Here is a 244548-nt window from a genome sequence, read left to right on the forward strand (position 1 = left end):
GTGAATTGCATTGGCTGCCGATAGAGGAGCGTGTAAAGTTTAATTTCGGCTGTGTATGCTACAAGGTATTGTCTGGTCTCACACCTAATTACATTGTGGACTTGTTCACATTTGCCAATATTAAATATTCTAGGCATTCACATATGTTATTCTCTCAAATTTCAAAGATATCAGCAACATCTCTTATCCTATCAAGCAGCAACCTGGGACAAGGACTTAAATCTTTTAATTGTGACTTCCAGTACCTATCAATTATTTAGGAGACACTTAAAAACATATCTGTTCACTAGAAACTTAGGCAACTAATATTTCATCTACCCGGTAATTGTAACTATTTTCTTTCGTAAACCGCATAGAACTTTACAGTATTGCAGTATAGAAGGAAGTTTTTATGTTATATTATGTTATGTTGTGGCCTGGATTGGCCAATAGGTATCCCTGAGATCAATCTTGTTACTCTTCAGGATTCTGTCAAGTACTTGTAGCCTGGAAAGTGCCGGGTTTTGAAAAGCCGTCTGGACACCCAGACATGTCCTCTAAAAAGAGGACATGTCCAGGTAACCCTATGCATGTGTGTTGTCAGTAATACCAAACCTACATCATTTTGCCTGTATGGCTGGCATGGTAGAGAGCTACAACCAGTGTTTAAGCATGGGTGACTATGGCCAGCACAGAGTGTAGGGTTTGGCTCTGGCTGCCTTGTTGGGCATACTGCACGGACCATACAGGTCTTTATCTGCCCCAAAACAAGAGGCAACAATCTGCAAAGAAGCGTAACACAAAGCAGACCAACCGGTGTGGAAGTACGCAGTTTATAAAATCAAACATCTGACATGCCCACGTTTCACCCTAAGGCTGCATCAGGGGTTAGAGCTAATAGGGCACTCAAGCACTCATTCCCCTGAACGCGGAATTGACTCCAAAGCAGCAAACAAGCAGCACTCTCTAAAGTTAAAAGGGGATCGATTCCGTACAAACATAAGGAAGTTCTTCTTCACCAAGTGAGTGGTAGAAAACCGGAACACTCTTCCGGAGTCTGTTAAGAGGAAAACACCCTCCAGGGTTTCAAGACAAAGTTGGACAAGTTCCTGCTGAACCAGAACGTACGCAGGTAAGGCTAGACTCAGTTAGGGCACTGGTCTTTGACCTAAGGGCTGCCGCGTGAGTGGACTGCTGGGCACGATGGACCACTGGTCTGACCCAGCGGCAAATCTTATGTTCTTATGTTCCTCTCCAAGGGCAGAAGCAGATGGTTTTCTGGTGAGATTTCCAGGGCTGTTAGAGTTTTCCCTTTCTGTTGATATTTATTTATTTTTTTTAATTTCTATAGTGTCTAAGTCCTAGGCAGTTTATAATATATCCATGTACATAATACTTGAAAGCAATACAAAAGAGAGACAAAACATCAGAATTTAAATTCACAGTTAATCTTCGATCAGGACAAGTCAGAACCTATAAAAAAAAGCATTGACGAACAATTGCGTTTTCAGGAGTTTTCTGAAAGTTCCTCTGTCAGTCCATTTCCTTAACTGCCCTACCAGCGAATTCCATAATTTCACCCCTGCACCAATTTCTACATATTTCAGATTAACATTGGCCTTTAGCAAAGCAGAATTTTCAGAGCGCAACGATCTTTTGGGCTAATAAATGGTCGCCTTACTCTTGAAAAACTCTGGAGTTGTACCATACCAAAATTGATGACAGATCGTCACCATCTTATTTTGGCAATCAGTGCAGTTGTTGAAGCCAAGGTGTAATATCGCTCCTGTAATCAATCTGGCTGCGGCATTTTGAACCACTTACAATGCCCTATACCTTGTCTTAATTGCTCCAAGATACAGGGCTTTGCAGTAGTCGAGCCTCGATAAGATCATTGCCTACTCTACAGTGCGAAAGTCAAAGGGTGCAAACATCGGCTTCACTCGATCCAATAAATGTATTTGTGCAAAACATATCTGTACAGTCTTTACCACTTGACAATTCATTGTAAGACCTTGAATCAAGTCTAACTCCTAAGATTGTTATTGATAGCTTTGTCTTGTCGCCTAATGCTCCACAGGTGATAGCCATTAATCTTTGCATGCTTTCCAAAAGAAACCTTTCCCCAAAACACCGTAAGTAAAAACTAAGAATTATTTGAAATTGTCTCTTTCTTATTTTTGTCCTCATTAACCCAATGAAAAATGTTGCACACTGAGGCAAAACCAGAGCTATGAGCTATAAAAAAATATAGCTGTTTACACGGTCGCCCTATCCCTCATACGTAAATTGCAACAAAACCATGAATGAACTTAGCTGAAGGGAGTTGCTGAAAATTCATATGCTGGCTGCCATTTTGGGGAGCCTCCATTCCTCATCATTGACACAGTTGATGCCGACATTGGGATTCTAACCTAGGAAAGCTACCGTAATTATGTCCATCTCAACAGTTCATGCTGACTAATTTTCATCACATTCCGCTTGTTTTTCCTTAAGCATTTAAATTACCAAGTAATGGAAACCCAAAATAAATAGAGTTCATGAGCGAAGTGACTGGACAGTTTGTGGTTGCTTCTTTGACGTCTTTTGTGCCACGAGATGAACTAAAGAACTATTTCCCTGTGAGGTTGTTTTCATTCTCTTTCATCCCACAAACACATTGTACAAAGAATGCAAACCGACAAGCAGAACAGTAGAAATGACTGAGGCTTCCCACATTTATTAATTTCCTAATAGACCTGGCCCCAAAAAATGTAAGAACCACACAAAGAAACTGGTCAGAGACCACCACAAAGGCAGCAACCAAAACTGGAAGGAGCGAGGTGCGTCAATGGGCCAGAAAGAAGTGAACGAAATTCAATTCAAATATTTTTCAGGTTACTTCACACACTCTTTTTAAATTTTCTCTTTGTTTCATATGTCTTTATTTTTCTTTTTAAATTTATTTATGCATTTCAAACCAAACATACAAGAATCCGCTTGTTACAGCAATACAGAATATCAGTATAAGCATTTCGAGGAAAAATCTGTTAGTTTAACAATAAGGATATAAAACAAACTGCAAGAAAAACAGAAAAGGGGGAAATCATTATTCTTTCTTACACATCTGTTTAAGCTCCTCCTTAGACTTCAATTAAAATCCTGAGAAACAAGAAAATTAATGAGACAAGGAGATCTCTTATTGATTTAACAAATCATTAAACAAATCTAAAGAAAAGGCTTAACATGCACACGGCCTATATTTTCTGCAGCACTTAGTTTATTTAGTTTTAAACTTTCTTTGTGTCCAAGATGTGTCGGAGCTGTTTTGGTGCAAAAAAGACATAAAAACTTTCTTTGTGTCAAAGAAGTGTCGGAGCCGTTCTGGTGCAAAAAAGACATAAAAACTTTCTTTGTGTCCAAGAAGTGTCAAAGCTGTTCTGGTGCAAAAAAGACATAAAAACTTTCTTTGTGTCTAAGAAGTGTCAGAGCTGTTCTGGTGCAAAAAAGACATAAAAACTTTCTTTGTGTCAAAGAAGTGTCGGAGCTGTTCTGGTGCAAAAAAGACATAAAAACTTTCTTTGTGTCTAAGAAGTGTCAGAGCTGTTCTGGTGCAAAAAAGACATAAAAACTTTCTTTGTGTCCAAGAAGTGTCGGAGATGTTCCGGTGCAAAAAGACATAAAAACTTTCTTTGTGTCCAAAAAGGGTCAGAGCTGTTCTGGTGCAAAAAAGACATAAAAACTTTCTTTGTGTCCAAGAAGTGTCGGAGATGTTCCGGTGCAAAAAAGACATAAAAACTTTCTTTGTGTCCAAGAAGGGTCAGAGCTGTTCTGGTGCAAAAAAGACATTAAAACTTTCTTTGTGTCCAAGAAGTGTCGGAGATGTTCCGGTGCAAAAAAGACATAAAAACTTTCTTTGTGTCCAAGAAGTGTCGGAGCTGTTCTGGTGCAAAAAAGACATAAAAACTTTCTTTGTGTCCAAGAAGTGTCGGAGCTGTTCTGGTGCAAAAAAGACATAAAAACTTTCTTTGTGTCCAAGAAGTGTCGGAGATGTTCTGGTGCAAAAAAGACATAAAAACTTTCTTTGTGTCCAAGAAGTGTCGGAGCTGTTCTGGTGCAAAAAAGACATAAAAACTTTCTTTGTGTCCAAGAAGTGTCGGAGCTGTTCCGGTGCAAAAAAGACATAAAAACTTTCTTTGTGTCTAAGAAGTGTCGGAGATGTTCTGGTGCAAAAAAGACATAAAAACTTTCTTTGTGTCCAAGAAGTGTCGGAGCTGTTCTGGTGCAAAAAAGACATAAAAACTTTCTTTGTGTCCAAGAAGTGTCGGAGCTGTTCCGGTGCAAAAAAGACATAAAAACTTTCTTTGTGTCCAAGAAGTGTCGGAGCTGTTCTGGTGCAAAAAAAGACATAAAAACTTTCTTTGTGTCCAAGAAGTGTCGGAGCTGTTCTGGTGCAAAAAAGACATAAAAACTTTCTTTGTGTCCAAGAAGTGTCGGAGATGTTCTGGTGCAAAAAAGACATAAAAACTTTCTTTGTGTCCAAGAAGTGTCGGAGCTGTTCTGGTGCAAAAAAGACATAAAAACTCTCTTTGTGTCCAAGAAGTGTCGGAGCTGTTCTGGTGCAAAAAAGACATAAAAGCTTTCTTTGTGTCCAAGAAGTGTCGGAGATGTTCCGGTGCAAAAAAGACATAAAAACTTTCTTTGTGTCCAAGAAGGGTCAGAGCTGTTCTGGTGCAAAAAAGACATTAAAACTTTCTTTGTGTCCAAGAAGTGTAGGAGATGTTCTGGTGCAAAAAAGACATAAAAACTTTCTTTGTGTCCAAGAAGTGTCGGAGCAGTTCCGGTGCAAAAAGACATAAAAACTTTCTTTGTGTCCAAGAAGTATCGGAGCTGTTTTGGGGCAAAAAAGACATAAAAACTTTCTTTGTGTCCAAGACGTGTCGGAGCAGTTCCGGTGCAAAAAGACATAAAAACTTTCTTTGTGTCCAAGAAGTATCGGAGCTGTTTTGGGGCAAAAAAGACATAAAAACTTTCTTTGTGTCCAAGAAGTGTCGGAGCTGTTCTGGTGCAAAAAAGACATAAAAACTTTCTTTGTGTCCAAGAAGTGTCGGAGCTGTTCTGGTGCAAAAAAGACATAAAAACTTTCTTTGTGTCCAAGAAGTGTCGGAGCTGTTCTGGTGCAAAAAAGACATAAAAACTTTCTTTGTGTCCAAGAAGTGTCGGAGCTGTTCCGGTGCAAAAAAGACATAAAAACTTTCTTTGTGTCTAAGAAGTGTCGGAGATGTTCCGGTGCAAAAAAGACATAAAAACTTTCTTTGTGTCCAAGAAGTGTCGGAGCTGTTCTGGTGCAAAAAAGACATAAAAACTTTCTTTGTGTCCAAGAAGTGTCGGAGCTGTTCCGGTGCAAAAAAGACATAAAAACTTTCTTTGTGTCCAAGAAGTGTCGGAGCTGTTCTGGTGCAAAAAAAGACATAAAAACTTTCTTTGTGTCCAAGAAGTGTCGGAGCTGTTCTGGTGCAAAAAAGACATAAAAACTTTCTTTGTGTCCAAGAAGTGTCGGAGATGTTCTGGTGCAAAAAAGACATAAAAACTTTCTTTGTGTCCAAGAAGTGTCGGAGCTGTTCTGGTGCAAAAAAGACATAAAAACTTTCTTTGTGTCCAAGAAGTGTCGGAGCTGTTCTGGTGCAAAAAAGACATAAAAGCTTTCTTTGTGTCCAAGAAGTGTCGGAGATGTTCCGGTGCAAAAAAGACATAAAAACTTTCTTTGTGTCCAAGAAGGGTCAGAGCTGTTCTGGTGCAAAAAAGACATTAAAACTTTCTTTGTGTCCAAGAAGTGTAGGAGATGTTCTGGTTCAAAAAAGACATAAAAACTTTCTTTGTGTCCAAGAAGGGTCAGAGCTGTTCTGGTGCAAAAAAGACATAAAAACTTTCTTTGTGTCCAAGAAGTGTAGGAGATGTTCTGGTGCAAAAAAGACATAAAAACTTTCTTTGTGTCCAAGAAGTGTCGGAGCAGTTCCGGTGCAAAAAGACATAAAAACTTTCTTTGTGTCCAAGAAGTATCGGAGCTGTTTTGGGGCAAAAAAGACATAAAAACTTTCTTTGTGTCCAAGACGTGTCGGAGCAGTTCCGGTGCAAAAAGACATAAAAACTTTCTTTGTGTCCAAGAAGTATCGGAGCTGTTTTGGGGCAAAAAAGACATAAAAACTTTCTTTGTGTCCAAGAAGTGTCGGAGCTGTTCTGGTGCAAAAAAGACATAAAAACTTTCTTTGTGTCCAAGAAGTGTCGGAGCTGTTCTGGTGCAAAAAAGACATAAAAACTTTCTTTGTGTCCAAGAAGTGTCGGAGCTGTTCTGGTGCAAAAAAGACATAAAAACTTTCTTTGTGTCCAAGAAGTGTCGGAGCTGTTCCGGTGCAAAAAAGACATAAAAACTTTCTTTGTGTCTAAGAAGTGTCGGAGATGTTCCGGTGCAAAAAAGACATAAAAACTTTCTTTGTGTCCAAGAAGTGTCGGAGCTGTTCTGGTGCAAAAAAGACATAAAAACTTTCTTTGTGTCCAAGAAGTGTCGGAGCTGTTCCGGTGCAAAAAAGACATAAAAACTTTCTTTGTGTCCAAGAAGTGTCGGAGCTGTTCTGGTGCAAAAAAAGACATAAAAACTTTCTTTGTGTCCAAGAAGTGTCGGAGCTGTTCTGGTGCAAAAAAGACATAAAAACTTTCTTTGTGTCCAAGAAGTGTCGGAGATGTTCTGGTGCAAAAAAGACATAAAAACTTTCTTTGTGTCCAAGAAGTGTCGGAGCTGTTCTGGTGCAAAAAAGACATAAAAACTTTCTTTGTGTCCAAGAAGTGTCGGAGCTGTTCTGGTGCAAAAAAGACATAAAAGCTTTCTTTGTGTCCAAGAAGTGTCGGAGATGTTCCGGTGCAAAAAAGACATAAAAACTTTCTTTGTGTCCAAGAAGGGTCAGAGCTGTTCTGGTGCAAAAAAGACATAAAAACTTTCTTTGTGTCCAAGAAGTGTAGGAGATGTTCTGGTTCAAAAAAGACATAAAAACTTTCTTTGTGTCCAAGAAGGGTCAGAGCTGTTCTGGTGCAAAAAAGACATAAAAACTTTCTTTGTGTCCAAGAAGTGTCGGAGCAGTTCCGGTGCAAAAAGACATAAAAACTTTCTTTGTGTCCAAGAAGTATCGGAGCTGTTTTGGGGCAAAAAAGACATAAAAACTTTCTTTGTGTCCAAGACGTGTCGGAGCAGTTCCGGTGCAAAAAGACATAAAAACTTTCTTTGTGTCCAAGAAGTATCGGAGCTGTTTTGGGGCAAAAAAGACATAAAAACTTTCTTTGTGTCCAAGAAGTATCGGAGCTATTTTGGTGCAAAAAAGACATACTTAGGGCTTCTTTTACTAAGCTGTGATAGTGTTTTTAGCGCAAGCAGTATTTTAGCACGCGCTAAACCCACACTACGTGGCTAGAACTAATGCCAGCTCAATGCTGGCGTTAGCGTCTAGCACGTGTGGCATTTTAGCGTGCGCTATTCTGCACGTTAATGCCCTAACGCAGCTTAGTAAAAGGAGCCCTTAGTCCCAGCATATCTGAGGAGACATTTACAAAGGTACCTGAGAAGAATTGTAGCTCCCATCCCGCATAGCTAGAAACATCTTTCTGCGGTCTTGAGTGACTTTGTCACATCAGGCTAGATCCAGATTTTTTGTCCCATAAATAAGACTTCAAGTTTCAAGTTTTATTAAAATTTTGATGTATCGCAATATCGTGAATTCAAAGCGATTTACAATTAAAAACAGGGTCTTAGTTATTAACTACAATAGACATACGAACATTGCAAACCGATACATAAGGGAAGTGGGGGGAACTACAATAGGCCTAGTAAAGAGAACATGAAAGGTATGTACAAAAGGAGGGTAAAAATTTTAAAAGTATAATCAAGATTAAAAAGGTAAAATAAAAGGTTTTTGGGGTTTTTTTTTCTAATTTCTCGGAACCTATGACAGAGGAAACATGAGTTTCTGCGGTGAACGGGGTCAAAAGAGAATCCGACGATTAGGTCTCAAAGGTGTCCTTGAACAACCAGCATTTTAACAATCCTTTAAATTTACTTAATGATTTTTCTTCCTTAATAAATGATAGTAAGGAGTTCCATATTTTAGGCGCAAAGATCGTATTTTGTCTTGTATTTATTGTGCTAAGTGATGGAATTATTAGAAGGTTGTTGTCTTCCGATCTCAAACTTCTAGTAGGAATATATGGAATAATATACCTTTCTAGGAATGATGGGGCTTTAGTTTTAATATTTTGAATGTTAAAAGTGCTATTTTATAAGAGATTCTGTGGACAATTGGAAGCCAATGAGCTTCCTGAGCAGAGGCGTCACGTGGTCAAATTTTTTTCTTATTTGTTATAATTTTAATTGCGGTGTTTTGGATTAGTTGTAGTCGACGGATTTCTTTAAGAGCGATTCCTTTGTAGAGCGAGTTGCAGTAATCTAGCTTTGAAATGATCAGTGAATGTACAAGGACATTCAGTGATGATGAGTCCAAGAATGGAGCAATTGATCTGATCATTCGTAACCTCTGAAAACACCTCTCACTACTGCACTATTCTTTGTGAAGATTGGAAGAAAGCCTTCATTATTGTGTTCAAGTCCTGCTCAAACACTAAGGAGATTATCAATGTTCTGTGGTATTCAATTTCTTCTTGGAGCTCTCTAATATACCTGTTATATCATTTAAATCAATTGATTGTGGATTATCTGGTTGATTACTAGGCAACTTTTCGAAATTCCTAGGTAAATAGTAAATTTTATTTACTGGTGGCAAAAGTTCAGAGGAGAATTTCAAATTCTCCCTCAGGTATTTTTTAAACATATCAATTGGTTGTTGAAAAAGCCACTTTAGGAAAATTCAATAGACATAAATTAAGATGCCTATTAAAATTCTCCAACTGTTCAATTTTCCTTTGAAGAAAAAGTCTGTCTTTTACCACATTAGAAGAAATATTTTGCAACGAGGAAATCTCTTTTTCAATTTTTTCAAATTTCAAGTTAGTGGCTACCTTAATATTTTGAACTGAAGTTGTCAAATCATCAAGTTTACTGCTGCGGTTTCAAGCTTCTGGAGCACTCTCCATATATTTTGAAGTGTCGTCGACGACGAGGAGTCGGTTTCATCTGCTCCTTGATAGGTAGTCAACTTGGCATCCTGGTTTGCCTGGTGCCCTCCTCCGTGTGATTGCGTCGAGCTCATCGGCTTTTCGGAACTTACACCACCCACATCTTCCATTTACCGGATTTGGCAGCAATCATGCTGCTGGGGGGGGGGGGGGCGGGGAAGCGATGCTTTGAACCCCATGGCTCCATCGTCTCCTACAGCAGGGATTCCCCCTCCGATTGCAGCCGGTGAGCTTGTCAGGAACCGGTCCATCTGCGTTTATCCGGCTGTGGAAGGGTCCAACCGGATAACACCCTTGCGTTTACTGTGAGGCATAGTTCCAGCACGCTTTCGCGGTCAGAACCCGAAGAAAATAGATGAATGAAAATACAAGGTAAGACAGAGCTCTAGCACTGACTGCTATCACGTCGCCATCTTATTTTTCTTACGGTTTATTTTATTCTGTTAAAGGACCCCAGAAGAAGGCAAAGTTCTGCCGAAACATGGCCCCTTGTAGGGTCCGGCTTCGATTGCCATCCTTGTGAGCAATTATTAGGGTATTGTGTGAACATTCTGGCATATGTTTTATCTGCATTTAAGGTTTCACAGTCTTGATGTTTTAATACGCTATTTTAATCATAATAAAGCTTTACTTCATAGGACTTCTGTTCCACCTTTGTTCCACCTTACTCCAGGGATTCATGTTCCACCTTTGTTGTTTTGGGATTCATCAGCGCCACTGTGGAACATGTCTCTTTCCCTTTTGGTTTGTCTAATAATGAACAACATGATGTAATGGTATGAATGGCTGGTTTCTTATTTGCTTGGGGGTTGCTGCTCGCACCAGGAACATTATAGAGGTACGGGGGAAGGGAAAAGGTGCGCGTGTGGTAGGAGGGGGCGGGGAATGAGCGTGTGGAGTGGGGGGGGGGCGGAGAATAGGGTGGGTAGGGGCATCACTGCCCCAGGTGCCTCTCACCCTCGCTACGCTACTGGGTGGGAGGGAATACTAAGACCTTCTAGATGCACCTCCACTGATCACAAAATGATGCCACTGTGCAATGCTTGTGTATCAGGTCACCATAAAGGAAGAAGGGACATATGAGTAGTTATTACTGTGCCATTCCATGATAAGGAAGATGAAGCATCGGGGCTGGAACTCCACTGTTCAGAAGCAGTGTTATCAGTTTGGTTAGTACTGTTTATAGTCCACCTTATCCAATGTGTGATAAGAGCGGATAGCGTAGCTGGTTTTAAGAAAGGTTTGGAAAATTTCCTGGAGGAAAAGTCCATAATCTGTTATTGAGAAAGCCACTGCTTGCCCTGGATCGGTAGCATGGAATGTTGCTAGTCTGGGATTTTGCCAGGTACTAGTGACCTGGATTGGCTACTGGGCTTGATGGACCATTGGTCTGACCCAGTATGGCTATTCTTATGCTCTTATGTGTGCCAAGTATAGGACAATCAAGCCATTGTAACATCACTGATGAGGTTGGCTCTGAGGCATTATGACATCACAATCTCAGCTCTGGAATGTTGCTTTCATTGGGGTTCCGGAATCTTGCTAGTCTTTGAGATGCTGGAATGTTGCTACTCATTGGGTTTTGACCAGGTACTAGGGACCTGGATTGGCCACCGTGAGAATGGGCTACTGGGCTAGATTGATTATTGGTCTGACCCAGTATGGCTGTTCTTATGCTCTTATGTTTGCCAAGTATAGGACAATCAAGCCATTGTAACATCACTGATGAGGTTGGCTCTGAGGCACTGTGGAATGAAGCATTATGACATCATAATCTCAGCTCTGGAATGTTGCTCTCATTGGGGTTCCGGAATCTTGCTAGTCTTTGAGATGCTGGAATGTTGCTACTCATTGGGTTTTGGCCAAGTACTAGTGACCTGGATTGGCCACCGAGTGGATGGGCAACTGGACTTGATGGACCATTGGTCTGACCCAGTAAGGCTATTCTTATGTTCTTACGGTGTACAATAGCATACACATTCATAAAATCATATATAAACAGTACCTTTAAACACTCAGTAATTAAAAAGAAATAACACAAAGTAAAACAAACTGATACAGCTGGAGAGATGAAGTGGATTAGGACCATAGCTTCCTTCCCATGGGTCTGGGGAGTCCTTTCTCTTTGGGCTAGAGGGCAATGCTAGGGGCATCCAACTGTTGACATCCTTGGATTATTTTCCAGGGTCAGGAGAATTTCTTCACTCTACCAGATGGGGATCTGAAACCTGGTGCTAAATGTTAGCTAACCTTCCCTGCTGACCCACGGTGGAAAATTGTCAGTGCTGGAAGGAAGTTGCACCTACAAGCTAAACGCCTCCCCCTCCCCCCTTTTACAAAACCGTGGCATGGTTTTTAGCGCAATGCTCATAGGAATTCTGGGATAACTGTTGCCTTTTGGGAAGATTTTTTTTGGGGTGGGGAAGTTTGGGAACATTGCAGTTATTGTCAAGAGTTTGGGAAGCATTTACAAAAACATTTTTTACTTTAGATTTGACCAATTTTCTTATTTGGGAAGGTGGGGTGGGCAGATGATTACAAACTGAATTATAGGATGGGGATCTGGAATAATTTTGCATTATAAAAGATCCTATGACCTGACATTTTTTAGGTCTTTATGATGTCCTTCCCCCTAATGCAGGGGCGGGCAATTCCAGTCCTCGGGAGCTGGAGCAAGGTCAGATTTTCAGGATATCCACAATGAATATGCATGAGATCTATTAGCATACAATGAAAGCAGTGCATGCAAATAGATCTCAGGCGTATTCATTGGGGAAATCCTGAAAACTCAACTGGATTGCGGCCCTTGAGGAGGAACTTTGACACCCCTGACATACAGCTACAAGAAAGCGTGAAAAGCAGGAGAGAATATTCTACAAGATCAATGATAGAAACATGATGGCAGATAAAGACCAAATGCCCCATCCAGTCTGCCCATCCGCAGTAACTGGGATTCAGATTCACAGGATCCACTGCATGCTGGGACTTGTGATCTTGCTTTTATTAGGGCAGGGGGAGGCAATTCCGGTCCTCGAGAGCCAGAGCCAGATCAGGTTTTCAGGATCTCCACCATGAATATGGATTTGCCTGCACTCCCTCCTTGAGATGCAAATCTGTCTCATGCATATTTATTGTGGATATCCTGAAAACCTGACCTGGCTCCGGCTCTCGAGGACCGGAATTGCCTACCCCTGCCCTAATGTATAGTTGCTGGGTTGGGCTTTTTTTTGTTTTGTTTTGTTAATTGAGTGGCAAAAGTTAATTGATTACTGATTTTTGACTCCACCCCCTTTTCTGTTTTCAGTGTTATGGCTTAGATGTGGGTGAGCAGCATTTCAGAACCGCCCTGTCTGGACCTGCTAACATCTAACATTACTTTTCAGCGGATGCTTAATTTCCCAGGGTCCTGACCGCCCGTAGTGCATTTAGCGATCATTAGTGAATAGGCTGAAAACTGCTCTTTTTCAGCATGAACAGACATGCCTGATTTAGTACGGGTTTCCCCCTGACCTTAAATCGTTATTAACTGCTTCACTATTTAGCATGCATGCTAAGCAAATAAGCCCTGAACGACTTTTCTTTTTTTTTTTTTGCAAACAGTGAACTCAGTGTTCAACTTCAGCTCCCAGTAATAAGCCAGCTTCAGTCAGAGGCATCTCCGGCTTCCCTTCTCCTGTGTCCTTCTCTTCCTTTTAACTCTGCCCTCCACCTCTTACTTTTTCCAGCTCAGAATTCTCACATCCCCCCCCCCCCTGTTTGATATCAAATGCAGCTTGAATTTATGGACTGAGACAGTTTTTTGTTTGCTTTGTTTTATGTATTTATAACCAGCCTTTCCCAAGGCGGCTCACAATATCAACATATGTAGTAAAAAACATACAAACCAGGCAGGCGACCAGCGCGTTCACAAATGCAGGTTTCTTGATGCCCATATTTCATCGCGCAAAATAAACGCCTCTTCGGTCATTTCTTAAACGCCTCGAGATTGCTTTGCTTTCTAATGTGCAAAGGTAGCCGGTTCCAATCCTGATGGTCCCTACAGGAAAACATAGGGGTCCTTTTACTAAAGCACGCTAATCAAATTAGTGTACGCTAAATGCTAAGACGCCCATAGAATATAATATTTATTTATTCGATTTTTAGCCCGTCCTCCCAAAAGAGCCCAGAACGGGTTGCAAAGTACATCCACAATAATCCAGACAGAGCAGAGATGACAGTTTACATAAATTACAATATAGACATGACAATAAAACATATGTACTAAGTAGCATCTGGTGAAATTAAGTGACATAGGTGCGTTGACTGGGTGGCATTTCAGGGTGAATGACTTTAAGGCGCTGAGTTAGTAAAGAGGAAGGTTCCTTCCTGAAGTTCCAGAGTCCATCTAGTGATCTGACAGATGGAGGGATTGTGTGCCAAAGTTTGAGGATGAAATGTCAGTAGGAGCGTTTGCAGGCGGTTTCAGTTTTGAGGGAGCGGCCAGAAGGTATGGTCAGTCGTTTTTCTCCTTGGGACCTCAGTGGTCATTTTGGGAAGTAGATTTGTAGTTTAGTTTTCATATAGTACGGAATCGTTTCATGGAAGGTTTTGAAAGCGAGGAGCAGGGCCTTGAAGGTGCAGCATTTTTGAATGGGCAGCCAGTGCATGGAAGCTAATGCAGGGGTAACATGGTCGCGGATGCCTAGAAGGCGGATTGCAGCGTTTTGCACCCTTTGGAGGCGGGAGAGAGTTTTGGTAGGCAGGCCCACTAGCAGAGCGTTACAATAGTCTACGCGGGATAGAACAAAAGCGTAGAGTAGTTGGGCAAATTCAGATTCTAAGAAGTAGGCACGTATGGTTTTTAGCTGGCGGAGGTAGTAGAAGGAGGATGATACTAGTTTGGATACATGATCTGTCATTGATAAATTAGAGTCAAGTGTTACTCCTAGGCTGCGGACGTTGTCTTTGGGTGTAAGGGTGTTTGTGGCCCAGGAAAAGGACGGACGGGGGTATACGCATAAATCTTTGTGGATCCAGAGAAGTTCTGTCTTGGATTCATTTAACTGTAATTTGTTTACGGTCATCCAAGACTTTATTTCAGTTAAGCAAGACTGGAGATATTTGATTTGTGTGTCTCGGTGACGGCCTAGGGGAAGATAGAGTTGTAGGTCGTCAGCGAAGGAGTGGATTCTGATGCGGTGTTTACCCGCTATGTCCAGTACTGGTTTGACATAGAGGTTGAAGAGGAGAGGTGAAAGTAAAGCTCCCTGAGGCACTCCATAGTGGAGTGGTTTGGGTTCAGATAAGGATTTTCCTAGTAGGACTCTCTGTGATCTGACGTTCAGGAATGAAGAGAACCATTGAAGTGCATTGTCACGGATTCCAATGGACTTTAGCCTGGCCAAGAGGAGAGAGTGGTCGATGGTGTCGAAGGTGGCACTGAGGTCTAATAGTACCAGCAGTGCATCATTTCCATCATCTAGGATTTTCCAGCAGTCATCTAGGATGTCCAAAAGCACAGTTTCTGTGCTGTGGTGTTTCCTGAAGCCCGATTGGAAGTTGGAGAGGGTGGCGTTTGTCTCCATGAAGTCTTGCAATTGCGTGAGTACAGTCTTTTCCAATATTTTTGAGATGAATGGGGGCTTTAACATTTAGCACATGCTAAATCGGTTAGCACGCCGTAGAAAAATGACCCCTTAGTTACACGTGAGGTATTCAATCTCAATTCCCTTGCCGATGGCACAAACAATTCGCCATGATGGACAGAGCGCAGCTTGGATAAAGGGACAGAAGCTCTTTTGTATACAGTAATACTGATTTGTGGGAATGTAAGGGCTGTTTTCACTGACTGCCTATACAGTACTCCCCCGAAATTCGCGGGGGGTTACGTTCCAGGAACCCCCGCAAATTTAGAAAAACCGCGAATATGGTTTTTAGGCAGGGGAGACAGGAGAGGGCAGCTGGAGAGGCAGGAGAGGGCAGCCGGAGTGCCGGCGAGTGAAGGAAATCACTCGCTGTATGCTCGGACCACCTCTTCCTGTACTAAATAAAGTCGGGCCTCCTGATTGGTGAAGCCCGGCTTTAGTACAGGAAGAGGCGGTCGGAGCATACAGCGAGTGATTTCCTTCACTCGCTGGTGCTCCGGCTGCCCTCTCCTGCCCGGTCATTCGCGGTCGGAAAATACTGCGAATGACCGGGACAGCGAACCGCCGACTGTGAATTTGCGGGGGAGCACTGTATTCTACTTTTTGGGGGGGGGTTTCAGTTCCAAAATTTTATATAGTAACATACTATAAGCAGGAGAAACACATTAAACAAATTGCTCATAACATAATATTAACACAAAGCTTAGGATATTAAAAGATGAAAACCTTGAAATGAAACTCCCTCCCCCCCATCCCATTTGCAGAGGGTGGAAAAACCAGCATCCATCCACATCTACGAGCAAACATCTCCGTTCTTTCACTATAATTCAATTGCTATCTGCGAACTCCTCCGTGGGCGCTCATAATGATCTAAATTTGTCCCCTTGACCTCTCTTCTCCATCATGACCGCCTCATATTTCCCAACTAAACACACTGAATTCCACCAAAATTGGAAAGGCAACAAGGATGCATTTTCCCAGGTTTTCAAAATGGTTTGCACTGCTGCAGCACGAAGGGTTCCTTTTATGAAGCTGCGTCAGGGCTTTAACACGCGGAATAGCACGCGCTACAATGCACGCTAGACGCTAACGCCAGCATTGAGCCGTAGTTCTAGCCGCGTAGCGTGGGGTTAGCGTGCGCTAATCTGCTGCGTGCCCTAAAAACGCGAGCGCACCTTAGAAAAAGGAGCCCTGAGTATAGCTACCAGTCTTTTATGAATATTCGTGATAGCAACATTTTTGCAGCAGACCGGTTTAGTGGCTGCCCCTGTTAACTCAATGCACTCTACATTTTCTGTTTTATTGATTTATTTTGGGGGCTCTGACTTCAGCTGACTCTTTCTTAATTGTGCATGCCTTCTGGGGGTTTGAACCGCAGATGCTGCTGGCGGGTCCCAGAATTAGAATTTGCCTTAACTCCTGGGAAACAGGAGTGCGTCACTGCAATCCCGCCCAGCACCATCCTTGCAACCCAGACCTCCTGGTCGTAAACAGCAGAGCTGTCACTCGTGCCCATTTAATTTACTGCTGTGCTTCCGGCAGGAGCAATCATTAGCAGCCCCCCACCCCCAGCTAAAGCACCATTCCCAGTACAGTATGTGGAACTGATCATTTTCTGACGGCCCATATCTGTCTGTGCTAGCCACAACTGATTTATATTGAATATTTCAAAAGGCGTGTGGTGCCAGTCCCATGTTGAGCTCTGGATTGTGGTGGTCCGTCTATGTTTGTTTGAAATTGGGCCCGGAGAAGCTGACTTGGTGCAAAGATTCCTTGGAATGTGAGCCAGGGGCTGTCCAGACAGCTCTGTCGGCAAGCTCAGGAAACTGGCTGAAAAGGGCTGGGAAGCGGCCCAGCTTTAAAACAACCTGTGGAGATCTCATGAGAATGCATGGTTTAAACAGAGAGAGAGAGAGAGAGAGAGAGAGAAATGAACTGTTCTGTCCAATTGCAGATGCAGAGAGAGAGAAAAAAATGATGTTAACGATGCAACTGGACTTTTGTGGTTGCAAGAGCAAACCCTCTTTATCTCTGGGATGGAGCAGACCTGGAACCACTGTCAGAAAAACCAAGAAAATAACTAATCGTCCTATAACAATCAACCTTGTTATGCTTTTTATAATAGTTAATAAAAATGCACAAAAATATGATTTTTGACATTTTTGTGGCATGCTCAGCGCTACATGGTAGGTGTCCCTTTAGAGCCAAAAAGTTTGGTTTTGTTTGGCTTTGCTTTTTTTTTTTTTTTTTTTTATTCATATAAATTTTTATTGAATTTTAAGCAAAAGTATAAACATGTGAAAAAAGCAACAAACGAAGGGGTCCTTTTACTAAGTTACAGAAAGCACTTACGTGTGTCTTACCGCGGGTTAGAAATCAAAACCGTGGCTGTGCGGTCAGGCAACCCACTGTAGTTTTGAGATATGGGCTTGCTACCCCACACTAAAAAACTGAGGCTTCCATTTACGAAGGTGCGTTGGGGCCTTAACGCGCAGAATAGTGCGCCCTAAAATGCCGCACGCGTTAGCCACTGCCGCCTCCTCTTGAGCAGGCGGTAGTTTTTCGGCTAGCGCGTACTAATCCGGTGTGTGCGCTAAAAACGCTAGCGCACCTTCATAAAAGGAGCCCTAGAATTTACTTTTTAGTGCTGGGGGCTGGGACTGGGGACAGAGAATATAACATAACATAGTAACATAGTAGATGACGGCAGTTAAAGGCCCAAATGGTCCATCCAGTCTGCCCAACTTGATTCAATTTAAAGTTTTTAAAATTTTTTCCTTCATAGCTATGTCTGGGCAAGAATCCAAAGCTCTACCCGATACTGTGCTTGGGTTATATTACTGTCTGCTAACCAAATAGCCCATGGTTAGCACATGAGCCCATAGGGCCCTATTCTAAATACAGCACCCTTCCACTGCCTATCCTAATTGGTTTTAATTAGTTTAATTGGTGTACTAATTGGCTGATTTAAAACCAATTGAAATATCATTAAACAATGGAGGCGCTATAAGGGGAGATTGTGGCGCACTGGTTAAAGCTACAGACTCAGCACCCTGAGGTTGTGGGTTCAAACCCATGCTGCTCCTTGTGACCCTGGGCAAGTCACTCAATCCCATTGCCCCAGGTACATTAGATAGATTGTGAGCCTACCAGGACAGACAGGGGAAAATGCTCAAGTATCTGAATAAATTCATGTAAATCATTCTGAGCTCCCTTGGGAGAACAGTAGAGAAATGGAAAGTTTCAGGCTCTGATCACCAGAGCTGGTATTGTGACATCATAACGCCTCATTCCACCAATAAGAGCCAACCTCATCAGTGATGTCACAATGGCTTGATTGGTCTATACATGGCTCACTTTTACTACACTTCGATTTCTAGAGTGTTGCAGTGGTTAAAGCTAAACCCTCAGCCCCCTGAGGTTGTGGGTTCAAACCCACGCTGCTCCTTGTGACCCTGGGCAAGTCACTTAATCCCCCCATTGCCCCAGGTACATTAGATAGATTGTGAGCCCTCTGGACAGACAGGGAAAATGCTTGAGTACCTGAATAACCTCATGTAAACCGTTCTGAACTCCCCTGGGAGAACAGTATAGAAAATTGAATAAATACGTAACGCCTACAGAGGCACCTTATAATGCCTAATGCCACTGTAGGTGCGGTGAACGCTGGAAGTGGCATTAGACATCATAAGACGCCTCCGTGGACGCGATTCTCATGAAAGGTAGGCGCTGGAAATGTAGGCCTTGAACACCCTGGCCTACTCTTCACATAGCTGTAAATGGCGTCATTGCATAACTGGCACACGATCGATGGCCGTTTTTAAGGCAGCCACTGGTATCGGCACTGTGTACAGAATCCGGGCCTCACTGCCTAGAAAGTAGGTGGTGGTAAGGTCTCATGTGCTAATGGGGAAATTAGTGTGTGGCCATTAATAGGGAAAATGGGGTCATTTTACCACCATGCTAAGAGTGATCTCAGGATGTAGAAAAGGTCTGCGCTGGGGATAGAGCAGGCCACTCTTTACTGTGACTTGGTAAAAGGGACACAAGGAATGAACCCAAAATATATACACTGATGTATCAGGATGCCATTGCAATCATAATCCGACCCTTCTTCTCTGGGCGCACTACCAAAACACTCATCCACGCCCTCATCACCTCATGCATAGACTACTGCAACTCGCTACTCTCAGGCCTTCCGCTTAGCTATCTCGCTCTGCTCAAATCAGTCCAGAATTTGGCAGCGTGACTCATATTCCGGGAGAGCCGCTATAGTCACGTTACCCCTCTCCTAAAGTCACCTCATTGGCTTCGCATCTATTTCCGAATACAATTCAAACTCTAAACTAAACTAAACTAAACCTTAGATTTGTATACCGCGCCATCTCCACAAGCGTAGAGCTCGGCACGGTTTACAGGGTTAGGCTGAAAAGGAGCTACAATGAAGGGTTATAGGAAAGGAGCTAGGAAGATAAAGAACCAAAGAGCGGGAGGTGTTAGATTTTTGAAAAGAGCCAAGTTTTCAGGTGTTTGCGGAAGGATTGGAGGGAGCTTGAAATTCTGAGCGGGGATGTGAGGTTGTTCCAGAGTTCTGTGGTTCTAAAGCGGAGGGATGTTCCTAGTTTTCCTACGTGGGATATACCTTTTGCAGAGGGGAATGATAGTTTCAGTTTTTGGGAGGATATAGTGGAATTAGGGTTAGAGAAGTTCCAGAAGAGTGGGATAACGGGAGGAAGGATGCCATGTAGGATCTTGAAAGCTAAACAGGCACATTTAAAGAGGATATCTCTTACCAACCTACAAAAGCACTCTCTCAGTTCCCCCTCCCCCCCCCCAATAAGCTCTGCTCAGCTGGTAAGTCCCTCCTTTGTGTGCCTTTCTCCCTCAGCTGCCAACTCCAGACTCCGTCCCTTCTGCCTTGCTGCATCATAAGTTTGGAACAAGCTGCCTGAATCCCTATGGTGGGCTCTGTCTCTAGCAGTGTTCAAGGCCCAATTAAAAGCCTACCTCTTTGAGAGTGCTTTCGACGCCTAACATAACATAACACAACTTTATTCTTCTATACCGCCATAACCAAGCGATTTCTAGGCAGTTTACACAGAAGAGGGCTGGACAATCAATGAAATACAAATGATTAAAAATACAAGAAGTTTCTAACATATACATAGTGTAATGTAAAATTTTGCTAACAATAGTACCCACAGTTAGGAAATAAATTTGTCAAACAACGCTGACTTAATTCCTTTTCGAAATGCACCATAAGGCATAACTCCACCAATGCATTTGCCCAGCCAGGACTGCTGCTTACCCACTTGAAATGCAAGAGTCTTATCCCAAAAAGTCTTGTATCTGCATCCAGTAATTTTTGGATATGCGAATAAATGAAAATATCTAGTTTTCCTCGTTGGACTTTACAACACAAAACTCCTCTCACCTTGGGTTCTACATCCCCAACCCTATATGTCATGTCTGCCTGTCCAAGTTAGATTGTAAGCTCTTCCGTCTATAAATGTCAAAATGTACAGTGCTGCATTCGCCTTTAAGCGCTATATAAGTGACTAGTCTTTAAGCCCGTTACATTAACGGGTGCTAGAATAGATGTGTGTGTCTGTCTTTCTTTCTTTCTTTCTTTCTCTCTCTCTCCTTGGCCACTGTCTGTCTTTCTTTCTGTCTCTCTCTCTTTCCTCGGTTGTCCACCACTACCTCTTCACTGCTCCCCCTGTCCAGCAGCAGCCCTTCTCCCTTCATTTTATCTCCCCCCTGTCCAGCAGCAAGCCTTCCCTGCTCCCCCTGTCCAGTAGTACCCCTTCTCCTTTCCCTGCTTCCCCTGTCCAGCATCTGCTAGCCCGGGCAGCCTCGGGGCTTTTGCTAGGCCGGCCCACCTCGCATTATCGAAGTGGGCCGGCCTAGCAATTGCCCCGTGGCTGCAAGATGAAACCGTGGCTGCTGCGTTTCCTGATCCGGGGTGAGAAGAGGCGTCCCGGCAGCGCAGGAAGTCAGCCGGCATTGGAGATCGTGGCAGAAGGCAGGCAGTGCACATGTGCGGCACGGAAGCATACATCAGGGCAGCAGAGATCATGGCATCGTAAGTGCGCATGCGCGCTTAGGGTTTTATTATAGAGGATAAGTAGCAATAGTAATAAGTGCTAGGTCTCACGGCGAAGAGCATACGACATCTCCAGTGTGGACAAAATGCAATGATCAGGCTTCTAAAAATCCTCCATACCCATGACCCTGTCTCTCAGGCTCTGGCGTCGGCTCACTGGCTGCTCATAGCCAAACGATGTGTCTTCAAGTACCTGATGCTAGCGTTCAAATCCTTGCACAACATGACACCGGGCTACGTGATGGCTAAGCTTCCTCCGTACGTGCCGAACAGGTCCCACCGCTCCCAGGATGAAATACGTCTCAAACCCCCCCCTGGCCGTGATCTTCAACTGCAAACCGCCAAACGACGTGACAAGGCAATGGCTGCTGCCAGAAGGATGCTGGGCTGTATAAAGAGAGGCGTAGTCAGTAGAAGGAAGAAGGTGTTGATGCCCCTGTACAGGTCATTGGTAAGGCCCCACTTGGAGTATTGTGTTCAATTTTGGAGCCCACATCTGGCGAAGGACGTAAGAAGACTTGAGGCGGTCCAGAGGAGGGCGACGAAAATGATAGGAGGCTTGCGCCAGAAGATGTATGAATATGTATACCCTAGAGGAAAGGAGAGACAGGGGAGATATGATTCAGACGTTCAAATACTTGAAGGGTATTAATGTAGAACAAAATCTTTTCCAGAGAAAGGAAAATGGTAAAACCAGAGGACATAATTTGAGGTTGAGGGGTAGTAGATTCAAGAGCAATGTTAGGAAATTCTACTTTACGGAGAGGGTGGTGGATGCCTGGAATGCGCTCCCAAGAGAGGTGGTGGAGAGGAAAACAGTGACTGAGTTCAAAGAAGCGTGGGATGAACACAGAGGATCTAGAATCAGAAAATAATAGTAAATATTGAAGAACTAAGGCCAGTACTGGGCAGACTTGCACGGTCTGTGTCTATGTATGGTCGTTTGGTGGGGGATGGGCTTGGGAGGGCTTCAGTGGCTGGGAGGGTGTAGATGGGCTGGAGTAGGTTTTAACGGAGATTTCGGCAGTTGGAACCCAAGCACAGTACCGGGTAAAGCTTTGGATTCTTGCCCAGAAATAGCTAAGAAGAAAAATTAAAAAAAATTTAAATTGAATCAGGTTGGACAGACTGGATGGACCATTCGGGTCTTTATCTGCCGTCATCTACTATGTTAATATGTTACTATGTTACTCCCGCTTCATACCGAGCCACTGGAATCGACTGCCCCCGCAGATCGGATCCCTCGAAAGACTCCTCAACTTTAGGAAAGCAATAAAAACAGGCCTCTTCACATTCAAACATCTCACGGGCCGCATCGAGATGGAAGAAGATATCTTCTGCTTCAAGGGTCCAGCGGCAACAAGGGGGCATCCGTGGAAAATTAGGGGCGGAAAACTGCATGGGGACACGAGGAAATTCTTTTTCACTGAAAGGGTGGTTGATCGCTGGAATAGTCTCCCACTTCAGGTTATTGAGGCCAGCAGCGTGCCTGATTTTAAGGCCAAATGGGACAGACACGTGGGATCTATTCACAAAGAAAGGTAGGGGAGGGTCTTTGAGGTGGGCAGACTGGATGGGCCATGGCCCCTATCTATTTCTATGTTTCTATGTTTCTAACTCCCTTGCCCATGACTGATGAATTACATAGAAATGTATATTGGTACCAGATCCCGGTATGTGTCACGTTAGGAAAACTTGTATTGAAAAATCTTGCATAATAACTGTGACAAATCTAACCTGTAAGTTAGGATAAAAACTTGTATTGTAAACTTGTGCTGAAATTATGGAAAATGCAGTGCAAATCGTAACTCCTTCTGAGCTCTTTGGGGAATAGAAAAAATATTAAATAAATAAATAAATATAATAAACAGGGAAGGCCATAATATGTGCTTGATATGAAGTTATGAAGAATCTGTATTATCAGAGTTTCCAAACTCTCATATGATAAGCATGCTTCTATTTCTCAGTAAGACGCAGGACGATTGCGAAGACCTGCAACGTGAAATAATCAAGCTCGAGAAATGGACATCGACTTGGCGAATGAGGTTCAACGTGGATAAGTGCAAAGTGATGCATGTCGGTAACAAAAATCTCATGCACGAATGCAGGATGTCCGGGGTGGTACTTGGAGAGACCTCCCAGGAAAGAGACTTGGGAGTTCTGATCGACAAGTCGATGAAACCGTCCGCGCAATGCGCGGCGGCGGCAAAAAGGGCGAACAGAATGCTAGGAATGATAAAGAAGGGGATCACGAACAGATCGGAGAAGGTTATCATGCCGCTGTACCGGGCCATGGTGCGCCCTCACCTGGAATACTGCGTCCAGCACTGGTAGCCATACATGAAGAAGGACACGGTACTACTCAAAAGGATCCCGAGAAGAGCGTCTAAAATGGTTAAGGGGCTGGAGGAGTTTCCATACAGTGAGAGACTGGAGAAACGGGGCCTCTTCTCCCTTGAAAACAAGAGACTGAGAGGGGACATGATCGAAACATTCAAGGTACTGAAGGGAATAGACTTAGTAGATAAAGACAGGTTCTTCACCCTCTCCTAGGTAAGGAGAACGAGAGGGCACTCTAAAGTTAAAAGGGGATAGATTCCATACAAACTTAAGGAAGTTCTTCTACACCCAGAGAGTGGTGGAAAACTGGAACGCTCTTCCGGAGGCTGTTATAGGGGAAAACACCCTCCAGGGACTCAAGACAAAGTTAGACAAAGTTGCTGCTGAACCAGAACGTACTCAGGTAGGGCTCTGGTAGGGCACTGGTCTTTGACCTGTTGGGCGGGATGGACCTCTGGTCTGACCCGGCAGAGGCACTGCTTATGTTCTTATGACTAAATTACACCAAAACCAAAAATTCACTTTGCTGTTTTCTTTACATTCATAGACAATTGTTTTTAAACCAATCACTATAAACCCCTCCCCCCCCCCATTACTAAGGTACGGTAGAGGTTTCTATCACGGCCCGGAATGCTAAATGTTCCGATGCTCAAAGAATTTCTATGAGCATCAGAGCAGTCTCTACCGTGGCTTAGTAAAACAGGGCCTATTAGAATCTCAAAAAATTTCTTATTGTCAATGGATAGATGAGCAGGAAACAGAACAAAATATAATAGCTTAATATGATAAATGTACATTATTTATTTTTACTTATATACCACTTATATTCTAAGTGGTTTTGGAGACCGTATCTGGCGAAGGACGTAAGAATAAGCGGTCCAGAGGAGGGCAATGAAAATAATAGGAGGCTTACGCCAGAAGACATATGAGGAGAGACTGGAAGCCCTGAATATGTATACTCTAGAGCAGGGGTGTCCAACTTTTTGGCTTCCCTGGGCCGCATTGGCCCAAAAAAATGTTTCTGGGGCTGCACAAATGCGCAAACGCTGCAGCAAGACAGAGGAGGGAGCCAGCAAGACGGTAAACGCCCAGGGGCAGCAGAGGAAAACACTGCATCGCCCTCGACCAGGGCCGCACAAAATACTTCATGGGGCCGCATGCAGCCCTCGGGCCGCAGGTTGGACACCCCTGCTCTAGAGGAAAGGAGGGACAGGGGAGATATGATTCAGACGTTCAAATACTTGAAGGGTATTAACGTAGAACAAAATCTTTTCCAGAGAAAGGAAAATGGTAAAACCAGAGGACATAATTTGAGGTTGAGGGGTGGTAGATTCAAAGGCAATGTTAGGAAATTCTACTTTACAGAGAGGGTGGTGGATGCCTGGAATGTGCTCCCGAGAGAGGTGGTGGAGAGTAAAACTGTGACTGAGTTCAAAGAAGCGTGGGATGAACACAAAGGATCTAGAATCAGAAAATAAGATTAAAAATTGAACAAGGCCAGCTCTGGGCAGACTTGCACGGTCTGTGTCTGTATATGGCTGTTTGGTGGAAGATGGGCTGGGGAGGGCTTCAATGGCTGGGAGGATTGTGGTTGCCATTGTTAAGATGCAGCCACCAGAGACAGGAACAAATGACCTTTGCTCTTGCCCCATTTACCCATTGGACCACTAAAGGCATTAAGGTAGGCCTGAGGAGGGGCCTACTGTGATGGTAGGTCTACTATTGCTCCACGAGGGGAGGGGAGGGGTCCAGGAAGTGGGACCAGGATCAGGACTTGTGGTGGCTTCTGTTGTTCTGGAGGGATCTGGGAATGGAGATCAGAACTGGGAGTGAGGGGACTTCCATTGTTTTAGTGGGTATATCCGGAATGGAGAATCAGTATTCGGCAGCAGAGGGGCTTCTATTATTCCACAGAGGGGGTGGATCTGACAGGAAGGATTTGGATCAGACAATGGGGAGAGGAGCTTCTATTGTAGAGCAGGGGGAAGTAGTAGGGTAATAGGTTCTGAGTTTCTAGAGCTAAAATCATGAAATATATCAATTCATTCTTTAATTATCGCTAAACTTGATTATTGTAATTCTTTATTAATAAATATTACACAAAAAGAAAAGAGGTGTTTTCAGATAATCCAAAATACTCCCGTTGAACTGATTCATAATGGCAAAAAATATGATCATGTCACTCCCTTTCTGATCAAATCCCACTGGCTCCCAGTTAATCACCGCATTACTTTTAAAATCTTACTTTTAGTATTTAAAACTTTGTCTACTAATGAACCTCAATTCATTAATAATTTACTTATCCCTCGCAATGCGTCGCGTTCCCTTCGGTCCACTAATCAAAAACTTATAGCAGTCCCCTCCTTGAAAATTATTGGAACCCGTCCAGATGATATGTTCTCAGTAATGGCTCCGCAACTATGGAATACCTTGCCTCAACATATAAAAGAGGAAAATGATTTGAGTCGTTTTAAAAGTAACTTAAAGAGTTTTCTTTTTCAAGATGCTTTTAATCTTTAATTATGTTCAAAGTTTATTTTAGCTTTTCCTCAGTTTTCACTCTCCCCTCCCTATGTTCTTTCCATTCATGTTCTCTTCTTTTTTCTAAAAGATTGAATTGTAGTTCTGCCCTTTCTTACCCTATGTATCTATTAGTCTGTAAGTCTGTCAGTCTGACCTATTATTTTAAAAATTAAATGGTATATTTATCGCATGCCTATACTTTTTATTAAAGTTGTATTTCGCTTAGTAAATTAAATAAGCGATTCATCAAACCAAAATAAAACTTGAAACTTTATCAGGACCAGGGGTGAGACTTTTATTGTTGTGGATCCAGGAGAAACGGGAGAACCTGAACTGCTACGGGCTAGTATCAGACACTTAGGGCTCCTTTTATCAAGGTGCGCTAGCGGGGTTAGCGCGTCGGACATTTCATCACGCGCTAACCCCCTGTGGCAAGCCCAAAAACTAACGCCTCATCAATGGAGGCGTTAGCGACTAGCGCGGCAGGCGGTTTAACTTGCGGTATTCCGGCGTTAAACCCCTACCGCAGCTTGATATAAAGAGCCCTTAGGCTGGAATCCGTTATTCAATGCGAGCACTCACAGAGCTAACCAGGCAAAGTGAGGGCTTCCATTTATGCAGTCCTACATTCCTGGTAAGCTATGTGGGCACCAGCCAGCACCCACACAGCTGCTGTCTCCTCCCTGACTCTATCTCCTTGCCTATTTTCAAAATGTCTGTATAGTGCTAATATTCAGCAGCACTGCCTGGTTAAGTGCCTTAGAATATCTATGGCCAGCCCAAGGAACATGATTTAAGCAGGCAAGAACTTCTCCTGCCTGCTTAAATCACTTGAACATTGGGGCCTAATTGTTAAAATGGGGTCATAATGGGTAAACGTTTGGGAAGAACTAGCCTAAGGGTTCTAATACCCTTGCACCGATGACGGGACTAAAGCACGCCAATCGTGCGCGGACAAAGGAGCTCATACAAATGCACGCAGGACGTCAGCGCTCCAGATTAAAAGTTAAATCTAAAGCGCTCTGAGAGGGGTGGGGGGAACCTCCTCAGTTTACTTAGAAGTGTTGGCACTGCCGTTGGAGGGGGTGGGATGGGAACCCTCCCCGCTTAAAGAGGAAACTGTAATTTTTCCCTAAAACAGGGAAAAATTACACTTTGCTTTGTAATGGGGGGTTCTCTCCCCGAACCCCCCAATGGCAGTGCCAACACTTCTAAGTAAACTGAGGAGGTTCTCCCCCCCATACCTCCTCAGAGTGCTTTAAGTTTAACTTTTAATGCTGACGTCCTGCGCGCATCTGTCTGAGCTCTTTTGTCCTGCGCGCTTTCATCTATTTACCACTTGCACCAACCCTGCTTCCATACCTTAATAATTATGCCCCCCCCCCTTTTTTACTAAGCTGCAATACAGGTTTCTACCACGATCCAAAGCGCTAAATGCTCCAACACTGCTCCAATGCTCATAGGAATTATATGAGTGTCGTAGCATTTAGTGCTCCAGGCCACGGTAGAAACCTCTACCGCAGCTTAGAAAAAGTGTGTGGGGGGGAGGGGGAGAATGAGGGGGGTTGCATACTATCTGTCTTCCCTAATACCCATCCTATGACAGAGCTTTAGTATAGAATAAATTCTGCAGGGAAGTTCTGCAGGATTCCAAGGAATCAGCCTGTCTTTAGCAATTGAAAACACAATATTGAAGCAGCGCCCCCTACTGGTAGCAGTGCAGATGGAGGACTCCCGCTCAGCTTAGAGGGAACAGTGGCGCCGGTCTTCAAGGTCACAAAGTGCTTGATGCAGATCGAAGGTGAACTTGGGTTTCCGAGTGCAAATAGTAAGCCAATACTACCGAGCAAGATGGCCATTCCACACAATCCTCAAAAGTTTGTTGGCGAACAAAGCCACAGACCAAGAGACAGAGAACTAGCAGTACAAATTTGCAAGCAGATGAACTATGTCCCAGCTGCTCTTTACACTGACTCCACCTAACACCTGGTGTGAAGACTTGACCTGTTCCTAGGGTTGGATTGACACTGGCTCTTCTACGCAGCACCCCATAAATGGGGCCAGTATCCCAAAGATGAAGGAATGTGGAGAAGTCCGAGATTTTGTTTCTTTTGAAACGAAGCTGAAACTGTGGAGTGAAAGATGTGTGCTTTGCTTATTTACTCTCCAGTAAGGGGAATCTTGCACGGCCTTAAGTAAGCAGTTCAAGTCCAGTGGCAATAGTGCTTTACAAGGTGAAAGAGTTGAGAGAAAGCCAGAGCCATTCTGTAGGAAGAAGTAAATGGAACAGTTGCTCTGGCCCTGTGGAAACAATGCAAAGAAACCCTCATCATATTTGGTATGGTTTCCAGGACCACCAAGATTTCTGATTAGGGGTTTGCACCAGTTCTGTAAAATCCATCGCAAGTGCTTGATTGAGGAAATGCTTAATGGTTTGCAAAGCTCAGTCTATGGCAAGTGCCCACACTTTCAGGAAACGCTAACTATATTAATTGAAGTTAAATGTGACTGCTCAGTTTTTGAAGAATAAAGTAAGAGTCACTTCACTTCTTTTTAACTCATTGCTATAACTGCAGTTGGTGACCCGTCAAATGCGTGCAGGACAATCGCCCGCCAACAATTGCGCGCTGACATTTCCGCGCAAGGCTAAGGCGCGCACTGAATGGGGGTGACCCCACCTGACAATTTTGTATTTTTGAGGGTTACAAAGTAACCCTGTTTGGGTGGGGGGGAGGACCCCCCCAACTACTTAAAACATTCACTTGCTATCTAGTGTTAGGTAAGGTTTGCATGATGATTATAGGAACCCGTAAAGGGTTCACACTAGGTTTCAGGTTTTTATTTATAACAGCGGAAGCTGGAGTGGCCCGCTTCCCCAATGCATACCTTTAACCTTAAATACCAATCCAAACCCTTTCACCAATAAAAACATAGACCTGAGTGGATAAACCTGGCCGCAGCACTGTTTATTGTAAAACATATTTAGATACAATTTACATATAGTAAACAACATAATAAACATCATTACATAACCTTTTGTCTAATTAAACCGCCACAATGGAACCCACCATTGTGACCCCTGATCCCGAGCTACCGGCATAGATGAAGATGGCCCCCGACCCTGCCGTCTAAGCAAGGGTCCGAGGGGTGGCATGTCCCCACATGCCCCATTGTCCAGGGTCATCCGACCCACCGACACGGCTCCCAGCCGGCCTACCACTCATCCCATGATGAGACCAGCCGCCAGTAGCTCGGGATACCGCCAACCAAAACAAAACTCACCACTCTACCTCGCACTGAACTAATGGGCGGGAGGGCGGGAAAGCTGCCTTGGAGGACCGGAAACCGTTACGGTCCTCCGAGCCTACAGCTTATATACCCCCCCCACCCTACCCCACCCTGCGGCCCCAATTTAACCTTATAGGAGGTCCTTCCCACAGTGTGAAAGACCTCCTTCCCTCTTTAAAATTTTTTACCTATCCCCCTCCTCCTATCCACCCCCCCCCGACGGACGGCAAACGCAGGCCACCCAGCTCCGCGTTAGAGCCGCCCGTCGAGACAGGCTCTCGGGCTTTTTATATTTGATGGATCGCTTATTCAAATTACTAAGTGATTTACAGCTTCATAAAACAGGTTACAATAAGTAAACAACAAACAAAAGTCTTAGAACTTAAGGTTTAGATTAGATTAGATTAGAACTAACAATTTTAAGACGTACACGAAACATAAGGATAAAGGGGTACAGTTACATTTTCATAGCTTAAGAGAAGAGAGAAAATAAGGGATGAAACAATGGGAAGGGGTAACAAATCTGAAGAAGGCTAAAGATTGAACGCGTCTTTAAAAAAGACAACTTTTTAGAAGTTTCTTAAATTGACTGAGGTCTTTTTCTTCTCTGATATAACGAGGAAGAGCATTCCACAGTTGGGGAGCCATTACTGAGCATATCGTGTCTTCTAGTGCCAATGATTTTTAGTGAAGGGACTGTAAGGAGCATTTGAGTCGTCGATCGAAGAGAGCGAAAAGGGTTTTGAGGAATAAGCAATCGGTTGATAAATTGTGGTTCTTTGAAAATTAAGATTTTGTAAGTTAAAAGTAATATTTTAAAAGTAATGCGGTGGCTAATTGGGAGCCAGTGGGATTTAATCAGTAGGGGGGTGACATGATCGTATTTTTTACCGCTGTGAATGAGTTTGACCGCTGAGTTTTGTGTGATTTGAAGGCGTCTTTTCTCTTTTTGTGTAGATAGCAAGTGAATGTTTTAACGTGCCACAATTGTCATGCGCACACTTAGTGCATGCATTTGACGGAGCGCGATTGTCCTGCACGCAATTGTTCAGACTGTGGTGAGGCGACATTCTTGGGGTAAATACCTCTTGTTTTTGCCTCTATGTCTCTGAACATATTCAACCTTTGAATTATATATATGAGAAGTCTAATGCTTATGTGCACAAGATTGTTAATCGTTTTAGAGGAGTGGCCTTTATTCTTGATATTCAACCAGTTTGGTACACCCTCAGTCACAAATAGTGATTAATTTTTTCCCCATTGATATTTTTATGCTTGTAGCAGACTTCTTTAGGTCTGAACCGACGCCCATATTTTGGAAATGCATTCCAAGATGGCCAAAGACCATGACTTGATGAAGCCATCAGCTAAACTGAGTCAGAGACTGTAATAATATGCCTGAATGGTATCTTTTATAAACCAATCATTTATCTAGGAAAGCATCTGAAGAACCATAAAACTCTTCCTTGAGGGTCCAGCAATGAATAAGCTGAGTGGGAGTCCTCCACCTACAGTCCTGCCGATGGAGGGAGGTACTGTTTCATTATCGCATTTTCAATCATGAGGAAAAGTCCATAAACTGTTGTTGAGATGGACATGGGAGAAAACACTGCTTGCTCTGGATTGGTGGCATGGAATGCTGCTACTGTTTGGGTTTCAGCCAGGTACTTGTGACTTGGATTGGCTTCCGTGAAGATGGGATACTGGGCTAGATGGACCATTGGTCTGACCTAGTAAGGCTATTCTTATGTGAGCCAAGTATAGGATAATCAAGCCATTTTGACATCACTGAGAAGGTTGGCTCTTAGGCATTGGTGGAATGAAGCATTATGACATCACAAGCTCAGCTCTGGAATGTTGCTACTCTTTGAGTTTCTTCCAGATACTTGTGACTTGGATTGTCGTCCGTGATGATGGATACTGGGCTAGATAGACCATTGGTCTGACCCAGTAAGGCTATTCTTATGTTCTTATGTGAACCAAGTATAGGGCAATCAAGCCATTGTGACATCACTGAGAAGGTTGGCTCTTAGGCATTGGTGGAATGAAGCATTATGACATCATAATCTCTGCTCTGGAATGCTGCTACTATTTGAGTTTCTACCAGGTACTTGTGACTTGGATTGGCCTCCGTGAAGACGGGATACTGGGCTGGATGGACCATTGGTCTGACCCAGTAAGGCTGTTCTTATGTTTTTCTGAGGAATAGAGAAGTTCTGCAGGATTCCAAGCAACCAGTCTGTCTTTAGCAATTGAAAACACAATATTGAAGCAGCGCCCCTACTGATAGCAGTGCAGATGGAGGACTCCCGCTCAGTGCCTTAGAGGGAACAGTGGAGGTCTTCAAGGTCACAAGCTGTATGATGCAGGTGGAAAGCGAACTTGAATTTCCGAGTTGTTGGCTCTTATCATCATTCCAGTCTGAGCATGGTGAGCTTCTGATCATGTGAAGTCACCTGAAAAATCAAAATCTGATAAGTCATAGAAGGAGGAACTTTCCAGTGACTACACACCGTGCATTTGAAATGATTTATTTACCTTGTATTGAACACCAACTGAAAATTCAGGTCAGTGCACATCTGAGTAGTTTCACCTGCTAGACTGCGTTTATTAACTAGATTGACAACCAAATGTTTTGAAGAATAACAAAGACAGTGAACTTTTTCTGAGAAGATAACATCTTTAATAATCCTTCCTGTACTTATAAGGTCCAGTACAGAAAAACAAAAATGAATCAAATTTTAATTTGTTTCAGGCGGTGCTGACGTTACAAAGCCAAATACTCTAAAAAAAAGAATAAATGGGTAATTAGGTAATAGAACATCCATGTGGCGTTCATCCTACCCGATGCAACATCAAGGGCACATCATGGAAGACGCAAGCTCAGACAAGCAGAAATGATCTCCTTTATTGTATTAGGACTCTACTGAGATTATTTGTGGTCTAGAAGTTTCCTCCTGCTGCTTTCCAGTTCAAATGGAATCGATCTTCGCAGGGGGCTATGAAGGAGCCTTGATTTACAAGTCCCCAGCAGATTTTTATGACTTATTTTTAGTTCCCTTGACTAGTCCAGCCGTCATACTGTGAAGCTTAGTCAGGGGCCAGAAACTACAGTTCCTTCAGTAAGAAGGTGTAAGTCAGGGATCTCAAAGTCCCTCCTTGAGGGCCGCAATCCAGTCGGGTTTTCAGGATTTCCCCAATGAATATGCATTGAAAGCAGTGCATGCACATAGATCTCATGCATATTCATTGGGGAAATCCTGAAAACCCGACTGGATTGCGGCCCTCAAGGAGGGACTTTGAGATCCCTGGTGTAAGTGAATCCTAGTTCTGGCCGCCATTAAGTAATAAGAGCATAAATGGTAACGTTTTGATTCCGTTGGCATTTAGCTCACTTCTTTTCACCAGTTACTCTAGCCACCCTATATTCAGCACTATATAACCAGCCAGGAACAGCCAAGGGGCCACTGAAAAGTTCTCCGCCCATTCAACAAAGTTGGGGCAGTCTCCATTGAGAGCTATAAACTTAGTCCAGTGATTTTCCACTTTTTTCATTCTGTATTTTTCCAATGAAACGAAAAAAGTGGAAAATCGCTGGACTGAGTATATAGCCCTCGATGGAGATCAGTGGCGTGGTAAGGGAGCTAGGGAGCGGACCACCCCAGGAACCCCCTTGGTGGTGGTGCTGGCACCTCTCTGCCCCCCCCTCACTGTACCTCTTTGAATCTTCAGCAGTACAAGCAACTATTCTGGCCTGCTGGTCATGCCGGCCTGGCTCCCTCTGAAATCACTTCCAGGTTGCGGGGCCAGGAAATGACATCAGAGGGAAAGCCGATATCGGTGCGAGCAGCAAGCTGGAGAAGCTGAGTGTGCTGGCAAAGATTTAAAGAGGTATGGGGGTGGGAAGGGAGGGCATGTGGTGTGGGAGCATGGAAGTAATGGGGGGGGGTGCGGAAGGAGCAGGGGGTGCACAGCAGTGGTCCCCAACCCTGTCCTGGAGGACCACCAGGCCAATCGGGTCTTCAGGCTAGCCCTAATGAATATGCATGAGAGAGATTTGCATATAATGGAAGTGACAGGCATGCAAATCTGCTCCATGCATATTCATTAGGGCTAGCCTGAAGACCCGATTGGCCTGGTGATCCTCCAGGACAGGGTTGGGGACCACTGGTGCAGAGGACATGGGGGCCTCCTACCCTTACTATGCCACTGATGGAGATTGCCCCAACTTTGTTGGTTGGACTGAGAACTTTTCAACGGCCCCTCATAAATCCTAGTATTCCGTGCGAGATGGTCACTGAATATTAGCACTTAGCAGTTAGCGGACAGATGGCTATATTGTGCAACTTAGCCAGCTCTCTGTGAAATTTAAAGTGCTGGCCAGCTAATTTTAACAGCCAAATCAGCCAAGAATTCCTATGAGCGTCAGAGCTGTTACCGCCGTGGCTGACACTACAAACCGTGCTACGGTTTTGTAAAGGGGGGGGGGATATTTAGATACTTTTTTGATGCTTCAGATACAAACTTAGGCAGGCTTGTAGAAAGCTGTGTTGCCAATCAGTGCTCATTAAATGCCGCGCCGCACATAAGCATAGAGCGGGCAGCTTGGCACGTAGCGTGCGCTGCTCAGCAGTGCAGCTTCATAAAAGGATCCATTAGATTTTGAGTCCTCTAAGGACAGGGAACTATCTAGTGCAGGGTCTCTCAAACTGGGTGCCACGGCACAGTGGTGTGCCCCGAAGACATTCCAGAATTTTGCTTTATTTTTTTTTTAATTCCCTTCTTAAGTATACACTAGAATAGATGGCATGTGCGTCACGTACGCAAAAGTCTGTCAATGTTATGAGCGTCTGGGCGCGTAAGGATACAACCGCCCAGGCAAACATCTTTCTTTGACGTGATTGGTCCTTGAAAACTAATGACAAGTCATTTTATTTTTATTTTATGTGCAGAAGTTATCCTAACTTGAGCAACAAAGCAATCGAGGCTTTGTTACCGTTTGGATCTTCTTATCTTTGCGAACTTGGATTTTCACCTCTGACAGAAATTAACCCCCTCTTTTACTAAGATGCGCTAATCAAATTAGTGCGTGCTAAAAGCTAACACGTCCATGCGTTAGCGTTTAGTGCGCACTACATCGATTAGCGTGCGCTAATCTGTTAGCGCACCTTAGTAAAAGAGGGCCTAAATCGACAAAAAGAGAACGTCTGCAGATGGTGGATGATGAAGTGTGTGTTTGCTTGTCGACTATCGAGCTGCATCGTGCACACAAAAACAAGCACATTCGTCGCATTGATTAACAATTCTAGCTACCGGTACTTTAGTTTCACCGTTGTTACAATTACCGATAAATAACTTAACCCCCCCCCCCTTTAACTAAACCGTGATAGCAATTATTAGAGCAGGGAGCCACGCCGAATGCTCCACGCTATTCCCGATGGTCATAGAGTTTTTATGAGCGTCAGGAGCAGCGCGAAACATTCAGCGTGGCTCCCCGCGCTAATAACCGCTATCGCGGTTTAGCAAAAGAACTTTAGTTAAAGAACTTTAAATAAATAACTCTCAAATTTAGGCCCTCTTTTACTAAGGTTCGCTAATCGATTTAGTGTGCACTAAACCCTAACACGCATGCTAATCTATGGATGCGTTAGCGTTTAGCGTGCGCTAATCGGTCAGTGCACCTTAGTAAAAGAGGGGGTTGATGTTTTGTTGGTTTTGCAATTTTATCATTTCAATTATAATGCGCCTTAAAACATATTTGCTGCGTTTAGTGCGCCGGAGCTAAAAAGGTTTGAGAGACAGTGATCTAGTGCATTTGAATAGGGCTCACGTAGGGCTCCTTTTACAAAGGCGCACTAGGAGGGTTAACGCGCGTAACTTTTCATCATGCGCTAACCCCCGCGCTGGCCTAAAACTACCGCCTGCTTAAAAGGAGGTGGTAGCGGCTGGTGCGTCCAGCAGTCTAGCGGCAGTATTACGTGTGTTAAACCGCTAGCGCGCCTGTGTAAAAGGAGCCCTTAAAGCTGCTACTGAAAAAGGCGTGAGCAAAAAACAAATACGTAAATAAAAGCACCCCATTTGCATCTGCTGTTGGCGTAGCCTAAGTGGGCGTAACTAGATATTGGTGTGTAGACGCCAACTTCTGTTAGTATTCTAGAACAGGATCTTGGCACCCAGATGCCGTCATAAAGGGGTCTTTTTACTAAGGCGCGCTAACCAATTTAGCGTGGTGAAAAATTAGCGTGCACTAAATGCTAAGGCATTCTATGGGCGCCTTAGCATTTAACACGTGCTAATCCTTAGCGTTGGCTAAATCAATTAGCACACGCTAAATCGGTGAACGCACCTTAGTACAAGGACCCCCAAATTAGCTCGTATGCGGCACCCAGTTATAGAATTTCCCCCCTAGAAACATAGAGTATGACGGCAGAAAAGGGCCGTCAGCCCAACAAGTCTGCCCACTCGAATAACCCACCCCCCTAAGCATTTCCTTGAAGTGAACCCACATGTTTATCCCATTTATTCTTAAAATTGAGCACATTGTTGGCCTCAACTACCTGTAGTGGAAGATCATTCCAACGATCAACCACCCTTTCGGTGAAGAAATACTTCCTAGTGTCACCATGAAATCTCCCACCCCTTATTTTTAGCGGATGCCCTCTTGTCGCCGTAGGTCCTGTAAGGAAAAAGATGTCTTCTTCCACCTCCATACGGCCAATAACATATTTGAACGTCTCTATCATGTCTCCCCTCTCTCTGCGTTCCTCGAGAAAGTATAGCTGCAACTTACCTAGACGTTCTTCATATGGGAGATCCTTGAATCCTGAGACCATCCTAGTGGCCAATCTCTGAACTGACTCTATTCTTAGCACATCCTTTTGATAATGTGGCCGACAAAATTGAACACAGTATTCCAGATGTGGTCTCATCAGGGACCTGTGACCAGCAGGAAAGGGCTCCAACTCGGTCCGAATGGGTAACAGAACTGCCAGGTCCTTTCAGGGAAAAAAAAAAGATCCTTTCCGTTGCATTCCCACTAGAGCTGCCTTTGCACCTTTTGCTTTTTCCACTTTTTTGTGGAGAGAGGAGTGCTACAAACTCCTGAATGTTTTGGGGGAGGCAGAGGTCAAAACCGAGAATGTTCAAAAATATCTCAGGACATAGGGTATTAATGTAGAACAAAATCTTTTCCAGAGAAAGGAAAATGGTAAAACCAGACGACATAATTTGAGGTTGAGAGGTGGTAGATTCAGAGGCAATGTTAGGAAATTCTACTTTACGGAGAGGGTGATGGATGCCTGGAATGCGCTCCCGAGAGAGAGGTGGTGGAGAGTAAAACTGTGACTGAGTTCAAAGAAGCGTGGGATGAACACAGAAGATTTAGAATCAGAAAATAATATTAAATATTGAACTAGGCCAGTTACTGGGCAGACTTGCACGGTCTGTGTCTGTGTATGGCCGTTTGGTGGAGGATGGGCAGGGGAGGGCTTCAATGGCTGGGAGGGTGTAGATGGGCTGGAGTAAGTCTTAACAGAGATTTCGGCAGTTAGAACCCAAGCACAGTACCGGGTAAAGCTTTGGATTCTTGCCCAGAAATAGCTAAGAAGAAAAAATTAAAAAAATTTAAATTGAATCACTATGGACCTCCCTTTGGTCAGATCACTATAAATACACCTTTGACATCAACTGGCCTCAAAGCATTAACAAACAACCTCCAATAAAAACCTCCTTCAAAACACACCAAAAAATCGAACCCTCCATATTCTGGGATAAAGCAGACCACGCCACCACCAACATAGCTCCCAACGAATTTATATCCCAATGGAGATCCATAAGCGAAACCATTCTAAATGAGCTAGCCCCAGAAAAACTAAAATTCAAAATATGCAGACCTTCTGATAAATGGTTCGACGCCGAACTTCTCCAATCTAAAAAGCTCTGCAGACAACTAGAAAGAGTCTGGAAAAAAAACAAGAGTTTAGAACACACTAAAACTGCATGGAGATACCAAATTAATCAATACAAAACCAAACTCAAGGAAAAACGAAAAGCCTACTACTCCAATATGATAGGCAAAAAAACCCCAGACACAAAAAAGCTATTTAATCTAGTAAAGAACCTCACAGATACCAAACCTTACCTCTCCACCCAAGGTATCCACCCACCAACAGCCATCCACCTAGCAGACCATTTCAAAAACAAGATCACCAATATCAGATCTACATTCATCAACACACACACCCATCTAGAAAAGATAACAACAAACCCATCAACTAGCGAAGCCATCGTAGCAGACAGAAGTTGGTCCGATTTCCCAATTCTAGTCTGGTCGGATATGAACCGACTCTACAATAAATACAGCCATGCTTTCAGTGACCTAAATAATTGCCCCACCTACATATTACCAAACGCCTCCACCACATTCAAAACCAACTTCATGCTATGGATTCAAACCACATTGACAGAAGGCCAATTCCCACAGGACCTAGGAGAGATCTTAATCACTCCAATCATATAGAATCACAAAGGCCCAATAGATAGCCCCTCCAACTACAGACCTATCGCTTCAATACCATTGTACGTTAAAATAATAGAAGGCCTAGTGGCACAATACCTCACCGAATATCTGGAAAAACATAACCTACTCCACCCCTCACAATCAGGATTCCGAACTAACCATAGTACAGAAACACTACTTATCACATTACTAGATACAGCCCGACAACACATCAGTAAAGGAAAAAAAATGATATTAATACAATTAGACCTCTCCGCAGCATTTGACCTAGTTGACCACACCTTATTACTACAAATTCTCGACGCCATAGGAATCTCAGGCAAGGTCTACAAATGGTTTCAGGGGTTCCTCAAATCTAGAACCTACAGGGTAAAATAGAATGATATCAAATCAGAACCATGGACAAATCCCTGCGGAGTTCCACAAGGATCACCTCTCTCACCTACGCTCTTCAACCTCTTTATCTCCTCCCTAGGAGCCACTTTAGATACCCTAGATGTCACATCTTTCAGCTATGCTGATGACATCACCATAATCCTCCCATTCGACCCATCAGAGACCACCACCACAACAAAGCTAGAAACAACCTTAGACACAGTAGAAAAATGGATGATGGATCACAAACTAAAACTAAATTCTGAAAAAACAAAATTCCTTTTACTCGAAAAAGCCCAAACTCCTACCATCACTGAACTGAAAATAAAAAATACCAAATACCCAATACAACCCAAACTAAAACTCCTAGGAGTTACGATAGACAGATGTTGCACAATGCAGCCCCAGATCAACAAAACAACCCAGAAAGCTTTTCTAACCATGAGAAATCTCCGTAAAATCAGAAAATTCTTTGACCAAGCACAATTTAGACTAATCGTCCAATCCCTAGTCTTAGGTCTGCTGGATTATTGCAACTCCCTATATCTTCCTTGTCCAGCCACTATGATAAAACAACTCCAGACCATACAAAACACCGCCCTCAGATTGATCTACTCACTCAAAAAATATGATCACATAACAACTGCCTTCTTAGACTCTCACTGGCTACCCATACAAGCACGAATCCAATTCAAATTCCACTGCCTGATATTCAAAGCATTACACGGCTCTTCCCCCTCCTATCTAAACAACCGCTTAAACCAAATCTCCACCTCAAGACACAGAAGAACCTCGAACCCTTTCGCCTTCCCCCCACTCAAAGGCACACAACGCAAGAAAATGTTTGACAACCTTCTGGCAACACAAGCAGCAAAAATCAACCATTCCATCTCCAATCTTATGACAATATCAGACAACCTCAAAACATTCAGAAAAGAAATCAAAACCCTGCTTTTCAAAAAATTCATCCAAATATCTTAACCCCTCCTCTTTTACCTCCAGAAGATTCACCTACCTTCAGATAACCTTCCCCCAAATTACCCACCTTAACACCTTCCAATTAAACAAATACCATAAATAGATTGTAACCTACCCTCTCTAACTGCATTCCATATGTATTTTTCATACAGTTCTTCACTGTCAGTTTAATTTCCATCCTATAAGTTCATATAGAATTTTTCTTTTTTCAACCATCTTTATTTTCTCTTCTTTATTAATTTCCAGGTACTTTAGTTAGATTGTGAGCCTTCGGGACAGTAAGGGAATTTTTTAAGTACCTTCTTACTTCTCATTTATAATCTTAATGTATATTTTCTTCAAACCGCTTAGAACCTAAAGGATATAGCGGTATATAAGAAATAAATTACATTACATTACATTTATCTGCCGTCATCTACTATGTTACTATATTACTATATAGGTACAATGAGCCTACCATACGATTTGTGCATTTCAGTAAAGGTGATGCAACGTATCGGTAGCCTGAGGTGTGTCAGAATGGCAGGAATGCATTGAAGACTTAGCCATCATACATTAAGTGCCACCAGATTTCCTGTGCACCTGACCAGAGGCAGCAAACATTTTAGAAAGAAAAATACATGAAGAGCTTAGTGCAAATATTGCATGAGTCTTATTCAGTTGGCCGTGAGTACTTTGTCATGTAAAGGAATGTTACGCACGCGTAATTCTACTTAGAAAAGGAAGACAAAAGAGCAGTTAGCTTGTCAGCCTACTGAACAAATGGATTTTGCCAATTGGGCTACTCGTGGCGTCCTTGCTTATTCAACAACACGGAAGGGAGAAGAGGCGCGGCGCTCTCGCTGGCATTTGACTTGCAACGGTGTGTGCGAAGGAAGAAAGCCGTGCCTGTCATTCTGAAGGAGACTCCCAACCCCGGCTGGAGGAATGTGCAGGAAATGCCAGGGACCACGAAGCCCAATTTGTCTAGCAAAAGAGACAGAAAGTACAATGGAAAAGGGGCCATCTGAAAGGAATCCCCCAGTTGGCCAAAGTATGTTTCTTCCTATCAAGTGTACAATCTAAATTGGATTGGACAAGCAACAATGCGGGGGGGAGGGGGGTAGCCACTGAATGGTTTATTTATTTATTTATTCAATTTTCTTTTTTTTTTTTATATGTTTATTGAATTTTCAAACTACAATTGTGCAACGAGTAATTCATATACATAAAATTTCAGGCATTAATGTACAATTATATTTCCCCCACCCTCCCACCTAATACTCAAATAAAATAAAACCTTCAAGGAACTATCCATAAATTCCCTGAATCAAATTCCAATGCAACTCCCCCCCTTCCCCCCCCCCCAACACACACACACTGGATGTATATGTTTACAGGTCCATGAAATAAAATCAGTTATCATTCCTTAGAAAATTTAGCCAATGGCTCCCAAAGATCCATAAAATTCCTGTAACGTCCCTGCTGTATAGCCATGAAACGTTCCATTTTAAAAATATAACAGAGGGATTCTCACCACAATGTGTAATTTGACCTATCCCAGTTCTTCCAATTTTTTTTAAATAAGCTGTATGGAAACCCCTGTCATTATAAGGAGAATTGATTCCATTTTCTATACCGTTCTCCCAGGGGAGTTCAGAGTGGTTTCCATTCCTTTATTCAGGTACTCAAGTATTTTTCCCTGTCGGTCTCGGTGGGTTCACAATCTGTCTAATCTACCTGGAGCAATGGGGGGGATTAAGTGACTTGTCCAGGGTCACAAGGAGCATCGTGGGTTTGAACCCTCAACCCCAGGGTGCTGAGGCTTTAGCTTACGCTACCATTACCATTTGGAATAATCCGTTTATATTAGGAATGATATCAATTACAGTAAAACCTTGGTTTGCGAGCATAATTCGTTCCGGAAGCATGCTTGTAATCCAAAGCACTCGTATATCAAAGCGAATTTCCCCATAAGAAATAATGGAAACTCAGACGATTCGTTCCACAACCCAAAAACTTGAATACAAAATACTATATGTACTTGTATTGCAAGACCTTGCTCATTTAGAACAGTCACTACACTCCCGCAGCGTCAGAGAGACAAGAACCATCGGCTCAGCTGTGATGATGTGACGTGTGTATACTGTATGTACTCGTATTGCAAGACGTTGCTCATTTGGAACAATCGCTACACTCTTGCAGCATCAGAGAGAGAAGAACCATCGACTTAGCTGTGATAATGTGACACGCGTGTATACTGTATGTACTCGTATTGCAAGACGTTGCTCGTTTAGAACAATCGCTACACTCTTGCAGCATCAGAGAGAGAAGAACCATCGACTTAGCTGTGATAATGTGACACGCGTGTATACTGTATGTACTCGTATTGCAAGACGTTGCTCGTTTAGAACAATCGCTACACTCTTGCAGCATCAGAGAGAGAAGAACCATCGACTTAGCTGTGATAATGTGACACGCGTGTATACTGTATGTACTCGTATTGCAAGACGTTGCTCGTTTAGAACAATCGCTACACTCTTGCAGCATCAGAGAGAGAAGAACCATCGACTTAGCTGTGATAATGTGACACGCGTGTATACTGTATGTACTCGTATTGCAAGACGTTGCTTCTATATCAAGTTAAAATTTAATCAAATGTTTTGTCTTGCAAAACACTTGCAAACCAAGTTACATGCAATCCAAGGATTTACTGTACTTAAAAGTTTTGTAAAAATTTGAAAAATTTTTTATATGCCTTGCTGTAATATTCATGTTATGATAATATTTTAATTGCCACTTGTTTTTGCATTTTCCTGTAGATTTTACGGCCTCTTTGAACGTAAATCGCCTTGAGCCTTTTTGGTATAGTTCAATTAATAAAGTTATGGATTATAATAGATCAGGGTGACGGGACAAAAGCACGCCGACAATCGAGCGCAGACAATTTGGCGCGCCACGGGAAAACTTACTTATAAAGAGCTCCGATGAGGGGGGGTGTGGGGGGGAACCCCCCACTTTACTTCATATGGTTCACGCTGCCATTGGGGGGGTTGTGGGGGGTGCAACCCCCCACATTATAGAGAAAACTGAACTTTTCCCGAAAAAATCAGAAAAAGTTCCGTTTTCTCTATAATAGAGGGTTCCAACTCCCCCTAACGGCAGCGCGAACTGTATGAAGTAAAGTGGGGGGGGGGTTCCCCCCACACCTCCTGTCGGAGCTCTTTAAAAGTAAGTTTTCCCGTGGTGCGCTGGTGTCTTGCGCCGAATTGTCTGCGCTCGATTGTCGGCACCCTGATGTCTCGCGCGCGAATGACTATGAACCTAGATCAGGGTTAGAATGAAAACACCAAATCATTGGGCTCTTCCCAGGTGCACAAATATACACAAGAGAAAAACTATGAAGTGCTTGTGGAGGCCGTGATGTAGTAAGGGTGCCCCTCCCCCGCCCCCTCTGCTGCACACATGCCCCATCCCTTTTTAACTTCTCCGGCGTGAGCAGTGCACCCGCGTCGGTGTCGGCTCGCTCTTTCATGTCACTTCCTAGGCGCGGGTCCCAGAAGTGACGTCAGAGACAGCGCTGATGCCGACGCGGGCAGCAACCTCGTGCCGGGAAATAAAAACGATACTGGGGAAGGCAAAGGGCATGTGCACGCGGCAAAAAAGGAGCGGGGGCGGAGAGGAACAAGGGTGCCGTGCCCTTAGGAAGACCGCGCCTGGGATGGACCGCATCCATGCACCTCCCTTACTATACCACTGTGTGGAGGGCAGTGGTTTAACCACAGAGGGGGCCTTGGGGGACTGGACCCCCTCTCATGGGGCTACAGGACCCTGCCAGCAAAAGTCATCCACTGCCCCAGCTGGCTTTCATATTGCCAGAGCAGCAAAGAGGTTGGTGGCATGCTTCAGCAGAGGCTGGTACTGCCGCGCTAAGAGGAGGAGCCCTGATGGTTAGTGCGGCAGCCTGTGAACCTGAGGAACCGAGTTTGACTCCCACTGCAGCTTCCTTGACTCCGGTCAAGTGCCTGTATTTAATATGTAAACTGTTTGGATTGTAACCACAGAAAGACAGTGCATCAACCCCAGTTCCTTTCATAAAAACACAAAAATCGCCTTGCTGGAACACTGCCCATACGCCGAGAGGTTGGATAGGCTGGGGCTCTTCTCTCTGGAAAAAAGGAGGCTCAGGGGAGATATGATAGAGACCTTCAAGATCATGAGGGGCATAGAGAGGGTGGATAGGGACAGATTCTTCAGACTGAAGGGGACAACAGGTACGAGGGGGCATTCTGAGAAACTGAAGGGAGATAGGTTCAAAACAAATGCAAGGAAGTTTTTTTTCACCCAAAGGGTCGTGGACACTTGGAATGCGCTACCGGAGGAAGTGATCAGGCAGAGTACGGTACAGGGATTCAAACAGGGATTGGACGGATTCCTGAGGGATAAAGGGATCGTGGGATACTGAGAGAGGTGCTGGGATGTAACACAGGTATAGAAAGCTAACCAGGTAATAAGTATAGAAACCCAACCAGGTCGTGCATGTGCAAGAGCGGAGGGTTAGGACTTCGATAGGAAGATAGGACTCAATGGGAAACCAAGGTGGCAAGGGGGCCCCTTCTGGGATTCAGACAGGTCGTGACCTGTTTGGGCCGCCGCAGGAGCGGACTGCCGGGCAGGATGGACCTATGGTCTGACCCGGCGGAGGCACTGCTTATGTTCTTATGTTCTTAGATCAATGTTCCATCCAACCCAGTATCCTGTCTTCACGGAGACCGAGCCAAGTCACAGCTACCTGACAAAATAGTACCAGCATCCCAAAGCTCATATTGTGATAAGAACATAAAAAATTGCCGCTGCTGAGTCAGTCCATCGTGCCCAGCAGTCCGCTCCTGCGGTGGCCCCCAGGTCAAAGACCAGAGCCCTAACTGAGACCAGCCCTACCAGCATATGTTCTGGTTCAGCAGGAACTTGTCTAACTTTGGCTTGAATCCCTGGAGGGTGTTTTCCCCTATAACAGCCTCCGGCATTGGCTTACAGTGGGAGAGGGTAAGCCATGGAGTAGTGAGATGCAAAGGGAGTAAGTGTGGTGGGGGGGAAGATAGGGTGTAATTAGTCTGGAAGGTGAGGTTGGAAGATCGGACAAACTTGTTGAATAAGTGGGTTTTCAGGGTTTTTCTGAAAGATTGGTATGATGGCGAATTCAGGAGGAGGTTGCTTAGGTTATTGTTCCAAATGCCTGCTTGAAAAGACAGTGTCCTGTCCAGGAATCTTTTGCAGTGGCATCCCTTGTGAGTTGGGAACAAAAATAGTAATGTTTTGTGGGAAAGGCGGGGGTTGTAGGATGAAGTGTTTCAGGAGGTAGGTAGGCGAGGTACCAAATAGTGTTTTGTAGCATAGGCAGCCGAATTTGAAGATGATTCTGGCCTCGATTGGTAGCCAGTGAAGTTTTCTGAAGTATGGGGTGTATTAGTGTTTGTCATATTACACATATGTATATGGTTACCAGATTTTACGCCTGTAAAATCTAGACCCATAGTCCCATCCCAGGCCTGTCCAGTTCCACCTAGCTCTGCCCCATTCCGCCCAGGTCCTGCCCCGTTCTGCCCAGTCCTGCACCCTCAACCTGTTCTCATGCTCAGAGCTGCGTCAGGAGGGCATTGGCACATGCGCAGGTGTGACGCGATGACACCACACACGTGCCTGCGTGTGACATCACCGCATTGCATCTGTGCATGCGCAGATGTTCTCTTGACGTGATACTTAGCTGGAAGCTTTTCAAAACCTAGACAAAGTGATGTACATCTGGTAACCTTACGTATGTACCTGTTTGTTAGGGTTACCATATGTCTCTAGAAACAGGAGGATGGATTGAGACATCTGGGTTTTATTTCCATTGAAAGCAATGGAAGTAAAATCTAGATGTCTCAATCTGTCCTCCTTACTTCCATTGCTTTCAATGGAAGTAAAACCCGGATGTCTCAATCCATCCTCCTGTTTCTAGAGCCATATGGTAACCCTACATTTTGTTTCTGATGACAAGTAAAAGTGTGTTTAGTTATTAAATTTGCAGACGATACGAAGTTATTCAGAGTAGTGAAGAAGCAGGGGGATTGCAAAGATCTGCAACGTGACATAATCAAGCTCGAGCAATGGGCATCGACATGGCAGATGAGGTTCAACGTGGATAAGTGTAAAGTGATGAATGTCGGTAAAAAAAATCTGATGCACGAATACGGGATGTCCAGGTCAGTACTTGGAGAGACCTCCTAGGAAAGGGTCTTGGGAGTTCTGATCGACAAGTCAATGAAGCCATCCATGCAATGTGCGGCGGCAGCAAAAAGGGCAAACAGAATGCTAAAGAAGGAGATCACGAACAGATCAGAGAAGGTTATCATGCCGCTGTACCGGGCCATGGTGCGCCCTCACCTGGAGTACTGCGTCCAACACTGGTCGCCATACATGAAGAAGGACATGGTACTACTCGAAAGGGTCCAGAGAAGAGCGACTAAGATGGTTAAGGGGTTGGAGGAGCTGCCGTACAGTGAAAGATTAGAGAAACTGGGCCTCTTCTCTCTCGAACAGAGGAGATTGAGAGGGGACATGATCGAAACGTTCAAGATACTGAAGGGGATAGACTTAGTAGATAAGGACAGGTTGTTCACCCTCTTCAAGGTAGGGAGAACGAGAGGGCACTCTCTAAAGCTAAAAGGGGACAGATTCTGTACAAACGTAAGAAAGTTCTTTTTCATCCAGAGAGTGGCAGAAAGCTGGAATGCTCTTCCGGAGGCTGTTATAGGGGAAAACACCCTCCAAGGATTCAAGACAAAGTTAGACAAGTTCCTGCTGAACAAGAACGTGTGCTGGTAGGGCTAGTCTCAGTTAGGGTGCTGGTCTTTGACCAGAGGGCCGCCACGTGAGCGGATTGCTGGACGTGATGGACCACTGGTCTGACCCAGCGGCGGCAATTCTTATATACTTATGTACAGTATTTTTCTGCTTTCATTTGTATTGGTTTCTAAACTCACTAGGTTACCTATGGATAGTGTTACCAGACGTCTGGGAAAACCCCCAACATGTCCTCTTTTTAGAGGACTGTCCAGGTTCCCAGATAGACTTTCCAAAACCAGGATGTTTGAGATATCACCCGCGCATGCTCAGAGGCCCTCTAGTTGTGGCTGGAACTGGGTTTTGGAAAGCCCCTACCAGTTCCAGCCGCATCTAGAAGGCCTCTGAGCATGCGTGGTTGACGTCACACACATCCGCACATGCTCCAGGCCCTCCAGGCACGGCCGGAGCTGGCTGTAGGAGGCTCGCTGGGGGCGGAACGGAGTGGGGCTGGAGGCAGAACGGGGTGGGGTTATGTGTCCAGGGGTTTGTTGTTTTGTTTTGTTTTTTTTCAAAATATGTTAACCCTACCCAGGGAGCATATATGAGGTTACCATTTTGTTTGATCATGTGATATTGTTTTGGGTTGATGACATCTTTTATCACATGTACGCTTATGACATTTCCAGTTACTTTATTTTTGATATACCATTGATCAAATAGGTATCTAAACGGTCTACAATAAAATAGAGATTAAAAAAAGAAATAAAATAAAAGATATAACTTATCTAGAGTTAAAAAAATAAATAAAAAGGGAGTTTGAACGGACCAGCACACATGAAACGAAAGGGGAAAGGTGAGGGTAAGGCAGTAAATACATCGAGACAGAAATAAAAATAAAAGGGAGCGAAAATACATTATGGTAGGGCTCACGTCAAAAGAAACATTTCTGATATTGCGAGATACTTCAAAAAGCTTCATGAGAATAATTGAAAGAGCTGAGGTTAGAGACGATAAGCATCTTTGAAAAGAAAAGTCTTGAGTTTAGGTCAGAATTTTTCTAGAGAGTTCCAATGGGAGGGCGTTCCACCAAGGAGGAGCTGTGATCGAGAGGACAGATTTGCGAGTGGTATCGTAAAATAGTTCACGTAATAATAATAATAACTTTATTCTTCTATACCGCCGCAATCTGACAACTTCTCAGCAGTTTATATCAAAGGGAGAATGGACAATCATTGAAGTACAAAATACAAATAATAACAGTACAGTATATTTCTAAAGGATATTCAGAATAGAATTATTGCAATTCTTAAAGAATTAGTACAATTAATGTAATTTCTATTTAGGAAGTGTATCTATCAAATAGTACAGTTTTAATTTCTTTCCGAAAAGCACCGTTGGGTCATAGAATAAGTGAGTCTTGAATATTGGATCAGAGTGTCCTGGAGAAAGTATAAGGGATCGGGAGTTTGTCATGAATGTTAATCTGCCCCCCGCAGATCAGATCCCTTGAAGGACTCCTCAACTTTAGGAAAGCAATCAAAACACACCTCTTCACCTACCCCTGCCCTTGATTGATGATCTGATGAACTACATTGGTACCAGAACCCATTATGTGTCACCTAAGGAAAGCAAAGCCAACCTGTAAACTGTCTGTTTGTCAATTAGGATAAAACTTGTACTGTAGAATAATCAGGGTAAATTATAACCAGTAAACTGTAAACAGTAAACTGTAAACAGTAAACTGTAAACAGTAAACAGTAAACTGTAAACCAGTAAACTGTATTCGACCCTAAATACGTGTCCAGCTAGAAAAAACTTGTATTGGAAATATGTACTGAAATTAGGGCTAATCTAGTGTAAATTGTAACCTGTTAACTATATACTATGTTCATTAAACCTGTACTCGGAGAGACCCCCCCCCCCAGGAAAGAGACTTGGGAGTACTGGTAGACAAGTCAATGAAGCCGTCCGCGCAAGGCGTGGCGGTGGTAAAAAGGGCAAATAGAATGCTAGGAATGATTAAGAAGGGGATCACAAACAGATCGGAGAAGGTTATCATGCCGCTGTACCGGGCCATGGTGCGCCCTCACCTGGAGTACTGTGTCCAGTACTGGTCACCGTACATGAAGAAGGACATGGTACTACTCGAAAGGGTCCAGAGAAGAGCGACTAAAATGGTTAAGGGGCTGGAGGAGTTGCCGTACAGTGAGAGATTAGAGAAACTGGGCCTCTTCTCCCTTGAAAAGAGGAGACTGAGAGGGGACATGATCGAAACATTCAAGATAATGAAGGGAATAGACTTAGTAGATAAGGACAGGTTGTTCACCCTCTCCAAGGTAGAGAGAATGAGAGGGCACTCTCTAAAGTTAAAAGGGGACAGATTCCGTACGAACATAAGGAAGTTCTTCTTCACCCAGAGAGTGGTGGAAAACTGGAAAACTTTTCAGGAAGCTGTTATAGGGGAAATCACCCTCCAGGGATTCAAGATAAAGTTAGACAAGTTCCTGTTGAACCAGAACGTACGCAGGTAAGGCTAGACTCAGGGCACTGGTCTTTGACCTAAGGGCCACCGTGGAAGCGGAGTGCTGGGCACAATGGACCAATGGTCTGACCTAGCAGCGGCAATTCTTATGAAAGACGATGAGTAATGAGTAACCAGTGTGCTTTACGAAGAAGAGGAGTGCATGATCATATTTTTTTGCATGGTAGATTAATTTAGCGGCTATTTCTAATTCTTGCCTCCTCTTCCCCTTCTCTCGGGCTGCTTCCGCTAAGAACAACTTTTCACATAATAGCAAGTACAGCACTGTAGGAAAGAAGTGACATAAGTGACAGCCCTCGCTGAAACAAAAGCTGGATGCACTGTGCAATCATTTGAGAGAAGCAAAACAAAGAGATTCATTGGGTAAGAGATGTTTATGAATTTACAAATCAGAATAACAATATTTATTTGGCCTCGAGGAAACCCAAAGGTGTCCCTGAAACAGCAGCTCCAGCCAGGCTGTGTTTCTTGGCTCTATGTCTCCCTCTGCTGGCTGTTTTACATTTTACTTTGTCTAGCACTTGGTCCAAGACAACCGGTTCCTTCCGCTTTAAGGATGGGTGTGCACTTGTAATGAGACAGGGAGAACGCCTATGATCTTCAACTTTGTGTTCTGAAAACAATGTGATATTATCAATGCTTTTGTGGAAAGATGTAAATGGAAGAAAAAAATAGTCAATAGGGTAAAACTGTCTCCCCTCTCTCTGCGTTCCTCGAGTGAGTATAGCCGTAATTTATCCAGCCGTTCCTCGTATGGGAGATCCTTGGTCTCGGGACTCAAGGATCTCCCATACGAGGAACGGCTAGATAAATTACGGCTATACTCACTCGAGGAACGCAGAGAGAGGGGAGACATGATCGAGACATTCAAATACCTCACGGGCCGTATCGAGGTAGAAGAAGATATCTTCTTTTTCAAAGGTCCGACGGCAACAAGAGGACATCCATGGAAAATCAGGGGCGGGAAATTGCACGGCGACACCAGGAAATACTTTTTCACCGAAAAAGTGGTTGATCACTGGAATAGACTTCCACTTCAGGTGATAGAGGCAAGCAGCGTGCCTGATTTTAAGAAGAAATGGGATCGTCACGTGGGATCTCTGCACAGAGATAAATAGGGGAGGGTCATTAGGGTGGGCAGACTAGATGGGCCGCGGCCCTTATCTGCCGTCTTTTTCTATGTTTCTATGTTTCTAACTGGGGGCCAAGACATTTTTTTAGTTATCTATGTGATAGGAAGAAGAGCAAAAGTGAGATTCGAAGATTTTAGGCTCTAAAGTTAGGTCCTTTTTAGACAGAAAGCTAGCATTTCAAGCAAGTAAACAGTCCTGGTTGGGTAACTGTATTAGCAGAGCCATGTTATCTTATGGCGCCTTCCGAAAAGAAATTAAGACAGTATTATTTGATAAATTTATCTCATAATTCGATGGTTTTATCCTTAACATAATAATTTTACTGCATTAATTTAAATTTTTATTTTCTTTTTAGTTAATATGCTGTATTCTCATTTTAATATTTTGTACTTCGCTGAGTTCCAGGTTTTCTGTCTTGTGCAAACCGCCTAGAATTCTTTTGATTGTGGCGGTATACAGAAATAAAGTTAAGTAAGTAAATAAGTTAAGTAAGGATATGTGGAGGCTTACAAGGATGAGGCGGAATTGCTTAACAAATATTTATGTTCTGGGAATAGGACTGCAGAAGACAAACACAAATAGGGATGGATGTGGGGTAGACCCTGAGCAATTATCATAGGAAGGAATGAGCTAAGCTAATGGTGGACAAAGTGATGGGGCAGGTTGGCATCTGTCCCCTTTTACTGAAGAAATTTACAGAAGCTCTGCAGCTCCACTGTCTGATCTCTTCATTGCTTCTCTAGCGTCCTGGAAAACTGGAGAATGGTGGATGTGATCCTTCTCCTTAAAAGCAGAAGTAAGGAGGAGGTTGGAAACTACAGGCTGGTTAGTCTGTGGAAACACTTCTAAGACAGAAAATAGTAAGGTTTCTGGAATCCATTGGCCTGCACGATCCAAGGCAGCATGGTTTAACTAGTTGTAGATTTTGTCAGACAAAACTGATGAATTTCTTTCAATGGGTAACCAGAGAGTTGGACTGAGGGAGAATGCTAGATATGGTATACTTAGATTTTAGCAAAACCTTTAACATAATCTTGCATAGAAGCCTTATAAATAAAAACTGAGGCCCAGATTCTCTATAGGGTGCCAATATTGGTGGCTGCCTAAATAGTGGCTGATGTATAATTAAACTCTGGAATTCACTACTGGAGAATATGGTGAAATCAGTTAGCTTAGCAGGGTTTAAAAAAGGCTTGGATAATTTCCTAAAAGAGAAGTCCATAAGCCATTATTGAGATGGCTTGGGGAAATCCACTGCTTATTCCTAGGATAAGCAACACAGAATCTGTTTTACTCCTTGGGATCTAGCTAGGTACTTGGGACCTGGGTTGGCCACTGTTGGAAACAGGATACTGGACTTGATGGACCTTCGGTCTGTTCCAGTATGGGAGCTCTTATGTTCTTATTTGAGCCAAATATAGGATAATCAAGCCATTGTGATATCACTGATGAGTTTGGCTCTTAGTCATTGGTGGAATGAGACATTATGACATCACAAGCTCAGCTCTGGAATGTTGCTACTATTTGGGTTTCTGCCAGGAGCTTGGGAGCCAGGTTGCCACTGTTGGAAACAGGATACTGGGCTTGATGGACCTTCGGTCTGTCCCAGTATGGCGATTCTTATGATTGCGTGTCAATCACACAACAGCACCATTTAGGGAATCATGCCTCCGCAAAAGGCATTGGAAATGTAGACCAGGGTTTTCTGGGCCTATGTTTACGGTGCCTATCTATGTTGTGAATCATGCCTATGTAGGCACTTAAGGCCACCTAATGCTAGTTCCGGTGTAACCACACCCATAATGGCTTTTGGCGGCCTAAAGCACCCATGCAGGTGTAATTCTGGTGCGTATCATTTAGGCGCTGGTAGGAGCTTTAACAGTGCTGTTTTTTGCCACTTTAAATGGTGTTTATTATTTAACTTAGGCGCCAATGGGGTGCCCACTGCCACTGTTTCCAGAATTTGCCCCCGAGTGCCTTTGGTATGGGCCCTAAAGTGACCGAATGGGCTAGGAACGAGTTGTGTGAAAGGCGACACAGGGGAGTGGTAAATGGGTCTCACTCTGAAGAAAGGCATCGGTTCCCAGCCAGTCCTCGGTGATATTTTTGTAAGCGATGCTATGGAAGGGCTGTCTGGCATCAGCCAACCCTAAAGCTGCAGCGTGTTGCCATTTGGCCAAAGATGGAAACAGCTTCACACCGGCTCCTTCTAAAATAAACGCTGCTTTGATTCTTTAGTATCATTTAGACATGTTCAGGGTTAACAGCTACGGTCTTGCTTCAGAGCCTCGTTGTCCAGCACTTTGCAGACACATATGATGGAGATCACTCCCCAAGTTTAAGTGGTTCTGAGTTTATTGACCTTGAAACGATGAAAGACTGGATGCTGGGATCTGTCCCTGAGAACCACAGGCTGACACCCATGTTGCCTTTGACGGTTCAGATCTTACATCTGAGAACCTAATTGCACTGCATTCTAGAGCGGCAGGGGGTGCTCGGTCAGTCCAAGAGCTGCACTGGCTGACACCCTCCCCCCCACCCCACCCTTCTTTTTCTTGGCAGAGCTGCTGAATGTAATGGAGGGGTAGCTAGGCCACTCTGCTGTAGCCTGGGAGGGAACAGCTCCCCGCAGGACATTTTTCAAGGAAAAACTTAACAGAAAAACAAGCGCGAAGTCCTCAAGAGCTTCGTCCCTTGGCAATCCTCTTATGGGATGAGTGTCAGAGCGACTGAAGAACTGACAGTCTTTCATCATTTTATTTTTGCTCTCTTGTAAATTTCACATGACAATTCTCACGCAGTAAGAGTTGCTAGTGGGACAAAATATAAACTTGCTCTATGGGACACCATCTCGGTAGGAGTGGTTAGAGTTACAACCTCAGCATCCTGAGGTTGTGGGTTCAAATCCTGTGTTGTTCCTTGTGACCCTGGGCAAGTCACTCAATCCTCCCCTGCCCCAGTTACATTAGATAGATTGTGAGCCCACTGGGACAGATAGGGAAAATGCTTGAAGGACATGTATGCGAACCAATCCCTTTCCCTGATGTCATAATGCCTCATTCCACCAATAAGAGCCAACCTCATCAGTGATGTCACAATGGCTTCATTCCTCTATACTTGGCTCACTTCTGATATTTGTTTTGGAGGAGAGTGTGGTGCAGTGGTTAGAGCTACAGTCTCAGCATCCTGAGGTTGTGGGTTCAAAACCCTGCTACTCCTTGTGATCCTGAGCAAGTCACTTAACCCCTCCATTGCCCCAGGTACATTAGATAGATTGTGAGCCCACCAGGACAGATAGGGAAAATGCTTGAAGTATCTGATTGTAAACCACTTAGATAACCTTGATAGGTGCGTAAATACCTAAAGTAAATAAAAATAAAGTTATTTTCTAAAAAAAAAAATGGATCATGCAAGAAACACTCATCTCCAATACGATACAACTGAAAGGCATAAGAGTGAGATCCAAAGCCTGTTCATGTTTATACTTTTCTAAACTACAAGGCTTTTTCTCATATATTTTTAAGTTAGTCCAATGCTATGAGAGCTCTGGCTCATAGTCCCAGCTGTGACATCAGTCAACTCAGACACATTATACAAAAGCAGCTTCTCTACATATTCACAAGCACCCCCAAAATGTGTGTGGGTGTGGGTTTTTTTTGCACAGCCTTTGGTTAAAGTCCTGTGGTTGCCATGTTAGAACACTAGAACTAATTACACCTGTAGTTAAGGCCTTGCATTGGGTTTCTGTGGAGAAACATTAGCGATAAATTAGATTAGATATACAGGCAGTCCCCGAGTTACAGCCACCCGACTTAAGTACGACTCGTACTTAAGAACGCAGCTGTGGCTCCATTTGATTTCACTGAGGAGTATTTCCAGTAACATAAACTCCTAGATTTCTAGAACACTGTGTAGTTGTGGATGCTGTACCTTAGAGGAAACACTGGTAGGGACAGTTGGCCCTTTTGTCGGGAAGAATCTTAAAATCTTCATGTTCTGAGTTGCATATAAATCCGACTTAACCCTTTCAGGACCATAAGGATCGTAGGCCAATTTTTGTGGTTTTGACGACATTTTTATGGTAAAAAGGGCTTGCAGATGCCAAAAAATTGATTTTTTTTTGTGAAATATCATTATTTTTTTTTTTTTTTTAAATCACACTTCTGGCTTATGGACAGTGTGGCAAGTGAATCTTCTCGTCAATCTGGCAACGACGCTAATGAATGAATGTCGGAACCAGTTTGTTTACATAAAGGCAGTATCCTATGGAATCCGTACATATCAAATTTAGAACTGTAGACTCTCCCAATCAAAATTGATAGGATTTTAAAGTTATGGGACAAATATGTCCCTTGGTCCTGAAAGGGTTAAGAACAGCTTTAAAAACGTAATTAGTTCTTAACCCGGGAACTGCCTATACTGTAAACTGAAAGTGATACCTTTCTATTTGGGTTGACTTAGTACATTTCTCAGGTCAGATATTAGCTCCTGCAAGCTAAGAAATGTACTACATTAGTCCACTGAAAAGGTATCAAGTTTTATTTGTATTAACTTTTATTTACTTGACAATCTTATATTCTGCCTTTTCCTATAGAACTACAAAGCCATTTGCAGCAAATCATCACATTAACTCAAAATATTACTTCTCATAATATTCTTCATAATACTGAAAATTATTTTCGTCCCTATATGATTTTAAATCCTACTAGTGGGGGGATGAAGTTTTGTGCACAAAAGAGGAGCGGGACTTGGGTGGGATTGTATGTGATGATCTTAAGGTGGCCAAACAGGTTAAAAAGGTGACGGCAAAAGCTAGAAGGATGCTAGGAAGAGGTATGGCCAGTAGGAAAAAGGAGGTATTGATGCCCCTGTATAAGACTTTGGTGAGACCTCATTTAGAATAGTGTGTACAATTCTGGAGGTCGCACCTTCAAAAAGATATAAGCAGGATGGAGTTGGCCAAGAGGAAGGATACTAAAATGATTGATAGTCGTCGACAAAAGGCGCAGCGAACAGACAAAGACCTCAATATGTATACTTTGGAGTAAAAATAGGAGTGGGGAGATATGATTGAGTCATGTAAATAAATGTGCATGAGGCAAATCTCTTTCAATTGAACGCAAATTCTGGAATCAGAGGGCATAGGATGAAGGTGAAAGGGTAACCTGAATTCAGAAGTAACCTGAGAAAATATTTTTTTCATGGAAAAGGTGGTGAATACTTAGAATGGCCTCCTAGCTGAGATGGTGGAGATGAAAAGTGTATCTGAGTTCAAGACGGCTTGGGAAAAGTATGTTGGATCTCTAAGGGCGAGAAGGGGATAGTGGATGGCATGGTTGGCAGAATCGATAGGCCATGTGGTCTTTATCTGCCTTCATTTTTCTATGATTCTATGGTGTAGAATTGGCAATGAGGGACCTTTGCAAGAACCTGTCCTCCCTTGCGTCAGCATCAGCTTAATAGACAAATACAATACAAATTAACCCTCCTTGGACACCGTGAAGGAGCTTGCTTGATATTGGGGGTGCAGTCACCTTTTCAACCTGTTAGGCCACCTTAAGATCATCACATACAATCCACAGAGCTGGTTCTTATTTTCATATCAAACAGATTGTCTAATATTACTGGTTTAACTTCACCTAGAAATAGAAATTAACAAACAGCTGGAGTCAAGGGCAGAAATTTGGGAGGGTAGTTCAAATCAAGACAACAGGCCTTCAGCTTCAGGCAAGTTTGGAGACCCCTAACACATAGAAGCCCCGAGCAATTGTCTTTTTGTCTGGGTTGAAATCCCCTCCCCCAACTCTGGTCCTGTTAGCATTATAACTGTTGATCTACCAGTATAATGAAACATATAAGTAATAGACTGTATAGCCTTTAATAATAATAACTTTATTTTTGTATACCGCAATACCACAAACAGTTCAGAACGGTTTACAATGAAAGAGAAACTGTACATACACAGCGAAGATACAATGCAAGGGAATGTACTTTAAAGACCATCTTGTATGTTATTACATATATAACAGTGCCATCTACTGTCATTTTATCAGTACAACAACCTTATGTGACCTAAAAATCAATTTCACTTTCAATTCCTAGAATTCTTTAAAAAGTTCTGCAGGTGGAAAGACCAAGATAGTGAAAAGATATGTTTTTAACTCTCCTATTTAATGCAGTACTTCTAAAGTAATTTGGTAGCTTTGTTAGTAAAACTGGCTTTGGGGACATACCCCCTCCCCTTTTTACATAACCGTTGCAGTTTTTAGAGCAGGCCACAGTGGTAACAGCTCTGATGCTCATAGGAATTCTATGAGTGCCGGAGCTGTTACTGCCACAACTGGCGCTAAAAAAAGCACCATAGTTTAGTAAAACGTGGGGGAGTGGGGGGGGGAGTTAAATAAGAATGTGAACTGTGCACATTTCCCAAAGCTGAAAAAAGATCATCAAAAACTCCCCAAGCCAATTCTTTCAACACACATGCCCGTTTGGAATAAAAAGACAGGTGTGAATTTGCCAAAAGTAAGTTAAGACCGTTGCAGAAGAAAGCAGAGCCCTGAAACAGCTCTTGGATGAAAGCTTTAGAGCAGAACAGCTTTTTAAAATCACTTAGGATGTGCTGTTTCTGCCACTTTGAAAACCGCATGGCTTTGTAGCTAAAGGCCCTTCTCACCCGCCCCACATCCTCAGAGACTAGGCATCTAGGATGCCTGAGCTCACACACCTTTTAACTTGGTTAAAAGGTGGCCTTTCTCCGCCGCCCTTCAAGCTCACCACTCTGGGCAGCTGTGAGTTGTGTTCCAGAGGAAAGTAATTAAAGTCCGTCCATGTTATTTAAACACAAGCATTCTTCCATCATTGGCAGGCTGATAATAAAGAAAATGTAACACTGATATTACAGCAGAGATCTAGTATTGATTAGCACTGCGGTGTGCAGCCATGATGCGCATGGACCACATATGGACGTGCAAAGACATCTCAATCATCATCAAACAAACACTGATCACTGCCGTTGTGTTCCCAGTTGCGACATATGGCTGCGAGACATGGACACTCATGAAAGCAGACAGAAGAAATTTGACACCTTCAAGCTGTAGTGGTGGAGAAGACTTCTACGAATCCCATGGACAGCTAGGATCACCAACAAACATGTTCTTGATCATATACCCAGAGTTGTCCCTGGAAGGCAAGATGACCAGACAGAAACCAACCTATTTTGGAGATGAGATGAGAGCGAATTCACTAGAAAAGGAGGTGCTACACAGAATGGTCAGTGGTAAAAGGAAGCAGGGATAGACCAAAGGCCTATTGGCTGGATACCATCAAGAATGACACAAGCAATTGAAAGAAACCGTGGAAAACAGGGAAGCATGGCGAGGGCTGGCCTACAGAGTAAGGTTCCAGGCTTCCGGATTTCCCCGGACATGTTCTCCTTTTGATGAGAGCAGGCAGCAGGGGTGGGGCTGAGGAGTGATTGGGGGCGGGGCTGGGGTGTAATGGGGCAGGGAATGGGAGGAACTGGGCGGGACTGGGTCTAGGGATCCAGATTTTCAGCTTGGAAAATCTGGTAACCCTATTACAGAGTATCCTAGGATCAGACACGAATGAATGGTTAGAAGTAGTAATATTGATATGGAATTAAAGAGGATGGGATTTGATTTTAGTTCAAAGAGAGTTACATCCAGGCATGGTAGATTTTTCCTGTCTCTGGACGCTTACAATCTAAGGACCCAGAAAACAAACTGGCAGGTGGTCCACTAGATCCAGTAAGAAAGAAACTGTGCCTTGACATGCTTTTCATTTCACCACTAATAAAGTGTTTCTTTTGTATTGACTGAGTACCGGATGCTCTAAAATCGCCATTAAAATCCTGTAGGTCACTGTGATGCCGGTAAATGGTCCGATTTGAAAACGGCGATCAATACTGAAACAATTTTGCATGCAAATGAGTTTTGTAGAGGTTCGCTTTAATCCCATCCGAGCAGTTGTTGGAGAAAGTGACTGACACAAGCGTAGAGCTGAACAACTGAGTGGCAGGGGAAGCCCTGAAGCAGCTTCCTGCCACTCAGCTATTCGGGACAGGAAGAGTAGTTTTGTTTTTGTTTTTTAATGGTCACACATAAATAATATCTGTGCCCTTTAAAAAAAATGTTGTGGCGGGATCCCATCCTGATGACCCCCTCCCCCACACCACCAAACTTAAAAAAATAAAATAAAATTGGCAGGAGGGAAGCCCACTCCCTCCTGCCTTGGCCACTCTCTCCTGCTAGAACTCAAGAAGCACCCCCCACCGCAATAGGCAGGAGGGATGCCCACTCCCTCCTACCTGCAGGCCCCCCTCAAACCCATTACCTGCCCCACCCTTTTGATATCCCCAAACACCCAAAAACTCCCTCTGAATCCATGACCCCCCAAACGCTGATGCTCCTGACACCCTCCACCCTACCTTTGGTTGTAAGGCCAGCTGGAGGGATGCTTACAAGCTCCAGCCAGTAGGCCTGCCTCTTCACAATGGCATGCCTTCCCCTTGGGATGCACTGGGTAGGGGCCTAAGGCCCTGATTGGCCCAGGCGCCTAAGGCCCCTTCCATAGGAAGGGTCTTAGTCACCTGGGCCAAGCAGAGCCTTACGCCTCCTTCCCAGTGCATTCTAGGATGCACTGAGAGTGGGTGGTTGGGGTGGGTCATGGGTTTGGAGGGTCCTGCAGGCAGGGGGGAATGGGCATCTCTCCTGCCTATCACGGTTGGGAGTGGTGCTTTGGGGGTTCCCTCTTGCTTAGGGAGTAGGCATCCCTCCTGCCATGGGACTTCAAAGGGGGGTTTGGGGTAGTGCTGCCCGATTCACGATTTGAATCGGTTCACCGATTCACTTTGGGTGAATCGATTCAAATCGATTTAAAATAACAAAAAATCAGCATCCTGATTCGGCTGACCCTCCCCCCCTCCCCCACTAAAGCAGGAGCGGCAGCGCTGCTCTTGTTGGCCGGCCACTGCCTTACCTGCTTTAGAGGGCGAGGGGGGAGGGTCAGTCGTGAAGTGATGCTGTCCAGTTCCCCCCTGGCGTCCGGTTCCCCCCCCCCCGGCATCCAGTTCCCCCCCTTGGCATCTGGCTTCCCCGCACCTGTTTACCTTTGAAGAGTAGCCTGCACAGAAGATCGCAGCGTTAGCGATGTCTGCAAACAGCTTCGGAGCTGTTTCCTCTGCCGCAGTCCCGCCCCTCCTCTGACATCAGAGGAGGGGCAGGACCATGACAGAGGAAACAGCTTCGAAGCTGTTTGCAGACATCGCTAATGCCGCAATTTTCTGTGCAGGCTTCTCTTCAAAGGTAAATGGGTGTGGGAAGGCCAGGGGGGAAGCTGGACACCAGTGGGAGGCCAGGGGGAACTCGCAGGCCTTCCGGGGGAGGGAGGTGTGAGCAGTCCTTTGGTGTGGGGAGTGAGACAGGCCTTTAGGAGGAACAGGCAGGCAGGCCTTCAAGGGGGGAGACAGGCCTTTAAGGGGGGGGGGGAGACAGGCCTTCAAGGGGGGAGACAGGCCTTTAAAGGGGGGAGACAGGCATTTAAGGGGGAGATAGGCCTTCAAGGGGGGAGACAGGCCTTCAAGGGGGGGAGACAGGCCTTCAAAGGGGGAAACAGACCTTCAGGGGGAACAGGCAGGCCTTCAGGGGTGGGGTGCAGACCTTCAAGGGGGGACAGACCTTCAAAGGAGGGGGCCCTGGTATAGAAGTATATGGAGGGAGGGAGGGAAGGAGGTTCAAAGAGACGTGCATATGCTGGACTTTGGGGGAAAGAAATAATGGGTCTAAAAATAGAGGAGAAGAAGAGAGATAATGGACAATGGGATTTAGGGAGAGAAGGAACAGAAAGGGAAAGAAGTTGGACACAAGGGATGGTGTGGAGGGGGGATAGAGATACTGAATAGGAGGGTAGTTGATAAAAGAAAGGGAGAGAAGGTGGACCCTGGGGTTGTGGGGAAGGAGGGAGATGCTGGATGAAAAGGTAGTTAAGAAAAGGTGGATCTGTGGAGGGAGACAAAAAAAAGGAAAGATGCCAGAGGACAGAGATGGCAGATGGATGTTAGCACGGAGAAAGAAGAAAGAAGGAGACCCTGGCAAGGAAATTATCAGAAGACAACCAGAGCCTGGGACCAACAAGATTTGAATAATGACCAGACAACAAAAGGTAGGAAAACTAATTTTATTTTCTGTTTTGTGATTACAATATGTCAGATTTGAAATGTGTATCATGCCAGAGCTGGTGTTAGACCGCAAACGTGAGCTAGGATTTAACAGAGACAGGAAAAGTCTTTTTTGTTTGTTTATTTTGTTTACACCACAGCGTCAGTGTGGTTAGGAAAAGGCAAAGGGGGTGAAGAGGCTTTAAAATAAACCCACCAGGATGTTTGAAAAAAAACACCCAATTGGGCAGGAAAATCGAATCGAAAAACCAATTCAATAGGCTGAATCGAATCGAATCGAATTTTTTTTTCCTGAATCGGGCAGCACTAGTTTGGGGGTACTGGCAGGAGGGAGTGGGCATCGTGTTAGGGGGTCTCCTGCGGCAGCCGCTAAGCTGATTGCGGCAGAGGTAATTCCCCCCCTCCTCCCTCCCGATAACTTCCCCTGCCATGGCTGCTTCAGCCTGACTTTAATATCCCGCAGCGGCATAGATAGGCAGCTGAAATGTAATCCAGGTTTTTCTGGGCCTACATTTCAGCCACCTATCTTGCCATGAATCGCAGCTAGGTAGCCGCTTTAGCCTGCCTAAGGACACTTCTGGTATGGGCCCTGCCTACTTTGGCATTCCGCGACCTAAAGTGGCCGGCTACCTCCTTTTACTTAGGCATCGGTAGGCGCTTCAACACTGCCGTTTTTTGCCGTTTCTATCGGCATTTTTCATTTAACTTAGGCATCGGCAGGGCGCCTACCAAAGCCTACGTTTAGATGCTGGTCATAGAATTTCCCGCTAAGTGCTCCCGTGTTAATATTTTTGCAGGTCTGGTACGCTGATGGGAAAAAAGTGCTGGACCTGCAAAAATAAAAAGGAAAGAAACCCTAGTTTAGGACTTAGCGCATGAAAAAGTCCCGCATTAAAATGCGCTAAGCCCATTTCTAAACATGTTCTACGGTAGTAAAATGGTCTCATAATGCTTTATTACAAGTCAAGTGTAACTATTTTTATCTCCGTGCGTAATTCTGACATATTGCGTGGTCCTTGGTGGGTCCAGTTTTCTTGAAAACACAGTAAATTTTTTTTTTTTAAGATCTCTCTTATGATTCTGAGATAAAACTCTCAAATAAATTCACAGCCTGGATGGCAGAAGCTGGGGAGAATACTGTTTGGCGTCTCTTGCTAGGCAGGAAATATAATTGGCAGGCTGCTGCGAAAGCCATTAACACCCAGTTTTGATTTTAATTATTCCCTCCTGTTCGCTGTCTCTGGGCTAACAGTTCAAAAGTGTTGGAATGGAAACCTGGGAGGCCCAAGCCAGTCCTCCTTCTGGGAGCTGTAAATTTGGTTTAGAAAAAAAAAAAAAAAAAGATTTTAATGGTGGAAAAAAGCACAAATCCAGACTACTGCTCTTTGCCCCCTCTCTGCACACCCTGCCCCCAATTCTAATCAAGCCATCTCTGAGACAGAAAGAACAGAAAGTGAAAGGATAATTTAAAATGAAACGAAGGAGCAGAGATCAGAGGCCAGATGGAAAAAACACACGCACATTTTTTTTTTTGGGGGGGGGAACAGAAAAACCCCATTTCAAGTCATGTTCTCTTACTCGCTAAATCAAAGATAATTTAATTAAATACACTGACACTTGTGCTTTGTCTCTTTCTTGTGGCTACCTTGCGTGCTTGTGGTGGTTTGTATTCCAAAAAAGGGGAAATGCTTTCTTCGGCTGCCCGGCCCTCAAATCAGCATCTTATTTCTCTGTGACTTTCAGAAATCAACAAAATTTACAAAATAAGAAGAAAGGAGCAGAGAAAAGGTTGTGAAAATAAGTTCTATAACTGGGTATGTGAAGCTATGTCAACCTTGAGTGCACACATGCGCAGAAAAGTGTTACTTAGTAGACGTCTGGATTTACCCGAACATGTCTTCTTTTTAGAGGTCATGTCCGGACAGCTTTTCAGAACCCAGCACTTTTTCTGGGTTTTGAAAAGCGGATTGCATCGGGAGGCTCAAATGCCCTCCCAACCAATGAGAGCAGGCTGAGGGGGGGAGGGGTTAGGGGCATGGCATGGGCGGTAACAGGGCGGGAATGGGTGTAACGGGGCAGACCTGGGGGGCGGGTCTATGTGTCCAGATTTTACATAAGTAAAATTTGGCAACCCTACGTACAAGTGTAAGTGCACGACACACTATTCTACAAGATAGCGTGTAAATGCCAGAATGCATAACAGCAAGGGGAAGTACACATGGGTGGGATATGGGCGTGTCTCTGACTTATAGAATGCTATGTTACATGCATTACATGCTACTACCACTTATCACTTATATAGTGCTGAAAGGTGTACATAATGACTGACGCTACTCACGGGACCTTAACCGCCGAACACCAATCATCTACTCGCTTACAACATTAGTACAATTATGTTCTGTTCTGTCCTAAATCTATACTATGCCATGTAATATCTTCTACGAATGCTGCAAATTCTTCTAACCTATGTCTGCCAAAAATGTCTTTCAATAATTTTGTCCTTCTATACCAGGGGTAGGGAACTCCGGTCCTCGAGAGCGGTATTTGAGTCGGGTTTTCAGGATTTCCCCAATGAAGTTGCATGAAAAGTAGTGCATGCAAATAGATCTGATGCATATTCATTGGGGAAATCCTGAAAACCCGACTGGAATACGGCTCTCGAGGACTGGAGTTCCCTACCCCTGTTCTATACTGTGAATGTATCTGTGCAACCCATTCTGGGCTCCTTTGGGAGGGCGGATTAAATAAATAAATGAATAAATAAATAAATACATTTTTATATTTATAGATGGTCCCTACTTGAAAGAGCTTACAGTTTTATTTGGGTATTTATATGCTGCCTATCAAGGTTATCTAAGTGGTTTAAAATCAGGTACGCACAATTTATCTAACGTACCTGGGGCAATGGAGGACTGGGTGACTTGACCAGGGTCACAAGGACAGACAGACATGACATATAGAGTTGGGGATGCAGAACCCAAGGTGAGTGGAGTTAGGAGTTGAAAGCACTCTCAATGCGGCGGGCTTTTAACTGGGCCTTGAACACTGCCAGAGACGGAGCCCACCTTAGGGATTAAGGCAACTCGTTCCAAGCACATGGCGCAGAAGAGACAGAGTCTGGAGTTGGCAGTTGAAGAGAAGGGCATAGATAGGAGGGAAATATCATCTAAGCGGAGCTCACTGGAGGTGGGGGGGGGGGGGAAGATAAGTGAAGAGAGATTGTGAGGGGCAACTGAGTGAGTGCTCTTAGAAAATTCCATTTACACTAGACATATAAGTAATAAAATGAAAAAGAGAGCTTCCATTTCACACCAAAAACATTCCCCATCACTATGTTCAGTCTGGAACCACTAGTGAATTTTGCATTCTTTCAACTTTCTGACCTTTTAATTTTTTTTGTTGACCCAATAGATTTATCTGTGTACCACATTATAAGGGATACATTTGGCTATTAGAATCAACTTTTTATTCCAGCTTCTCATCTATAGCCAACTCCAGACTCTGTTCCTCCTACCTTGCAGCACCATATGCCTGGATCAAACTGCCCGACTCAATACCTCAAGCTCCGTCTCTGGCAGTCTTCAAATCCAGACTCAAAGTCCACTTCTTTGAAGATGTTTTCAATTCCAAACCCCAGCCCACCTTCTAAGCACCAATATCTGTCTTATTCTGCCCTCTGTAACTCCCCCACCAGAGCACTGTGTATTGATGCACCTTCTTGTCCAGTTTATCTGTCTTGTAAGCTCTTTTGAGCAGGGACCGTCTCTTCTGTGTTTTGATGCATAGTGCTGCGTATGTCTAGTAGCGCTATAGAAATGATTAGTAGTAGAAGCTGTCTGAACGCTCAGTGACATCACAATGCATCTGGGTCATACCCAGAATTCTTGATGACATCATAATGCAACTGTATATGGTTCCCCCACCTGAGCACTGTGTATTGATGCACCTTCTTGTCCAGTTTATCTGTCTTGACCAGATTGTAAGCTCTTTTGAGCAGGGACTGTTCCTTCTATGTTTTGATGTAGGACTATAGAAATGTGGGCAATTTTTTTTTTTTGCAGAAAGCCTGCGGTAGAAGCCATGCAGTCAGTGGCATTACATGACTTTCTGCATCAATTCCAGTGCCAAGGAGTGTATAGGAAGCTGCTGTTCACCCTTTAGCACACTCCCTCACAGGGCTACTTAAGAAAGATGCTTAGCTGTACAGTTCTCAATGCAAAGAGTGTGATTCAGTCAAGGCAGAGACAAGCCAGAGAGGCCCAGGGAAGACAGGAACAACCCTCCAGCATATGCTTTCACAACCAGTAAGTAAAGTATCAGAAGACTGGCTAAGGTTGGAAAAAAATTTCCTTGGAACATGAGTCTGCTTTGTGTTTAGGCAGGTGGCAGTCTTTGTTTGTTTACCGTATATATTCAAATATAAATTGAGAGTTTTGGGCCCAAAAATGGGGGTCTCGGTCTATATTTGCATCTACTACCGTAGTTTTAAAAATATCCAAATTTAAGCCTACTGGGCTGTGGGGAAATAGAGTCGTGAGTCAAAAGCAGGCCCGACATGCGAGGCAGGTAGCTGATTCCTCCTGCCGGCGGCCACAGCAGTCCTCCATGCTGTTTGCCGGCTGCCGGGAAGAGGGGGAAGTGAGGGATTGTGAGCAGCCCTGCCTTCGGTCTTGTCCTGGTCCTGCTAAACCGGCTGGCAATAACAAAGCCAGATGCCGCAGGGGCCTTCCCTTTTACCAAATCTCTAAAGGCTCTGCCGGTCTCGATCCTGCCTTGATTTTGAGGTGGGGGGATCTTGATCGGCAGAGCATGTCAGGCCTGCCCCTGATTGTTGGAAGAAGCAAAGGATAAAAGGTGATGGGGAGAGATCTTGGATATAGGTGGAGGGAGAGGGGGGAGAAATGAGATGTTGGAGGAAAGAGGGGAGAGGATATGCTGGATGGAGGGGGCAAGACATTAGATTCTGATTAGAAAAGTGAGAATAAAGGGGGAAGAGAAGATGCTGGAAGGGGGGAGAGAGAGGGAAGAGTTAGCAAAAATAAAACCCAACAACCTGGAGAAATAGAAATAGATAGAGATGCAGACAAATAAATGGAGCAAAATTGAAAGGTAAAGGTTAGTCAGAGATGGATGTAGGAGAGGAAGTGAAGACAGGAAGGAGAGAAGAGGCAGATAGACTGCAGGCCCTGGAAAAGAAATTAAGAAAAGACAGAAGAAAGCAGAAACTGGGATAAACCTGAATAAAATGGCCAGACAATAAAGGTAGAAAAAAATAATTTTATTTTTAATTTCATGAACAGAAAATGCTGTTTTACTATAAATTTACAATGCCTTCTTTTTTATATTCCAAAGTGAAGAGCAGAATTTCTCAACTTCTTCAAGCCAACTTCCCCAGCACGAGCAGCATCACCAACTCGCTGCCTGTGGTGGCTTTTCCTCTGACATCACTTCCTGGGCACGATACTTGGACGTGACATCAGAGGGAAATCCAACGCTGGTGTGAGCAGCAGGATGGAGTTGCTGTTCGTGCCAGCAAAGAGATAGCGGTACGGGGGGCGGGGGGGGGGGGGGAGTGAAGGCACCCACTTGGCAGTGGGAGGAGTATGAAGGAGCAGGGGTGGGGGGTGGAGAGGAGTGGTACCAGCATCCTGACCAAGACAGCTCCTAGGGCAGACTGCCCCTCCTTAATATGCCACTGAAGCCAGGGTAGCCTTTAAGCTTCGACTGGAGCATCTAAAATGCTGATGTACACTCCCCCTTCCATATTCAGGGGGGTTAGCCGCAGAGCCGGCCCGCGAATAAGGAAAATTTGCAAATAACTTTTGGCCCAATTCTGACCCACTCCCGGACCTTACTTGGTGGTCTAGCAGTGATGTGGGGCAGGAGCAATCTTCCTACACTCCTGCCCTGTGCAGAGCTGTGCTGCTGAGTTCCTGTGGTCTCATGAGACTTCAACAGGAACTCCCTGTTGTAGTCTCATGAGACCACGGGAACTCACAGCATGGCTCTGCACGGGGCAGGAGTGTAGGAAGATCGCTCCTGCCCCGCGTCACTGCTAGACCACCAGGTAAGGTCCATGCATGAAGTTGCCACTGGAGCTGCGTCCATGGCTGAGGGTTGTGCTCCTGTTCTTGCCTCCTATCACCCCCCCTCCTCCTCACCGCGATCCAAGTCCCGGGGCCGGTTCTGGTCGATGCGTGCTGCCTCCGAGCGATTCTCTAGGGGGCTGGGGGAGGGCCAGGCAAAAAAATTGTGAATAGACAAAACCGCAATTGCCGAAACCGCGAATAGGGAGGGGGAAGTGTACACACCCAAATCATTTATAAAATGACATTCATAGTGATATCATAGTTATTTCTGTCATCAAACTGGTCAAGCACCAGATCAAGAGCAATTTCTGATTGAAGCTCAGTGCCGTAATGAATGTTGACAAGTTTTTGTAGTCTGAATAATCACTCCTAGCTCTCACTTGTCCCAGCAACCTGTGATTAATAATGCCAGAAGCCTTATCAGTTTTAAAAAGAAGAAAAGCTGAACTTGTTTCCTCCTGATTGCAAGTCTGGGCTCCATAACAGGAAAGTGGCCTGCTGAGTTCATTAGGATCTTAATGCGACATAAAAGCAGAAAAAAATACATATTTAAAATGTGTCAAACTGGTATCACAGTACAAATAAAGATATTTCACTGGCTGACAGCATTAGCTCATGGAGTGTGTCATAAAAGTATTGTTTTTTTAATCTTGCTCAGCAACTGTGAGGGCAAGAGATATTAATTAGTTGATAAGAGCTGGCATTAAAAACTGCTCCATATCAAATAATGGGGTGAGCTAAAGGACCGCAGCTCTTTGCTTTGCAGGAATCACTAGAAAACCCTCTCCAAATCAAATCTAAAAGTAAGAGAAACTCATTGTGCTAGTCAGAAATTCCTCTTGCAGCAAGTTCAAAAGTGGCACAATGACACGTTTTCCCATCCTCCATTATCAGACAGAGGCATCTCTACATGTGGGACATGGTAGGACGTGGCACAGGGCATTTTGAGGATTTGAAGGAGTTGAGGTGTGCCGGGGGGAGGGGGGGGTGTTGGAGGAGTTGTGTGCATGATAGTCCCCTCTCATTTTTCACCTTGAATTCCCCTTTCTTTCTTTCTTACCTTACCTCCCTATCTTGTAGAGGGACAGGGCACAGGCTCCTGGCACTGTACATGCTACCAGTCTCAGCCTGAGCTCCCAGTGGTGAGTCTCTCAGCCCTATCTCCCAATGGTGCGGTTTGGTCTCAGTGTCCCATATCCCAGCGATGAGACTTAGCCTCTATTTTTCCATCTTCCAGTGGTGAAGCTCAGGATCTTGGCTATTATGCTATTTTTATCGGCCTGGTCTGGCTCTGCTCATTCTTTTGGTCGTGGGCTCAAGCTGCCACCACTACTGCTTTTCTCTCGGCCCACATACTAACTGATTGTGTATATTTAGCCTACACTCTGCCCATGTGGATACCTACCTGCAAATTTTGCACTATCAAGAATATTTATGTAGTTACAGAATAGCATGTAGCCAAATTTCTGGCATTTAAGCGTAAATGTGCCCATGTAGCATGAAATGATTAATTTTGGCTGGATTTAACAATGATAAAATATAGCCTGAATCAAGATACGATTGATTTTTGCTGGATTTAGAAATATATTGTTTAAATAAAGCATGTTTCTGGTAGACTCTAGCTGGCAAGCTGCCCTCAAAAGGTGTTACGTACCCTCTTTTCAGTGAACACAAAGGGATGGCTAGGTGTAGCCCTGTATGTACTCACACTTTTTCTCTGAAAAATATGCATCATAAAGGTTCGGTATCAGTGTTAAACTGAATTCTATTCTCCAAGCCATGGACAGCACACAAAGGCTAGAATAGAACAAAAGACACAGAACGTAAGCCATTCAAACCTGAGATAAAATGAGACCTGAAACTCCCCAGACAAAGACATGATTAAAATTCAACCAGACCCTGCCCGGCCAAAAAGCAAACCAGAAGACCTCATGCATTTAGAAACAGGACGTTTGAATTGAAACTCCTAAGTTGTTTGGATACCATGCCAGACTCAGGGATTGGGCATTGCGCCTGGGTTCCTGCCTTGGTAACTGGACGGGTCTTCTATCCCCCAAAGTCCAGAAAAGAGGGAGAATAACCTATGCTCTCTCTTTGGATTGTCACTGGACATTCTGCACATCTTGCTTTAATTTCTCCTCTGCAATCAAGATGTCATGTGCTCACCCTGCCATGTACTCCTGAAGAACTGTTCTACCAGTAAGACCTGTGTCAGAGTGAGTTACTTTTAATCCAGTTTAAAATTAATCATTCTGCTTCTCTAGCAATATTTTATCTTGTGGCATATTTCCCTTGTGCGATGATCCCTAAATTGTAACTAAAATTTATTGCATTGCATGATTAATCTTATAAATTTTCTCTGTAAAAATAAAATTCTAGTTCCTCTCATTTAGAAACATAAAGGCAGATAAAGGCCAAATGGCCCATCTAGTCTGCCCATCCACAGTAACCATTATCTCTTTCTCACTCTGAGAGATCCCACGTGCCTATCCCAGGCCCTCTTGAATTCAGAGATAGTCTCCGGCCAATCAAAAAACTAGCAACTGGTGAGGACCAGTCGCTTGTGCTAAAACCCTGCTCTCTGCCCCGATTCTCCAGCTCTGGCCGCCCTGCAGTAACGTGCCAGAGTGAAATCCCCAACGGACAAGGCCAAGAAGCCTGTTTAGAGTGCTGCGGGCCCGACGCTGCTTCGGTTGAAGGTAGGGGTCGCTCACGGTCGGCAGGGAGGGAAGGATGGAGGGTCGACAGGGGTTCAGCTGCATGGATGGGGGGGCAGGTTGAAGTGTTGCAGGCGGATCCTGGGACTAGGGCTTATTTTTGGGGTAGGGCTTATTTTCGGGGAAACACGTTAATACCCTTTCCGTAAAAAAGTATTTCCTCAGATTACTCCAGAGCCTATCACCTCTTAACTTATTCCTATGCTCTAAGTTTCTGTTAATATCATACAGAGCTAAACTTTAAACAGGCAGTGCATTACCCAAATTAATATCTATTTAATATAAAATATATTCCTCTCTTTAAGGGTGATATATTTTATTGGTGGATAATTAATGTAACACACAGATACAAGCATATGTGCTAGTATTCTGGTAGTATATGCCATACAAAGCTTTTCTTTTCTAGTGATCACACAAAATATGGCCGTTTGGGGAAGGATGGGCTGGAGAGGGCTTCAATGGCTGGGAGGGTTTAGATGGGATGGAGTAGGTTTTAATGGAGATTTCAGCAGTTGGAACCCAAGTACAGTACTGGGTAGAGCTTTGGATTCTTGCCCAGAAATAGCTAAGAAGAAAAAATTTAAATTGAATCAGGTTGGGCAGACTGGACGGACCATTCGGGTCTTTAGCTGCCGTCATCTACTATGTTACTATGTTACATGGGGCTAATAATCTAATCTAATCTTCATTTTATATACCAAATTTACTCCCTAAGGAGTTCGACTCGGTTTACAGTTCGTTAAAAAATGAAACATAGCAAGTAAAAACTGTGGAATAAAAACAGAAATTGGTTAGATTAGATGGATGGAAAAAGTTAGAAAAAAGCATGTTGAATTGCTTAAAATTACTATATGACAGCTAAAATCAAATTAACTATTGTGAAAACAACCAGGTTTTTAAACTTTTTCGAAATTGAAATAATTGATCTACCAATCTTAGAGAATCTGGAAGTCCATTCCAAATTCTAACCAATTTAAAAGTAAAAGATTTGCTAAGCTTCCCAGTGCATTTACTACCTTTCTGAAGGCAGCGGTTCTCAATCTCCATTTGCTGCTAAGTGTGTAAACTGAAGTGTCTGGAGGGATGCTAAGGAAATTCACATCACCCTATTTATGATAAATACTGTTTTTCTAGGCTATATTATGCTGGAAGCCAGAAACTGAAGAGCTGGATTAATTTAGAAAATCAGCATTATTCCTTAGGTACCAGGTACTGTACTTACAGGACAGACATTTCTTTTGACAAAGAGGGAACAAGCTACCCTGTTCCTTTAACACCCTACAAATATAAGGCCAGCTTCTTAAAGTTCACAAGATTAATAAAATCAAATTCTTAGATACTCAGACTGCCATTCTATGAAAAAAGCAATGGAAGATCCATGGTGGAATATATTTATTAAAATAAGTTACAATATGAATTTTTAAGAAACTCAAGTGTCCTGTATTTCAGCCAAGTCAAAAGTTGGAAGGTTTTGTTTCTGGATATTTTCAACAGCTCCTCTGAATGCATCCGGTATCACCATCTCCTACAAAAGCATTATATAATCTACAGTAATTTATGCAGTGTGTAATTCCTGCAAAATTATACAGTGTTTTATTTTGTAATCTCTTTCTCATTCTGCATTCTATATACTTCGTGCCTTCCAAGATAAGTCACAGAGATACATCAATGCTTCTATGCCAAAAATCCAACAACAGTAAGTGTGTGTTCAGGGAGGTTAGATAACAGCTTGAAGATTGCAGAACATGTGGAACTGGGAGTCCTGGTTTTACATTCCTGCTTTTAATCCCACAGATATAATCAAGAAATCATCATTTTAGCTCCCAGCAAATTACATCACACACTTCAGCAGCTGACAATGTATAAAGCAAGTATAGCCTGTAACCCTGATGTGTATTCTAATGCCCATTATGATGTCATAAATAAACATATGCAGCCCTTAATCTCCAATTAGCAGAGAGGAAGTTACCAATAACAGTGTTGGGCAGACATACACTTCACAGATGTTTGATGATTAGTTTGGATTTAAATCCCATGATCAAATGATCTAACAGGCTGAAGGTTTCAAAGTATAAATATAAGGTCAAGTGAATAGTTGCAAGACCAAAGTGACCTACTTGACTAAGAAAACTGGTTGTCCCTTTGCAATTCACAGGGCAGGATAACCCATTCTATTTAAAACAGCAACACCTAGAATTATTTGGATATCAGTAAAGTACCCTGGTAATGGAAAGTATGTTAATACAATGGCAAAGCTGTATTATGCTGTTGTGTTTAGCAGAGCCTGGAGTATGACTGAAGTCTTTCTTCTCATCTTGAGAAACCTCTGGTTATTCATTACAGGTGCTTCAGTTCTTACTAGAGAATTTGTCCCCGTCCCCACAGGAAATCAATTTCCCCGTCCTGTCCCCGCGAGTCTTGTCGCTGTCCCTGCCCCATTCCTATAAGCTCTGCCTTAATAGCACAAGCCTTAAACACTTATGATTTTAAAGTGTTTGAGGCTTGTGCAGATGAAGACCAAGCTTGAAGGTATGGGGCTGGGACAGGAAAAGAACTTGCGGGGATGGGATGGAAAAATGAGTCCCCGTGGAGACGGGGAAAAATTTGTCCCAGAATCATTCTGTAGTTCTTACCCAAACACTACCATCTTACTAATGGTGCTGTAGCTGAAACAGACACTTTCAGTACGTGACTATAACTTGCTATTATGCATTAGGAGAATACATTCATATGGAATGACATGTTTATTTTTGTGTTGCTTTTAACCTGGAATGATAGGAAAGAACCTGAAAGTTCAGGGTTTGTTTTTTTTTCTATTGTCTGAACAAAAACAAAAAGTCCTGTAAACAGGGAAACTAAAGAAAATGAGAAATGTTTGGTCTGCACATCCCTATTATGCATATGCTCATGCATAAGGCTTTCGGGCCTCAGACACTGAAAAATAGACTCAACAAAAGAAGGGGGAACACTCACAATAAGTAATATACCTGTTTAAACTATCCAGCGGAGCTCAGAACCAAAGGTAGTATAGAAATCACAAACAGGGACAAGCCCTCAAATGTGTTTTCATCGTGTCTATCATTGCCCCATCTTAAGTTAATTAAAAGGTTTTTGCATGTAATTTCAAGATGAACTATATTGCTCAAAAGTCCATTTCAAATGTATGTGAAAAAGGAAAAACACATTTGTCCCCGTTTGTGATTTCTATACCACCTTTGGTTCTGAGCTCCGTTGGATAGTTTAAACAGGTATATTACTTATTGTGAGTGTTCCCCCTTTTTTTGTTGAGTTGATCATCCTTTCGGGACACTTTTAGATTGGATTTAGCATTACCCAGTAGTGTGTTTACTGAAAAATAGACACCAGGAAAAATTTGCTCTCCATTATTCCATAAAGGACACTCCAAGTTGAGTGCTATTTATAGAATAATGCCAACTGTGTACTCTGGTGTCCAACTTTGGGCATGAAGGCTTACACAAACTGAAATCTGATATAAACCCTGGTGTACAATGTAGGTGCATAGCTCCCAAATTCTAACAAACTGCGTAAGAAATGGCCTCCTTCGGCCAAATGTGTAATGGTTAACTTAGAGGTCAACACCCCTTGGCTCAGACCAGCATACAGCAAGAAAAGATGAGACTGATGAAACTCATTGGTGACCTCCAGACAGCAAAGGAGAAACTGCATACATCTTTAGCCAAGAGACAGAAGTCTATCGCAGTTCTCCCAACAAAAAGAAGTGACGAACAAGAGTTAGTTCAAATAAAAGGCAGACCACCACCTTCGGAAGGAATGTAAAGCAAGCAATGTTCTGATGGATACACCAGCTTCCATAAAACAGAGAAAGGGATCCTAGAAGAAAAGGGCTTGCAACTCACAAACTCCTTCTAGTAGAAATAGCGACCACAAAATAATTTTTTGAGCAAGATCTTTCTGAACAGGCTCAAAAAGGAGCCTTCTGCAGAGCACTCAAAACTAAGTTGAGATTCCAGTCTGAACAAGGAGCACGCAATGGGAGCATGAAGTGGACTACTCTTTATTCTCTATCTCCACCTGATGGTAGATGGACAAAACCCACATTTCATGGATTTATCTGATCCTAGATGTAAAGTTATATCATTTTATGATAGTATTCAAATCCAAGCTAAGGCCCACTTTTTTGATGCTACTTTCAACCCCTAACTCCTACTCACCATAAAATTACCCATCCTATCATTCTCTCTGCAAGAAACTTTCCAACCCTATGGGGCTCATAATCAAAACTTAAATATGTCTTAAAAAAACCACGCCCAAGTCGGCAATTGGACGATCTAAAAGACAGGTCATCCAAGTACTGATAATTGAAATGGCTTTTTGGACATATCCAGGGATATTTTAGGCCTCTGAATTCCGCTGTGCGCCCAGAGCTGAAAGAGGCATTCTTAGAGGAGTGGTTAGGGCAGGATGTGGGCCGAACTAGACTTAGTCATCCTACATGGATAATCGAAGGTTTGACGAGACTGCCTAGGCGAAAGTTATACATTGTGAGTTAGATGAAGTAAAGACTTGTATAAGTGCCCAAAAGGTATAAAAAAAAGTGACCAGATAACCACTGCAGAGACAAAGTAAAGACCCACACACACTCCCCCTGTGTTCACTGACCCCATTGCACCCCCACAAAGTTCAGAATAAAAACGTGCATAACTGCCTCCAGAACATCAGATCGGAAAGCTTAGTAGAGATGCACAGAGGTAGCCTAAGTAGTCTGGGGGGTGGTCTAGTGAACCATAAAGAGGAGGATCCAGGCCATGGAAGATGTGAGACCACCAAAACCCTACTCTACTGTCATATAGGTACCACATGCAGCCATAAGGGCTATTGGGGTTGTAGACAGGTGAGTATAGTGGCTTTTGTGGTTGTTGGGTTTTTTTTTTTTGGGGGGGGGGGCTCACCATAACCTATAAGGGAGTTCTGGTGAGATGTTTATATGGCACCCTTTTTGTGAAGTTCACAGCAGAGCTCTAATAAGGTGCCCCTCTGCTCTTGCTATGTCTGGGTGGCCAATCCATCACAATGCTGTCTCCTCCCACGTCCAAAAAGTCTGTTCTGGGCGTTTGGGACTTGGACTTGGTCGAGAATGTGGTATAAAGATAGACGTAGTGGCAGTCTGGATGATCAAACGCCCTGGACATATAGATAGATGATTTTTGAAAAATGGAATAGTTTAGACGTACTTTTCGAGAATGGACATTTTACTGGTGCCAACTTTGGGCGCCTAGCACCCTACGTCTAAATCGGACTTATTCTTTTGATTATGGCCCTCTATATATCCTGTCTGTCCAAATTAGATTGTAAGCTCTTCTTAGCAGGGACCTTCTACTGCATGTTAAATATACAGCGCTACGTACGCTTTTCAGCACTATAGAAATGATAAATAGTAGTAGTAGTGGTTTGTATTTTTAGTGTTCTCTGTACAGGTATATATTGCAATATATATGTATAAATAAAATACATTAAAAACTATTGCCCACCTGTGTCGGCATCTGTGTCGGGTATTCATGCCTATTTACCATGTCTACAATGTTGATCTTTTCCCCAAGTTTATCTCCTCATCTTTTCTCAGCATATTGGCTGCTCTTGCTCATCAGTCAAGTTCACATTGACATTGCGTGCATCCCTTGAGTGCATCATTTGAAAAAAGCCAACAATTTTGGGGGGGAAAACTCCAGGATATCTATCTTAGCCCATTATTTCTAGAATTCCAAAGGGTATTCTTGAAAAGAAGTGAAAATGAATATTAAAAATTCAGACAGCAAAAAATACAAGATGTCCTAACTAGAAATCCAGAAGTTTATATAAACTACACAAATGCATATTAAATACCCAAATCAGCTTCCTTCTAAAATTTCTGACTTATGAATTTAAGCTGGTTATTATAGCTTGTTTATATAAAGGCTGAAAAGCACTTCTGCTACATTTTTATATTTGAGGAGTCTTTTTCAAGCAACATTTTCATCAAAGTGAAGTACTTCCAAGGCTCTTTCCAATTTCTATTACCATATGTACTCAAATATAAGTCGAGACCCCCATTTCCCCCCAAAAAGGAAGAAAAATGGTTGACTCGAATATAAATCGGACAGCTTAATATTCAAGTGCCCTACCCTGCCAGGATCTGAATCTAGTGCCCCTTCCCTCCCTCCCAGGCTCTCCACCGTATCCCCCCTCCCCTGTCCATCGTACCACCTCTGCCACTGGAATCCCTGGTGGTCCAGAGGTGTAGCAGGCAGGAGCGCTGAAAGGGGGGGTAGGGTGCAAAGCCTGGTGGCCCAGCAGAGGCCTGCAATAAGTTGGAGAGGGGGGCACTGGCCTGAATATATACCAGGATCCCGGGCCCAAACATCCCAGTTTATATTTGAGTATATACGATAGTTCACATTCTATTTTGGGTTTACTTCATGAGCATATCTGCAGATCACATGTTAAGAGGAGTTCCATGACTTGCTTGCACAGGTGGGAAACCCTACTTTACCTTGGCAACACTTTGAGAAGCTATGGGAGATTTCAGTTAATTCGAAGTCACAATCCATGTCTTATGTTCCTTTCGTGTAGTGGAATTTCCCAGGTCTCCAGTGGAGGAGGTTGGGGATGAAGCAAAGTCAGCATTGTTTCCTCAATCTGGTGTCCTGTCACCGACACCTCCAGCGCTTCTGACTGACAGTTCATCTTGATATCTTGGTATTGTAGGAAACAATTTCCACTCAGTGTATGCTCCTTTTTGCCAAACCTGTTCTGAAATTAGATAGGGTTAAACTCAAAAAGGTATTGAAATAAAACCGAATTCAGCTGTTTTTGATGAGCAAAGATTAAAAACTGACACAATTACCATCATGACTAAAAAGCTTATGCAGTACATTCTTGGGAAATTCTTATGTTGGTCTGGTCCAACACTAATGTATTTCAAAGCTTGCAAAGAATTTAGCAGCAAGTTTAAGAACACAGGGCAAATCAGTTAAGAGAGCTTTAAGACTTGACCAGTTACAAAGCAAGAAAAAAACAAACAAAGCTTTAGTAAACTAAACCTACAGAACAAAGAATAAAATAAATCGTGTAATTTATTCATGCCTGCTAATTTCATTTCTTTTGAGTCCTACTAGACCAGTCTGTGCTAATTGGTTGTGTCCCTTTCTGACCAGCAGATGGAAGTAGAAAAATCTGAACTTTTCCAATGACACCACAAGTATAAAGGCTATTTGCTGGAATTAGGTATTCAACATACCCTCTAATGCAGTGGTTCCCAACCCTGTCCTGGGGGACCACCAGCCAGTTTGAGGATATCCCTAATGAATATGCATGAGAGAGATTTGCATATAATGGAAGTGACAGGTATGTAAATCTCTCTCATGCATATTCATTAGGGATATCCTCAAAGCCTGACTGACTGGTGGTCCCCCAGGACAGAGTTGGGAACTACTGCTCTAATGAATATGCATGAGGCAGATTTGCATATAATAGAGGTGACAGACATGCAAATCTGCTTCATGCATATTGTGACCAGTCAGGCTCCGTGCCTGCCTTGGTCCCTGTGGTTTACCTATTGTCCACCAGGGGAGCAAGAGAAGCAGGACCTGAAAGCAAGCCAAGGTCCTATAATCTAGGTCACCATCGGGGGAGCCCAAAGAGAGGAGCAGATCCCTGCTGACTCAGGTAGATCAGGGCGTGTCCCTCCCCTTGAAAGGCCAGCAGTCCTCAACAAACTGTTAGGCAGGATAGGGAGGAAGCTGAGGGCTCTCTCCCACGAGGCCCTGCCTGGCTCAAGCAGGGGTAATGGCTGTGTGCCCCTGGAGGTGGAGGAAGCTGGAACCCCTCAAGAATTACCAGGACCTGCTGAGGAAACTCCCATGGAATTAGAAGTGGAGCTGCCTGCTGAGGAGCTGTGTGTGATTCCAGAACCGATGGATGTGGAAGTAGCGATCAGCTCAGACTGAGCAAAGACTGTGAGTGTTTGTTCCTATTTTTGTGGCTGGGTTCTTTTCCTACTCCCACTCATTTTGTAAGGACTTTCTGAACTGTGCCATTGTGAGTAGAGCTAGGAGTGAGTGGGGGGAGAAGTTTGCTGATATCCGGGAGGGAATTTTTGAAAGCTGTTTTTGTGCTTTTGGAAGGGCAAACTTATGGCACTCCTCTTTGCCCAGCCCTGATATATTTTAGGCTGGAGGCTTTATGTTTTGGTATTTGCACTAAGGATATTGGAGTGAAAAAGCATATTCTACAGACACTATTTTGAATACTGTGGACTGCATTTACCTGAGCTCTGCTGTGGAGCAGACTTGGGGAAAAAAATTTGGGATATAAGCAACCTTGTGAAAGAATATATCACAGGCAGGACTGGTTCATTGAGAGAGAAAACCTGAATGCTGTCAGGGTTTTCCCTCTGCTTTCTTTTGGTTTTTTTTTTTTTCTTGTTTGAACATTTATTCGCTACATTGAACTCTGAGCCATTTTGATTGTTTATTACCATTCATTCTTTATTACCATTCATGTTGGTGTTTTGTTTGAGTTCCTTAAAAATCCTGCAGGGTGACTCCAGTCTGAGCCACACGCCGGTGCACTTTTTGTTGGTGGCCACTGGAGACACTGCTGAGTCCCAGCCTAGGGCTCCAGTGCTGGCTACAATATTCATTAGGGATATCTTAATTCCCCGTTTCAGACAAGAAAGGAATAGAATTAAAACCCTAAACAGTCCCTAATACAACCAGGGCTGTAGAGTTGGTAAATACATCCTTCAACTCAGACTCCTCAGTTTCTGGTACCCATGACTCTGACTCCATTCCCAAAACTGTCTCCGACTCCGACTCCACAGCCCTGACTACAACAGTCTTCCAGGGCAGATCCCAGACTAGTCCAGTAGGACTCAAGGAAAGAAAATTAACAGATATGAATAAAATTTAATCTTTCTTATTGTATAGTTAGACCAGTCTGCACAAAAGAAATGCACAGGAGTCCTTTAACAGCAGGGAAGATAAGGCTATATCCTGTTTGGCCAGGATGTCTGTCTTGTAATACTTTATAAATTGAACGCAGCAATGGCCAGATTGTCACTTGGCAAATATCTTCCAGTGGGATGGCCTAAGCATCCACCCTGGAAGCTGCCTGGACTTGGGTCAAGACAGCCTGCAGCCCCACCACAGTAACTTTGCGCCTCACTATGTAGGCTGATGCAATGACCAGTTTAATCCAGCAAGTTATAGAGGACTTGGATGCTGCCTCCCCTTATTCAGTCCCTGAAACAAGAGAGAGCTTGTTGGATTTTCTAAAGGGATTAGTCACCTTCAAATAACCTCCTACTTCCCCCAAATATCCATCTTATGGACCTTGTGAAAGGAATCAGAACTATTGTTCTTGAAGGCTGACAGAACCACCACCTGCTTGAAATGAAAACCATGGGTCAAAAAGGATGAAATAATCCTTATCAAAACAGAGAGATCCAAGAAAGACAGGTAGGGATCCCTACAGAATAATAACTTGCCTTCACAGTGCGCTCTCCAGCCCACCAGGCTGCAACAGTCCCATGTGCTTCCTGCTCAATATAGTCCCAAGTGAACTAATATAATAGCCTGGACCAATACGGAAAAATGATGCCGATGAGAAAAATGACGAACTCTCCTTAACATCTGTAAACTAAAGAAACATTTTTTCGATACATTGTTAATTTGATTAGTCGAAGAAAGAGCAGAATCCAAAACAAACCCAAGGATTCTGGATGAGAATTCAATCTTCAGGATATCGCCAGAATTTAATTGTACAGAAGGTAAATTCTGTGTAATAGGACCAAGCCATAGAAGTTTAGTTTTGGTAGTATTTAATTTCATATGTACAGAGGAGGCGCAGTCTTAAAATACAAAAATTGATATCTGCTGTTAAATTTGACAATGATGGATCAACATCAAGTAAGATGAAAATATCATCAGCATAAGAAAAAATTGATTCTGAGGTAGATAAGTTCAAATATTTTAGTGTGTGTATATATATATATATATATACATGTATATATATATATATATATAATAATATGGAAGACAATGGAGCACCCTGAAGTACTCCACAAACAGGAGGCCAAGATGGAGAAAATTTACCCTCAGCATGTACTTGATAAGATCGCAGTTTCAAGAAGCCGCTGAACCAATTCAGAACTCTCTGATCCAAGTCGATATTAATCAATAGTTGCATTAGGATATCGTGATCAGACATCAAAAGTTGCCAAAAGATCAAACTGTAACAAAATAGCACATCTGCCATGGACCAAAAAGTGAACTTTTGCCACCAATGAAACAAAGACCTCAGGAACACCTACAGGCAAACCTCTTAATAATAACTTTATTTTTATATACCGCCATACCACAAACGGTTCTAAGCGGTTTACAAGAGAAGAGACTGTATACAGACAACATTATGTGAGAACTTTCAAATTTACATTGTCTTGTTAAGTTTAGTCGGGTTTTATCTGGAAGTGTATTGGGAGTACATCAGGTTGAGGTGGGGTCAGAGAAATTTGTCAAAGAGATAGGTTTTTATTGACTTTCTAAACATTTGGTACAAAAGTGCATTTGAGATGAAGTTGGTTAACCATTTGGTCCATTTGCCTGTTTTGAATGATAAAGTTCTATCGAGGTATCTCTTGTAGGTGCAGCCCTTTAGGGATGGAAAAGCGAACAAGTAGGTACTAGTGTATTAGTTGTGCCTGGGAATTCGAATTGGTGAGACAGATAAGATGGGGATGAACCTGTCATGGTTTTAAAGCAAAGGCAAGCAAACTTAAAAAAGACCCTTGCTTCCACAGGCAGCCAGTGTAGTTTTCTGTAATATGGTTCTCAACCCTGTCCTGGAGGACCCCCCCCAGGCCAATTGGGTTTTCACGATAGCCCTAATGATTATGCATGGAGCAGATCTGCATGCCTGGCACTTCCATTAGATGCAGATCTCTCTCTCATGCATATTCATTAGGGCTATCCTGAAAACCCAACTGGCTTTGGGGGGGGGGGGGTTCTCCAGGACAGGGTTGGGAACCACTGGTCTAGACCAGGGGTAGGCAATTCCGGTCCTTGAGAGCCACAGGCAGGTCAAGTTTTCAGGATCTCCACAATGAATATGTATGAGATGGATTTGCATACGCTGCCTCCACTGTATGCAAACTTCTTTCATGTGCATCCATTGTGGAGAGCCTGAAAACGCGACCGGCCAGGGGGCACTTCAGGCCCGAACTGCGACGGACTCCGCAGGCTCCTGATGTCCAAAACCCACTCCAGGCTCACCTTCGACCCGCACCCTTTGTCCAAGCAGCGCCCGCACGGCCCAACACAGTGCCCTCAGTGCGGGGAAAAAGCAGTTAACAGCTCTTTGCGCGCGCGCCCCTCCTCCTCCTCCTCCTCCTCCCACCTCCCTCTGACGTAACTTCCTGCTTCCGGCAGGGCGGAACGGGGCAGAGGGTGAGAGAAGTTACGTCGAGGGAGGGGCGGGGCACCGGAGAAGCGAAAACGGCGGGGACGGGCGCCCTGAGGCATGAGTTTGAAGGTAGGACCGGGGAGGGGGGGTCGTTTGTAGATTAAGGTTCGTGGGAGGGGAGGCCGCGGGGGAGGGGAGGAGACCCCCCTCCCCCTGGTCCTCGAACGCGCGTGACTGGGTATCTCTCAGGTATGGGCGGGTCCGCGGGGAACGAATGCCACCGTCTCGAGCCGAACCCTGCGCGAGACAGCTGCCCGGGCTGTAGGTTAAACCAATGACATGGAGCCTCGGAGCGCAACCAGGGCTTCCAGGTGATACCCAGCGCGCGCGCGCAGCTTGTGTTGTCTGCAGGCTCGTTTTGCGCATATTTATTGGAGCTACAGTATTCTGAACACCCAACTGGCTGTGCGGTCCTTACTGTATAGCTTCGAAGAAACCCCAGAGCACGGATTTTCTGATCCTTCCCGAATTGTGGATCATTTGTAAAGCACTAGTCAGTGTGTTGGCACCGTGCAGATGCTCTTTTATGACACAATGAAGCTTGATTTCTTTTACACCGTTAAAAGTGTGCAATATGCCCTCTGAGTGGTATCTCGGGGGGGGGGGGGGATCTGAGAGAGAGCTTTTTATGTTAGGGTGTCGGGTTTATAGCTATGAAAGAAAGATGTTAAGCTCTCTTAACAGAGAAAAAAATATAAGAAATTAAGAAAACAAATAATAAGCCAGGCACTTGATGGCTGAGTGTGGAGCTTCTGTCATGAGATTAATGAGGACAATCTGCTGCAACACTATAAGCTAATGACACATTTTTTTGCATACACTCTGTGCTGTCTATTAAAATGTTTTATTATATTACATGTCAACACATTGTGCAAAATACTGTGCCATAATCTTCTACTGTTAACTTGAATATATTTTTTTTAACTGCTGTAATTGTCTGTTGCCTATGTTTGATTTATTCTTGCTGTATACCACATTGAGTAAATTTTTTCAAAAAGGTGGTAAATAAATCCTAATAAATAAATGCATAAGAACATAAGAAATGCCGCTGCTGGGTCAGACCAGTGGTCCATCATGCCCAGCAGTCCGCTCACAAAGCGGCCCTTTTAGTAAAAGACCAGCGCCCTAACTGAGACTAGCCCCACCAGCATTAATCATAGAAAGCCTGCCAGTGATGAGAGACATTGTTGTCCTTGTTATGTTTGGTTTCTGTTAATTTTTTTATTTCAAGGTTTATTCAAAAATTTATAAACCGCCCAATTGGCCTACTAGGCGGTGAACATTATATTATAAACATATATGGGGTAACTATAATCCTTGAAAACAATAGTCATAATTCAAAACATTTAAAAACAATACAAAAACAAACGGGAACAAAAATGGAAAAAGAATATAACTACAATTTATCAAGTAAGAAAAAGGACAAAAGGGAAGGTATCGTAAAGTAGATTAAAACTACATAGCCCTAAAAAGGGCATTTGTGAATGTTATATCCACTTTTACTAAGGTGCGCTAGCTGATTTAGCGCGTTGTAAATGCTAACACCTCCATAGAATATAATGGACGCGTTAGCATTTAGCGCACGCTAATATTTAGCGCGCACTAAATTGGCTAGCGTGCCTTACTAAAAGGACCCCTTAGTTAATAAGAGGGCTATAATTGGAAAAATAAATTGAATCAATAGTAAGGGCATCTTCATTGTGCACATGTCCACAGAAAATCATAGTGAAGGTACACATTTACCTATGAATTAGCAGTACAAAAATTTCTTGTAAATATTATTCATGCACAGAACATACTATTTTATGCATAGATGTGTGCTGGCACTTTTTACATGGACATGTGTACAAAGCTGCTACCTTCTTTTTTTATTTATTTATTATTTAAGCATTTATATACCACTTATAGCCTAAGTGGTTTACATTCAACAACTCAAGCATTTTTTCCCTGTCTGTCCTGGCGGGCTCACAATCTATCTAATGAACCTGGGGCAATGAGGGATTAAGTGACTTGCCCAGGGTCACAAGGAGCAGCATGGGATTTGAACCCACAACCACAGAATGCTGAGGCTATAGCTCTAACCACTGTGTCACACACTTTTAAAGTTGCAGGTACTTGATCAGATTGCAGAATAATGGAGGCAGAGATTTTATGATATGACTTTTTGTTTTGTATATTGTTTTATCAACTTTGTTATACATTAGATTGTATTGTACCGATTAATGTAAAACTGTAATTCACCTAGAAGCCTACCAATAGTGCAGAATATAAATAATAAATAAATAGAGGCATTCAAATCCCCAAAACTAACATTTCATCCTCTCGACCAACCCTTCTACACTGCCCCAGGCTTGGCAATAAAGTTTTCATGTTTTGCACATGTTAAAATCTTCTTTACCTCTGTGCATTTCAGAAGAGTATGTAAAGGCTTTATTACAATTCATTTTAATACACTGTGCACCAATGTCTACCATACAAATTAACTACTGTGCTGAGCCCTTTTCTGCATTGTGCAGCCAGTAATATGCACATAGAATGCTTGTTAACAGTTTGATTCTGACTGAGATAGCTTTCTTCATCAGAACATAAATATTTAATCCCTCTCTCCTCAGAGCATCAGAGGATTTACCTCGCCGGCCCGCAGTAAGAAGCTCTTCCATGGTTTAATAAAAACAACCCTAAGGGCTCCTTTTACAAAGGTGCACTAGCGTTTTCAGCACACTAGCCGAAAAATTACTGCCTGCTTAAAAGGAGGTGGTAGCGGCTAGCACACGCTAAAACCTCTAACACATCTTTGTAAAAGGAGCCCTAAATGTCTACAGAAAGAAAAAGTTAACTAACCCCTCCTTTTACAAAACCGCAAAAGCGTTTTTTAGCACAGGCTGGCGTGCTGAATGCTCTGTGCTACTCCTGACACTCACTCATAGGAACTCTGTGACTGTTGGGAGCATAACAGAACATTTAGCGTGCTGGCCTGCGCTAAAAAACGCGTGCTGGCTATTCTCAAACATCTGATTCTTTTTCCATCTATGACATCCTAAGCCCTCAAAAAATTCTTCATACTTGGTCCTCTAACCCGTCATTGTAGTTCCTTTCTATCCCATCTCCTGTAAACCGTGCCGAGCTCTACGAATGTGGAGATGATGCGGTATACAAACCTAAGGTTTAGTTTAGTTTAGTAAAAGGAGGGGTTAGTTAACTTTTTCTTTATGTAGACATTTAGGGTTGTTTTTATTAAAGCGTGGAAGAGCTTCTTACTGCAGGCTGGCGAGGCAAATGCTCTGATACTTCCTAGGAGCGTCGGGGGCATTTACCTCTCCGGCCCATGGTAAGAAGTTCTTCCGTAGTTTAGTAAAACCCAGCGTTAGAGGAAAAAGTTTATTTAATTAAGACTAAGGGTTCCTTTTTTAAAGGTGCATTAGGGGCTTAATGCGTTGAATAGCGCGCTAGCCGCTACCGCCTCCTCTTGAGCAGGCAGTAGTTTGTAGCGCACGCTAATCCGGTGTGTATGCTAAAAACGCTAGCGCACCTTTGTAAAAGTAGCCCAAAGACTATGAGGTTCTTTGCCTAAGCTGCAGTAAATGCTAGCACACCCTTACCATTGGACGTGCTGAAGCATCTTGTCATAAATTTGCATTGTGTACATCAATCGTGCACTAAAATGTATTTTAATTTTTTTTTTGTTTGCTTGTTTTGGTTGTGGAGAGTGGGTGTGTAAATGCAAATTAGTACAACTATATTGCTGTGTGCTGATTAGTGAATGAGACCTTACTGCCTAAAAATATTAGCATATCAGCACTTACTGGCTATGTGCTAATGGCTGATGGCTGTACTGAATTAGAGAAGGGATTTAAAAATAGAGGATTTCTCTACATGAGTGTTCATAGTGCTGTATCAAATGAACTTGGAGCCCAGTGGAACAAGAAACTGCTGGGTTAAAAAAAGTGTTGTTTTTATTTTTTTTAATATAGTATCCATTTTTAGATGCATGCAGAATCGATTCAGTGGAGAAACAATGTGTACCTCCTAAGGTAGCATGGAAAATTGAAACTAACCCAAGCTAATTTTAGATACATTTCTGAGACAGAAAAGATACACAGACTGAGCATTACAGTTGTTACTAATTGCTCACTTAGGCCCCCTTTTATTAAGGTGCACTATGCATTTTAGCATGCGCTAAATGCTAATGCGTCCATAGACTTATAATGGGCGCGTTAGCATTTAGCACGTGTGTATATTTAGCGCGCACAAAAACGCGTAGTGCACCTTAGTAAGAGGGAGTTAATCTTGAGTCCTGGTGAGGGTGTCTTCAGAATAATCTTCCTAATTGCCACCTCCTTTCATCTTCCAAATCTTTGTTCAACTCAGAGTAGCTGAGATATCCAGACTTAATAGTATGTGCACGGCAAAGCTAATACTGCTTTTTTTCTGTTGATCTCTGGTCAAGTGTTTCCTTTAGTATCTTTCAGGGTTGCTAAATTCACAAAAGATTTGATGCTGCTGGAGTTCAAGGGTGAAGATCTTTGCTTGTCTTGATTGGCTAGAGAGGGTAGCATGGTCAAAGTCTGTAGGGCTCAATTTTTGCAATTTCTTCAAGGCCTTATTGGCTGCCTGTACATCAGGGAGCAGTTCTATAACATTGGGGTTAATGTTTACTCACCCATTATGTGCTTAAAATGCTATTCTGTAAATATCTGCTTCACTTACATAGGGGATGTGTGCCTATTATTTATTGAATACTGAGTTGTGCATGTATCTGCAGCAGTTAGGTGCTTACGTTAACACCATGATTAATCTTACCAAGCTAATGTAATTGAAAGTTTTTTGTAATATCTCTTTCTCTGTAAACCGCTCTCAACTGTTTGTGGATTGCGGTATATAAAAATAAAGTTATTATTATTCTTTTTTATTATTATTATTCTATAGCTGGTGTAAGAATCCATGCCTAAATGTTCAGCACATATATGCCCAGTTGGGTTAGTATTCTGTAAAGCGGTGTTTCTCAACATGCGGTATGCGGCGCTGGTGCTGTATGTCTCCCAACTCCCTTCTGCCATCGCGTATATGCAGTGCCGTCGCTATGTGTCTCCCTTCCTCCTGCCGTCGCATATCTCCCGCCTTCCTCATTTTCTTTCCCCACCCAGAACAGCAGCAGCTCACTGTGTGACCTTTGCTAGGCCAGCCTGCCTCCGATGAAAGAGGAAGTTGCATCATTGGAGGCAAGCTGGACTAGCAAAGGCCCTGAGGCTGCCTGATGCAATTGCTGGCTCAGCAGTACCTCTCCTCTCCCTAGCGGCAGCTCACTGTGTGCTTTTAACTTCCTCATGCAGCTGCCGCTAGTGTTAGTTTAGCCGCGGTTCCATCGGGCAGCTTTGGGGGCCTTTGCTTGGCCAAACCACCTCCAACGTTAGAGGAAGTTGCATCATCAGAGGCGGGCCAGTCTAGCAAAGTCCCCATGGCTGCCTGATGAACCACGGCTAAACTAATGCTAGTGGCAGCTGCATGGGGAAGTTAAAAGCACATAGTGAGCTGCTGCTAAGAAGAGGAGAGGCACTGCTGGACAGGGAGAAATTTTGCTGGACATGGGTAAGGGAGAAGGGGTACTGCTGGATATGGGGAGAAGGAGAGGTGCTGATGGACAAGGGGGAGGGATAGGGAAGGGAGAAGAGGTGCTGCTGGACCTGGCAAAAAGCGAGGGGAAGGGAAAGGTGCTGCTGCTGGACTTGAAGGAGAAAGGAAAGGTGTTGCACGCTGGAGGGGAGGGTGAGAAGGTGCATGGGGAGAGAGCATATTGGTTGTGAGTGGGAATGGGGGGAGGGAAGGAAGGAAAATTGTTGCAGGATGAGTGAGAGTGATGAGACAGGGGAAAATGGACATGGTGTGGAGGAGAGGGAGAAATGGGGCATGGGAAGAGAACATGTTGTGAGTGGAGTTGGGGAGAGATGGACTGGGGAGTGGGAAGGAGGAATGTCACACTTGAGGGAAGGGGCGAGGAGAAAGAGTGCAAGAGGCAGGAAATGTTGGACTCATGGAGAAAAGGAGAGATGGATGGGTAGGGCAGAAAGAAAGGAAGGCGAAATGTCACACTCGGGGGAGAGGGCAGAGAGTAAAGTTTGACTCTAGAGCAGTCAAACCCTTTTAGGGTCACATTTTGGATTTGTAGGTACTTGGAGGGCCTCAGAAAACATTTAATATCTTATTAAAGAAATGACAATTTTGCATGAGGTAAAACTCTTTATAGTTTATAAATCTTTCCTTTTGGCTAAGTCTTAATAATAATATTGTATTTTATAGCTAAAGAGACATATAATCAAGAAACTTTTTATTTTACTTTTGTGATTATGATAACATACCGAGCGCCTCAAAATAATACCTGGTGGGCCGCATGTGGCCCCCGGACCATGAGTTTGAGACCACTGCACTAGAGGGAGTGGGAGAGATGCACCCTGGATCTTTCTCTCTTTCCCCACTCCCTTTGCAGCAGGGGAGGGAATGAGGGAAGGACAGCGAGAGAGAGAAGGAGATATGTTGCCTATAGAGGTGGAGGAGAGAGGAAGGAAGGAAAGTTGGACTCGTGGAGGGACAGAGAGAGATGTTGGTTGGGGAAAGGAATGAGGTGCGGAGGAGAGGAGGCGTGCAGGAGGCAGAAAGAAAGAAATATTGGATGCACAGTCAGAAGGAAGTGCAAACAGAGACCCATGAAATCGCTAGACAACAAAGGTAGGAAAAATGATTTTATTTTCAATTTAGTGATCAAAATGTGTCAGTTTTGAGAATTTATATCTGCTGTCTATATTTTGCACTATATTTGTCTATTTTTCTGTAGTTGTTACTGAGGTGACATTGCATATTTTAAAGTCATCTGCCTTGACCTCTGTGAAAACCCCCCAAATATAAATGATTACATTAGGGATTTCTATTCCGCCATTACCTTGCAGTTCAAGGCAGATTACAAAAGAATTATCCAAGATGTGTTACAACAAGAACTTACAAAAATAAAAAATAAAAATGGTCATTTTCAAAAAGAGTAAGAAATGGGTAAGGTTATTTGTTTGGGGTAGTTGGCTTTAGTGAGAGGTGGAGTTTGAGACTTGCGGTATTATTTCTTTTTTCAGAGTTTTCTTGAAGAGTATGGTTTTTATTTCTTTTCTAAAAGTCTTGTAGTCGAGGGATGCCGCCAGTAGATTGGCGATTTGGTTGTCTAGTTTGGCTGCTTGAGTGGCCAGGAAGCCATCATATAGTTTTTTCCGTTTGATGATTAAGATTTTCTCTGCGTACAGTGTGCTTTGTGGGTTTTTAAAAAAAAAATTTGTGGTTTACTTTATGTATTAATAAGATTATATTGTGTGTATATGAAAAAATGGATAGAAGAAATTACATTATAATTAGTACTATCATTATGAGGGTGTGGTCTGAGGGCGGAGCTTGGGTGGGGGTACTCTGTTGATATTTATTAGACTTAGGGGATACTTAGCTTGAAGAAGTTGAGGAAACACTGCTGTAAAGGAAAGTAAATGCCTATGTTTCTTTGTAGACTAAGCTCTTACCAAGTGCCTACTTACAATTGCCTACCAAGACCGTAGGCTTTTGGGGATAATCAATCAAACCTCTGTATTCTGAATTATCCTTAATTTCCTTAGAATGTTTTTGGGTGCTCCTAAATAGATGATGCTACTGAAATACCCACATGCAGAAAAAATTTAACATAAGCTTGAGAGTTTTATACAAAAATAAATTACCAAATATAGGTGTCCTTTCACTAAACTGCACTAAAAAGTGGCCTGCAGTATCGGTAGCACAGGGCTTTCCCACATGCTGAGCCTTCTTTGAGCATGTAAAATTGATGTATTTCTTATTTCCCCCAGTTAGTGCAAGGCCATTAGCACTGGAGCTCTTACTGATACCTATTTCTTAGGCTGTAAGGGTTCCAATGTTATTCATACGTTAAAATCGGTTATAGTGCAGCGATGCAGCTGCACTGACCAGTTGTAAGGCAATCCTTTCTACCTGAAACGCCCCCACCCCCTGCTAAATTTTTAAAATATTTTTTAGCACATGGGTAGCACTTGCCAACCACATGGGATCTAGCTAGGTACTTGAGACCTGTGTTGGCCACTGTTGGAAATAGGATACTGGGCTTGATGGACCTTTGATCTGTCAAAGTATGGCAATTCTAATGTTCTTATGTGAACCAAGTATAGAACAATCACATCATTGTGACATCACTGATGAGGTTGGCTCTTAGGCATTGCTGGAATGAGGCATTATGACATCACAGTCTCAGGTCTTGAATGTTGCTACTCTTTGGGTTTCTTCCAGGTACTTGGGACCTGGATTGGCCACTGTTGGAAACAGGATACTGGGTTTGATGGATCTTCAGTCTGTCCCAGTATGACAATTCTTATGTCCTTATGTCTGCTTTGCAGTAGTGGAATTTAACTTGTGGTAAACACGTGCTACAAACCATGGGGTCCTTTTAGTAAGCTGCAGTAAGCACTGTCTTTCTGATCCAACTATAAACATATAAAAGTGTCCGTTTATATAAACCAGTCATATTTCCAAAAATCAAAGAAAAAGAAATTAACATAGAGTATACATAACATAAGCATAAAAAATGGGAAGAAAGAGAAGGAAAATGAAAGAAAGCTTAAAGGGAGGGTAGAGAGTAATTTTTTATTTTTTTTTTAAACCCCAGACACTCATGGGGATTTGGGATCTTTTCTTTTTCAAAGTTTAATCCTAGTACAGGTAGTCGTCGACTTAAGACCGCAATTGGTTCCAACTGTTAGGTCATAAGTGGATCAGGCCTATGTTAAATTTAAGGCAAGAATATTAGACTGGGTAATGATATTTTAATCATCTTGAAGCAATCTGTTAACAACATTTTCTTTCTTTCTAAGTCAAACAACAATGCAATTGTGGAAAAAAAGACAAAAATAAGAAATACAATACAGTAAAATACATTTAAGTAATGGCACCACTGGTGCTTGGCTGTGGATTCTCTATCTCCTTCATCAGGCGAGGCTGCGGACCCGGTGATGGGTGGAGTTGCTCTTTTCATAAACATAGTTAGCTTCGTCTGATTTGTTTGCTTTTTTTTTCTCTTCCTAAATTTCGCAATAAGGACGAAATGTGTCGTGTGCCATCCGTTCAATCCTCGCAAATCGTTCAATGTTTGGGTCCATGTCTTCAAAATGGGCAAGAAGTTTATTCAGTAGAGATAAACCTGACAACAATCCCTTTGTGGTGAACATTCGTTGTGGTGCCTCATCCTCTTGGTCTTTCTCTAATTCTCTTATTTTTTCTTCTTCTGCCACTCTTTTTTTCTTCTAATTCTATCAGCTCTTCATTTTAAGTTCCCCTGATTCCCAGTCTAGCAACTCCTCACATCTTCCATGTCACATGCCAATGAAAGGTCTTTTGATAGTTTCACTATTTCTTCACGAATCTCATCAAGTTCTTGTTCACAGTTAAATCCAACGAAGGTCTTCATATAGTGCTTAACACACTTCTTCCACAGATGACACCAAACTATTTAGTGGAGTTGGGACTAAAGAGGACTGTGAAGATTTACAAAGGGACCTGAACAAACTAGAAGAGTGGGCGACAAGATGGCAGATGAAGTTTAATGTAGAGAAATGTAAAGTCTTGCATGTAGGAAACAGAAACCCGAAGTACAGCTATACGATGGGAGGGCTGGTAATGGGTGAAAGTACCCAAGAAAAGGACTTGGGGGTAATAGTGGACAACACAATGAAGCCATTGGCACAGTGCGCAGCGGCCTCTAAGAAGGCAAATAGAATACTGGGTACTATCAAGAAAGGTATTACAACCAGAATGAATGAAGTTATCCTGGCGTTGTATCAGGCGATGGTGCACACGCATCTGGAGTACTGCGTCCAATATTGGTCACTGTACCTTAAGAAGGATATGGCGATACTCGAGAGGGTTCAGAAAAGAGCGACATGATTGATAAAAGGTATGGAAAACCTTTCATATGCTGAAAGATTAGAGAAACTGGGGCTCTTTTCTCTGGAGAAGCGGAGACTTAGAAGGGACATGATAGAGACTTACAAGATCAAGAAGGGCATGGAGAAAGTGGGGAGGGACAGATTCTTTAAACATTCAAAAACTACAAGAACGAGAGGGCATTCAGAAAAATTAAGAGGGGACAGATTCAGAACCAATGCTAGGAAGTTCTTCTTCATCCAAAGGGTGGTGGACACCTGGAATGTGCTTCCTGAAGGTGTGATAGGACAGAGTACGGTTTTGGGGTTCAAGAAGGGATTAGATAATTTCATGAAGGAAAAGGGGATAGAAAGGGATAGACAGAGGATTACTATACAGGTCCTGGACCTGATGGGCCGCCGCATGAGCGGACTGCAGGGCATGATGGACCTCTGGTCTGACCCAGCAGAGGCATTTCTTATGTTCTTATTCATACACTTTTCCGTCACTGAGTCCCAAGCAGTAGCAAGATTTTTAATACACTTAAGAATGTTATACTGTTTCCAATAGTCACGTAGTGATAGCTCAGGGTCAGCATCTATAGCAGCTGTGGCTTGGGCAAAAGTGATTCTGAGATAGTTTGCCTTCAAAGTAGCAATCACTCCTTGGTCCATTGGTTGAATAAGTGGTGTAGTGTTTGGGGGCAAAAATAACACTTTCACATTGGGATAGAGATCAGCTAAGTGATGTGGATGTCCAGATGCATTATCAAGCAACAGTAAAATTTTGAAGGGGATTCCTTTCTCCAAACAGTACTCACGCACTTGAGGAATAAAACAATTACTGTAGCAATCCTCACATAAAGCCTGGTTCATCTAGGCATTACGGCTTGATCTATAATAAACTGGCAAAGTGTGCTTGTTCAAATTCTTAAATGCACGTGGATGTTCAGAATGGTAAATTAAGAAGGGCTTCAGCTTGAACCCATTGATATTCCCTCCAAACAGTAGAGTGAGTCTATCCTTGTGTGCTTTAAATCCTGGCATCCCCAGACTCTATAATGAGGTTGAACTATCATAAATATGCATAATTCTCAGTAAAGAGACCTCTTATAACCTAGATGTTATTTCAAGTCCTCATTCTGAATGCATGTGATGTAATCATTTACTTCAAAACCTCCTTCCTACCCACAAATTTAATTATTTCTTTATAAATTTATTGAGATAGGCAAGAAGGTCCACAAGTTTGGAAGGCAAGTGGCACAACAGCAACATTGTCCCCCGAAGAAGGCTTTTCATTTGCTGAAACGCTCTAAATTTAGTGAGAGCATCGGGCAGTTCATGGTCCCCTAACGTTGGCTCCGGCTGGACAGCCACTAAGATAAGAGTTTTGCTCCTGTATAAAGTATATATTTAGAATAATATACAAATTGATGAAGTTCAATAATTTAAAAATTGTACTCCCCAGTTAGTTAGTTGGATTTTTAATCATTTTGCCAATAAATATCTCAATACATTTATAAAGAAATAATTAAATTTGTGGGTAGGAAGGAGGTTTTGAAGTAAATGATTACATTACATGCATTCAGAATGAGGACTTGAAATAACATCTAGGTTATAAGAGGTCTCTTTACTGAGAATTATGCATATTTATGATACTTCAACCTCATTATAGATTCTGGGGATGAGTTCTATCTTTAAATTAGGTTACTGTTTATATGTTTAAAATAAGTGGGTTAATAAATTAAACCATTTATAATTTAAATCACTTTAGGTACAAAAGAAAAATTGTCATAAAGGTAGTATAAGTTATCCTAGACCCCCATTTGGCTAGTTTGTATCGCATTTAAGTGTGGATTGGATAATCTACAAATTGATCCGTGTATGTAGTTTGAACTCCTTGGGTTTTGGCCAGATACTAGTGACCTGGATGGGCTACTGGGCTTGATGGACCATTGGTCTGACCCAGTAAAGCTATTCTTATGTTCTTATGACGGTATGTTGATATAAACCAGAAGGTTTAGACTGACTAAAATGTCAGTCTAAAATGATTACCGGCTCATAAGACATTTCCCATATTATAAGCGTATTTTGAGGGGGGAAAAGTGCGTCCTACACGCCAGCATAGAGCGATCCAGAGAGGGATTCTTGATAAAAGGAGTCAAGTCCCTCAGTTGAGGTGTTTAATAAAATAGCCAAAATTGGGGCTATAAGGGCTCCTTTTACTAAGCTGTGGTAGCGGTTTTAGCGCATGCTTAGCGCACACTGAATTGTCTTGTGCACTAGACCTTAACGCCAGTTGTAGCCGTGTAGCGCGGGTTTAGGGTGTGCTAAAATTCTGCGTGTGCTAAAAACGCTATCGCAGCTTAATAAAAGGAGCCCTAAGTCTTACAGTTGTTTAAAAGGCCTATTGGAAGCTTTTCCAGTCTGGCAGCTTTATCATTTTCTGAATCAAAAGGGTGATCAATAAAACACTCTTGTTTCAGGATGTAATCTTGGAATCTTTTGCTTATTTAATCATTATCAGATTATCTTGGAAGTAACAATAATGTGCACTGTGTATAATTTAGAGTAGATGAGCAAATTGATTTGTGATATGTTTCAGGTTAATTAATTTTGCCAGTAGTACACACAGATTGCTTTCCTCTGCAGTGATTTTTTTTTTCTTTAATTGTAATGGTAATTCAGCTTATTCACACGTTCACAAAAGGATCTCCAGTAGCTTTCGTATAATAGGCTACTATTTCAACATTGTTAGTTTTCTTTAATTGAAGTTGTTCAGTAAAATTCTGAGACTCGCTCATTTTTTATGATGTTTCCAAATATGTTATCCAGTCTAGTAAGTGGCACTTTACTTTTGTTCCCCTCTCCTTCAACCTAGCAATAGTGTACACTATAATGTGACTTCTAACTACTGTTTTAGCAGCATCCCAAACCAAAAAAATATGAGATTCTCCAATATAGTTTTATGTAGTCTTCCAACATTTGTTTAAAAAGTCAGTAATTACCTTGTGAGCCTTTCTAAACCTACAGTAAACCTTCCATACTTAAATTATTTCTGACTATGCCTTGATATTTTTTCTGATTTGTATCTGAAAAATATTAGTAATTGCTGAGGCATAAACCAGAACTTGATTCTAGAATAAGAGCCATGAGCATTTGAGAAGGCGTAGCAGTCTGTGTACAGTATGAGATCCCTCCATAATCAATTAATTTATATTTATGTAAAAATTTGAAAAATGGATCTTGAAGTGGTTTTCTGCCCTAGATAAATTAGGTAACACAAAATCAGTATACAATTAAAATCTGTTCCTAAAAATAAATATCTTTGCATATTCAATTTGAAAGTCTCAACATCCTAAAAAAAGAAGCAAAGAGTCCTTTTACTAAGTTAAGGTAAAAAGTGGCCTTGGTGTACTCTTTAGAGAATGATACGGGGGGAAAAATGTATCCCTGCCCCCGTCTCCGCAAACTATCTGATCCCATCTGCACAAGCCTCAAATAGTTTTATACTGAACTTATTTTATTAAAGTATAAAAAGAAACAATATTCTGTACAATTGTCATTTTATAAATCAGAGTTCTGGCTTCTGAACTAGAAGAAGAGATCTTCAGCTGGCAGGGATTTGTTTATAAATGTTTATCAACACAGCTACAATGCTACTTTAACCTAAACCAAAAAAAGAAAAGAAATAGAATTTTTTTTTCTACCTTTGTTGTCTGTTTTCTGCTTTCCTCATCTTCTCGTCATTCTCTTCCTTCCATCCATTGTCTGCCTTTTCTCTGCCACTCCAATATGGCATCTGCTCTAGTTCTATGCCTCTACCCGAAACTGTCTGCCTCTCCCTTCCATCTTTTTCCTCTGCTCCCCCCATGGTCTGGCATCTCTGTCTTCTTCCCTTCCATCTCTCTCTCCCTCCCTCCCCCAGGTGGTTTTTAGCATCGCTCTCCTCCTTTCCTTCCTTCAGATCTGGAATCTGTTTCCTCCCCCTCCCCCAATGCTCTGGTATCTCTCTCTTCTCTCCCTTTCCCTTCCTTTTCTGCTCTTCCTTCTCAATTTGTTTTCTACCTCTTGTCTACTTTCTTACTTTCCAGTCCTCAATTTCCCTTTCATTGTGTCTACCTACAGCTTGCCACCTCTTAGCTATAATTAGTCTTTACTGGCACTAATTGGCACCAATTATCACTATCCTTAGTTGTAATTCTGTAAGTTGTGTGTTCAAATTCCAGAACTCCAACTGCAATAGGGCATGGACATGGGCAGGTCAGACAGGCACACAGGTTGCAGAATACTATCATTTACATGCCCAACTGCTCACAGTTAGAAAAGACCACTTGCTTAACTTCCTGTTGCGTCAGAACAGAAGATTCAAGCAGCTGCATGGAGCGAAGAAAAATGAATATCGCCACGACAGTGAGGGGAAGGGAGCGAGGGAGGGAGGGAGATGCCTGGACGGCGGCGATCGGGAGGAAGGAGGCTGCTGGACCGCATGCGTTCCTTTACTTCACTGTGGAGACAAGGCCATTCAACACTCCATGGGGCGGTGAATGGCCTTGTCCTCGTACCCGCAGCGACCGCTTTTTTTTTTCTACCCGTTTTGGCAGCTTACCCATGGCTAGCTGCGGGTAACAGCCACCGTGTCATTCTCTAGTGCTCACCTTTATAGAATTAGGGGAAATACCTTGTTAATCTTTGGATTGAAGTATAGCAGTAGCAGCAATTTTCTTGCCAATATTTATCTTGTTTTGAGATTTGTTCATCCATGATTTTTACAGATTTCAGTTCACTCATCACTTTTTATTACTATTGACTCAAATCAACTTTATCTGGTTTAACAATTTAATAATATCAGCTTTAGCTATAACAAAGTCTGATGCCAGTGTGTTAGGAGCAGTAGTTGCATATTTGTGTTAACATAAGCTCTGTTTACTATTAATTCATCAGATACTTGTGATATTTGTGAAGGTCTGCAAAATCTAGCAAGCACATCAGAATATTTATAGAGCTAATCCTCAGTTTAAAACAAATTTAACCACTATCTTATATCAAGCAAAAAAGATTTCAAGAAACATTTAAAATCCATGAAAAAAAAGAACACTTATGCCCAAATATTTTTGTGAACAAAGTTGACACATGTTTTCTAAGAGAGCTTGCAAGTCACCATCTCAATGTCAGGGCTAATATTCCATAATACAATGTGCTCATTAGTTTCCAATGACCTGATTTCCTCTGCCAAAATTGGATTTGAATAGCCAGGAATCAGTTTGTGGGGCCGCTGAGAAGTTCTCAGCCCAACCAACAAAGTTGGGGCAGCTTCCATTGCGGACCATACACTTAGTCCAGCGGTTTTCCACTTTTTTCATTCTGTATTTTTCTGACGAAACAAAAAAAGTGGAAAATCACTGGACTAAGTGTATGGTCCGCAATGGAAGCTGCCCCAACTTTGTTGGTTGGGCTGAGAACTTTTCAGCAGCCCCTCATAAACTGTATGGCTGAGAAGAAGGGATGAAAAGAGATTCTACTTGCAAATGAGTAAAATATCTTGACTATTTGAATTGTGTAGTAGCTTTCTTAGAATTTTACAAGTTAATTAAGGCCCCGTTTTATGAAGCCATGTTAGGCTTTTTTATTGCCAACCGTGGCAGTATTAGCTGCAACGCTCATAGGAATTCTACATAGTAACATAGTAGATGACGGCAGATAAAGATCCGAATGGTCCATCCAGTCTGCCCAACCTGATTCTCTGAGTGTCTTGAGCTTGTACAGCTGCAACCAGCGATAAAAAAGCCTAATGTCGCTTCATAAAAATTTGTGCTGTCAACTCTTTATATTGCTGTAGTGTATGCACCAGAGGTGACATGTGGCCTGCATGCAGATGTAATATATCTAAACTAGCACTCCAAATGTATTCTCTGGGATCCAGATCTCTCCAACTCGGTGTCAGGTCAAAAGCGTGCCGGGACAAAGGCGCGCGCAGACACTGAGCGCAACGCGGAAGTGCGCACCGAAGAAAATGACTTTTAAAGGGCTCCGACGGGGCGTGTGGGGGGAACCCCCCTCCCCCACTTTACTTTATACAGATCACACCGCGTTGGGGGGGGGTTTTGGGGGTTGTAAACCCCCCCCACACACATTTTACTGAAAATTTCACTTTTTCCCTAAAAAACAGGGAAACAGTTAAGTTAACAGTATAATGAGGGCGGTTACAACCCCCCCAAATCCCCCACAATGCCGCCGCGATCTGTATTAAGTAAAGTGGGGGGGTTCCCCAACAAAACCCCCCATCGGAGCCCCTAAAAACACTGTTTTTCTTCGGCGCGCGGTTCCGTCTTGCGCTCAGTTGTCAGCGTGCACCTTTGTCTTCGGCAGTTTTGTCTATGAACCCTCCAACTCATTCCAGGGGAGATGCTTCCTTTCTGCCATTCAAAGACCACTGTACATTGAGCCTGCAGATGAAGGAAAACCTTTTGTGTAACAGTATGCATGGAGTCTGCAATGATGCAGTGCTAATTTTTAACAATTGTAGGTTGTTTAATGCCTCTGTTATCCTTACTATCTTGATTAGCTCATTAGTGCCATTCCCCCCACACACATTATTTTAATTCAGTTTCCTCAATTGACATAATAGAACCTTTACAGAAAATAAGATTAGTTTTTGTAAACAAAGGCCTCTGGGTACGGTAGACTGCAATCTTGCAGAAACTCTTTGCTTTGAGAACCACAGTTTTAAATTGATAAATAGGTTGAGCTTGAAATACTGCTTTTAGAGTAATGGTTTACAAGCTGTGGCTCGTATTACCAGCAGATGAGGACACAAAAAATAGGGTAATGGTAGTCAACAAGAACCTGTGATTCTTTCTGAACTTTTACAGACGCTGCCCTTTCCTCCTTTGTGACTGGAAAGAGAATGTTACACAATGCACATCGTATTTGTATCTAAGATAGGATAACACTGCTAATAATTTCCAATTAATATGGAAAGAAATTTTAGAAAAGACAACCTCCAGTATTAGATTACAATTCTTGTTTGGAATCCAAGATACATTGCTATGCTATTTTTGTCTCATAATGTTGATAGAAAGCTCTCTTTGTATTTGAATTTCTTTCAGTGTGGCAACCGTTACCACTCCTGAGGCCCCCACTGACTCCCTGAGATCCAGGCACTTGGGACTCTGATGACAATACTTCTAAAATGATCTGTTACCATAATTGAGAACAATCAATCTTGATACTATGGCCTGTAATTCCTGTCATCATCAATGACTGTGCCAACTAATAAGTTATTTTATTCGAAAATCGGTGCCAGCTAAAGTTTCATCTACTGTCCATATACCCTCTCTGTCCTAACTGTAAACAGATAACTGTCTTCATAAAGTTATGGCCACCGTGAGAATTTGCGGGAGCCAGTCAGGAAGCCAAGCAGCAGCACCAAAGCGCGCTCCTGCTCGGTGCCGCTCAGAGGCTGAAGAAACCAGAACTTGTGGAAGTCACCAACCGATCGGGATAGCAATGGGGCAGGAGCACGGAAAGCTCGCTCCTGCCTGCTGCACCTCTGAACCATCAGTGATTGGCAGAGGAAGTACGACAGACAGGGCAGGGTGCAGAGCCTGGTGGCGGCCTGTAATAACTCTGGGAGGGGGAACCCCCAATTTTAGCCCCCAAATCCCAGTTTATATTCGAGTATATATGGCAAATTAAATAATGGTAAAGGTGCACAAATCATGCTACACCACTTTCACTTAAGAGATCTGTCAAGATTAAGAAAGCAATTTACCGTATTTTTCGCTCCATAAGATGCACCTGACTATAGGACGCACCCTAGATTTAGAGGAGGAAAACAAGAAAAAAAACCCCATTCTGAACCAAATTCTCCCTGCCAGGCTCTGTACCCTGACCTGTTCCCCTCCCCCCCTCTGGTGGTCTAGTGGTAGGCAGGGACAGAGCACAGTGTGTCAATCATGCTGTTTGTGAAGATCTGAAATTTCAAAAATATGCAGGAGAAAGAGATGTTTGGAGTTTTTAGCTAGCAGGGCCCGTCCAGCTAGATCAGAGATGGTCTGCTGCTGCTGGGTGGGCCTGGGCCAACCCATGGCAATGCCACTAGTTCTATATCTTTTCCTGCCCTGAGGGAACTGCTCCTGTTTCCCTGCCTTCCTTTTCTCCTGTTTCACCATCACATACCTACCTGCTCCAGGTCTCCGTGCTGGTGGCGACCTCTCCCCTAAAGCTTAATGTCGCCGAATACCCACCGTCTCCACCCCCACCCTCGCACAACACTGTCCCGAACAGCAGCAGTTATCCGCGATAACCCACCACAGCTTCCAGCACATGCGCCCATTGGCTTGCAGCTGTTTCGTCCCACCACAACCTTTACCACTATTGGCTGTGGAATTCTGACTGACAATTCCATTATAGGCCTGCCTTCTCCCTTCTTGTTCGTTCCGCTGCCCCATTGGTCCTCCTGTGACTTGATCCCACCCCTGAAGACGCAAATCTGTCCGGCGTGCTACCAGGCAACTTGTATGAGTTGCTGCTGTCTTTCCTCTGGGGGAGCGCCGATGCCAGGGGGGTGGGGAGCATTCACACACACCTGCCTTTTGCACCACTGTGACACTGCTGCAGCTTTGGGAGTGAGCCAAGGAAAGGGTTGGACTGCCGGAGGAGCTAAATAAGGTAACGGCGAGTTAATTATTCGCTCCATAAGACGCACCTTTATTTCCACCCCCTTTTTGGGGGTGGAAAAAGTGCATCTTATGGAGCAAAAAATACAGTAAGCAAATTAAATCCTAGTAATAGCAATGGCATAATACAGTATCAGAAATATACATTAAAAAAGCATAGTAGAAAATTGATGTAACGGAAATATGATAAATGTCAGCAGAATACAAATGATGCATCATAGTAGACAGCTTGGAAGAACATTCATACAGTGGAATATATGTTGCATAATCAGCACAATACGAATGAAGCATCTTAACAAGCACTTTAGAAACTTCAAGTAACATAGAAATAATGCTCACAATGTCAAAACATAACAATGAAATATCTTAATTGGCAGCTGAGGGGGCAAGTGCAAAGACAGACAAGATAGCTAACACAAAGGCATTGTGACAAATAAATAGGTTGCTAAATTGAAGACAAATTATATGTACAATTGAATAAGGCATGTGGAACTGGTCTTCCTTAAGAGGTGTACTGCATGCTAATCAGAGTGAGTACCGTACTTCCCCATGTATAGGCCACAGGAAACGCCTAGTCTCGTTTTAAAAATCCTAGATAAGCTGCCCCATTAGATAAGCCGCGGCGCTACTGGAGTCCCCCATACCTTTTAAAATAGCTCCCTCGCTTTATGGCTACCGGCTGCCTCCTCCAATGTTGCGGTGCAGGGCAGGAGTGATCTTTTCGGCATCCAGCTTGGCCCCGCGCTGCTTCCTCAATGCCTACCGTCAGTTCTCGCAGATTCGGGACTTGCTGGATGCCGAAAAGATCGCTCCTGCCCTGCACTGCTAGCTGCAACATTGGAGGAGTCCAGCGAAGGAGTATTTTAAAAGGTGCAGGGGGACTCCAGTAGCACTGCAGCTTATCTAATGGGGCGGCCCCATATAAGGAAGCTGCACCCACTGCGTAGATTTGTAAAACCCATATATAAGCCGTGGTCTAAACATGGGGAAAAACGGTAGATAGTGTTAAAGGCTTGGTGAAGAGCTAGACTTTAACCTGCTTCCTGAAGCAGAGGCAGTCTTGAATTAGATATAACCCCTCTGGGAGTGAGTTTGAGTACAGAGAGGCTACTTCTGAGAAAGCTCTCTGGTGGTATTGCATCCTGTGATTTCTTTTGACAAAAGTACAGATAATGATCTCACTGAGAGTACCACAAGAGGGTTAACCTTTTTATTCTAGTCTGTTTTGTCTAAGGATCTTGTAAATAAAAGAAAAAGCCTGTAGGCTATTGGTAGTTTTTAAAGGTTGTTTCATTTTGCAGGATCGAAGTATCTACTCCAGTGGTTCTCAAATTTTTTCGTTTCGAAGCACCCTTAGTGTTTCAGTAATTTTTTTCACGACACCCTCCCCTTCACCCATGACGTATCTCACTTCTCCCCCCAATCTGGTGTCTCTCTCTTCTCCTTCCTTTCCTTCTCTTTCCTCCTGGTCTGGCATATCTCTCCTCTCCTTTCATTCCCTTACTTCTCTCTCCTCCCCTTCCCTGCCCCCGTGATCTGTAATGTAATGTAATGTAATTTATTTCTTATATACCGCTACATCCGTTAGGTTCTAAGCGGTTTACAGAAAATATACATTAAGATTAGAAATAAGAAAGGTACTTGAAAAATTCCCTTACTGTCCCGAAGGCTCACAATCTAACTAAAGTACCTGGAGGGTAATAGAGAAGTGAAAAGTAGAGTTAGAGGAAAAATAAAAATAAAATAAACATTTTAACAAGACAGCATTGATCTAAATACTTTGGAAGGTAGAAGAGAGGAGAGAAAGGAATAGAAGCAGAAGGGGGAGCCGTCTCTCTCTCTCCTCTCTTCTCTTCTACTCAGTGCCTTGACATCCGAGATTAGAACACACACAAGCACTGGACAACAAGTCTTCATACTACAATTTGACTTAGATAGTGTATTTGATGTGGTACATAGACTCCTAATTGATCCTAAACTTTCTAGGGATAAATAAAAAATAATTGTAAAAATAATATTTTATCTTCTGAATGTCATCTTCTTTTGCAAGTTATCAGATGTGTGTTGCTTTATTATGAAGTAATGTAGTAGATGAACGGTTGAGATGTAATTTATAGGCTGAGTTGGTATAATCTTATGAATTTTGCTGATGTATGTGATCTTTAAGATGTTAAAATCTTAAAATGTGTATGCGATACTGTGAGCCGCCTTGGATAAAGGCAGATTAAAAATATCTTAAATAAATAAGAAAGAATCCCATTCCAAAACATTTTAAAAGTATATAAGAAAGATCGAGTAATATTACCAATAGATTTTATTCCTTTTAAAGATGGAAAGGACAGTTTAAATTTCTGAGTTTCTTGAATCAGAATATCTCTGGTTATTCAAAAATAGAGGAATCAAAGACATAAATAGCCCATATATGATTTTTAAAACCTTAGAAGCGCATTTAAACTATACTCTAAGATAGACAGGGAACCAGTGAAGATTTCTCAAAAGAGGAGACCAAGGTAACAAGATGTGCAGGGACAGACTAATATTAGTCAAAACTATACTATGGTGTAAAAAATGTAAGGAAAAGGACCTCAAACACCCATACTGCGGATCACACCGCGAGTCTTTCTAGGGTCATGAATATTATCCTTGGTCCCAAAAACCTTAAAAAATAATTTTATTTTATTTCAAATCAACAACTTATTTATTTGTATTTTCTATTTTTTTTTCTATATTCAAAATTTAGATGGTAAATGAAGCTTTATAAAGATGAAACACTTAGCTTCTAAATACCCAACTGAGAATCTGCTGTTTCACATAGGGCTTCTTCAGGGGTTAGTGTTTCATTTATTTCCTAATCCACCAAATCAACATTCAGACTAACATAGCTGCTGAGGTAACCTCTGTTGGGTATTTAAAAGCTAAGGGGCTCATAATCGAAAGAGAAAAACGTCCAAAAACCGGCCTAAGTCGGCACTTGGACGATCATAAACGAAAGACGTCCATGTGCCGATAATTGAAATATGTTTTGGACGTGTTTACAAACGACCTAGGCCTTCATAGTGCCGCTGAATGATCATAGCTAAACGGGGCATGTCAGGGGGAGTGTCGAGGGCAGGATGTGAGCAGGCTTAGACTTAGTTGTACTTATGTATAACCGAAAGTTATACAACACAGGATTGACGGAACTTGGACGTTGTGACTTAGATCATTTTAAAACATGGTCTAAGTCACAAAAATCCACCTAACGTCACCAGATAAGCACTACAAACACATAATACACTACTCCAGTGATCACCGACCCCCCCCCCCATAAAAATCATAATCACACCTTTAAAATTCAGCCTCCAGACCATCATCACCTGGCTGCCTGGCATAGGAAAGCCTAGCCATTCAGCACAGAGGCGGCTTAAGCCGTCTTGGGGGTAGGTTAGGGACCCATGGAGAGGAAGACCATAAACCCCTGTAATCCCTGCATTGATACTGAAACGTGCACTCCCCTATACACCCCCAAAACCCTTTTGTACTGGCATATGTGGCTCCTGCAACCATAAGGGCTATTAGGGTGGTAGGGGATTCTGGAAGTTGTTTGGAGGGCTCACCATGACCTATATGGGAGCTGTAGTGAGATGATGACAAAGCACCCTTTTTGTGAAGTTCAGAGCAGTGCCCTGTAAGGTACTCCACTATTTAGGTGCCATGTCTGGGTGTTCAGTCCATCACATTGCAGACTCCTCCCACGTCCAACAGGGCTTGTTCTAGGCGTTTTGGACTTGGACGGAAATGTGGAATAAATATGGATGATTTAGCGACTTGGACGATCAGATCTGCAGAATGTATAATTAGACGATTTTCGAAAGGGAAAAAAATCTGGACGTATTTATCGAAAATGTGTCCTAGGCTGTTTTTTACTTTGGACGACTTGCAACTTAGACGAAAATGGACTTAGAGGTTCCTTTCGATTGTGCCCCTTCACATGTTTTTCTTTGCAAAGCTTCATTTACCATCTAAATTTTGAATATAGAAAAAGATATAGAAAATACGAATAAATAAGTTGTTGATTTGAAATACAATGAAAACCAAGGCACTACCTCGACCTAGTTTGAATGAAGAATATTCTCATACACTAGTCAGTATCAGCAAGACGTTACCTCACTGTTTAGCCAAACTTCATTCAATGCAGTTTAACGTTATTTTCAGGTCCTCAGCGGGCCACCACGCACTCAAATCATTCCATTGTGCGGGGCTTTATGCACCCATTCGTCACTGGACCCATGGATTTTGTATGCATTTTTCATTAAATATTAATTTTAACTTCATAAATTTAAGTATATGCTAAAAGTACTTAGCTTGTAAATAAGACGCTAGTCGGGAGGGAGTACCCTCCCGACTAGCGTCTTATTTACAAGCTAAGTACTTTTAGCATATATTTATACTTAAATTTATGAAGTTAAAATTAATATTTAATGAAAAATGCATACAAAATCCATGGGTCCAGTGACGAATGGGTGCATAAAGCCCCGCACAATGGAATGATTTGAGTGCGTGGTGGCCCGCTGAGGACCTGAAAATAACGTTAAACTGCATTGAATGAAGTTTGGCTAAACAGTGAGGTAACGTCTTGCTGATACTGACTGTTGATTTGAAATAAACATAGTCTAGTTTTGACTAATATTAGTCTGTCCATGCATATCTTGTTACTTTGATTACCTGTTTGCAGACAGATTTCCTAGCTTCTGCTAGTTTATTTGGATTTTCAAAAGAGGAGACATGTGATCAAATTTTCTCTTACCAAATATTAACTTTGCTGCCGTATTTTAGATTACCGTATTTTCACGCAAATAACACGCACCCGTATAAAACGCGCACACGTGTATAGTGCGCAGAAATCACGATGATAAGCACAAAAACTTTGGTATAACGCGCTCACGATTATACCGCGCATGCTGCCCGACTCTCCGTTCACCCCCCCTGACTTCCGTGCACTGCCCCGCCTCTCCGTGCGCTGTCCCGACTCTCCATTCACCCCCCCCTGACTTCCGTGCACTGCCCTGACTTTCCGTGCGCTGTCCCGACTCTCCGTTCACCCCCCCCTGACTTCCGTGCACTGCCCTGACTTTCCGTGCGCTGTCCCGACTCTCCGTTCACCCCCCCTGACTTCCGTGCACTGTCCCCCCTTGAAGGTCTGTCCCCATCCTGAAAGCCTGATGCCCCCCCCGACGTCCAATACATCCCTCCCCCCGAAGGACCGCCGACTCCCCAACAATATCGGGCCAGGAGGGAGCCCAAATCCTCCTGGCCACGGCGACCCCCTAACCCCACCCCACACTACATTACGGGCAGGAGGGATCCCAGGCCCTCCTGCCCTCGACGCAAACCCCCCCCCCCCCCCCCCCCCCCCCCCAAGAACCTCCGACCGCCCCCCAGCCGACCCGCGATCCCCCTGACGACCCCCACGACCCCCCCACCCCCCTTCCCCGTACCTTTGGTAGTTGGGCCAGAAGGGAGCCCAAACCCTCCTGGCCACGGCGACCCCCTAACCCCACCCCGCACTACATTACGGGCAGGAGGGATCCCAGGCCCTCCTGCCCTCGACGCAAACCCCCCTCCCCCCCAACGACCGCCCCCCCCAAGAACCTCCGACCGCCCACCCAGCCGACCCGCGACCCCCCTGGCGACCCCCACGACCCCCCCACCCCCCTTCCCCGTACCTTTGGTAGTTGGCCGGACAGACGGGAGCCAAACCCGCCTGTCCGGCAGGCAGCCAACGAAGGAATGAGGCCGGATTGGCCCATCCATCCTAAAGCTCCGCCTACTGGTGGGGCCTAAGGCGCGTGGGCCAATCAGAATAGGCCCTGGAGCCTTAGGTCCCACCTGGGGGCGCGGCCTGAGGCACATGGTCGGGTTGGGCCCATGTGCCTCAGGTCGCGCCCCCAGGTGGGACCTAAGGCTCCAGGGCCTATTCTGATTGGCCCACGCGCCTTAGGTCCCACCAGTAGGCGGAGCTTTAGGATGGATGGGCCAATCCGGCCTCATTCCTTCGTTGGCTGCCTGCCGGACAGGCGGGTTTGGCTCCCGTCTGTCCGGCCAACTACCAAAGGTACGGGGAAGGGGGGTGGGGGGGTCGTGGGGGTCGCCAGGGGGATCGCGGGTCGGCTGGGGGGCGGTCGGAGGTTCTTGGGGGGGGGGCGGTAGTTGGGGGGGAGGGGGGTTTGCGTCGAGGGCAGGAGGGCCTGGGATCCCTCCTGCCCGTAATGTAGTGCGGGGTGGGGTTAGGGGGTCGCCGTGGCCAGGAGGGTTTGGGCTCCCTTCTGGCCCAACTACCAAAGGTACGGGGAGGGGGGGTGGGGGGTCGTGGGGGTCGCCAGGGGGGTCGCGGGTCGGCTGGGGGGGGCGGTCGGAGGTTTTTTGGGGGGGGCGATCGTTGGAGGGAGGGGGGTTTGCGTCGAGGGCAGGAGGGCCTGGGATCCCTCCTGCCCGTAATGTAGTGCGGGGTGGGGTTAGGGGGTCGCCGTGGCCAGGAGGGTTTGGGCTCCCTTCTGGCCCGATATTGTCGGGAAGTCGGCGGTCCTTCGGGGTGGGGGTGCGAGTGGTCCTGCCGGGGGGGGGGGATGTATCGGACGTCGGGGAGTCGGCCGGGCAAGAGGGCTTGGGCTCCCTCTTGCTCCGTTCGTGGATGCGGGTGCGGGTGGGAGCGCGTGCGAGCGGTCGTTCGGGATGGGGGTGCGAGCAGTCCTGCTGGGGGGGTGAATCGGGCGTCGGGCGGGGGGGTGGGAACTATGTTTTAAAACTTTTGTATACCGCGCTCACGCATATAACGCGCGAGGGGTATGCGCGGTAGGTAAAAACGCGTATAACGCGCGCGTTATATGCGTGAAAATACGGTAGTTGTAACCGTTTTTGATTACAGTAAATTACAGTAATCTAATTGTGCTATGATAATAGCTTGCACCAGTACCGCAAAATGTTGCTGGTGAAACAGATGTTTAACTTTCCTTAACATTATAAGCTGAAAAAGCATTTCTTTGAAATGTGATTGACCTGATATTGAAACGATAAAGAAGAGTTCAATATTATTCCCAGAACTCTACACGAAAATTCAATTTTCAAAGATTTTCCAGAATTCAAAGTTACAGAGAGAGGTAACTGTTCAATTTTTGGGCCAAACCATAATAGCTCTAGTCTAAATACCACTGTCTATGCAACAAGATCAATCATCACTGATGCTACTATTCCCTGCCACACATTCCAGAGCACATCATATCTAGCACAAATTATCATGCACCATTATATGCTATCTTGCCATGCCACATACTGCCATGCACTGTCATTACCGATACTTGCTAGTCATTCCATGCTATACCACACCTAATCTAATCTAATTTAATGCTTGGCTTTATATCCAAATCATCATTCTGAGAAAGCTCGACTCTGTTTACAATTGTTAACTTAACAGATAAAATCCAAGAAAATTAAGTGGTTTTAAAAAATTTACAAAAGCATTGGAGCGAACCAGAACTTCTTAAAAGAAACAGAAGATCATTCCAAAGTTGAGAAAACTTAAAAATCAAAGATTAACTAAAAATCTTAGCATATATTATCATTCACAGGTATGTATTGTACTGCCATTTGCTGTCATATTCCTGCCATGCTCCTCCTGTATGTATTGTCTTCCATACCATCTACTGTCACGCATCCTAATGTACCGTCATGCTTGGTTATGTACTGCCTTACCACGCTTCGTATTGTCAGGCACTATTAGTTACTGCAATGTCATACCAAACTCATAACATGACCACCCCATGCTTTACGAGGTCTTATCCTGTCATGTTTTATTAAGTATTTCCATGGTTTTTGACTGTTATCATGCTTCTCTATCTATTGTCCTATCATGTCATGACCTAAAATGTACTATCATGTTCTACATTATTATAACCTCTTCTACTTTATTATGAAACCCAATTATCCCTTATTATGTATTCTCTGTTATGCTTTAGTATGTTGACTCACCACATTTGGCTGCTAATGTTTGGCCACAGCCATGTTTGACCTCAATATATACTATACTGAATGCAGATATTATTCCCATGCAGCTCACTGGGATTCATTTTTTAAGCGTCTGGCTAATTTACTTTTTATTTATTTATTTTTTAAATTTATAACCCACACTCTGGGTGGGGCACAGTATAACAACCATAAATTACAACCCACAATAGCACTTACATACATTAAACAAGAATGAGCTGACTGTGCCTTCTGAGTAGTTTTGTAAATCCTTTCTTGTATGGAAATCTTATTATATATATATATATGTGTGTGTACAGAGGGCTTTAAAATAAAAATTGCTGAAGATATCTATTCATTTGTAATGATATGTATGGGAAATAGCAATAGAGACCTGTCCCACAATCAAGCTACTTATCCAAGTCTTCAATTGCATGACACCCCCTCCCCCCATTCTGCCATGGTCCAGCCCATGGCTGAGCCGAAAGCCTGCCCTCCAACGTTAGAGGGAAGGCTTCTGGCTCAGACACAAGTAGCATGTGGGTCCTCCCTACTGCACATGGCTAAGGCAGAAGCCTTTCCTCTGGTGTCAAAGGGACTTCCCCGATGTCAGAGGGAAAGCTTCCGGATTTACTGTGTGCAGCGTGTAGGACCAGCTAACCACTGCTTTGTTGAAGAGAAACAAGTGCAACTCCAAATAAGGAGAACTAGGGAGGTGACCAGAACCGAGGTACATCCATGGGAGGGGGGGCACAAACTAGGGTCACAGAATGGAGGGAGGGAGGAAGAGGGGCACATTGGGCCACGTGAAGGAGGAGGGGCACATAAAGAAGGGAGGGAGAGGGCATGAACTTGGGACATTTTTATTTATTTTTAATGTATTTTTTTACAAAGATGTGGCCGACCGTTATGAGGCCAAAAAATCCTGTGGTCAACCTTTACACAGCCAAACATTAGCAGCCAAATGTTCATGCTCAAACGTGGTGTCCTGTTATTATACATTTCCTGTTATGTCTTATTATGTATGTAATCTTGTAACCCATTCTGAGCTTTTCTGAGAGGACAGGATATAAATCCAAATCAATAAATGAATAAAATACATTTACTAAATAATTAGAGAGAAAAGGGTGCTTTCCAAGTTAGATAAATTTATTATAGGCTAATTTGGAAATTGGATAATGACTTCAAGAGGCTTAACTAGAGAACTTGGCAGGGAGTGATAATAAGGGAGGGCACACATAAGCTGCCTCGATAAATAAAATATATAATGCTTACCTGCCAAGTTTCAGTTCAGGAGAGGCTGTCTCGCCTCCTTGGCAGGATCCTCCTTTGGCACTGAAAAGTTAAGAGCCTTAGTTAGAAGAGGGAACATTTGTAGTACAGAGCAGCAGAGCTGAGCATCACCACTGCCTCTCTTTTCAATGTAAGCTTCATTGGTCATTTTCTATTGGCTGTTTTGTTTGTAAGGCATTGTTTATCATCTGGAAACAGAAGCTGATGTTTTGCTGGGCTTTTAGTAATCAAAAGTACTGCTTTTTTTTTTTTTTGCTTAATTGATCCTTGGGCCTTTGTGGTGGGTGACTGGGATTTGTTTTATGTGTTACATATTAAAAGCATCTCTTGAATTTGCCATGTTCATGTGTAAGTCAACCAGTGTTTTCCTGTGGATATTCAAGTAAAGAGATGCAGTGTTTTCCTCGGGACCTTTTGAAGGGCACGCCACCTTGCTAACAACAGAAGATGTTGCAATACTGTGTAATATTCCTTCACCCAGATAATCTTTCATGTCACCAGGGTGACAAAAGTTTCTGGGAAGATCACCAATTCTAATTTATAAGCCAAGCTGATGTTGATCATAAGTCCATTAGAACATAGTGCTTTTCTTCATGACCAACAATGAGTGGTCTGATTGTGGTTGATCCGATATTGCTAGAATCTATATTTCTGTTCAGAATTGTTAGTCTGTGTATGACTGTTTTGATTACAGTGGACAACAAATTTTTCCAAAAGTTTTGCTTCCTTAAAACAAACTGGTGATTATGAGAGACCCCTTCAAAATAAAAACATTATTTCCCACTGACTGTATCACGTAGGAGTTTTGAGATACATGATGGTATCTTTAATTGAAAATAACATGTTTTAATGCACAAAGTGTCTGATACACTGTGATAGTTCACCGTGGCTAAAAGTGTTTTCCTACTGATTTTCATTTGTACTCAGTGTCTAGTGCATCTCATTGCAGTGTCCAACAATAGTCAGCCAGCATTGATGGATTCCAGTTGCCCTGATATCTTTTTTCCATAGTGGCAGTGTCCTGGTGAAACCTTTCACCAGGTTCTTCGCTGACTGCATCAAGATGTGCGGGGAAGTAGTCCCAAATTGTGAATATAGAAAGTGCAATTCAAAGTTTTTCATGATCTAAGAAGTTTGTCAACCAGTTGAATATAGTTTGGTGCTCTCTAACTGCCAAGAAAATTCTCAACGACATCCTTGAATGTCCAGGCGATTTTCTCTGGCCCGACTAACAGATCTTCAAATCTCTCGTCATTAATGACGTTTCTGATCTGTGGACTGACAAAAATACCTTCCTTAATTTTGGCGTCAGCTATTCTTAGAAACATCTGTCTTGTATAAAGAAAACCTTTGCCTTCCTTGTTCATCGCGTTTACAAAATTTTTCATCAGTCCAAGTTTTATGTGAAGAGGAGGCAAAAATATCTTTGTCAGATAACAAGTGGTCCATGTAGCACATGTTTTTGTCCTGGAACCAAATTTTTACGGAGTGACCAGTTCTTTTGAATGTAATACAACTCCTTAGCACAGCTGTCCCATTCACAAATAAAAGAACAGTACAGTGGAACCTTGGTTTACGAGCATAATTCATTCCAGAAGTATGCTCGTAAACCAAATTGCTCGTATATCTGATAGGAAGTAAGGGAAAGTTGCTTGATTTGTTCCCTCTCCCCCTGAGGCCACCGGCGCTGCTCCACCCCCCCCCCCCCCCGAGAACTGGCATCACCCCCCTCCCCCCCCCCCACAATCCGGCATCCCCCATCCGCCCAAACACAATCCCTTATCCCGATCTGGCATCAGCACCAACGCACAGGACGTGCCGGTGCCTGAAGATCTTGCCTGGGCTGGGCCTTGAGTATCTGTTCATGTGCAGATGCTCAAGGCCCAGCCCAAGCAACAGGCAGGATCTTCAGGCAAAGGCACGTCCTGTGCGTTGGTGCTGGTGCCAGATTGGGCTAAGGGATTGTATTTGGGCGCGCGGGAAGGGGATGCCGGATCATGGGGTGGGAGGGGGCTCGCAAATCGAGTCAACACTTGGTTTGCGAGGCAAAATTTGCGAGAATGTTTTGCTCGTCTTGCAAAACATTCGCAAACCGAGATTTGACTGTACTTAGTATCCAAGCTGCATTCCAGAGCTACTACGTTAAGATCACCGTAGATGTTCCAGTTATACTTTGCGTACTTAATATGATTTAACAGCAGTTCCATGTTTTTATATGCTTCTTTCATGAAAGTAGAATAAGAAATTGTAAAAATGTTCTTTTTTGTTAGGTACATGATGCGTAATTTTAAATGTGATTTTCGTGATCAGCAGCCAAAAATCTGTAAGATACACCCGAAAGTGTTGAAGAAGCAAAAACTTTCTTGTCCAATGTTATCTGTTTGTACTATTTGTATATTTGTTGTTCTGTTCTCTGTTTTGGATAAAGGCGGAATACAAATAAATAAATAAATCTAAATGTGTCTGGTTTGGCTCTTTCATGTCTGCATGTCTTATGCAAATTCACTTTACAGATGGGAATGGGCAGTTCTAATAGGAGGATTAAGTGGAGTAAGTGTAATTATCATGCATGAATTCAGCATAATGGTTGGTTGGTTTTTGTGAATTGAAATAGAAACATAGAAATAGACGGCAGATAAGGGCCAAGGCCCATCTAGTCTGCCCACCTTAATGTCCCTCCCCTACCTTCACCCTGTGAATAGATCCCTCCCCTACCTTCGCCCTGTGAATAGATCCCATGTGACGATCCCATTTGGCCTTAAAATCAGGCACGCTGCTGGCCTCGATCACATGCAGTGGAAGACTATTCCAGCGATCAACCACCCTTTATGTGAAAAAGAATTTCCTGGTGTCAGCTCGTAGTTTCCCTCCCCTAATTTTCCACGGATGCCCTCTTGTTATCGTGGGACCCTTGAAAAGGAAGATATCTTCCTCCGTCTCTATGCGGCCCGAGAGATACTTTGAACGTCTTGATCATGTCCCCCCTCTCTCTGCGCTCCTCGAGTGAGTATAGCTGCAATTTGTTTAGCCGTTCCTCGTATGGGAGATCCTTGAGTCCTGAGACCATCCGGGTGGCCATTCTCTGAACCGACTCCAGTCTCAGCAAATCCTTGCGATAATGCAGCCTCCAGAATTGCACACAGTATTCCAGATGGGGCCTCAACATGGATCTATACAATGGCATAATGACTTCCAGCTTTCGGCTGATGAAACCCTGCATAAGCAACCTATGACTTGTCTTGCTTTGGATGAAGCTTGCTCCACTTGATTGGCAGCCTTCATGTCCTCACTGACGATCACCCCTAGGTCACGTTCTGCTTCAGTTCTTGTTAGGATCTCTCCATTTAGGGTGTAAGTCTTGCATGGATTTTGGTTGCCCAGGTGCATAACTTTGCATTTTTTTGGCATTGAAGCTGAGTTGCCAGGACCTAGACCAGTGCTCCAGTAGGAGTAGGTCGTGCATCATGTTGTCGGGCATTGAAACATCATCTATTGTGCATTTGCCCACTACATTACTTAGTTTGGCGTCATCGGCGAATAATGTTATTTTACCCCGAAGCCCTTCTGCCAAGTCCCTTATAAAGATGTTGAATAGGATTGGGCCCAAGACCGAGCCCTGTGGCACTCCACTGATCACCTCCGTCATTTCAGAGGGTGTGCCGTTCACCACCACCCTTTGAAGCCTACCTCCAAGCCAGTTCCCAACCCATTTCGTCAATGTGTCACCTAATCCTATAGAACTCATCTTGCTCAGCAACCTGCGGTGTGGTACGCTATCGAATGCTTTGCTAAAGTCCAGGTACACGATGAATGATGAATGAATGAATGAATATACTGTAAAGCTAAATTATTACGTGATCTGATAAGATCATCTTTTAGAGCTCCTTTTACTAGGGTGCGTTAGGGCCTTAACGCGCGCTAAATTTCCACACGCGCACTAGACCTTAACGCCAGCATTGAGCAGGCATTATTCTAGAAGCGTACCTTGCGGTGTAGCGTGTGGTAATTTCGTGCATGCGCTAAAAACGCTAGCGCACCTTAGTAAAAGGAGCCCTTAGATTTTGATTTTTAAAGGTTTTTATGAAACCCGATTTGTGGATTACTGTTTTCATGTAGTGAGGTTTACTTAGGGCTCCTTTTGCAAAGGTGCGCTAGTGGTTTTAGCGTGCGCTAAAATGCTGCTCACTCTAACCGCTACCGCCTCCTTTTAAGCAGGCGATAGTTTTTCAGCTAGTGTGCACTAATCTTGTGCGTGCGCTAAAATCGCTAGTAAAAGGAGTCCTTAATGTCGCTACAGAACGTATTGGTTTTCAAGTATTCTCACAGTGTATAGCCAGTTAATGTGTGTGACTGGGTCCTCCCCTCCCAACATCAGGCTTCTATTGGTAAATAATAATATAGCGAACTACCAAGAGTACAGGGTATGCTGTGAACAGTACCAGTGAAAATTCAAAGGAAAGGTAATAAATCCACCCAAATTAACTGTTCAAGAATCATTACTGCGTTTGCTCAGCTTAGTCATCAGTACGATCACTTTTACTGCCTATTTCTTTTGTTCTTTTTCATTGCAACTAAAAATCCAAGTTGCCATCAAACTTACTCAGCTGTGCAGGCAGCAAAAATACCACTTAACCTTAGTGAGCAGAATCATGAATCGTTTCTACACAAAAAGTGCTGGGCTAGTCATTTTCTGCCCTGCGTATTCTCTGACAGTCTATTTCAGTGGTCTCAAAGTCAAACCCTTTGCAGGGCCACATTTGGGATTTGTAGGTACTTGGAGGGCCTCAGAAAAAAATAGTTAATGTCTTATTAAAGAAATGACAATTTTGCATGAGGTCAAACTCTTTATAGTTTATAAATCTTTCCTTTTGGCTACGTCTTAATAATAATATTGTCATTTATAGCTAAAGAGACATATGATCAAGAAACTGTTTTATTTTACTTTTGTGATTATGATAAACATACCGAGGGCCTGAAAATAGTACCTGGTGGGCCGTGAGTTTGAGACCACTGGTCTATTTGAATGGCTTCAGATTCTGTAGCTTAGTGGGACACCACAAAAGCTCTGCTATGGGACTCATAATCAAAACTTTAAAACGTCTAAAAACACGCCTAAGTCAGCACTTTGACGTCCTAATACACAGGACGTCCAAGTGCCGATAATCAAACTGACTTTCTGGACATGTAGCGGGACTTCTTATGCCACTGTGCACCTAGAGCTGGAGGAGTGGTCAGGGCAGTATTTGGGCGGGATGTGGTCTGACCTAGACTTAGTCATCCTGCAGGGATAATCGAATATTTCATGAGACTTCCTGGACGAAACTTATACATTGTGAGTTAGATGATGTGAAAACAGGTATAATTGACAAAAAGGTATCCAAAGTGACCAAATAACCACTGCAGAGACAAAGACACCCACACATGCCCACAGTGTTCACTGACCCCCTCAAACCCCCGCAAAGATCGAAATAAAAACGTGTATATACCTGTCTCCAGAATATCAGCACCTAGTATAGGAAAGCCTAGTAGAGCTGCACACAAGTGTCTTAAGTAGGCTGATGGATGGGCTAGTGAACCATAGAGAGAAATAGCCACTCTTAACTACTACATTTATGGTGGAACATGTGAGGCAGCCAAAAAAAACCTCACCAAACCCTACTCTACTGCTATATAGGTGCCATCTGCAGTCATAAGGGCTATTGGGGTTATAGACAGGTAGGTTTTGTGGGGCTCACCATAACCTATAAGTTCTGGTGAGATTTTTATGTGAAGTTCTCAGCAGTGCCCTATAAGGTGCCCCACTGTTCCGTTGTCATGTCTGGGTGGCCAGTCCATTCCAAGATTGGCCCTTCCCATATCCAAATGGTCTTGTTCTGGATGTTTGTAACTTGATGAAATTTTGGTCAAAAAAGTGATATAAAAATAGCCATCCTAGTGGTCTGGGCCGACTCAGTGGCCTGGATGCCCAGATAGATGATTTTCAGGAAAAAAATATTCTAGACGTATAGTGAGTTGCCTTTCAAAAATGGGACATTTTACCACTGCCTACTTTGGACGTCTAGCGCCAAACGTCCAAATTGGATTTAGACGTATGTTTTGATTATGCCCCTCTATGTGTATTTGCACAGAGGCTGGTCTAACTTATATCACCAAAATTTAAATGAGAAAAGTATTACCCCTCTTGATTTGAAGGAAGATAGTTTCCCAGACTAGAAAGTGTCCCATGTTGTTCTCTAGATCAGTGTTTCTTAATGCAGAACCTATTCAGCCAGTCAGGTTTTCAAGATATCCATAATAAACATGCATGAGATAGATTTACATTCAATAGAGGCAGTGCTCACAAATTTTATCTCATGCATATCCATTGTCATGCACACTAGGAGTTCACTACAAAATCACTGCTTGTGTGTAGAAACTTTCTACCCAAAGAAACACAAGTCCAAAATATGATGTGCTCAGACCCATAACCAAAATGACACAGGGTAGGCAAGAGTTACCACAGGACCATCATTACCACATCAAAGTCCCAACTTGCCTAAACTTTTACAATCTTTTTATCATTATACATACATATATGTATGTGTGTGTGTATATCACTAATAATAAAACCCTAAGCGCACATGCGCACGCTTACCTACATGATCCATAGGTCCGTGGCTTCGAATGCGCAGTGAGGTCCGATGGTCTGCAGCCCTCCCCACCGCCCGCTCCTCCTGCACCGGGGACAGGATCCCTGTCAGCATCCTCCCCAGCACTGCTTTCAGCTCCTGCTGCATGGGGCCCACACTGTTCAATCTAGAGCAGGGGTGTCCAACCTGCGGCCCGAGGGCCGCATGTGGCCCAGTGAAGTATTTTGTGTGGCCCCGGTTGAGGGTGATGCAGTGTTTTCCTCTGCTGCCCCTAGGTGTTTACCTTCTTGCTGGATCCCTCCTCTGTCTTGCTGTGGCGTTTGCGCATTTGTGCAGCCCCAGAAACATTTTTTTCAGCCAATGCGGCCCAGGGAATTCAAAAGGTTGGACACCCCTGGTCTAGAGGAACCAGCTGGGCTGAGCCAGCCGACAGTACCGGCGGGAGATACAAACTGCAGAGAAAGGAGGCGGGACTGGCGGCCTCACACACGGCAAGCACAGACGGTGCGGGGACCCATCGAGAGGAGGCCAGCATCAGTGACCCAACTACCACCGGATCAGAGACCAGACTCTCCCCACCCGAAGCCCTATGCCTGCTGCTCACCCATGCCTCTAAACTCCCACACAGCCAATCTTGAGAATCGCGCACGGGAGCCCCACTCCAACCGGCTCCTCCAGGCCGACGACACGCACGGGGCTAAGACGGCCGGCCGAAGTACCGGATCCGACGCTACAAAAACGGGGGATCCCCTGCTGCGCCAGTAGCCCGGCATGCCACTCCATCTCCGATGCAAGGACCAGCAAGCCAACGAAGAGGAAAGCCCCGAGCACCGCCCATGGCACCCGACATACAGAACCAGCCCCGCGCACTGCACAGGGAAGTGGAGGGAATGCTGCTGCACAGGGTAGGGGGAGGGAATGCTGCTGCTGCACAGGGAAGTGGGGGGAGGAAAATGCTGCTGCTGCTGCTGCTGCACAGGGGAAGGGGGTGGGAAATGCTGCTGCTGCTGCACAGGAAAGGGGGGAAGAGGGAAAGGGTGCCAGGGAGCGAACTTGCTTTGGGGGGAGGGGTGTGCTGGGGGCAGGGAGCAATCTTGGTTTGCTTTGGGGGGATACAGAAGGGGGCCATAGAGAAAGACAAAGAAAGGCAGGGGGCCACGGAGAGAGACAGGCAGGCAGTGCATGTGAATGAAAGACAGCAGGCAGGGAGAGAGACAGAAAGAAAGAAAGACGAACAGACGGGGCCAGAGACAGAGAGAAAGACAGACAGCGGGAGGGAGAAAGATAGACAGACAGACATATATTCTAGCACCCGTTAATGTAATGGGCTTAAACACTAGTGTGCCCCAAGGACTGGGATGAGAAACACTGACCCAAGTAACCCAGCATTCTTGCTCTAGCTGCTTTCCCTGGAATAATGCGTTCAGTATTGGTCGCCGTACCTTAAGAAGGACATGGCGTTACTCGAGAGGGTTCAGAGGAGAGCGACACGTCTGCTAAAAGGGATGGAAAACCTTTCATACGCTGAGAGATTGGAGAAACTGGGTCTCTTTTCCCTGGAGAAGAGGAGACTTAGAGGGGATATGATAGAGACTTATAAGATCATGAGGGGCATAGAGAGAGTAGAGAGGGACAGATTCTTCAAACTTTCAAAAAAATAAAAACAAGAGGGCATTTGGAAAAGTTGAAAGGGGACAGGTTCAAAACAAAAGCTAGGAAGTTCTTCTTTACCCAACATGTGGTGGACATCTGGAATGCGCTTCCAGAGACCGTAATAGGGCAGAGTACGGTACTGGGGTTCAAGAAAGGATTGGATGATTTCCTACTGGAAAAGGGGATAGAAGGGTATAAATAGAGGATTACTGCACAGGTCCTGGACCTCTTGGGCTGCCGCGTGACCAGACTGCTGGACATGATGGACCTCAGGTCTGACTCAGCAGAGGCATTGCTTATGTTCTTATGTTCTCACTGCCAACTCTTAAAAGTAGATTGGTAAGTTATCCTAGCTTTTCTCCCAGTGGTTTACTCCTCCCCCTTTCTCTGGCAGTTTTTAGGTCATCTGGTGACATGCCTACTAAAACATACATTGTGGTTTCTACTAAATAATATGAGTCATTACAATGATATTCTACCTTCTGCTGGCTTTGTATCATGGCATTTTGTGGTATAGCTTTTCAACATCGTTCATGCTCTTCTCTCAGGACTCTTTCCTATAAAAGATCATTGTGGTTGATATTCAAAACAATTTAACTGGCCAGAAACAGCCCCTGAGCAGTTAAATCACTTGTTTGGGGATATCAGAGAAGTATAGTAAAACCTTGGATCGCGAGTAACTTGGTGTGTGAGTGTTTTGCAAGATGAGCAAAATGTTTTATTAAATTTTAACTTGATAAACGAGCGAGGTCTTGCAATACAAGTACATACAGTATACGTGCATGACAACTGAGCCCATGGTTCTTCTCTCTCTTGACGCTGCGGGAGTGTAGTGACTGTTCTAAACGAGCAAAGTCTTGCAATACGCGCGTCACATCATAGTGAAAGTCGTCCTACACAATAACCCTCATCCTCTCATCTCCCTCATACCAGCTATGATTCTTTTCAAAAGTAAAGTGCGGGTTAATACACTTCCCCCTCAATATTCGCAGGGTTTAGAGGCAGAGCCGGTCCGCAAATTTTAAAAACCGTGAATAACTTTTAGGGCCAACTCTGACCCACCCCTGCCTACCTCCTGCCTCCCGGACCTCTCCACACCTTACCTGCTGGTCTAGCAGGGCATCAGCGCTCTTCCTATGCTCCTGCCCCGTGCAGAGCCGTCCACTAAAATGGCTGCCATGCATTCCCGCTGTAGTCTCGTGAGACCACGGGAACTCACAGCAGTCATTTTTGTGGATGGTTCTGTATGGAGCAGGAGCATAGGAAGAGTTCTGCTGCCCCGCTTCACCACTAGACCACCAGGTAAGCTGTATAGAGGTTTGGGAGGCGGGGATGCTTCCGAGTTTTTAAAAACTCGCGAATAACCAAAGTCGCAAGTCTTAAATGTGCGAATCAGGAGGGCAAAGTGTATATTTTTATTATCCCAGGACAAGCAGGCAGGTATTCTCACTAGTGGGTGATGTCATCCGACAGAGCCCCGATACAGACGTCTCACAAGCATGTCTTGCTTGAAGAAACTCAGAAGTTTCGAGATGCCCGCACCGCGCATGCGCCAGTGCCTTCCCGCCCGATGGTCCGGGCGTGTCTCCTCAGTTCTTTTTCTTCCGCGGAGCTGAGAAGTCTATCTTCAATTTTGCGCCCATTGAATCTCTTTTTTGCCTTCTGTTTCGCCGCGGGTTGAGTTTTTTTGGCTCTCCTGTGCGTTTATTTCATTCTTTGATTTCTTTTTTTTTTTTTTTTTTTTTTTAATTTTTCTTCCGAATCCGGGTCGGCCACGTGGCTGAGGCCCCGCGCCTTCGACCTTGCGGCGGAGCTTTTCTGGCCTATGTCCCGGCCGATTACCGGTTTTAAAAAGTGTAGCAAGTGCCAGCGCGCGATTTCGCTCACGGACCCTCATCGACGCTGCTTACAGTGTCTGGGACCGGATCACTTCCCGAAATCGTGCCGGCCTTGCTCCACTTTGACGGCGAGAGCGTTTAAGCGCCGCTGTCTGCTGTGGGAGTCCATGTTCAAGATGGAAGCTTCGTTGAATCCTTCAGCTTTGACATCGACATCGACGGGTGCTTCGACTCCATCGGCGAAGCCCTCTGCCTCCCCGGCTGCTTCGGGCCTCCTGAAACCGGCATCGTTCACGCCGGTTTTGGCCTCGACTTCGGCGCCAGTGCCTTCCACCGTCTCCTCGGAGCAAGGTATCGACCCCTACAGTTCCACCGGTGGTGCTTAAAGTGCCGAAGGCTGGCAAGCAGAAGCACGCGACACCGAAAGAGCGCGGAGACCGTGCGGAAGGGCCCCCTTTTGGTGCGGATCCCTCCATATCGGCTTCGCTGAAGTCCCTTCTGGAGGCTCAGTTTCTGGAACTCATGAACACCATGGGACCCCGGCTGATTGTCTCGATCCAGGGTGACCTCCCGGTTCCAGTTCCGAGGGGCGGACCGCCCCCTCCTCCTCCGCCGCGCCGCACGACCTCATTGCTCGGCGAGGAGGAGCGGCGAGCGGTGTCCGGGTCCTCGAGGAGGTCCTCGGTTAGTGCTCTGCCTCCTTTGGAATCGATTCCCTCGAAGAAGGCCTCTCTTAGTGATATGCCCCCTTTGGAGCCTATCCCCTCGAGGAAAGCCTCGTTTAGCGATTTGCCTCCATTGGAGCCTGTTACTCCGCCCCATGACTCGGTGTGGCGTCCACCTTCGAGGCCTCCCAGTCCTGGGCATAGCAGGAAGCAGGACGAGTTCTTCCGAACCCCCTATCAAGCCTGGGCGTCGTCGGGGGACGCACTGACTCTTCCGCCTCTACGATCGACAGCCTCGAGTCCGATCTGCTCCTTGGAGGCGTCTGACCAGGTTTCTCACAGGAGGGCTCGATCCCCTTCCAGGCATCGGGAGGGGCATCGATCCAGACACTCTTCGAGGCATTCCTCTCGACACTCGACCGTCTCGCCTCAGAAGAAATTGCCTCGGATGGGGTATGCTGCTTCGGCTGGGTCTCCTCCTCCGGGACCGGAGTTCGAGGACCCCGAGGTTTTCTACTCGCCCTGTTGCTCACAGGCCTCTATGGAGCCCGAAGCCTCGTCTTCTTCTAGTCCTTCTCGTAAACCGGCAACGGCGGACCAACTGTCTTTTTCCTCATTTCTCAGGCAGATGGCGGATGACATGGACATTACCCTCGATGCTGGGTCTCGATACTCCAAGGAGTACCTCGATACCATGCACTTGCCTCGTCCTCCGGCTTCGTCCTTGCGCCTTCCTCTGCGCAAGCTCCTCGACCAGACCTTCATGAGGTGCTTCGAGTCTCTTTACTCTATCCCTGCGGTCCCTGGGAAATTGGATGCTCGGTACCGCACGGTGCATCATAAGGGCTTCGAGGTCCTCAGCTTTCTCACCAGTCCCTCCTGGTCGAATCCTCGCTCAAGCTGTCTCATCCTGGCCAGGTCTATGCTTCAGTGCCTCCGGGACGCGAGGGCAGAACCATGGATAAGTTTGGTCGACGCATCTATCAGAATTCGATGATGACGTCCCGAGTCCTGAATTACAATTTCCACTTTGCAGCCTACTTGGAATTTTTTCTGCCTGTGCTTCGGAAATTCACGCCATACATCGAGTCCCAGGCTCGGTTTGAGTTTGAGGAAGTGGTTGCTTCGCTGCCCCAACTTCGGCTTCAGTTGATGCAATCTGCCTATGATGCGTTCGAGCTCTCAGCCCGAGCGGCGGCCTGCTCGGTAGCGATGCGTCGTTTGGCCTGGTTGCGGACCATTGACATGGACCCCAATCTTCAGGACTGCCTGGCGAACGTCCCATGTGCTGGGGTGGATCTTTTTGACAAATCCATCGAGACTGTCACGAAGAAGTTGTCTGATCATGAAAAGTCCTTCCAATCCATTCTTAGGCCAAAGCCGAAGCCTCAGCAGTCTCGACCTTCTCGTCCGCAGTTGATCTATCAGCGGCGTTATCAGCCGAGGCAAGCTCCACCTGCGAGGCAACCGGCGAAGCGACAGCCTCCTCAGAAGGGTCAGCCTAAGTCTCAGTCGCCTGCTGTCCCTAAGGCCACTCAGCCTTTTTGACTGTCTTGTCGAGGGCATAACCAACCTCGTTCTGCCTCCCCCTGTTTTTCCCATCGGAGGGCGCCTCCATCATTTTTATCATCGCTGGGAGGCCATAACATCCGACCTCTGGGTCCTTACTATCATCAGGGAAGGATACTTTTTTCATTTCCATCGGGTCCCTCCGGACCACCCTCCAAGAGGGTATCCTTCCAATTTGACTCAGACCGCCCTTCTTCTTCAGGAAGCTCAGGCTTTGCTCCGGCTTCGTGCTGTAGAGCCGGTCCCAACGGACCAACTGAACCAGGGGTTTTACTCCCGGTACTTCCTTGTTCCAAAGAAGACGGGCGACCTGCGTCCCATTTTGGACCTCAGGGTCCTCAACAAATTCCTAGTCAAAGAGAGGTTTCGCATGTTGACACTCGCTTCTCTCTACCCCCTCCTCGAGCAGAACGACTGGTTATGCTCTCTGGATCTCAAGGAGGCATACACTCATATTCCCATTCATCCGGCCTCTCGCAAGATCCTCAGATTTCGGGTGGGACATCTCCATCTACAGTATCGAGTGCTTCCATTCGGCCTGTCTTCGTCCCCCAGAGTCTTCACGAAGTGTCTGGTGGTGGTGGCCGCTGCACTCCGGATCCAAGGTCTTCAGGTATTTCCCTACCTCGACGACTGGCTGATCAAGGCTCCCTCGGCCTCAGGGGTCAACTCGGCGACCCTGTCCACGATTCTGTTCCTGCAGAGTTTGAGATTTGAGATCAACTTTCCCAAATCTCATCTACAACCTACCCAGTCTCTCCCCTTCATCGGGGCGGTCCTGGATACTATTCGCTTCGGAGCGTTCCTTCCTCCTCAGCGCATGGATGCTCTTCTTTGTCTCTGCCAGTCTGTGTCTTCTCGCCAGTCCATCTCAGCAAGACACATGATGGTCCTCCTGCGCCACATGGCCTCTACAGTTCATGTGACGCCGTTTGCCAGGCTCAATCTCAGAATTCCTCAGTGGACCCTGGCATCTCAATGGACTCAGGTGTCAGATCCGTTGTCTCGACACATCATCGTCACTCCTGCTCTTCGGCAGTCTCTACTTTGGTGGATGACCTCTTCGAATCTATCCAGAGGTTTGCTGTTTCACACTCCTCCCCACCAGAAGGTTCTCACAACCGATTCCTCGACCTATGCCTGGGGAGCTCATCTGGATGGTCTTCGCACTCAGGGATTCTGGACTAGTGCGGACCGACTCCATCAAATCAATCTTCTGGAGCTCAGAGCCATCTTCAATGCTCTTCAAGCTTTTCAACATCTGCTTCACGACATGGTGGTCCTCATTCGCACCGACAATCAGGTCGCCATGTATTATGTCAACAAGCAAGGGGGCACGGGCTCGGCCTCCCTCTACCAGGAAGCTCTCAGAGTCTGGGATTGGGCAGTTCGCCACAACACCTTCCTCAAAGCTGTCTACATTCAGGGGAGGGACAATGTCTTGGCGGACAAACTGAGTTGTCTTCTCCAGCCTCACGAATGGACACTCCACTCCAAGCCCCTTCATCAGATCTTTGCTCAGTGGGGAAAGCCTCAGATAGACCTCTTTGCGGCTCCCCACAATTTCAAGCTGCCTCAGTTTTGCTCCAGGATCTACGCTCCTCATCGCCTCGAGGCAGATGCTTTTCTGCTGGATTGGGGGAATCGCTTTCTGTATGCGTTTCCGCCATTCCCTCTCATTCAAAAGACTCTAGTCAAACTGAAGTCCGAACATGCCACCATGATTCTGATAGCTCCTCGGTGGCCCAGGCAACCTTGGTTCTCCCTTCTACTTCAACTCAGCAGCAGGGAACCGTACCTACTTCCAGTGTTTCCTTCGTTGCTTACTCAGCATCAGGGGTCTCTGCTTCATCCCAACCTGCAGTCTCTCCACCTGACAGCTTGGTTACTCTCAACGTAACCCCGCACCAGTTTTCCCAGGCGGTGAGGGATGTCTTGGAGGCTTCCAGGAAGCCTGCTACTCGTCAATGCTACTCCCAAAAATGGACTAGATTTTCTTCATGGTGTATTTCCAATTCTAAGGAGCCTCAGCGAGCCTCCCTATCCTCTGTTTTGGACTATCTTTTACATCTGTCTCAGTCTAAATGTTTCCCTACTAATAACTAGATTTTACAAAACATATTTTTTCATATATTTTGTAATTTATAAGCCACATAGTCAATATGTGGTACTGTATTTTTCGCTCCATAAGACACACCCTAAATTTAGAGGAGGAAAACAAGGAAAAAAAACCATTCTGAATCAAATTCTCCCTGCCAGGCTCTGTACCCAACCCCACACTCCTTGCCAAGCTCTGAACCCTGTCCCCCCTCCCTGCCAGCCTCTTTACCCTGTCCCCCTTCTGGTGGTCTAGTGGTAGGCTGGGACAGGGCACAGGCAGGCCTAGTGGCTGGCAGGCAGGGACACAGAACAGGGCAGGGACACGGCACCTGGCAGGCAGGGCTAGTAGCTGGCAGGCAGGCAGGGACAGGGCACAGGGCGGGCAGGGAGGTCTAGCGGCTGGCAGGTAGGTGGGGACAAGTCACAGGGTAGGCCTCGTGGCTGGCAGGCAGGACTAGTGGCTGGCATGCAGGTAGGGACAGGGTAGGCAGGCCTAGTGGCAAGCAGGCAGGGGGGGCCACGCCCTTCCCCCCCCCCCGTATCTTTTTTTTACTTTTTTAAATTATGGCAGGGCCCTTCATACCTTTTTGTACTCCCCTCCATACTCCTCCCCGCTCCCCCCCCCCTCGTGTACTAGTTTTACTTTTTTTAAATCCCAGCAGGGGCCCAATGCCTTTTTGTTCCTTCCCCCGGTACCTTTTTGTATTCCCGATGCTTCCCTTGTTGGACAGCTGCGGCAGCGAGAGGCAGAGCAGCGAACTAGGCAGGCACAAGCTTTTTGCGTGCCTGCCTGGTCCCACACCACTGCGTGAATGGCTGCTATCAGTTCTCACGCCAGCTCGTGCCTGCCTTGTTCGCTGCTCTTCCTCTCGCTGCCACAGCCGGCCAGCGGGGAAAGCGCAGGGAATCCAAAAAGGTCGCAGCCACAGCTGTCCAACAAGGGAAGCACTGGGAATACAAAAAAGGTACCAGGGGAGGAGGGAACAAAAAGGTACGGGGGGCCCTGCTGGGATTTAAAAAACATAAAAATGGTAAATGAGTTGCTAAGGTACCGGGGGAGGGGGGGAGTTGTGGTATTCGCTCCATAAGACAAACCCTTATTTCCACCCACTTTTGGGGGGGGAAAAAGTGCACCTTATGGAGCAAAAAACATGGTATATAAATGTTTAAATAAATTATCCTCTATACTCAGAATTTATTGTCCTCATCAGCACCTCTTAAGATCTGGGGAACGGTTTTTGAAGGATGTTCCCTCTTTTAAGCATATTTGATTCTGTTGTAGGGACAGAGGAGTCCATACTTTAGCTATTGATTCCCATTTCCCATGAACTGCAGAAGGATATCACTTTAAGAACTTGAAATTTCTCCCCTTCTGCAGTGGAGCACAGCATCCTTCTCAGTTATTCCTTTTGCAAGTGAACTCGGGAGGTGTGTTTTGCTCTGCTCTGCTTTTCTTTATTATTTTTGGGTGTTTTTTTGTCTGATTTTGAAATTCTTTGTGGTTTCAGTGCTCAGAGGTCCCCTGCATGGGCATACTCGGCCTGGGTAAGGCACAGTCCCATGTGGGAGGACTGCTGCTCACAAGTCAATCTCTGTTTACCTGCAGATCCAGCCTGCTTTGGGTCCCTTCAGGAGCTCAGGGTCTATCCCCTCTGGGAGCAGCTTGCCTGCTAATTTTATCTGAGGCTTAAGCACAGGCTGTGTTGTAGCCAGGGCTGTGGAGTCGGTAGATAAATGTTCCGACTCCTCAGTTTTTTGTACTTCAACTCCGACTCCAGGTACCCGAAATTTCCTCTGACTCCGACTCCTCTGTATTAATATGCGAATGTATTTTATACATTCCTTGAAGGAAAGAAAGGCAACATACATGTCATTGCCCTCCAACCCAGCCAGCTGATTAATCCTTCCCCTTAACTGTATCCATGACATCCTGTTTGTCTGTCTTGGCAGTTTAGATTGTAAGCTCTTTTGAGCAGGGACTGTTTTCTTCTTCTTTGTGACTGTGCAGCACTGCGTATGTCTGGTAGCGCAATAGAAATAATTCATAGTAGTAGTAGAATATATCTATATTTCTATATATTTCCCTAAAGCTGCAATAACCAACATTTTAATGTCTTTCCAGACCAAGTCAGCTATGGCATTGCAGATTTTAGAAGCATAAAGGAAATCCACAATGTTGAAATATCATTTACAGCATTAGGGAGGTAGGTTTCCTTTTGGTGTATGTATGTAACTGAACTCTATGTAAATGTTTTTGAATTTACCTTAATAAGAGAAGGAATCCTTATTTTATTAAGATTCTAAAGAGTACCTTTTTATTTAGAAAAAAAAGCCATATATATATATATATATATATATATAGTAGAGTCTCAGTTAACCAGGATTCTCACACAACCTGCAAAAAATTGTCCCCATGAAGCGGCAGCGTCCTGAGCTGCAAATTCTCCCTCCCTCCCTTCAGCTCCCAAGCCCCAAAGCAGCTACAACTCCCCCATCCTTCCGACTAATAAGATTGCTACAGATCTTACCATCAGCCCATAATAAAGACCTCTTGACAGTGACAGTTACAATAAGATAGGTTTATTAGCAATAAGCAAAAGGCAACTCACATGAAATAGCAAAGTACAGCATATTGGCTATATGGATAACATACATACGAAATAGCAATCTGATGTTCTTTTGGGTCTGACTCCTCATTCTCTCTTTCCGTTATACCCGTCGGCATAATATTTATAGTAGCCTAGGGGAACCACCTAGTTACAGATTACCTCACATTTATCATTTTTATTGGCTATATGGTGTATACTCTTATCATGGAGCCTTCCTTAGCAACAGCAGCAGAGTAATACAGAGACCAATGGGAAAGCCCACATCTACCAGAAGGCAGAGATAGAGAAACTGATTAACAGGTGGTCCTATTGGCTGGCACTCCTCCTGTATCTCCACTATGCTCTATCTCCCAGCAGGTGATGGTCGCTATTCAACTAGCTCCTGGATTCTGGCTGTGACTGGAAACTTATTTCTCCTGTTGAGGTTTCTCTTCAGTGAGTTATCAGTGCTATTTCTCCTGTTGAGGTTTTCTCTTCAGTGAGACAGGGGTGTCCGGCTGAACGGTGCCAGCTTTAGGGGTTATACCTGGGCCCCCTCAGGTCCCTGCCTCACCCTCCCTCTGATGATAGAGGGTTTGACTGAGTCCCTGTTTTTCTTCTTTCCCTTAATTTAAAAAAAGGGACTTCACAGTTTCTAAATGGCATTTCTGTCCTCATAGTGCTGAGCAACTGGTTTTTGCCGGCATCTACCAGCACTTACAAGCCCTGACCACAGTTTGTGCATAGACCACAGCCCAGACCTGCATAGACATGACTTTAAACTGATAACAAGGGGAAAGCCGACAGTCGATCTGACCTCGACACATCGGACCACAGTATCGAACAAGGATACTGAAACAGGAAAGGGCGATAGTGAACTAGAAACAAAATGGACACTTTATGGACATAAACCCAAAGATGCAGTACAGGGACCCGAGAGGAAATCAGAGCAAAAGAGCAAGACAAGGAGGAAACAGCTGGAACCAGAGGGCTATCAAAGAACAAAGAAGCGGGCAGAGGACAGGATAGACACACCACAGGAGGCAGACCGTGAGGAGGCAGCCCGTGAGGAGACCAGCAAGGGCATCAAATCAAGAGTAGATCCAAAAGAAAAGGTAACAAACTGGGACTTAAATTGCCTATATACAAATGCTAGGAGCCTAAGGACTAAAATGGGGGAGCTAGAAGTTATAGCCAGAAATAAGGACCTAGACATAATAGGAATCACAGAGACATGGTGGTCAGAGGACAACAAATGGGATGTGGCCCTGCCAGGGTACAAACTCTACAGGAGGGACAGGGCACACAAGAAGGGGGGAGGAATAGCACTGTATATAAAGGACTCCATTCCTTCATCCAGAACAGAAACAACAATAAGGGCAGACAGTCTGGAGTCACTATGGGTTAAGCTCGCAGGAGGGGAAGGAGCTGACATCAAATTGGGACTGTACTATCGCCCACCAGGACAGCCAGAAGCAAACGACCTGGACCTGGAGGCCGAACTGAGGCAGGTGTGCAAAAGTGAAAGGGTGGTGGTTATGGGGGATTTCAACTATCCGGGAATAGACTGGGACATTGGGCTCTCAAATTGCACGAGAGAAACTAAATTCCTAGAGGCAATAAGGGACTGTTTCATGGAGCAGCTGGTCACGGAACCAACACGAGGGGATGCCACTCTAGACCTAATCCTCAACGGGCTAGAAGGACCCGCAAAGGAAGTGGTGGTAATAACACCATTAGGGAACAGCGATCACAACATGATCCAGTACAAATTAAACATGGGAACATCAAAGGTGAAAAGAACCACAACGACAGCACTCAACTTCAGAAAAGGAAACTACAAAGACATGAGGAAAATGGTAGGAAAAAAGCTCAGCAACAGCTCAGGGAAAATGAAGACCGTAAAGGAAGCCTGGACACTGCTTAAAGGCACAGTGCTCGAGGCGCAAGACCTGTACGTCCCAAGGTTTAGGAAAGGGTGCAAAAAAAATCGAACTAGAAACCCAGCATGGATAACTACTGCAGTTAAAAAGGCGATAAGCAACAAGAAATCATCCTTTAAGAAATGGAAAAAGGAACCAACAAAGGAAAACCAGGAAGAGCACAAAAGACACCAGAAAGAATGCCATCAAGAGGTCAAGAAAGCAAAGAGAGAATATGAGGAAAGACTGGCAGGAGAAGCAAGAAACTTCAAACCCTTCTTCAGGTATGTGAAAGGGAAAAAACCAGCCAGAGAGGAAGTGGGACCACTGGACGACAGAGACAGGAAAGGAGCGATAAAGGAGGAAAAAGAGATAGCTGACAGGTTAAACAAATTCATCTCGTCAGTCTTCACCAGAGAGGACACATCCAATATCCCAAAACCCGAGGTGATTATAAGCGGAGAACACGACGAAAGGCTGGTACAACTAGAGGTAAGCAAAGAGGATGTCCTCAGGCAGATAGACAGACTAAAGAGTGACAAATCACCGGGCCCGGACGCACTGTTCCCTCTAAGCTGAGCAGGAGTCCTCCACCCACAGTCTCACCAATAGAGGGTGCTGTTTTACTGTCACATTTTTCAATTGTGAGGGACAGGCAAGTTCTGCAGGACTCCAGGGAACATACCTGTCCTTAGCGACTGAAAATATTCCACCCCCTAGTGGTAGCAATGCAGCTGGAGGACACCTGCTCAGCTTAGAGGGAACACCGGCCGGGCCGGACGGCATCCACCCAAGGGTACTAAAAGAACTGAGAAACGAAATAGCAGAGACACTTCGCCAAATATGTAACCTCTCCCTAAAAACTGGGGAGATCCCAGAGGACTGGAAAATAGCAAATGTCACGCCCATCTTTAAAAAGGGATCAAGGGGTGACCCGGGAAACTACAGGCCTGTGAGCTTGACCTCGGTTCCGGGAAAGATGATGGAAGCAATGGTAAAGGACACAATCTGCGAACACATAGAAAACAATGGACAACTGAAGGTGAGCCAGCATGGCTTCTGCCAGGGAAGGTCATGCCTCACGAACTTGCTGTACTTCTTTGAGGGAATAAACAGCCAGATGGATAAGGGGGAATCCATAGACATCATTTACCTTGACTTCCAAAAAGCCTTCGACAAGGTACCTCATGAACGGCTACTTAAAAAGCTGTGGAACCAAGGGGTGCAAGGGGATATCCACCGATGGATCAAACACTGGTTGGCAGGCAGGAAACAGAGGGTTGGAGTAAAGGGCCAATACTCAGACTGGCAATGGGTCACGAGCGGAGTTCCACAGGGGTCGGTGCTGGGACCTCTACTGTTCAATATATTTATTAACGATCTGGAGACGGGGACAAAATGTGAGGTTATCAAATTTGCTGATGACACCAAACTCTGCAGCAGGGTTAGAAACACGGAAGACTGTGAAGACCTGCAAAGGGACCTAACGAGACTGGAAGACTGGGCAAAAAAGTGGCAAATGAGTTTTAACGTAGAGAAATGCAAGGTCATGCATGTAGGGAAAAAGAACCCGATGTTCAGCTACAAAATGGGGGGAACACTGCTAGGGGTGAGTAACCTTGAGAGGGACCTGGGGGTGATGGTCGACACATCACTGAAACCATCGGCGCAGTGTGCGACAGCCTCAAAGAAAGCAAACAGAATGCTGGGCATCATCAAAAAAGGTATCACAACCAGGACGAAAGAAGTCATCATGCCGCTGTATCGCGCAATGGTGCGCCCGCACCTGGAGTACTGTGTTCAATACTGGTCACCCTACCTCAAGAAGGACATGGCGGTACTAGAGGGAGTGCAGAGGAGGGCGACTAAACTGATAAAAGGTATGGAAAATTTTTCATACGCTGACAGGTTAAAAATGCTGGGGCTGTTCTCCCTGGAGAAAAGGAGACTTAGAGGGGACATGATAGAAACCTTCAAAATCCTAAAGGGCATAGAGAAAGTGAATAGGGACAGATTCTTCAAACTGAGGGGAGCCACAAACACTAGGGGTCACTCGGAGAAATTGACAGGTTTAGAACAAATGCTAGGAAGTTCTTTTTTACCCAGAGGGTGGTGGACACATGGAACGCACTTCCGGAGGATGTGATAGGCCAGAAATCTGTACAGAGGTTCAAGGAGGGTTTGGATAGGTTCCTGGAGGAAAAGGGGATAGAGGGGTACAGATAGAACTTGAGGTAGGTTATAGAAGTGGTCAGAAACCACTTCACAGGTCGCGGACCTGATGGGCCGCCGTGGGAGCGGACCGCTGGGCGGGATGGACCTCTGGTCTGACACAGTGGAGGCAACTTCTTATGTTCTTATGTATGCAGTTTTCTGAGTTGCAGGCCTTGGTTGGCGGGGCTTCCTAATTCTGATTTACAAAATCTGGGGGGGTCAGTTCGGACCGTACCTCAATTTCTTTCTAAAGAGGTGTCATCCTTTCTTTTATGCCACTCTCACTTTTCCTTCCTTCTTCCTGGGAGGAGAGATGGGGAGACGTGCTTTTATTCACTGCATTTTTTACAAGTGCGTAGCGTTCTCCGCGAGCTAGGTTTCTAATGACTTGTGGTTGTTTAGATCACCTTTTGGTATTCTTCAAGGGACGCCTCAAATATGTGGTGGTGTCCGAAGCTCGATGGGTCCAGGGGGACGTTATTTACACTTGCTTGATGCAGGGAAGCGGTTGGCGAAAGAACTTCATGACCTTTCCGCCAGAGCGATGGCTACTTCTTGGACTCAGTCCAGAGGTTTTTTTCCTTGAAGGCGTTTTGTCTCATGGCTACTTGGTCTTCCGAGACTGCTTTATCTTAGCATTACCGGTTGGATGTGGGGGCGCATGCGGTGGATGCGTTTAGTGCTTCAGTTGTTGCAGAGACGGCGTTTGCTTCCCAGCCAGATTAAGGATTGCTTTGCTACATCCCATTGGTCTCTGGATTCATCTACTACTGTTGCTAAGGAAAGAAAAATTATGTTCTTACCTGTTAATTTTCTTTCCTTTAGACGCAGCAGATTAATCCAGAGCCCCACCCTTTCTGGATATTGTCTGTCGGTTTTTTCATGTGCAACTTTTGAAGTTTGTTATTGTTTATGGTTGTATTCTGTATTATTGCCTTTTGAGATTTTTTATGGGAAGAAGTTTTTTACATGCTATGCCTATTGATGGTTACGGATGCTTGGGGAAGGAGCTATACTGGAAATACAGGAGGAGTGCCAACCAATAGGACCACCTGTTAATCAGTTTCTCTTTCTCCGCCTACTGATAGATGTGGGCTGTCCCATTGGTCTCTGGATTCATCTGCTGCGTCTAAAGGAAAGAAAATTAACAGGTAAGAACATAATTTTTCCATACTGAAGCATGATGTCACCTGGTGCCAAAACTGACCTTTTATAATTCTCTGACACTGCATTCCTAATACTAAGCAATAATTTCTGAGAGCAGAACACCCCTCCTTTCCTGAGCCAAATCGTAGTTCTCTTTGTTCTTTGTTAGTACATTCTATCATGTACTAGTGCTAATGTCCATCAGTGATGTTACAGTAAGCAGACCTCTCCAGTTACTGGGACTGTCTCTTGCTGACAAGCAGAAATATGAATGTCCAGAAGCATGAATTCATAAGTACAATGTCTCTCTTAGAAGTATAACTTTTTGAGGTTTCATGGGGGTGTCTTCTGCCTACAATATATGCAGGTCTTAGTCCGGATTCTCCCTCAGGTCTCAGGGATCTTTCTGCCTACATTTTCATGCAGGTCTTATCTGGATTCTCCTAATTCCCCTCTGAAATTCCCCTCTTTTTGGATTCCGCTTTCCATTGGCTGTAAGGAAAATTCCCCTCTTGAAGCCGAAGGAGGCTTCACCCCTCTAGATAAGGGTAAAGATGAGGTCCGTCACTGCATCCACAAATTCGTCTACATCCAGGAGGAGGAGGAAAGGAGGAAGGGTCATTACTCAGGAATCAAGCTTAATAAAATTAGGAAAACAACTGTCGCTAACACCCCTAATCTAATATGACACCAGCTTCAGTAGGACTCATGACATCAGGATAAACCATATAAAACAAAATGTGCATAACAATAATACATAAAAGCAAGAGAAAATAAACAAAAACATTAAGCATAGAAATATCTGAAAAATTATTACATTGGTTGTACATTTGGCAATTAATGGCTGTATCCAGTTAGGTAGCTACCCCTCTAGGGGAATAAATTAACAAAACTATTCAACTGCAAGCTAGAGTATTTCAGGCTCAGAACGGTGCAAATAGGATGAAAATGCATAACAAGTTTCTTTTTTTCCCCTGTGATAACTAAAAGATGCAATCAGGCAAAACATAAACTTACATTGCATAAGTCCATAAAGAGGCTAAAATGCAAATCAACAAGCCCACATTTGCAAAGGGAAAAAAACCCAAAAAACCAAATCAACCCAAAACTTGTAAAGTCCATTCTCTTGAATTTCATCGCAGGCCGACAATCACGGTGACAATAATAAATCAGGCAATCAGTCTTTTAGTGCTGGCAAACGAAGAAAAGCCAAGGTGCGTTGGGCCAATCCTGGATAGGCCACAGTACTCAGCCATGGACAGGCATTCCAGAAATCAGGCACTTGGTAAGTCTCTTTCTTTATAGCACACTTTTCTTTATGTGGAGGAACTCGTTCCCCCTCTGGATATTCTACAAATGAAAGTCCTCAACAAATGTTAAAAAGATGATTTATCAAAAAGCAAATGAGCAAATAGTAAAATTCAGTCACCATAACCATCTGCGGCATATTGGCATAGCAAATGCTCCAAAATGCAGCATCTTAAATTTTTTTTTTAATATATTTTTTTCATAATGCAATTTAATTCTTGACTTAAATACTATCATTGCGGTTGGTATGAATAATTGAACACATTTAGAAATTCAGATGGGGGCCTGATAGCAGTTCAAGAAATTTCACTGTATTAATTCGTATACACAAATTCTTATCTCCTTTTAAATCTTGCAATATAATAACAATCTCATCACCCTTTCTCACATACATGTACTTTCAGTCTGCCTTGCAACTTCCCTTCTATAAACCCATTCCATATTGGACTAGTGTCCAACCATAAATCTTGCAATTCCCACTAAAACATTTCTTTTCTCTATCCGGAACTTACACGTTTCAAGAAACACTCCCAGAATGTAATGCATTTAATTATGCAAAAAAAAAATAAAAAAAACCCATCCCTTCAATAATTCCTCACTCTTAAACTATCCTTAAGATGGGAAACAGTAAATAATCTCACATACATGTAATAAAAGAAAATATTACATAATCCAATTTATGTAGAAAAATCTGTTGGAATGCTTACATCTGACAAGCTGCAAACAGATAGGCAAGGCAGAACAAGTAGGAAAAGTTTCACATACACTTATTTACAAAAACGAATTTCAAAACATATGGGAGACCAAATCCTGCAAATGGCTTAGATTTTCTTTAGTCAGGTCTTGTACAAACTGGAATGCAGCCCAGAAGTTTGGATGCTAATGTGTGGCATGTGAGTGCGTAGATTCCATGATGTGAAGAGTGTATCAAGGACACTAACCAGTGAAGATATGGGGCAAACTTAGACATAGGAAAAGAAAAAATGAATCCAGTAAGAAGTCAAATATGTAAACATTGTCCTAATCTGTAGGAAGATGCAAAAAAAAAAAAAAAGTATAATAAAAGTCATAACAAAGGAATCGTAAATTTTTTTTTTTTTAAGGACTTTCAAGAAATAGCTTTAGTTCTTAATTAAACAGGGAATCATTTTCAAGCGCAATTATAACATAAATAAAAGACATGGTGAACAAAACATACTGAGGCAGTTATAAAATACAACTGGCATTCAAGTTGTCATACAGGAAAAGTTTCTAATCACAGGTCCTCCCCCTCCCACCGCTGCAGTCATTGGGAGAGAGAGAATGTGAGAGGGAAAAACAAATTAAATCACAACAATCACCCTAAAAATTGCTCTAAATAGCCTATATAGCATTTAAAACAAAGAAAAGAAATAAGCAAACCCTCATTCTCCCATATTCCAAATCTTAGCCTGGAACCAAAAATTACTCTAGCATACCATACCTAATATAGTACGTTAACTAAAAAGAATAGCAAGGCAAAAGAAAATAAGCTTAACACTGTTTCAATTGAGCAAAACAAGCAAAGCAAGAGCTTAACACACCCTGCATGTCAGCTTGATTAACACTGCTTGTATAAGCCACATAAAAAAATAACAATTCAACTGCAGTACTCAAAAAAAAAAATATTGTCATGATCATGAAAAATAAGCCTAGATGTCCAGTAACCACTGTTTTTATTTTCCCTTCAGCGCTGTTCAAAAAAAACCCCAACAAAACATCTCATGAGTAAAAAGCATACTATGTACTACACACATAGTTCCCCTCTTGTAAGAAGGAAAAAAAGAAATCCCGAAGCATCGTCCAGGGCACAAAAACAAGAATTAAAGAAGAAGAAAAAAAAACCCCAAAATGGCCAATGATCATTCTCTTATTCCCTGGGGTACCCACAAACAAACAAACCATAAAAGAGCCTTTAAACTTTCTGTTATCTGCAAATAAACACATAATTATATAGAAGAAAAAATATCACAGCATTGTACATATGCATGTGCACACATCTGCAAAGTAAATGTAAGACATTATACAACATCTGCTCGGACTTCAGTCCCGGGCTTTCACTGTCAGAAAAGAAAATGTATTCAAAGAAAAATGAAGCACAACTGTTTCTTCCGTCCTTTATCTGCTATGCGGGTGGAGGGAAAAACAGAAAATTAATGGGCAAATCACAGATAGAACATAACATAAGAACTGTCCTTTTCCGCTAAACACAACATATAAAGCAAAAAAACTGGAAATATCTGCTACTTGGAACGCTAGAACTATCCTGCATTAGGGTATGTATAGGGTTAAGTTTCACATTCCTATCTATCCAAATTCTTAAACAATTGAGACAGTGAAGTTTCCATGCCTTCAGCGCATGTGTGTCCTTGCCAACGGATGAACTAACAGGATTCTCAGCTAGTTTCAGGGTACTTTAAAATCAAATTGAACATGCCCAACAAGCTCTGTGTTTGCGGAGTCAGAGATAATCTGTCCACAATGGCCTAGTCGTCGCTCATTAGAAGGACTAGTTGGAGTGAATTCCCCTGTTGGGCCCTGCCAGTGCTGAAAATGGTCCGTCGAACAGGGTAAGTCTGGAGCATAATCTGTGCAGTAGTTATTCTGACCATTGTTAAAGAGGGGACATACCAGGGCCTGGTCTCCCTCTCTATCACTCCGATTAGTATCTGCAGCCCAGCATTCGGTTGCATAATGTCCATGTTTATTACAGGACCAACATTGTACTTGAGACTTGTCCTTAACATTCCCATAACCTCTACCTCTGGGAATTCCACATCCGCTACCTCTCATGCCTTGATAACTTGGTTCAGACCCTTGAGCACTGCTTGGTTTTGCATTTCTCAAAACTGTGAATTTATGTCTTCTTCACAGCAAAAATCTTTCTATAGAAAGCCATGATTTTAAATCAAGTTTTTCTGACTAGTGATTTAAATTGAATCTACCCTGTGCAGTTCTAATGAATTAATCATCGAAATTGAGTTTGGTATTTTAGGGGGTGGTTATGTTTAAGTTTAAAAAAAAATTCTTTAAAGGTTAAATAGATCCTGATTTGTTTTATTTTTATTTAAAAAAACAATAAAACCATAGCTAATTATAGATATTATTTCCTAAGGCACTTATTTTTTGTTGGCTTAAAATTTCTATAGAGGCCAATTTTGCAGAGCTTTTATGTCCTTTATTCTTTTACCCAAATTACAGATAAAATAACTTTTTACTATTGAAGAGCAAAAGCATTCAAACTACATCGTTTGATGTCTTTAGGAAGCATTTAACCTGATTTTACTGGAGTACTTAAATTCCCCAGGGTAGGGCTACCATATGTCCAGATTTACCTGGACATGTTCTCTTTTTAGAGTACTGTCTGGGTGTCTGGATGTTTTTCTAAAACCTGGAAGTTTGTCCGGGTTTTGGACTCTCTCTGAGTCCAGCCTAGATTTTTGTTTACATTTGGGTGGACAATGGGAGTCACCCATGGGTGGAAGCCATATCAATTGCCATCCTGCTGCAGGTACCAGTGATTTGAGGGCAAGAGCTTCTGTTTTGAGCCATTGAAGGCTCATTTGGCGCTGGAGGTGGCAGGAAAGGCACCGGCTCTGCCTGAGCTCGGGGTCGTGTCTGGAGGGTGTTTTGCATGTAACATAACAAGCCATTTATACACCACAAAACCTCTCAGTTCTATGTGGTTAACATATGCTAATACTGTACTTGCAGAGAGAATTACAAGCTTAATTTACAAAGTACTTATCTATGAAATTTAGCAAATAAGTGAGTTTTCAGCATCCTTCCAAAGATTAAGTACAAATAAAGCTTAGGCATCAAATTGCTAAAATTCTTGCCCCAGAGAGCGGCTTCATAGGCTAAAGTTCTGTTGCATCTGTGCATGCTCAGAGGCTCTTCAGATGCAGCCCCGAGCTCAAGCAGAACCAGGATCTTTCCTGCCACCTACAACCAGTGCCAAATTAGGCTCCAGCAGCTCGCAACAGGAGCTCATACTTCTGGACCACTGGTACCCGCTGCAGGACCACGATTGAAATGGCTCCCATCGGGGGGGGGGGGGGGGGGGGAGGGAAGGAGAGGAAAAGAAAAGAGGTTTGTGTGGGGACAGGGCCGGGCCAGAGGCTTGGCCATGTGTCCTCTTTTCAAATTAAAAAAATATGGTAAGCCTATTCCACTCTAAACTGATTTAGGGTGGAGACTCTGTACTCATGTGAATTATCTTAAATAGCCATATGTACACCGATAGCTGCAGTAAACAATTAATATTGCTGGAGGCTGTACTCTTGGGATTACCAGTATGTTTTCACATTGATGGAAACAGGGAGGACTATTTACACTTAAATTGATAATGTTTTACAGCAGTAACCCTAGCATAACAACTCATTTAAAAATCTCTGGTGTTTAATTTGCTATGTGTTTGGTTCATATGAATAGACTGATCTTTACTTTCTCTGATCTGTTTAGGGCACGTCCAGGAAACCATGCAGTCATTAGGACACCGGTTCCGTGACATCGAGCACCACCCCCTACTCTCTGAAAATGATAACTACGATTCCTCTCCAGTGGAGACAGACGTGGCGGACAGGGTTTGGTTCATCCGAGATGGCTGTGGCTTGGTCTGTGCAGTTATCACTTGGCTTCTGGTCCTCTATGCAGACTTTGTTGTGATTTTTGTCATGCTGCTGCCTTCCAGAGACTTTTGGTACTCGGCGATTAACGGAACTCTCTTTAATTGCTTCGCAGTGCTTGCTCTGACATCTCATCTGAGGACTATGCTCACTGATCCGGTAAGTTGATTGTTTGCCTGGTTGTTTCTCTCTGTTGAAAGAGGTCTAGAGTGAATTCAGGATTCACATTTTTCTCTGGGTGGCATCTGATGGAGCCCCGGCACAGTTACTGCTCAGCACTCTACATCATCTAGAAGCTTTTGGCAGTGCCTACTGTGTATGCGAACATGCCTTCCCGCTCACTTCGATTGCATAGGACCAAGCAGTTATTTTTTTTTTCCCATGGAACTGACAGGATATGTTTCTTAGTACTCTCTTCAGCACAGGAAGAGATAATAGTTACTTTGGATGGGCAGACTGGATGGGCCATTTAGCCTTTATCTGCCATCACTTTAACCGCTGACATCTGAATCCACTTTAACCGCTAACACCCTTGCAGACTTCTTTAACACTAAGATACAAAAATTAAGATCATCGATATCTGCCCCAGCCAACCCCCACGGGGACTTCCCAATCCTTCTCAACTCAGACAGGCCCAAACCAGACCCAGGATCCAGAACAGACCTAAGCTGGAATCAATTCACAACTATCGACTGGCCAACCTTCAACACATATTTTAACAAATATTCAAACTCCTTCTGCAGACTGGATACCTGCCGCCCCTACATTATGAAAACTGCTCCAATCCATTTTAAAGCCAATATGTTAGCATGGGTTAACCTATTACTAACCACTGGCAGTTTCCCAGCAGAACAAGGCCACATTTCAATAACCTCTATCATAAAAAACAAGAAAGAACCATCTAGCTCCCCATCCAACTACAGACCTATCGCTAGTATCCCGCTATTCACCAAAATAGCAGAAGGGATGGTAACGCCGAACTCACCACATACCTAGAAAAATTTGATATCCTAAATGACAACCAATCAGGCTTTCGCTCCAACCACAACATTGAAACCATCATAGCCTCCCTCCTAGACCACATACACACACTCTTCAGCCGGGGAACCAGTGCCCTGATTATACAACTGGACCTGAGCAGTGCATTCGATCTAGTCGACCACGACATTCTCCTAGACTGCCTTGCCTACATTGGCATCTCCAGCCAGGTCCTTAACTGGTTCAATGGGTTCCTACGGAACAGATCTTACAGGGTATTCAAAAACGACTCTCTCTCCTACCCATGGGAAAACTCCTGCGGTGTGCCACAGGGCTCCCCCCTGTCCCCCACCCTGTTCAACATCTACCTCACCTCCCTAGGAAACCTCCTGCAAAGCCTCAAGCTAAAATTCTTTATATACGCAGACGACATTACCATAGTCATCCCTCTAACCTGTTTCACTCAAGAACTCCTCAACTCCCTCACAAGCATAATTAGTCAGATAGAACTCTGGATGCTATCCTTTAGACTAAAACTAAACCCAGACAAAACAAAATTCTTCCTAGCAACCCCCAATGACAAAATCAAAGACACCACTATTCAAGTGAAAAGATCCACATTCCCCCTTGAACAAACCTTAAAAGTTCTGGGAGTAACACTGGACAAACATCTATCCCTCGAGAAACACACTGATATCACAGTCAGGAAAAGTATCTCGATACTATGGAAACTCCGCACCATAAAAAAATACTTCGACGACTCTTCATTCCGCCTCTTTGTACAATCCTCCATCCTCAGCATACTGGACTACTGCAACATCATCTACTTAGGCTCCACAAAGAAAACCATCAGGAGACTAAGGATGATCCAGAACACCGCTGTCCGCCTCATATTTGGCCTGAAAAAATGGGACCACATCACCCCTTTCTACCATAATCTCCACTGGCTCCCAGTAGAATCCAGAATCATATTCAAATTCGCCTGTTTTTGCTACAAAACTATATCTGGTTTATCCCCAAGCTACATCACCCCTCACTTCACCCTTAACCACAACTACAAGAACTCCCGCAAAATTCAACTCTTCGCCTTCCCCTCCCTAAAACTATGCCACTCAAAAAAATTCCTAGACAAAACCTATGCCTTCCAAGCCGCCAAACTAAACCCTTGGCTAGCCCAAATGGTCCTCAAGGCCCACAACTACCTCGACTTCAGAAAATTACTCAAAACTCACCTATTCCGAGACCAAGACCCTTAATGCCCCTTTCCAATCCTCTTCCCCCCTCCTTCTGACCCTCGCCCCTCCCCCGTTCTCCCTCCTCTTCCCATTACTTCTCTCCTTGCTGTTCGCAACTCTACGATCAATTTGATATGTAATCACTTGTAAATACTCTCTCCTTGCTGTCTGCTACTCTATGATCAATTTGATATGAAACCACTTGTAATCTCTGTTTAACTACTCTATGATCAATTTGATATGTAACCACTTGTAATCTCTGTTTAACTAATGTGAACCGCCTAGAACTCTTCGGGGTATGGCGGTATACAAAAATAAAGTTATTATTATTATTATTATTATCATGTTTCTGTGTTTCTATATTTGTACAGTTTTTGCTTGGCCTTCCCTGCCTTTTCACTGTTTGCCTCGGTAAATGGCATGGAACACCTTTTTTATTTTTACCCTTTTGTTTTCCCCTGCTAGTTTCTTAGTTTTATCGGCCTTTTCTGAGTCTCCTGTCTTGTTTCATGGCTCACTGATCTGCTTAGACCTGAATTCCCCAGCTGGGATTGTGTTAATTTTTTTTTTTTTCAAAAATTGAGTCATTTGATTTTGCTGCAGCTATTTTTCTCCAATGTCTCAGAAAACTCCAGTAGTTTTAAGAAGTGTTTGCAGTGCAGTTTGCAGTGCAGCAAGGTCATATCTGTAACTGACCTTCACAACTGGTGCTTGCCCTTGCCTAGGACTATAAAGCCTCTAATTGTAAATTCTGTCCTGAAATGCTAAAAAGAGCTCTAGTCAAGAAGTGCTGCACAAAAGACTTTTTGGTTCATTTCAAGTCCGGTCCATTGACATCGGAGGCTTTGGTTCCCATGGCTTCTGGAGCTACATCAGACATAGACCACATCAGCACCAAGGCAATCTCTGCCTGCATTGATATCTGGTGTCAATAATGCCCATTCAGGCCAACCATCCTTTGAACACGACAGAATTCAACAATGACCTAATCAACACTGAGAGATCCCGATATTGTGCATCAAGCAGAGAGGATGAAGCATTCATATTGGACCTTCTTGAAGCATGGTGCCAGGTGCTATGGCTCAAATGCACCAAACAGAGATCCAACAATTGCAAAGCAAAAACCAGCTAACTGATCTCAATCTACCCAAAACAGTGGAGGAAAAAAGTTTCAGAAGTTCAAAGGTGAAAATGCTGTCTAGCAAAATATATTAATACCTCATCTTAGGACTGAGGGCTAGAAGCACTAAAGTCAGTCGGTAATACCGACTGGATCGCTGCTAGCTGATTGTGGATCAGCGATCGATGTGCTACCAAGTTTGCACGCATTTGCATGCAAACCCAACAGATCAGTCGCTCAGTGAGTGATTGACACATGCACAGAGCAGCTTCCTGTCACTGCTGTTAGGGCTGCTTTTTTTTAATAGCACAGATGATATGCGTGTGTTACACATGCACAATCTACCTCATTAAAATAAAAAAGTCCCCCCCTGTGCTATGGCTCTCCCCAACGACCCCCACCATGAGCCAGCAACGCTCCCCCTCCCCCATGGCAGCGAAAATGGCCAAGCGATGTTAGTGCATCAATCACTTGGCTACTATTTAAACCCATGGGCTTCCGGGTGTTCAAAATATATATCCATTTTTGTTAACATTTCCACAAGAATCTATCGAGGTCACCACCTCATGGAGAAGGGCAGACTTTATCCAAAACAAAACACTTGTAATCATCAAACGAGTGTTCATTAATGCGCACATGTAGTGCATGTTGGGCATACAACTTGTTACATTTGCATTTTAAAATGTACACAACATCGGAAGATTTGCAGGTTGTTGCAAAGTGACAAAAATAGGCCTTACCATCAAAAGGATTCACAAAGTTTGAAATATCTGCCATGATGTTGCAAGATTTACAGTCATCACATTGTTTGAGCTGCACTCGCACCTTTTGCCTTAAGCGGCACTTGTTGCAGGCAGTGGTTCACACGCTACACGTGGCTGACCTACAAGCCTTCCCCTATCGTGTCAGAGAAGAAGGTTTCTGGATCAGCTACGTGCAGCATGTGAACTGATGCCTGCAATAAGTGCTGCTAAAGGCAGAAGGAGCGAGTGCGACTCGATCGAGGTAACTGGGATCTCTCCCCCCCCCCCCCCCGCTGACCCGGAAGGCTTTCCTCTGACGTCAGCTTTGACATTGGGGGAAACCCTCTGAGTAGGCTTCGTTGGAGGTGGATGGGCAGGAATGAGGAATCACTGGCGGCAGGTGGAGGGCAGGAAGGAGGAATCCCCGGCAGCAGCTTCGGCAGGTGGGTGGAGGGAAGGTGGGCAGGCAATATTCTCAGCGGCAGACACTGCCGCGTACCCCTTAGGGTACGCGTTCCACGTGTTGAGAAACACTGTCCTATGCTTTGTGCCCAGGCAAGGCTGACCTTGGAGGGTCATGTTACAGCTTGTAATTTAAGAGCCTCCACTGAAGCGATTTGCAAATGTGCAATGTGATCCTCAGGCCACACATTTCACTACGGCCTAAAGCAGGATTCCCAACACAACAGCCGGTTCAGTCAGACAGTTTGGTAGCATTTATTTGGTATCTAGAATCCAACTCCATCCTTCTAGGCCCATTTTTATTCTATTCCAAGCTGTAACTAAAAAAAATTTCCTTTCCTTAATTGTTTTCTTGTTGGCTTTGCCTGTTGTAAGTCCCTATTATCCTTTCTTTGTTTTCAGTGAGCCTGATAGCTAGGGTATGCTCCTACTTGTCTTCAGAGAAAGCAAAGTTACTCACCTGAAGCAGGTATTCACCAAGAACAAGAAGACACCTATTACCATCTCCCCTCCCACCTCCCCTAGGAGTTGTATTCTTCAGGGCTGTGGAGTTAGTAAAAATGTACCAACTCTGCTGCAGATATACTGTATATAGATATCTTTGTCCTGGATCTAAATTGTATTTACTAGATACAGAACAAATAATGTAAAGACTAGTATCAGTAGAAATCAGATTCTAAGGTTTGATGTACTAACTCCACAGCCCTGGTATTCTCTAAGCTTTTGTATTCGACTGCCTGGTCCCACATGACTGAGGTAGGCAGGAAGGCATTCACGGTTGGTGCTGCCAACGGCTTCTAGAAGATATAAAATGCTGCACAGCATCCATGCCGGAGCTTCACCTGTGCCAGGGCTCCCTTGGATGATGCCACCCAATCATGGTAATGTGTCCTGCTATCCCCGAAGACCACCTGCAACAGGTGAGCAACGTCACTTTCCCTGCTGATTTTGTGGGTTATTGCCTTCAGCTTCTGAGCTCATATCATCAGATTAATATTAGCACGAGCAGAAGCCTTCTTAGGCAGGGTATAGCTGAAATTTTGTTTTGCCTTTGACACCTCAGCTGCTATGTTTGACAGTACTAGGGCAGGCTCACAATTTATCTAATGTAGCTGGGGCAATAGAACTGTAAAAGACTGAGTGCAGCTGAATATATATTCAGCGCTGCATAACCTAACAGAGGGTGGTGTTGAAATATGTGACTTTTTAAATGCCACTTTTAACATTTTAAATGTATGCTAACTGCTGGGTTTAAATATTGACTTAGCACCAGCTGAATTTCTTGAGAACCAGAGAGCAACAAATTTACAGATTTTAATTGCTTTTTTTTTTTTTTTTTCTTCCTTTTATTGAACTTTGTTTCTTTCCTTTTCTTTTGCGCTTATACTGTATTTCCTCTCCAGCCTTTCTCCCTCGTCTCTGTAGCCTAGCAGCTGCTTGCACCTAACCACTGTTCTGGGCCATTCCTTCTGGCCTGGGCCTGCCACTGCTTCTTCCCACTTCTGGGAGCCTGGTGCTGTTTTTGTCCTAGGACCTACCGCCAAGACCCAAAGAAAGTGAGATTGGAGCATTTTTAGAACACCAGATGAAGTTAAATGATCAGAATCTTAATCAGTGTTGATATGAATTTCAGACTACTTTAAATGAGCTGTTCTTCATCAGCCCATCCATGAAACGGGTAATTAGACCCTGCTCAGTTGTAATTAACACCTTACAATGATGTGCAAACAGTTCAGCCTCATGGCATGATTGGATGCGTAGCTTGTATAAGTCAGAATGCAAATTTCTACATTAAATTCTGATTCGGTCTGTACATTAAAGTATAATTATATAAGAGAAAAAAAATAACCATAAGAACAAATTGTGTGTGAAACCTATAAAATAAAATGACCAGTGGGGGCCATACATATCTAGATTGTATAGACTGGTGTCACTTATAATCTCTTCTTGGAAATTAGCAAATGGAGTTTTTTTGTTTAGTTTTTTTATTAATCTGGAAGAGTAAATTTGACTTTCTTCTCGTTCTCCTCTGGATACATATACACATCTGCCTGAGGTATGAATATGTTTTTCTGGTAAATTAGTATATGAAAGTTTTCCAGATTTTAAAATAAAATGCTGGGAATATTATTGCATTTTTACTTATTGAAATAAATAAGAAAAACGATCTGCAATCCATTGCCAATTCAGTGAAGAATAACCCCCCACCCCCTAAAAAAAAATTCTTACCTCTGCAGCTGTGGCTGGCCTGCTCTTCCTCTCTTGCTGACTTCCATTAACCCCTTAACAGAAAGTGCGCTTTTTCACAGATCTTCCTTTACAGGCCCTGCTGATCAAAGTTTTGACACCACGGTAAAAAGTACCATGGTGGAGTGATTTTTTTTCCAGGTAATGCTTAGCACAAATAGCATGCAAATTATATGCATGCTATTCGTGTGAAGCAGCCTCGGTAAAAGGGGAAGGAACTGTGCCCGGTGCTTGCTCAGAAGAGTAATCGCTAGGCACAGCTTCTCCAAACCCCCCTTCCCACCTCTTCAATCCCTGTCAGCTCGGTTTTCTGCAGCTGAGCCGGCAGCCCCTGCTCTCCCTGCCAGTTTAGCTGATTGCGGCTCCAGAACTGGCAGAGAGAGCACAACAGCTGAGCAAATTAAAATAAAACCAAAAAAGTCATTTTCAGCTGAGCCGGCAGTCCTGCCACTGCAAAGGACTTTTTGGGTTATATTTTAATGGATTCAGCTGTTGTGCATGCATTGTGTACTCGTATAAGTCAGGCACCAGAAACCTTGCTGTCCTACATTTGCGGGTAAGCATTTCCAGGTGTGAGCTGTTGTAGCCTTACTTTCTGGACAGTGCCTGAGCACTGATTGGCTCAGGCATTGACAGGAAAGTAAGGTTTGACAGCTCAGATCTGCCAGAAAGTTTTTCTCCCTCCCCCTGACACCCCCGGCAGGAGGGATGCCTACTCCCTCCCGCCACCGCTGTTAAACAAACCCTTCCCCTGACACACACGCACAACCCCCTCCCTCCAGCAGCAGGAGTGATGCCTCTCTCCCCCCCCCTTACCTTGTTCATGAAGGCTGGCTGGAGAGATGCCTACTCCCTCCTGCAGCAGGCCTGCCTCTTCAAAAAGGCAGACCTTCCCCTCCCTGGTGTATCCCCAGATGTACAAAAACAGGCCAAATAATGTGTTGCAGATAATTCAATTTAAACCATAGAATTATGTTGAGTGAGGGAATGGCCTAAGGTCACAACTCGGGACTCAGTGTCCTCACAAACCTTCTATGTGCCTCCTCACCAACTTAAACCTCCCCCCCCCCCCGTGCTTTTGTTAGTTAATTACTTTCATTAAAGCAGTCTTAGGCCCAGATTTACTAAAGATAGCGATTCAATCGCTGTTGGCCAATTCTCTGGCCGATTTTGAAACAGCAATTGACTCGCTATCTTGTTTGCATGCAAATGATTTGCCCTCCGTTTCTGTACCTTTAAGATGGGAGCAGGAGGGGTGCCCTGTCAAACCCTTTTGCTCTTCCGGCCTGCTCCCACTGCAATGCAGGCCTTAGGCCCTGCCCCAGTACATCATGTGATGCACGGGGAGGGGCCTAAGGCCCTGATTGGCTCAGGCGCCTCAGACTCCTCCCTTGGGCAGGGCCTGAGGCGCCTGAGCCAATCAGGAACTTCCTTAGGGAGTAGCATGGGTTGGATCGGATCGGAAAATGGGGAAAAACACGTGGTGGGCCGTTTAGTGAATTGGGTGGGTAGCAGCAATAGTTGCTAAACCTGTGAAAACAGGTTTAGCAACGATCGCTGACTTTAGTGAATCAGGGCCTTAGTTTGAAGGCATATTTGCTTAGAGCAGGGGTGTCAAAGACCCTCCTGGAGGGCTGCTATCCAGTCGGGTTTTCAGGATTTCCCTAATGAATATGCATGAGATCTATTTGCATGCACTGCTTTCATTGTATGCTAATAGATCTCATGCATATTCATTGGGGAAATCCTGGAAACCCGACTAGATTGCGGCCCTTGAGGAGGAACTTTAACACCCCTGGCTTAGAGTGTGAGCATGAAGATGCCGAGATCCCGTTTATTCTTAAGCAGCCTGTCTAAGCAAAATGTTAGTTATGGTCAGCAGGGGGAAGTGAGCTTTATAAGCAACAGAGCTGCACACAGTCACAGAAAATTTGAAAAACAAATGAAGATGTAAGTTAAGACTTAAGATTTAAGTTAAGACTACAATAGAGTGATATACTTGAAGTGGAGTTTTTATAACAAGTGACTGGAGAAGCTCCTATAAAATACAGGTATATTCTATAAAATACAGGTATAAAATACAGGTATATTCAGTCTCATGAAGTTGGGACTTGTTGGAGCAAGATATCTGAGATCTTTTTCTCCACTCTTTGAAACTTGTGCAGTCTCTATTGATATAATTGCTAATGTGCTTAGCCTGTTTTCTGGTTATACTCTACATAATTTTTAGGCTTTGCTAGTAAGATTATATACTTTATTCCTCTTTATAACTTTAGTGCATTCATTTACACCAGCTTGGGAGTAAACATAGAAATAGATGGCAGATAAGGGCCACGGCCCATCCAGTCTGCCCACCCTAATGACCCTCCCCTACCTTTGCCTTGTGAATAGATCCCATGTGTCGATCCCATTTGGCCTTAAAATCAGGCACACTGCTGGCCTCAATCACCTCCAGTGGAAGACTATTCCAGCGATCAACCACCCTTTCAGTGAAAAAGAATTTCCTGGTGTCACCTCGTAGTTTCAGGCCTTGATTTTCCACGGATGCCCTCTTGTTGCCGCAGGTCCCTTGAAAAAGAAGATATCTTCCACCGCCTCGATGCGGCCCGTGAGATACTTGAATGTCTCGATCATGTCCCCCCCTCTCTCTGCGCTCCTCGAGTGAGTATAGCTGTAATTTGTCTAACCGTTCTTCGTACGGGAGATCCTTGAGTCCCAAGACCATCCGGGTGGCCATTCTCTGAACCGACTCCAGTCTCAGCACATCCTTGCGATAATGCGACCTCCAGAATTGCACACAGTATTCCAGATGGGGCCTCACCATGGATCTATACAATGGCATAATGACTTCTGGCTTACGGCTGACGAAGCCCCTGCATATGCAACCTATGATCTGTCTTGCCTTGGATGAAGCCTGCTCCACCTGACTGGCAGCCTTCATGTCTTCACTGACGATTACCCCCAAGTCTCGTTCTGCTACCGTTCTAATTAGGATCTCACCATTAAGGGTATAAGTCTTGCATGGATTTTGGCTGCCTAGATGCATAACTTTGCATTTTTTGGCATTGAAGCTGAGTTGCCAGGTCCTAGACCAGCGCTCTAGTAGGAGTAGGTCGTGCATCATGTTGTCGGGCATTGAATCTTCGTCCGTTGTGCATTTGCCCACTACATTACTTAGTTTGGCGTCATCGGTGAATAATGTTATTTTACCGCGAAGCCCTTCTGCCAAGTCTCTTATAAAGATGTTGAATAGGATCGGGCCCAAGACCGAGCCCTATGGCACTCCACTGATCACTTCCGTCATTTCGGAGGGGGTGCCCGTTTACCACTACCCTTTGAAGCCTACCTCCAAGCCAGTTCCCAACCCATTTCGTCAATGTGTCACCTAATCCTATAGAACTCATCTTGCCCAGCAACCTGCGGTGTGGTACGCTATCGAATGCTTTGCTAAAGTCCAGGTACACGATGTCCAGGGACTCCCCAACATCCAGCTTCCCCGTAACCCAGTCAAAGAAGCTGATCAGGTTGGATTGGCATGATCTCCCCTTAGTAAATCCATGTTGACGGGGATCCCGTAGATTCTCCTCATCCAGGATCTTATTTAATTGGTGTTTGATTAGAGTTTCCATTAGTTTGCTCACTATCGATGTTAGACTCACTGGTCTGTAGTTTGCTGTCTCCATCTTTGAGCCTTTTTTGTAGAGTGGAATGACGTTAGCCGTCCTCCAGTCCAACGGGACGCTGCCTGTACTAAGGGAGAGGTTGAAGAGCGCTGACAATGGCTCTGTCAAGACCTCACTCAACTCCCTAACACCCTGGGGTGTAGGTTGTCAGGCCCCATTGCCTTGTTAACCTTGAGCTTCGACAGCTCACCGTAGGCACTGCTGGGCGTAAACTCGAAGTTACTAAACGGGTCAACTGAGTCAGCCCTTGTCTGTAGCTGAGAGCCAAGCCCCGGCGCTTCTCGGGTGAAGACTGAACAGAAGTCTTCATTTAATAGTTGGGCTTTTTCGGAATCCTTTTCCACGTAGTCTCCGTCTGGTTTTCTAAGACGTACAATCTCGCCTGAGTTTTTACTTCTGTCACTGATATACCTGAAGAAGGATTTATCTCTCTTTTGGATGTTTTTTGCCAGAGACTCCTCCATGTGGAATTTAGCCTCCCTGACCGCTGTTTTGACGGCTCTTGACTTGGTCAGGTAGTCTGCTCTGGAGTCCTGTTTCCCTGATTTTTTGTAAGAAATGAATGCTTTTTTCTTCTCCTTGATGAGGTCTGAGATCTCTGCAGTGAACCACTGCGGCTTATTGTTCCTTCGCCGTTTACTTACTAATTTAACATAGCGGTTTGTCGCTTCCTGTATGATGGCTTTCAAAGTCAACCACATTTCTTCCACGCTATCGGTTTCTGCTTGGCTTTGTAGCGCCTGGTGAACAAAGGAACCCATGTCTTGGAAGTTTGTGTCCCTGAATTTGAGGACCTTGGTCAGCGTGGTAGATTTAGTGAAACCTTTCCTAAAATTAAACCATACCATGTTGTGGTCAATGGAGGCCAATGTGTCGCCCACCGAGACTTCTGTGACACTTTCTCCATTGGTAAGTAATAGGTCAAGTATTGCCTGATCCCTTGTTGGCTCCAACACCAGTTGCCTGAGACCAACTCCCTTCATAGAGTTTAATAGCCTCCTGCTGCTGCCGGAAGCAGAGGTAAGTGTAACCCAATCCACATCAGGCATGTTGAAGTCACCTAACAATACTGTGTTCCCACGCAAGGTGATATTTTCTATATCTCCGATTATTTCCATATCCAGGTCATCCTGTTGTCTTGGGGGTCTGTAAATTATGCCAAGATACAAGCATTTGTCCTTCCCTCTGGCTAAATTAACCCAAAGGGATTCCCCCAGTGTACCGGACATCTGCGATTCTTGTGACATCTTTAGTATATAATGCTACACCTCCTCCCATTCTGCCCTCCCTGTCCCGGCGAAGCAAGTTGTAACCCGGTATGACCATGTCCCACCCGTGGGAGTCTGTGAGCCAGGTCTCAGATATCACCACCACATCGGCATTCCTTATTTCTGTTTCCAAGTGTAAATGTATATGACTGAAATACACACTTAAATACGTGGAGAGTATAATCAAAAGATACGTCTAAGTTCATTTTGGGCCTAAGTCGCTAGTCGCCCAAAGTCGGACATGGAAAAAGTCTAAATGTACATCCAGCCATCAGATCGTCCAGACCGCTAAGTCATCTATCTTTATACCCCATTTTCATCCAAAAATTCATCCAAGTCAAAAACGCCTAGAAAAAGACCTTTTGGACATGGGGTTGGGTCAGCAAAGTGATGGACTGGACACCCAAACATTTCACCAGAGTAGTGGGGTACCTTACAGGGCACTGCTGTGAACTTCACATGCACATCTTACCATAACAACCTCATAACACCACCCAGTACCTACTAGACCAAGGATCTCAAAGTCCCTTCTTGAGGGCCGCAATCCAGTCGGGTTTTCAGGATTTCCCCAATGAATATGCATTGAAAGCAGTGCATGCACATAGATCTCATGCATATTCATTGGGGAAATCCTGAAAACCTGACTGGATTGCGGCCCTCAAGGAGGGACTTTGAGACTCCTGTACTAGACCCACCTGTCAACCACCCCAATAGCCCTTATGGCTGCAAGTGCCACTTACCGTATTTTTCGCTCCATAAGACGCACCTGACCATAAGACACACCCTAGATTTAAAGGAGGAAAACAAGAAAAAACCCATTCTGAACCAAATTCTCCCTGCCAGGCTCTGCACCCAACTCCACACTCTTTGCCAAGCTCTACACACTGTGTCCCCTCCCTGCCAGGCTCTGTACCCTGTCCCCCCTCTAGTGGTCTAGTGGTAGGCCGGAAAAGGGGACAAGGCAGGCAAGCCTAGTGGCTGGCAGGCAGGTAGAGATAGGGCACAGGGTGGACAGGGCACAGGGCAGGCAGGCAGGCAGGCCTCCCCCCTCCTAGGCAGCCCCCCAGTTAGGCAGGCAGGCCTACCCTCTTCCAGGTATCTCCCCCCCCCCCCCCCCGATCAGGCAGGCAGGCCTTCCCCTCCAGGCCTCCCCATAGGCAGGCAGGCCCGACCTCGCCTTCCTTATTTTTAATTGGGCAGGCAGACAGGCAGCCCCCCCCCCCCCCCCGTTACCTTTTTAAAATTCCGAGGCCCTCCCTCACTGGAAGCGGCTGCCTGGAGCACTGACAACTGACACAGCTTCCTTTGAGTATTCTTCCCTTGCGGCAGAGCGGTGCACAAGGCTGTTGGCTTGGTCCCGCGAGAACTCTCCTATTAAGAACTCTTGCTGGAAGTGGCACGGGACCAGACCGGCAGTCTTGTGCGCTTCTCTGCCGCAAGGGAAGAATACTCCGAGGAAGCCGCGTCAGCTGTCAGTGCTCCAGGCAGCCGTGTCCAGTGAGGGAGGGCCTCGGAATTTAAAAAAGGTAACGGTGGGGGAGAGGGAGGCCGGGAGCTGACCTGCCTAATTAAAAATAGGTATGGAGGGGGAGCAGGGGCCTGCCTCGTCCAGTGAGGGAGGGCCTCAGAATTTACAAAAAGGTAACGGGGGGGGGGGGGGTTTGGGGGTGGATAAAGTGCGTTTTATGGAGCGAAAAATACATTATATGGCAGTACATAAGGGTTTTGCGGGGTGCATATGTTTCACCATGCATGCAATGGTTAGAGTGGCTTAGGGGCCTGGGTCCTCCTCTCCATGGTTCACCAGCCCACCTTCCAGACCACATAAGTCACTTCTGTGCAGCTCTACTAGACTTTCCTATGCCAAGTGTTGATGTTCTGGAGGCAGATGTGACGTTTTTATTATGAATTTTATGGTGGGGGGGAGGGGGGGTCAGCGATCACTGAGGGAGTGTGTAGGGGTCTGTACTTTGTCCCTGCAGTGGTTATCTGGTCATTTTGGATACCTTCTTGTGACTTAGACCTGGTTTTAGATGGCCTAAGTCACAATGTCCAAGTTCTGTCTAGGGCCTAGGCAGTGTTGTTAAACTTTCGGTTATACATGCAGTACAACTAAGTCTAGGACGGCCCATGTCCTGCTCAAATCCTGCCTTCACCACTCCTAAAATGCCCCTTTTAGCTCTGGGCGTACTTCAGCACTGTGAAGGCCTATGTCGTTTTTAGATATGGCTAAAACCCGGTTCAATTATCGGCACTTGGACGATTTAGGCTGGTTTTTAGACGTACTGTATTTCCGTTTTGATTATGAGCCCCATACTTTATAAAATATGTGCATACTTTGACTGTACTCTCCACCTCGACTTCTCTCTGAACCTTTCAGTAACTAGGTTACATATAGATGTGCAAACACTTATAATTCATACTTTATTATTGAAGTTGCTTATGCTGCTTTTTGACAATATACACCAAAATGATTCATGATACAATACTGGACAGATAGAAAGAAGCAGGAACTCCAATACGCTACATAGGCAAGAAAGGCCAGAAGCCAAGGAATGTTGCAAACTACAAGTGACCAGTGACAGTAATTAGTATTGGTGGGGTAATCTTATAAGAGGCTTTTAAGGGCATAAAACAGCATTAATTTGTGAAAAGACCTTAATTTATTTTTCCTCTTGCCAAGGGTTTGTGCAAGATTTGCAACTCTTGTTTCGATATCATTGACTCTTAAAGTTATATGTCAAGATTTTCATTTACAACCTTAACCTGGATGTTATCTCAGGTTGGACCCCCGAAGAAAGCTTTCTAGCTGAAACACAGACCATGTTGGGTCTACACCTTACGTTGACTTTGGTTTTTGACTCTTAACCATATGCATTGCTTGCATTACAACTTATTGTTTTTGAGACCTTATTCTTAGAATGTGTTTTACTCCTTGGGATCTTGCTAGGTACTTGGGACCTGGGTCGGCCACTGTTGGAAACAGGATACTGGGCTTGATGGGCCTTCAGTCTGTCCCAGTATGGCAGTTCTTATGTTTGTTTTTGTTTTGGGCTTTTCTTATCTGTAAAAGTGTTGGGTGCTCCATCCTCATTCAGTGCACTGTGGGGGGTTTTACCCATTTTGTTATTTGGCCAAAAACTGATCTATTTGATAAATTTGTAAATTGATGTTCCAGAATATTGACAGGCAAATTGTATATTGATCTTATAGCAGAATGTTCTTGTGGATTTTTACTGTATTTTAGCAAATCGTATCTTATTCTTTTACTGTATAATTTTAGTACTATTTAGAGTTTTGTATTTTTATTTATTCATTGATTGTGTAATGTTAGTAATGTATGTGAACCGCCTAGAACTTTGCGGTAGGGCGTTATACAAAGAAATTATTATTACCGTATTTGCCGGCGTATAAGACGACTGGGCGTATAAGACGACCCCCCAACTTTTACAGTTAAAATATAGAGTTTGTTATATACTCGCCATATAAGACTACCCCTTCTTCCGCACACCTTCTGCACAACAAATAAAACTTAAAAGAACATCAGAATTTATTTCAACAATTTTAATTAATTCACTAAAGCTGAATAGAACAATAAACCCATGGGAGCTGCCATGCTATTTGTTTTCTAAACTGTTAACCAAACTGAAACTGTCAATGATAGAAGGAAGATAACACATAGAGGGAGAGAGCAAGTGCCGGGCAAGTCCCTAGCAAGTTTGCTGGCATGACAGTTTCCCTTTAAAAGCCTTCAAAAGCCTCCTGTTCGCCCCCGCAACTTCCTTAAGGGCTAGACTCCACACACGGCCGCATGTGCGAGAGACGTAGTAAAGAGAAAAGGGGTGGGGCCAGAGCGCCGCTGCTTCCCGCTGCGCAGGATGAAGGAGCTGGCACCCTTGTCACACTGATGTCCCGCCATGGCCCCGCTGATGTCCCGGCAGGTTTACTAGTACCGTAAGCACCGTAAGGAGGTAAGGAAGGAGATGTTAGGGCATGTAAAGTAAGGGCATGTAAACAGTACCCGGCGTATAAGACGACCCCCGACTTTGGGGAGGATTTTAAGGTACTGAAAAGTCGTCTTATACGCCGGCAAATACGGTATTTATGCAGCCTTCTGGTGATGCTGGTACCTTGTGCCTTGCTGTGTTAAAAATCCAAAGGACCATGAAAAGAGTTAGATTAAAAAAAGAAACATTTTTATCACAGACGCTCAAGTCATGAGTCTCTCTTGGCAGGAGGCAGTGGATGTATAAGCATTTTCTTTGCCAGATTAATTAAATTCAAGCGGTTTTCAGAAAACAGAATGAGACATAAGGGATTTCAACTAACCTCAGATCAGTTGAGTGATATCTAGAGTAGTGCAAAGTATTAAAGCAATGTTGTAAGGTAGGGGATGAATATGGTCTGTTTATGACTCTCCTTCAGTATGGTGATATCACCAGACCTGTGTACTTCGCATGGGTCTAGTAATTCAATCAGCATGTAGAAGCCTGCAATTCATAAGTAGCATTATGGATAAACCAAATCAGAAAAGCCAAGCACAATATTTGGCATTGGGTCCTTACATAGAGGGGAAGATGACATAGTTCCCTCTGAATGTTTTAAGTTTCTGCTATTAATATCGGTGCATTTTTTTTCTAGCCTGGAAAATCTGAATTTGGTTGCACTAGAGTTGAAGACTTCGAACAATAACGGAAAGCACATGCTACCAAATTAAGGGAACCTGTTACTAAATCTTAGAGCTTGCTAATTCTTAGAAGCCCATAGGGCCAATGTGGTGCAGTGGTTAAAGCTACAGCCTCAGCACCTTTTGCAAACCCCCCGCTGCTCCTTATGACCCTGGACAAGTTACTCAATCCCCCCATTGCCTCAGGTACATTAGATAGATTGTGAACCCACCAGGACAGACAGGGAAAAATGCTTGAGTACCTGAATAAATTCATATAAACTGTTCTGAGCTCCCCTGGGAGAATGGTATAGAAAATGGAATAAATAAATGCTTATGTCCGTCCTTAAGCACACGCTAAGATTTAGTAACAAGGACCTCAAAATCTTCCATGTAGTTTTAATAATATTTGCACACGGTCTAGCCATGCTAGCAATCTATTTCTGTTTGCATTGAACTTATGAGACTGGAGCAGTAGCCTAATGGTTAGAACAGTGGACTGAGAACCAGAAAAGCCAGGGTTCAAATCTGCTGCTGCCCCTTCTGATCTTGGACAAGTCATTGAACCCTCCTTTGCTTCAGGGGTAAACCCTCCGGGATCAAGAAAATACCTATTGCATCAGAATGTAACTCATACCTTTCTCGGTAGTTCTATATCCAAATCCCAAAATACCAGAGCAGGTTTCTAGATGCTGCCACTCATACCGTGTACTTCAGTGTTAAAGAATGAGGTGGAGAGATGCAGCAAAAGTTGTTTTTCATGGGGAGGTGGGAAGAGATATCGTGTGATTATCAGCTTTGGGATGTGACAGAGCTGGCTAACAGTGGAGGGGGAGCTAGTGGGTAGGAAGGGGAAGGGAGTTTGGATTTAGCTCCCTCCTTTTTCAGTTGGTACGGAATGATAGGAAGAAAACAAGTAATTATAGAGTGTATGTGTGTGTGTTTGGGGGGTGTTATTTTTAGAAAGATTTGGGAGCCATTTGCAAAATTTTGCAAAGAATGATTGTTGATTTTGCTCTTTGGTCATACACGTCCAGGGTGGGTTGGAACATATTTTTAATTTCTTAATTTGAGTGTACTTTTTGAATATAACTATGGGAGGTGATATATATATATTTGTCATAGATAATCTATAATCAGTCTTGCAGCCTGCTCAGATAACCCTTGATGTCCCCTGGACACTGAAACTTGAGCAGGAAGGGCTTGCATTTTGGTATTAGGAGTAGCTGCTCTTAGCTGTACCCTACTCTACTGCCAATTCCAGACTTCGTTCCTTTCATCTAGCTGTCCCCTATGCCTGGAATAAATTACCTGAGTTTGTCTGCCAAGCCCCTTCCCTTGTTTAAAAGAAGACTGAAAGCCTTCAATCCATAACCCTCCTCCCCACTGCCCACCAACTCAGCCAGCAGATTAACAGTTCCCCTTAACTGTATCCTTGGCATCCTGTTTGTCTGTCTTGTCTATTTAGATGGTAAGCTCTTTCGATCAGGGACTGTCATCTTCTTTGTGACTCTGTACAGCGCTGCATGCATCTGGTAGCGCTATAAAAAGACTGGGTTTCAAATACTAGATCTCAGAGTTTCTCTTGTTTGATATTTCTCTGTTATTGCATTTATTTGAATATAAAAGTGAGTTTGTAGGATATCTTCCATTTGGGAAATGGAGTTCTAGAGTCTCATAATTTGGATTATTTAATTTACATTTCTGTCTCTTACCCTTACATTTATAAAAGAGACAGTATATTCATCAATACTGTAACCTATCTACATGTTCCGGTTCTCGTATTCAGCTCTAAGTTTCCCTGTTGAGTGCATGTCCATCACAGGTTAGTTGACCGCTTTGTTTTTGAAATCGTTGACAAGTCACAACACAAAATTTAAATAGAACTGCATTTAAATTTGGCAAACTGTTTTCCTTCTAAATGTTCCTCGATCTATTATTGGTGAATTTCCATCTGGTTTTAAGGTCTTTTTAAGTGCTGAGACTGTGATAGATCAGTTTAATTGTAGAAATATAAATATTTTTACATCTATCGGAAAAATCAGCAGGAAAACAGTACAAAATTGACCTAAGATGCAGCTGGTTTTTACTAAATGGCGTTAGAGCATTTTACAGTTCTTTTTTTTAATATCTTTATTCATTTTGAAGTCATAAGTAAGTGCAACATATAATACAATCATATTACACTATAAAAGCACTTAAATACAATAAAAATTGCAATCTATGACAAATATATATATCACCCCCCATAATTACATTCAAAAAGTACACTCAGATTAAGAAATTAAAAATATGTTCCAACCCACCCTGGACGTGTATGACCAAAGAGCAAAATCAACAATCACTCTTTGCAAAATTTTGCAAATGGCTCCCAAATCTTCTATATATGCCAATAACTGGGGAGATAATTAATATTATTCTGTGATGATTATTTGATCACTAATCATACTAATCACAGCTATAGAATTCAATAAATATATTAAATATGAAGTGCTCAGACCATACCCTTTGATTCAGTGATCTCACCAAACTGGGGTATATTAGGGACCATCCTATCACTTCATTGTCCCTATGCCAACCTAAAACATTCTTTAAACACTTTAAACAGTGTAAACTGTAAGAAAAATTCACTTATCTTCAAGATGACTGAGCTGGATTAAGTGGCATGCTTGTAAACCTCCAGTACTGTTGAGAATAAAGTGCGTTGAAAAGTAAAGTGCTGTTAAACGAACGTGACTACTAAAATACTCAATTACTAAGCCTGGCCCCCCGACTCGAGTTTCGGGTCCTTTGTCAGGAGGGGTCCCTGTTAAAAACAAAATTTATTATTACAACCTAGCTAAAACAAAATGTATTCTAACCTGAATCAATACTATCAACTAAACCGAACATTACGGTTGTAACAATTCAATCAAAACTCATATACCTGTTAGGCTTTCTGCAACTGGGAAACCATCAAAAAGAGAGCACGCTGAGATTGTGTCCCGCTAGGTGCTCTATATATACCACTATACTTCTATATCGGCACCCCCTTCATTAATCCCCGATTACCCGGAAATGACGTAAGAAGACTACCGGTATCGTGGCTAATTATAAGTTTAGCCATTCTATTTCCGAATTTAAACCATATGGGTGTAAGGTATTCTTGTTAAAGATGAGTCGTTGTTCTTTTTGCAGCAGCCATTTCGTGATATCCCCCTCATATTGTCTTATATGTAATAAAACTGTGTATTTTAATTCCTCTAAAGTATGGGACTTCTGTACCCAATGGGCTACTAGGGGGCGGAGACTCTCCCCGTGCGAATATTACTGAGGTGTTCAGTTATTCTCACTTTAATCTTGTGACTGGTTTGTCCAATATATGGAAGACCACATGGGCAAACCACATAATAGACCACCCCTTGTGACTCATAATTAGTGCCCGTTGACAATACAAATCTCTTTTCCTTAGAGGCTGGGAATATTACTGATGATTGCTGCAAAACGTGACTACATAAACGACAATGTCCACAAGGTTTATGAGGAGAAAGTGAAAAATCTTTCACAAACCTATCAGTTTTTTTGTATTTCAACATTTCCCCCAAATTGCGGGCCCTTGAAAAAGCAAATTTTGGTTTCTCAGAAAGAGCTGGGTAATATTGGACAATTGGCCAATGTTTTAGGATAATATGTTTGATGGTATTACTCATATTAGTATATGGTAATACACATATAGTATGATCTTCTTTACTTTTAACCCTTGATTGCATCAGCCATGTACGATGGCAATATTTGGCCCGTTTCCATGCTCTTCTTATAATTTTGTTAGGATAACCACGTTCCAAAAATTTTTTATGCATTATATTGGCTTGTTCATTAAAGTCATCCTCGTCTGAGCAAATCCGTCTCAGGCGCAGGAACTGCCCTTTTGGAATGCTGTTCCGTAAGACACGCGGGTGGAAACTTTGATATTGAAGAAGGGTGTTACGATCCGACGGTTTTTTGTGTAGACTGGTGGAGATCATATTTTCTTGTATGTATATTTTGATGTCTAAAAATGACATCTGATGTTTATCTATTTTATAGGTGAATTTGATATTATGATCTTTATGGTTAATTTCTTCAAAAATTCATTTAATTCATCATAACCACCAGTCCACACAAAAAACACGTCGTCGATAAATCTCTTCCAACATTGAACATGGCGGAAGTGTTTGGACCTGTACACAAACGTCTCCTCAAAGACTGTCATATAAAGAATACCTTACACCCATATGGTTTAAATTCGGAAATAGAATGGCTAAACTTATAATTAGCCACGATACCGGTAGTCTTCTTACGTCATTTCCGGGTAATCGGGGATTAATGAAGGGGGTGCCGATATAGAAGTATAGTGGTATATATAGAGCACCTAGCGGGACACAATCTCAGCGTGCTCTCTTTTTGATGGTTTCCCAGTTGCAGAAAGCCTAACAGGTATATGAGTTTTGATTGAATTGTTACAACCGTAATGTTCGGTTTAGTTGATAGTATTGATTCAGGTTAGAATACATTTTGTTTTAGCTAGGTTTTAATAATAAATTTTGTTTTTAACAGGGACCCCTCCTGACAAAGGACCCGAAACTCGAGTCGGGGGGCCAGGCTTAGTAATTGAGTATTTTAGTAGTCACGTTCGTTTAACAACAGCACTTTACTTTTCAACGCACTTTATTCTCAACAGCACTGGAGGTTTACAAGCATGCCACCTAATCCAGCTCAGTCAATTTGAAGATAAGTGAATTTTTCTTACAGTTTACACTGTTTAAAGTGTTTAAAGAATGTTTTAGGTTGGCATAGGGACAATGAAGTGATATGATGGTCCCTAATATACCCCAGTTTGGTGAGATCACTGAATCAAAGGGTATGGTCTGAGCACTTCATATTTAATATATTTATTGAATTCTATAGCTGTGATTAGTATGATTAATGGTCCCAAATCTTCTAAAAATTCTGTCTTGTCACCACTATATCAGCAGACAAATCCAGCCCAAGTAGGTTATGACTATCTACCAGCAGGTGGAGATAGAGAACACTAAACTGCATACTGTGATAGCAGGATGGCATGTCTCCTGACTAGTCAATATTCTCTGTCTTCAGCAGATGGATATATGGTCTCTCTCCCGAGCTCCTGGCTTGGTCTGTTAATCAGCTCCTGTTTTAGGTGGCCTCATTCAGAAGAACCTAGGGGGTGTAGGCTTGCTGGGTGCCTACTCTGGGTTTAGGGTTGCTGGGTGACTACTTTGGCTAGTAGTGCCAGGTCCCTACTCGCCTCCCCCTTCTGCAATTTCTCTCTTTACTCCCTCCTCACTCCCCCCTTTTCCCCCCCCCAAAAAACAACACATTTCAGGAGTGCAGGAGAATTTTAAAAAGCATACACAGAGATATCCCACGAGGAGCAGTTTCAAGAACAAGGCAGTTCCTCTGTCGGAGCCTTGAGGGGGAAGGTTTCAGTGCTCCTGCTTCAGTCACAGCAATGGTGTCAGCTAAACACACCTCTACAGTGAGTACCGCTTTAAATTTGCCCATTTTCTGGGTCGACCTGCTACCACATGAAGCCTTCTCTATGGCAACTGATTTAGTCAAGCTGTTACTGCTGTGGGAAGAGTGAGCAGCATCATGGCCTTTTCTCTTTTTCTGTCTTGTTGAATTCCATTATTATAAAAACCAGCTTTGTCCATGATCCAGCCCTGGCACTCCCAGTTTTCTCTCTTTTCAAATGTAAACACCCCCTGCAGTTTTACTTCCCAGTAAGCTTCTTCCTAAGATGTCTCTCTCTGCCCCCCTGGCAGGTTTAGTTCCTAGTTTTCTCTACCTCTTCTTCAGGATAAAAACCATCTCTGAACCGCCCTCCACCCCAATACAGACACCCATAGCTCTTTTTGTCACACCCCTCCATAGCACAGATACTTCTTTAAAATACCCCTTCCCCACCCCAGCATACACATCTCTAAAGTTTGCTCACAAGCTCCCTCCTCCTATCTGGAAAGAGGAAATGGAATGTGTTTACCTCAGTTTCAAACTCAGCTTGTAAGCCCTCTAGGGACAAGAAAATAACTACTGTTTCCACATATAACGCACCTTGAACTACAACTGAAAAAGATGCAAGTTAAAACTAAAACAGATGTTGCTGAGAAGTGTGATTTTTGAAATGATCATGGAGCAGCTGAAAGGCTTTAAATGTGCTTAACACTTTGCAAGCAGGAACAAAACATAAGAACATAAAAAGTGCCTCTACTGGGTCAGACCAGAGGTCCATCATGCCCAGCAGTCCGCTCACGCGGGGGCCCACCAGGTCCAGAACCTGTATAGTAACCCTCTATCTATACCCTTCTATCCCCTTTTCCTTCAGAAAATTGTCCAAACCCTTCTTGAACTCCAATACCATACCTTGTCCTATCACGCCCTCTGGAAGCGCATTCCAGGTGTCCACCACCCGTTGGGTGAAGAAGAACTTCCTAGCATTGGTTCTGAATCTGTCCCCTCTTAATTTTTCCGCTAGTTTAGATATAAGGTTAAAAGCTGGAGGGTATAGAACAGTGACCTTTGCTAAGTTTTATGTTAAGGCCACTCTGGATCCAAATGAGATGAAGAGATTCTGCCAAATATCTTGTCATGTACTGCTGTGATACTGTTGACCAGTGTGTGTGTGAATGGCATCCATCCCCACCAGCCTGCCTTCAAACTGTGAGCGTTGACAAATTTTCTCTGTCTATTGAGAAATGCCTTGGCCTTCAAGCATTTGGCTTCTCATCCGCTTCCCCTTTTCTGTTGTTAGCTTGAGTAGAGAGGCAGAAGTTACAGTCTTGTGAAAAAATTATGACACCCCATGAAGTATTCAGTTCTTTCTTAAGAAATGTTCACATATCAAATCTTTTTTTTATTTATCTCTGGAAAATAAAGTGATGTAATTGCAAGTATGCAAAAAATGTTTTCCTTGATTTACTCATGCAACAAAAGATATCCATAAAAATGTGTATCCTAACTGATCAGTAAATTAGGACACCCTAATAACTAGTGTTACCCCCTTTCACTGAAATAACTGCAGTGAGATGCTTCTTGTAGCCATCTACCTGTCTGACATCAGTCTCAGGAAAGTTTGGCCTACTCCTTCAATGCATAATTCTTTTAGCTGTGAGATGTTTGAGGGGTTTCTTGCATGTAAAGCCCATTTCAAATCACTTCACAGCATCTCAATGGTATTATGATCAGGGCTTTGACTCAGCTACTAGGACTCTCCATTTCTTAGTGGTGAATTTACTGGCATGTTTTGGGTCGTTGTGTTGCAGGGTCCAGTTCCACTTCAGCTTTAATTTTCTTACAGATGGTCTCACATGTTCCTCAAACACCTTTTGACACATGGTAGAATTTATGGTGGATTCTATGATGGTGAGCTGGCCAAGTCCTGCTGCATCAAAGCATCCCCAAATCTTGACACTTCCACCTCCATGCTTCACAATTGGTATGAGATTATTTTCCTGAAATGCTGTATTCGGTGTTCGCATGTCCTCTTTTCTGGTGTCCACATAATTCAGTTTTAGCCTTATCTATCCATAGAACACTATTCCAGAAGTCCTGGTGTTTGTCTACGTTCTCTCTGGCAAACTTCAGTCTGGCCTTGATGTTTCTCTTAGAGAGCAAAGGTTTCCTCCTTGCACACTTCCCATGTTAAATTTGCGCAGTCACTTTCTGATTGTAGAGGCATTCACTTTCACATCAACAGTAGCAAGAGCCTGCTGTAGGTCCTGTGATGACATTTTAGGGTTTTTGGAGATTGATAAAAGGTATGGAAAACCTTTCATATGCTGAAAGATTAGAGAAACTGGGACTCTTTTTCCTAGAAAAGCGGAGACTTAGAGGGGACATGATAGAGACTTACAAGATCATTATATTACATTACATTAGTGATTTCTATTCCGTTTGTGCCTTGCGATTCTAAGCGGATTATAAATTAGTAGTCTGGACATTTCCAGGAGCGTTACAGTACAAAGAATCATGTATATAGCAAGTTACAATTGTTAGTCTGATCAATTCCAGGAGAATTACAAAGCAAAGAGTAAGTATATAATAGGTTACTGTGATGAATAATAATACAATCGGGATATAGTAGTGAGTTGTACAATGTTGAAGGTGTTGCTGTGGTGGTGGTGGTGGTGGTCATGAAGGGCATAGAGAAAGTGGAGAGGGACAGATTCTTCAAACTTTCGAAAACTACAAGAACGAGAGGGCATTCGGAAAAGTTAAGAGGAGACAGATTCAGAACCAATGCTAGGAAGTTCTTCTTTATCCAGAGGGTGGTGGACACCTGGGATGCGCTTCCAGAGGGTGTGATAGACAGAGTACGATATTGTGGTTCAAGAAGGGATTAGACAATTGCCTGAAGGAAAAGGGGATAGAAGGGTATAGATAGAGGATTACTATACAGGTCCTGGACCTGATGGGCCACCGCGTGAGTGGACTGCTGGGCATGATGAACCTCTGGTCTGCCCCAGCAGAGGCATTGCTTATGTTCTTTTAGCATTTTGCAGACTGCTCTGGGGGTCAACTTACTTGGATGGCCAGATCTGGGCATGTTGGCAGTTGTTTGGAAAATCCTCCATTGTACACTATTTTAAAGATTGTGGAATGGCTAATGTCAAATTCTTTCGAGATCTTTTTAAATCCCTTACCAGACTTATAAGCTACTACAATCTTGTTTCTGAAGGCCTCAGACAGCTCTTTTGATCTCACCATGGTGTTCACTCTCACCGCAGCAGTCATGAGCACACCAAACTAAATGTCTGAGGTTTAAGTAGGGCAAACCTTCTTCAAAATGCTAAGTAACGATGTTCTAATCATGTGCACCTGATGTGATACACCTGTGTGTAATTTGAGCCACTTTAAGTGGGAGGATATGTGGGTGGGGGTCCTAATTTATATCTTAAGTTAGAATTCAAATTTTTGTGGATATCTTTTGTTTCATGAGTAAATCAAGGAAAAACTTTGTTGTTTACCTGCAATTACATCACTTTCTTTTCCAAAGTTAAATTTAAAAAATAGATTTGACATTGATACGTGAACATTTCTCAAGAAAGAACTGAATATTTCATGGGGTGTCCTAATTTTTTCACATGACTGTAGCAGAATAAAATCAGAAAGATGGGAGCTACCCTGGAGTTCTTCAGGGGCTGCTTCAGGTCTTGCTTTGAAAACACTGGTATAGAAGGTATTGGAAGAGAAATAAAATACCGAGATTTCTGAAAGGATCTGATAAGAGTGTTGTGTAGAAAACTGGTTGAAAGTGGGATTCCTTTCATTTTGAAAGGTACACACTGTTCTCCTGCTCTACAGCTTCTCCCATAATCTGCATTCAGAAGTTGAGGTTGACATGGGGGGAGGGGAATTGGTGTCTGTCACAACCCCAGAATGGGTCATCGCCTGGGCTGAAGCTAAAATGGTTAGGAATAAGTCAGTGCTCGTGAATCTTAGAAAGCAGAGAATGTCCTGCATTACTGTGTGAAATGAAGTGTGAAACTGGGATACACTTTAGTTGATTTATGGGCATGTTCATAAAGATATATAGAGAGAGTGCAAATGGGGTGTGAATGTCAGATTCTAAACTGCTGGAGAGTTATTTGTAAGAGGATGAGAAGACAAAGAAGGGCCATTATGCAGCTTTTGATTTGAAACAGTTCTGTCTTGATTTTACTTCCAGAACAGCACTGCTTGCAGGTTCCTGGTTTCCATAGGGGTTAGTAGAACACGGACTTTCCTTTATTTATACAAATTTAGCAATTTTAATATCAAGTTTCAAGTTTATTGGCTTTTAATATACCGATCATCAACAAGTATCTGGCCGGTTTACAATAAAAATTTGAAAGGAAAAAATAAATAAATAAATATAAAATAATGAAAGTGCACACTGAGACATTAACTAGACAGACTTTGAAGGTGAGGGAGAATGGGAAGGATGGGGGGAAAGTTACATGTTAAAAGAAGAAAGGAGAGAGAGGGAAGAGGGTAAAACAAATAGGGTGGGATCGCTTTATAAAAGCGGTTGGTTGAATATAAAAAGAAGAAAAAGACGAAGAAAGGGGAGAAAAAAAATATATATATATATATATGTAAGGGAAAATCTAAATACAGGAAAAGGCATCGCTAAATAAGAAGGTCTTCAAGCTTATCTTAAATTTGTCAAGTTGATTTTCGGATCGGAGTAGCTGTGGCAGAGCATTCCACAAGGTTGGAGCTACTACTGCGAAGTTTATTTTCCTAGTGTACCAGATGATACCAAGAAAAAAAGGATTCTTACACAAAATTTTACAATGATTATACATATAAAATAAAATTCCTTTTCAAGTCCACAAATCTAGGGAGACATGCTACATATCAACTAACAAAAGTACAAAGAAAACTAAGAATTGGTTCTTGATTCAAAAGAATCTAGACCATTCACTATTATTGGAACTCATTCATCCTCCAACATTCTCAGTAGTGAAACTTTTAAACAACAAACCTCATTTCTGTTCTCGAGCTATTAAAAATTGTTGTAATTGAATAGGATCCCAAAATACATATTCAATGTCCTGTAATTTAACAATGTACTGGGTTGTTATGACAAACTAAAACAACAAGTTTGATCGAAATACCTCAGCCCCACCACTCCACCGCAATAATAATCTTTTCTAAAGCAAGAGATTTACGTGGTGCTTCATCATTGGTAAATCGTTTTTAGCGTTGTGGTTGTATTTAAATTAGTTTTTTATAAGTTTATCAATTCAATAAGTAGAAAGTTGTGAAGTGCATAAAATTGTATACTTAACGTCTATGCACAGCTAGACCTGGGAGTCCGACCCGACATGTTTCGCACTGGTTGTGCTGTCTCAAGGGTCTCCCGAGGAAGCCGCAGTCATCCGACTGACACTACACTTGTGAGTCGGATGACTGCGGCTTCCTCGGGAGACCCTTGAGACAGCACAACCAGTGCAAAACATGTCGGGTCGGACTCCCAGGTCTAGCTGTGCATAGACGTTAAGTATACAATTTTATGCACTTCACAACTTTCTACTTATTGAATTGATAAACTTATAAAAAACTAATTTAAATACAACCACAGCGCTAAAAACGATTTACCAATGATGAAGCACCACGTAAATCTCTCGCTTTAGAAAAGATTATTATTGCGGTGGAGTGGTGGGGCTGAGGTATTTCGATCAAACTTGTTGTTTTAGTTTGTCATAACAACCCAGTTACTGCATTTATATATGACTTATTAGAGTGGGTTGGATATAAATCTATATAAACTACTGGTTTCTAGTAAGGCCTGTAATTTAACAAGACATTTACATGGAAATTTTAGATAAAATGATGCCTCAAGAGCTAAAACTCTTGTTCTTAACTTCAAAAATTCTTTCCTTCTTAGTTGTGTAGCTCTTGAAACATCAGGAAAAATTCTAACTAAATCTCCACAGAATTTTGTCAACCTATTTTTAAAGTAAAGTTTCATTATAAGCATTTTATCTATCTCACTCATGCATGTTATTACCAGAGTGGACCTACTTTGGATCACATCCCGACTATCTTCCAAAAACTCTGTCAAATTTATTTCATTTGTGATGGTCCACCTCCTGGTCGGATTGTAATTTCTTTTGCGGAATGTAATAATAGTTATTAATTGGGAAATTTTCTGCATTGGGTAATCCCAGTATTTCTTTAAAAAAAATTCCTTAACAAAAAAATTTCAGGAGATAATAAGTGAGTCACTGGGAAATTAACCAAGCGGAGATTCCTCACTCTATTCATATTTTCCAACATTTCCATTTTAGAATGTAACACTGTAGAATCCTTAACAGCAGATACTGATTCGGCTTGCAATGTATTACTTTGAGTTTCTACCACAGTTAATCTTTTATCCAAACATCTTAAATTAGAATCCACATTCTCAAACTTTTGAGACACAGACTGTGAAAAATCCAATGTTTGTTTCATTGATTCTCTGAGAAACCCTTCAACTCTAGAAATACCTAACCACAAATCTTTAAGGGTAATATCTTGTTTTTCTACTGCTAGTGGTTGATCCTCTATTACACTTGAAAATTCAAGTGGTTTAGGTATATCAGTAAAAGATAATTTACTTATTTGCGTAGAGGGTACCACATATTCAGTAGAAATAGCGGGGGTAATCTTCCTGCTATCACTAGATACTGGGTGAAGGGGGGGGTCCTTTCGAGGGGACTCATTGATGCACCCGACATGGGAGAGTTCATATCAAGTAAAGATTGTGGTGGATTATCTGTAAAAAAAATCAAATGCCTCTCCATAGGCCCAGAAACAGCAGGTGTTGAACTCTTAGGCTTAATTTTCCTTTTTCCCATGATAGAACAAATTAAAGTTATACAACCTGACTTCCCGTTCCCCGGCTCCTTGTTGCTCCAAGGGGCAGGACCTGCCCCTTAGGGCACACCCCTTCGTCCACGCCCTGCGGCCGCAACCGCGGCAACGGTGTTGAACTTAAGGAAAATTAGATCAAGAGGGAGACGGACACAATGACGTCAGAGGTCCGTCTCCTGCAGTGCCTGCCCAGTTCAGCGCCGAGCCCTGCCGCTGCTGCGGGGGACACAGGACAGTGAGTGAAGATCACCTCCAACTTTCCAGGAAGGAAACAGGCAGCTCCCCACGGACTTTCCAAATGTCTGCTCGCATTGGATGAGAATTATTTCTAGTCACATTATATTATATGACCCAAGTGGTGAGAGGCCCCAATATTTTTTCTGTTTTCTAGATTTCTTGGGAAATATGTTCATCACATCTTTCATAAATAATAAGTCAAGCCCCCCCCCCCCTTTTTTTGTTATTAAGAGTATCACATTGCAGAACATGGCATGCTATGTCAGGGCTCTACACTACAATAATTTGGATTTATTTCTTTCAAAGTGCACCGCAAAATGTACCTTTTTAATTTAGACATATATTTGTGTATAGGTGTGTGACTATAAAACTTACACCTTGTACAGGTAATTTAATTTTATCCTGCTATTAAATTACTGTGATCTAGTATCAAACCAAATATAAAATGTCAGTCATAATAAGCTCAGTTCACCAACAGTGCAGTTGCGAAAGCGTACGACTAGCGTTTATGGAACCATCGTGTACAATATCTGTGTTTTTACACCATCAAAAGTTCTTCAGTCGGACACAAGTACCAGAATCTGAAGCTGGCAAAGATAAGTTTCTGAATAATCATAAAACTGAAGGGCATAAATTGAGGAAGACTTGGGATAATGTTAGGAAATTCTTTTTCACGGAGAGGGTGGTGGATGCCTAGAATGCCTTCCCAAGGGAAGTGGTAGAGGAAAAAATGGTGATGGAATTAAAAAAGGCGTGGGATAAACACAGAGGATCTCTAATTAGAAAATGAATGGTATAAATTTAAAGAACTAAGGTCGGTACTTGGCAGACTTGCACGGTAACATAGTAACATAGTAGATGACGGCAGATAAAGACCCGAATGGTCCATCCAGTCTGCCCAACCTGATTCAATTTAAATTTTTTTTTTATTTTTTTTTTTTTTCTTCTTAGCTATTTCTGGGCAAGAATCCAAAGCTCTACCCGGTACCGTGCTTGCGTTCCAACTGCCAAAATCTCGGTTAAGACTTACTCCAGCCCATCTACACCCTCCCAGCCATTGAAGCCCTCCCCTGCCCATCCTCCACCAAACGGCCATACACAGACACAGACCGTGCAAGTCTGCCCAGTAACTGACCTAGTTCAATATTTAATATTATTTTCTGATTCTAAATCTTATGTGTTCATCCCACGCTTCTTTGAACTCAGTCACCGTTTTCCTCTCCACCACCTCTCTTGGGAGCGCATTCCAGGCATCCACCACCCTCTCCATAAAGTAGAATTTCCTAACATTGCCCCTGAATCTACCACCCCTCAACCTCAAATTATGTCCTTTGGTTTTACCATTTTCCTTTCTCTGGAAAAGATTTTGTTCTACATTAATACCCTTCAAGTATTTGAACGTCTGAATCATATCTCCCCTGTCTCTCCTTTCCTCTAGGGTATACATATTCAGGGCTTCCAGTCTCTCCTCATACGTCTTCTGGCGCAAGCCTCCTATCATTTTCGTCGCCCTCTCTGGACCGCCTCAAGTCTTCTTACGTCTTTCGCCAGATACGGTCTCCAAAACTGAACACAATACTCCAAGTGGGGCCTCACCAATGACCTGTACAGGGGCATCAACACCTTCTTCCTTCTACTGACTACGCCTCTCTTTATACAGCCCAGAATCCTTCTGGCAGCAGCCACTGCCTTGTCACACTGTTTTTTCGCCTTTAGATCTTCGGACACTATCACCCCAATGTCTCTCTCCCCGTCCGTGCATATCAGCTTCTCTCCTCCCAGCATATACGGTTATTAATCCCCAAATGCATTACTCTGTCACATATGTGGTGATTCGGTATAAAATGGGGAGGGCATCATTGGGAACTCCAGCATGAGGGTGTTACTGGCCAGACATTACAATAGGTATCCTGCAAATAATGGGATATTGGATAGGCTGAAGTGAGCTTGGACGGCAACTCTAGCATTTGGAACCTAGGACAGTACCAGGTGGACTTTATGGTCTATTGCTTAGAAATATCAAAGAAAAAAGACAATTTAATCATGAATTTATAATGTTTATAACTAACGGGCAGACTGCATGGACTGTTCAGGTCTTTATCTACTGTCATTTACTAAGTTATTATGCAATTCTTATATTACTATGTATAAAATGGTATTTGTGCCCAATTGAAGGACTTTTGATGGTATTTGTATGAGTAAAAACATACACAGTGATTCATGTTGGGAGCAATTACGTTGGCCTTGCAGTTGTTGACTGCACTGTTGGTGAATTGAGCACATCGTCACTTTAACATTTTAAATTTGGTTTGATACAAGATCTGTTATTTAATATCATTATGAATTACCTGTACAGTTTTATACTATATAATAGGTATAGGATTATGCATGAAATTCTATCATTTGGAGATGTGTATATGACTATACATACACATGTACAATATGGGGCTTGTAAATGAAATGTAAACACGTCTAAAAACCCACCCAAGTCAGTACTTGGACGACCTAAAAGACAGGTCGTCCAAGTGCTGATAATCAAACCTATTTTTTTAGACATATCAAGGGAATTTTAGGCCTCTGAATGCCGCTGTGAGCCCAGAGCTAAAAGGGGCGTATCTGAAGGAGTGGTTAGGATGGGATGTAGGCTGACCTAGACTTAGTCGGCCTGCAGAGATAATTGAAGGTTTTACGAGACATCCTGGACGGAACTTATACATTCTGACTTAGATGATGTCCAAAAGGTATCCAAAGTGACCAGATAACCACTGCAGAGACAAAGTAAAGACCCACACACCCTCCCAGTGTTCACTGACCCCCTCACAGCCCCCGCAAAGATCGGAATAAAAATATACATACCTATCTCCAGAACATCAACACCTAGTATAGGAAAGCCTAGTAGAGCTACACTCAGGTCTCTTAAATAGCCTGGGGGGTGGGCTAGTGAACTATAGAAAGGAGGACCCAGGCCCATAATCCACTCTAACCACTACATTTATGGTAGAACATATGCGCCCACCAAAACCACCCACACCCTACTCTACTGCTAAATAGGTGCCACCTGCAGCTATAAGGGCTATTGGGGTTGTAGACAGGTGGGTATAGTGGGTTTTCTGGGTGTTCACCATAACCTATAAGGGAGTTCTGGTGAGATGTTTATGTAGCACCCTTTTTGTGATGTTCACAGCAGTGCCCTGTAAGGTGCCCCACTGCTCTGTTGCCATGTCTGGGTGGCCAGTCCATCACAATGCTGGCTCCTCCCATGTCCAAAAGGTCTTGTTCTGGACGTTTGGGACTTGGATGAATTTTTGGTCGAGAATCTGGTATAAAGATAGACGTAGTGGCGTTCTGGACGATCAAATGACTGGATGTCCAGATAGACAATTTTCTTTAAAAAAAATTTTTTTTAGAGGTACTTTTTGAGAATGGACATTTTCCCTCTGCCAACTTTGGGCGACTAGCACCCTACGTCCAAATTGGACTTAGACATATGTTTTGATTATGCGCCTCCACATGTATATATAGATACATATCGATATGAAGCCTTATTTTACACAAATTGTAGAGGTGGGAATCAAGTAGTCCAGGTGAGAATATACTCGATTCTGGTTTGTTTTGAAAGAATACATGCAGGAGTTGCACCTGTATTTGCTGGCCCATGCAGCAGGAATAGCCATTTTACAAAACTACGCACACACAAAAATAAATGCACCGTGTGGACTGCTGCCTTCCATGTGAAGCTGTGACTCTTATATGTGGAAGTGGGGATTTCACAGCTTCCATATCTAAATATTGTTGCCCCATTTTCAAACCTATATGGTACAGTAAGTGCTGCCAATTAAGTGGTTTCATTTTGGAGAAGGGCAAAAACTACATGAGATGAAGGAGAATGACCGATTCCCTTAATCCCTCATGTGAAGCCCTTACTGAAATCTGCACTTTGTAGAAAGCTGTTGAGTAAGTATAAAAGCTGATTTGAAACTTTATTCTCATATGCATGTGAATTGGGGGATACGTGTCAATTTTATTCCCTCTCAAGCTCTACTTAAAACATGGCTTATTGAAATTTCTAAATAGTGTAGATTTTCACATGTAAATAGTGGCTTTCTGTATGAATATGCAATATACTGTATACATGTACATCAGCTGCAGATGAATTCAGAGACAAGTGGGTTCTGTTCATCCACCAGCAGGTGGAGATAGAAAGCACCAAGTTGAATGCTGTCATATATATGATGTTATACTTACTGGTAAGCAAGTATTCTTTATCGCCAGAGGTGGATGGATGATCTCTCTCTCTGCTCCTGCTTTCATCTCTGCTCAGTGTGCCCACCAAAGCTTCTGTTTTAACTTGGCTATTTCAGTTTGATTGAGGGGATTAGACTTCCTGGATGCCTATCTTAAGGTATAACTGGTGGTGCCAGTTCACTACCAGTCTCTGGTGCCCCCTTTTGTATTTGCCCTGCATTCCTTCTCCCTTCTCATATTTAAAAAAAAAAAAAAAAAAAGGAGGGAGACGAGATCGCCTAAACCTAGAGGAAGTGATGGGGATGGGAGATATGGCACAGCAAAGAGAACTACTATTGCTATCTGCCAGCCAATTCTAACAAGGATGAGTGAGTACTGTATGTTTCTGTCCTCATGGCCTGTTGGTCCGTGTTATTTTCCCTGCATCCCTTAGATATAGAGTGCATTTTCTTTGAATGGTACAGTCAGATTCATTGCTGCATGAGTAAACAGGCAGATAGACAAGGGTGACCCGGTCGACATTCTATATCTGGATTTTCATAAGGCGTTCAACAAGGTTCCGTATGAACGACTACTTCGGAAAATTGCGAGCCATGGAATCGAGGGTGAAATAATCACGTGGATTAAAAACTGGCTGGAGGATAGGAAACAGAGAGTGGGGGTAAATGGACAATACTTGGACTAGAAGAGTGTCACTGGTGGGGTGCCGCAGAGCTCGGTGCTTGGATCCATGCTCTTCAACACCTTTATAAACGATCTGGACATTGGTACGACGAGTAAGGTGATTAAATTTGCGGACGATACAAAGTTATTCAGAGTAGTGAAGACACGGAGGGATTGCGAAGATCTGCTACGTGACATAATCAAGCTCGAGAAATGGGCATCGACACGGCAAATGAGGTTCAACGTGAATAAGTGTAAAGTGATGTATGTCGGTAACAAAAATCTCATGCATGATTACAGGATGTCCAGGGCGGTACTTGGAGAGACCTCCCAGGAAAGAGACTTGGGAGTTCTGATCGACAAGTTGATGAAGCTGCTGTGTAATGTGTGGCGGCAGCGAAAAGGCTGAACAGAATGCTAGGAATGATTAAGAAGGGGATTACGAACAGATCGGAGAAGGTTATCATGCTGCATGCTCCATGGTGCGCCCTCACCTGGAGTACTGCATCCAGCACTGGTCGCCGTACATGAAGAAGGACATGGTACTACTCGAAAAGGTCCAGAGAAGAGCGACTAAAATGGTTAAGGGGCTGGAAGAGTTGCCGTACAGTGAGAGATTGGAGAAACTGGGCCTCTTCTCCCTTGAAAAGAGGAGATTGAAAGGGGACATGATCAAAACATTCAAAATACTGAAGGGAATAGACTTAGTAGATAAAGACAGGTTGTTCACCCTCTCCAAGGTAGGGAGAACGAGAGGGCACTCTCTAAAGTTAAAAGGGGATAGATTCCGTACAAACTTAAGGAAGTTCTTCACCCAGAGAGTGGTAGAAAACTGGAACGCTCTTCCGGAGTCTGTTATAGGGGAAAAAACCCTTCAGGAATTCAAGACAAAGTTGGCCAAGTTCCTGCTAAACCGGAACGTACGCAGGTGAGGCTGGACTCATTTACAGTACTGGTCTTTGACCAAAGGGCCGCCATGTGAGTGGACTGCTGGGCACAATGGACCACTGGTCTGTCCCAGCAGCAGCAGTTCTTATGCTATGTACTTATGTGCAGTAGAACTCTGCTTAGCTGTATTGCATGCTTCCTTCTCTGTGCACTGAGGATGGCACTGCCTACTGGGGCTGCAGGTCTCTCTGCCTGGCCGTAGAACTCATTTGCTTCTGGATGTGTAGCACCTTCCCACATCTAGAGTGGGTGCAGGGCTCCTTTGAGCTTCTCTCCATTTCGGATGTAGAGAGTGGTGCCTCCTGTCTGTTCAACATGTACCTGTTTCTGAAGGTAAAGCTGGGTGTTCCTCACCAGTCACGTGTGGAATGGCCTGTAGCAGTAGAGTGAGGCTTCTCTTGATTTGTTATCCATTCTTCTGCCTCTAGATATTCAGCTTGAATCTGACTATGATACATGGGTTCTTCTCTGGTTATAGGGATTAGCTGTAAAGCATGATTCCCTCTCTGGATGCTAGGGTAATCTCCTCCTGCCTGGATGGCATATCCCATCTCTAGAGCCTCAGTGTGACCTCCACCAGCCTATGCAGAATGGTTCTATCTCTGGTTGCGAGGACAGCCCTGCTGCCTACTTGGCATGATGCCTGCGCTGGATTAGGAGCACAATTCCACCAACCTGTTTGGACTCAGCTTCAACTGTCTTCTTGTAAGGGGTCATCTGCAAAGGTAGAGTGCAGCTCCAAATGTCTGTTTGACACGGCTCCATCTCTGTATGTAGAACATGGCGGCTTCTGGCCATGACTCCATCACTGGATGTGGAGCATGGCACCTCTTGTCTCCTGGCTGTGGCTCCATCTCTGAATGTAGATTGTGACTCCACCTGTCTGCTTACCATGGCCCCTATCTGAATGTAGTTTGGGGCTCCTCATGCCTATTTGGAACTGCTCCATCTGTGGAGATAGAGTGCAGAGCATTCAGTATGTTTGCCATGGCTCCATCTCTGGATGTGGAGTGTGGCTCTGCCTGCCTCCTTGGCTCAGCTCCATCTCTGGAGGTAGAGTGTGGCGCCTCATGTTTACTGACTGCGACTCCATCTTTGCATGTAGGGTGTGGCTCCACCTGTCTGCTTGACATAGTTCCACGCATGGATATAGAGCCAGGCTCCTGTTAGGCATGGCTCCACCTCTGGAAGTTTCAGGCGACTGTACACAGCCCCATTTCTGGGGTCTAGTGTAACGTCTGGAGGTTAGGTACTGCCCTGCTCCCAGGCACATATTTTTTATTGGCTGCTACGCAAGAAACCACCTTGGCTGTTGAGTGCAAATATGTAGCACAGCTCCTTCCCTAGGGGGGCTTGTGTGCCCTCATGCCCGATGGCTCCCTCTGTTTTTGGCTCAGCTCACCATTAGCGTGTCAAAGGGCACTCTCTTCTCTCCTCGGAGTACTCTGGTTCAGTTTATTCAACTCCAATATGGGGTAGGCTTATCCTAACAGTCTAGTTTCTTTCCACTGAATAAAATGGATCTCAGTCTTTGGAGGCTTGGTGCACAACTTCTAGTCATTCCTTCGGTGGAACACCGGGTTCTGTTTCGGTCCTGCCCTACTGAAGACAGTTTTGTTACATTCCACTTGTCCCTGGATTCATCTGCTGCAGATGACAAGGAAGGAAAAATTATGCATCATACCTGATAATTTTCTTTTCTCTAGTCACAGCAGATGAATCCAGAGTCCTGCCCTTTTTTTGTTACTTGCTGTTCCTTTATGTCCCTGCTTTGCTTTGTACGATTCGTGGTCTGTGTGGTGTGGGCTTGATTTTGGGCTATGTAGTGTGAAAATGTGAGGAGAGAGTTCTTGATAGGTTGATAGGCCTCTTCAGCTGATCTTACTTTGTTGTACTGGCTTACCAGTGAGCATACCATCCTATATAAGATAGAGCTCAACTTGGTGGTCTCTATCTCCACCTGCTGGTGGATGGACACAATCCACTTGTCTCAGGATTCATCTGCTATGACTAAAGGAAGGAAAATGATCAGGTATGATAAACATAATTTTTGTGAATAGGGTATCTAATATATATTTCTGGTGCTCAGACATTCCAAGAAGTGGAAGGATGAGGAAAGAGTGAGGTTAAAATGGTGTTGGTATGAAGACAGACATTATGGTCTATGGTCTAATGCTTTCATACGTACTGCACACCAGCCACCTAAAGTGATATGGCCTCAGTGATTCAGCACATTCTGAGAGATTAGATGATGGATTGGAAATGTCTGGCTGCTGTTTTTCTGTATCTCTAGCTTAATTGTTTTGTTTATGATGTGAACTGTTTTAAATGGATTTATTCATAAACGAGTATAAAGTTTGATGAGGATCACGTTTAAGCACTCATCACCAATATAGAATTGCATGCATTAATCCATCGCAAAAGATTTTTCTTAAAGTGAAAAAAGTCATCTTCATTGTATTTTTTATTTGTTATTATAGGGGGCAGTACCAAAAGGAAATGCCACTAAGGAATACATGGAAAGTTTACAGTTAAAGCCAGGAGAAGTTATCTATAAATGTCCAAAGTGTTGCAGTATAAAACCAGAGCGTGCACACCATTGCAGGTAAGTACTGTCCATTTGTCAGTCGGCCCATGAGCAGGAAATGGCATGCCTTACTTTAATCATTCCATGTTGAAACTGCTCTTGTCTGAATGTTAGTGACATGTTTTTCCAGTGAAATATTTGAGTATCAGGACACTGTTTAAGCATATTTTTAAGCACTCTAAATGAAAGATGGAATTGCAGTAGAGTTTTGCTTGTTCCACTGACCTCTTCACTGGGACAAACTGAATGATGTTTCTATAACCAACACATTTTTGGCACCAGTCACTACTCACAAGTCATTTGAAATCCACACAATTCACTGCACGACTTATTGTATATTAATCATTTCATCACTCTAGCAGACATTCCATTTATTATATTATTGTTCATAGGACCCCTGAGGAAGACAGTTTTGACGAAACACGGACCGTGTTGGGTCCGTAGTTCCCAACGTTTTGAGTCCTAGATATTTCTTCATATGGATTATTGGATTGTATTTTTAATAAAGCCTGCATCTTGAACATCATCCTCTCCACAGCATTTTTTGTTCTTGTCGGACTTCTATTTCTGTGGAGCATCAAGGATCAACCTTTTCTTTGCGCTTCTGCAACCTGAAAGCAGAGTTTGTTGTACTTCCTTGTTTTGTTTGTAATGGTTTGAAATAGCCCTAGGGTCTTACCAGTAGTATAGTTATGTGCTAGAGCAAGCTTCCATTCTTAATCTAGGTCATTGGGAAAAATGTAAAATTCTGCCCACAATGTTTAAAAACTTCAGTCATAAAGATGCAGGAATTTGTTTTTTGGAATTAGGGTATAATTTCCCCAGAAGTACTGTAGTACACGTCATAGCTAGATATCTTTGATTTTTGTAATTTTACTTTATCAATCTGTGGATCCTGAGTAAAGCTTGAAGCTGCCATCAGTGCCAAATTCTTGCAGATACTAATACAGACAGTAAGGGAGGGTACGGCTGGGCAGATTGGATGGGCCATTCGGCTCTTTATCTGCCATCATTTACTATGTAGTAATGCAATGGTGTCTGTTGCTGCCAAAAGCAGCAGCAGTTAGAAGAAGTCCAAGCTGGTGGTAGCTCAATAAATGCCTCAATCTCCATGAATTGCTGAATAAAAATTCACAAAAGCTAGAAGTGACAGCCATATACTAACAGATTACTTAAGCCCAGATTCACTCAAGATAGTGATTCAATCGCTGTTGGCCGATTCCTGGCCAATTTTTAAAACAGTGATTGATTCACTATCTTTTTTGCATGCAAATAATTTGCACATGATGCATTAGGGCTGGGCCTAAGACCCTGATTGCAACGCTGGAGCCCGAGGAGCAGGAGGGACTGAGCACCCCTCTTGCTCCCAACTTTCAGGTACTGAGGGGGGGAGGTGTACCGGGCCGGTTCCGATGGCAGGAGGGAGTTGGCATCCCTCCTTCCATGTTCAGGGGGATTAGTTTTATGTAGTCATCGGGCGGGGAGCATCTGGTGGCAGGAGGGAGTTGGCATTCCTCCTGCCATATTTGCGTGGGCGGGGAGGGCAGCGTCAGGAGAAGCGTCTGGTGGTAGGAGGGAGTGGGCATCCCTGCTGCAATTTGTGGTTCGCGGGTGGGGGAGGCGGTGGTTTTTTGACAGGTCTGCCTGTTTTGTCTTTTTTTTTTTTTATGGGGCAGATATTTTGCGTGTATAACAAAAAATATCTGTGCCATGGAAAAAAAAAAAGACAGGCAGACCTGTCAAAAAACCAGCAGATCTGTCAGTAACAGTTACCAACAGGTCTGCAGCAGTCAGATTTTAGGATAGTAAAATCTCATGCAAAATAGCCAAGCAATTGTTAGTGAATCAATCTGGCTATTTTACATGGGATTTTACTAATTTGCATGGGTTGGATCAGATCAGATCGTTAAGTGGGCAGTGGGGCATTTAGTGAATCGGGTTGGGGAACGATCACAAAACCAGTAAAACTGGTTTTGTGATCGTTGGTATAGGATCAGAAGGTTTAGTGAATCTAGGCCTTAGTTTGTTAACTCTCTCTGGTTGGTTCCCCCCTCCCCCTCTCTTAAGAAATAAGCACACACAGAGACACTCGCACACTTTTCATGCTTAGCATGTCCATACCAGTCACCCCAACAAGCCAGCATATTTTCACCAGCCCCTTACCAGTCAGCCATCCATCCATCCAATCAGCTATTTCCTGACTATACAGGAATGTTCTAATGGAAAGAATTAGGATTAGGACTCCCACAAGGCTCAGCTCTTTCTCTGGTTCTATTTAACCTGTACATGACTTCCATTTGTCCTTTATTAGCAGGTTTAGGAATATATCATAGAATCTGTGTTGATGATCTCCAATTTTCCTTTCCTATAGAGGAATCATTTTTGGATGTAATTGAATTTTTGAGGTTATGTTTGCCTTCTAGGTTAACGGCCAAATTGAATATATGTCAAAAGCACAAATTTTTTTTTGTCCGGACAAATTGACACATCATGTCCATTGGAAGTTTTGTAGATTAAGGGCTTCTTTTACAAAAGTGCGTTAGGGCCTTATCGCGCGGAATAGCGAGTGCTAAAATGGCACGCGAGCTAGCCGCTACCGCCTCCTCTTGAGCAGGCGGTAGTTTTTCAGCTAGCGCGCGCTAATCCGGTGCGTGCGCTAAAAACTCTAGCGCACCTTTGTAAAAGGAACCCTAAGTTAAGATTCTTATTGTTATTTAGGGGTGATATTAGATTTTTCATTATGTTTTTGCCCACAATTACATACAGTTGTGAAAAAAAATCTTTCTCAGATTGAAAAAGCTGCGGAGACTGTGAAATCTGCTGTTGTGGAGAACTTTCAGACAGTGAATCCAGTCTTTGGTCACTCCATATTTTGATTATTACAATTCACTGTATTTAAGGCTCACAACAAGAAGAGGCTGGACAAACAGTGAATTACATTCATGAGCATCAAATGTTTCTCAGAAAATAAAAATTGCAATTAAGTCACATATTTATCAAACAGGTAAGTTTTAAGAATTTTTCAAAATAGATATTAAGACTGAGCTTGGGGGATAAGAGCATTCCAACATGAAATGCAAAAGTTTTTCCCAAGAATCTCTTGCTGTGACATGTTTTACTGATGGGAACATAAACCAGCAGGTTCTTCATGTATTCTTGTTTGAATTATAAAATTCAAAGTGGGAAGAGAGATAGATTGGAGTCAATCCAAATAAAACTTTAAAACAAATACAACCAAATTTAAACAAAACTCTAGCTTCGAATGGCAACCAGTGGAGTTTTAGATATGCTCACGTGATCATATTTTTTAAGGCCAAAAATCAGATGGACTGCTATATTCTGTACTATTCTGAGTTTATGTAGAGTTTTTTTATGAGATCCTAAATAAACAATATTACAGTAGTCCAGAGTAGACAAAATAGATGACTGAACCAGTAATCTGAAAGACGTTAAATCAAAATACAGTGGAACCTTGGTTTGCGAGCATAATTCGGTCCAGAAGCATGCTCGTAAACCAAATTACTCGTACATCAAAGCGAGTTTCCCCATAGGAAGTAAGTGAAACTCGCTTGATTGGTTGCACTTACCCCCCCCTCCCAGCCACCGGCGCTGCTCCACCCCACCCCACCACATCCCCAAAAGACCCCACTGGGGGGGCGTTCACGAGGGGGGGGCGATACCGCTTCATGGGGGGCAGCGTTTGCGGGTGGGGGGATTCGCAAATTGCTGTATTTTTTAATAGTGCGAAGCTTCCATAGTACTGAAAAGCACTTTTTAATCAGTAGATCAGTATGGTTGTTGAACGATAATGAGCGATCGAGCGTAACGCCTAATATTTTTATCGTAGTGGCTATTGAATAATTTTGACCATTCTCATTGATTTTATCATTAGGACTAGCGAGGAAAAACTTTGGTTTTTCTGGATTCAGACTGCATAAAATGGTGTGGCTCATATACTGTCTGGCTTCATCTGCTAGGACTCCTCAGCCTGGAGAAGAGACAGCTCAGGGGAGATATGATAGAGGTCTATAAAATACTAAGTGGAGTGGAATGGGTAGTCATGAATTCCGTGTTTTACTCTTTCTTAAAATACTAGGAGTAGGGGGCATGCAATGAAACTACTAAGTAATAGATCTAAAACAAATCAGAGAAAATATTCCTTCACTCAACATGTAATTAAGCTCTGGAATTCATTGACAGAATGTGGTGCGGGCAATTAGCAGGGTTTAAAAAAGGTCCTTCCCTAACTGTTCTTACCTTTCTGTTCATTGTAGTTCTATCCTTTTATCCCAGGACAAGCAGGCATGATATTCTCACATGTGGGTGACGTCATCTACGGAGCCCCGGCGCGGACAGCTTTTCAAGCAAACTTGATTAAAGTTTCAAGTTTGCACACTGCACCACGCATGTGCGTGCCTTCTCGCCCACTAGAGGGCGCATCCCACCTCGTGGTCCTCAGTTCAAATTTTTCCGCGGAGCAAGAAAGCCCTGTGGATCTGAGCTCCAGTGTTTTTGCCTTCTAGCTGCCGCGTTTAGTTTGTTTTTCCCTTCGAATTAGTTCGCGGTGCTCTTTTCCTTTCGTTTCTTTTAAAAAAAAAAAAAAAAAAAAAAGTCTTTCGTTTTTCGTCGGGTTCCGGGGGCTCCCGGAAGCCGTGGCCGCGGGACGTCGGTACGTTCCCGGCCTTCTTCTTTTTCTTCGTGGATGTCCCGTCCTGTTACGGGATTCAAAAAGTGCAGCCGGTGTGAGAGGTTGCTTTCCATCACTGACCCTCACCGGTGGTGCATTGTCTGTCTTGGGCCCGAACATCCGACAGACTCGTGTGATCGCTGTGCTACCTTCCAAAACAGGGCCCTCCGTCGCCGTAAGGCAAGAATGGCCGAATTGTTCGCCATCGACGCACCGCCTAAGGCCTCGACGTCGGCCTCGGCTTCGGCCCCGGCCTTGACCTCGGCCTCGGCGTCCTCGGGGGCCTCGGCCTCGCCTCGGCCCTCCTCCTCGAAGGCGTCGTCAGTGAAGCAAGCTTCGGGTAAGTCCTCTGTTCCATCCCCTTCAGCAAAGAAGCCATCCTCGAGTCAGGCCAAGGCGGGTGGGTCGACCCCGGCCCCGCATCGGACCTCGACTCCGCACACCCCGAGGGAATACTCGAGACCGAGGTCGCCCTCCAGGGAGTGTGCCCCGGACTCGGAACTCCCCACCTTCGTGGGGATTCCGGCCTTCCAGGATCTCCTCCGAGCTCTGATCTCATCGGAGCTGTCGGGAGCCCTGGAAGTGTTGCAGCGTGCTGCGGTTCCGGCGGCCTCGACCTCGGCCTGGACGCCTTCGGTCTCGGAGGCCCCGGCCTCGGCTCCCTCGGGAGCCCCGGCCTCGGCGACCTCGGTCTCGGGTACTGGGACCCCGTTCACCTCGGTCTCGGCCCCGCCCCGGACCTCGACCTCGGGGGAACCCCCTGAGCGGAGTGTAAGGCCCAAAGAAAAGTTGCGCAGAGTGCGCCGTCTTTCCTCCTCTTCCTCCGGGTCTTCCAGACACACCTCGCCCTCGACGCGACCTCGGACGGGGCGTCGATCGAGGAAGTCTAAGCGGCCCCGAGGCTCGCCTCGGCGCGACCGTTCCTTGTCGTTCGGGGGCGAGGCGTTGCAGGTGTCGGAGTTGCGCCTCGACAACCCGAGGCTCCTCCGCTCACCCCATGGGAAGTCTTCCCGGGCCGCCTCGCCGAGAAAACGGGAGAGTGTCCCACGAACCCCGGGGTCCTCACCCAAGGGTTCTGCGAGGAGGACAACTTCCCCTTCCCCCTCGAGGGCCCTCGAGAGGGGATCCTGGGATTCGGGATCGGTTAGGGATCCTCATTATTCCCATGAGGCCTCCCCCCTCTCCTCGGTGGGGCGGTCGAGAACCCCCTCTCCCCAGGCTAGGCCGTCCTCATTTTCATCCTTCGTCCAGGACATGGCCCAAGCCCTGGGGATTGACCTGATGGTAGGCTCTCGGTATTCCAAAGAGTTTTTGGAGGAACAGGACCTCCCCATTCTTCCGAGGGAGGTGCCTAGACTCCCTCTCAACAGTGTCCTTCTGCAAACCTGGCTGAAGAACTTGTCAAACCCTCTTACAGTCACGTCTGTGCCTTCAAAAATGGAATCAAAGTATAGGACGATTCCCCCTAAAGGGTTCGATAAGGCGCAGCTCTCACACCAGTCTCTTCTGGTGGAGTCTGCTCTTAAAAAATCACAGCCCTCACGGGTTTCTGCGGCGGTTCCACCAGGCAGGGAGGGGCGGACCCTGGACAAGTTTGGCCGCCGCCTCTATTCAAATTCCCTGATGGCCACCAGGGTTCTAAACTACGCCTTCACCTTTTCCTCCTTTTTGCGTGGTATGGTGAAGGACCTTCCTCAATATCGGAACTCGTTACCGGACTCCCAAAGAGCAGGATTCGACAAGTTTATGTCCAACCTGTCTCAATTGCGGTTGTACCTATTCCATGCAGTGTACGACGCCTTTGAGCTGGTTTCGAGGGTGTCGGCCCTCGCGGTGGCCATGCGCCGCTTGGCCTGGCTTCGCACCCTCGACATGGACCCAAACCTGCAGGAACGCCTGGCAGACTTGCCTTGTGTGGGGTCCGAGTTATTCGACGAGTCATTGGATGCGGCGACCAAGCGCTTGTCGGAACAGGAGCGCTCTCTAGCATCCCTGGTCCGCCCCAAACCTAGGCCCCCGCCGCAGAAACCCTTTCGGCCTCCGCCGCGCCGATACCCTCAGAAGTCGACCCCGGCTTTCTCGAGACCGCCTCCGAGACGTCCGTCTCAGCGAGGCAGAGGGGGACAACCCCAAGCCCCGGCGCAGGGCCCTTCTAAGCCAGCGCCTTCCTTTTGACGGGATGAGCGGACGGGGCGGGTTCCCCTCCGCACTTTCTCAAGAACCCCTTCCTATCGGGGGCCGTCTTCGGTTCTTCCGGGAGGCATGGACCGGGATCACCTCAGACGCTTGGGTGCTCCGGATCGTCTCCGAGGGCTACTCGCTCAACTTTGTGTCCTCGCCGCCGGACAGTCCCCCAAGTTTAGTCCCCTGCAACCGTTCGCAGCTACCGACCCTTATAACCGAAGCCAAAGCCCTCTTGAAGCTTCGGGCGGTCGAGCCGGTCCCCAAGGACCAGTGGGGTACGGGGTTTTACTCCCGCTACTTTTTGGTTCCAAAAAAGACCGGGGACCTGCGCCCCATACTGGACCTCAGGAAGCTCAACAAATTCCTGGCCCGGGAGAAGTTTCGAATGCTATCTCTCCCGGTTCTGTACCCCCTCTTGGGGGAAGGGGACTGGATGTGCTCCCTCGACCTGAAGGAAGCATACACCCATGTTCCGGTGCACCCCGCCTGTCGAAGATTCTTACGATTCCAGGTGGGGGACCTCCACCTCCAGTACAGGGTACTGCCCTTCGGCCTGGCCGCGTCCCCACGAGTATTCACGAAGTGCATGGTGGTGGTTGCAGCAGCCCTCAGGTCACGTGGACTCCATGTGTTCCCTTACCTGGACGATTGGCTCATCAAAGCCCCGACCAGGGAGGAGGTTATCTCAGCGACCCGACAGTCTATTGCCTTCCTGCAAACTCTCGGGTTCGAGATAAACTTTCCAAAGTCTCAGTTGAGACCGTCGCAGTCTCTTCAATTCATAGGTGCGGTGCTGGACACGGTGCGCCTCCGCTCCTACCTGCCGACCCAGCGGTTGGAAGCCTTGGTACGGATGAGCCGCCAGGTCTCCCAACTATCGAGGGTCTCGGCCAAGCGCATGATGATGCTGCTGGGCCATATGGCCTCGACGGTACATGTCACGCCGTTTGCGAGGCTACACCTGAGGATCCCTCAGTGGACCCTCGCGTCCCAGTGGCGCCAGGAGTGCGACCCGGCGTCTCGCCTCATTTCGGTAACTCCGCCCTTGCGGAAATCGCTGCGTTGGTGGACAGACTCTTCAAATCTGTCCATGGGACTATTGTTTCGCACTCCGCCTTTTCGCAAGGTCCTGACCACGGACTCCTCGGAGTACGCGTGGGGAGCCCATCTCGACGGTCTTCGCACGCAGGGCCTGTGGTCGTCAGAAGACCGCCAGTGTCATATCAACGTGCTAGAGCTGCGAGCCATCTTCCTAGCACTTCGAGCCTTCGTTCACATATTGCAGGACCAGGTGGTCCTCGTCCGCACGGACAATCAGGTGGCAATGTATTATGTGAACAAGCAGGGAGGAACGGGGTCAAGGCCCCTCTGCTCCGAAGCTCTTCGCCTCTGGGAGTGGGCGACCTCCCGGAACATCTTCCTCCGGGCGGTCTACATCCAAGGAGAACGGAATTGCCTGGCGGACAAACTGAGTCGACTTCTGCAACCGCACGAGTGGACTCTACACTCAGCAGTTCTACGCGAGGTCTTCGCTCGCTGGGGAACGCCACAGGTGGATCTGTTTGCCTCTCCGGAGACACACAAACTACCACTATATTGTTCTCGGATGTACTCGCAGGACCGTCTGGAAGCGGATGCCTTCCTACTCGACTGGGAAGGGAGGTTCCTGTATGCATTCCCTCCGTTCCCTCTGATCATGCGAACGTTGGTACACCTAAAATCGTCCACGGCCACGATGATTCTCATAGCACCTCGGTGGCCGCGTCAGCACTGGTTCTCCCTGCTGCTCCAGCTCAGTGCCAGAGAGCCTCTCCCCCTGCCTGTCTCTCCTTCTCTGCTGTCTCAGAGTCAAGGATCCATGTTACATCCCAATCTGCAGTCATTGCACCTGACAGCCTGGTTTCTTGTTCCCTGACTCCTCCGGACCCGTCTCAATCGGTGAAGGAGGTGTTGGAAGCCTCCCGCAAGATCTCGACGAGGCTTTGCTATGCGCAGAAATGGACCAGGTTTTCCACCTGGTGCTCGTCTTTTCACCTGGATCCGGTATCAGTTCCGGTATCCTCGGTTTTAGAATATTTGTTTCATTTGTCGCGCTCCGGCTTGAAAACCACTTCGGTGCGGGTTCATCTCAGTGCGATTTCTGCTTTCCACCAACCTCTGGAGGGACGCCCTCTGTCACTCCATCCCTTGGTGACACGCTTCATGAAAGGGTTACTCAGGGTTTGTCCCCCTCTTAAGCCTCCGTCAGTCGTGTGGAATTTGAATGTGGTTCTGGCTCAACTGATGAAACCCCCGTTTGAGCCACTCAACAAGTCCCTCTTAAAATTTCTGACTTGGAAGGCGGTGTTTCTAATTGCCCTCACCTCCGCCAGGCGGATCGGGGAGTTGCAAGCCTTGGTTGCGGACCCTCCTTTCACTGTCTTTCATCACGACAAGGTGGTTCTCCGCACCCATCCTAAGTTTTTACCTAAAGTTGTTTCTGACTTCCACCTCAATCAGTCCATTGTCCTTCCTGTGTTCTTCCCGAAGCCCCACTCCCATCCTGGCGAGACGGCGCTTCACACGCTTGACTGTAAGAGGGCGTTGGCATTTTATCTTCAACGCACCAGGCCTCATCGGAAGGTTCCTCAATTGTTTTTGTCCTTCGATCCCAATCGATTAGGGCATCCAGTTTCCAAGCGCACTCTGTCTAACTGGTTGGCCGCTTGCATTTCCTTTTGCTACGCTCAGGCTGGCCTTCCTCCCCCGGGTCGAGTCACGGGGCACAAGGTCCGAGCGATGGCAGCTTCGATAGCTTTCCTCCGATCCACTCCGATGGAGGACATATGTAAGGCTGCCACTTGGTCTTCGGTTCATACATTCACCTCTCATTACTGTCTGGACACTTTATCCAGGAGTGACGGCCGGTTTGGCCAGTCAGTTTTGCAAAATCTGTTTTCCTAAATTGCCATCCTCCCACCTGCCCTTTTTTGGTTAGCTTGGAGGTCACCCACATGTGAGAATATCATGCCTGCTTGTCCTGGGATAAAGCACAGTTACTTACCGTAACAGGTGTTATCCAGGGACAGCAGGCATATATTCTCACAACCCGCCCGCCTCCCCGGGGATGGCTTCCTTGCTAGTTATGGAACTGAGGACCACGAGGTGGGATGCGCCCTCTAGTGGGCGAGAAGGCACGCACATGCGTGGTGCAGTGTGCAAACTTGAAACTTTAATCAAGTTTGCTTGAAAAGCTGTCCGCGCCGGGGCTCCGTAGATGACGTCACCCACATGTGAGAATATATGCCTGCTGTCCCTGGATAACACCTGTTACGGTAAGTAACTGTGCTTTTCCTCTCGTGTGAGTTTGATTTGTGAGACTCTATAAAAGTCTTTATTGGCCAAAACATTTAGTTACTAATTTTTAATGTGTCTATACTACCCGCTTTCTGTTTTTTATTTATTGTAATTAAAAAAGGCAGGATAACAAATTTTTAATAAACTTGATGAAACTTTACATTCAGGTACTCTTTAAGTATTTTTCCCTGTCTGTCCCGACTGGCTCACAATCTACCTATTGTGCCTGGAGCAACAGAGAGTTATGTGACTTGCCCAGGGTCAGAAGGAGTAACACAGAGATCAAATCCACAACCTCAGGGTGCTGAGGCGGCCTTCCACTCCAGTAGCACATGGCTATTAGCAAAAGATAGCGCATGAGCCCTTACTGCCTCCTGTTTTATAGGTGGTAAGGACTCATGTGCAAATTCTGAGAAAAATTATTTAGCATATGGATTAAATGCACACATTTGGAACTTATCACAAGATGCTTCAGAGTAAGACCTTTTAAGCTGTGGTAAGCACACACTAGTTCTTTCCATAGCTTAGCAAAAGGAGCACTATGTAAGTTATGCACCTAGATTTAAAAAAAAAAAACACTTGGGCTGAATTTCATTTATTTACGAGCATATATTCCAATGTTGTAATCATTTATTCATTTTATACAGTAGAATTACCCATATATACTTAGTTCAAATTAACGTGCATTTAAACTAGATTAGTAAATAAAGGCCTCTCTGTTTTAGTGAATGGTTTCATTTTAGACTTGTAGTGACATCTGGTGGTTCTTTTGAGACATGTTCTTCCAAGAACGCTTTTCCTCCTTCCATTAATAGTCACATCTTAAAGTTCAAATTCTCCATTAAAGTCCAGAGTGTCACTTCCAACTCAGGCCTTACTTTCAAACTGCAAATTGACTCTTCACCATTCATTCACTTATCTCCTCTTTGATGCTTTTTGCTCCCTTATCCTCAACCTTGTCATATTCCACCTCGACTATTGTAATTCTCTTTACGCCAGCCTCCCATTATACTTACTTAAATGTCTTCAACCACTGCCAGCTGCAGTTGAATTTTGTGTTAAACTTGCCGTAATATTTTAAGAGTTTCATTACTTCTCTTTCCAAGTTTAACACAACATTCAATCGCACACCTCTGGCGTACTGTCACAGACACATATTCCTCGTTTGTCATGACCAAATGTACAAAGTTCTTCTCACTGTGACCCAACAATGAAAACTACGGCTGTTGAACTGCAGGTTCAGAAACCTCAGTGTATGAGCTTCACAGGAACCCGCACAGGGTTGCTAGGTCTACTTCGTGGAAAGAAAAGCAAAGGCAGTCTCATTACTTTTCAGTCAGCCCTCGTACAACTTATGTGTCAGAAAGTTGAAAAGTGAAACCGTTCTGAGGCCATTGTTTTTGATATGGTTGATTGTGTGTGTCTGTCAAAAATTACAAAGACTAGAGGACACTCAATGAAGTTACAGGGAAATACTTTTAAAACCAATAGGAGGAAATATTTTTTCATTCAGAGAATAGTTAGGCTCTGGAACAGTTCTTATTTATTGTAAACTGCTTAGAACCATTCTTTTAAATTGCATTTTTCTTTTAAATCATATTTTCCAATCTAGGACCAATTCTTGTTTATTGTATTTTGTTTTGAATTGTTTTTTCCTTTTAAAATTACTCTCCACTGTATGACTTGTGCTTATTTGTTGTAAACCGCCTAGAACCATTTTTGGTTAGGTGGTATATAAAAATAAAATAATAATTATTATTGCCAGAGGTTGTGGTTGTGTTTGGACAATTTCCTGGAGGAAAAGTCCACAGTCTGGTATTGAGAAAGACATGGGGGAAGCCACTGCTTGCCCTGGATCAGTAGCATGGAATATTGCTACTCCTTGGGTTTTGACCAGGTACAAAGGACCAGGATTGGCTACCATGAGAACAGGCTACTGGGCTTGATGGACAATTGTTCTGACCCAATAAGGCTATTCTTATGTTCTTATCTAGATTGGAGCACTTATAATTCAGATTGCAAAGTTAGTAGCATTGTATGTAGCTTGGTTTCCTGGTGCTGCGTACTCTCTTCATAGTAGCAGCTAAGGGGGATGCCTGCTCACCATAACTGTTGCAAAGAGATACAACATGATATCATGATTGTGAAGTCAATTTGCAGCTTTGGTACATGGAAGAATATGCTCTGGCCTCAGGATCTTGATCATCCACGCTCGCCCACTGCTGTGTCTTTTCTCTTAAAAATGTAAAAAAATTGTTTTGTGTTATGTAAAGGAAATATCCCATCGTAAAGTTTAGAGAAACAAACGGCATTCACGTGCTGTATAACTGTCTAATAGCAATCAGTTCCCATCTTAGACAAAATCCACTTTAAATATAAGCTTTATTAAAGCTCATTGACAACCAGAGCATCTAGAGACCTCACAAGCAGTTTTCAGATTATTCACAACCAGTATTGGAACGGATTGCAATAATAGAATAAATACATAAAACAATAGGTCCTAGTCATCTGCCCATATTCTGCACGAGTGGTTATCCCCTCGTACCAGCAGATGGAGCTAGAGATAAAGCTGATCCTTACCAGCGACCTCACTGGTATAACCTTCTGGAGCACAGTGGAAAGATCCAGTGTTTTCTTTACCTTTAGCAGATGCTAGGTTGTGCTGACTGGCCACTCTTAGTCCCTGGCCTAGCTCCCCATTCTGCTGTTGGAAACCACAGCATCATTGAGCCAAAGGACATTCCCAGGTTACTTAGTCCCTGAACCAGATGTGGTTGAGCAAGGAACTCGGTGTTGCTGCCCCCAGTTGCCACTGGATAAAGCATTAGTACAGCTTCCAGCTTTGTTTGTGCCTCTTCAATGGGTCATTTCTGACATCAGAAATGATCCCAGGGAAAGGTCGAGCACTGTCAGAACTGCTCCTTTTCCTTCCTGCGCTGAAACATCGAAACCTACTGTTCTGATTTCTTTGGTGGAAATGGTGGTCATCTCACTCACACTTGTTTTGTTTTTTTTTTTATCATGCTGCTGTTTCTGAGCAGTAAAAGCCTTCTCAGTCTTCATTAGGGCTTGGGGGAGGGGGGAGCAGCTTTCCTTTCTACCCACCCTAGATCTGCCTGCAGGTAGAGAGGTCCCAATGGCTCCTAGAGGCCCCTAGTGTGTTTTGACTTCAGAGAAAGCTCTACAGAGGCTAACTCCTTGGTTAGTGTTGAGACCCCTTGGGACCCCTAGGTGTCTCCGACCAGGGCCCATTCTATGGTCAAAGCGCTGCAGGGGGAATGAGGGAGGGTTATGGACAGACAGGGAAAAGTGCTTGAGTACCTGAATGTAAAACACTTAGACTATAAGTGGTATAGAAATACTTAAATAAATAAATGCCTCAATCAGCTCTGGAGGATCCGGATGTCCTCTCTGACCACCAGGTCCCCTTGGATTTAGAGGATTCTCCCCATCGGGAGGAGAAGAGGAGTGGTCCTATGTCATCTGGCTCTTCTTGTCTCATTGATGAGGTTATGGAGGCTGTTGGGATGCTCAAGGCTCCTGCTGCAGACCCCTCTGAAGGGCATCCTTTATTGGAGGGCCTCGTGTGGGGTCCTTGAAGCATTTCCCGCTTCATAAGGCACTCAAACCCTGCCTAGAACTCTTAGGAGGGCTAAGAACTTTGATTGTCTCTCTAACTTCTCACATGAAAAAGTGGAGAAGTATTGGTCGTAACCTAAGGTGGATGCCCTGGTCTCAGCAGTCGCCAAAGTGATCACATTTCCTGTATATGGCGGTTCGACCCTCCAAATATTTCCTTGGTGGTGACTCCTAATGTGGAGCCCTGCATCACGTAGTTTGGGTTCCTCTTTCCTACATGCATCACTTTGCACTTGCTCACATTAAATGTCATTTTGATGCCCAGTCTCCCAAGATCCGCTTGTAATTTTTCACAATCCTCTTAGTGCCAAGGCAGTCTGGAGACAGACCTGGCAGTTATCTAGGCCAGTGTTCTTCAACCTTTTTACACCTATGGACCGGTGGAAATAAAAGAATTATTTTGTAAGCCGGTCCACGGACCGGCGGTTGAAGAACACCGGGCCAAGTTGTGGGCTAGACTCCACCCATCTCCGCCCCAGACCCTGCCCACATAATAGTACTAATTATAACACAATTTTTTCCATTCATTTTTCATATATACACACACAATATAATCTTATTAACACATAATGGTTAACCACAAAATTAAACTACACAAAGCTATATTCCTAAATTTGCCATTTGTGATTATATTTTTTTCTTGCATCAATAAAAAAAACTGTTTGATCGTAAACCACACAAAGCACACTGTATGCTTCTTAATATTCATTCCTACCAGAAAACAGATAACCTCTTTGCAAATACGGGACCAAAAACTAAAAGTACTAATATATACAAAGAAACCTGAAGATGCAAGACTCTGCATGCAGTACAACCCCAGAGAAAAAGAAACAAATGCATTTCTTCCTGAACAGTGCAAAATGCAGGCAGGAGATGCATGTGCCAGCCATGTGGACCGGCAGCAAATTTCTGCGGACCAGCACCGGTCCACGGACCGGTGGTTGAAGAACACTGATCTAGGCAATGCCAGTATTTAGTGGCATTGCCCAGATAAGTATATGGGCAAGTGGGACCATATAATATGCAGTCATAATTATGCCCATTTAGTTTTATGTGGACATCGACTAGACCCAGATAACTTCCAGATATTTAGTTCTGGTAACATGATTGCTCGATTAGTTTCCCGTTGTTGTCAAGTGACCCATAGAAGAGAAGGTATCTGGAAGAGTGAAATTCTCAAACTGAGTCATAGCTCTTCAGTTAGTGGGCTAAAATCCTAGATAGTCCAAATATATACATGTGTAAACCAGACAGATATTTTTAAAACAAATCCTACTAGCAAAAGGGAGTCAGTCTCTAGACTACAAAAGACTACTGTAATTAGACCAAGTTGTTTTTCTGTGTTTCATATAAATTGCAAGTTTTTAAAAAATAATTGATCCCTGGAATTATAACATTATGAAGGTCCAGTGTATGCACATTCCTTGTGGCTATGGGGACAGCCATGAGAAATGGATCTTTTTCTAAAGCTCACAGTGAGGGAAATTTATAAACAAACAAGACCCAACCCAATGAAGAGGACTAGAACTCATAGTAACATAGTAGATGACGGCAGATAAAGACCCAAATGGTCCATCCAGTCTGCCCAACCCAATTCAATTTAAATTTTTTCTTCTTAGCTATTTCTGGGCAAGAATCCAAAGCTTTACCCGGTACTGTGCTTGGGTTCCAACTGCCGAAATCTCTGTTAAGACTTACTCCAGCCCATCTACTCCCTCCCAGCCATTGAAGCCCTCCCCAGCCCATCCTCCACCAAATGGCCATATACAGACACAGACTGTGCAAGTCTGCCCAGTACTGGCCTTAGTTCAATATTTAATATTATTTTCTGATTCTAAATCCTCTGTGTTCATCCCACACTTTTTTGAACTCAGTCACAGTTTTATTCTCCACCATCTCTCTCGGGAGCACATTCCAGGCATCCACTGTCACTGTCATGTCACTGTAACCACAGTGGCATATAGATGTGGTTTGCAAATCACAATAGAAAGAAGATCCATCATTACATTATTATCAAATGCAGATTTTGTCTGTTTAACAATGGAAGAATCACTGTTGTGTGTTTCTTTTTCTTTCATTTTCTTCTAGTATTTGCAAACGATGTATTCGGAAAATGGATCACCACTGTCCTTGGGTGAACAATTGTGTGGGAGAGAAGAATCAGAGGTTTTTTGTTCTATTTACTGTGAGTAAACGTCCATGTTTGAGTTCTGTATGCTGTGCTGACAGGCTGTCTACATTGCTGAAGGCAAAACGTCATTTCACAAAAGTGTAAAGTTGTGTATATCCTTGTTCCCGATAGCTAGCTGAAAATCTCCAGCCTCCTGAAACCTATGTTCTTTAGCACTCTCCAGACCAGTAGAGGTTAATCTTTACGAATGGGTATATATCCAATCATGACCAGCAGGTGGAGACTGAAAACAAAACTGTGGGACAGTATATAATATACTCCCTTCTCTATTTACATCAGTCTTCTTTCAGTCTCCAGCAGGTGTTGAGTGGTCTGTACCCATCTCCCTTGGTAGGGCTGTTGGAATTTGTTTAGGGGGTTTCTAGTCCCTGTTTTTGGCCGGACAGAGCTTGGGCGGGCCCTGTTTGGGGGTCCATCCGACCTCGGGGGTGTCAAACCCGGCGGGTCTCGAGCGGGGTCCCTCCCCCCACTTCCTCCACCTCCCCACATTTTTTTAGAGGAGCCTCAGCAGTAAGCCTTGCCCCCTAAATCAAGCAAGGCATATTGCTTCGAGAGCCTGTGGAGTCTGTTCTGTAAAAAAAAAAAAAATCCTCAGGTAGTGCCGGTCTGAAGGGATGCTTCCCTGTCAGTTTAATGTTTTTTACTGTATTTTTTCTTCTAACCGGCACTTTGTTTCTAGCTAGGTCGCGTATGGAGCAATTGTGCCCTTCTCCGGGGGAGTGGGACACAATTAGGTCCAGCCGCGAGGCACTCGCGGCCGGACTGAAATCGGTAGTTTGGCCCGGTGAGGTGGTGGAGCTCCGTCGGCAGCGGCTGCAGGCGCCCAGAGCTCCCCGCCGATGGTGCCTAGCGAGTCGGCTGGGAGCAGTGGGGAAGCCCGGTCTTCCCCAACCGCCCACGGAGGGATTCCTCGAAGGATTCCCTCTCAGCTGATTTTTTTTGACAGCTGATGCCGACTTGCCTGTTTTAGCGGCTGGGACTGTTCAGCCTTCTCAGCCGCTACAGGCCATGGAGGGAGCATTTTTGGCGGGAACTTCGCCATTTTCTCTGTCTGGCCCCTCCATTTTGTCTGCAACCTCAGGTGACCTTCCCCCTGTATTGCAAACACAGGGACAGGTTTCAGCAGGGACCCCTGCTGGGGCAGGGAGTCCCTGGGGACCCCCAGGGGTTTTTTGTCCCCAATTTAATTTCTTTCTTTGTGCAGACAATTGGGGGTCCCACGTGCACCTGGGGGGTTTCGGGGGTGGTTTCCCTCCGTGCCCCCTATGGCTTTGCCTCCCTCTTTTCGTTTGGCGTCCCCTCTTCCTCCTCCCTCATCCAAGCGCCCGCGGGGGGGCTTGGATTGCGAATTGGTGGTCGGAGGAGCGTGTTGGCATGGTTGAGGACCTGGCTGCTTTGGCGGGCTTCCAGGATCCTCTAGAGGGGACGCCCGCTGGCAGCGGGGCGGCGGGTTTCCCGTCTTCCAGAGCAGATGCGTCCGTGGTGCGCTTTTTATTCAGAGGGATGAGCTTTTAGACCTGATGTAGCAGGTCTCCTTGGTGCTGCATTTTTGAAGTTGCGCCACCGGAGGCCCCGCATATGGGGGCCCCTCTGCTTCAGAGGGTCTGTCCTGTTTCCCGCTCTTTTCCTGTGCGTCAGGATTTTCGGGATTTTGTGTTGGCGCAGTGGCCTACGGGCGCCGTTTCATTTGGTGTGCGCCTTGGCTCATGGGTATCCCATCCCGGAGGGGGATAGGGCTACCTTAATTTCGCCAATGGGGGACGCGGTGGTCTCGGCACTTACTAAGCGGCATACCGTGCCTGTTATGGACGGTTCTGCTCTTAGGGTCTCTGAGGAGCGTACGTTAGAGACACTTCTTAAGTATAATTTTGATGTCTCTGCCTTGGGGGTCCAGGCGGCTATTTGTGTGGGGCTGGTGGCTCGCACCGTGTTTCGGTGGTCTGAGCATGTCCTGGATCGTGAGTCTGATGACTTGTCCTTAGTGGATCAGGAGGTAGTGAAGTTTGAGATGACTGCCTCGTTCCTCTCGGTTGTTCTTTGTGACTTGGTGCTGCTAAGTCTGGGACTTTTGGTGGCCGCACGCTGTACCTTGTGGCTTCGCTCTTGGTCGGCAGTTGCCGCGTCCAAAACTGAACTTCCCAAAATTTCCCTTTCGGGGGTTGTTTTTTGTTTAGAGAGGACTTAGATCCGGTGGTTCAGACTCTGACGGACTCTGAGGTGCCCCATCTGCCTGAGGACCGTGCCCGCCCGGCATCTCGGGTTGCCATTGCCCGGGGGCGTCTGCGGGAATTTCACAAGTTTCGCCTGGGGCATGGGACTGCTTCTTTCCAGGCTTCCGGTTTTTCCCCGGGGTCGGTTGGCTTAGCGCCTGCAGTCTTTTCAGGGGGCCTGTCGGGGGGGCTGGGAGATCCCCCCCGGTTCCCCTGCTGTCCGTCCTGCACGATGTCTCTTTGCCGGCGCCCCCTTTGGTTCACGTGGGTGCCCGGCTTCGCAACTTGTTTCCCAAGTGGGCCAAGATCACGTCCGATCAGTGGGTCCTGGTGGTGGTGCGGGACGGTTATGTACTTGAATTTTGCCCGTTCTCTGCCGGATCATATCTAGCCTCTCCATGTCAGGAGGCATGGGAGATGCTAGCCTTTCGCCAGACCCTTCAGCGCTTGCTAGATCTCAAAGCAGTTGTCCAGTGTCCCCTCAGGAGTGCGGTATTGGCTGGTACGCCATTTCCTTTATGGGGCCCTAAAGGGAGGGGACCTTTCGGCCCATCCTTGGTTTAAACTGAGGTCAACAGGACTCTCAGAATTCCCTTTTATTCGCATGGACACACTGCAGTCTGTCCTTCTGGCTGTTCAGCCGGGGGAGTTCCTGACTTCTCTCGCTCTGGCAGAGGCCTACTTGCCTGTTTCCATTCGGGCCTCTCCTCAGCTCTTTCTTTGCTTTGCGATATTGGGTCTGCACTATCAGTTCTGTGTGCTTCCCTTGGGCCTGGCCACGACTCCCCGGACGTTCGCCAAGTTGATGGTGGTCGTCACGGCGGCATTGCAGTCAGAGGGCATTCTGGTGCACCCCTTCTGGGATGACTGGTTGTTTCGGGCGAAGTCGTTGCAGGAGAGCGCCCGAGTTACGGCTCGGGTGGTTGAGTTTCTCCGGTCACTGGGCTGGGTGGTCAACCTTTCCAAGAGTCAGTTGGTCCCCGCTCAGCATCTGGAGTACCTTGGGGTTCTGTTCGACACCTCCTTGGGGAAGGTCTTCCTTCCAGAGGCCCAGGTAAGCAAATTGCAATCTCAGATTCGCCTTCTTTTGGCGTCCCAGTGTCCTCGGGCGCAGGATTTCCTCCAAGTCTTGGGGTTGATGGCAGCGTTCCTGGATGTTGTGAGGTGGTCGCGGGCCCACATGTGTCTCTTCAGTATGCTCTGCTCCGTAGATGGTCACCCCAGAGGCTCAGTTTGGAGGTCCCTGTCCCTCTGCGAGGCTTGGCGCGCTGCAGTCTTCTTTGGTGGCTCCAGACCTCTCATCTGATCCAGAGGATGAGTCTGGATCTATCGCAGTGGACGGTGCTTCTCACGGATGCCAGTCTCCTCGGTTGGGGGGGCTCAGTGTCTAGGTCACTCAGCTCAGGGCACCTGGTCCATGGAGGAGGCGTCCTGGTCGATCAACATGTTGGAGACCAGAGCCGTCCCTCTGGCACTGTTAGCCTTCCGCTCCCTCTTGATGGGCAAGTCGGTCAGAGTCCGGTCTGACAATGCCACAGCTGTGGCTTATGTCAATCATTGAGGCACCAAGAGCGCTCAGGTGGCGGAGGAGGCGTTTGGGGCGGAGTCACGCCTTCTGGACCTCTCGGCCTCTCACATGGCCGGGTTGGAGAATGTTCAGGCGAACTTCCTCGGTCACATCTTAGATCACAGAGAATGGTGTCTCAGCCCGGTGGCTTTTCAGTTGATAATGCAGGCTTGGGGTCAGTCCCTGATGGACCTGACGGCCACGAGTGGCAATGCCGAGGTGTTCCGCTTCTTCAGTCGTCGCAGGGATGGACTGGCCGAGGGTCTGGATGCTCTGGTTCAACCATGGCCAACAGAGGGGCTGTTGTGCATGTTCCCTCCGTGGCCATTAGTGGACAGAGTTCTTCTCCGCATTGTTCGCCATCCGGGTCTGGTGGTTCTGGTGGCTCCAGATTGGCCTCGACATCCGTGATACGCAGATCTGGTGACGCTCTGGTGGCGGATCCTCTTCCTCTGCCTCCCTTGGACGACCTTCTGATGCAGGGTCCCATTCCCATGTTCGACCCGTCTCCCTTCTGTCTTACGGCTTGGCTTTTGAAAGGGGTCGCCTTGGTAAGAAGGGGTATTCAGATAGGGTGATTTCTACTCTCTTGGGGTCCTGGAGGCTTTCTACCTCTCAGGCTTCTGTGTGGATTTGGCACTTCTTTGAGGGGTGGTGCCAGATGCGGGAAGTAGTCTCTCTTCGCGTTTCTGTGCCTAACATCCTAGAGTTCTTGCAAGATGGCCTGGATAGAGGCCTGGCTTCGGCTTCTCTCCGGGTTCAGCTTGTGGCCTTGTCAGCCTTTTGGGGGTTTGTGACAGGTCAGCGTTTGACAGCCATTCCTGATGTGATTCGCTTTTTGCGGGCGACCAAGGTGCTCAGGCCTCCCGTGCGGTCCTCTATTCCCTCTTGGAATCTCAGTCTGGTTCTCTCTATTCTGATGCACCCACCCTTCGAACCGTTGGGCGGCTGCTCTTTGAAGGACCTTACTCTGAAGACGGTCTTTTTGGTGGGCATTTCTTCCGCTAGGCGTGTTTCTGAGCTACAGGTTTTCTCTTGTAGGGCTCCCTTCTTGGAGTTTTCTAGGGAGCAGGTTGTCTTGAGGCCTGTTCCTTCCTTTTCTGCCGAAAGTAGTTTTTCCTTTTCATGTCAATCAATCTGTGGTCCTCCCGGTCTTGGGTAGTTGGGAGGGCTCTTCTGAGCAAAGACAGCTGAGCAAGTTGGATGTTGGTCGGGTCCTTCGCTCTTATGTGCAACAGACCCAGGTGATCAGGAAATAAAATCATCTCTTTGTCCTTCTGACTGGTCCTCTTAGGGGGGCTGGCACTTCTAGGGCTACTATTGCATGCTAGATCAAGGAGACTATTGCTTCCGCTTCTCTTCTGGGGCAGCAGCCCGTTCCGGAGTTTCTCAAAGCTCATTCTACTCGGGGTCAGGCGGCTTCTTGGGCTGAGTCGTCGCTCGTGCCTCCAGTGGACATTTGTAAGGCTGCGGTTTGGTCTTCCTTGTATTCCTTTGTCAGACTCTTTCGGGTAGATGTTCTGACGCGTCAGAACGCGGTGTTCGGTGTGTGTGTTCTGGTGTCAGCCCTTCGGGGGTCCCGCCCGTGTGAGGGACTGCTTTGGTACGTCCCATTCGTAAAGATTAACCTCTACTGGTCTGGAGAGTGCTAAAGAAGGAGAAATTAGGTTCTTACCTGCTAATTTACTTTCTTTTAGCTTCTCCAGACCAGTAGAGGTCCCCACCCTGTCTGTTGTTGTTGGGGCTGTTTCGCGGGCAGTTTTTGTTTTTTGCTGCGGGTTCTAGTATTTTTCTAGGGCCGGGGAGAATTAAAGAACAGCGGCTGTGGCTCGGCTGGCTTAGCTGGCGAGCTGTGGGTACATTTTCCTTCTGGTATTTCTCCTCTGCATTTTCCAACAGCATTTGGGTATGTCCCACAGTTTTGTTTTCAGTCTCCACCTGCTGGTCATGATTGGATATATACCCATTCGTAAAGATTAACCTCTACTGGTCTGGAGAAGCTAAAAGAAAGTAAATTAGCAGGTAAGAACCTAATTTCTCCTTTGTGTGTGTATATAGATATAGATATACAGTCGAATGTTCACATATCGATGTCAAATCTTTTTTATTTATCTCTGGAAAAGAAAATGATGTAATTCCAGGTAAACAACAAAAATTTTCCTTGATTTACTTATGAAGCAAAAGATATCCACAAAAATGTTCTGAGTAGGTCCCATTGCAGTTTATCCAGGATCATAGCTGACTGCATTTCCCCCAAGACTCTGGTGGGGAGGACTGAGGGTCCAATTCCACTCAGGGATTGGACAGATCTAAAGAAATAAGCCATCTTTTGAACTCTAGGCTTGTCTGAGGCAGAAATCTCCTGATCTGGGGCTTTCCTAAGCAGCTATTACCGCACAGCTTCATAGTACAGTGAGTAAGGCTATTGCAGCCTATGGGAAAAATCAGGGTGGGGAGGTGTCCTTAAAACTCATTTTTGAAGGTTTCAGAAGCTAGGGCTCACGTTCCCCACCTCCCAAAACCTTCCCTATATTTTTTTGTTTGCATTTTCTCTCCATGGGCCATTTTAGGTGCCAGAATCACAATTGCAGCAGCCATCTTGGATTTCCTGATTTTTATTTTAAAAGCCTCCATCTGCCTCAATACCCCCTAATTTTGTCAGAAAACAGTATAGATGGATTCTTGAAGTAGAGATACTTCAGATTCATGTCAGATTTGCGGTGGATGCCTATTTGAAGGGAGTTATTGTTCACATTCTGTGGGGCGGGAACTTCGGGCTTCACCTCCTCTTCTGCTTCTGGTGGCTTAAGTGCTCAGTTAGAGCATTTTTGGGGCCAGAAATTCTGGCAGGAGAAGAAGAAAGTGGACTTAGTATCCACATTGAAGCTTAGCCTGTGGACAAACACCAGAAGCCACCATGAGAGACCCTGCCAAGTCCTTCTGGGCAACCTGGGCAGTGATTTGCTCCTGAATTCATACACATGATATATGAAGCCTTTATAGGATTTAAAAGTCAGGATTTTTAGCTAAAGGCACAGGGTCCTCCCCAAAGAGCCATGCTGATTTTTGAAGGACCCAAGCTCTGGTAGAGTCAGAGGATAAAGGTTCAGAGTCCATGTCTTTAATTTCTCATTCAGGGTCCTCAGTGCTGGGAGATTCAGCATCCCAGCTGGGAGGGGCTGTTCACGATAAGGTGGCGGCCCTGGATCTTGGAAAACATCCAAGGGTGTGAAGGTTTTTCAGACCATCTGAAGGTTTGGTTGCAGAGGTGCTTCTGGAACTAAAGTTGGAGCTGACTCAGTGCTCACTCATGAGCAGCACCAAAGAACAGATTACGAAAATGTTAATAGATTACTGGAGTGTTCCCGAGGGACCCTTAGGGGTAGCTAAGTCCATGGCTTAGCTTTACGCAATAGATGCTGTGTTTCAGCAGTGGTTTGCTATACCTAAATTGGATTTGCTGGTGGCGCACGTTATGAAGCAAACCTCACTCCCTAGTGAAAGGGTATAGTCCTCAAGGACGCACTAGACCACAGAGTAGATTTTGTCCATAAAAGACAATTTGAGGCTGCTTTGCTGGGTCTGAAGGTGGCAGCATCTTATATTGCATGCCACTCTTGTCTAAGCAGGGCTTCGGATTCAGACAGCAGCCCTAACCCCCAGTTCCTCTTGGAGGGGGTTGTCTTATGTTGCAAATGCTCTCTATGACCTTTTCAGGGTCTTGAGCTAGATCTCAGATTATGCCATTTCTACCCACAGAATACTCTAGATTAGGCCGGAGGCTCATCCTTCAAGGTAACCCTGAGCAAATTCCCCTTTCAGGGACAGTTGCTCTTTAGCAAGGGCCTGTACAATCTCAGGATTCGTGTGGTATATTATAAGCTGAAATCCCTACCACTTAGCAGACCCTGGAATGCCAGGGGGTCCAGCAGGAGAAATTTTCATGGTTCCCATCAGTTTTGCCAGTATTCGGGAGAGTCCTCCATTCAGAGCACATTTCAGGGCCAAAGACAAAGGTTCGGGAGCACCAAGCATCCCCAAGTATCCGAATCTTGTTCATCTGTGGCTTTGAAGAAACAGCAATAATACTAGGAGAGCAACCGCTCCCACGAATGTGTAGGGGGGGGGGCAGGCTGGCAGAGTACTGGCTGGCTTGGACATAGATCTCTTCAGATCAGTGAGTGCTGGAAGTCATTTAGTAGGGGTACAAGCTACAATTTTACTGGCTCCTCCCAGACCTCTTTCTCACTTCTCCAGCAGGGAAGCCAGGAAAGGTAGCCTGAGTGTGGGCAACGGTTCAGAGGCTCATTGCTCCAGGAGCCGTAGAGCCCCTACCGCAAGGAGAATGGGATCGGGCAGATACTCTATATACTTCATCGTACCCAAAAGAGACTCGGAAGACTGGAGACCAATTTTGGATCTAAAGTCAGTTAAAGTAGCCCTCAAGATTCCTTGTTTCTGCATGGAAATCGTGTAATTGGTCATTGCCTCAGTTGTGCCAGGGGAATGCCTTGCCTGTCTGGATCTCACAGAGGCATGCTTGCGTATTCCCATTCTTGAGGTTCCATATTCTGGACAAGCATTTCCAATTCTCTGCTCTTCCCTTTGGCCTAGCAACAGCTCCACGTACCTTTACCAAGGTGATAGTTGTTGTGGCAGCGCACCTCCACAAGGCAGAAATTCATACACATCCTTGAGGGACGAGGGAGTGACAGCAGTAGAATAAATGGTCTGACACTGGCCTGAATGCCCAAAAATTAGTCATTAAGATCATGTGGGTCACTGTGAGCCGATTAATTGCCCAATTTTAAAACGGCGATCAATGTTCAGCTGATGTTGCAAGCAAATTAGTTTTACAGAGGTCATCCTTAATCCCACCCCACCAGTCATTGGGAAAAGCAACTTTCAAACTTGCCCAGAGCTGACGGGGGGAAGCCCAAATTGCTAAGCAGCAGTGGAAACCCTGAAGCAACCTCCTGCCACTCAGCTGTTCAGGCAGGAAGACTATTTATTTCCTTTTTTTTTTTAAATGGCACAGATATGCGTGTGTTGAATACGCGCAATACCTGTCCCCATTTAAAAGAAAAAGTTGTCCTTCCCCCCCCCCCCCCCGGACAACAGCCCCTGAAAAAAAAGAGGGGCAGGAAGGATGTTCCCTCCCTCCTGCCTTAATCACCTAGACCCTGCCCACACACACCCTGACCCTTTTCCTCCCTGATGATGGCCACCTGGACCATCCCGCAACCCCTGACTGCCCAAAACCTAGAACCACACACACACACACACACACACACACACCCTGATACCAAGACACCCTCCTTCTTACTCCTCCCTCCACCCCACCAAAAAATCCCTAAGAGAAGGCCCTGGTGGGCTGGGGGGGAGTCAGGTCAGAACCCCCTCCCCTCAAATCTTCTTGTAGAAAACCGGCAAGAGGGATGCCCACTCCCTTTTGCCGGTAGGCCCGCCTCTTCAAATTGGCAGACCTTCCCCTTCCTGGTGCATCCTCGGATGTCCGGGGAGTGGCTTAAGACCTCCCATAGGTCAGATACATAGGGCCCCTCCAATAGACCCAGATACCTAAGATCCCTCCCAATCAGTCTTAGGCCCTTTCCCAGTGCATCCCAGGATGTACTAGGAAGGGGAAGGCCTGCCGTTTTGAAGAGGTAGGCTTGCCAGCCAGAGGGAGTGGGCATCTCTCTTGCTAGCTTTCTACAATAAGATACAAGGGGAGGTTGGGGGGTGGGAGTTCCTGACCTGAATACCCCCAGTTCACCAGACCACCAGGGCCTCTCTTGGTGGGGTGGTGGAAGGGGTCGGAAAGGGGGGCCTTGCGAGGAGCATGGGGATGTGGGGAAGGGTCTAAGTTTTGGTTAGTTAGGGGTGTGGGGGTGGTCTGAGTGACCAAGACAAGAGGGAGTGAACATCCCTCCTGCTGGTTTTTTGTTTGTTTTGGGGTTTTTTTTTTAAGTTGTTGGGGAGGGGACCCATCATTGTGGTGGGGGTGTCAGGATGTGTTTGAGGGGGTTTAGTTGTCCGAGGCAGGAGAGAGTGGGCATTCCTTCTGCCAGTGATCTTCATGGGGGGAAGGGTGTTGGGAGTGCGAGGGGTACAAATAGCCATGATTTTCACGGGGAGGGGGTCGGGAGCATGGGGGTTTCTGAGGTAGGAGGGAGTGGGCATCTCTCCTGCCTCTCATTTTTTTATGACAGACCTTTTGGTAACACAGTTACATGTCTAGCCCTGTCTTTTGGGGGGAGTCAGTAGAACTAATCGCTATTTTTTTGTGCATCTCGAAGCGATGTTAGGGCATCGATTGGTGGACTGGTTTTAATATTAATGACCTCATTTTAATACTAGTGAGGTCGTTTGTATAGCAGAGTTGGAGGCTGCAATGGATGCACAGAAAAGCGAGCAGTGAGCCATTGAGTACATCAGTCGGAAAAATAACGTTGCTAAATCGGTTCTACCGGTTTAATGACGATCGTTAGATGCACAGTGACCTTAGTGCATCTGGGCCTTGGTCCCTGTACTATCTGGGAATCTGTTTTGAGACGGCATAGAACAGGGTCTTCCTCCCTGTAACACGCAAAATGAAGCTCTTGAGGCAAATTCGGGAGATTTGCAACCTGCAGACCCCCACAGCTTGGTAGTATCTTCAACTACTGGGATCCATGATAGCCACAGTAGATGTGGTTCCCCGGGCAAGAGTGCACCTGCTTCAGGAGTCGCTCCTCTCAAGGTGGTCGTCACAAACGGACACCAAGGACCTCCCACTGACATGGTTGGGCAAGGCGTGAAGCAACCTGGACTGATGGCTGGAGCCACAGTCCTTGAACAGAGGAATGTTGCTGCACATCTCCCAGTGGGCAGTCCTAATGGCAGATGGCAGCGTATTCAGTTGAAGAACTCATTGTGAGGGACACCCGCTACAAGGGTGATGGTCCCCATCTCAGAGGAAGTGGTCAATCAATCACTTGGAGCTTGGAGTGATACGGTTAGCTATACGAGCCTTGGGCAGCACCCTAGAAGGTAGGACAGTCCAAGTCTTCTCAGACAACGCAATTGCAGTAGGCTATGTAAACAGGCAAGGAGGCACCAGGAGTGCGTTGCTGAGCTTGCTTTTCCAGTGGGCGGAAGCTCATGTCTTGGCCATCTCAGTGGCTCAGGTAGCCGCGGTGGAGAATATGCAGGCGGACTTCCTAAGTGGTCTCTCTCTTGGAGGGTTTTTGACTGCATAGTTAGAGGCAGGTGGCGTCCGGCATTCGACCTCATAGCCTCAGCATCTAACAAAAAGGCAGCTTGTTTCTTCAGGCAAAGATACGAGCCCGGAAGTAAGGGTCCAATTCTATACAGTCTGCCTAAAAAAAATCGGTGCTGACAACTACAGCGCTAAAAGTTAGGCGCACACTATAGAAAGATGTTTAGTGTCGTCTAAGCAGGCTTAGGCATTGCTATGCATCCTAACTTTAGGCACACCCAATTCATGCCAGAGATTTCTTTGCTTAAATACCAGTGCCTAACTCAAAAATTTCCACAACTTATTTATTTTAAAAACTTTTATTCTGCTCTATTTACCAATCTAGGCGGATCACAAAAGACAACATTCACAAAGTTCATAACAAACAACCAAAACTTTCTTTAAACTTTCTTAGTGTCATATATTCAAATACAGGTATTTTATATACTCTAACATAAACCAAAGTAACCAATGCCCCCCCCCCCAAAAAAAGGAGGAAAATAGTTGACTCGTATATAAACTGGGAAGCTTATATTCAAGTGTCTTGCCCTGCCAGGCTCTGCACACAGCCCCCTCTCACCTTCACTCCCTCCCCTGCCAAGCTCTGCACCATGTCCTCCCTCCCTGCCCTGCCAGGCTCTGCACCCTTTTCCCCCCTCTCTCCCAGTACCTTGCAGGCTTCCATCGGGCCTGCTGTAAACCCTGGTAGGCCGGGACAGGAGGGATCTCTCCCGCCTCTTGTCCTAGCTGATTCTTAACAACTTTCACCTCCCTCCCATCTCCCCAATTAGTAAAAAGCATTCCTTTAAAGTCCCTGGTGGTCTAGTGGTAAACAAGGGCAGGAGCGATCTACCTATGCTCTTGCCTCATTATGAGCCGCTAACTGAATGGCTGCTGCAAATTCTCACCGCAACCTCGTGAGAGCTGCATCCATTCAGAGAGCAGCTCTGCATGGGGCAGGAGCATAGGAAGATTGCTCCTGTCTCGGTTCACCGCTGGACCAGCAGGAAATTGAAAGGTATGCTTTTTACTAATCGGGGAGGCGGGATGAGGTGAGAGTTCTTAAGAATTGGCCGGGACAGGAGGTGGGAGGGATCCCTCCTTTCCTGGTCCACCTCTAGACTATTAGCTCTTACGGCAGGCCCGGTGGAGGTCAGCAAAAGGGGTGGATGGGCACTGATCCGAATATAAACAGAGACACCCTCCCCCTCCTACCCTCTCCCCCCCCCTCCATTTTTGGGCAATTTTTTTGGCTCTAAAGTCTCAGTTTATATTTGAGAATATAAAGTATCTTTTCAAGCAACATATCAGAAGGCAGTTCCTATGTCCCAAAGGCTTTGTGAAATAAAAATGTCTTCAACCTCTCTTAAAAATCATCCAGTCTCTTAATGGAAGATCTGTATTCCTCAAGAAACACAGTTTGAAGAGCATGCACATCCAGTAAATTCCTAGACTCTGATCTCATTGATCGAACTGGCTGATATAAGTGCAAAGATGAGGCTATCACTATAGAGATTTGGCCTGTTGCCACCTTAAAAAGTAAAATTTTATATTAGATTCAAAAAGCAATCGGCAACCAATGCACTCTTGAGGACAGGTGAAATATGTTCAAGTCTAGATACTCCATATGAAACACGTGCAGTTGCATTTTGAGCAGTCTGCAAACTCCGTAGAGCTTTCTTTGCTAATCCGTTCAACGATTACAGTGGTCAAAAATAGGTGGTATAATACTGATGATTAAGGTAATCTTTCAGCCACTGGCTTAGTAAGGGTGGGTGGGGGCGGAATGGGATGGGTGGGGGCACAACACCCCTCTTCCCCTCCATCCCCTCACCTCTTCCCACTCTTCCCCTTGCCTTGCGCGCACCCCCCTTCTCTTCCCTCATACCTCTAGTTGAAGTTGTTGCTCACGGCAATCAACAACATGCTCCTTGCAACCCCATCGGCTCTCCCGCCGACGTCATTTCCGGATCCTGCCATAGGAAGTGACGTCAGAGAGAGCAGATAGGGTCATGTGAAGCACACGGTTGACTGCCGCAAGCAACAACTTCAACTAGAGTTACAAGGGAAAGGAAGGGGGGGTGCGTGGCAGGGGGGATCGAGGGAGGGGCACCATCGCCCCGACGCCTATCACCCTCGCTACGCCACTGCTTTCAGCTATCTCAATAACTTCAGCTTTGCAAAGACATTACCAATCACTTTCTGAACCTGATTTTTCATCGTTAATGCAGAATCAAGAACAACTAATGAATGAATTGTTTTATTTAGTTTAATACTATTCCCATCAAAGGAAAAAGAAATTGGAATACCAGCAGGTGGATGTGCAGCAAGAAGCATAACCTATGTTTTTGTTGCCTTTAATTGCAAGTGATTTGCTCTCGTCCAACATATAACTTTTCTGAGATATAGACATAACAAATCAAAGCCTGAACTAGCCACCCCCCATAACCACACCCTCTTTTAGGTAGGCACTTTGAACTGGGTGCCTTTTCTTTATAGAATCGTGTTGCGTTAGGTGCCTAACTTTTAATTAAGTCCAATTAACAGCAATTAGGAGGTATTAAGTGCCAATTTTTGGGGTCGAATAATCCTGTGAATTAAGTTAGGCACCGACGTTGGCTAGGTGTGCTGATATAAGTGCCTAACTTTAAGTAGACTATAGAATTTGTCAGTCAGTGCTAATCTAATACTATGCTTTTATTCCAGAAATACCTTCTAAGTTCTAAGCAGATTCCATAAGAAGAAGCCAGGAATAACTGGGAAAATACACATTTGACCTTTTTATAATATACAGACCCATAAAAACATTTCATTATACAGTTTTCTCCCGCGAATTCGTGAATCACGGACCCGGTCATTTGCGGTCTGCTCCGACTGCCTCTTCCTGTAGTAAAGTCAGGCTACACTAATCAGGAGCTGCGTGTCAAAGCAGCTCCTGATTGGTATAGCCCGACTTTACTACAGGAAGAGGCGTTCAGAGCAGACCGCGAGTGATTTCCTTCACCCGCCGACGCTCCAGCTGTCCTCTCCTGCCTCTGTAGCTGCTCTCTCCTGTCTTCCCTGCCTAAAAACTGCGTGGGGTCCTGGAACGGAACCCCCACAAATTTTGGGGAAGTACTGTAACCTGACCTTTACTGAAGCAAATATCTTTCAAATAACCAAGTTTTTAAAAATTCTCTGAAACAAAATATATCTATTAAAATATCTAAATTTCACCATAAGTCATTCCATGTTTTTGCTGCCGCAAAGAGAAAAGACTGAGAAAGTGCTCACGTGGTAATGTTTGAAAATGGCCATGTGTTAATGGGAACGTTAGCTCATGGCCATTAATGAAAATAATTAGAAAAAGGTATTTTTTGCAGTTGTGGTAAAAATGGCCTTGCATGTGGGAAAGACCTTCTTTTTCTTTCTTTTTTTTTTTTTCCATATCTATTCATTTTAAAAACCAACATCAACTGCAACATATTATCAAACCATCCAGATATTAATTTATACCACTGAGCGGCCTGGTGTCCAGTAACTGTTTTCTGAAATCGGTGCTTACGCAAGCATGCTGCCCTTCCAAAATGCTGTTTCTAGGACAATGACCAAAATTGATATGTATAAGTGGCAATATTCAGCTGCCAATGTATAAATTATAGAGTCTAGCTGAACTGCACATAAAGGTGGTATAAGTTGAAACATCTGCTTTGCATGGTCCAATGTAGGACCTAAACAGATAGTGCGGCTAAATAATTTTAAACAGTGTAAATGAAAACATTTTTCAAGTTATATGCTTCCCATCCCCCTAAATACTGGCCTATTTTCTATTGTATTTCCTCTTGCACTACTTAATGTGGATTTACATTTCTTACATACTACCCAAAGTGGTTTGTAACAGTTTAATACAATTCATAAAGTTCAAAAGCAATATAATTCATAAATAGGTTAAATATTACATTACATTAGTGATTTGTATTCCGCCATTACCTTGCGGTTCAAGGCGGATTACAGAAGACTAGATTTCATAATATAACAAATCACAGAAGTACACATTCGTAATACACTCCCAAAATAAGTCATTTTGCACACTTTCTTTTTATTGTCCTCCCCTTTCCCAGGTTTGGCACCGTTTGTTGGTGTTTACACCGTACTAAAGGTTCCCTGTGGTTGACTTCTGCAGGGCTGTTTTTAAAGCTATTAGGACAATACATTTACTTAAAATAAAATGCAAGTTCTCTAAGTGCAGCCATTCGGTATCTGATATTCAGATCTCCATTTTCATGGAATGGAAAGTTAGACATCTGCCTCTATTCTCCATTAGCAAATAGAAAAAAGGAAATTCAATTTAGTATTGAACAAATAATCCTTTAGCATCTCAGAATTAAATTATGAAATCTATGTTGTGTTTTGAAGAAGAAATAGAATCTCTCGATAGCCCACAGTATGGCTGTCTCTCTGATTTATTATAGCACTAAACCAGTGTCTCACCAACTTTTCCAAGTCCCAGCACACTAAGCTCAGGGCCACGTCTGCAGGGCCTCCAGGCATGTGCAGATGTCACGATGACATCACGCACATGTGTGATGTCGTCACGTCAATGTCCACGCATGCGTGGGGGCCCTGAGTTTACTAACCCTGAAATTACTAAGCCAATGGTGGGGGGGGCATGCAGAGAGGAGAGAAGGAGACTGCCTAAAGGACATTCCTCTTGTGGCACGCCCGGAATCTGTGCCACTGCATTAAACCATTCTGTCCTGCAGTGGCAAAAAGGAGCAAGTGCCTTTCTTTATTGAATGCAGGGCAGAATAGGTAAGGACACACATGTAGGAACTTAGCCAGAGGGCTGATGCAGAAAACCACCGTGAGCCTAACTGTACAATTCCCTCGAGTTCTGTGTCCACAAAGGGAGAACTGCTAAACTATTTTGTTTGCAGCCTTTTTTAATAATGTCTCTCTTTCTGTCATGCAATGCCTTTGCCCACAGGATCTTCAAGGACTCTGCGGCACAGAGGTTGAAAAACTCTGGCTTACAATATGCCGCAGTATTTTTTTCTTAGGAGTTATAGGGCTTTCTGCATCGGCCCCTCAGTCTGGTTTCATTCTTGCTTCGTATGAAGGAATTGTGGGAACTGCCCCTCCAATGAATTGCAGTTGGCGAAATATTTTAATTTTGCTGGGCCTGTTATTTGTTCATTTGTTGAGGATGCAGCTGCTTGTATTAAGACTTGGAGTTTTAGATTTAATTACTTGCCTTTCCAAATCCAGGCTTAAGATGAGTTACACATTTTGATACAATTCATCAATCTCTGCCCAGGAAGTCTTTTAACGCGTGCGACGTTTAATCACACGCTACCCCCGCACTAGCCGAAAAGCTGCCACCTGCTCAAGGGGAGGCGGTAGCGGCTAGAACGGCTGGCGGTTTAGCGCGCGCTATTACGCGCGTTAAACCGCTACCACGCTTTCGTAAAAGGAGCCCTAAGTTGTACCTGGAGGAATAGAAGGTAATGCAACTCGCCTAACCAAAGTTACATGAGGCATCATTGAGAGATGCAGGATTTGAACACTGCTGCTTTAACCATGATGTAGATGTGTGCTGGTCCATATTTTTCCATCTATTAGTCTACAGAAGACCTCTCAGACTGTGTTTCTACTTTATATCCAACTCCCCTAAATTAATTTTAAAACCCTACTTTAAAATTATTAACAACAACATACTACCTTACCTAGAGGCTGACAGAGTTTCAGTTTTGGATCCAGCACTGAAACCAATCTGAAATTCGGGTTTAGATTCCAGCTGAAAATTTCTGAGCATTTTCAGTTGGAACAGAAAACATGGCCCCGACCCTCAAGACCATCCTCCCCCATCCGAGGTCTACCTATTAAAGGGCCTGTTAGTCTAGTGGTTTGTCTAGTGGCTTCTTCAGGACAGGAGCATCCCATGGTGTTCCTGCCCCTGTGGGAAGTTGTGGTTGCTATTTTGAATACAGGGTAACAAGGAATGTTCCTGCCCCGAAGAAGCTACTAGATTACCAGGGTCTTAAACATAGAAACATGAAGGCAGATAAAGGCCAAATGACCCATCTAGTCTGCCCATCCACAGTAACCATTATCTCTTTCTCTCTTCAAGAGATCCCACGTGCCCTTTTGAATTCAGACACAGTCTCTGTCTCCACCATCTCTTCCAGGAGACTGTTCTACCACCCTTTCTGTAAAAAAGTATTTCCTTAAGATTACTCTGGGGCCTATCACCTCTTAACTTCATCCTATGCCCTCTTATTGCAGAGTTTCCTTTCAAATGAAAGAGACTCGACTCATGCACATTTACATTACGTAGGAATTTAAACATCTCTATCATATCTCCCCTCTCCCGCCTTTCCTCTAAAGTATACATATTGAGATCTTTAAGTCTGTCCCCCATATGCCTTATCACGAAGACCACACACCATTTTAGTAGCCTTCCTCGGGACCGATTCCATCCTTTTTATATCTTTTTGAAGGTGTGGCCTCCAGAATTGTACACACTATTCTAAACAAGTTCTCACCAGAGCCTTATACAGGGGTATCAATACCTTCACAAAGTAAGGACTGGGAAGGGCTTTACAGATGTAGGGAGGAAGAAGGGGAGGGTGGGTGGAACTGATGGACAGGTCAAATTTTCTTTTGGGAAGGGCAGTCTTGTGATAAGAACAGCCATACTGGGTCAAACCAGTGGTCCATCTAGTCTAGTTTCCTGTTCCCAACAGTGGCCAATCCAGGTTATAAATACCTGGCAGAAACCCAAATAGTAACAAGATTCCATGCTGCTGATCCAGGGCAAGCAGTGGCTTCCCCCTTCTGTCTCAATAGCACACTGTGGTGAGGATGGGGCCATGTTTTTGGTTTTAGTTCTGCTTCTGGCTGAAACCGAGCCATGGATTTAGTTTCAGTCAGCCTCTGACCATAACTGTACCCCCCTCCCCACCATCACCACCTTCCATTTGTTTTGGGGGTTTTTAAGCCCACCACTTAGAGCAGAAATTCTCAATTTGGTCCTCAAGTTGCACCCAGTCAGTCAGGGTTCCAGGTTATTCACAAAAAATATGCATGAGAAAGATATGTATGAACTGCCACAATTGCATGCATATCTCTGTAATGCATATTCAGTGTGGGTTTCCAGAAAACCCTGGTTGGGTGTGTCCCAAGGACTGGGTTGGGAACCCGTGTTCTAGAGTAATGACATAAGATTTTCTTTTTGTGTATTCCAACCAATGCAGAAGAAAACACTCTTAGTACTTGCTGTTGTAGTAATTTGCTTTAACATAACTGAAACTGAAACCAGAATAGCAAAAGGCCAATTAAACCAGCTTGTGCTTTATCTTTCTGCCTACCCAAGGTGATTCCAGATGTTTCTATATTCCTTCCAGATGTATATAGCTTTAATTTCTGCCCATGCCCTTATCCTGTGTGGGTTTCAGCTGTTCTTCTGTGTCCGAGGGCAATGGACTGGTAAGCCATGTTTTACAGTTTTTCTAGCTTATATAACACTGACGTCAAACTCGGCACATAATCCACATTGTAACATTACGCTATACACAGTGCCATTTTTGTAGTTCCAAAGAGAAAAGTTTTACCATTAATCACAGAGATGTTTGAAATGTTAGTTTAATGTGGGTACTGTAAATAAGTTTGCTGAAGAATGTATCTGAAATTCAGAAAGTATATTGACTGCAAGCCACGATTATGAGATACATGTTACTGTTTGCAAAAATCAATCAACTAAATCTGAACACGGGTATAGCGCGCGGGGAACACAAATTTATGTAAAAAAAATTTAATATAGCACGCACACGCGTATACCGCACATGCTAAAACCTCCTCCCGCCTACTCCGAACCGGCATCCTCCCCCCTGCTTGCTTACCCGAGAGAGCATTTTTTTTTTCATTTGAATCCGGCATTCCCCCTGCGAACCGGCATCCTTCTCCCCCCCGCTTGCGTCACCCCCCCTCCCCCGCGATCCTACATCTCCCCCAGCACCGCAAAGACAACTCTTACCCGATTGGGCACCGGCACCAGCACCAGTGCACAAGATGTGCCTGTGCCAGTGCCCGAAGATCCTCCCGAGAGAGCGAGACCAGAAGGCTTTGAGCATGCACAAATGCTCAAAGCCTAGTCCAGCCCGGCGCAGGAAGAAGGAGGATCTCTCTCGCACCGCACAGCCCAGCCCAACCCAACGAGGGAGGATCTTCGGGCACTGGCACTGGCACATCCTGTGCATTGGTGCTGGTGCCGGTGCCGGTGCCCAATCGGGTAAGAGTTGTCTTTGCGGTGCTGGGGGGGATGTTGGATCGCGGGGGAGGGGGGGGTGACGCGAGCGGGTGGGGAGGATGCTGGTTCGCAGGGGGAATGCCGTATTCGAATGAAAAAAAAACATGTGTACAACGCGCTCACACGTATAACGCGCATGGTTATGCACGGTTTGTAAAATCGTGTATAACGCGCGCGTTATATGCGTGAAAATACGGTAGTCTTTGCGGTAGGATTCCACTGCTACTATTCAACAACAGTCCCAGTTCAAAAGTTCAGTTTTACTTTGTACAGCCTAAGCTTCCTCTAAACTGAGGTCTGTTGTGGAGAATGGTGAGGTCCTCCCCACTGCCTTTGCTAAGAACATAAGCACTGCCATACTTGTGGCCAAACTAGGTCATAAGTACGTGGCAAGATCCCAAAAGAGTAAAACAGATTTTCTCCAAGGACAAGTGGACATGATATTAACACAAATGGGAGATGTCATCCGACAGAGCCCAGTGCAGACATTGCCAAGTGTACTGTTTCTTTAAATGTGTGTAGGTGCCTTCTCTCCCGACGTTGTCACACAAGACCATCAGCCTCAAATTCTATGCGCAGCTGAGAGACTGCAATTTTTCAGTCTTTCCTTGGCTCGTCAAACTTTAGCTATTTTGTGTCTTCATATACACATTTTCGTACTACCTGCTAACAGGAAAAATCTCCACTTCCATATGGGAACCCAATCTTTTCAGTACAGGGTTCTGCCTTTCAACTTGGTGTCAGCTCCTCAAGTCTTCACAAAGTGCCTCGTTGTACTAGCAGCACTTCACAACAGAGGATTTCATGTCTTCCCCTATCTAGAGGACTGGTTGATCAAAGCATCATCACAGCAATTAGTTCAGATTGCAATCAACTCAGCCATTTATCTCCTCAAATGATTACTAAGTCTAGTAATCAATTACGTATCTCATCTACAACCTACTGAGACTTTAGAATTCATAGGAGCTCAATTGGACATAGGACAAGGCCATGTTTTCCTCCCGCATCAGCTAGCAGACAATCTCATCAGTCTTTCTCGCATCAAGATTTACAAAGACTAGGGGACACTCAATGAAGTTACAGAGTAATACTTTTAAAACCAATAGGAGGAAATATTTTTTCACTCAGAGAATAGTTAAGCTCTGGAGTGTGTTGCCAGAGGATGTGGTAACAGCGATTAATGTAGTTGGTTTTAAAAAAAGTTTGGACAAGTTCCTGGAGGAAAAGTCCCTATTCTCCCCACCCCCTCTTACCTCCTTTTTAATTTATTTTATCTCGATGTACTTTACTCCTCCCTACCCACAGACCCCTCTGTTACCATATGTCTCTGTCTAATCCTTGATCTTTTTTAACTGAAATGTCCCGCCCCCCCCTTTTTTTTCTTTTAAAATTTTAGTATTGTAAACCATCTAGGTAACCATTCATAGATGGTATTTCAAGTATGAAATAAATTTGGAGACAGACATGGAAGCCACTGCTTGCATGGATCGGTGGCATGGAATGCTGTTACTATTTGAGTTTTTGCCAGGCACTTGTGACTTGGATTGGCCTCTGTGAAGACAGGATACTGGGCTAGATGGACCATTGATCTGACCCAGTAAGGCTATTCTTATTCCATCTGACCTCTATTTCTGTGTGTCACATGGCCTCAACAGTACATGTCACCTCCACATACATGTCTCCATCTCAGAATTCCCCAATAAATTTTGTCCTCCCAGTGGTCACAAACCACAGGATCCCTCTGCTCGCATTTGGTTGATATGCACCCTACATCATTCACTTCAGTGGTGGATGAACCCGCACATTCTCACTCATTTCAACCTCTTCAGCACCAGAAGGTTCTCACCTCGGATGCCTCTGTGGTGGGGTAGGGAGCTTACCTGGACAGTCTCCACACTAGAGAGTTGCGCGGGGACAGAAATCCCACCCGTCCCTGCCAAAATCCCACCCGTCCCCGCGAGGAATCCCTCCATCCCCACCGGTCCCCGCGAGGAATCCCTCCGTCCCCACCCGTCCCCGCGAGGAATCCCCTCCATCCCCGCCTGTCCCTATAAACTTCAGAAATAGTTATTTCATTTAATTATGCTACTGAATTAAAGGTTCTGGAAGAGACCCATTTACAAATAAGCAAAGAGACTTTATTAATTTGGAAATATTAATTGGGAAGAATACATACTTTGTAAACGGGTTTCTACCAGAGCCTCTAATGTAAATATAAAATATAAATACTCAGCTGATGAGAACCCCCAAGCTGTCAGCTGAGGACTTCCTTTGCAGTTGACCGGGGGTCCCTTTTGCCAAGCTTGGCAGGCAGCAGTAGCGTCCCTGAGTCACAGATGCTGGCACCTCAGTGGCTCATAGATGCTGCCAGCGACTGCTGTGCTTGGTGGAGGGGAGTTCTGGCCGTCTCTAGAGGAGGTCCTCTGCTGGCGGTGCTTGGGGATCCCCACCATTCACAGCAAGGGTCAGCAAGTACTTCAACACTGTAGAAATAAAACCAGAAATGCATTTCCTTTTCTTTTGAACACAATTCAAAGACATCTGCTATATACATTTCCCAAAGCTAACATACTTTAGTCAATAAATTCCGTTTTTTACCTTTGTTGTCTGGAGACTTATTTTTCCATAAAGTTGGTCCCAGTTTCTTTTTTCCGCTTTCCCATCTTCTGTTGCTGTCCATTGGTTCCTCCTACCATGATCCAGCATTTATTCCTTTCTCATCTTTTGTGCCTGCCCACCAGCCCCATGCCCAACATTTCTCCTTCTATCACCCCTCTCCATTCCCTTCACCACTATGTCCAACATTCCTCCCTCTTGCATCCATTTCAATCTGTCCCACTGTTCCCTTTCCACCACAGTATTTCTCCCTCTCATCTGTACCTCACTCCCTCCCTATGACCAAAAATTCTCCTTTCTTCCATTCCTGCGTACACAACCATTTCTTTCCCTCCCTTCCTCTCTCCCAAGACCATGCCTTCTGTGTCCAAAAACACATTCCCTCCCCCACCTCAGCATCTATTTCCCTCTCGTCCTCTCTCCCAAGTTGGGAGAAGATGCCACAATTCAGGGCCTTGTACAGAAAAGATCAAGCTGCGATTAGTATCTGAGATAATTTGCCAAACGGTAGGAACAACCGGGCCATTTTGATTGGTGGATCTGAGAGATCGAGGTTAAATGACTGCTGAGATAAAGGGGCATATCGGTGGCATGGGTTTTGCAAATGAGTAGCAGGATTTTATAGGTGAGACAGGAAGCCAGTGTGCGGATTTCAGTAATAATAACAATAATTTTATTTTTGTATACCGCAGTACCACAACAGTTCAGAGCGATTTACAGAGGAAGAGACTGTACATACAAGACATTCAGACTAGCTTAGCAAATCGAGAGTAGTCAGGTATATCCAGAGGCATATCAGAGATACAAAGTAGGGAGGGAGTCAGAGAAATTTATCAAAGAGATAGATTTTAATTGATTTCCTGAAGGTGACATGGTCAAATTTCCTGTGGCCGGTGATTTATTTTTGTGGCAGTATTTTGGATCCATTCATAAGAACATAAGAAGTTGCCTCCGCTGAGGCAGACCAGAGGTCCATCTTGCCCAGCGGTCCGCACCCGCAGCGGCCCATCAGGCCTAATTGCCTGAACAGTGCCCCTGACTAATTTTGTAACTGCCTCTAATCCTCTAATCCTATCCCTATAACCTACCTCTACTCCTATCTGTACCCCTCAATCCCTTTGTCCTCCAGGTACCTATCCAAACCTTCTTTGAAGCCCTGTAGCGTGCTCCTGCTTATCACATCCTCCGGTAGTGCGTTCCATGTGTCCACCACCCTCTGGGTGAAAAAGAACTTTCTGGCGTTTGTTCTAAATCTTCCCCCTTTCAATTTCTCTGAGTGCCCCCTTGTACTTGTGGTTCCCCATCATTTAAAAAATCTGTCCCTATCTACTCTTTTTATGCCCTTCATGATCTTGAAGGTTTCTATCATGTCCCCTCTAAGTCTCCGCTTTTCCAGGGAGAACAGCCCCAGCTTTTTCATTCTGTCAGTCTTCTTCATTCATTCAAGCTTGGTGTACTAGGGAGTACTGTACTGCTGATGGTACACCCAGTCTGAATGAATGGCCAAAAAGGACATTTTTGTTCATGTCACCATCTGGTACATAAAACTGAGAGTATCCCATCACTTAATTATAATAATATTGATAATCACATATCTAATCTAATCTAAACTTCTATTTCTGCGTCGCTCATACCTAGGTAGGCTCAAGGCGACTTAAAGAGGGAGATGAGGAAGGAGGAGGGGGAGGAGAAGAGCAGGATAGGAGGGGGTAGGGTAGGGAGAGGGGAAGATATTATATTATAAGACTCATACTAGAGGGCAGAGCAGGTTTTATTGGTGAGAAATTGATCTTCATCTGCCTTCGTTTACTAATTGATTGTGTTATTCTCAGTCACCCGGGGGGGGGGGGGTTGTTCCTTTTGTGAAACAGGTATTAGATAATTCTCACATCTACCTCCTTCAGAATTATCTAAGTCTTTAAGAAACATTTAAAAAGAGATCAGGCCAAATCCATCTGGGAAGCTCCACAAGAGCAACCCAAATGCAGGAAGCCAGTGGCCTGGCCCAGAAGGGTCTTTGGCTCATCCCCCCCCCCTCCTCCGGGAAAGCTGTCCTACCCGCGCTGGCTCGGCCATCCTCTCTCCCTCTTTCTTTGCTGGCATGAAAGCTTCCCTCTCAGCGGCGGCTTTACGTTTGAAGCTGCAGGAAACGTTCAGAATCGGGGAAAGGAAGGGGAGGACGGAGAGGCCGCCATCTTCCGACTGGCAAAGAGCTGCCGAGACTCCAGCCACCACCAAAAAGGATAATAAAGTGAAGAGCCAGTGTCTAAGGGGGTTGATTCACCCTTTATGAGGCTGGAAATGAGACAATGCTCCCCCCCTTTTGTGTTCCGCCTCCCAGCCCTCATCTGCAAGCAAATTCCTACCTGCCCTGCCGCAGCACACAGCCGAACGGAAGTCTTTCCGATGTCAGCACTGACGTCGGAGGGAGGGCTTAAGCAAAGACGAGCCTCGCGGCTCGAGTTGCTTCGAACCCCGCAGGATTCCCGCGACCCTAGGAGGCGTCCCCACGGGATCCCCACGACCCTAGGGGGCGTCCCCACTGGATCCCTGTGACCCTAGGGGGCGCCCCCACGGGATCCCTGTGACCCGAATGGGGAACCCGCGGGATCCCCGCGGGTCCCATGGAATTCCCGTCGTCCCCGTTCCCATGCAGCTCTCTACTCCACACACAAGGACTTTGGACACCCTCAGAGGCCAGCTTTCATATCGATCTTCTGGAGTTATGTGCCATAGGAAATGCTCTAATTGATCCGGTCCTCTCTCAAGCAGGAAATTCTCAACTCGCTTCTCGATCCTTCTTCAATGCAGGTCTTCTCACAACATGAACCTCCAGACTGAAGTTTGCCTGTGTCCTAGTCCTTACAAGAGGCTGAGGGTCATAAACAAAAAGTACTGTAACTGTTAAGATGAAAGAAAATATAGGCTGCAAACACTCATTCCATCACTTAATCATCCACAGCACAAAGGGCCTTCTGGTCGTGGACAATCAACGTGTGCTTTATTACCCACAAAAAGGGACTTAAAATAAAGCACATATTGTTTAGACCGGAAGGTCCTTTGTGCTGTTTTGGGTTTTTTTCTTTTTGCCTTGTACTTTGTTTCCCTCTTCATTTATCACTTAATCGTTCAACATGACCATGAGGCCTGCTGCTTCTCCCCACCAGGCTCTCACTTTGAGTCAGTTAATGAGACAGACTTGACTAAAGAATATGCAAATTAGTACTCATGCAAAATCAGTCTGTAACTCACCCTGAGTTATATAGGGCTTTGGGAATTCCAAAGAAATACCACTTCCAGTCCAAGCTGTTGCTCAGTTGTCTCAGGAGTGTGTGGCGCAGTGGTTGGATCTACAGCCTCAGCACCCTGGGGTTGTGGGTTCAAACCCCGCGCTGCTCCTTGTGACCCTGGGCAAGTCACTTAATCCTCCATAGCTCCAGGTACGTTAGATAGATTGTGAGCCCGCCGGGACAGAGAGGGAAAATGCTTGAGTACCTGATTGTAAAAACCGCTTAGATAACCTAGATAGGCGGTATATAAAATCCTAATAAACTTGAAACTTGAAACTTTATGAATAAGGAATGACACAAACAGATTTGTTCACTTATCCCTTGAACAACAAACTTCCAAGCTTTTTGTTCCAGGCACTTTGCCCCAACCATGTAACTCCAGTTCCTTTCCTTCTACACTGGGGGGGAACGTCTTCCTTGTATGCCTTTCCACCTCTTCCATTTAATAGGGAAAAAGTCTCATCAAATTACATCAGGATTGTGGAGCATGGTTCCTGAGTGTGACCGACTGACCTCTCTTCAACTTTCATCTGACTGACGTTATGGCGATACTGCTAGCTTCCAGGAAACTCTCCACTCAACAATGTTATTGCTTCAAATGTAAGACATTCTCTTCATGGTGTGCACTTATAGCTGTGAACCTTATCTCATCAATTCTTGATTACCTCCTCCATCTGTCTAATTCAGGATTACAGACCAACTCAGTTAGGGTACATTTAAGTGCCATTAGTGCATTCCACACTTGGTTGGATGGGAAACCAATATCCATTCCTCTCACAATCTACTTCATGAATGGCCTGTTGTATACCATGCCTTCCAATAAATCAATAGCTTGGGATTTGAACATCACATTATTTATCCTTATAAAAGCTCCCTTAACCATGTCTCTCTCCTGTTCTCTGGAGCTTCTCACTTGGAAAATTGTATTCCTCATAACTTTCACATCAGCTAGATGAAGTGAGATCCAAACCCTTGTTTCAGATGTACCCTGCCCAAGATTTTACCATGACAGGGTTGTTCTTCTCACACACACCAAATTCCTTCCTAAAGTAGTCTCTGAATTCTTTCTCAGTCAGTCTGTTGTCTTGCCTGTTTTCTTCCCACACACTCATCCTGGAAAAGCAGCACTTCACACTTTTGGACTGCAAGCATGCTTTGGCTTATCACCTAGATCAGGGGTGTCCACACTATTTGGGCTTGCGAGCTACTTTTAAAATGACCAAGTCAAAATGATCTACCAACAATAAAATTTTTAAAAAACACAAAGCACACTGTACGCATAGAAAATGTTAATTATCATTCCTATTCCAGGGTTTTTCAAAGAGGTCAAAGCAGATGACTCTATGCACTGTCACCTCAGTAACAACCATACAAAAATAGACAAATATACCCCCCACCTTTTTACTAAACCACGATAGCAGTTTTTAGCGCAGGGAGCTGCGCTGAATGCCCAGCGCTGCTCTCGACGCTCATGGGCTCCCTGCGCTAAAAAACTCTTGCGGTTTAGTAAAAGGGGACCTTAGTGTAAAATATAGACAGCAGATATAAATTCAGACACATTTTGATCACTAAATTTAAAATAAAATCATTTTTCCTACCTTGTCTGGTGATTTCATGAGTCTCTGGTTGCACTTTCTTCTTCTGACTGTGCATCCAATCTTTGTTCCCTTCTTTTAGCCTGTATGCTTCCTCTCCTCCAGACCTCATTTCCTCCCCCAACTTTCCCTTCCTCTCTCCTTGCCCTTTCTTTCTCTCTGCCTCCCTTTCTATTTTTTCTGTTTCTCTTCTTTCCTTCTGTCTCCCTGCCTGCCTTTTTTCTTTCTTTCTCCCTGCCCTCCCCCAAGCCACTGCCACTCCTTCGGGGACCAGGACCCAAACTGCCATCGGGGACCAAGACCCAAACCACCACCAATAACAGGCCCGAAAGCCGCCGCCGCCCCAAGCTCTCCCTGCTTCAGCCGACCAACATCGCGATCAATCTATTGGGGGGAAATGCTGCATTGCTACCACTAGGGGGTGGAATATTTTCAGTCGCTAAGGACAGGTATGTTCCCTGGAGTCCTGCAGAACTTGCCTGTCCCTCACAATTGAAAAATGTGACAGTAAAACAGCACCCTCTATTGGTGAGACTGTGGGTGGAGGACTCCTGCTCAGCTTAGAGGGAACAGTGGGGGAAATGCTGCCAGGTCCTGCCTTTGCGGAAACAGAAAGTAGGCAGGACCCGGCAGCAAGAAGAGGAAATGCTTCATTAACCTGTCTCCCGCCTTAGCCCGTAGCGAATGCTTGCTTCAGGGCTCTCAACATGTGCGTGCCAGCTTCCCTTCACCCCCCCCCCCCCCCCCCGAACATAACTTCCGGTTTCGAAGAGAAGAGAAGCCGTCACACACACGTTAGAGCCCGGAGCATAAGTTCGCTACGGGCTGAAATCTCCAAGCCGGTTTTTTTAAAATTTTCAGCAGCGGTGGCAGCAGCAGATGACAGCTGGGCCCTAGGGAGAATACAGAAGAAGGCTGATCGGCCCTGTAGATCAGGACGGCAACACGAGTCTAGCGATCGACTCACGTTGCCTTCCTGAGCTACTGGTCGATCGCGATCGACGTATTGGGCACCCCTGACCTAGATTGTACTAAGAAGCCCTCCCAACTCTTTGTATCTTTCGATCCCAACAGACTGGGTACCTGTGTTACCAAGCATATCATCTCAATTTAATTGATGGATCGTCTCTCATATTCGCATTCTTAGGCTGGGTTGATGCTTCAAGGACCTGTCACAGCCATGGCTGCTTCAGTATCTCGTCTTCGGTCTGCCTCCATTGACGTCATCTGCAAAGTGGCTACATGGTCCTCTATCCATACATTTTCCTCTCATTACTGCTTGGAACAAAATTACAGAAGAGACAATTGATTTGGACAAGCAATTCTATGCACCAACTTTCCCTCCAGCCACTTTTTCTTTTATGCCAGGCTCATGTTTGCATGAGAAAGTAGCTGTATAAGAGACATGATCCTGGCAGCTGGAAAGTCTCATTCATGAGATTATCATGTTTGCATGTCCTCAGAGAAAGCGAAATTACTTACCTGTAGCAGGTGTTCTCAGAGAACAGCAACCAAATATTTTCACAACACCCACCCCCCAATCTCCCCTGGGTTGCTTTTTAGCTTTTTTTTACTCTAATGATGGTCCCACGTGTCAACGTCGGGCGGGAGGGCACTGCCTCAAAGACTTAAAGAAACAGTACACTTGGCAGTGTCTGCACCAGGCACCATCAGATGACGTCATCCATTTGTGACAATATATGCCTGCTTTCCACAGAGATCAGTTACTACAGGTAAGTAGCTTTGCTTTATGCTGCTTATCCTAGAAATAAGCAGTAGATTTTTCGGAGTCCATCTTAATAATGGCTTATGAACTTTTTTTTTAGGAAATTATCCAATCCTTTTTTTTTAAACTCTGCTAAGCTAACTAGTTTTACAACATTCTTTGGCAATAAATTCTAGATATTACATTTTGTGGGCCATGAGCTGATGATAGTGATTCTTGGTAAAAAAAAAAAAAATTTTACTCAGAGTAGTTATTGGTTTAAGGTTAGATTTTCAAGATGAAAAATGTGGGACAGCCTTTCAGAAATTATCTACAAGAGGTACAATTGTTGCAGATACTGTTCAATAAGCTGCTCCAGTCCTGAGGCTACAATCATGAAAAAATATGTGGACAGCCATTTTCAATATGAAGTCAAAATCCAAGTTTGGACATTTTGTGGAAGACGCACAAAAATTCAGTACCAAAAATGCCCATTTTCAAAACTGCAAAAATATCTATCTTGTTTTTTTTAAAAATAATCACTTTTCAGATGTGCATCTATCATTTTTAACAATTGAGATATAGGAGGGACCAGCCTTTTCAGTAGACTGATCACATAGACATCCCAGACTGGCCACACAGACGTCCCAGCAGAGCAGAGCAATGAACTTCACATAAAAGGTCCCAAGTACACATCTCGCCATAGCTCCCTTATATTGTGTGGAGATTCCACCAAAACCCAACAATGCATCAAAATAATAGCCCTTATGTCTGTAGGTGTCACCAATATGATGGTCTAGTAGGTTTTGTGTGAGCTCACACGCTCCACCAGAAGTGTAGTAGTTAGAGTGAGATATGGACCTGTGTCTTCTTCTCTGCAGTCCACTGCACTGACCACCAGGCTACTTTAGAGACCTGCTTGCTGCTCTGACTTCCCAGAACATCTGAAGCTATCATACAAGCATACTGGGGGAAGATGAGGGAGGTCATTCCTACATGCAGCCAGTGGTCTGGTCAATTTGGGCACCTTTTGGCATTTTTTAATTGTTAAAACAGGTCTAGCCCCAAACATTCAAATTCTGCCCTGGACGTATTCTAAAATGTTTGATTATGGCATAAAAATGTCCAGGTCATAAGCCCGCTCTTGTCCCGCCCATACCATGCCTCTAATGCCCACTTGAGATTTAGATGAACTGCGATGAACAACATAAATATCCATCTAGAAAATAGGTCTCTTTTACACAGACCATACGAGTCCTGACAATAGGTATTTATTTCATACTTGCAAGTTGATTGCAGAAGGATTAAATCTACATTCTTCAGTTCCACCTCCTTCTCCAGTGCTATAGTGCCCCCTTTAGGTTTTTCCTTCTGTAAGCGAGTTGAGAGGTGTGTTCTGATCTGCTCTTCTAGTCCATTATTACAGTGGTTCTTAAATCTATCCTGGGAAACCCCCAGCCAGTCGGGTTTTCAAGATATCCCTAATGAATATGCATGAGGCAGATTTGCATGCCTGCCATCTCTTTTATATCAAATCTGCTTCATGTATATTCATTAGGGATGTCTTGAAAACCTGACTGGCTGGGGGTCTCCCCATGGCAGGTTTTAGAACCACTGCATTATTATTTTAGGTTATTTTTTTTTAATTGAGACTTTTTTGGTGCTGGAGAGGTCCCGGGTGATCCTGGCGCAGCTCTGCCTGGATAAAGAAGCAGACTCTGGGGAAGTCTGCAGCTGGCAGGGAATCCCTATTTAGGCATAGCATGACTCATAAATCCAAAATTAGATCCCTCTGGGTACCTACCTGGCCAGCTTGCTTTTAAACTTGTGAGCTCAGGATCTGTTCCCTTTGAAGCTAGCTCGCATCCTGATTTATCAGGTACTTGAGCACAAGCCGTTCGCTCCCAGTGTTGGACCCTTTAGGGCTTTAAGGATGAACTGGCTGCGTAGTTTTCTCTCCCCACTCCACGTGGATCCGCGAGGATTGAGGTCTCGGCGGCAACCCAAAGATCCCAGCATTTGAACTGGTGTGCCGAGTGAGGCAGTGTCTTATCTATTCCCAGCTTCTGTGACAGCTGCAGCAGGCTAGCCCAGCACAGACAGACAGTGAGTACTGCCTATGTATGTCTATGGAAAAATTGGGGGGAGGAGGGTCTGAATTCCTAGGTTTTAAAGGTTTCTGGGGTTATTTTTAGGGTTCTTCACCTCTAAAATCTATTTTTTTCAGAACTTTTTGACACCCCCCCCCCCCTCGGGTCATTTTAGCATTTTAGCAGCGGCCAACTTAGATTTTCCCGATTTTGATTAAAAGCCTCCATCTGCCTTAAATACCCCTCGATTTTGTTTAAAAATATTAAGGATGTTTTCCTCTAGTGGAGATTCCCCTTTTTCATGCCAGCTGAGGAGCAGCCATGTGCTGCGGGGCACATGAAGGAAAGGTGGGAGCTTCGGGCTTAGCCCCATCTGGTACCATCAAGGCTGGGGGATCACAGAGGACCCCTTGTTCAGGCAAAAGATGTCAGTCAAGAAGTCAGGTCACCCACCTTTCAGCCCATAGATTCCCAAATGAGAAAAAAAATTTAACCTACTGGATGTACAGAGAAGTCTCCGATACTTAGAGGTAACCAATGAATTTCGTCTTTCAGATCATCTTTTTATCTTGACCAATGCGTGTAGGCTGGGCAGGCCAGCTTCTAAGGCAACCATCTCCAGATGGATTTGTATGGCTGTTTCTGTGGGCGTACATTAGCTGTGGAAAATAGCTGCTGTTTGCTTTGAGAGCTTTGTGGCATCTTTGTAAGCAGAGACGAGAGCCATTCCTCCTGAAAAATTTGTAGAATGACTACATGGTCCATCCTCCATATATTTGCTGTGTTTTACAGGGTGGATGTGGCAGCGAGAGAGGACACAGCTTTTGGTTTCTCAGTTTTAAGGTCAGGCTCATCTGTCGTGCACTAGACTCAGGCAATGGCTTTGGTATGTCACCTGTTCACTTGTCAATATCCTGTACCTTATTGTAAACACCCCCAGTACCTGCTCACTTTGTATTATCCTGTATCCTATTGTTAACACTGTACTCTCTCTAGACACGATTCTCATTGTAAACCGCTTCGAACTTAGGGTATAGCGGTATATAAGAAATAAAATTATTATTATATTGTCAGGACTCATATGCTTTGTGTAACAGAAGGGAAGATTAGGTACTTACCTTGATAATCTTTCTGTTAACAAAGCATATGAGTCCTGACACCCCGCCCTATCAGTCTGAAATTCACCAACCTACTATTCGGACGCACATGAGTCCACAGCTGGAAATTTTTGCATGTCAGTGAGATGTTTAAAAAAATTGAAGAAAATTAAGCTCCATAAGTTTAATGTTGCATTGGGTTGGGTGACTGAAGCATTGTTTAACCTTATTAATTATGTCTTATAGAGCAGAACAGAAATGTTGTAGCGGGGACTCCCTGTTCCTCCTTTTTATTTTTCTGTTTTAATGCTGGTTGATTTCTTTGGTACAAATTGAAAGAGGCACTAGAGAAGGAGATGAAGCTGAAGAATGTAGATTTCATCCTTCTGCAGTCAACTCACGAATATGGGATAAATACTTATTGTCAGGACTCGTATGCTGTGTTAACAGAAATAAAACTATCAAGGTAAATATCTAATCTTCCTTTTGAACATAGCAAATTGGGTTTGAGAAAAATATCCATTTGCCCCTTTATGACATTTTGTGGACATTTTTCTTCTTTGAAAATGAGCCCCATTATCTGTTGGAGAAATGTTATTTGAAAGTGGAGGACTGGAAGAAAACAAATTTTATCAAAATTAATTTGAGAAGAGCCTTGCTGCTGTGGTTGGTGGTTGTGTCAAGGGGGAGTTTGAACGTCAACAGATTCCTCACTGACCATTGAGCTTGAGGTCATACTTGTACTGAAAAGATCTCAAAATTGTGCTTGATAGACAAATTTCATCTTTTTCCCTGTCAGAACAGAATCTTGATCAGGTACCCTAGACAGTATTATTTACCAGTTCGGACTATAGCAATTGGAGGGTTATTTCCAAAACCTGCTAAGTCCATGTTAGTTGTATCAGGCTTAACAGATTTTGGAAAAAGCCCTTCAATTAGGTTCCTTGAATAAATACTGTATTATGGCATATCTACAGTTGTTCAGAACACTGTTGCCAAGTTCATATTTTCTTGTCTCAAGGTGGAAATGGGTGACTACATATTTAAAGCAATTGCACTAAATTATAGTTGTGACCAGGAGTCACTTCAAGCTATTAAAATTTGAATGTAGGATTACAGGTGGCATGACACCAGCTTTTTCAGTTGATTTTAGTGGACGTTTACAATCCAACCCATGTTCTGCATTTACTGGATGATTTCAGATTGAAGCTTCTCTCAGATCTTGGTAGGAAAAGTGAGAGAATATAGAATGGTCAGGCCTTTTTTTTTTGGTTTGGAATTGCATGTCCAAAGATCTAAAAATGGAATTTATGTATGGATTTGCAAAAATCTTATGACGTGGGTCTGTAATTATTTCTTCTAAAATTTGATCGTTTGAAAGATAGACCAGTCTATAGCTTTTAAAAAATTGTACATGATGGTTTTCCCCACTCATATTGATTAAGTGGGATACAAATGTCAAGTTAAATTTAAAATTAAATGTAACAGTTACTTGAGCCTGGTAGGGACCAGGTTTTGGACTTGAGTTGTGTTTCCATAGTGTCCTCTAACTGGATTTCTCACTTTGACAGAATGCAGTAATTTTTCCCCGCCTGTAACCGTGATTCTGCTCATCTTCCTGTGCCTTGAGGGTCTTCTATTTCTTACTTTTACCGCAGTTATGTTTGGCACCCAGATCCATTCCATATGCAATGATGAAACGGTAAGACTTTATCTCCTCTACCTCCTTTTGGTCTGAGTATTAAACTGGTTTCATTTTCTTACACCTGATTTCCAAGCCAAAGACATTGCAAACCCAGATGCATTCTCTTTGACTCTGGCTAGCCTCCTCTAATTTGTAAGAGATGTGTAAGTTTGATATATAGAAATTAAGGTAGACAAAGCAATTTTATGTAGCTGGCCCAATAAAAGAGCAACCTAGCACATTCATTACTGGCATTCAAGTGTGTCCATCATATGAGGTCTATTAAAAAAGTTACAGAACTGATTTAATAAAAAATTATTAAAGAATCTTACAACTTATTCCATTGGGTCCCCTTCAAAGTACTCCACTTCCCTAAGTATACACTTTTCCCAACGTCGTTTCCACTTCAGGAAACAGTCCTTAAATGCATCTTCAGGAATCGCCAAAAGTTGCTGCGTCAAATTTTGCTTTAAGTTTTAATGGTGTTGAATCACTTTCCTTTCAGTGTGGATTTAAGTTAAGGAAACAAGAAAAAGTCAGCAGAGGCCAAGTCAGGAGAGTAAGGGAAGGGAAGAGAAGGCTAGGGAAGAGCTGCCATCGCATTTTTTGTGCAAAATTTGTGAATTTTGATGGTGGTATGAGCGGGCATGTTGTTGTGATGCAGGAGCCACGACTGCTCCCTCCAAAGTTCGGGCCATTTCCTTCTGATTCTCTCACGGAGTCATTTCAACACTTTCAGATACTAATTTTGGTTGACAGTTTGTCCTTGTGACAGAAATTCATAGTGAACAATGCCGTGACTGTCTAAAAGAAACCTGTTAACATCACTTTGAAGTTCGACTGAACTTGCCGAAGTTTTTTTCTTTCTTGTCGATGTTTTGGTTCTCCATTGAGATGATTGAGCTTTGGTTTCCACATCATAACCGTAGACCTATGGCTCATCACCAGTTAACACTTTACCAAGAAATGTTTCGTCTTCGTTTGCCTGCTCAAGAAGATTCTGACAGATCATGATTCAGTGATTGTTCTGATCATCGGTCATCAACCATGGTACAAACTTTGCCACAAGGCGAGACATCCCCAGCTTCTCTTTTAGAATGTTGTGGCATGAACCAATGAAGATGTTACTTTCCTCTGCCAATTCTCTAACAGTTAATCACCTATTAGTGTGCACAAGAACCCTCACTTGATCAACATGATCATCATCAGTAGATGTTGATGGTCTTCCAGTTCACAAATCATCTTCCACTGATTAACGACCACTTTTGAAGTGTGAATATCATTCAAAACACCTTCCACAACTCATTACATGTTTCCCATAAGCTATTTTCAACATTTCGTAAGTTTCTGTAGCGGTCTTACCCAATTTAAAACATAACTTCACATTATAGCGCTAATTGAAGTCATACATGATGAAAAATAGCTGATCACAAAAATACACCTTCACAAAAACGGCTGTAGCTTGGAGACGAAAACAAATATTAACAAACAGAAAAAAGGAGGCTACTCTTGAGGTTTCAAGCTACTCAATACTGCCTAGTATGTCTCAAAAGAACTTCATGTTGGCGTGCAATTCAAACTGTCCTGGAACTTTTTGGATAGATTTTGTATTACTACAAAGTAAGCCAAGCAGAAAGCTGTCAAAATATGCAAGTAATTATTGCTTAGTCTGCATGGGCTCCTGCAGGGAGATTGATCCTTTCTGTTGATTCTCCTTTCTTTTCAGGTTGTCATCTTTTTCTTAACATCACCGAGGTGTATCTTAAAAAGACTTTTCATAGAAAAGTAGTCTAGATAACTTTGTCCAGATAAAGATTTGTCTAGTTAAGCATTGGGAGTTAACTCAATAAATAACAATATTATTTATTTATTTTTTATATTCTGCAATAATCTTGCTTAGAGAATGACATGGGGAAAAAATCTGTTCCCGTCACCTCCCCGTCCCCAGCTCACCGTCCCCTTCACCGCCCTGTCACCATCACCGCCATCCCCTTCACCACCCTGTCACCGTCACTGCCATCCCATTCACCGCCCCGTCACCGTCCCCGCAGCATCCATATAAGCCTCAGTACTGCAAAACACCATGAAGACAGAAGAGAGTCCTGCCACTACTACTACTGCACTGAGAATCTGTTTCAGTGCCTCTGCCCTGTAGTAAAAACAGAACATAAAATAAATCAATTGACTTGTCCTCACTTGCAATGACGTGTCGCCCATGTTCACTTATAGCTCGAATCAAGTTAATTGTGCACACTAAAAATGCCCACCTGAGCACATAATCATGCAGATGCTGCAGTACAATGAGCAACAGGAGGATCTGGAACGTGAGCACAGGCAGGCAGTGATACAAAAACAGCAGACACCCGACCAATTGCAGCGTTCTGCCATCTCCCTCCCTCCACCTCACCTTAGATGTAGAGTATGCCGGCCTTCTTTTTCGCCCAGCCGCACGCGCGGCTGCTCATTTGTTCAATATTCTCCTCTGACGCAACCGGAAACAGGAAGTTGCAGGAGAGGAGAAGATTGATCAACTCGAGCAGCCGCGCGTGCGGCTGGGCGAAAAAGAAAGCCGTCATACTCTACATCAGTGTTTTTCAACCTTTTTACACCCGTGGACAGGCAGAAATAAAATAATTATTTTGTGGACCGGCAAACTACTAGGACTAAAATTTAAAAACCATCTCCGCGAGCTGGGTCACCTCAGTAACTATAGAAAAATAGACAAATATAGTGCAAAATATAGACAGCAGATATAAATTCTCAAAACTGACATGTTTTGATCACTAAATTGAAAATAAAATCATTTTTCCTACATTTGCTGTCTGGTGATTGATTTCTTGAGTCTCTGGTTGCGTTTCCTTCTGTCTGTGTATCCTTTCTTTCATTTCTTTCTTTCTGCACTCTGGCCCAAGAATTGTCCCTTTATTCCCTCCCTCTTTCCTTCCCATGTCTTTAGTGCCCCCAGTGCCTCCTTCCCATGTCCTTAGTGCCCCATCCTGTCTTTAGTGCCCCCAGTGCCTCCTTCCCATGTCCTTAGTGCCCCTTCCTGTCTTTAGTGCCCCCCAGTGCCTCCTTCTCATGTCTTTAGTGCCCCCAGTGCCTCCTTCCCATATCCTTAGTGTCATTCTCTACACCCGACCTAAGTATAACTTGTACTTAAGAATGCGGTTGCAGCTTCATTTGATTTCACTGAGCAGTATTTGCAGTGGCATCGACTCCTCCTCTTCTCCTGTAGCAGATTCAGGAATGATGCACGGCCACATCAAGAACAGTGTGGTTGTGCATGCTGTACCTTAGAGGGAACACTGATAGGAACAGACCACCCTTTTGTCAGCTGTGAGCAGAAGTCAGCAGCAAGAATCTTAAAATCTACAAGTTCTGAGTTGCATCAAATCTGACTTAAGAACAGCTTTAAAAACGTAACTCGTTCTTAACCCGGGGACTGCCTGTACAGACTTCTATACCCTGCCCTGGGAACTATAGGTATTTTTCGACATGTACAGGCTATTTTATAATGCCTAATAATCTTAGAAATCCTCTTAATGTATGAAACCAGAGAGTAGCGAGAGGATTTAGAATAAGTTAATGACCAGGGCAGAGTCTCAGCACTTCCTGGCTTATGGAAGTTTTAACAATAATAATAAGTTTTGTCAGAGATTTAATATCCCCTAACTTGTTAGGCCAAAGAAGCAAGAAGGGAAATGTTTTCTGAGTTTTGTAAGCAATAAGAAGTGTGTTCAGTATTTCTGGACAGTCATCTAACTGGGGTGTTAGGTCAGGTGTAGAGAGATGGACTAATTGTTATGATTTAGTAGCCCCAAAAATTTTACACCATTTTTTTTTTTGTTGGATGTTTTTTCATGCACATAAGCATTGCCTCTGCTGGGTCAGACCAGGGGTCCATCATGCCCAGCAGTCCGCTCCCGCGGTGGCCCCCCAGGTCCATGACCTGTAAGTGATCCTTTTATTCCCTAGTCTTTTAATATCCTCTATCTATGCCCTTCAATCCCCTTCTCCTTCAGGAAATCATCCAATCCCATTTTGAAACCCAATATCGTACTCTGTCCTATCACCTCCTCTGGAAGCGCAGAATAAATGTTGGAAAGACCATGCACTCTTAGAAGTGTATGTCAGTTACACCAGCGTCTCTCAGTTCGGTCCAGAATATCCACAATGAATAGGCCTAAACTTGATTGGCATAAACTGCCTCCACTGTATGCAAACTTCTTTCCTGCATGTTCCTTGTGGCAAGAGGGGATTCTAGGACCAAGTTGAGAAACACAGAATTACACCACAACTGCTAATTAGTGCCAGTTTGTCTGCCTGCTAACCCCAGTTATTGGTTCTTATTTCCAATTAAGTTCATTTAGGACCAATTAGCTAGTGTTACATGTGTAACTCGACCCTATTTTTTAACTCAGCATGCCCATCTGAAGGCATCTTTTATAGACTTGGAAGTTAGTGTGTATTCTGTAAGAAAAATATGCCCTCCTTACACAGAGCCTGCAAATGCACTCTTATCAGCAAACATTTCTTCCCAAGGACAGCTCATCCTTACTATCAAAGCGTTGCAAGTAATACAAAACTCGGCCGCACGACTGCTTATGGGAGTAGCTCTATGCGAGCATATTTCCCCTATTCTGAAGAGATTGCATTGGCTGCCCATAGCATTCCACATTAAATTCGAAGGTTTGAAACTCGTACATTAGGGTGTTTATGATTTTCTACCATTCTATTTGGATAAATGTTTGATGTTGCATATTCCATCACGGAAGCTGGGATCTGAGAATCATTTATTGCTGGACACAAAAAAGAGAGAATAATGTCCAGCATGTACAAATGAAGAGCTCTTTTTTCTCTGTAGCCGGTCCGCTGATGTGGAATGCCTTGTTAGGAACGTTACATCTTTGTAGAACCCTCCTGCAATTTAGGAAGTTACTTAAAACTCATCTCTTTGTTCAAGCTTTTTTTTAAGTGAATATATAACAGTTGTTGAGTAATGTTTTTACTAAAAAATGGTTTATTTAACTGAAGAATGATGGTACTTAAGAATTAATCTGGATGCAGTTATGTTGAGGCTATGCAGATATATGAAAATACAAAGTTACAATATTCTATCTGATGTGTTTTTTATATATGGAAATTTTAAAGGCGGATTAAAAATCCTCTATAATAAAACCCTAAGCGCGCATGTGCACTTAGTGTTTTGTGATCCCTGCCACCGTGCTGTGTGCCTATGTGCCGAATTCGATTTCCAGTGCATGGGGCGGCTTGTGGCGACTGCGGTGGTGGTTAGACTCCTGCGCTGCCGGGATGCCTCTTCTCACCCCTGGACCAGCAAATGCAGCAGCCGCGGGGCTTTTGCTAGGCTGGCCCACTTCGATAATGCAAGGTGGGCTGGCTTAGCAAAAGCCCCGAGGCTGCCCAGGCTAGGGAAAGGAGAAGGCCTACTGCTGGACAGGGGGAGCAGGGAAGAGGTGCTGCTGGACAGGGGGGAGGTAAAACATAGGGAGAAGGGCTGCTGCTGGACAGGGGGAGCAGTGAAGGGGAGCTGCTGGACAGGGGAGGAGGTAAAATGAAGGGAGAAGGGCTGCTGCTGGACAGGGGGAGCAGTGAAAGGGTGCTGCTGGACAGGAGGGGGGTAAAATGAAGGGAGAAGGGCTGCTGCTGGACAGGGGGAGCAGGGAAGGGGTGCTGCTGGACACGGGTGAGGTAAAACGAAGGGAGAAGGGCTACTGCTGGACAGGGGGAGCAAGGAAGAAGTGCTGCTGGACAGGGGGGAGGTAAAACAAAGGGAGAAGGGCTGCTGCTGAACAGAGGGAGCAGTGAAAGGGTGCTGCTGGACAGGAGATAGGTAAAATGAAGGGAGAAGGGGTGCTGCTGGACAAGGGTGAGGTAAAAGGAAAGAAGAAGGGCTACTGCTGGACAGGGGGAGCAGGCAAGGGGTGGTGGTGGACATCCAAGGAAAGAGAGACAAAGAAAAAGACACACACATCTATTCTAGCCCTGTTAATGTAACGGGCTTAAAGACTAGTGTTTTAAATAAATAAATACTAATTCATATCTTGAAGTCCCTTTGAGCTCGCCTTTTCTCTGATTCCAAGGCTGTGCTACTCAGTTGCAGAAATTTGCATTCTAATATGTCAGTTTCTCATGAGCAGGATCCTTGATTCAGGAATTTGCTTTCATGAGCCTGCCTTCTCATTCTGCGGGTTAACACATGTCACGTCTTCCTTGCGTGCAGGAAATTGAAAGGCTTAAAAGCGAAAAGGCTACGTGGGAACGCCGGCTGCGCTGGGATGGCATGAGATCTGTGTTCGGAGGACCACCTTCCTTCCTTTGGATCAATCCTTTTGCTGGACTTCAGATCAGGCGGTTCCTCTTGAGGGCAAGAAAAGGCGAAGCGGAGTTTTCTGTCTGAGCACGTCCTGTCAAAATGGAACTTTCAGTAGCACTATAACTTATTTATTTAGTGCCAGGAATGACACTTATGGATGACCTTTGACCAATTTGGACTGAGACAGAACAAAGAGAAAAAAAATTGCTTGTACCAAGCAAAGTTTTGTACAGTACATTTATAAAAGGTATCGCAGATACCTGAATAGATTATTTTGGAACTGAAAATTGAATGCAGTAGCTAGTTGCAAGCGGGACAGTGAAAAAACAAAATGCATAACTTCATTTAATAAGCCAAAAGGTGCTTGTAATTTTAATTTATTGTTTTATAGGTTTGAATTTTTCATCTCTGAAACCCATTATTTTTTTAGTTTGATAAAAAAATATTGTTTTGGAGTAGTATGTATTTTTTTTTTTTTTTTTTTTTATTTCATCAAAAATCTGTGTTTTAAGACAATCAGCAATGATGGGAACAATTATTAACAGAGGATGAAAACCATAGCAGAGAGAGTCCTCATCCCCTGCTAAGACAGTGACTACTGCTGGTAAGTGGCTCCATGATCTTTTGGAATTCCTTCTTTTACTGTGGTTCTGTGTCCTTGTATCACATGAATGGAAAAGCCCATCTCCACCTTCTTAAAATCTTTTACGTAGATAACATATAATGTCAAATATACTCCTCAGGATAAGCAGATAATAGCTAGGCAGTGCTTTTGTTAGGCAGTATTACTATGGTTAAAGAACCTTCAAACAACTTATACTGGGATTAAACAATCCATTTTTATCAGACTGTGGTGATGTAGGTCGCATGGAATCTTGCTACTCTTTGAGATTCTGCCAGATATTTGTAACCTGGTTTGGGCACCTGTGGAAATAGGGTACTGGACTAGGTGAACCTTAGGTCTGGCCCAGTATGACAGTTCTTATGTTCTTATATCATTATGCTGGATAAAAATTTGCAGCATACTTTTCTGCAAAAGAATGATCTTTTCTTGAGATCCTACAGCTGCCATAAAGATACTGTGTTGGCAAAGATGTTGTTTCCCGAGCACCAGTAATTCACCATTTTCTGCAGGGAGCACACCATTCGGAGCCGCGTGGCTACGCAACAGATCTGTGCACACGCTGTGGCAGTCGCTGGACAAGGTAGTGCTGTGTGGAAGGGTTGCTTTCGGCACCTCCTGCCTTCCTGCAGATGGACTTAAGTTTGATGTGGCGTCCAGGGCAGTTGCCCTTTTTTTGCTCACTTTCGATGGCTGTGCACATGAATTCTGTTTATACAAAATACTTGTTTTTTGTTTCCTGCATAGACCACCAGGTCAAATCACACTGTGCCTTGTGTTTTGTGTAGATTTGTACCCATAGGGGAATGGTTACATTCCGTGAATCTGCAATGCTTTCTGAATCCAGGAACCTGGCTTGCTTTTTTCATTGTGTGCAGGCCATTGATTCAGTATCTTCACATGTTTCTAGCTTCTCACTCTATTTCTGCTTGTTATTTTCAATAACCCCCTTCCCTTTTTAAGTTCTAGAAACATTCGGGCCAAGAGTTGGAAAAGGCTGGGAGACTACTTGTTGGGTCTATATGCAGAATTTGTAAGCCACCCTCTACTCTTCAAATTATTTTGAAAAGCATAGGTGAAGCCAGTGAGATCTGATGATTTGCTTATTTCAATATTTCCTGCAAGGCAAGAAAATAATTCAGAGCAGTTTATATTTCTCTCAAGCCACCATACTAGTGTGACCACATCAGCACAGACCAGTTAATTAGCATAATGCTGTTCTGTAGGACACATGTAGCTTGGCAATATCAGTGGTGTGTTATTTTTGCAAAATCTAGATATCAGTAATGAAACTACTATTAATTGACTGGTTTTGCAAGTAAATATAAAATAATTAAGGCAAAAAAGTGCAAAATTTGACATGCATGTGTGGTTTCTGATACGCAACCCATAGAAAATATGATGCAGTATTACATATTTGAATAGTTAAAATGGAAAACTATACAGACAGCACTGTGTATTTTATGCTTTTCTGTCCCATATAGCGTTTGACCTCTTAAACTTATCAGTAATACGTTTGTGTTCTCAGATTCCATATCTGTTTTTCCAGTAGGGGAAGAGGAGAAGATGTTTGGGGATAAAAACTTCTTAAGAACTCCTTTTATCAAGCAGTGGCATAAATGCTCTGACACTCATAGGAATCCAATGAGCGTCGGAGCATTTACCTTACTAGCCTGCGATAATAAGCTCTACCACTACTTGATAATAGGAGCCCTTAGTTTGCTGAAAATGTATTAAGTCATTTTAGTGCATTGCCAAATTCTTAAGGAAGGTCCACAATTATTTTTATGAAAATATACCTTTCCAGTACGGTTAAATCTAGGCGTAGAGTTGTATGAATTAGGATCATATTTATGTAAAATATGCCTCATTTCAGCTAGTATGCAGCATCAGACTATCAATCCCAAACATTAGACCACGCCTCCCCTTTGTGATTTATTAGTAAATGAAGGAAACCTTCTCAGCTTCTTTTTTTTTTTAATGTGAAGCGACCACAATGAATTTTAACAGCCATTCTAGTGGTTCTCAAGCTGATCATTGTGATCCCTCTAACCAGTCTAATTTTCAGGATAGCCCCAGTGCAAATCAAGAGACATGCATTGATTCATGCACATTAATTGAGGATTGGTGTGGGAAGGGGGGGTGGGATACTTCAGGACCTATTGAAAACCACTGAGCAGGACCATACTGAGAGCTGTGTGAGCAGCATAGCCATACAGGGCTCAAAGGAGACGGCGTGGAGGGCACAAAAGGACATGTCGCACCGGGTGCAATTTCAGCTCGTTACGTTCCTAGCTAAAAGATCCATGACCCAGACCCTGGCCTCATGAACAAAGAACTACCTAACTATTAATGTATATATAAAACTTTTGAAACTGTATAGAAGTGTTCTTTTTGTGATATGTGCGCAGACCTTGGCAGTATATAAATGGACTCTTTCCATCCAGTTGCAGCCAAATGAACAAAAATGTTGTAACAGTCTGAGATCATCAAAATATAGGAGTTTCTTTGCTCATCGACTGATTATTGAAATACGTGAGTTTCTATGCTCAGCAATGTTCATCGAAATATGGGAGCTGCTAGACTTATCTACCCATCTGTTAGAAAGCTGGAGAGGAACATGACTAGGTCAGTTGATCTGTATCTTCTGTCACTTAACTATCTTTTGAGGCCAGTTTACTAAAGTGCATTAATGATTTTGCAAGCGCTTATTAGTGCATGCAACCTTGTTCGTAAGCAACAGAATTTTTAAGGCACGTTAATTAGCAAAAAGGTGTGCTAATGAGATTTTAAAATATATATGTAAAAGAGCTCTATTAATATATAGAAAATGAATTTGTATTAAAATGCACAAATGAACACTTAACTTGTTAATGCAAAAAAAAAACAAAAAACCTTGTACCTCGGAGTGTAGTACCTCAAAAAGTCTTTTGCACTTAACAGCCAGCGTAATGTGCTAATTTTAATGCTAGTAAATCAATGCAAAGCTTACTTGCATGTATTTAACATAGGTTGTTAAAGTAAAAGCAATGTGTAGTAACTGGTGATATTATTGCACTATAATACAGTGGCCTCGGTGTATGTTGTTAGTGCCATAGCTGGAGTTCCCCAGATTTCTACATTTGGCATTTTAGCAGCTTTCTTCCAAATAAACTGAACAGAGAATTGTTTGCACAGATGGAAAGAGTCCTACAATCTGTTGATTAAGAAACAGACTTTTTGAAAAAATGGAAAAAGAATTCAAGTCGCTGGGACCCTGTGGTAAGCAACTATATGTGAGATCAATTTGTTTTTGGCTTTTGAAGCCCTTGTTATATTGTAAAAAATTTTTAATGTAAAATAAAAGCAACTAAACAATAATGGCCATTTATTTTTAAAATGTTTTTAAGGAGTTGTGGATTTAAAGGACCTATTATGGGAGTTCCAGCATCCTGTTAGGCAGCTGTACATGTATTTTCTACCCCCAAAGAACAGCCAGAGATTGCTCAGTTCTGTGGATCCCCCTTCTCTAGTCTATATGCAACATTATTCTCTTGAAAACACAGTCTGCTAAATATTCAAAAGATTTTAACTGGGCTCCTGCATGGTTAAATCCTGCTAATCCGGCATCTGATATTCAGCAGCATTTAACAGGTTAGTACAGCACCCCCACCCCCACCTCACCCCTTTCTATATCCGTGGGTTTACATAGAAACATAGAAAATGACAGCAGAAAAGGGCCATAGCCCATCAAGTCTGCCCACTCCAACAACCCTCCCCTAATCTACACTCTATCACTCGTCCCCAAGCTGCCCTCCTCTATGCTACCCTCGTAGGGATCCGACGTGGGCATCCCATTTATTCTTAAAATCTTGTATGCTGCTGGCCATGATCACCTGCTCTGGGAGCTCGTTCCAATGGTCCACCACTCTTTCAGTGAAGAAGTACTTCCTGGTATCCCCATGAAATTTCCCCCCCTGATTTTCAACGGATGTCCTCTTGTGGACGAGGGTCCTTTTAGAAGGAAAATGTCATCTTCCACCTCTATTCGACCAGTGATGTACTTAAACGTCTCTATCATATCTCCCCTCTCCCTACGTTCCTCGAGAGAGTATAGTCACAACTTGTGCAGCCTGTCTTCATACGAGAGATCCTTGAGCCCCAGCATCATCCTGGTGGCCATTCGCTGAACCGACTCAACTCAGCACATCCTTATGGTAGTGCGGCCTCCAGAATTGCACACAGTACTCCAGATGAGGTCTCACCATGCTTCTGTACAACGGCATAATGACCTCTGGCTTCCGGCTAACAAAGCCTCTACGGATACATCCCAGCATTTATCTAGCCTTAGATGAAGCCTTCTCCACTTGATTGGCCGATTTCATGTCTCCACTAATGATTACCCTAAATCCCGCTCTGCTGTAGTCCTGGACAAGATTTCAAAATTCAGTGTGTATGTCTTACACGGATTATTGTTACCAAGGTGCATGACCTTGCATTTTTTTGCATTAAAGCCTAGGACTCACAACTTTGGTTATTTGCAAATTTTAAATCTTTAGCCACCCCCACCTTCCGGACCTCTCCACACCTTACTTTTAAAGTCTGGAGGTGTAGCAGTGAAGCAGGGCATGAGCAATCTTCCTACACTCCTGCCTGGTGCAGAGCCATCAACAAAAATGGCTGCCATGAGTTCCAGTCGTCTCGCATGAGTACAGCAAGAACTTACTGCTCTGCACCGGCAGGAGCATAGGAAGATCACTCTTGCTCCGCTTCACCGCTAGTCCGCCACGCCTTAAAAGTACAGTGTGGAGAGATCCAGGAGGCGGGGGCGGTTCAGAATCAGCCCTAAGTAAAGGTGTACAGAGGGATGGGGGTGGGTAAGAGTAATCCTTAAAGTTATTCACGGGCCAGCTTTGCACCTAAGCCCCGCAAATGTGGAGGAATGGCTTAGGTCAAAGAGGGGGGGCACTAATTAGGGGAGTGTGGCACAGTGGTTAAAACTACAGCCTCGGCACCCTGAGGTTGTGGGTTCAAACTCAATGCTGCTCTTTGTGACACTGGACAAGTTAATTAATCCCCCCATTGCCCCAGGTACATTACATAGATTGTGAAAATGCTTGAGTAACTGAATAAATTCATATAAACTGTTCTGAGCGCCTCTGTGAGAATGATATAGAAAATTGAATAAATAAACAAATGGGCATCTAACCAGTTAGGTTAAAGATGGCGCATGGATGGAGAGCCTATTTAGCTGGCTCCCAGTGATTTCCAGAATCCATTTCAAATGCTGCTGCCTGGCTTTTAAGATCATTCACGGCATCCTTCCTCCCTTAATCCCACTATCTTATTATAACTCCTCGAGTCCTGACTCTACCAGACCCTCCCAAAGGTATAAACTATCCTTCCCCTCTCTACACGGTATTCGCTATGCAGGCAAACTGGGAAAATCCCTTCTCTTCAAGTTTCAAGTTTAATACAGATTTGATTGATCGCTTCATCTAAATTCAAAGTGATGTACATTATGATAAAATTACAATGTAAAAACAAAATCATAGAAGATAATACTAACAAGGTTAATGACAAATTTGACAAAACTGGAAACAAAAGGAAAATATAGGGAAGAAGTTACAATTTAAATAAAGGTAAAATAAACATATAGGGAAGGCACATAAGGGGAGGGTAATGATAATAATCTTAATAAGATAAAATTTAAAAGGAAGATAAAAATTGGAAGTGAGACTTGAAAGAATAACTTTAAGAGATTCTCATGATTATTAAAAAGTCACTTAGGAGCTAGTTAGTTTATGAATGCATCACTAAACAGGAAAGTTTTTAGTTTACATTTAAATTTATCTAAATTAGTTTCTTCCCTTAGATAGCTCGGTGGAGAATTCCAAGTCTGGGGTGCAGTGACTGAAAAAATAAACTGACGACGCGTATTTATTATTTTTAGCGATGGAATCGTTAGTCTTCAGCCTTTGGAACGACCTTACTACCCCGCTGCGGAACCTGGGCTCCCTCCAATTATTCCGCAAGCTACTGAAAACCTGGCTTTTCACTAAAATGTACCGTATTTTCACGCATATAACGCGCGCGTTATACGCGTTTTTACCTACCGCGCATACCCCTCGCGCGTTATATGCGTGAGCGCGGTATACGAAAGTTTTAAAACATAGTTCCCACCCCGCCCGACGCCCGATTCACCCCCCCAGCAGGACCACTCGCACCCCCACCCCGAACGACCACTCGCACGCGCTCCCACCCGCACCCACGATCGGAGCAAGAGGGAGCCCAAGCCCTCTTGCCCGGCCGACTCCCCGACGTCCGATACATCCCCCCCCGGCAGGACCACTCGCACCCCCACCCCGAAGGACCGCCGACTTCCCGACAATATCGGGCCAGAAGGGAGCCCAAACCCTCCTGGCCACGGCGACCCCCTAACCCCACCCCGCACTACATTACGGGCAGGAGGGATCCCAGGCCCTCCTGCCCTCGACGCAAACCCCCCTCCCCCCCAACGACCGTCCCCCCCCAAGAACCTCCGACCGCCCCCCCAGCCGACCCGCGACCCCCCTGGCCGACCCCCACGACCCCCCCACCCCCCTTCCCCGTACCTTTGGAAGTTGGCCGGACAGACGGGAGCCAAACCCGCCTGTCCGGCAGGCAGCCAACGAAGGAATGAGGCCGGATTGGCCCATCCGTCCTAAAGCTCCGCCTACTGGTGGGGCCTAAGGCGCGTGGGCCAATCAGAATAGGCCCTGGAGCCTTAGGTCCCACCTGGGGGCGCGGCCTGAGGCACATGGTCGGGTTGGGCCCATGTGCCTCAGGCCGCGCCCCCAGGTGGGACCTAAGGCTCCAGGGCCTATTCTGATTGGCCCACGCGCCTTAGGCCCCACCAGTAGGCGGAGCTTTAGGACGGATGGGCCAATCCGGCCTCATTCCTTCGTTGGCTGCCTGCCGGACAGGCGGGTTTGGCTCCCGTCTGTCCGGCCAACTTCCAAAGGTACGGGGAAGGGGGGTGGGGGGGTCGTGGGGGTCGGCCAGGGGGGTCGCGGGTCGGCTGGGGGGGCGGTCGGAGGTTCTTGGGGGGGGACGGTCGTTGGGGGGGAGGGGGGTTTGCGTCGAGGGCAGGAGGGCCTGGGATCCCTCCTGCCCGTAATGTAGTGCGGGGTGGGGTTAGGGGGTCGCCGTGGCCAGGAGGGTTTGGGCTCCCTTCTGGCCCAACTACCAAAGGTACGGGGAAGGGGGGTGGGGGCGTCGTGGGGGTCGCCAGGGGGGTCGCGGGTCGGCTGGGTTGGGCGGTCGGAGGTTCTTGGGGGGGGCGGTCGTTGGGGGGGAGGGGGGTTTGCGTCGAGGGCAGGAGGGCCTGGGATCCCTCCTGCCCGTAATGTAGTGCGGGGTGGGGGTAGGGGGTCGCCGTGGCCAGGAGGGTTTGGGCTCCCTCCTGGCCCGATATTGTCGGGGAGTCGGCGGTCCTTCGGGGTGGGGGTGCGAATGGTCCTGCCGGGGGGGGGGATGAATCGGACGTCGGGGGGGGGGTGAACGGAGAGTCGGGACAGCGCACGGAGAGGCGGGGCAGTGCACGGAAGGCAGGGGGGGTGAACGGAGAGTCGGGACAGCGCACGGAAAGTCAGGGCAGTGCACGGAAGTCAGGGGGGGTGAACGGAGAGTCGGGACAGCGCACGGAAAGTCAGGGCAGTGCATGGAAGTCAGGGGGGGGGTGAACGGAGAGTCAGGACAGCGCACGGAGAGGCGGGGCAGTGCACGGAAGTCAGGGGGGGTGAACGGAGAGTCGGGACAGCGCACGGAGAGGCGGGGCAGTGCACGGAAGTCAGGGGGGTGAACGGAGAGTCGGGACAGCGCACGGAAAGTCAGGGCAGTGCACGGAAGTCAGGGGGGGGTGAACGGAGAGTCGGGACAGCGCACGGAGAGGCGGGGCAGTGCACGGAAGTCAGGGGGGGTGAACGGAGAGTCGGGACAGCGCACGGAGAGGCGGGGCAGTGCACGGAAGTCAGGGGGGTGAACGGAGAGTCGGGCAGCATGCGCGGTATAATCGTGAGCGCGTTATACCAAAGTTTTTGTGCTTATCATCGTGATTTCTGCGCGCTATACACGTATGCGCGTTTTATACGGGTGCGTGTTATTTGCGTGAAAATACGGTAATTCTATCCCCCCCTTACTCTTCTCTTCTATATATAAGTTCATGTAAACCTTTTTTTTTCCTTCTCTTCTTATATTTTAAGTTCTTGTAAACCGTGCCGAGCTCCACAACATCCGTGGAGATGATGCGGTATATAAACTTAAGGTTTAGTTTAGTTTAGTGACCGCTGATACCCAGATACCTAGCTCAAATTGTGATCCCAGTTTGGGACAGTTAGAAAAATTCAGTGTGCCTACTACTTCACATGAATTGTTCAACTACTTATTGTTAAGAGTTTTTGTTCTCCCTGTTGTTCTCACATTTATTACATTACATTAGTGATTTCATGTAACCACATAGAACCGAGAGGCATTTTGCAGTATATAACTAAAAGCTTATGTTATGTTATAAGGCTTATAATGCCAGGAGCCACGCATGCCCCGACACTGAATATCCGGAGACAGTTCAGCAACAATGAGAGACAACAAGGAAAAGGCATGGGGGATGTCTTTATTAGAAACAGTAGGTCCCAACAAGGATCCCAGTTTCGGCGTATGGAAGACGCCTTCTTCGGGGGAAACTTGGATGAAACGATGCAGGTTCACCATAAAATTGCTTAAGCAGGAAAAAACGAGCTACTGTTTCTAATAAAGACTTGTTTTGGTTGTAAAGACATCCCCCTGGCCTCTTCCTTGTTGTCTCTGCTTGTATCGCAAGGCGAGGGACCTTTCTGTTTGCCTAACAGCAACAGTGGCACATACGGTCATGGGCTGAATATCAGGCCCAATAATTTTTCTTTCAGTTTCCGTAATTATAGTACTATATGGAAAAAAAAAAAAGAATAAGAGGGTCTCTTACTAAAAATTAACACGTTATTTGCAGTAGGGTCCATAGCAATAAAATGGGTCTCACTGACAGATAGCACATATTAATCTTTAGCAGAAGATCTAAATTTATTATTTTTTTTTTAAAAAAGGACTTTTCTTTTTTTGTATATCTTTATTAATTTTTCAGTCTAAAAACTGTGCATAAAGGAATACATACCAGTAATTTGAAAAACAGCACTTACATCAATCAATAAATATATGAGAAACCATTTTCACCCCCTCCCACCCACCCTAATTCCAATGTATTTAATAAATCATACAATAGTATATACATGTAATTAATAACCAAATCCAAATATGATATCCCTCTCCCTCCCACCCACCCCCTTTCCCTGGATATGCAAATCAAACCAGAAAAATTGCTTTTCTAAAACCACAGCCTTAAACATAAAGCTTTGGTTTCCATATAAGTTGCCCAAAGTTGGTCTTGCAATTTTGGGTGTAGATCGCAGATCCATGCATAAACTAGCCAATTACTTAATAACCAATTATTGGTGTTAATCATTTAATTGGCAGGAACTAGGATTTGTGCAAGGATCTGCTCCAAGTCCTCTTCCATAACATGCGTGCCTACAATTTATAACAAGCAAGTCCAGGGGAGGATCTTGGCCAGAAATTAGGCTTGACAGTATAGAATACCTGCATTTTGAGCAGCTTTTGGCAGGAGCAAATGCGCACGCCAAAAGTTAGGTCCAAATTCTATGTATGGTGCCTAGAAAATCAATGCTGAATAGAGTGGCGCTTACTGCGATTGTAGAAAAGATATACACAGCTTATTTGCTTAGCACCATCCAAGTGCCGCTATGCGTGTTAACTTTTAGACATGCCCAATTAGGCCAGGTTTTTCTTGGTCTAAATGCTTTTGCCTAAATTGTGCGCCCATCGGTGCATATCCTAAAGGAATAATATTAAAGATTGAACTAGGCCAGTTACTGGGCAGACTTGTACGGTCTGTGTCTGTGCATGGCCGTTTGGAGGAGGCTGGGCAGGGGAGGACTTCAATGGCTGGGAGGGTGTAGATGGGCTGGAGTAAGTCTTAACAGAGATTTCGGCAGTTGGAACCCAAGCACAGTACCGGGTAAAGCTTTGGATTCTCGCCCAGAAATAGCTAAGAAGAAAAAATAAAATAAAATAATAATTTAAATTGAATCAGGTTGGGCAGACTGGATGGACCATTCGGGTCTTTATCTGCCGTCATCTACTATGTTACTATGTAATACCCACAATCTGCCCCCTAACCATGCCTCCTTTCCAGATTCACGCACTCGACCTGACGCATAACGTTTTGGGCGATGCACCAAGTTGTACGTGTAAGTTTTAATTAACTCCAATTAGCATAAATGATAAAGGATTGGCAATTAGGCCAACTAAGCTGTGCACATGCATCGGCTATGCGCATCGTATGTGCACAACTTGAAGCGCCACATATAGAATTTGGGCCAGCGTTCTGTACGGTTGTTCAATGCAGAGCATCCTTTACAGAATATTAGCTTAGTACAGTCCATCCTGGCAGCTAACTTTGGGCACCATTTGCTGACCAAAACTGGATGGACGGCTGCGTCAGCCAGAGGTCTGTTACCTGACAAATCCCAGGGCAGGGTTCAAACTCAGTTTATGGGTTAAATATGCGACCTGCTGATTGCCCCACGAAGCCTGACCTGGTCAAAAATCTCAGATCCACTGCTGAAGCCAGGGGGGAGGGGAATGGGGTGCCCAGAAGAAACCTATTAGAGCAGCAGTCCTCCCATGCAATTGACAAAGTGGTCTCTGAGGTTACAGCACACACTGTCAAGGCTTGAAACCGGACTACTAGTTTTCAAAGGGGGGAAAATGCAGAGTTAATTACTGCATCCGTGTGTGTTTGGGATGGGGGAAATTCCTGCTGGATTTAGGGAAGTTGCCCTACATGGCCCTATCTGTGTCTCTATTTACTTCAAATGTAAGCCAGATGTGAAACGCTTTTTAGAGAATGACACAGGGATAGAAGTTGTCATTCTTTAGTTATCTCAACCCCAGTCCTACACCAGCATTTTCCAATGCAAGGCTTTTGAGGGTCAGTGGTTCTTTCCATTCATAGTCTGATTCTTCCCCCCTCTCCTTAGAGAATGACATGGGCATAGTTTCCCGCGATTAACCGTGGGACAAATTTTGTCCCCGTGTCATTCTCTACGTTTGCAAAGCCCAAGATTCCAGACTGAACTTGTCATTTGGTGGAGAGAACACTTAGGGGTTGACTCTCACTTCTTTCCTATTTCTATTGTAGTTCCTTGCTAAAGTATTGATCTTTTGTTTGAAAACCGCTGTAATAGACTTTCTTCTTAACGGTATATCAAGACTGATAATAAATCTGGATCTAGTAAAGGCAGTGCTGTATCGATATATATGATTGTGCAATAGGTCCCTGTATTTACTAAAAATGTGTGTGAATGGCACAGTGGTGGGTAGAGTTGGGAGTTGTTATCTAAGATCACTTTGGGCCATCTTAGGGCCACAAACATCTATCACCTTTCCCACCAAAAGGAAGCTGTAATGGGATATTCTTTTATGGTGGGGTGTATAGATGAAGCTTTTGATAGAAGGCAAGTCCGTGGGAAACCAGAAACCAACTTCCTCCACCCCCCCCTCCTCCCCCCCCCCGGCAACATTGCTCTGCGTCCATGATGTGTTCTAATTCCCACATCCTGCATGTGTGTACTGGGGAAACGTATTCCTTTTTGGAAAAGTATGTCAAGTGCATTAATAATGATACACTGCAGTTTCAAACATGTACACTTTAATTGTAATTTCTCCTTATACAGGGCAAAATTAATTCTTTGAGGGCCCCTAGGCACACAAGTACACTGGGCCCCCACCCCCCGCCCCCATTTACTTTCCCATTTTCTTATTTACTTCTTTATTGCCACTTGATTTCTTTGTTCCTTTTATTTTAAAATTCAAAACAAAGATTACCATGCCAGTGCTAGTGTACAGTTCTTCTATGCAACCCCCTCAACATCTCTGACCAAATCCCCCCTTCCTTCCTAGAGGAAGAGATCTTCAGCTGGCAGGGCTTTGGGAAGTCCACCAATTTATATTTTGCATATGGGTAGGAGGCATGGGGCAAGAAAATTTAGTGCCAGCCATTTCATTGGACTAATACATTTTTTTAATTAACTTTCAGAGGTTAAAACCTCTTTCTTCAGGTCAGTAAACTATACTGCTATTACAGTATCCCTGTCCTGACCTGAGGAAGGGAGTTTTGGTCTCTGAATTAGTTTAAAAAAAAAAAAAAAGTATTAAAATTAGTCCAATAAAAAGGATCACCTTATTTCTATTTTCTATTTGTCAACACAGCTATAATAATACGTTATCCTAAAGCAAAAAGAAATAAATAAAAGAAATATAATTTTTTTTTTCTACCTTTGTTGTCTGGTGTCTGGTTTCTGCTTTCCTCAGCTTCTCATCATTCTCTTCCTTCCATCCACTGTCTGCCCTCTCTCTGCCTCTTCCATATGGCATCTGCCTCTTCCAGAAACTGTGTGCCTCTCCCTCTCCCCTCCCCTCCCCATTGGTCTGGAATCTATCTACTTCCCTCCACTCCTCCCATGGTGTGACATCTGTCTTCTTTCCTTCCATATCTTCCTCCCTTCAGATTTTAGCATCTTTCCTTTCCTCTCCTCAAATCTGATATCTGTCTCCTTCCTCCTTTCTTCCCCCCAGATCTAGAATCTCCTCCACTTCCCCCCATCCTCTGGCATCTCTCTCGCCCCCTTCCTCCTTTTCTTCCCTGGTCTTCTCAATTTATTTTCTGCCTCAATTCTTTCCTACTATTCCGTCCTCAATTTCCCTCTTTCATTGTGTCTACCTACAGCTTGCCACCTCTTTCCCTCACCCCTTCCAGTATCTAACTTTTCTTCCCCCAATCCAGCATATGCCCTTTTTTCTCTCTCTCCATTTCCTTCCAATGTCTGTCCCCCCTCTCTCCCCCCACATCTTCATCCAGTGTCTGTCTCCCTCTCTCCCCCCACTTCCATTCAACATTTGCTCCCCTCTTGCCCCCCCATTTCCATTCAGTGTCTGTCCCCCTCCCACTTCCATTCAGCATCTGTCCCCCTCTCTCACCCCCACCCACCCCCAGCTTTCATCCAGCATCTGTTCCCTTCTTTCTCCACACAATAAACCTAAAGCACCAATCAATCTCTTCCCCTTATCAGGCCATCTCCCTCCTTTCCCCTCACATTTGTGAACGCTTTCCAAAACCAAAGTTCTCTCTTTGAGGGGCCCTGATGGGGAAGCCATTCTCACTAGTTTCACGCAGCTGCTCCACAGTTTCTCCTCTGATGCAACTTCTGGTTTCTGCCGGATTGCATCAGAGGCGAAGCTTTGGGTTGCCGCACACGTGCAACTAGTGAGAATGGCTGCTACGTGCAACTAGTGAGAAAACTGGTTTGGGAAAGAAAGGTGAGGGGAAAGGCGGGAGATCACCTGACAAGGGGAAGAGATGTCCAGACAGCGGGGTCCCCTGGAGCTGCAGGGCCCAGGGCAGCTGCCCTGTTTGCCCTCCCCTAATGCCGGCCCTGGTCATAGCACCACACTGGCAGCCCCCCCCTGATGTTTTTGGACCCAAGGCACACCCTTTAATCCGGCCCTGTCCTTATATACTTTGACATAATATAAACTTACTAAAAAAAGAAGTCCATAGGCCTTTATTGAGATGACTTAGGGAACTCCACTGCTTATTCCTAGGACAAGCATCATAAAATCTGTTTTAACTACTTGGGATCTAGCTAGGTACTCTGAAGCTGCTTTGGCTACTGTTGGAAACAGGATACTGGGCTTGATGGACCTTTGGTCTTTCCCAGTATGGCAAGTCTTATCTTCTTGCAATTCCTTGAAAAGTAGTTTCTATTTTTTCCTAACCCATCACTCATACATAAAGTCCTAGATTTGATATGAATTGCCCCAATTTGAGTACACCAATAGGATGCACGTGCAACTTAATTGGCTAACAAGCCACCAATAATTGGATGCTAACAAATATAGACATTAATTAGCGCCAATTAGTATTTGTGAGTGTATCTGGATGCATGCTGTTCTATAACATTGGGTGCCTAAATTCCATAGTGCACAGCCTAAAATGTGGTGTGGCCATGGGTGTTCCAAAATACTGTGTAGAGTGGTTTCCACACCTAACTCGGAGGAGTGTGTGGCGCAGTGGTTGGATCTACAGCCTCAGCACCCTGGGGTTGTGGGTTCAAACCCCGCACTGCTCCTTGTGACCTTGGGCAAGTCACTTAATCCTCCATAGCCCCAGGTACGTTAGATAGATTGTGAGCCCACCGGGACAGACAGGGAAAATGCTTGAGTACCTGATTGTAAAAACTGCTTAGATAAACCTTGATAGGTGCTATATAAAATCCTAATAAAGTTGAATCTGTACCATGTTTCAGTTGCTAAGCATTACTCTATAAAGAATAGCGCTTGGCGTGGAAAGTTTCCCCCAAAATGTCCTATACTCTAGTCCAGGTACAGCAGGGGTGTCCAACCTTTTGGCTTCCCTGGGCCACATTGGCCAAAAATAATGTTTCTGGGGCTGTGCAAATGCTGCAGCAAGACAGAGGAGGGAGCCAGCAAGACGGTAAACACCCAGGGGCAGCAGAGGAAAACACTGCATCGCC

General features: G+C 44.4%; 1 protein-coding gene and 1 long non-coding RNA gene across 6 annotated transcripts; one reads left to right on the top strand and one right to left on the bottom strand.

Moving 5' to 3' along the window:
- Positions 1-65689: 65689 nt before the first annotated feature.
- LOC117359424 lies at positions 65690-79790 on the bottom strand. Of its 2 annotated transcripts, XR_004539229.1 has the most exons (4): positions 79656-79790; positions 74876-75135; positions 67359-67447; positions 65690-66164 (listed from the first exon to the last, which is right to left on the bottom strand). It is a non-coding gene; the product is annotated as an uncharacterized LOC117359424 (long non-coding RNA). The 2 variants fall into 2 exon arrangements; XR_004539230.1 differs by lacking the exons at positions 65690-66164; positions 67359-67447 and adding an exon at positions 69803-69892.
- A 1-nt stretch (position 79791) lies between these two features.
- Positions 79792-232817, top strand: ZDHHC7 (zinc finger DHHC-type palmitoyltransferase 7). 4 transcript variants are annotated; one of them, XM_033942182.1, is made up of 8 exons: positions 79792-79914; positions 124341-124422; positions 135879-136201; positions 173402-173526; positions 189443-189539; positions 207948-208029; positions 222814-222944; positions 229171-232817. In XM_033942182.1, the coding sequence occupies exons 3-8, from the start codon at positions 135896-135898 to the stop codon at positions 229345-229347; spliced, it is 918 nt and encodes a 305-aa protein (XP_033798073.1). In that variant the 5' UTR covers positions 79792-79914; positions 124341-124422; positions 135879-135895; the 3' UTR covers positions 229348-232817. The 4 variants fall into 4 exon arrangements, with proteins under 4 accessions (XP_033798073.1, XP_033798076.1, XP_033798074.1 ...); XM_033942183.1 differs by lacking the exon at positions 79792-79914 and adding an exon at positions 80080-80156; XM_033942185.1 differs by lacking the exon at positions 124341-124422 and having other exon boundaries at positions 79860-79914.
- The last annotated feature ends 11731 nt before the right edge of the window (positions 232818-244548 follow it).

Source organism: Geotrypetes seraphini, chromosome 4, assembly GCF_902459505.1.
Source record: "Geotrypetes seraphini chromosome 4, aGeoSer1.1, whole genome shotgun sequence".
In the NCBI taxonomy this organism is placed as follows: domain Eukaryota; kingdom Metazoa; phylum Chordata; class Amphibia; order Gymnophiona; family Dermophiidae; genus Geotrypetes; species Geotrypetes seraphini.

Excerpts from the sequence above, each read along its gene's own strand:
- ZDHHC7 (XM_033942182.1), top strand. The coding sequence starts at position 135,896 with ATGCAGTCATTAGGACACCGGTTCCGTGACATCGAGCACCACCCCCTA. Across the intron at positions 136,202-173,401 it reads GGACTATGCTCACTGATCCG|GGGGCAGTACCAAAAGGAAA; the intron begins GTAAGTTGATTG and ends TTGTTATTATAG. Across the intron at positions 173,527-189,442 it reads GAGCGTGCACACCATTGCAG|TATTTGCAAACGATGTATTC; the intron begins GTAAGTACTGTC and ends ATTTTCTTCTAG.